The sequence below is a fragment of the Dryobates pubescens genome, chromosome Z (assembly GCF_014839835.1).
Source record: "Dryobates pubescens isolate bDryPub1 chromosome Z, bDryPub1.pri, whole genome shotgun sequence".
In the NCBI taxonomy this organism is placed as follows: Eukaryota; Metazoa; Chordata; class Aves; order Piciformes; family Picidae; genus Dryobates; species Dryobates pubescens.
In genome coordinates, this window is record NC_071657.1 from 69750472 (window position 1) to 70038829 (window position 288358).

General features: G+C 42.8%; 3 protein-coding genes across 3 annotated transcripts; 2 read left to right on the forward strand and 1 right to left on the reverse strand.

Annotated features, from left to right (window-relative positions):
- Positions 1-1853: 1853 nt before the first annotated feature.
- On the forward strand, positions 1854-85265 carry ATG10 (autophagy related 10). Its single transcript, XM_054177793.1, has 6 exons — positions 1854-1937; positions 31659-31785; positions 48543-48640; positions 77989-78086; positions 79267-79386; positions 84569-85265. Exons 1-6 carry the CDS (start codon positions 1854-1856, stop codon positions 84732-84734), a joined length of 693 nt encoding a protein of 230 aa, XP_054033768.1. The 3' UTR covers positions 84735-85265.
- A 5729-nt stretch (positions 85266-90994) lies between these two features.
- Positions 90995-93102, reverse strand: RPS23 (ribosomal protein S23). The gene is made up of 4 exons (XM_054178452.1): positions 93017-93102; positions 92555-92714; positions 91597-91717; positions 90995-91189 (listed from the first exon to the last, which is right to left on the reverse strand). The coding sequence occupies exons 1-4, from the start codon at positions 93018-93020 to the stop codon at positions 91043-91045; spliced, it is 432 nt and encodes a 143-aa protein (XP_054034427.1). The 5' UTR covers positions 93021-93102; the 3' UTR covers positions 90995-91042.
- Positions 93103-109335: 16233 nt separating this feature from the next.
- On the forward strand, positions 109336-120877 carry LOC104309380 (V-type proton ATPase subunit S1-like protein). Its single transcript, XM_054177795.1, has 6 exons — positions 109336-109371; positions 110048-110125; positions 111850-112091; positions 118153-118203; positions 118907-119150; positions 120275-120877. Exons 1-6 carry the CDS (start codon positions 109336-109338, stop codon positions 120575-120577), a joined length of 954 nt encoding a protein of 317 aa, XP_054033770.1. The 3' UTR covers positions 120578-120877.
- The last annotated feature ends 167481 nt before the right edge of the window (positions 120878-288358 follow it).

Here is a 288358-nt window from a genome sequence, read left to right on the forward strand (position 1 = left end):
TGGCAAGTATATAGTAAAATTGTATCCTGCTTTTTGGAAGTTAATGTAAGGACTTATTGCATTGTAAACTGTATCTGATTCTGCTGTACAGGAAGTGGTCTTAGTAGCCAGACATGTGAAACTCTGTAACGTCTAGATTTTTAATTCAGAGTGAATCTTACTTATTGATGAAGTAATGGTGTTTCTAAACCATGTTTTCAAACACTGGATCTAGTCTGAACTTCTTGGGCACCCAGAATAATCTGGCCATCAGTAATCTAGAGAAGCTGTTTTTTTGACACTGCTAATCAGATTTCTTGTAAAAGACTGACTTTACTACTCCATGTAGTTCTCCAGACATTTCACCTTTTCTACTAACATTACTTACTTCCTTTTTGCACATAAAGAGTGTTCTGCTGCCACAGTGGAGTCTCATTACAGAGTTTTATTTCCCATCCATCGCTAGAAATACCTTTTTAAATAGCTAGACATTAAGGTCTTTTATTTTTTTTTAAAGTCTTCTTTTCTGAAAACTACCCAGATAACATCGTGACAGAAATACTAATAAAAAGGAAGAAACAGGAAAATAACATGAGTGGGGTTCTTACTGATGTCTTTTCGTTAAACTACTTCATTATCTGCAACTGAAATCCCTGTTGTAATCTGATACACTTATTTTTTCTGAAAGGTGTCCTGAGAGTATTTTATTTAGCTGGTACTTCCAGACTTTGTCCATTAGTATTTTAAACTACATCTGAGGGTTCTCTTCTACCCATTGTTTCTCAAAGGCAGCTCTTTATCACAGATCTATGTGTAAACACCAGTTTTAGAAGTCTGCTGTACTGGCCGCTGGTTACCTTGAAGGTGTTCCAATGAATAGTATCTCTTTTTATCTCAGGTCCAGAAATCGTACTGCCACAAGTTGCTCCTTTGGAAGTGTGAAATCCTTCATAAAGGACAGCAGTCTTCAAAGATGTAAATAATGTGTAATTAAAAAGCATAATCAATTTTCTTTAGTGATTGAAGGACATTTAATAACCATGCATGAGTAATTCAGCAAACAGCTTAAGCAAATCAAATCGAAATCAAGTGCCTCAAATTTTATTAAATAATTATTAGCAACTGAACAGTTAACACTTTGATCTGAAGTTACTGGTGATGTGAAGCCATACAAAGAGGGAATGGATGGCAAGCATTAAGAGCACTCTTAAAAAGTGTAAAAAGGGGCAGGGTAGTGAGCTGATAAAATTCTTTGGTAGGGAAGGGGAGGAGCCAATTCTGGTCAATTGGAAACTGTCTTTAGGGCACTTCAGAATGCTAGAGGTTAGATTAAATGTAGTTTCATTTTCAGTGCTGGGATTGTAGGATTTTCCTGAAATATTGATCACTCTCTTGAATTTTCCCCTACAAGTGCCAAAGAACAGGTATTAAACAGTATCTCTGACTGTAGAGTAGATACATCTGTATTCAGCTGGTTCTGAAATAAAATTGTTTTTCCTAACAACTTAATCTTTTGAGTTTCTAGCATTTTACTAAGTTCTATGAATTGTGCTTAGTAATCCAATAGAGAAAGCTGCTAAGCATTAGGAGAACCCTTACAATTGGATTCTCCAACTATGCTCACCTAGCTTGCAGTTACATATTGTATGTTGAAAGCATCAGATAAGAGATAAAAAAAGCATTTTTCAGGTATTTCAAACCTACGTTGTAAGCTGTTTTTTTCAGGGACCTTGTATTTATTCTCTTTTTGAAGGAGTTATTAAGTGCTTCTTTCTGGAGGCAAGAGTAGCTGTTATTCATACATTGCTTTGTTAGACACGATTAGCCTCACAGAGTAGAATGTTATGTTAACCCAAGCAAAATACCATACTAATATGGCTACATTCTTTGTGGTACCTGAGCCATCATCTCTAGAAGTTGTGAACACGCCTTTGCTGAAACAGATTCATTCTCATAAGGTCAGGAAACCAAACAATATAATGAAAAGGCTTCATACACTGAGTAGTTTCCATCTGCCCATACCTTCCATATTTGTGTTCAATGGTGTGCTATTTCCTGAATGAAATCTGTTATTCCCTGCAAAACAAAATAAACAGGAGTACATGTAATCTTTTCTCCTTATTTACCATCTTCCCTTTTGCTGCACTTTATAATGTTTTTCTTGAATATTTTTAGCAATGGTAGATAAATAGCTATCATATCTATAGTATTTGGAAGAATATAGAAAGCTTCTTCAACATACCTCTCTCTCAAAAAAAAAGGTTAGGAAAAGTACTTATTGTGCAACTGGAGGATTTATAAACTTTTAGATTAAAAGAACAGTTGAAACAAGAATAGAATAGAATAGCATAGCAATTAGAATAGAATAGAATTAACCAGGTTGGAAAAGACCTTCGAGATCATCTAGTCCAACCCATCATCCAACACTATCTAATCAACTAAACCATGGCACCAAGCACCCTATCAAGTTTCTTTCTAAACACCTCCAGTGATGGTGACTCCACCACCTCCCTGGGGCAGCCATTCCAATGGCCAATGTTTACCTTGTCAACAATAGCAGTTGAGAGCAACACTACCTGAACTGTTTTCCCTTCTGCTGTACTGCGAGTGGTTTGTTGATACCTGTGACACTATTAAATTGTTATTCTGGTATTATTTCTAAACATTGTGAGAGTCTTCTGTGTGTAACAGCTGATGTTTTTTGTTTTTTTTTCCAGCAGTTGGGTTTCTTTATGAGCAAAATCTGAAACTCCTTCAGAGTTGGTTTTCTTCTGTAATTCTTATTACTGAATATCTGGCCTTAAAAAAAAAAAAAAAACTTGAATGGATGTATTGTGAATCGATGCTGTTTAAGGTAAACAGATGGACAATGTGAGCATTTAATTATTTTTTTTTTTAGTTTGAAAGAACAAATTTTTATTTCCTAAAGACATTTAATGAATTTGGCTGAAGCTTGCTTTGACTCCCTTTCAGGCGAAAGTGCAGAATAGTCTGAAACCTCCCCATTGTAGCAAGATCATCAGGAAAATAAAGCAACCTTAAGGAATGGAGCAAAGGTATAGCTTAGATGTTTTAGATATAAAATAAGAATTTCTAAAAGGGGAGCCTGCATTATATCTTGAAAATAGGTCTGAAAAGATACTAAGACAAATGTCAAGAGGTTCTTTAACCCTGCATATAGAAAGAATAAAGGAAAAGAAGCAAGCCCAGGGAAAAGATTGTAGGCAAGATGGTATTTTACTTTCTCCACTGGGTAAATGGAAATAAATTCCCATTTTCAGTAAAGACAATTTCAGAAATGGCTAATGAGAATGGGGATGTATGTAGACAAAAATTACTTTGTTCAAAGGGGAAGGAAAATTAGGAGATCATGAAGTAGAAGGTAAGAGAAACATTTTGCCCTAGAATTCCTGGCAGATACCTGTCTTATGGGATGATAGTTTTGGAATGAAAGAAAGAAAAGAAAATGGTTTATTTTTTAAAAAGGCAAAAAGCTCCAGATTTATTAGCCTAAATGTGAATAAGTTCTTGAAGAAGAAGTGAGGTTAAAAATAGAAATAAGATGGAATGCAAGATGGGGTTATAGAAGATAGTGGGTATGTTGATCTGTTACGTGTATATGACAAAAAAATTAAGCTGAGTGATACTACCACAAAAATTTGCCCTTGGACAAATTTTGTATTTTAACTACTAATTGCACAGGAAGTAGGAGAGGGGTAATTAAATTTGCTGATGGCAAAATATCTGGAGGCATTGTCAATACAGCAGAAGATAAGAAATTCCTGTGGAGAGAACCTTGAGCAATGGAGTAATAGAAACAGGATGAAATTCAGTGGTGCAAAATATAAGGTCATGTAATTGGGGAGTAAGGATAAGATAATTCTGTTTCAGAAGCTTGTGGCTCATTAGTTGGAAATGACTGAGGAGGAGAAATAAATGGGTGGTTTAGTTGATTGTAGGATTACTGTGAACTGCTAATGGGCATGAATGAAATAAAGACAGTTTTAGGTTCTGTGCGGGTGTTACTCTCATCTGAAATTGGTATTATACAACAAGGACGTTGAGGACTCATCTGTCGTTGTGGTATGTTTAATTTCAGTTACTCCCACTCAGAAGAAAGGGAATTAAAATAAATAGTAGAATTGTTATGGTGATTGGGAATATCATATTGGGAAAAGCTTCCCTTAAGAGAGGAGACCAGAAGAATTCCTCTCACTTAGCACAGGAAGAAAACAAAGCCTGAAATGAAATATGGTTTTTCTCTGTTAATATATTAGAGAAGAAAGGTTTGAAATGCTAGAATGAAAAAGCTATTTAAAATAAACTGAAATGTTGGCACTGGAATTAAAAGTTATAAACTGAACTTGGATAAACTTGCACTAGAAGGAGAAAAGTGACTTGCTGAAATGGCTTTACAAAAGAAGAGTATCCTGCAGCCAGTAACTTTTCAGATAAAAATATATAAATTTAGTGGAAGTCATTATAGAATGTTTGGTACCGGTGATAATGAGATACTGAACTTATTGACCCAGAAGATTCCTTTGCACTCCCATTTCTTACATTATTGCACCTTTCGTATTATCCATGACAATGGTGAAAGACAGGTAAAGTTAATGCCTTTGTCAAGATATACATATGTATGGGTATGTATGTATCAGTTTTTGCAAGGCTACATTGGAGGGTCAGGAAATTAGACCAGAGATTGCACAAGAATGTATACTTTCCCTTGTAAAACAGGACCCTAATTGTTAACATTTTCTGTATGAGAGAGATTTTCTCTTTTGCCCCAGATAGGAAAGTATTAAAAGCCTGGGATCTGATTTTGAGTAAATGCAGTTCTCAAAATCTCTCAGATTTTATCCTTTAAAAAAAAAAATTTCTCTTTTCATGTAAAGTTTAGATAGGAATTTCTGCTTCTTTTATGTCCTTCACTAAACAAATAGAGACATACTTTACAGAGGGAAGAAAACAGAGGAACTTTATCAAGAATTAGACTAACAGTTCACATTTTCTGCTTATTGTTTGGAGTCTTGCTTAATTTCTGAGACTTTAGCATACCATTGGGAATGCCTGTCTCAGGATAAGCTTTCAAAAGAAAATGAGGAAATAAATCGGTTTAGTTAGAAAAAGTGAGCTGAGAATTTGGGAGTGAGAGTTCGGAGTGATCAATCCTTCATATCTTTGAGGGCAGGAGTACTTGCTATGACTAGACTGTGGAAAGGAACACCGTGCCCTTTCCCACCCCTTCCCCTCTCTCCACACCCCCACTCCCCCCCCCCCCCCCCCCCCCCCTTTTTTTCCCCCCCCCCTTCCCCCTGGCTCTGGAAATGTGCATTACAGCCATTTATAGCACATCAATCTAAAAACTGCATTCTTATCCAATAGAACAACCAGGAGATGATTCTTAGCCCAGGAGCAGGGAGGACAAGAGAGAGGTCCTATCCTCAACACAAAGCAGAGAAAGACAGCAGAGATCACAGTTCTGTGCAGCCTCAGAAGGTGAAAACTTGGTTCCTGCTCTTCCAACATAGCTTTAGAGCTGAGCTCTGATGGACTAGACAGGGAGAATGCTGCAATGTTGTTTCACCTTTCTAGTGGAGCTTTATCTTGAACCAGAGAAATGAACCAGAAATTAGTATTTAAAAATACTGATTTCAGTGATACACATTTTTAGATTATCCGTAGCTTAGGATTTTAGCTTTTTCTTGGGAATCTTCTCCTTTCCAGCTTTGTTATCAAGAACATAAACTTCTGGATATTTGTTTCTGTTTGTAACTCATCTAGTGTTAGAAATTAACGGAACTGACAGTCTTGTCCAGAGAAAGTGTATCTTAGAAAAGAAGCACTTAAAGCTGCCAAGCAGCAGGGACTTCCAACCTGAGGGAAGGCTGGGATTTTTCTGGAGTTGTGCATGAGTCCTGCCAACTGGAGGAGTCCATATGCACCTGTTATCAGCTACTGGCTCTTCGGAAAATGTCCTGGCAGGCAAGGTACAGGTGGTGTAAAGCAGAGCCCTGGGCAATCCCCCAGATTGTTACATGCTTCTGCACACTTCCAGCTTCAGAAAAGCACTTTTTACCCAATCTTTGCAAATAACTGGTATTCAGGACCCATGCTATGAGCTGAAGCATATGTGCTATTAAATGGTCCATATTACTTACCTTCTAGTGGCTGGAAGTGCAGTCATTTGGAAAAAGAACAAATGTTTTTGAAAGTGCCATTTTACATATCTGTGCTGAAAGCTTGCTGTGGTGAAATAGATGAGTTTTGAATATTAACGTTGTTCTTAACTTCCCTTGCCCTTGTTCTCAACCCCACACATCTTCATGAACCTGGTTCAAGCTTATTATGTCATTTTAATGTTAGAACAATGAGCCAATACATAGTGAAGAGTTGGAGGTGAATACTTTTTTTGATGATAAAATGAAGACTCTGTGGAAGTCATTTACAAACACAGTGAGTTTTCATTGCCTTTTCCTAAACCAGAAGACCATTCTACTTGCCCCCCACCCTGAAATGTTATTTTCACTTCTGTTTCAGTTTTTCATACCAAACTGCTCAGCAGCATTTATCTGCATTTTGAGTGAAATTTCAGTTGCTCTGGGTTTGTGTGGGCACTGATTTCGTGGACTGTATTGGTGTTCTTCCCATAATGTGCCTTAAAGCCTCAGGAAGTACGCCAGGAGAGTAAGTTGTTGCATATACAATGTTTATATGCATTCCATATAGGTTTATGGAAGCCTGTCCTTTGCTCAGATGTTCCTGTTAAAGCACACCCATGCAGCTGTAAGTGAGGAAGATGATAGACCACCTGTATAGGCAGTGTCTTACTGCAAAAAAACTACCCTGCTAACCTTGGTTATAGAATTACAGTTTTATATGAGAAATCTAATACTAATGTGCTCTTCTTAGGTTAATTTTGTTTGAGTGACTCACACAATTCCCAATTGTGATTGGCAATCAATAGCAATAATATGAACACTAAGTCATGTTTCTTCATCAAAATGACAAACTTCAGAGCAGACAGTATAATTGTTTGCTTTTCTGTGTGATAGACACATGATTGCTTTGGTTTTTGCTAAGAATAAGTTCATGGGGGCTGAAGAAATTGATGTGTAAAGTACCAGAGACAAAGCCCTATGTAAGAATAGGGAAGTGTAAATATAAAGCAAAAAGGCCATTTAAAAAGTCAGGCTAAACATTTGCAGGGTAGCTAATGGCAGGTATTTTATAAATACCCTTTAGAAATTTGAAACAGTGTCGAGCTTCTACAGAGCATCTCAAAGAGCTTAACAGGAGACGAGAGCAATGTTGGTACACACATACTATACACATAATATCTGGGCGTAGTTCTAGTATCACAGCTAAAAAACCTGATGCAACAGTGCTATATAAATGAAGCTCAGAAAAAAAATATGGGCATTTAAGTTATCATAGTATCAGTCAGGGTTGGAAGGGACCACAAGGATCATCTCGTTCCAACCCCCCTGCCATGGGCAGGGACACCTCACACTAGATCAGGCTGGCCAGAGCATCATCCAGCCTGCTCTTAAACACCTCCAGGGCTGGGGCCTCAACCACCTCCCTGGACAACCCATTCCAGGGCTTCACCACTCTCGTGGTGAAGAACTTCCTCCTCATGTCCAGCCTGAATCTCCCCACCTCCAGCTTCATTCCATTCCCCCTAGTCCTATCACTACCTGATATCTGAGAAGTCCCTCCCCAGCCTTCTTGTAGGCCCCTTCTGATACTGGAAGGCCACAATGAGGTCACCTGGGAGCCTTCTCTTCTCCAGACTGAACAGCTCCATACTTGGCCTTTTACGAAGAGGACCAGTGATTTTAGAGTTTGTGCAAGTAATAGAACTTACACAGCTGCTGTTTCTCAACAGTGCCTAATCCTAAACCTTAAAACCAAAATCAAATCTCTAATTTTTTTTAACTTTCCAGCATGGCATATGTTTTTTCCTGTTTCCTTGAGTCCTCTCTCTCTATAACAAAGAGTTAAATACCACTATTTTCTTTCTCTTTTAGTTAGAAAAGTTATATATTTCAATCTAGCATCTGGGTGGTTCTTTTTTGGGTTTTTTTGGTGCTTTACAAATGGTATGTAGGTTTTGGCTCAGTTAATGTGCATTGCTTAATAGCTGCAGTATCAACAGTTCCTTCAATACCTGTGTGATTAAGAGATAAGCCAGAAAAAGCTGGTTGTTTTGAAAGCACCTGATGGCAAAATGATGAGGGCTACTGACATCCTTTTAAAAGTTAGATTTTCAAGACAGTCAGAGAAGGGCAAGGAGACTTCAATTGGTTTCAAGATGGAGAATCTGTGGTGTACTGTTGCTTTGCAAGACTGATGCTAGGCTTGATGTTGTGTCCTGTTCCTTGTTCATGATCATCTAACTCACATTTCAGTTACTGTGTGGACAGAGTTTTATCTGACATTGGTACATTTTGGGACAGTGGGAGCTTGGTCAAGGCTGGCATGTGATCTGCCAGGCTAACATGATTCAAATATTCTGCATTTATTTGTACGATTTTCCCTTTTTATTCCAAATTGAATTCTGTAAAACAGTGTCATGTAGCAAGAAGGTTGCTCATGTTCCACTACCATGAACCACAGCAAAATGAAATAAAGTAAATACATGATAGCTGGCAGTCTGTTGTGGAAAGCTGATACCAGGCCTGTTTTACACATGTATCAACCATAGTTTTGAGGAAGTACTGTACATTTATAAAATCCATGTGGTGTTGCTTTTTAAAAAAATGGGTTTTATTTGTTTTTAAATTCCACCCCCCCAATTTTCATCTTTATTCCAAAGATTATGTTAACAATTGAGATTTTGTGTTGCTGCTTCATGTAAAAGAAATATTCTATACCATGAGAAAAATTGTATAACTGAAGAGCTAAGAGGAATGCTGACAGAGGAAACGTGGGAAGAGAATTTATAATCAGAATATTTTAAACTGTGTTTTAAGTATGCTTTCAGCACCTACTTCTCTGATTAATCCTTATTTGAATAGAAGGCAAATTTGTGAGAGGGCTAACGGTCTCAGTGTTTAAATTATACTTCTAAGTTAAAGATACACATCTACCATCTACTGCTAGTTCTCTGATCAAGTTCTGCGCCTGGATTTACACAGAAAATTGCTAGCATATTTCTACAGGCACAGACATTTGTTTTTTCTTGGTTATACCTAGTAATAACCTTGCACTTGCTGAAGACATTCACAAATCTTGATGTTACCAGGTTGAAGTATTGTTGTGTTTTGTTCTTCAAGGTTTCTTTGTTTCTTCAGCTAAAATATAATTTTATTTTTGCTAGTGTAGGGGCATCCATTCAGCGTTCGTGTTTTCCAGCAGTTCACAGAGCAATTTGGCAGTGTTTTTGTAACTTAGGCTTTGAGTACAGAGAGTTATTATTCTTCTCTAAGTTACTGTTTAGATTGTTTCAAAGCATGATTTTGTCAGTGGCTAAAGCTGTGCGAGTCCCAGGGTGTAGTAAAAGGTCCTCTGAGACACGTTTATGTTAGCACTGTCCTGTGATTAGGTGACATTGACCACTGGTGAACTATTTATCATGGTTTGTACCGATTTTAATTTTAAAGTTAAATAAGCATGAAACAACTTTCCAAATGTTGATATTTTACTGCTTGAGTGTTTACAGCTTGATAATATTTGGTCTTCATTTTGGAATGTTAGGTTTTGAAAGCAAAACTATTTAATATGTTTTGCGTATTTTACTGCCATGCCTTGTTTCAGAGGTTGCTAATGTTCATGAACAGTTTGCCTGCTGAAACTTCAGAACTGGGTGTGAAGTTGTTTTGCTAAAATAGAGAGTTGTAAGGTAGCTAATAATTGGTTTGAGTGTTTGGAAATACACAGCATTTTGGCACTAGGAATCAGAATAATTAAATTATACTCTCAGTTCTGTTGTGAATTTACCATGTAAGCTTGATCAAAGCACTTCACATTTCTGTCTCAGTTTTCACAGAGTAACTTGTGTTTATAGGAGGTAGAAGTTAACAAAACAGAATAATTTTGTAAAAGACTAATCTTGATACAGAATACACAGTGAAGTTTATAATGCTACTTTGTGTTGAAAAACCTCCTTGTAATATTCACTAAAACTACTAAGGCAAAAATCTTACCTGAATTAATTCACCATTGCATTGCAATGTTCCTTTACAACTATTCCTTTCTTAAATAGATAGGAATATATAGGAATAGATGTATTTAGAATCTTGCCTTTCCCTGGTATATGCTGTTCCTCCTGGGCTTATTACTGGAAATTTTGCCTAATGTTGTGTGGTGGTGTTTGGGGTGGTTGTTTGTTGGTTTGGTGGGTTGGTTTTGTTTTGTTTGTTTGTTTAAGAGGGAACTGCAGAATAAGCAAACATGGTGCAATGTAAAAAAAATTAAAAATAAATAAATTACAGAAGTTAAGACTATGAGGATGCAAATACCAGGGTTGAGCTGTTACTTGTGTTACAGACGACAAACCTATACTTCAAAGTTAGAACAAGCTGTATTTCACAATAGGCCTGTGTATAACCCATTTTAGTGCAGTGGTCTACATTCTTCTTCCATGTGACACATTAAAACATGCAGGATTAAGCAAAGGGCAAAAGCAGCCCCATTCTTCCCATTTTAGTTGTCATCCAGTTTTAAATTTACACTTTTCCCTGAGTAGAGGAGGGGGTGAAACATTACGTTGCCCAAATGAACCACAGTCTATGATGTGAGGAATTCCTCCTGCATGTTGTGTAGTAATGAGAGCATGTTTATCACTATGGATTCCCCTGCTGCAGGTTGTTTGTTCAGCTCGAGTAGCAACCACGTTTTCTGAGTACTAACACACTGTATTGTAAGTAGTTACGCATTTCTCCAGTGACCCATATCTCTGAGCAATTGGAGGACAATTCAAGATAAAGAAGTGGTATTAGAGGAGGACTAGGGGACTAGCTTAACCCTTTCTACCCTCAAATTCAGTTTGAAGTACAGCTTCTTGTTGGAGGTCTGTTTGTAGCATGAGTGGGAGGAAAATACCATTTGTTTCTTACTGGATGTGTTGAAAGTGATGGAAAAGAGTGGAACTGATTCTTGTAAACGTTTGTACTTGAGGGAAAACCAGAAATACTGTTTCTAATCCAAATGAAATACAGAAATTAAAAAACCCTTTCCTTTAGGAAAGTGTAAGAAACTATTTTGAAATGTCTCAGTAATATGGCAAGTCTGCACTAAGTGTGCTTTACCAGCATGCTTCCAGCGAGGTGCTGCTGGTGTGGGTGTAGGTTAAGAGACACCACGAGTGATTCCTACTCCAGTAGTAGCTAGAACTGTCCTTGGCCCCAAGTAGAACAGAATAGAATTAACCAGGCTGGAAGAGACCTTTGAGATCATTGAGTCCAACCTATCATCCAATACTATCTAATCAACTAAACCATGGTACCAAGTGCACCATCCAGTCTCTTCCTAAACACCTCCAGTGATGGTGACTCCACCACTTCCCTGGGCAGCACATTCCAATGGCCAATCACTATCTCTGTGTAGAACTTCTTCCTAACCGCCAGCCTAAACCTCCCCTGGTGCAGCTTGAGACTGTGTCCTCTTGTTCTGGTGCTGGTTGCCTGGGAGAAGAGACCAGCCCCCGCCTGTCTACAACCTCCCTTCAGGCAGTTGTAGACAGCAGTAAGGTCACCCCTGAGTCTCCTCTTCTCCAGGCTAAGCAACCTCAGCTCCTTCAGCCTCTCCTCATAGTGCTGGTGCTCCAAACCCCTCACCAACTTTGTTGCCCTTCTCTGGACACCTTCCAGCAAGTCAGCATCTTTCCTAAACTGAGGGGCCCAGAACTGGACACAGGACTCAAGGTGTGGCCTAACCAGTGCTGAGTACAGGGGCAGAATGACCTCCCTGCTCCTGCTGGCTGCACTGTTCCTGATGCAGGCCAGGATGCCATTGGCCTTTGGCCGCCTGGGCACACTGCTGGCTCAAGTTCAGCCTACCATCAACCAGTACCCCCAGGTCCCTTTCTGCCTGGCCGCTCTCCAGCCACCTTGAGCCCAGACTGTAGCACTGCATGTGGTTGTTGTGGCCAATGTGTAGAACCCAGCACTTACATGTGTTAAATCTCATGGGACAAATATGGTGGATAAACCCACAGATTTGTCCACATGACTGCACCTCCTGCACCATGTATTTGAGCTTGCTGCTATCTCAAGTCTTCATGTTACTGAACAGATTAGATGTTTTAGGTGATGTATGAGGCAGAGCTGTAGAGGTGGTAGATGCTTTAATTCTAGACCTTGGGGACTGGGCTGTTTTGAAGCTAGACTTTGGGTTTTATTTTAATTCAGATTTATGTATTATCAGCTGTTGTCAGAGGCAAAGAACAAAGCTGATGTAACTGTAGGCTTCTGGGTGGTGAGCTGCAATGTATTTGTTTTGGTTTTACATTCTGTCATGTAAATGCATATTTTTTCTCTTGAAGTGCTTTTTCAGTATATTCAGTATGTTTCTGTAGTAAAAAACCTTGTAAAAGGATCTGAAATGTCCCTGGGATCAATATGAAATAAATGGATTGTCTCTGACTAGTAATATGTAATTACAGTCAGGTTTATGAAAACACAGTTCTGTTTTGCATAGTGCTATGTGAATACTGTGGCAGAGGTGAAGATTTTAGAGAATTTTTAAATGGGAAATTATTTTTTTTTTTACACACTCAGATTTTCTTTGGGAATTTGTTTTTCTGATTAGGCAAATGAAAACTTAAGTAGTTAACCAAGGATCAGTTTAATCCTAGTGACACTGTGATGATGTGGTAGTGCTTTCTAAAAGTTTTAGCTGTGGCTCAACAGTGTGCTGCAACACCCAGCACAGATGGGTTTTTCAGTTGTTTCCCCACCAATGATCTATTGGGGAAGATGTCATCATACTTCTGATGGTACAGTATTTCCTTTGACTGTATGGCCATTAGAGTGGTTAAGTGCCTTTCATTGTCTCAAGGTAGAAGTAAGCTGGCTAGAAACCTGGTTTTATGAGTGAGATTCAGATGAGCATCAGGTTATGCTCAGGGAGAGAGTGACTGCCCATTGGAATAGGCTGCCTGGGGTGGTGGTGGAGTCACCATCACTGGAGGTGTTCAGGAGGAGACTTGATGGAGTGCTTGGTGCCATGGTTTAGTTGATCAGGTGGGCTGGACAATAGGTTGGACGTGATGATCTGAAGGTCTCTTCCAACCTGGTCTATTCTATTCCATTCTATTGTACGCACAGTAGTGGGATGTTCAGACCGAATGTCCAGCTGATTCACTTGAATTGGTTCAGCAGATTTATATGGCACACTTTAATTTGGAAGTACTGACTTTCAGAATATTTTCCATCTCAAACCAGAGAGTTTTTGCTGTGTAAAAAACATTTGTATTTATATTTTATGTTATTGAAGAAAAAGACTAAGATTAGCATGTTGGAATTTCTCATGGTTTGGAAATTCCAGTATTTTGTCAGATCACAGCACTTGGAGTTATTTTCTTTGTGTAAAACATGGTTGAGCAAATGAGATCTTTGAAGTGTGTGGGGAATTCCTGGCTGCATTGGAGAATGAGGTGCATTCATCTTTTGATTTGTGTCAATACTTCTGTGACAAAGAGGTAGAATAGAGCTGAGATCAGCTTGTGGGTAATCTTCATGTGGCAACACTAGTGTTATAAACTCTGTTTCCTGTAACAGTTTCTATCTCCTGCTGTATTGACTGTGCTTCCCAGCTTTGTATCATCAGCAAAATTTGTCTACAGTTTTTGCTTTTGTGCTTGGGTCATTAAAGAGTATTTTAACTAATGTTACTTGCAGACTTGTTGTAGAGGTGCTTAGTCAGTCATCTGTCTCCTGGTCAATACTCCTCCTTTTTAGCATATTCCATTACTATTTCTCCCTTTTTCAGTTTCTTATGTATTAATTTTTTAACATTGTCCCCATCTTCTCTAGTTTAAATAATAATTTCCCATTTGGCACAGTATCAGATGTTTTACTGAATCCAGACAGATTGAATCTCCTGCATTTCCTTGTCCACTAATTTAGTTACCTTATCAGAGGAAGAGATCAGGTTAGTTTGGCATGCGCTTTCTTTGGTAAACCGATGTTATGTTTTATCTCTGTTTCTATACAGCACTGTATGTTCAGTTCTTTCCTTCAGAAATGGCCCTAGCCCCTGTATACACTGAGGTCAGACAACAATTACTCCTTTCTTAAATGTAGATGCTTTTGTTGTTGCTGTTGTTTGGGTATCATCCAGTTACAAAACCCCCCGACCCTTACTGCTGGATTGGTACCTTTGTAAGTCCATTCTCTCAGGCTTTTAGACTGGAATGTGTTCCTTTATCCCTTCTTGGCTCTTCTACCAGTGACCAAGATATGTCCCAGTCATCTGTTGTGGGGTGAATATCTCCTCATCCTCAATTACTATTACATCATGCTCCCATCTTTTCCCATAGCGCTCTGAATCTGCATACTGGGCACTGAGACATAGTCTGAAATTAGGTTTGGAGTTGTTCCTCTATTATTCTTAATTTCAGCTTCAGTATTACTATATTTTTGCACCATTTTTTCCCCCTTTGTTTTTCTTCTTAGTCTTCAATATCTGGCTTTTTTTCTTTTTTGCTGGCCATTCTTCTTTTGTATTCTCTGTAGGGTTTTTCTGCATACTCTTGATATTCTTTCTGAGGTGATTATTCACTCAGTTAAGTTTGCAGCTTTATCCTACATTGAGGTTGTTTCCCCCCCCCCCCAAGTGGTTCAGGGTGTAAATTTTAGGCAATTTTTATATCTCTGATTTATGTAAATCTAAGCCTTTTCCAAACTCCAGTCCATCACATTTTTTTAAATTTGGCTGCTTTAACTCCTTATCTTCCTTAATTTTGCAAATGTTTTTGAAAATCATAGTGTAGGTTTAGAAAGGCTTATCATGGATAGTTTCTCTCAAACAGATGCTCAGTACAGGAGGGTCCAGAAAATACCTGTTGTATGATCATCTGTGTCTTACAGGACAAAATTTGTTTCTCGGTTCATCATAGAAAGTGAAAATCTGTTGTAAAATACCAACAGCCATTCCTTTAATTTGTAAAATTCCTAGCTGATCCTAGGAAGCAGAGCACACTCTGATCTTCTGTCCAAGGCATTAAAATGTCAGTGATCTCTGCCAGTCTGACAGTGGAGAGATTCCCACCAAATTTGCAGTCTTGCAATTCGTTGATTATGAGATTTTGAGCCTAATATCATACATGCCTCTGTCTTAATGTATTTGTTTGTACTTAAATGTAATTGAAATCTTTGAGCCAGGTTTATTATACATAAGCACCTACCCTATAATCATCTTGAAACTTCATTAATCCACATGAAAGTTTTTGTTGTTGTTAATTCAGTGACTTTTTGGTGAAGAAATTAGTCAAATATCACATCTAAGGCAAAGTGAGTCTTGCCAATACTAGAAGCATTGTCTCCAGCAGTTCCTGGCAGTACTAATCGCTCTACACTACTTGAGAGATTTCTATCCAAGTAAAATCCTGTTGGCACTATTTGTACTCTTGTGGATCCTATTTTTGTAGTTCTTCACCTAGGTGATTTTTGACCTAAGCTGAGTAACTTCATCTGCATTACTTTTATCTCTCTGCAGCTTTCACCTATGGGACGTAGGTACTGACAGTGTTTTCTCTTAAAGGGAGAGTATACTGTGCCATCTTGCTCCAAGTCTTGCAGAAGGTATCTGTCAGAAGGTTGGACTGGATGATCTTGAAGGTCTCTTCCAACCTGGTTGATTCTATAATTCTAAGTGCTGCCAGAGTTCTTAAATCAGTGTGCTTCCCTTTGACCTATCCCTGTCTCCTGTATCACTCAAAACCACCCCTTCCACAAAGTGTGAACAGTAGTCCATACTCCCTCTTTTTAGTGATGCTTCTATCACTTTTCCTCTTTTTTTTTTTCTTTTAGGAAAAAAGGGAAATTATTACATTTTACTGTTTCTTCACAATTTTACTCTCTTTTTTGGATCACAGATAAATCTTTCACAACACTTCTCTCCCGATTTCCTGTTTTCAGAACACTTACTGACTATGCTGGATGTAACTGTAAGCATGAGTAACGCATGCTCAAATGATGCCCTTTTGTTGAGAGAGGTCAGTTTTGTGAATGCCTGCCAACAACAAAACATTCCTAAATGCTCCAGAGCTAATGGGTAAGTTGTCTGCTGGTCAATGCTATGATGTTGTACCTCCGGTTTCCTTCTCTTGAAAAGGCAAATCTCAAAGAATCACCAAGTACACTGAAAGTTCCGTGAAACATTCATTTCTTTGAACATCTTCCTCTTCCTGCTATAGCTCTTTGAGTCAATTCTGGAGAAATGAAGAATTAGGGTTTCTTGTGAGTATGAGGGACATGCACTGGAGTTTCTTATGCTTTTGCTCCCTATGGGTCTTGGAAGTCACATGTAGAGTGAGAAGGGTAAAAAGGGTACTGCTGCTGTCTGTCTGTCATGTTTGCTGAATGAGGCAAGGGGTCCTTCAGGGAAAAATTACCATCCACTATGAATTAAATTCCACATAACTACACTTACACTATACATAGGTATTCAGTGTTTGTGAACACATATGAATTATTTAAAAAGCCAGTGTTTGCCCTTTTTCCATCAACTGCATACTGTCTTGTAGAATTCAACATATTAAAGATCATGGTACTTGGAAACTGATTCCTACAGCCACAAATTCTTGATCTGCTCCCCTATTACTTCCAGACTCAGCACTAAGTCAAAAATGCAGAAGTCCTCTTTTACCTGAAACATTACAGAATAGGGACCTCGGCAGTAGTGTTCAAAGTATCATATGGACACCAGGCCTTTCTTCTACAATTATTCCTCCAGGGATTGCAGTTGAGTTGCAGAAACCTATAAACAGAAGTTAAGAAAGAAAACAATTAAATCGTGGCTTTGATTTTTTGTGCAGCAGTACCACTCACAGCCTCTGCCTTATGATTTAGGTTATCGTATGGGAATTAAAAATACATCTTTAATGTAATTCTAGTTGCTTTTGCTTTCCCTACTTCCTTTGTTTTGCACATGACTGAAGTTTAATATTTAGGAAAGTACTCTTGTATTTGATTCTAGAGTGATTCCTTTACATAACCAGAAATAATTTAAGTAGTAAATATCTTGCCATTTCTCTGGGATCCTATTTGGGGTACATGCAGCAGCACGCAGTACAATAAAAGGTTCTTTCAGCAAATGTTTAGGAAAATACTTTCCAAGAGATCTGCACACGATTAGAGTTACTGAGCGCTCTCCTATTCGGCTTCCTGTTTTGGAATTAAATGCCTTTGGGACACTTGGAATATCTCAGTTTTGAAAAGCAAGAGCAATTTAACCAATTAAATACTTCATCGTCTTAGCTATGATTTCAGTTAGTTGTAAATGGAGATGAATACATGAAATAGTCCTGATATACCTTAATTGAATTGAAGGGATAAATTAACTTCAGTAGCCACAGAGTAGCTTTTGAAAGAAAGAACGGCAGAGAAAACGTAACAACAGTCAAAGAGATGTTCTGGTTCTTTCTCTGCACATGTATGCAATTACTAGCTCTTTCCTCACGTCTTGTATCCTGTGGGATACTGGATGAATCACTTTCTGATACTGTCAGGGAAGTTTGGGCTGTGGAGCCTTTTCAGGCTTTGCACCCTCTGAGCACAAAAATCACCTGTGGAGGCTAGTGTGACAGGGTGTCATTCACCAGGGCTGTGTTCTCTGCTTCATCAAGCATTGAGTAACTCATACTAAGTGGAACAGGAGGGGTGTTGCCTTTGGACTTGATGTCTGAAGTGCTCTTCTGAGGTAAAAAAAATGTGCCTTTGAGTTTCCCCACACAGCATGAGGAGCTTTGCAACACAGGTGAATACAGCATTGAGATGGAGGAGGCAAACATACCAGCTCTACTTTCCCTTCTCCAGTTTCTGCTGCTCCCAAAGAATTAAAAAAATGAACATTTGTTTGCAACAATTTGCTAATTGGTTGAAGTATTTAGCATAGCTCGTTTATAAAATGTATGAAGCAAAAGCAGGATTACTTGTCAACAGCTGTGTACAGAAGAATCTCTTTACATCCCTCTGCCTAGTGCTGAGAGAAATTAATTAATTAACATTATGTGGCATTTGTATGAGTGCAAAAGTTCTGTAGGAGCACTGTGCTTGAGTTTGGTCAAGAGCAGCTATGTACAACATGTACCATTTTGGTGCAAGCATTCTGATAACAGTGGTGGTTCTGGTCACTGGTATTTATGTGGTGGTGGACCGTGACCATTACAGGTGTTTTCTACCCTATACTGTGGCGGAAATATTTTGAGTATTCCTAGTTCTGTGCTGGGCATTCTTGTCATATAAAAGAGAGTTTCCATGAAGAAGGAGGCTGTTAGAAGATGCAGTCCAGGCAGAAACATTGTGAATTATTCATAGAGATTTTCTGTTTGGCTTGAAAGAATTGTAAAGCAAATTCCAAATTCTTCGTTTCGAAGCATAGCTGGCTTCCAGGTGCAGTTGTATTGAGTTGTACAAAGCTCTTGGCTGTCTGTTACTTTAGCTGAGATTCTTCTCCACTTCTCTGTTTTCTTTGGTTTTCCACAGCAGTCTCCCAGTTGTGTTACTGAGCCGTAGGAATGTACTATAGCTATCTTTATTGTTAGATAATGCCCTAACAGGCAATTTTTAATTGCAGGAATATATTGCATTGTGTCTTCTCATCTGAATTTTGTCAAATTTTAGCTGCATTTTGTCAAACCACAATTACTTCCTTGTAAAGCTTGGTAGCAGATAAATTTGCATTGAGATCTATTATGTGCTGCATTCCTGAAAATTAATAGTATCATGTAATACAGCGTGGCAGTTTTCATTTGAAATCACATTAATAAAAGAAGTTATTCAGTGCTTTCTATCCAGCCACTATGAATGTCTTCAATATATGTTTGGGCTGGTTGTGATCAGTGACGCTTGATAACATTATATTTATTAATACCTGGAATGGTCTTACAGGGTATTGTGTTTGAAAATGAACTGAAGGGCTTTTGACCTGCCCAAATCTGAATTCAGACCTTTGCATTTCCTGTATAACAGTGATTAGAGACTAGAAAGTCAGTACATCTGTGTCACATCATGTATGAATAAAATTAAGAGGCTTTCAGAGGAAAGGAAAGCTGAAGTTACTTGGTTTGGTAGGGTCTGGTCCTGTTCCATAAAACAAAAATAAATATTTATTACATCTATATGCTTCCAAAAAGAAAACATCACTGGATCATAATGTGCTACTAATTTTGTGAAAGTGTGGCAACAAATACAGATTTATTTTGAATCCTTTTTAGGACTGACAAGGGTATTCACAATTCCTTTTAGTGGTAGTTAATTTTTTTAATTAAGATTATTTTAAATTTGGAATATTTTGTTAATGAGAGAATACTCTCATACTTCAGCTTTAAAGTAGAGCTAGTTTAATTGGATCTCTCATATTCAAATAAACCAGCTGTAATTAAGCTACATGGTTTATGATTATTGTTTCTAATTCTTGTGCTTATATAATATGGGGTATGGCCAAGCTTAGATTAGCATCACAGGAAACTTTTTAAGTTGTGTCATTTTTGACAGATACTAACTTTATCAGATACTATTTTCTTTTTCATTCGACTGTTATACTTAGGACAGTCAGTCACTGTCCCAGAAAGACTGCCTTTCCCTGACAGTGTCATGGGTGAATACTGGTGCAGAGCAGCCTCCCTGAAGCATTTGCCCAGCCCCACTACAAGGACAGGCCACGCCTGTAACACAGCAAACAGCTCCAGGACTGCACCATCCCCACTTCCCATTCATCTGCTTTTAATTGTAACCTTTAACTCCACATTTCTTGGCTTTATAATGCCAGATTTTGTGACAATTTGAGCATTTCTGTCTGTAACTTTTTCACTTGAATTACTGCTAAACACTGTCTGTCAGTCTTGGCACATTTTCATACAGTTTCCCATCTCAGAAATTAATGAGGATTTGCGTTTGTCTTCTCTAAAGGAAAAGTTTGTAGGCATTTGCTGTCAGTCTCCCCATTGAATTAAGCATGGCCAAAACTGGGTTGCTGCTGAGATTCTCAAAGCAGAAATAATAATCCTTGTTCTAAAAAAAATAAAACTGACCTAAAATACAGCTGAACTGATGCCTTTGCCTTCATGTGTAGCAGCTTCTTTTTTTTCATTTTGCCTATTATAACACATGTTATTATGAAACATAGAGCCCCATGCTGGAAGCACCTGAGTTAAAAAAAGGAATAATCTTGTGAAATAATACTTCACTTTGAAGTAAGAACCTGTTCCAATTTACACAAATGCAAGATAATGACAAAAATAATGGGAAAAATTGCTGTCTACAACTATCTGAAGGGTGGTTGTAGCCAGGTGAGGGTTGGTCTCTTCTCCCAGGCAACCTGTGACAGAACAGGAGGACACAGTCTCAAGCTGTGCCAGGGGAGGTTTAGGCTGGATGTTAGGAAGATATTCTTCAGAAAGAGTGATTGGCCATTGGAATGGGCTGCCCAGGGAGGTGGTAGAGTCACCATCACTGGAAGTATTTAAAAAGAGACTGGATGAGGCACTTAGTGCCATGGTTTAGTTGATTAGACAGTGTTGGGTGATCGGTTGGACTTGATGATCTCAAAGGTCTTTTCCAACCTGGTTAATGTTGTATTCTGTTGTATTCTGTATTCATATTCAAATACTGCTGTTGGGATTTTGTGTGTCTGGTTGAAATTTTCAATGGCATAAAACTTTGCTTCTGTGTGAAGTTTATTTTTTCTATTACTCTAATAATTATAGCAAACTGACTGCAGCAATGTGAGTTTATACCTGCTGGATCTATTTATTTTGACCCTTGAAAACTGTACACCCCTGCATGCACCTTTGGCTTGTGGTAGCACTGTTGAGGGCTGGTTTGTTTTGCACTTGTTTCTTATGATGGCTTGCAAAGCAAATTCCAAAATTTCTGTTAAACATAGTTTTTTTTTCTGTAGCCCTGGAGTAGGAAAATTCACACATTTATATCACTTGAGGTTGTATCCACTAAAGGACCAGCCAAAATGTGGTCCAGAAGAAATCTTACCCTGCCATTGACAATCCCAGGCAGGTCATGCCATGCTTCCATGGCCCATTTCAGGACTGGTTCTAGGAAGGCTTCTGAGAACACAAGTGCCAAAATGTGTCCTGCAAAAGACATCCAGAGGAGATGGTGAATGGAGCTGCTGTTTACTAGCTGGTCCTCAGTCACTAGTAGCATCCCCCAGGGCTCAGTACTGGGTCCTGTCCTCTTTAATATCTTTATCAATTATCAGGATAAAGGGATTGAGTGCACTCTCAGTAAATTTGCAGATGACATCAAGCTGGGTGGCTGTGTTGATCTGCTAGAGGCTAGGGAGGCTCTGCAGTGGCACCTAGACAGGTTATACCAATGGGCCAAGGCTAATTGTATGAAGTTCAACAAGGCCAAGTGCCGGGACCTGCACCTGCATCACAGCACCTCACAGTAAGTTACAGCCTCATGGATATGTGGTTGGAAATCTGCAGCTTGGAGAGGGATTGATACTCAGCAGCTCAGGTGGCTGTGGTGGTTTAGGCTGGGTGCTGGCCTGGATGCCACTGCACAGACCACACCTGGGAGGTCCCAAAAGGGTCCAGCCCACTAGGTGGTCACAGCAAACCAGGTTATTTCACCCAGAATCCTCTGCTCCCCTATAAAACATCCACGCAGGGTCTTCACTTCCTCTTTTGTGCCCTGCTGCTGCCTAGGTAAAATGGCATGAGCTGCCTCCCTTGGGCCTGCCCAGGCCCAAGGCTGGGTTGCAGGGGGAGGAGCCCTGGGCGGGAGGGGGGGGGTTTGGGGGGGGGGGTTTGGGTGTACCCCCGGGTGGGGATGGGACATTCTTGGGTATGTTTTGGGGTTTCTTCTGTCACTGTGTTTCTGGCTTTCTGTACACACTCACTGCTTTCTATTTAAACTTTCCATCACTTTTGCAATCTGTTTGTCTGAGTCGTTATTTCTGCCCGTGGTGGAGAGGAGGTCTGCCCCAACCCATTGCAGTGGCCAAGAATGCCAGTGGCATCCTGACATGTATTAGAAACAAAGTGGCCAGAAGGAACAGGGAGGTGAACATCTCTCTCTGCTCAGTGCCGGTGGGGCCACATGCCAAGTGTTGTATTCAGTTCAGGGCCACTCACTATAGGAAGGTTCTGGAGCATGTCCAGAGAAAGCCAACAAGGCTGGTGAAGGGCCTGGAGCACGTGGCCTATGAGGAGCGTCTGAGGGAGCTGGGGTTGTTCAGTCTGGGAAAGATGAGGCTGAGGGAAGACCTAATCACTCTTTACAGCTACCTGAGGGGAGGTTGCAGGGAGGAGATGGCCAGCCTGTTCTCCTTGGTGTCAAGTGACAGAACTAGAGGAAATGGTTTCAAGCTGCACCAGGGGAGGTTCAGGGTGGATGCTAGGAAATAGTTCTTCACAGAGAGGGTTATCAGACATTGGAATGGTCTGCCCAGGGCTGGGGCAGGGCTGGGTCCCTGGGAGTGTTCAAGCAGTGTGTAGACCTGGTGCTTAGGGACATGGTTTAGTGTTGACCATTCCATACTGGATTGAGGGTTGGACTTGATCATCTTTGAAGTCTCTCCCAGACAGATATATTCTGTGATTCTGCAATGCTGGTTGGTCTGTATTGGCAAGTAGTGTGAGGGAAGCTGAAGGTGGTCCTGATTTCAGTTCTTTCCTTTAGCAGAGGGGCTGGAAGCTGCTCATTGGGTGTTAAGGTATTGTGGAAGGCATTCTGTTTCATATGGAATAACTAAGTATACATTGGATGAGACAGAGAAAGGACTTTGGACTAATTTTTTACAGTACTCAGAAAAAGAGGCTGGATGATCTGTCCCTGGAGAGGGTCACCTGCAGAGTAGTCTCCAAACCTTATTTGTCCTTACAGAAAGACTAGAAGCAAAAAACAGGAGGTACAGGTGCCACCATCTCTAATTGCTTCTCATCTCACCACACTTAGAAGGAAGGACTGCTATAAATGTGTAATTCCTGGAAATAGTATTGCCAAAATTACTGGTTGGAGGCAGTGGAATTAAATGCATCTCCACATCTTACAGATGAGGTTGCTCTGTCCTTTTGCACAGGGTGTGTTTGTAACTTTGCATGTATCCTTCTTTTAAGCATGGAGTCTTATACTCCAAACATAAAGAGGAGAAAAGGTGTTTGTTTGTTTATTTGTTTGTTTTCTCTTTCTTTTTTCCTGAGGGAGTAGGAAACCCACCAAGTTTTGGTTTTTATATGTGACAAGCCAGGAAGAGTGAAGAATGATTTTGAGGGAATTCCCCACCTTTATGTGAAGAAAAGATTCAAAATTGTTCTGTTTTCATGGTCCATTGCTTCTTTTGCTTGAACAGATTTTGTTTTCACTTGTGATAGCTATTTTAAAGCAAGCAAAAGACAAATCTAATTTCCATCCATTAGAAGTGAATGTTAATGCATGAAGGACTGCTGCAGTTTTATGTCCTGCATTTTTGGAGGGGATGGAAGTTTTGGTTTTGGTCTTCTGGAATGCCTTGAATGACAAAAGACTCTGTGGGGTTTTGGTGTTTTGTTTTTTTTTTTCTTTTTTTTCTTTTTCATTTTTTTGTTGTTGTGTTGGTTTTTTGGGGTTTTTTGGTTAGTAACCTATGGTACTTTTTGTGAGAAAATACTGATTCTAATAATGTCTGGATTCTTTAGCTGCATAAGAGTCAGGGTGCTGACTTCAGTCAGACTTTCCATTGGGAAATGAAGTATTTCAGGAATCTCTGTGCCCAAAGGATTCCATTGCCTGTTTACATGAACTCTCCTCTGAGTTTTTCCATTGGTGGCTTAGTGACTTTTCAAGGTAGCTGTGTCTTCTACAAGAAGACTCTTTGGACACAGCACGTGGGAACTTCACTGAGTAATTTAAGGACCACTTTCTATCTCTGTTGTGGAGGGGCAGTATTTAATGAGGTTCTTCACATGGCTAACTGAATTTGAAGAAATTGAAGGTAATGGGGAGGATTTTGTAGCGCCATACAGGAAATAAATCTGTAAGGTAACTTCCTCAGAGCTCTTTTGTTACCTTCATACTGTTACCTTCAGCCTGGTTGGGCAATGAGCTTCTAAAGGAATTAAGGGAAAAAAAAGAGGGTGTATCATCTTTGGATGGAAGGTGAGGTAACCCCTGGAATGTGTAAGGATGTTGCTAGGTCATGCAGGAAAAAAATTAGAGAGGCAAAAGCCCTTTAGAGTTCAGACTGGCCTCTGCTATGAAGGACAACAAAAACTCCTTCTACAAATACATTAATAGCAAGAGTAGGAGAAAGGACAACAGAGGGGAAAATAGTACCAAAAGGTGAGGAAAAGGCAGATGATTCAAATTTTAATAGCAGGACAGAATGTCTTCCAGACAGCTGGCCTCCTGAGCTGGCAAATGGAGGCAAGGAGCAGTGTAGTTCCCCTGTGATCCAGGAGGAAGTAGTTAGAGACCTCCTTAGACACTTGGATGCCCACAAGTCCATGGGACTAGATGGGATCCATCCTAAGGTGCTGAGAGAGCTGGCAGATGAGCTGGACAAGCTGCTCTCCATCAGTTTTCAGCAGTCTTGGCTCACTGGAGAGGTCCCAGATGTAGTCCACCTGGACTTCAGCAAGGCGTTGGACACCGTCCCCCACAGCAAACTCATGGCCAAGCTGTCAGCCCATGGCTTGAACAGCATCACTCTGCACTGGGTTAGGAACTGGCTGGAGAGCTGATCCTAGAGAGTGGTGGTTAATGGTGCCACATCCAGCTGGCAACCAGTCACTAGTGGTGTACCCCAAGGATCAGTGCAAGGCCCCATCCTCTTCAATATCTTTATTGATGATCTGGATGAGTCCATCATCAGTAAGGTTGCAGATGACACCAAGCTGGGGGCAGGTGTTGGTCTGTTAGAGGGTGGGAGAGCTCTGCAGAGGGACCTTGACAGGCTGGAGAGATGGGCAGAATCCAAGGGCATGAGGTTGAACAAGTCTGAGTGCCAGGTTCTGCTCTTTGGCCACAGCAACCCCATGCAGTGTTACAGGCTGGGGTCAGAGTGGTTGGAAAGCAGCCAGGCAGAAAGGGACCTGGGGGTGCTGGTCAATAGTAGGCTGAAGATGAGCCAGCAGTGTGCCCAGGTGGCTAAGAAAGCCAATGGCATCCTGGCCTGTATCAGGAATAGTGTGGCCAGCAGGAGCAGGGAGGTCATTCTGTCCCTGTACTCAGCACTGGTTAGGCCACACCTTGAGTCCTGTGTCCAGTTCTGGGCCCCTCAGTTTAGGAAACATACTGAGTCACTGGAACATGTCCAGAGAAGGGCAACAAAGCTGGGGAGGGGTTTGGAGCACAAGCCTTATGAGGAGAGACTGAGGGAGCTGAGGTTGCTTAGCCTGGAGAAGAGGAGGCTCAGAGGAGATCTTATTGCTGTCTACAACTACCTGAAGGGAGGTTGTAGCCAGCTGGGGGTTGGTCTCTTCTCGCAGGCAACCAGCACCAGAACAAGAGGACACAGTCTCAAGCTGCACCAGAGGAGGTTTAGGCTGGAGGTTAGGAAGAAGTTCTTCCCAGAAAGAGTGATTGCCCATTGGAATGTGCTGCCCAGGGAGGTGGTGGAGTCACCCTCACTGGAGGTATTTAGGAAGAGACTGGATGGGGTGCTTGGTGCCATGGTTTAGTTGATTAGGTGGTGTTGGATGATAGGTTGATGATCTCAAAGGTCTCTTCGAACCTGGTTAATTCTATTCTATTCCATTCTATTCTATTCCAGCTTAACTCTTAGGAGTGATGGCAGCACCGGAAAACACATGGAGATTGTTGTTTCCCCATATATACTTCACATAAAAGAGCATTTTATTATTGTATATAAAAACACTGTAATTGGTGGCAAAGATATTTGTACACCATTCATCTTACACTTAAATTATTCAGGAAGATGTCCACATTTTTATGCATTTTTACAGGCCATGATACAGTGTGGCAAGTTTGATTAGAGCCTATAAATTTTAGCATAGTATGAATATTTAATAGTGAACAGAAAATACTGACAATCACTTAATGCAAACTGAAATTCTCCTACAATATTAAAATAAAAATATCCCCATTCTGTAGTATGGTTTTGGGATTCCTGCAAACCTTGGTTTGTTGCTGTTTTTTGTTGCTCAGCATGTTTATTTTTTTTGCAAGGAGATTTTTATTATTTTTCCTCTCCATTTTCTAGGCATCCTTGCAATTTTCAAGCAATACTTCATCTTGAAACTTGAATCCAGGCACCGGGTGTGCCGGCAGTTCAGCCTTCACTCAGTCAGCCAAGCTTCCATCTCCTGCCATCATCCAGCTTGCAGGCACAGTCTGAGCTTGTGATTGTGTGAGGTGGGCTGCTGCTTAGAGGTCCACCGCTACTCCTGTGCAACCAGGGATCAGATCTGGAGATTCAAGGTCTGTGTAAGGGTGGGGAATGATTGGAGACTGCACAGGAGGAACAAAAACAGCAGCAAAATGACCTGTAGAGACTAGACCCATGGGGGCTGCAGGCAAAAAGTGAGACATAGTCCAAATAAATGTGGAGAACACCCAGGAGGAAGAATAAAGAGTGCAGATACAATCTCACCATGCTGCCACACCCTTCACATTAAGCTCTGGTTTAGTGCTATCTGATGAACACTGTCCTACCATTCATTTTTCATGTTCAGATCTCACTATTTGCCAAAGGGAAAGTGTTGAACAGGGAGGGGAACTGCTCCCTGAGAGTTCTTGTGCTTCATAGGGTAGCTTACAGTCATCTCTGAAGAAAAAGAGACACCAACTTGGAGAAACAGTGATACATTTGTTTTCAACTTCAGAGGCTGAAATTAAATTAAGTGTAAATGTATTTCAAGCAATGAAATCAGATTTGCTTACTAATCTCAATTGCATCTCCTCCTTTTCTCCCCTCACAATGAAACTAGCAATACCAGTAAATGTGCCTGCGTCACCTCTTCCTCCCTTTCCTGCCTGCAGCCCAATCCTGCCATGCTCCTGCACGAGAATTTCCCAGGAGGCTGGCCTGTAGCAGGAGGAAATAGAGGTCAAGACAGCAAGAAAAGAGATGAGGAACATGGGAATTGGGAGAAAGGCAAGTTTCAGGAGAAATGTGCCTGCTGTTCTTTAAACCATTTCTCTTAGATTTTCCCCAAAAAAGGGCATTAGGGCTTGCTTCTGCATTTCAAAGGGAAATTGAGCTGAGCAAGGAAGGCTGGGTTAGCCAGCCTCTGCAGGAGAGGTGGGGAGAGGGAAATGTTTGGTGTCAGCAGACAAAAATCTTTTTTTTTTTGTTGTTTGTTGGTTCTGTCACCTTCCCAGTTTACCCTATCTGTCACTTCCCTGGCCCTTCCCTTTCCTTTGGAGCCCTCCCTCCAAAGGTGACCTGCCTTAACCCATACCTTCCTGCTGCTCTGCAGTTTGTGGAGCACAGTTTCTACTAAAGAGTATCAAAACACACTATTGACTCTCCCCTGCTGTCAAATTAACTTGTTGCCAAGGGTTTTAAGCTTTGCTTCTTCATCAGGAGGAATAAAAATAGTACAAATACATTATTTTGCCTTCAGAATGACATGCAGCATCATTTCTTATCTAGTGATTTGAATAATTTAGCCTTTTAAAGGGAACAAATTGACTTAATTTGTTTAGGGGATACTTAAAGGCTGAGAACAATTTTATATCAATTAAAATTAGTGATAATTCATTTATGATGGAACGAATATAATTAATTAGGTAGTTGCTGCTTATCTTTTTTCTAATACATACATTGCTTTTAAACATCTGCTCAATAGTCCGTTCTGATAGCAGGAGAGTGATTTTACGTGAGAGCAATAGAGGAGCAGATGCTTCCTGATGACAGCTTCCCCATTTGTTTAGGAAACAGTCGGTGAGTCCTGGATTCACAGTTTTAACCTGAAGCATGGTAAGCACACAAGCAAATTTGCAAAGCAGAAACCAAAAAAAAAAAAAGAGAAATCAAATTACTTCATGGCATTGTTAAGGAACACAATTTTGTTCATGTTTCAGGGTTTTTTGGTGGTGGTGTTGATGTGGGGTCTTTACAAGATCTAAGCAAAACTGTGAAATTGTTTTGCGGTGTGCAGACGTGCGAATTTTGCAGCAGTTACAAAAAATATTGCCTAGTACATTAACTAAAATTCAGCATTAGCTCAGAAAGCAAATATACACACAAAAAGAGGAATCAATTAGTTGAAAAGAAAAGTAAATAGGGTATCATATGACATGCATGTACAAATAGATTTCTATGGGGTTTCTTTTGTTACACCTGATTTTTTATATTTATGGCCATATCAGTTGGTTAAAGAGTGAAAAATAAATCTTTTGGTCTGAGGTAAAACTCTTCTGAGGCTCCATGGCTTTATTCAGCCATGCATAGATTTTTTTTCGATGTTCCAAAGATCACCTAAAATGACTGTACTCATTTTATTCATCTCATCAGCAAAGTTCATCTCATCAGCTAGGGAGATACCATCAAAACTTTCAGTCTCCAAAATGTACTTTCCCTGCATAAATACTGTACTTTCAGAAACTGTAAAGTACAGGATTACACATCAGTGGTGTATCTTTTTATGTAAGGAACCTCAAAACTGCTGTTTACTGAAAGGAAAGGGGATTATAGGTAGCCCTAAGAGGGATTCAGCTATCTGCCTTTGTATGCAGATCACAAATACAATGTGCCCATTTGTCACTGGAAACAGCTGAGAAAGATCTGAATATCACAAAATTACTTAGAATAAGTATTAGAAGCTGTGTAGTAGCCTGAAGTCCAACTTGTTACAGAGCAGAAGCTTTGCATTCAACTGAAAGCTTGATTTCAGAAACTGCATAAACTATCAGTCAAAAAAAATTCAGGGTAATGCAAAACAAACGTGTTCAAACATATTCTGCTCTCCAAAAGAATAAAGCAGTAAAGCTTTCTTCTTCTCTGCTGCCTCTTCTGCCATCAAACTATGTGTGTGTTCTGGGAAGGACACTTCTGAATGAAATGGCCTTTCTCTGGAAGTAATGGGATATTTTGGGAAGTATTTCACCATCTAATGTACCTCTAGTAATGGTAAGAATTCTTAAGATTTCACAGTGGCCTTCTCAAGGAAGAGTGGAATTAGAAAGTCACTCCATTGCTTTCCTTTTCCTAATCCAACAGATAAAGGTAGAAACTGCTTTACAGCTGAAGTCTATGCTAATTCAGTAAGTTGAATTCTTAATGATGGAGTTGTTCCTAGCTTAATTTATGACTTTGTGAGATAGCAAGTAGAGTTTTTATAAAGCACATTTCCCCTTAGGGTATATATCTTTGAGTATTTAATTTTTGAGTGAGTATTAACTTCTTTTCCTCGTCATTTGGAAGTAGTAAAGAATATGGCTTCTTTACCATTCAGTCTAAAACAATGAAAAATAGACATCAGTGTCTATATGAGAGTATGCAGTCATGTTACCTTTATGCCCAGAAAACAGGAGAGATAATATATATATATGTATGTACACAAAGCTTTTTTCTGGAACAGTAGTATTTAATACATGAACAAGTAGTCTTGCCATAAACAAGTAGTTTTGCCATCTCCAGGAGAAGTATTTTTTCTAGGGCCAGGTAAGCTAATATCTGATGAAACATTGCAGTATGATTTTAATTCCAGGAGGTTGATACAAAAGGTTTTTGTAAATTTTGATGTAGCTTCAGCTTTGAATATGGACTCTTTCTCACCCCTACAAACTTGAAAGACAATATGTACATGATTTTTGCTTTCTTTTCCCACAGTCTGCTACTGTTATTTCTTTTACTATTTTCTCTGAAGCATTTGAAAAGGGATCCATTTTAAAGAATGTTCAGCTTACTGTGGAAAAGAAATCTCTTTTTCCTTGAGAGAGATTTTTTTAGTTTGTATTTCATGTCTGATGGCATCATATGACATCTGTGAGGAGGCAAAGAACCTTGCCTTCTTATTCTGTTACACATCCATGTGGGAACTGGGCATAGTGTACCTAGCGTCACCGGGCTCATGAAGTCAAATGCAGAAATCATCAGTGTCCATTCTGGCATTTTCTCTTAAGTATCCCTTCACATACAGTTTTTAAAACTAGGTTAACAGAGAAAGCTCTTTCTTTAACATTTCTTTTCAGTGCTTTAGATATCTGTTTCCCGATAAGCTAAAATCAGCTATTCCTGCAGCTGCCCAGAAACCTTCTGTTCTGTGACGATCTATGATTTTCTCGTTTAATGTCTAAAAATGTATTTACAGTAATCTGGTATGTAGCTTCACAAAGTCTGGGCTTTCTGTTTGTGATCTTCTCTTCGTGTGTCGCAGCAACATCTGATAGTCTAGTGCACTGAATTTTGGAAAAATGGTTTTTATGTGGGCTGTCAAATAAGTTGGAAGTATTCTGTGTGTCCTTACTGCTACAGTTTACCAGTTCTTATATCTCTTCATAGGTAATTCATTGCTGAGTTAAGGATGTGAGATAAGAGTGCCAAATAGTTTTAAATTTTGTGGGTGATAAAACAGCATATAGTGTTCAAAGGATGCTGCTGGTTCTTCTTCTCTGTTCAGTTGTCTTTATTTTCCTTGGACAGGGACAGCAAGCCAGTACTCTCAGTTGCCTGGCAATAGTCAAATTGTGAAATGCACACCCAACCTGTGGGGCATTATGGTTGCTTAGTTTGTGCATGTAAATTTGAGGGTTTGAAAACTGAACAAGTCCACACCCATAGTGTCTTCTTGGAAAGTTTGTTCAAATATTTCATCTTAGTGGTGTTATTAATTTAAGGGTTCCATTTTCAGGGATGTTGAGTATTGACAATTGTTAGAAAAGTCAGAACAACTGGGTGCTTAGCACTGTTTGAATAACAATTTGAAGTGTTAGGAAATTTCTGCTGCAGCTGGGGTATATGTCAATGCAGTAAGTTCCATCGCTTCTGATTTATTTCAGATCTACAATAAACTTTGCTTACTTTATGCCTGAAAACATTAGCAGGAAAAAAAATAATTGTCTCAGCTTAAAAAATATTATTAGCAAAAGCAACCTCTGGCAAAAAGCCTTTAAAGAAGGTAGAACAGAGTGTTTGGTGGATACATCTGAGTTGTCTTTTGGCAAGCAAAACTAGATTATTTAAGGATACACTTTAAAAATGATCCATACTAAAGGTAATGAGGAGAGATGCAACTATAATCACCGTATTGTACCAGTTATTGTGCCATAAAGAATTTAGAGAGCTTTTGTCTTTTGCTTACAAAAGCAGCTTGCGCTGAGAAAGACCTCAGTTCTGTGAATGCTTTTACATGCCTCACAGTCTGTGGATGCAAGTCTGGAAGATGTCTTTGCGGACTTTGGACTTCTGTGATTTTCTTGATAGTACTGAAAAATTCCTTTGGAAATTTCAGTGGGTGAAATCACCCCTGTGAAAGGGGTGATTGTCATTATTTCCATTTTGTACGTTGAATTTATTACAACAGTAGTAATTATTTTTCCTTTGATTCAGATACAGAAGCTGATGTATTACTGTGTTCATGTTTGTTGTTTTAGGAGTCTTTGGAAGATTCTCAAGTACCTGGAGTTTGTGCAACAGAAGAAGTGATTCGCTATGAGTACCATGTCCTGTACTCCAGCAGCTACCAAGTACCTGTGCTTTATTTTAGGGCATGCTGTTTAGGTAAGACCAATCTTCTATTAGGCAAAGGGAAGCATAAAAATGTGTTGGATACAGCAGATGTTAAGAACACAGAATTTGTATTAAATTGAGGAACAGTGTAGGGTTCATATGTAATAAGAAAGTAAGAAATGAGGCTCTTCACCAATACATTTTATAATGCTCCCAATGCAGAGCTTCAGGACCTTGGAGTAGATGATATCATCTGAGCCTGAAGGAAGCTGATCTTTGGCTCCTGGCATCTTGCCTGCGGTTGACTAGAACTGCTGGTCATTTTTCTTGTTCTTTTCTTTAAAAGAAACACAAAACTTAAAGCTGCAGGTTTGAATTTGACTACACAATAAGTGGACACAGTTACAGTGCTTCAGCAGAACTGTGCCTGTTTCTTTGGAGCCTGAATTTGAGCCACAAGGCTGGAGTCCTAATGTACCTTTAAAATCATACACCGTTTTCTATTTACATTTGCTGGTTAAAAATAAAAGATACCATTAAGGTATTGCCATTTTCTGTCTATTGGAATTGCCTCTTGAAACATTAACAGATCTTCTTTCCTCCCTGATATGTATGTCTTGTTACCGTTATTCAGTCGCTGTAGCCACTGTGATTTTACTCACCATCCTGTCAGGAAGGAAGGAGGAACACACAGCCTCCTTCCAAGGCCGCTGTTAGTGTCACTTATTTAATCAGCAACCATAGAGTGATCACACTGCAGCACTGGCTGTGCTGTGTTCCTCTCTGACCACAGACTCTCCACCTAGGGCGGAGGGATTGAAATCTTCAAGTCATTTCATACAGTCTCCTATGTGGTAGCATCAGCATCTTTTGTGTTTTGAATAATCTCCTAACTTTATCTAGATAAAAATGTTTGAATGTTGCTAGTGATATCTTTTCCTCTTTAATTAAAAAGTAGCTTAAGCTGCTTTGAATGTGTTTGGTAGATTTAATCACTCTCTGCCTTATACTGTTTAATGGTTTCTAATTTTGCAGTGTTAGCGTTTTAAAAGGCACTTTAGATTTAAAATTGAAGAACAAATTCTCATAGACTCCCCTGTGGAAAGATCTTAGTCTGAGGTGCAGTTTCAGGAATGGATAATTTGGGGTAAATTTTCAAACTGGGACATGGGGAATTGGGGACACTGCTCTGCCTTTACAACCAACAGAACTCATTTGCACACATCCTGCTGCAGATTTATTTCTAGAATTATTGCAGGCATTTACAAATGTGCAATGTTCTGCATTTAAAGTTATTGTGCACACAGGAAGATAAGAAAGTTTTGCTTTGAGAGACAGATTAACCTATTTGTGGTCCTGAAAAATGTCATCTTTCTGGTTTTAGCTGAATTAATAGTGCAGTGTCTCTTCAGAAGAGGATGGAGATGCTGCAGGTAGAGGAAATAGGACACTATTTCTACTGTACTGTACTTTCATATAATTAGTATTCACCATAAGCAGTTAATCACCAGAGAAGAGCTCCCAGAGACAAAACAAGTTGTTTAGCTTGTCAGCATCAGGGAATCAGAGGTGTTGAAACATGACTCCTTATAGCTGGAAGTGGATATTACAGAACCTAGTGGATGATCTAATGCACAAGCATAGTATTATGTGCCAACAGCTCCCCTTGCAGTATGAAACTGTAATTGTTCCTACAAGTACAATTATGTTCTAAGACACTTCTTGGGAACCTTTCACAGTGGAAAACAAGGACTTTATTTAGATAATTCCTCAAGTCATCTGGGTTCTCTTCAGGATTTAATATTCTTTGACTCTTGAAGACAGAAGGATACAAAATGCTGGCAAGAAGTGCTTTTCCTATAATATTTTTAGCTGGAATTCTCTAATTATGGATGCCTTCCTTTTGAAAACTAAAAGTTCTGTCATCCCTGCAAGTTATTTGCCTGCACTGTCTGAAGGTCCCAACAGGGGTTTTCAGGAACATGCAGAGACCATCACTCATCACTACTTGAGATACCTGAGCAAAGTATCTTTCATCTTGTCTCCTGAATGTGGTGTGAGGAAAACTCTTATGTAATGCCCTGAGATTTTCTAACTCTGAGGTAATAGGTTTGTCTTCATGTGGTAGACTCCTCACCTTGTTTCTTAGACAACTAGTAATATTCACTGCATTCCTCATCTGAAATAATCAGACCTGCATCAATTTCCTAGTCTAAATTCCTACCATTACTTGTAGTTTAAGTAACAGAACTGGCTCCTCACAAGTCTCTTGTTTCCCTTGAATCCTGTCCATACTGATCTTCTAGGTAATTAGAGCTTGTTGCAGGAGGTGAAGGTGAGCTGTAATCCTTCAAGTTTTTCCACAGCCCTGCCCTGTCTTGCTTTCCCCAGCAGCAAGGCACAGAGTTTGAATTAAAATCTCTGCTTCCTCTCTGGCAGTGTGTTAAATGGCCATTACACCTTGAGGCTTGCCTAGGAAATAATAATTCCTCTGCCTGACCTGACTAAGTAGTTTTGCTTGTTTTGCAATATTCAGTTCCTCACCTTCTATGTTACAACAGCAGCTGGTGCCAATCTGTCCAAATCTGTGCTATTAGAATGTGCTGGTTGAAAGAGACCTCTAGAGGTCATCTAGTCCAACCGCTGTGCAGTCAGCAGGGACATCCTCAACTAGATCAGATTGCTCAGAGCACCATCAAGCCTGACCTTGAATGCCTCAGCGAAGGGGCCTTCACCACCTCCCTGAGCAACCTGTTTAAGTGTTCTGCCACCCACATAGTAAAGAACTTCTTATAACATCCAGACTGAATCTACCCTTCTGTAGTTTAAAACTGCTGCCCCTTGCCCTAGTGCTACATGTCCTTTACAAACAGTCCTTCCCCAGCTTCCCTGTAGGCCTCTCTCAGGTACTGAAAGGCTGCTGTAAGGTCTCCTCAGAGCCTTTTCCAGGCTGAACTCCCAAACTCCCTCAGCCCTGTCTTCATAGAAGGGGTGTTCCAGCCCTCTGATCATTTTTCGGGCCCTCTTCTGGACCCGCTCCATCAGGTCCATGTCCTTCTTGTGTTGAGGGCCCCAGAGCTGGACACAGTACCACAGGTGAAGTCTCACCAAAGTGGAGCAGAGAGGCAAAATCACCTTTCTTGATCTGCTTGCCATGCTTCTTTTGATGCAGCCCAGGATGTGATTTGCTTTCTGGGCTGCAAGTGCACATTGTTGGCTTGTGTCCAGCTTTTTGTCTACTAGTATCCCTGAGTCCTTTTCCATCCTGTCTCTCTGACATATCAACCACACCACACTGATTGTTGTCATCTCCAAACCTTCTGAGGGTGCACTCAGTCTTGATAGCCATATCATTGATGAAGGTGTTAAATACCACAGATCCCAGTATGGACCCCTGAGGGACACTACTTGTCACCTGTCTCCATCTGGACTCCAAGCCATTGTCAGCTACCCTCTGGATATGACCATCCAGCCAGTTCCTTACCCACTGAACAGTTCACCCATCGAATCCATCTCTCTTCAACTTAGAAGGATGTTGTGGGAGGCTGTGTCAAAGGCCTTGCAGAAGTCCAGAGAGATGACATCCATTACCTTCCCCTGTCCACTGCTGTTGTCACTCCATTGTAGAAAGCCACTAGGCTGGTCAGGCAAGGACTTTCCCTTGGTAAAAGCCATGCTGGCTGTCTTGAATCCCCTCCCTGTCCTCTGTGTGCCTCATCAGAGCTTCTAGGGGGATCTGATCCATGATCTTCTTGGGCACAGAGGTGAGACTGGCAGGTTTGTAGTTCCTGGGGTTGTCTTTTCAACCCTTTTTAAAAGGGTGCAATTTTTTCCTTCTTCCAGTCTCCAGGGACTTCACCTGTCTGCCAGGACTTTTCAAGTATCGTGGTGAGTGGCTTGGCCACTAGAGCAGCCAGTTCCCTCAGGACTCCACAATGCTTCTCATCAGGTTTCATAGACTTGTGCACATTCAGGTTTCTCAGGTGGTCATGAACCTTGTCTTCACTTTGTCCCTCTGGTGTCTGTCTTGTGGTCCTCCTCACACATGGGAGGTGTGAGGAGAGAGATTGCCACTGAGGAGTGAGGCAGAAGGTTGTTGAGAGCCTCAGCTTTCTCCTGGTGTGTTGTTACCAGCTCACCATTCCTCTTCCACAGGGGGTACATGTTCTTTAACTTTCCTTGTCTGGTTGACACATCTGCAGAAGCCCTTCTTGCTGGGCTGTTACTCACATTCCTTGCCAAGTTCAGCTCCAGCCACACCCTGGCCTTCATGACCCCATGCCTACACAACCAGGTGGCATCCCTATGCTCTGCCCAAGATACCTGTCCCTGCTTGAACTACTTGTGCAGTTCCTTCCTGCCTTTTAGTTTGACCAGCAGGTCTTGACTCAGCCATGCTGGTCTCTTCCCTTCCTTGCCTTTTCTTACACCTGAGGATTGAGAGCTCTTGTGCTCCATGGGAAGATTTGCCATACCTGTTCTGATCCCTTGTCTCAGAGGGTCCTTTCCCAGGGGGTCCTACTGACTTGATCCTTGACGAGCTGGAGGTGTGTTTTCCTAAAATTCAGGGTCCTGACTATGCTTTGTCTGATTCCTGTGCTTTAGGACTGGGAACTCCAGCAGTGCATGGTTGTTGTAGCCCAGCCTGCCTCCAGTCTTGACATCCCTGATGAGCTGCCCTGCACTGGTGACCACCAGGTCCCCCTGGGGAGTGCTGTCTATTTCCTGTCTTTAGAAGTTATCATTGAGGCACTGCAGCAGCCTCCTGGATTGCCTACAGCTTGCTATGTGCCTTTTCTAGTGGATGTGGGGGTGGTTGAAATCCCCCAGCAGGATGAGAGCATTTGAGCATGATGCTTCCTGTAGCTGAAGTAAGAAGACTTAACTCAGTATGGTCCTCTTGATCAGGTGGCCTATAGTAAACATCAGCTACAAGGTTCTCCTTCTTGCTTTGGTCTCTGCTTCCTACTCATAAGGTTTTGTCTTGCTCATGGCTATATTTTATGGACATCTCTTCCAGTTCTATCCTCTTCTTAACATAGAGGGAAACACCTCTCCCCCTTCTTCCTTTCCTGTCCCTTCTGAACAACTAGTCATAGGATTCTAGTCAAAGTATCCCACCAAGTTTCACTGATGGCTGCTATGTTGTAGTTTTCCAGCAGCACTGTAGCTTCCAACTACTATTTATTGCTCATGCCATGTGTGTTCCTGTAGGGGCACTTGAGCTGAGCTGTTGGCCATGTCACCTTCGTAGAGAAACACCCTTTAATTTCCCTAAGGTGTTTCACTGATGTTTCCCTGCTGGCTCCTGCTGTCTGAAAAGCCCCTTGCTCATCTCCCTAACATTCTGACTGTGCTGCAATGTCCACAGCATGCCTCAGGACAACAGGTTGATGGCCCTTAGTAGCCCTTCATTCCCCTAACCCTGTTATCCCCTCCCCCTTCACATGTAGTTTAAGGCCCTATTGATTGGCCCCACAATCTCCTGAGCAAAGAATTTCTTAAAGAAAGGTGTCTTGCAAACTCTTTAAAAGCTCTTTTAGAACAATTAAACCTTTTCTTTCTCCCATCATACCTGAGTCCAGTTTTCATTGACTTGGACTCTCACAGCCCCTTCTAGGAAAGAGGCTTCCAGAAGAGTTGCTGGGGAGATTTTCCTGTCATCTTCCTTGTGGTTGGCATCTCAGGAGCTTGTGTCACTGAGGACATCCAGTTTTCACTCTTCTCTGCTACCAGTAGTGCTCAAACATCACAGATCAGTTCTTCCTGCAGAAGGGCAAAAGTTGCACTGGATCCTTACCTTTATTGCTTTCTAAACTGAACGAAATCAAATAACTTATTTTCTGGATTTCATCTTTACACCTCTTTTTTTGGTGAGACAAAAGTTCTGTATGTAAAACAGTGCAAGGTAAGGTTTGAAATTTTAATTGCAAGAGAACTAAAACATTTTGAGAGACATCTACACTTTTTGGTGGTCTCTGGGGATAGATTTTACAGGGAAGATCCTGTTCTGTGCTAGGACAAATATTTCACCTGAAAATAACAATTAAGTGTGATGACTGTCATCTGGAAAGATGTTTGGGAACATTATAGGATACAAGAAGATATTTTTAGGCTCCATATATACATGTAAGAAATATTTTTCACTACCTCATTATACTTCCTATGTGCCATATATTTCTTAATTCAGGCCTGCTGAAATCCTGGTCTGTATCTGGACCTCAGGTCGGTGATCTTCAATACCTCAAGTAGGTGTCATTTCTGAAAATCAGTCTAATCCATGCCATGTCTTTCAGAAATGGGAGCCCTTTTTTCTTTCTCTGGCTTGGGAGATTACCAAATAGGTAGTTGAAGAAATGCATGAACCCCTGCTGATATCTGATGTCAGCAATTAGCCCTCTTAGAGACAGATGGTATAGGCAATTAGCCTTCCCCTTCGATGCTGGTATCAGCCAGATGGGCTGGGCTAGGTCCAGTAAGCTTTCTTTAATCAGCAGAGCATTTTTCCCTTTTCTTTGTCTTTAAGATGTCAAGGAACTTTGGTCTTTTCCTGAACTGTCATAATCTGAAGTCATGCTTTCAATGACCTCCTGCACTTACAGAGCGGTAGCAGCGACATTACGAAAGGTGGACACTGGCCTCATTCCACAATAAATGAGGAAGTGGTCAGTGATCTGCTACACTGCTTAGATATGCACAAGTCTATGGGCTACACCCAAGGGTGCTGAGAGAAGTGGCAGATGTGCTCTCCAAGCCACTTTCCATTATTTACCTGAGGTCCTGACTAACTGTGGAGGTCCCAATGTGTACTGGAGGGCAGCAAATGTAACACTCATCTACAAGAAAGGAAGAAAGGAGGATCTGGGAAACTATAGACCTGTCAGTCTGACCTTAGTACCAGGGAAAGTCATGGAACAGATCATCTCAAGCACCATTACACATCATAAAAAGAACAATCAGGGGATCAGGCCCAGTCACAGTATCACAGTATAACTAAGGTTGGAAGAGACCCCAAGGATCATCGAGTCCAACCTGTCTCCACAGACCTCATAACTAGACCATGGCACCAAGTGCCACGTCCAATCCCCTCTTGAACACCTCCAGGGACGGTGACTCCACCACCTCCCTGGGCAGCACATTCCAATGACGAACGACTCGCTTTGTGAAGAACTTTCTCCTCACTTCGAGTCTAAACCTCCTCTGGCGCAGCTTGAGACTGTGTCCCCTTGTTCTGGTGCTGGTAGTCAGCAGGGGTTTTATGAAGGGCAGGCCCTGCCTGACCAACCTGATCTCCTTCTATGACAGGATGACCTGACTGTTGGATGAGGGAAAGGCTGTGATACCGTCTACCTAGACTTTCAAAAAGCCTTTGACACTGTTTCCCTCAGAATTCTTGTGGACAAACTGGCTGCGTGTGGCATGGCTGAGCACACACTCTGCTGGATAAAGAACAGGCCCAAAGACTGGTGGTCAATGGAGTTAAATCCAGCTGGTGACTGGTTGGGACCACTTCAGTGTTGGGACCACTTCTGTTTAACATCTCTATTGTTGACCTTGATGAAGACATAGAGTGTGTCAGCAGTAAGTTTGCAGATGACACCAAATTGGTTGGGAGTGTTGATCTTCATGAGGGTAGGGAAGTTCTACAGAGGGACTTGGGTGGATTGGATATACCTCTATGGACCTATGTTAATGGGATGAGCTTCAGCAAGGCCAAGTGCCAGGTCCTGCACTTGGGTCACAACAACCCCAAACAGCACCACAGGCTTGGGGAAGTGTGGCTGGAAAGCTGTCTGTCAGAAAGGGACCCGGGGGTTCTCATCGACTAGCAACTGAATACAAGCAAGCAGTGTGCCCAGGTGGCCAAGAAAGCCAATGGCATCCTGGCTCGTATCAGAAATGCTGTGTCCAGCAGGAGTGGGGAGGTGATTGTCCCCTTGTACTTGGCCCTGGTGAGGCCACACCTCGAGTATTGTGTCCAGTTTTGGGCACCTCAGTACAGGAGAGATGTGGAGGTGCTGGAGACAGTGCAGAGGAGGGCAGCGAAGCTGTGAAGGGCCTGGAGAATAAATCTTTTGAGGAGTGACTGAAGGAGCTGGAGCTGTTTAGTTTGGAAAAGAGGAGGCTGAGGGGAGACCTCATTGCCCTCTACAACTACCTGAAAGGACGTTGTGGAGAGGCTGGTGCTAGTCTCTTCTCCCAGGTAATTAGTGATAGTACAAGAGGGAATGGCCTCAAGCTACGACTGGATGGGTTTAGATTGGACAACAGGAAAAAAAAGTCACAGCAAGAATGGTCAGGCATTGGAATGTGCTGCCCAGGGAGGTGGTTGAGTCACCAAGCCTGGAGGTGTTTAAAGGTCATTTGGATGTGGTGCTTGGGGATATGGTTTAGGGGTGAACCTTGTAGAGTAGGGTTATTGGTTGGACTTGGTGGTCCTGCCAGTCTTTTCCAACCTCAATGTTGCATCTTAAAGAAATAATGGCTTGTCCCACACTTTATTTTTCCTATAGAGGTAGTGAAGAATCATGAATGTTGGCTAAGGAAGAGCAGAGTTAACAAGAGTCAAAAGGACTACAGTCCAGCTCCTCTAGAAAAGAGAGAAGGAAGGAGATTTTACAGTTGACTTACTCAAAACATGTCTAGCTCTGACATACAGATAGATTCATGCCAATAAAACCCCCACTAATCAGTGGTTAGAGAGCAAGCTTGTAAGAGAATGTAACTCTGCTAACCTTGAAGGTATGACTTTATTCATAACCATACTGGGTCTGCCTGACTGGGCACTTTCCAGAATGCAGACTTACTATTGAACTCAATAGCACGTAATCACTATGTCCTTTCTCAAAACGGTGGTTCATAAGACTATGTCTTGTAGGAACCGTTTTTATTGTGGCTTTGAACATAAATAGAAGCAAATAATTTGTATAATCAGATATTCTCCAAACTGCAAGAGTTTTGTTTCTTTCTCTTTTGTGGCAATGGTTTCTTAAGAATGTTTTGTTGCAGAGTATGCCAAAATGAAGCCTTAAAACAATATCACAGTATCACCAAGGTTGGAAGACACATGAGCCAGCAGTGTGCCCAGGCAGCCAAGAGGGCCAATGGCATCCTGGCCTTCATCAAGAACAGTGTGGCAAGCAGGAGCAGGGAGGTCATTGTGCCCCTGTACACTGCACTGGTTAGGCCACACCTCAAGTACTGTGTCCAGTTCTGGGCCCCTCAGTTTAGGAAGGATGTTGACTTGCTGGCACGAGTCCAGAGAAGGGCAAAAAAGCTGGGAAGGGGTTTGGAACACAGGCCCTATGACGAGAGGCAGAGGGAGCTAGGGGACACAGTCTCAAGCTGCGCTAGGGGAGGTTTAGACTCGAAGTGAGGAGAAAGTTCTTCACTGAGCGAGTCATTCATCATGGGAATGGGCTGCCCAGGGAGGTGGTGGAGTCACCATCCCTGGAGGTGTTCAAGAGGAGATTGGATGTGGCACTTGGTGCCATGGTCTAGTCGTGAGGTCTGTGGAGACAGGTTGGACTTGATGATCCTTGGGGTCTCTTCCAACCTTAGTTATACTGTGATACTGTGATACTGAACTGGGGTTGCTTAGCCTGGCGAGGAGGAGACTCAGGGGTGACCTTATTGCTCTCTGCAACTACGTGAAGGGAGGTTGTAGACAGACAGATGTTGGTCTCTTCTGCCAGGCAGCCAGCACCAGAACAAGAGGACACAGTCTCAGGCTGCACCAGGGGAGGTTTAGGTTGGATGTTAGGAGGAAGTTCTACACAGAGAGAGTGATTGCCCATTGGAATGGGCTGCCTGGGGAAGTGGTGGAATCACCATCATTGGAGGTGTTCAGGAGGAGACTGGATGGGGTGCTTGATGCCATGGTTTAGTTGTTTAGGTGGGTTGGATTGGTTGAGGGGTTGGACACGATGATCTTGAAGGTCTCTTCCAACCTGGTTTTTATTATAATTATTATTATTATTATTATACCTCAAGGATCATCGAGTCCAACCTGTCACCACAGACCTCATAACTAGACCATGACACCAAGTGCCATATACAATCCCCTCTTGAACACCTCCAGGGATGGTGACTCCACCACCTCCCTGGGCAGCACATTCCAGTGACGAATGAATCTCTCAGTGAAGAACTCTCTCCTCACCTCGAGCCTAAACTTCCCCTGGTGCAGCTTGAGACTATATCCTCTCGTTCTGGTACTGGTTGCCAGAGAGAAGAGACCAACTCGCTTCTGGCTACAACCCCCCTTCAGGTAGTTGTAGACATCAGTATGTGTACCATTTCACCAAGTGTCAAATAACCTTTGCTTTGAAATCTAAGAAACTATTAAAAGCCCTCAGTAAACATCAAGAAAACAGAATACAGCAACTTGGGAAGGCAGAAACCTTCCTCTGAAAATGTATGTGAAATTTGTATGCCTAAAGAATGCCTGCCTCTTGCAGAAATTAAGGTGCCAAGTCAGCTGGGAGCTGCAGCTCCTGTGTGGTCTTAATGCTGCACCTTGCTGCTGTGAGGGGGCACTCAACCATCTGCTTTTTAACCAAGTTAACCCCAAGTGGACCATCAAGAAACTTTTCTCAGAAAGGCTTGCTGTAGTCTAGAGAGTTTAAATAATCAAAATCTGAGTTTGTGATGCAAAGGCTGTAGTTATTCTGACCTGCCTGTTAAGGCAGGTGAACTGATGGATTTGAGCCTGTAGTTCAGTCATGGTAGAGACAGAATCCATACTTAGGAGTTCTTTATTCCTATCTCCCTTTCTTTTAACAAAAATCTTAGCTGGTTACTGCCTGGGCTATTCTGTGCTTTCTTGCTAGGTAGATGTCAAGTTCATTGTTTCACAGTCTGGGTTAGTACTGATGAGCTGTCATGGGTTGCATGCCATTATGGCAATATGGGTATGGAGCTTCAGACAAAGGTGCAGCAAACATGGCATGACCCATGAGCAGCTGTTGCTGTGTGGTGTACATTTCCTTTCACTCTCTGTAATTATTTAATGAGCTAAATGACACAAAATGTAGGTATAACTACATCTGTAGGTATAACTACTTCTGTCTGCACACCCGCTCCCAGGTAGATGGGACAAGCTGCAGGCCCCTCAGCAACTGTTTCATTGTGGGTGAATGGTGAGTAAATGTATTACTGGGTGAGCCTGAAGCATCTGCTTTCCTCTCCTGCCACTTCTCTTGGCTTAATGCTGCTGTTGCCTTCATTTTCTGGCAAAACTTCTTAAGTTCAGCTCCATTACAGGAAAGACTGAGAAAAGAAGCAGAGAGGCTGCTTGGCTCAGCAGGTGCCACAGTGGCCCCTTGTTGCTAGCAGCAACAATTACAGACTCTTCCGTCAGCCCAGCTGGATATTTGAGGTCTCAGTGGGTTGCAAGAATGTGTAACAGGGCTGCTAAACATGTGAATGCTGGCAGCCTTGGAAAAAGGGGTCTAAAAGTGCCCAAAGAATAAAGATGCATGTTTTGTGTAAATCTGGGAGCTTGCAAATAAAATGGATTCACTTGTATTGCTTTATGCAGATGACCACATTCACACAAACCAAGGAGTTTAATATTATTGAAAAACCCTCCAGCTATGTTACCTGAAATTAATTTCATCATCCACAGTAATCTTCTGACACTGAAACGGGAGGAAAACTAAACCAAACTGCATGAACTCCAAACTCCTCTTCCTGAGATGCTTTCTAACAAGCAGTCTTTCTATCAGTTATTTTAAGTTCTTGGCTGACCATCTGTTTTTTTGTTTTGTTTTGTGTTTAAATTGAGGGAGGAAAAGCCATTCTTTCAGGTCTTCATCTCACCAAAGAGGACAAGGAAATCACCCATCCAGCCCACCTCCTTTGGCAGGGGTCTTGCAGTTCCCAGCTATGTAACTGAACCTCACATCTATGAGGAGAGGCTGAGGGAGCTGGGGTTGCTTAGCCTGGAGAAGAGGAGGCTCAGGGGAGACCTTATTGCTGTCTACAATTACCTGAAGGGTGGTTGTAGCCAGGAGGCAATCAGCACCAGAACAAGAGGACATAGTCTGAAGCTGTGCCAGGGGAAGTTTAGGCTCAAAGTGAGGAGAAAGTTCTTCACAGAGAGAGTTGTTAACCATTGGAATATGCTGCCCAGGGTGGTGGTGGAGTCACCATTCCTGGAGGTGTTCAAAAAAGGATTGGATGTGGCACTTGGTGCCATGGTTTAGTGGTCATGAGGTCTTGGCTGACAGGTTGGACTTGATGATCTTTGAGGTCTTTTCCAACCTCATTGGTGCTATGATTCTATAATTCTATGACTAGATGACCTTCAGAGGTCCCTTCCAGCCCAGCCCATTCTATGATTCTAAATGCATAATCAGAATGCCCAGATGAATTTTTTTTGTTCCTATGTGAAACACTGAAGTTACTCTGTATTAACTACTGGAAGTATTTTACTCTCTGTGATCTCACTCTGATGTGAACTGAAACCTAACAGTTTGGATGCATCTGTATTTTCCTCTGAATTTAAAATGATTCCATACTAGAATATGATGGAAGATATACTGCTTCTTATATGTGAAGGAATAAAATCCATGAGGTAAAGACAAAACTCAATTTTAACTACAATATGATTAATGCTTCAATCGTATTTGATTGCTTCTGTAAATGAGATTAATGGTTAGAGTAATCCATTGCATGTGTACAATCTGAATTTGCTCAAGAGTTACTGTGAAAAATCACAAAGAAAGGTGTGCAGGACAAAATCTAGAGTGGCAAATTGGATTGTGAATTAGAATATGTGTGGGGTCTCACAAGAGCAGAGTAAAAGGGAAGAATTGCCTCTCCTGACCTTCTGGCCACACTCCTCTTGATGCAGCCCAGGATATAATTTGGCTTCTGGGCTGCCTGAGCTCACTGCTGGCTCATGTTGAGCTTCTCTTTAAACAGGTTTTTTTTCAGGGCTGCGTTACAGATAACAGGGTGCAGGCAGGGAATTTATAAAAATATAAATACTTTTCTTAATTTAGAGATCCTGCCACCTGTGTAACTTACATACAAATGTAGAAAAATGTTATTTACAGGTTTAGAATAGAATAGAATCGAATAAACCAGGTTCGAAGAGACCTTTGAGATGATCAAGTCCAATCTATCATCCAACACCACCTAATCAACTAAACCATGGCACCAAGCACCCATCCAGTCTCTTTCTAAACACCTCCAGTGATGGTGACTCCACCACCTCCCTGGGCAGCCCATTCCAATGGGCAATCACTCTTTCTGGGAAGAATGTCTTCCTAACATCCAGCCTAAACCTGCCCTGGTGCAGCTTGAGACTATTTCCTCTTGTTCTGGTGCTGGTTGCCTGGGAGAAGAGACCAAACCCCAGCTGGCTACAACCTCCCTTCAGGTAGATGTAGACAGCAATAAAGTCTGCCCTGAGCCTGCTCTTCTCCAGGCTAAGCAACCCCAGCTCCCTCAGTCTCTCCTCATAGGGCTTGTGCTCCAAACCCCTCCCCAGCTTTGTTGCCCTTCTCTGGACACCTTCCAGCAACTCCACATCTTTCCTAAACTGAGGGGCCCAGAACTGGACACAGGACTCAAGGTGTGGCCTAACCAGTGCTGAGTACAGGGGCAGAATGACCTCCCTGCTCCTGCTGGCTACACTGTTCCCGATGCAGGCCAGGATGCCACTGGCCTTCTTAGCTACCTGGGCACATTGCAGGCTCATCTTCAGCCTACTATTGACCGGCACCCCCAGGTCCCTCTCTGGCTGCTCTCCAGCCACTCTGACCCCAGCCTGTAGCACTGCATGGGGTTGCTGTGGCCAAAGAGCAGAACCCGGCACTTAGATGTCTTAACTCCTGCCCTTGGACTCTGCCCATCTCTCCAGCCTGTCAAGGTCCCTCTGCAGAGCTCTTCTACCTTCTAACAGATCAAATACCTGCCCCCAGCTTGGTCTCATCTGCAAACTTACTGATGATGGACTCAATCTCCTCATCCAGATCATTGATAAAGATATTAAAGAGCATGGGCCCCAGCACTGATCCCTGGGAGACACCACAAGGTTCGTTGCTTGGTTGCACAGTATCTACCAGAGTACCGGAAAAGGTACAAATGGTTAAAGATCAGTATTTGGAAAATGATAGAATCCAAGAGCAGCATCTTGCCCCTACTAAAAAGAGAAGGTATTCCCCAGAGATTTGCCTTAGGCAGGTTCCAGATTTACTCACAAGGCTGGTTCCAGTTGTGGGTAGTCCTCCTACTGTCTCTGTTTCTTGAGGAATCCTTCTGGACTGTTATGTGTGTTCCACACGTTCAGGGGAAAAAATCTCAGGAAGAGCCTCTGGTGCTCTCTAGCAAACCCATTTTATATCAGCTCATGGTCCAAATGTCCTGTATCACAAATGCCACAGATTGTATTGCACTTGCCAAAAAAAGGGTAAGAAACTGAAAGTCATCAGATTATGCATTGTTCAGATTTGTGCTGGCCTCCAGGTCTGGCCCTGACGTGTGACTTGGGGGAAGGGGCCCAGGTGTCATCTGACATGGCCTTGAAAGGGGGGGAGTTACCTTCTTCCTTTCCTCTCTTCTACACTTTCTGATCTTCACCCCCATCCCGATTCCATGGACGGATTGGGGGGTTTGGATGCATTGCCACAGGCTGCTCTCAACCCACTCCACACCCAGCCTGCATTTGTGCCTGCGATTGCTCAGCCCAGGTGCAGGACCTTGCACTTTGACTTCTTAAACTGATGCACTGAATTTAGGGAGTAGAACCTCAAGCAGTGCTCAGCTGATAGAAGGAAACGTTTTAGCTCTTATGGGCCACAAACCCTGTGAGCAAACTGCAGCTATGTAGAGAGAAAAAAGCATTTAGCTGATTACCAACGGCCATTGTGACTCAGGAAGCCACACAACGACCTGAGAATAAGAGCTGGTAAATATTGCAAGAGAGTCTTTTGTCTTCTCTCTGAACTTAGATAAGAGATGCTTGATTGTTTGCCTTTTGTCTAACACCTGTCCGGGCCTTGCCCCGCGATGTGTGTTCCCTGGCATTTCCTCGGCAGCCAATCGCGAGTCTGTAACTGTCGCAAGGACACATCTAATTACCAATCACGAGTTGCTTTTGATTATGTTAGCCTATATAAAGAAATGACTTTGTACGATAAAGTAGACATTTTGCTTGCATCAAGCTTTGTCTCCATCTCTCAATCGCTGTATTAAACCTCATGCAGTTGTCACTGGCCCACTTCTCAAGCCTGTCAGGATCCCTATGGATGTCATCCTTTCCTTCAAGTGAATCAACTGCACCACACAGCTTGGTGTCATCAGCAAAATTGCCAAAGATGAAGTCAATGCCACTGTCCATGTTGCTGACAGTGATGTTAAACAGCACTATTGAGAGGCATCCATGCCCATGGCAGGGGGATTGGAGTAGATGATCTCTCAGGTCCCTTCCAGCCTAAGCCATTCTATGATGATGATTCTGTGATTTTGGACTTCTTTGGTTTCTCTTTGCACCTTGAATAGAAAACAAAATGCCAAGTATGCATGGCATCTTGTATTCTATGCACAAAGATGATCTGCAAATAAATACTTCCTTCTAAAGTTGTGCTTTTGGAACAAATTTCTTAGTAACTGTCATCTTTGTCATGGCTCTGGTATCTGCCATCATAACACAGAGGGCATGATGGTCTAGCAAGTCTCATGTTCATGAGGATGGCAGTTCAGTTAGTGAATATGCTCTTACCCTCTCAGATACTATACTTGCCATGTGCTTCTGCTGTATGGTGCTTAGACAAGTCCAGAATTTGGAACTTTCTATAAAAATGTGGAGAAAACAGGGAAAAAAAACCCAGAGGCTGTAGGCAGCTGGTTTAACTTACATCTAAACATGGCATTCAAATGTTAATTGGGTGAATAAATCTTGTTCATTTTACAGACATGAAAATGTCAGTAGAATAAAACAATTTATCACAGGATAATGGTTTCTGACACCTCATAAATGCCAAGATGAAGCTTCATGCTGAGAGTGTATCAAAATACTTTGTTGTTTTGTGCCAAACCCAAATATTTAGGAAAAATTGACATGCCTGTTTTCTAAGTGTCCAGCACTAATACGTGGGCATAGTTCTAGTATCACAGCTAAAAAACCTGATGCAACAGTGCTATATAAATGAAGCTCAGAAAAAAAAAATGGGCATTTAAGTTATCATAGAATCAGTCAGGGTTGGAAGGGACCACAAGGATCATCTAGTTCCAAACCCCCTGCCATGGGCAGGGACACCTCACACTAGATCAGGCTGGCCAGAGCATCATCCAGCCTGGTCTTAAACACCTCCAGGGCTGGGGCCTCAACCACCTCCCTGGACAACCCATTCCAGGGCTTCACCACTCTCATGGTGAAGAACTTCCTCCTCATGTCCAGCCTGAATCTCCTCACTTCCAGCTTCATTACATTCCCTAGTTTCCAAAATGCAGTATGAATTGCATGTATTTACATAAGTGTTCATGATTTTTTGGTTTTGTTTTAAATTTGCTTTATCTGATGGTTGTTTTACAAAATCAGTTTAACTTCACACCTCACAACCCCAACAGCATGTTTGGGTGACAGAGACAAAGGCCGAGCTGGGAATTTAGGGTGGTTTAATATGCACCTTCACTGAGGATTTGGGAGCAGTGCTGGTTTGGATTAATGTTTTGCTGTTGGTTTTTTCCATCTGCTTCCAGATAATCAGCATCTTCAGATTTTGTTTTGCTATTCTGTGTTAAACACATAACATGCTTAAGAGCTTTGACTGTGTGTGGTTGTTTCCCTCCCCCCGCAGATGGAAGACCTTTAACTCTGGATGAAATATGGAAAAGTGTTCATGCATGCTACCAGGCTCGTCTGCTGGAGAGGCCCTGGGACACTATTACACAGCAGGTGAGAAACCACTGGTCCAGTACAAAATGGATGAATGCAATATATGCCTGAATCTTCCATGGCCTTACTCCTCTCTGGGACACAAGTGAAATGTACGAAAGTCTGACTGAGTGGTTGTGATACCATTGATGCCTTCTAGAGCTATTCAAATCACTTTTATTTAAAGTGGTTTTAATGTCACCAGATCATTTCAGCAACCATTCCCAGACTTGTGGTGATGACTGTCTTGAAATCAGTGACACTTGTTCAAGGAGAAGTCAATACATAGAATACATAGAATAAACCAGGTTGGAAGAGACCTTCAAGATCATCACATCCAAACTACCATCCAGCACCACCTAATCAACTAAACCATGCAACCAAGCACCCTATCAAAACTCCTCCTGAACACCTCCAGTGATGGTGACTCCATCACCTCCCAGGGCAGCACATTCCAATGGGCAATCACTCTCTCTGTGTAGAACTTCCTCCTAACCGCCAGCCTAAACCTCCCCTGACACAGCTTGAGACTGTATCCTCTTGTTCTGGGGCTGGTAGCCTGGGAGAAGAGACCAACCACCACCTGGCTACAACCTCCCTTCAGGTAGTTGTAGAGAGCAATAAGGTCACCCCTGAGTCTTCTCCTCTCCAGGCTAAGCAACCCCAGCTCCCTCAGCCTCTCCTCATAGGGCTTGTGTTGCAAATCCCTTCCCAGCTTCATTGCCCTTCTCTGGACTTGTTCCAGCAAGTCAACATCTTTCTTAAACTGAGGGGCCCAGAACTGGACACAGTACTTGAGGTGTGGCCTAACCAGTGCACTGTACAGGTAGGGTTCAGAGTTGGATTGATTGCTCTGGCTTCTTTGCTGTCTCTAGGCCTCCCGTGCAAGTATGGACAAAGAATAGAGACTCTCCAGGTGTGAATTTTTTGTCATCAAAGATACTAATATGTCTTTTCTGCCTCTCCTTTCCTTATTTGAAGTTTTGATTTTAGCTGTTTCCAGGTACTCAGGTCTCTTAACACAGCAGCTGGCACAAGAAGGATGTAACCTCAACTGAGTTCTACAGGTGTTTACTTAGTTCAACTAATGCTAATGCAATTTAATTACAGGATGCCTGTTTGTAGATGGCACTCAGTCATGGGAACACAAGCATCATTCATGTTTTTGCAGCCACAAACTGTTGTTTATATTATAATAGCTTCCTGAGAACCTAAGAGGCATTGGGTTTTCTGTGCAGATCTGAATTCCAGTTGTGAGTTTGCAGAGTCTCCGAGTACACACTTTGACACAGATGATTTATTACCTGGCATGCCTACCCCAGAATGACAATGAGATAATTAGATTTTAATAAAATAATGTAAAATATGGTAGCAAATAACTGATTTTCTGCACAACAAAGTGTTGCAGTTCAAAGTTTTCAGGAAAGTTTCATGATTTGTTGCTGAAGCTTCAGATTTGTAAGTAAATCATGTCTGTTTCTGCACAGAGAGGATTCAACTAACTTTGCCTTCATTGGATCTAACTTCCTGCATTCTGAGTAGACAGAGACCAGTAACTCTGCAGTCAGGTGCTGGGTATCCTTTAGGGTTAACATCTGTGGTACTTCCCAGCTGAGCTCTTCTGGCTTGTGGGTAGATTTATATTCCCACCTGCAAAAATATACAGGAGAATCTGCTGCATCAGAATAGAATCGAATCGAATCGAATCGAATCGAATAGAATAGAATAGAATAGAATAGAATAGACCGGGTTGGAAGAGACCTTCAAGATCATCACGTCCAGCCTATCATCCAACACCACCTAATCAACTAACCCATGGCACCAAGCACCCCATCAAGTTGCCTCCTGAACACCTCCAGTGATGGTGACTCCACCACCTCCCCAGGCAGCCCGTTCCAATGGGCAATCACTCTGTGTAGAATTTCTTCCTAACCTCCAGCCTAAACGTCCCCTGGCACAGCTTGAGACTGTGTCCTCTTGTTCTGGTGCTAGTTGCCTGGAAGAAGAGACCAACCTCAGCCTGTCTACAACCTCCCTTAAGGTAGCTGTAGAGAGCTATAAGGTCTGTGTGCACTCCAGAAGTGGTGTGCCTTCTCTACGTTTACATTACACTGTGGTCACATTGTACGTGGGTTCAGGCCCTTCTGTAGAGAGCAGAGTTTCTATTCTGTGTAGGTAATAAATCATAATGAAACACTGCTGAGGATAGAGCATAAACAATATGTTTTGAATGTGTAAAATCAGAGTGGTGGAAGCCAGAAGGAAAACCAGGTCGCTTCCATCCAGAGATTATTTTTGCCTCTTCAGGAACACTGAATTAAAACTGTCCTGCGTCTCATAACCAACCTGATAACCTTTTGTGAGGACATAACCAGGTGGACAGATGATGGTAGAGCAGTGGATGTGGTTTATCTTGATTTCAGTAAAGCATATGATGCTGTCTCCTACAGTATCCTCACAGCTAAACTAAGGAAGTGTGGTCTGAATAATCAGGGAGTGAGGTGGATTGTGAACTGGTCGAAGGAAAGAAGTCACAGAGTTGTGGTCAATGGGATGCAGTCTAGTTGGAGGCCTGTATCTAGTGGAGTCCCTCAGGGGTCAGTACTGGAACCACAGCTGTTCAATATATTCATCAGCGTCCTGGATGGGGGCACAGAGAGCACTGTCAGCAAGTCTGCTGATGACAGTAGGAAGTGAAGTGGCTGACACACCTGTGGCTGTGCTGCCATTCAGTGAGACTTAAACAGGCTGGAGAGTTGGGCAGGGAGAAATTTAATGATGTTCAAAAAAGGGAAGTGTAGAATCTTGCTCCTGGGAAAGAACAACCCCATGTATGAGTATAGGTTGAGGACTGACTGGTTGGGGGTCCTAGTGGATGGAAGGTTGACCATGAGCCAGCAATGTGCTCTTGTGGCCAGGAAGGCCAATGCCATTCTGGGCTGTATTAGAAGGGATGTGGTGGTAGGTAGAGAGAAGTTCTTCTCCCCCTCTGCTCTGTCCTGGTGAGCCTGCATCTGGAATATTGTATCCAGTTCTGGGTCCCTCAGTTCAAGTTGTTTGGGTGGTGCTGGATTGGTTGATGGGTTGGACGCGATGATCTTGAAGGTCTCTTCCAACCTGGTTTATTCTATGTATTCTATTCTAAGAAGGACAAGGAACTACTTGAGAGAGTTGGGCAAGAAGAACCTCCACTCCTTATTGGACCTGGAGGGGAACATGGTGACTGAAGACGAGGAAAAGGCTGAGGTCCTGAACACCTTCTTTGCCTCAATGTTTAACAGCAAGGCAGGAGTTCAGGACGAGTGGCCTCCTGAGCTGGGCGATGGGGTTGGGGAGCAGTGGGGTTGGGGAGCAGTGTGATGCCCCAGAAATCCATGAGGAATTAGTTCAGGACCTGCTGAGCCACTTGGACACCCACAAGTCCATGGGACCAGATGGGATCCATCCTAGGGTGCTGAGAGAGCTGGCAGATGAGCTGCCAAGCTGCTCTCCATCATTTTCCTCCAGTCCTGGCTCACTGCAGAGGTCCCAGGTGACTGGAAACTGGCCAGTGTGGTGCCCATCCACAAGAAGGGTCAGATGGAGGAACCTGGAAACTCCAGGCCAGTCAGCCTGACCTCAGTGCCAGGGAAAGTGATGGAGCAGATTATCCTGGAGGCAATAACTGCGCACCTGAAGGACGGCCAAGGGCTCAGGTCCAGCCAACATGGATTTAGGAAGGGCAGGTCCTGCCTGACCAACCTGATCTCCTTCTATGATCAGGTCACCCGTCTGGTGGACATGGGGAGGCCTGTGGATGTAGTCTACCTGGACTTCTGCAAGGCCTTTGACACCGTCCCCCACAGCAAACTGCTGGCTAAGCTGTCAGCTTGTGGCTTGGACAGCAACACTCTGTGCTGGGTTAGGAACTGGCTGGAGGGCCGAGCCCAGAGAGTGGTGGTGAATGGTGCCACATCCAGCTGGCAGCCAGTCACCAGTGGTGTCCCACAGGGATCAGTGCTGGACCCCATCCTCTTCAATATCTTCATCTGTTCTTGGGTACAGATGTTGGTCACTTAGAGGGTTGAAGGGCTCTGCAGAGGGACCTTGACCGACTGGACAGATGGGCAGAGTCCAATGGGATGGCATTTAACAAGTCCAAGTGCCAGGTGCTGCGCTTTGGCCACGGCAACCCCATGCAGAGCTACAGGCTGGGGTCGGAGTGGCTGGAGAGCTGCCAAACAGAGAGGGACCTGGGGGTGATGATTGACACCCACCTAAACATGAGCCAGCAGTGTGCCCAGGTGGCCAAGAGGGCCAATGGCATCCTGGCCTGTATTAGGAATAGTGTGGCCAGCAGGAGCAGGGAGGTCATTGTGCCCCTGTACTCTGCATTGGTTAGGCCACACCTTGAGTCCTGTGTCCAGTTCTGTGCCCCTCAGTTTAAGAAGGACATTGAGACACTTGAACGTGTCCAGAGAAGGGCAACAAGGCTGGGGAGAGGCCTTGAGCACAAGCCGTGTGAGGAAAGGCTGAGGGAGCTGGGATTGTTTAGCCTGAAGAAGAGAAGGATCAGGGGTGACCTCATTGCCCTCTACAGCTACCTGAAAGGTGGTTGTAGACAGGAAGGGGTTGGTCTCTTCTCCCAGGCAACCAGCACCAAAACAAGGGGACACAGTCTCAAGCTGCACCAGGGGAGGTTTAGACTCAAGGTGAGGAGAAAGTTCTTCACCGAGAGAGTTGTTCATCATTGGAATGTGCTGCCCAGGGAGGTGGTGGAGTCACCATCCCTGGAGGTGTTCAAGAGGAGATTGGACGTGGGACTTGGTGCCATGGTCTAGTTGTGAGGTCTGTGGAGACAGGTTGGACTCGATGATCCTCGAGGTCTCTTCCAACTTTAGTTATACTGTGATACTGTGATACTGAGTCCAGAGCAGAGCCACGAATATGATTAAGGGAGTGGAACATCTCCCTTATGAGAAGAGCCTGAGGGAGCTGGGGCTCTTTATTTTGGAGAGGAGGAGACTAAGGGGTGACCTCATTAATGTTTATAAATATGTAAAGAGTGAGTGCCAAGAGGATGGAGTAAGGCTCTTCTTGGTGATGTCCAATGATAGGACAAGGGGCAGTGGGTGGAAGTTGAGGCATAGGAAGTTCCATGGAAAGAGGAGGAAAAACTTATTCACTGTGAGGATGAGGGAACACTGGAACAGGCTGCCCAGGGGAGTTGTGGAGTCTCTCTCTGGAGATATTCAAGACTCACTTGGATGCATTCCTGTGTGATCTGTTTCAGGTGATCCTGCTCTGGCAGTGGAATTGCACTAGATGATCTTTCGAGGTTTCTTCCATCCCCTAGCATTCTGTGATTCTGTGATTCTGTGAGATAGATAGGTAGGTAGGTAGATAGATGGATAGATAGATAGATAGATAGATAGATAGATGCAAAGGCTTGCCTGAAGAGGTTTTGTAGATGGTAAAATATGTGCAGTGCTGAACTTGCGTTTGTGACATCTCTTCAGAGCCAGTTTAGCCAATGTGAGTCCAGTGACAAACACAAAGTAAGATGTAAGAAAAAACATTTTTGGATAAATTGATGAAGCTACAGCAGCAAAATACTGATGTATATAACATCAAAGAGACTTCAACTATTTATCCTAGAGTAATACAGACTGTACCTCAGGCTGATAGCACAATACCAGAGCTGCTGGCAGGTAGCAGAAGCCAGAGAAGTTAAGATCCTCCAGAAATCCCAGTGCATAATGTGGAATTACTTTACTTTTTTTTGTCTTTGGCATTTATATGTGCACCTTCTCCCTGGAGACCACGTACCTGTGGCTCAAGGCTGTTGAATTCCACCGATGTCAGTGAAGTTAGTCTGCTTTACATCAATATTGAACTTAGTCCAAAGGCCCCAGCTGCATTCCTGGATTGGAAATGTAGCTTCCCACATGTCTGTGAGAGAGAACCTCTGGGAAAGCAGCTCTAAGAGGGCTGCAGTTTTAATTTTAGATGAAAAGAGAAAGGCACCAGGCAGTGAGGATGCATTTGCTTATGGTCATTCAGTCAACTGATAAGAGGAAAAAGGAATGCATGGTTAATAGAAGTATACCTCTCTGGAGCTGAATCAGAGCAGAGGAAAGCACCAGTACAATTAGCACTGTCAACACTATCTTATTTTGAGTGCCAGCAACCACTGGTGCAACAAACATTTCTGCTGTAAAATGAGAGATGCATATGCCAGTGCAAATACAAAATCAGAGTATTCTCAAAGGAATTACAAAAGATAATGAAAACATACTGTAAACACTAGCCTGCAAGCCTCAGATCAAAGCAAGAGACAGATCTACATGAAAAAGAGTATTTTTCTCCCTTAAATGAAGCAGGCTTTTGAATTGAAATTCAGAGTTTTCTCATTCCTTTCTGCTTTTCTGCTGACCCATTTTGTTATGTGGGTTAGGCTTTGCCTGCAGGGACACAGATCGTCTAATGCAAGTCACTGGACAAACTCACCAAATTAGGCTTGAACTCTCAGTACACATGAACAGCAGAGAGGAAAGGTTTAGGATTTTGCTCCAGAATAGGTACAAATTTTAAATTCCACAAGCAGTCCACCACTGGGAAGAAAAATTGTGCTTACCACTGTCTGTGCATAATGTTTTTTCACTTTTATCTAGGGCTGATTTTGTACTTTGATTCAATAGTTAGTAGATTAGGAAAAGAAAGCCATTGCTTCCTTTTTTTTCCCCCTCCCAAATCCAGGGTCTTACACTAATCATTTGGGACTTCTATTCCATGTATTCTATGAAATGTGAGTGCCATGCCTGTGAAGGTTTTTGATACAGCTGCATTTTTGTTTATACTCTCTGTGATAAAATACATCAGATCAGGAACTGGGACATTGCCTAAGTTCCAAAGAATTCAGCTTTTTGGCAGTTACATTAACAACCCCAAATTTTAGGTAAAATTTGAACTTTTAAATTTACTTTCCATTGCTATGTAAGACCACTCATTTTCAGAGAAAGTGCCTTCAGATATTTACTGACTAGCTCATTTTTGTCGCAAAAAAGCAGAATTCAACTAGTTACCTTCTCATAAATAAATTAATGTGATAAGGTTGCATAGTATTTTATAATGATAATTGATAAATGGTGATGATTTAATTGCACTTCCTCTAGTAATAATTTTAAAATGCTCAAATGAAGTTCCTATGATTGGCTTGCTTCTGAGTTAAATTTCCCTGGAGTCTTCAGTCATCCCTGTTCTACATCCGGTGGTAACTTGCATTAGCTGTTTTAAATAATACAAATCAATTATAACACACAGCTGTTTAACAAAACTTCTAAATGTTGCTACAGGTCTCTGTGGGTATTTCCTGATGGCTTATAATGACATCAATTTAGCACACCTGGTAAGATCTGTGTGAGCTGGAAGTAGCTTAATTCTGCAATGACAGGAAAATTAAGGAGTATTTATGGATTACTGTTGCATTTCAGAATGGCTGCCAACTGTGATTTTAGCTTCTTTTTACAAAGAGTCACAAATGGAGTTATAGACACAGTATGCCCACCCCCTGAAGAGTTTGCATGTAGCTTGGTGAGTGCTTGAGAATATCCTGTGTTAGTCATTGCTCTCTGCACATTCTACACAAAAGAATGTCTCTTCACCTTTTTGAAATAATAGACACTAGAAGTGTACTCCAGAAGCTCTTTTCCAAGGCTTTCTATCCTTTCCTGAACTGCAAACAGCTTTCCTCAGTTGTCCCTCAACTTGGCCTAAGATGGAATGCCAGCCCTGTGTCCTGCGTACCAGGATGGCTCCTCAGGATGCCAGGCCTGGTGTTTTTCCTGACTGCAGTGGTTTTCAAAAGTACTTACTAAGCTAGTTACATGTATCAGCCTTAAGAGCAAATAGGAGACCTAGACGTTTGAAAAAGACTTAGTGGGATTACAACCAGCTACATTGGGCTGAGAGAAGTTGCAAAGAGGACGAATGTAAAAATAACACTAAGGGCGACAGAGAGGTTTCAGTTAGTAGTGGAAAATGAAAACCAAGGTACATTCTCAAAAATCTCCAGCAAAGGTATCCAAGTAAAAGATAGTTATTAAATGGGAAGGAAAGTCTAGTCTTGTGGTGATGGATGGCAGCAAGAGGGATGTGTATTTCTCTCACATCTTCTGTGATATTCAGCAGACAAGTCCAGTACAGTTTTAGGTAAATACATAGTGGCATAGTGTAAAACAGCTCAAGCATCGTGGTCCTTCTTTGTGTAATTGAACAGCAGATCCACCACATTATAATCCAGGTACAGTATAACAGAGGCATAGTTAAGTTCGCAGCAGTCCAGGAGGGCCACAGTCAAATGCTAGGTGGTGAAGCAATTCGAGAAGAAAAAAACACAAGAATAGGAAAAAGATTCAAACCCAGAGAACAGAGGCTAGAGAACAGAGAAGAAACAAAGGCTGATTATTATCAGATGACTGTAAAGGTGAACAAGTGTGTTTTAACACATAGTAATGCATGATTTAATAACCAGGAACTTAAAAACAAAGATAACTGAAGTGTAGTTAATCTGTAAAGGCTACATTTGAACTCCTATCTTTTGGAAACCTCTCCTGATGTGAATGGGAGATAGGAGGCAACAGAAAATAACTGTATGATTATAGCCAGAACTTCTGTCTGCAGACTGTGTAGGATTAGGTCCTTGCTGTGGAAGCAGGAAATACAGAACGTGTAAGTACCAGAAGTCAGATTTTGTCTTCCAGTTTTAAGAAACCTGCTTTTCAAAGTTGTGAAGATTTAAGAGCATAAAAGCTTCGCCAGAGAGTATATACACACTTCTGTATAACCTCTCTGTATACAGCAGTGAAGGTCCTTTGAAAGTTTTAAGGTGTGCCTTATGGCCAAACTTTCAAATAATAATTGAACTATATAGAAATATAAATAATTAAAAAATGAGCAGAGATGCTCAGCCATCTCAGTGATCCATGTTTGCATTTCTTCCAGCTGTAAGCTGGAAATTACAGTCTTCACAACTAAAGCCTTTTTTTTTAATTAGAGTGAGTGTGGTGGTTTGGCCCTGGCTAGGGGCCAAATGCCCACCAAAGCTGCTCTATCACACCCCCTTAGATGGACAAGGGAGAGGGGAAAATATAACAAAAGCCAGCTATAAGGTAGAAGCAGTTTAATAATAATGATAAGCAAAAGCAAAGATGGTGTGGAAGTGAAGGCAGAGAGAGAAAGATGCTACTTCCCATCAGCAAGGATGGTGGTCGGTCTTGAGAAGCAGGTCTCTCTACGCTTGGTGGTTCCTTAGGAGGACAGATGCCATGGATGAACTCCCCCCTTCCTTCATTCACTTCATTCTTATATCTGAGCTGGCATCATATGGCAGGGAATACCCCTTTGGCAGGTTTGGGTCAGCTGGCTCAGCTGTGTCCCTTCCCGAGATCTTGCGCACCCCTCAGCGTACTCTTATGGCAGGGAAATGTTGGAAGAACGCAGCCTGGATACTTGTGCAGCAGGAGCCAAAACACTGCTGTGTTATCAACTGCTGCTGCAAAACACAGCTCTGGAAGGATGCTTTGAGGGGAATTAACTCCAGCACAGCCAAACCCATTACAGTGAGCATGGGATAAGTATTGGCAATGCATGCATTTTTGTCCTTTCACGTGGCTGGGTGCACCAAAATTTATGAAGTAGATAGGATAGGATAGGATAGGATAGGATAGGATAGGATAGGATAGGATAGGATAGGATAGGATAGGATAGAATAAACCAGGTTGGAAGAAACCTTCAAGATCCTCATGTCCAACTTATCATCCAACACCACCTAATCAACTAAACCATGCAACCAAGCACCCTATCAAGTCTCCTCCTGAACACCTCCAATGATAGTGACTCCACCACCTCCCCAGGGAGCCCATTCCAATGGCCAATCACTCTGTGTAGAATTTCTTCCTAACATCCACTCTGAACCTCCCCTGGCACAGCTTGACACTGTGTCCTCTTGTTCTGGAGTACCTGCATTGAGGACCATGGCAATAGTGTAGTCTCTACATCCAGTTGAGTTATTGGTTTCCCCTGAGGCTATGAACTGGTACTTGATTCGTGATGTGTACTGTCACCTATTAGAAGTTAAACTAAGACCCATTTATTTCCCAGGCACCTTCTGAAAATTGTTTAAAAACAGTAGAAAATTTACTGGATTGGAAAATGGGTGAAGGCAGTAGTCATTTTTCTTCCTTTATATGCCGTGATAGGTATCTATAAAGATGTATACAAAGTAGAACAACTTCAACAGGGCACAGTAAAGCATTCCCACCTTAGAACACCATGTAGGTCATTGGTGAACTGCTCTCCTAGGAGGTTGAGAGATTTACTCTAAATCAAGCAGAAAATAAATTTGAATCTAGGTCTCTTGTGTCTCAGGTGAGTTCTCTACTTGCTTGTAGAGTAAAGGGGGTATAACTGCATGTCTTTTTGGTGTGTTTTGTGCAAAACCTGATGTGGTAGGCATTGCTGTCACAGACATACTCTGGGACTCACATCAGGGCATAAGTCATCAACTAATCTCTGTTGCAAGATGAAGTGCCATATGCACATGCCCAAAACCAGAAATGTTATTTTTCTTTTCTGTGGGGAGTGACAACAGTGTGAGAAATAGGTATTTCTAAAGCTATGATGAAGCTGAGTAATAACTTTACAAATTTTAGATACAGTCCCTTGAACATAAATGCCCAAGTTAATTTTTTTACTCTTGTCACTTGTGCAAGACCATGACTTAATTATTTTTTTTTCCTGTGTGGAAGCAAATTAGCAACAGAATTTTAAAAGCTCCTGAAGGAACTTGATCACAAAAAAGTCTTGGTTTTAGCAGTGTGATGTTATCATAAAGCCTGACCTTCCCCTGAGAAAACAAAGTCATAAACACAATCAAGTAGACGTGCTCATGCTTAATCAATGCTTAGTGAAGTTGGAATGTAAAATCAAAGATCCAGGGATAGAAATCAAATTGCACTATTGCAGGAGGCTCAACAGTTGAAAAACTGCCCAATAAAACAAGAATGAAAGCTTGTGGAGTTGAAGGTACTGCAGAAGTAGTCAAAACCCCAAATCTGTGAGTCAGGACTCTGAAGGATCGTGGAAGTTACAGAGCATGTGTCCATGCCTCCCTCCCACCCTGTTTAAACAAAACTGTTCACAGTTAATTCAGAGCTCTGTGTGCAGGGCACTCCCCCTCAGCCACAGGATGGGACACGTTTCATGTGTGATACCTTGGTTCTGGATTTGCCAACAATTAATCAGCATTTTGCTTGTTTAGCACTGCTGACCGTCCAGAAAAAAGACACTCAGAGTGTTCTGATAGTGACTGTAGATGCAGCAGTTTGTGGAGACAATGCAAATCTAAGCCTCGAGACTCTATGAAATCAGATCTTTCACCAGTCTGTAATTCTGCTTCCAGAAGGGAGCAAAAACCTCCAGGATTCTTAAGAATGAAAAATTTCCTGTGGTTGCTTTGGTTGTGTTATTCTGTCTCTGTGTCTTCTCAAAACCCTTCTCTTTCATGAGCCTGTCCTTCGTGGTGCTGCAGAAAAGGTAAACCTAAAGGTCTAACTTAAGAATAGTGATCTCTGCAATTGCACTTCCCTTCAATGTTTATTTCTCCTTTGGTGTGTTTCTGCTGTTCTGTAACCTTGAATAAATTCTTAAATATGGGAGATCATTGTGTCTGTGTGGTGGTGTATTAAAAGATGCTCTACAGTGCTTCAGTTCTTAGCTTAAAGGCTCACCTTGTACAACTCTTAAAACAGAAAGGTGTGGAGTGTTGGTACCCATGCTAGTGAAGTGAGGACTGAAGGTGATTTTGCTAGTTTCCTTCTGCATTGCTCATGCATCATCAGGTGCAGACTGTTCAGGTCTTTTTGGAGTCCTTACCTACAGTGAATAAAGCTGTTTCCATCTGCTAATAGCAGCTCTACCACAAAAAAGGATGAATTAGCAGCTCCAACCAATAAAGTACTGATTTTAAGTTTAAAAATAGTAAATGATAAGGCATTCTGTGTCTGGTTTTGTTTGTTTGTTTATTTGTTTGTTGTTGGGTTGGGTTTTCAATGTTTATTCCTCAGTTTCATCTGAATGAGATGTTTTTGTTCAGACACTTGTTACTTAGCAGGTAGTTGTAACATCATTTCTGTTTTATGTCCACTGTGTTATATAAAAAGTAGTCAACCAAACCTAAACTACCCCAAACAACCACACAGAACTGCAGTATTGCTACATTAATCCAGAGTCTGCACTTTTCCAGCATGTAGTTAAGAATCTGGAAGACATATTCCTTACAGTACTTCAGCAATCCTGTCCATTACATCACTTAAATTTATAGCAAGGTTAGCAGAAAAATCAATAAATGTTATTTCTAAAATATTGGGGCTGCTAATGGTATGATTTTTAAAAAGCAGGAAGATGGCAAAAGTCTGAAGAGAACACACTGATGCTGTGTTGCAGAGGCACATCTTGTTGAAACTCTGGTAGGGAGGATTTAGATCATTATGGCTCAGTCATCTTGAAAAATGTGTGTAGGTAGCTATTCTTAGACACACAAATCTTTCTTGCCATATTGTGGGATTTTGCTAAGTGGGAGAGGCTGTATGCAGTGTATCTTAACAGAAGGTTGCTAAGATCGCTCTGAAATAATTTTGAGTCGTATCAACAGTTGCTATGGATCTCCTGCTAATATTTTTGGAAAATTATTAGTACAACTTCCTGAGGAAAGGGAGTCTCACCAGTATAGACTGGGAAGGTGTTTTGCAGGGGAAAATCTTAAGGATGGGAAAGTGGGAGGTATTTGTTTTCAACTGAAATTTTCTGAGGTGTGTTGAACGTCTGTGGTTTAAACCAAGCGGTATTGTACGAGATAGCAGGTAGGCTTTATTTCAAAACTAAGCATTAATTAATAGAGTGTGCCATCCCTACAGTTTAATTATGCTTTTCTTAGTAAGACTATGGACATGAACTTAGTCCAACTAATTTGCCTGATCTAGTGTGGGGTGTCCCTGCCTGTGGCAGGGGGTTTGGAACTAGATGATCCTTGTGGTCCCTTTCAACCCTGACTGATACTATGATAATTTCACAGGATGAAAAGACCAAAGAGTGAGCTAGTACTGGATGATGTAGAGTAGATACAGAGGCTTAATGGATAATTTCCATGTAGAGATAAAATGCAGTAGGAGAGTCCTTGCCAGTTTCTGGGGCACAGTTCAGGACAGACCCTCAAGTCCTGGCACTGTTGTTGCCTGAGTTCATCAGTTACTTGAAATGAAGCTTCAATAATAATTTCCATACAGGTGTGTAATTAATTGAATGAATTACACTGTAATAGTATTGATTCTCTTTTTTCTTTTGTACTTGTGTAGAAAAATACTTTCAGTGCATTTACAGATCATTCACCTAGCAGTGGCTCTGCTGCCACAGAGCTATCCAAGCAGAGATTTGTGAGAGAAGTTATAGTGAGATGTTCCCTCTCTAGTTGGGCATTTCTCCTTGTAGGCTGAGGTAGGTTGCTCTTCTGTCTTCCTCCTGCCATAATCTCTAACAGTTCACTACTGGAGTGAAACTAGTCACTGAACACTTCACTGAATGTTTCAAGGAAAATTTCTACATATCACAGTATCACAGTATCACAGTAACTAAGGTTGGAAGAGACCCCAAGGATCATCAAGTCCAACCTGTTCCAACAGACCTCACAACTAGATCATAGCACCAAGCGCCACGTCCAATCTCCCCTTGAACACCTCCAGGGACGGCGACTCCACCACCTCCCTGGGCAGCCCATTCCAATGACGAATGACTCGCTCAGTGATGAACTTTTTCCTCACCTCGAGTCTAAACCTCCCCTGACACAACTTGAGACTGTGTCCCCTTGTTCTGGTGCTGGTTGCCTGGGAGAAGAGACCAACCCCCTCCTGTCTACAACCACCCTTCAGGTAGTTGTAGAGGGCAATGAGGTCGCCTCTGATCCTTCTCTTCTCCAGGCTAAACAATCCCAGCTCCCTCAGCCTCTCCTCACAGGGCTGTGCTCAAGGCCTCTCACCAGCCTTGTTGCCCTTCTCTGGACACGTTCAAGTGTCTCGATGTCCTTCCTAAACTGAGGGGCCCAGAACTGGACACAGTACTCAAGGTGTGGCCTAACCAATGCAGAGTACAGGGGCACAATGACCTCCCTGCTCCTGCTGGCCACACTATTCCTAATACAGGCCAGGATGCCATTGGCCTTCTTGGCCACCTGGGCACACTGCTGGCTCATGTTTAGGCGGGTGTCAATCAGCACCCCCAGGTCCCTCTCCGTTTGGCAGCTCTCCAGCCACTCTGACCCCAGCCTGTAGCTCTGCATGGGGTTGCCGTGGCCAAAGTGCAGCACCCGGCACTTAGACTTATTAAATGCCATCCCATTGGACTCTGCCCATCTGTCCAGTCGGTAACAACACTGTATATGTAACAACACTGGTTGCACAAGCTGAAATAAGTTGGTATCAGCTATGACATAATCATCTCCCTTTGAAGGGCAGCTGGTGTGGTCACAAGGCATTGAAAACTTTATAACATTCCCTTTTTGTTTTATGCAGGAAGGGCTTTTTGTCAAGTCTCTAGACAGACTGTTTTTTAATATTTTCTTTATTTTTTAATTAAAACCATTTAAAGTGCCATTTAAATGGAAGTTGTGTACCCATGTTAACAGAAAGCAATTTATACCTAAGCACCTGTGCTCTCAAGTTGTGGAAGCAGATGGTATTAGCAGTTCAAAAGCATTTAGACTTATTCAGGAGACCACTTGTCCATAAATGGATGCAAAACTAACAGGCAGGAATGTGTCCTCCATCATCCTTGATGCAGCAGACATGCAGGAGCAGTACAGGGGGAGTGAACCACAGAAAGAGGCCAGACTCATATTCTCCTAAAATAGCTTTTCCAGCTGCTGCTGTTGGAATCAAGATGCATTGTTAGATGGACCACTAGTCCAATTCAGTCAGGCACCTCTTACGTATTTTACTCAGTACAAGGATCAGAAAAGAAAGTGAGCTCATCCAAGGAGATTAATTTACCCCATATTGTCAGACTTGTCTATGAAGCTGGATTTCCAAGGCTCTCAAAATGTGATGATAGCCCCTGAGTTGAAAGTCAGAGAGAGTCCCTTTTGGCTCCTTGTTTTCTATATTGTATTTCTGACTGCATAGCAGCCTGATTCAACAAAAAGTAGAGCGACCACCTGAGCACCCCCATGCAGAGTGGGAGCTATGGCTCCTATGGAAATGATGGGTTCAAGCTTACATAAGCTGTAGCTCTTTCTGCACTCTCTAAAGAGGACTTGGTGTTTCAGTCCTGTCTTGGCCAAGACAGTGATGTGTTCAAACTTTTACAAATTTTGAAGACCATTTTTACCAAACCATTTTACCAAACCAGAGAAGGGCAACAAAGTTGGTGAGGGGTTTGGAACACAAGCCCTATGAGCAGAGGCTGAGGGAGCTGGGGTTGCTTAGCCTGGAGAAGAGGAGACTCAGGGGTGACCTTATTCTCACTACAACTACCTGAAGGGGGGTTGTAGACAGGCAGAGGTTGGTCTCTTCTCCCAGATAGCGAGCACCAGAACAAGAGGACACAGTCTCAGGCTGTGCCAGGGGAGGTTTAGGCTGGAGGTTAGGAGGAAGTTCTACACAGAGAGAGTGATTGCCCATTGGAATGGGCTGCCCGGGGAGGTGGTGGAGTCACCATCACTGGAGGTATTCAGGAGGAGACTTGATAGGGTGCTTGGTTGCATGGTTTAGTTGATTAGGTGGTGTTGGATGATAGGTTGGATGTGATGATCTTGAAGGTCTCTTCCAACCTGTTCTGTTCTATCCTATCCTGTCCTGTCCTGTCCTATCCTATCCTATCCTATCCTATCCTATCCTATCCTATCCTATCCTATCCTATCCTATCCTATCCTATCCTATCCTATTTTGCTGCAGTCCTGAAGTGGGCACTTCAGCCTTGCAGAAGATGGCTTCTTGTCCCTTTGATGTTTTCTGTTGCCCACTTACGTCATGACAGCATTCTCTGCTGTGGTGGTTGCTAACCCCTATTCAAGACTCTTGACTCTATCATGCTGCATATAGACAGAACTGTCATTTAAGTAGTGCAAAGTTTGTAGCCTTTTATTGAGCCTGTGGTTTGGAGAACTGCCAGAAGTATGGACAGTTTTGCAGTGACTGTGTAAGAACATTGGATCTTCTAGTGATTCTTAGTAGTTGGTCCAACAAATTCCAAATGGTGACCTGAGTGGCAGGTCATCCTGAGTGCCATCACACAGGCCATACAAGACAACCAGGCAATGAGGCCCAGTCAGCATGGGTTTGTGAAAGGCATGTCCTGTCTGACTGATCCCCTTGTACAATAAGGTGACCTGTCTTGTGGATGATGGAAAGGCCATGGACAATGTCTGCCTGGACTTTGCTAAAGCATTTGACATTGTCTTCCACAGCATTCTTCATCTGAAGCCCTTGGCACAAGGCTTGGGTTAAAAACTGGCTGGATGTCCAGGGCCAAAGAGTAGTGGTGAATGGAATTAAGTCTGGCTGGCTCCCAGTAACTAGTGGTGTTCCCCAGGGCTCAGTACTGGGTCCTGTCCTCTTCAGTATCTTCATCTGGATAGGGGGATTGAGTACACCCTCAGAAAGTTTACAGATTACACCAAGCTAGGTGACTGTGTTGATCTGCTAAAGGGTAGGGAGACTTTAACTATGGTACCTAGACAGGTTATACTGATGGGCTAAGGCTAATTGTCTGAAGTTTGACAAGGCTGAGTGCCAGGTCCTGCACTTGGGTGACAACAACCGTATGGTGAGCTACAGATTTGGGGGTGTGTGGTTGGAAAGCTGCAATTTGGAGAGGGACCTGGGGATATTGATTGATGGTTGACTGAACGTGAATCAGTAGTGTGTCTAGGTGGCCAAGAATGTCAATGGCATCCTGGCTTGTATTAGAAACAAAGTGGCCAGCAGGAGACTGACTGGACAGATGGGCAGAGTCCAATGGGACGGCATTTAACAAGTCCAAGTGCCAGGTGCTGCACTTTGGCCACGGCAACCCCATGCAGAGCTACAGGCTGGGGTCAGAGTGGCTGAGAGCTGCCAAACAGAGAGGGACCTGGGGGTGATGATTGACACCCACCTAAACATGAGCCAGCAGTGTGCCCAGGTGGCCAAGAGGGCCAACGGCATCCTGGCCTGTATTAGGAATAGTGTGGCCAGCAGGAGCAGGGAGGTCATTGTGCCCCTGTACTCTGCACTGGTTAGGCCGCACCTTGAGTCCTGTGTCCAGTTCTGTGCCCCTCAGTTTAAGAAGGACATTGAGACACTTGAACGTGTCCAGAGAAGGGCAACAAGGCTGGGGAGAGGCCTTGAGCACAAGCCCTATGAGGAGAGGCTGAGGGAGCTGGGATTGTTTAGCCTGGAGAAGAGAAGGCTCAGGGGTGACCTCATTGCCCTCTACAACTACCTGAAAGGTGGTTGTAGACAGGAAGGGGTTGGTCTCTTCTCCCAGGCAACCAGCACCAGAACAAGGGGACATAGTCTCAAGCTGCACCAGGGGATATTTAGACTCGAGGTGAGGAGAAAGTTCGTCACTGAGCGAGTTATTCGTCATTGGAATGGGCTCCCCGGGGAGGTGGTGGAGTCGCCGTCCCTGGAGGTGTTCAAGAGGAGATTGGACGTGGCCCTTGGTGCCATGGTCTAGTCGTGAGGTCTGTGGAGACAGGTTGGACTTGATGATCCTTGGGGTCTCTTCCAACCTTAGTTATACTGTGATACTGTGATACTGTGATCAGGGAGGTGATCATCCCCCTGTGCTCAGGACTGGTGAGGCCACACCTCAAGTATTGTGTTCAGTTCTAGGCCACTCACTATAGGAAGGACATTGAGTTGCTGGAGCATATCCAGAGGTCAACAAGGCTTCTGAATGGCTTGTGAGGAGCATCAGAGGAAGCTGGGGTTGTTCAGTCTGGAGGAGAAGAGGCTGAGGGGCGACCTCATCGATCTCTACAATTACTGAATGGAGTTTGGGACAAGGAGGGGGCCAGCCTCTTGCCTTTGATGATAAACAACAGAAGTAGAGGAAATGGTTTCAAGCTGCACCAGGGGAGGTTCAGGATGGATATTGGGAAATAATTATTCTCTGAAAGGGTTCTCAAATGGTCTGCCCAGGGCAGTGGTGAAGTCACTGTCCCAGGGGCTGTTCAAGTGGTGTGTGCACCTGGCACTAAGTGATATGGTTTAGTGTTGACACTGCAATTCTGGGTTGGGGGTTGGACTGGATGATCTTTGAGATATCTTCCAACCAGATGTATTCTGTGATTCTGTAATTTGAGATGCTTTGACTGGAGGAGGGGAGCACAGGTATCTGCAACTATAGGGAAAGAGAGCAAAACTGTCCCTTGCTCTGAACTCAAAATGAGGATTGAGTGATGCTTCAATGGACATTACCTTCTTATATTGAGTATAGTTAATGTTCTGCTGCTCTTCTGCTACAGAAATTTGCTTTCCATTCCTTGTAGCAGTTGTCTGTCTTCTGTCTGTTAACAGCTATCAGTGTAAAGAGGAGGTAAGAATACATGCAATCCCATTTGCTGGTTACAGAATTTCAAACTCCAGTCGTATGAACTGAAAGAGTTGGGGCTGTTCAGTCTGGAGAAAAGAAGGCTCCAAGGTGACCTCATTGTGGCCTTCCAGTATCAGAAGGGGGCCTACAAGAAGGCTGGGGAGGGACTTCTCAGGATGTCAGGTAGTGATAGGACTAGGGGGAATGGAATGAAGCTGGAGGTGGGGAGATTCAGGCTGGATGTGAGGAGGAGGTTCTTCATCATGAGAGTGGTGAAGCACTGGAATGGGTTGTCCAGGGAGGAGGTTGAGGCCCCAGCCCTGGAGGTGTTTAAGACCAGGCTGAATGAGGCTCTGGCCAGCCTGATCTAGTGTGGGGTGTCCCTGCCCATGGCAGGGGGGTTGGAACTAGATGATCCTTGTGATCCCTTCCATCCCTGACTGATTCTATGAAATGTGTCTTTCCAATATCCTTTTGTCCAGGAGTTTTTTGAGATTATAAAATGAACCCTTCTGGGGGACATTCATCAAATGCTGTGATGGACTTTTTTTTTCTTAACTTACTATTTTACTATTTTTTAATCAGGGTAGGAAATCTGTCTCCAGTATCTTTTCCATACTTCCACAGCTTGTTGGATCGTTTAGTTTTGCACCTTAGATGAATCTCATAACTTAAGAACAGATTTTAAATAGTAATTAATTAAGACTATATGCTGCATAACTAAAGTGGTGACAACTGAATTAATCTTATTTTGGCAAGCATGGAAGAAGAATCATCTGTTTATTTTCTTAGGAAAATGGCTGAGATGCCATTTCCTGACAATATAACTATGGACCTGCCAATTTTTAGCTATAAAGTTTTCTTAAAGAATCCTAAATCCAAGTTACATGTTAGTGAGAAGTACAAGCTTTTAAAACATAGTTTTGTCTGTGCATCACCTAGTGCTTCAATTCCTCTTGGTCTTAGTAATGTAAATCTTGCCCTCTCTATATAATATAAAATATAAGACAGAAATAAATGTATATTTGCAGTGTTGGGTGTACTTGATTACTGTTGTCCTTGTCTTAGGCATGCCTTTCAAAGATCCTGTGTTAGATATTCAATAGCTTTAAAAGAAAAGCACCTAAAATGGTGAAAGAGGGTCACCACCACCCCAAAAATAAAATATCTAGAATTAGGCAGGTTTTGAGAATAAAATGTGAAATAGGTCTTGGTTATCTAGCAGTCATATTTTGTCTTCTGTACTATCAGCACAAGCCTTATGAGGAGAGGCTGAGGGAGCTGGGGCTGCCTAGCCTGGAGAAGAGGAGGCTCAGGGGAGACCTTATTGCTGTCTACAACTACCTGAAGAGAGGTTGTAGCCAGGTGGGGGTTGGTCTCTTCTCCCAGGCAACCAGCACCAGGACAAGAGGACACAGTTTCAAGCTGTGCCAGGGGAGGTTTAGATGAAGTTCTTCCCAGAAAGAGAGATTTGCCATTGGAATGGGCACCACCTCAGGGAGGTGGTGGAGTCACCATCACTGGAAGTGTTTAAAAAGAGTCTGGATGGGGCACTTAGTCCATGGTTTAGTTGATTAGATGGTGTTGGGTGATTGGTTAGACTCAATGATCTCAAAGGTCTTTTACAACCTCATTAATTCTGTGTTATGTATCAAGTATTACAGTAAGTTAGGTCTGCTCAAAAAGTGCATATGGTATCAGATCTTACAGCAGTCTTCTCTGTTGTTATCATTCTGTTAGTTGTAGAAACCACTAAATGGAGAAAATCTTTTGAATACACCTAAAACAAGAAGGGCCTACAGATGTGGACTAAAGTAGAACTTCTGATTTAAACCAATTTTCCCTCTGTAACCCCTGAAAATACTCATGGCAAACCAGCTCTGTCTGTAACTTTCTGACTTACCCTGTACGTTGTACTAGAGAAGGAAAGTTGTCTTCAAAGGCTGTGGATGGAAGTACTGGTCCTGCTTTGGATGTGCCTTGATATCTCCAGTAGCTTTAAAAATGCAAAAGTAAAACTGATGGGTTTGTGGCATCAAACTGTAGGCATACTCAGTTGTCTTTTTCAGCTGAAGCTGCAGCTTCTGTAAGTAGCAGTGAGTTATCAATACAGAAGTGATGTGTTCATGGAGCATGGGGGAATAGAGCTCTCTGCAGAGGAAGAGTGTTTCATTGCAAGCTGCAGTGAAGGCAGCATTCAGGCTCTGATCAGCCAGGCCTGAGGACATTAACAGGGTTTTAAGATGTCCTGCAAAAAGAGCAGTTTGTGATAGGAAGTATTTTTTTCTTCAGAACCTGCATTTCCACCTTTGTGGCTGTGACAGAATTGAAACACCAGGTGTAAAGTGGTAGGTGTGGTTCATCTTCATAGTATCAGTCAGGGTTGGAAGGGATCACAAGGATCATCTAGTTCCAACCCCCCTGCCATGAGCAGGGACACCCCACACTAGATCAGGCTGGACAGAGCGTCACCCAGCCTGCTCTTAAACACCTCCAGGGACGGGGCCTCAACCACCTCCCTGGACAATCCATTCCAGGGCTTCACCACTGTCACGGTGAAGAACTTCCTCCTCATGTCCAGCCTGAATGTCCCCACCTCCAGCTTCATTCCATTCCCCCTAGTCTGATCATACAGAAATTCTGGCTGCATTAAATTTCTTCAGATATTTGTATAGTAGGATCTGCCAAAGCAACAACATTTACCCAGAAAAAACTTAACCTTTTTGATTAATTGCCTCATCAGCTTCATATTTGATGAAAGAAGGATATGATCTGCCTTGGTAGTTTGTGTGGCATTGGAAGTAGTAAAAGTGTTAATAAAATTGTGTCACTGAAGTTAGTTGATATGTCCTTCGGAATACACAGGGATCAGGTACATTAAATCATAGGGGCAATTATAATGCTTGTCTACAAAAAAAGTGCTGTAGTGTAAATCAAAATCCCTCCATGGCCTTCTCCTCAAAAAAAGGTTCAGTAATGACAGAAATTTGCCTTTTTTGATCTAGTTTGCACTTCTTTGTCTCACCAGGGTCCCTCTGAGTTTTCCCTTGCTTAGTACCACAGCAGATTTATTTTGATTGTCTAAGAAAATGCAGGTGAACAACAATAGTTGCACTTTCATAGTCATTCTTCAGCACCTGTTACAGACAGAAGTAGGTTGTTTCATCTTCAACTGGCTTAGCAGTGGGAGTGCTGCTCTGGGTTTTATGGCAAAGTTATAGAAACTTTCCTCAGTTATGCCACTAGGATGACTTGGCTTCTGCTTGTAAATTGAAATCAAGGTGACTATAAATATGTTATCTGCCCCAGATAATAAACTGTTTCCTATGCCTGCTGGTTAAATGGCTTTTTTTTTTGTTCTTTTGTTTTGGTTTTTTTTTTTTTTGAGCTGCTGACTCTGTTTTTAGGCTTCTTTTGGAGCTGATGGCTATTACACCAAGCGTATTTCTCTCCATATCCAATTTTTTCCTCTCTGAATTTTTCTTATTATAATTTCCCTGTAACCAATACCAATCCTATTACTAAAACATTATTTTTGTGAAGTGGCTGCATTAATAGAAATGTCATGACCTGTGTCAGCAGGATGGAGAAGCCCTATACAATTGGTATCCTAACAACAGCTTTACTGCAATGATCTATACCTTCTATCAGGATGATGAAAGTTCCCTGTGTAATTAAAATGCCTTAACATTGTGTGTGCAACATAGTGATTCCATAGTAATAGAGTTTCTGTTGTTGTAATTCTGTTATTAGAGCAAAATCTGTGAGGGGAAGAGAAGAGATAAATTTGGAGCATACTTCTTGTGACAGCTGTTGCTGTCCTGTTGCCTTTGCAAGCACCATTACTGGTCCTTGTAAGCACAATGTGCATGTACTCATCTGACTTCAATGCTCAGGCTTAAAATCTCCCTAGCTCTCATTCATAAAGATGTGACTCACTTCTACACCCATACCTGACCACATGTAACTGAAGCATAAAGTAATCCCTGTGAGCTCAAATTCAACATGGTTCAAGTTTCACATTTTCACAGCTACTGTTCTGGTTGTGGGACACAGTCAATCTGAAGAGCAAATTTTATTGCTTTCTGAATGGTCAGGGTTAGGTATTATTAGCAAGTAAGGTACTATTATACTGTGATATTGATATATATAAAAATAATGAGTGAAAAATAAGTTAGGACTGTGAATCCAAGAATATAGAATACTAGTATTGTCATAATGTTGAATGAAGGATTTTTACTTAAAAGGGGTATTTGTTTCAGTAAGTGTGGTGAAGAATCAGTGAAAGAGGAACAGCATGCAGCTTCTTTCTTGACTGCATCACTATTTCCATTTCCCTAAATGGAAGAAATTATGAGGGACATGCTTTATTATTTGTGCTTTCTTTTTCTGACCTGATGACTGGGATTATGAACACTACTGGGAAAATGTCTGAGAAGCATTGGTCCTGGCTGTGCTGTTTGGTGGTGGTGTCCTGCACTGAGGTTCTGACACCCCTCCAAGAATTTATTTGTTTGCAAAGCAACATCATGCAAACTGGATCAGGGAAAAGGCAGTTTAAGGCACAAATCCTTTGCACTGTCATAAATGGAAAGACCATAAATGTTATGATGGATGCTTGAAGGCACTTTAATGTAGCACTGGAGAAAATAGAAGCCATTACTACTGGAAGAGCTCCAGTTGTGACAGAAAAAAAATAAATGGTGCTGTTACAAGAGATGTACTGACAACAAAATACTTGCTGGCTGGGGAAGAGAAAAGCAGAGCACAGTAGCGATACCACAGGCAATTACCTGTTACCTGAAGTAATGTTTATTTTTAATTTAAGTCTGTTTCCTATATGCACTGCTTGATAAAATGGCATAATCCAATCTGGTGGAAGTTTTAGGCTTAATTATACTTGTACTTAGGACCTACCCAATCTTTGCTGTGTTTCAGATTCATGTCTTAACGTTTCCCTGTGCAATGGGCACTGCCCAGGAAAGGGGATGAAGTTAGTTTTCAGCATCTTAACTCTTGATACCCTGTGAGAGACAGTCCAATTTCATTAGTAAATGAAATCAGTAAATGGACAAGACAGATGAAGGATGGTTGACCAAACCTTCACATCCCTAATGGACTTAATGAGAAAAGATGTGTTCAAGAGGGGATTGGATGTGGCACTTGATGCCATGGTTTAGTAGTCATAAGGTCTTGGGTGACAGGTTGGACTTGATGATCTTTGAGGTCTTTTCCAACCTTACTGATTCTATGATTCGAAGATCTTACATGATACAGGAAAAGCTACTGCTCAACTGGAATGTTTTGCTGTCCTCTGAGAGCCTCTAGCATTCACTTTATGTTGTTACTGCTGAGGACTTGGGGACACTCTGTAAGATAAACCTCAGAGGAGGTTTAAGCTCATTAGTTTAGCCTCACAACCAAGGCAGCTCAGCACCTGTGCATGAATGGTTGTAGTTGCACAGCTTTTGTGCTGGTAGTGATGTTACATACAATCTTCTGTAGCATTCCTAAAAAAAACTACATTAATTTTCAGGCTATCCAATGCAACATTTCACATTTTTCATCCATCTCTCTCTTGCGTAGTTCTGCATGGACAGAGTTGAGGTCACAGCTATAGAAATGCATATGGAGCATCCTTACAGTCTTCCTCCAAGTTACCTAGTAAAGAGGCCTTTCTACAGAAAAATTAATGAAGCAACATTTTGAGTTTCCAAATTCAGTGGAGCTAGTTGCTGCCTGTAAACATTTTATTTCCCATGAAAGTTGAGTCAGGCTCATTCTGCCCCTGTACACTGCACTGGTTAGGCCGCACCTTGAGTCCTGTGTCCAGTTCTGGGCCCCTCAGTTTAGGAAGGATGTTGACTTGCTGGAACGAGTCCAGAGAAGAGCAACAAAGTTGGTGAGGGGTTTGGAACACAAGTCCTATGAGGAGAGACTGAGGGAGCTGGGGTTGCTTAGCCTGGAGAAGAGGAGACTCAGGGGTGACCTTCTTGCTCTCTACAACTACCTGAAGGGAGGTTGTAGACCAACGGATGTTGGTCTCTTCTCCCAGGCAGCCAGTACCAGGACAAGAGGACACAGTCTCAGGCTGCACCAGGGGAGATTTAGGCTGGATGTTAGGAGGAAGTTCTATACAGAGAGAGTGATTGCCCATTGGAATATGCTTCCCAGGGAGATGGTGGAGTCACCGTCATTGGAGGTGTTCAGGAGGAGACTTGATGGGGTGCTTGGTTGCATGGTTTAGTTGACTAGGTGGTGTTGGATGATAGGTTGGATGCGATGATATTGAAGGTCTCTTCCAACCTGGTCTATTCTATTCTACTATTCTATTCTATATGCAGATATGTGATGGACTCCAGTGTATGGTGCTGAACAGGGACGTGTTATGAATCAGCCTTGTAGATACACAAATACAAGATCTCAGATAGAGATCTTGGATACAAGAAGATACAAGATTTCAGATACAAGAAAATAATGTTGCTGATTTCAACTAAGCTGTGTGTTAGTGTATTACTGCCCAGACGAGTTGTGGGCAACCTGCAAATGAGTTCTTGCTGTACAATGCCAGCGAGTAATTGTGAGAGTTGGCTTGAAATTCTCACACATTACTCTCTAAAATGCATGACCAACTGGAGAAAGATTAATTGCTAAACCGAAAGTGCCTCTTTTGTTTTGGCACTGCTGAATTGCCTGGGGGTTTTTTGCATGAAGTCCTAGTAGGGCTTTATATTTTTACCTAACTGGCTAGCCAGAGGCTGGTAATGCTGCCCTGGTGCTTTGCTCAGGAAACATTTCACTGCATGTGGAGTATCATTCCCTGAGGTGACTGCAGCAGGTAGTAAATATGCTCATGAAGCTGATGCAGCACTAAGTTTCATTGAATCTCACACTTCTGGTAGTTTGAGAAGGACTTGGGAACCATCACAGTGCAGATGCACAGCTCTCTCTCTCCTGGCATGCCATGAGCAGCGGAAGTGTGAATTTCCCACTTTTCCTGACAGCAGAGCTGACCTACAAGGAGTGCCCCCTGTGGTGACAAGATAAAACACCATCTTCAGTTCTGAACTCATCTGCAGTGACTACCAGCAAGGGCACTAATTAATGGCACTTTGACTGTGCAAAACCTGACAATTGCATATGCACCCATGGCACAGTAATGAGTGCTAGCTACCGCCAGCCTGGGCCAGATCTGAACTGGTGACCTGGCAAAGAAAAGGCTCTCTAGTCCGTTACCAATTCTGAAACCATTCAGGGCTTTGATAACTCTTGCATTTTTATTGGCAGCTGTCTGGTACTTCCTCCTCAGAGCTGCTGTGTCAGTGATTTAACCTTGAGTATACATTAAAGCCTCATGGGGATGCCATTATGTGGAGGATTTGGAAATTAGGATTTACTGAATCAGATCTGATGCTCTCAGAGAGTGTTTTCCCTGATGCTCAAAAGCTCTTCTTCCCTGCCTCAGCTTTTTCCCTTTTTAGAGGCTCCTGATTAATGGGTCTTGGCTTGGGATTTCTTCTAATCTCTTGTGCTTTTGTGGGTTTTCTATCAGTGTGTGACATATTCCTATCTTTCAGGTTTTGAAAGAGCAGGGCAGTTTCATGCCTTTTGTTTAGGTTAAGAAAGCTACATGCAGCAAACTTACTGAAAAAGTCTGACTTTGTACACAACTGTTTTGCCTGTGGACTTTCAGTGCTGAAGGATCTGTGTAATAATGAACTTCAGTTTCACGGATTAGAGGTAAACCAGTAAGTGACAGCGTTCAGTTTTCAAAGTACCCTGCAAAGGGGAAACCAGAGCAGCTCTTCCTGAATGTGCAGACATGCAGCTTTGCTGTATGTGCATTCTTAGAGCCTGGACAAGGGGCAGCACGATTTAAACTAATTCCCTGGGACATTTCATTGTTACCATTCAAAATTCTGTGGATTGTCATGAGATTTACACCACCCTGGCACAGCTGTTACTTCAGGAAGTATATGAAGCAACCCTTGATAATCCAAAGAACAAGGGGAAGAGAGGTTGACTAACCAAAACTCAGAGCCTTTGTATCAACCCAGAAGTAATGGCTGGGTCTTGTAGCACAAACCTCTTCCTTACATCTGTCAGATCTGGAGGGGAGGAAAGAGCCTTTCCACTCTTCCAAGATGAATGGAGGAGAGATTGCAGGGAATTGGAAGTGTGAACAGATTTCACCTCTATCACATGCTTGTAAGTCACTGATGCCAAAGTGCAGAAGCATTCTGCTTTTTGAGTCGGACACATAATTGTTAGAGCTTGGGAATCTTTTCAGTATCACTCTCTTCCCTTGTAAAAAGAGGAAGAACTAAAAGAGGAGAAATGTAGATTGTGAAGTTAATAAGTTACTTTAAAAAATCAAGCCTGGCCTCCATTTGCTACTGACTGATGGTTTGAGGAAGCAAGAAGGGCTGGGTAGCATAAAAACAGGTAACAGGATGGTTGGGAAGGACTTCAGGCTGAATATTCAGCTTTGGGAATTATCTTTATGGTAAATTCAGAGTGCTAAGTCACTTAAAGGCCAGATTATCCTCTCTGGTCTTTTAGGGAGTGTGTGCTCTTTGTGCTCTTTCTTTGTGTAAAGGAGTTGGCTGAAATTGCTGCTTATTTTTTTTTTCCCTTGATTAATAGTTTTGTAAATATTGTTAACTGTCTTATTTTGCTATTTTTGAGGAATACCATTGGCATAATCTATATATTTTCAAGAATTATTTGGAAACCCAAGCTGGTTTAAGATAGCAGATAATTAGAAAGGATTTTTAGTTCAAACTACCACTTTTTTCTCAATGGAAAACAGCATCAGTTCACTTTTACCAACAGCAGATGGTAGCATTCTTGCACAAGTTATGTGTTTGCACTGCAATGTAAAACAAGGCTTTTTAAAAATATGTTGTGAAGCTTCTGGGGAATTTTTTTCAAGTTTTCTTAGACATAAAATGATTGATTTTCATGAGTACATTTTCACTAAGAACCAAGTGTCCTTCACAGAATCACAGAATGTTAGAGATTGGAAGGGACCTCAAAAGATCATCGAGTCCAACCCCTCTGCCAGAGCAGGATCACCAGAGTAGGTCACATAGGAAAGCATCCAGGCAGGTTTTGAATGTCTCCAGTGAAAGAGTCTCCACAACCTTCTTGGGCAGCCTGCTCCTGTGCTCTCTCACCCTCAACTGTAAGAGACCCTATTTAATATTTAATAACATAAACCACATCCTATTTACTGAACATGACAGGCTAGGGTTTGCTTTTTGTTTCTAGGCAAAGGGTTGAAGAAAGAGCTTTTAGTGTGTAGCAGGAAGATTTTGCAAGCATCTTCTCAGTGCAGGCAGTTTACTACATGCTAAGATAAAATGCCATCACAGAAGTAGGGGAGCCAGACTGTGTCAGCTTGGATGAGGGAAATCTGTGTCAGAACATGAATTTAGCATCTCTTCTTTGCTGTCGAGAAACAGAGCCACCACAGGAAGCACAAGTAAGAAAAAGGGTCTTTACTCAACACGTTAATCCTCATGAGCTGTAGCTTTGGTAAGTATTGCAGGGCAGTGGACTCAGCTTATGTAGCTGACCAGGGAAGCCATGCAGAGGTGGTGGTCATGCTGTTTTCCCTGTTGTGGTCCATGACTGCTTCTCCCCACCCACTGCCTCATGCTGTGTGCTTCTTGGCTCTGGGTCCTGGGCTCAGCGACATCTAAGCACAGTCTGTGCTCGGCTGTAAACAGGCTGTCATGGCATTTCAGATCTGACATCTTTCTTCTCTGGAACCCCTTCCTAGCCATTCCCTGCTGTGCTGTTATGCCCCTTACTGCATGTGGGGATGAGGTAGGATTTGTTTATTTTGGTGCACAAGTACTAGCAGTGACCTCAGCATATTAAAGGAAAATCCCTTCCCTGGGGCACGGTGCATGAGACAGTCAGATATGCTGATCTCGTGGTATCTGCCCTGTAAGAGCTCATGAGATCACTGTTAAGGCTTTGCACTCACTGCAAGCTTGATTAAGTCAGAACATGTATTCTGTTCAAGTGCCGGCTGGAGATGAAAGTGAAAGCTTTATGGAGCGTTGGATTGAGTTTTCCACAGCACCGTGTGCAGTGTGAAGGAGGAGAGGAACAGACAGAGCCTTAGCATGTTGTGGGGAGTGTGTCTGACTGCAAACTTAACTGTCACTGAATTTTATTCCTTTCCTCAGGATGGTTTTGACTGGGCTTGAAGAACAATTGTTTAGGACCTTTTAATGTAAAATAAGCCTAAAATGAGGATGTGCCATCTAGTGGAAGTTAAAGCCACCTTGAAGGCTCTCCCCTCTTGCTCCCTCCCACAGGCTCCAAATTCAACCACATTTACTTCCCACCACCAGTTTGGAGAAGATAGGAGGAGAAGAGGTCAACGTTGTTACAGAGCTTTCCTATGGGGCAGATTGTTTGATGTAATACGTTTGATCAGATGCCTGTTTGCACAGCAGCTTTCCCTACTTGCAAATAACCCTCGGATACACTTAAGTCACTTTTGGAAATTGTTGTATTTTAACTAACACGGTGATGTAGCCACCACTTCCCTTTTAAGGGAGGAGAATATGGTCTCCTGTGTTAATTTGTCAATGACTATCAGTAAAAGAGCAATGTGGGTTAGATTCTGCAGTGAGAAAAGTTGCTTGAAGGATTATTTGGGTCCTGCATTGTCTTTTCCAAATGCATATGGTATCTTTTCTGTTTTCTTCATGCATAACAAAATTACTGATGTTCCCTCTTAGGAGCACCCCTTGCTTGGACAGCCATTTTTCGTTCTGCACCCCTGCCAGACTAATGAATTCATGTCTTCTATACTGACCAGTTCACAGAAAGACAACAGGTGAGGAACACTGCTGTGCCTAGCAGGCTTCATGCAATGCAGATGATCTGGATGAGGGTATTGAGTCCATCATCAGTAAGTTTGCAGTTGACACCAAGCTGGGGGCAGGTGTTGATCTGTTAGAGGGTAGGAGAGCTCTGCAGAGGGACCTTGACAGGTTGGACAGATGGGCAGAGTCCAAGAGCATGAGGTTGAACACATCTAGGTGCTGGGTTCTACACGTTGGCCACAGCAACCCCATGCAGTGCTACAGGCTGGGGCCAGAGTGGCTGGAGAGCGGCCAGGCAGAGAGGGACCTGGGGGTACTGGTTGATAGTAGGCAGAACATGAGCCAGCATTGTGCCCAAGTGGCTAAGAAGGCCAGTGGCATCCTGGCCTGTATCAGGAACAGTGTGGCCAGCAGGACTAGGGAAGTCATTCTGTCGCTGTACTCAGCACTGGTTAGGCCACACCTTGAGTCCTGTGTCCAGTTCTGGGCCCCTCAGTTTAGGAAGGATGTTGACTTGCTGGAAGGTGTCCAGAGAAGGGCAACAAAGCTGGGGAGGGGTTTAGAGCACAGCCCTATGAGGAGAGGCTGAGGGAGCTGGGGTTGCTTAGCCTGGAGAAGAGGAGGCTCAGAGGAGACCTTCTTGCTGTCTACAACTCCCTGAAGGGAGGTTGTAGTCAGGTGGGGGCTGGTCTCTTCTCCCAGGCAACCAGCACCAGAACAAGAGGACACAGTCTCAAGGTGCACCAGGGGAGGTTTGGTTGTTAGGAAGAATTTCTTCCCAGAAAGAGTGATTTGCCATTGGAATGTGCTGCCCAGGGAGGTGGTGGAGTCACCATCACTGGAGGTATTTAGGAAGAGACTTGATGGGGTGCTTGCTGCCATGGTGTTGGATGATAGGTTGGACTTGATGATCTCAAAGGTCTCTTCCAACCTGGTTAATTCTATTCTATAAAGTAAGTGGAAATGGTCAAAACAACTTCTTTGGTCCAAACAGAGTAAGATTCTGTCTTGATACTTAATGGCTGCAAGTTAAAATACATTTGCTATAGACAAAGTAAAGGAATAGCCCCATATGAAGTTATTTTATGACTGTTGAGTGTGTTTACAATTTCCAAAATGTTGGGGTAGTGTTTTAAAATTTTTGTCTGTGTGTGTGGTTTTTTTAAACACCATTTTTATTTTTCCCCCTAGACACACAAATTACATTGTATTGTGGCTCAGTACGGTAGGCCCAGTTGTGGGTCTGAATCTGCCCCTGAGTTATGCAAAACTAGCTCTTGAGCAGAATACAAATGCTGATTCAGATGACAGGTAAGAGAAAATGAAATCATCTTTTTTTCCTCTCCCATCCTCCTATAAAATTAAAAAGATCAGATAGATAACTGGCAAAATCATTATCTGCTCCTTTGGGGCTCTTGGTTCGGTTCATTTAAGACTCAACTTCTTATATTTTGCTTACATGGCTGCCTTCTCGCCTTACTTTACAATGCAAATTTGCACTGAAAGATGTGCTTAGCACATTGCTGTCACCCTTCATGACTGTCAGAAGGTCCCTGATGTCCTGGGGTCATTCTCAGGTGTGTAAAAGCATTTTATGGTGTTCTCTCCAGCACATGTTTCGTGGTGTGATTTAGCATAACTCTGCTACAGTGATTTTAATTTCATCTCCTTTTTCTGTTTGATGTTGCCAATTCAGACCTCTGAGATGAAGAACAAATGATGGGTAGCTGTAGTAAAGCTACTGCAGACATTCCTAGGAATTAAATCAAACAATGGAATTCTCAACTGGTAAGCAGTGCAGTGTGGAAAACTGACTGTCACTCCTTCTCTGGCAAGCATTTGCTTGACTACAGTGAAAGATCTAAGAGCTGGATGCAGTTACAAGAAGAACTCTCAAGCACCACCCAGCTCGGAACTCCTTTGCAATTCCATTGACCCACTGAAGTCATTGATCTCCTACCTCTGTTCTACTGTGGTTATGGCTTATTGTAGACTGTGATTATGACTTAACTGGTTGTTAATGAGGCTGGACACAAGTGCACAAGTTCCTTGATACAGAGCTGAGACGCTTAGTTTGGATCTGCTAAACTTACCTGCTGAAAATCATGTCTCTAGAAAATCTGCACCTTCTGTGGGGATAACTATAGCAAAGTACTTGCAGGATATGATTAAGCTTGTGGCAGTCATTGTATGTGCTGAGACTACTCTGCCTAGGGACCACCTTCTCCACCACAGCCTGATGATGCATGAACCACCTTTGTGTTCCACAGCACGCAGAGAATATTCTCACCCTCTTGACTATACACAGATACAGATGTGCTGGAATGTGTCCAGAGAGGGGCCATGAGGATGATCAGAGGGCTGGAGCACCTCTCCCATGAAGACAGGCTGAGAGAATTGGGGTTGTTCAGTCTGGAGGAGAAAAGGCTTCAAGAAGACCTTATTGTGGCTTTCCAGTATCTGAAGGGGACCTACAAGAAAGCTAGTGAGGGATGTTTTGGGATGCTAGGTAGTGATAGGACCAGGGGGAATGGATCTGAGCTAGAGGAGGGTAGATTGAGATTAAACATTAGGAAGAAGTTCTTCACCATAAAGGTGGTGAGACACTAAAACAGGTTGCCCAGAAAGGTGGTGGAAGCCTCATCCCCGGAGTGTTTTTAGGCCAGGCTGGATGTGGCTCTGGGCAACTTGATCTAGAGGAAAGTGTCCCTGCCATGGCAGGGGCAGTCGGAACTAGATGATCCTTGAGATCCCTTCCAACTCTTGACAGTTCTTTGATTCTAATATCCCAGAAGTGAATAATACTTTTGTGAGCGTATTTTGTGTACGTCACGCTTCAGGGAACAAGAGGGATCAGGACTGTAGACAGAGTACTTAACAGCCTCCATCTGACTAAGCACGTACAGTTCTAGAGTTCAAGGTGCCTAATGCTGTGATATGAGAACATCTGGTTTTTCAATGCTTCACTGCCTCCAAAGGAAGCTTTGCCATACCCTGCGGGAGTTACTGTTGTAGTCAATTAGTATTTCTTATTGTACTAGTAGTTGTTCACAGGTTTACTTCCTATCCTGCAGTCTTTATGCACGCTTCCCCTGACAGCTGTTGATTTTTGGGCGAGCAGGAATTGCATGATAGTGCAATCAGTGAAAACCAGGTTAGAAGTAACTTCCATACAAGTCATCTTGGATTCTTTCCCAATCACATTTTATCTGTAGTATGAAACAGACCACAAGTCCTGAGCAGTTGGGATGGAATTACAGATTTCACTTGATCTGTTCAGCAAGCAGTATGTCACTTGCATACAGCATCCAATGTGTGCCACATCAGAGCTGGAGATGTGAAATGCGTTGGGTTTCAGATTCTGAGTTTTCAGGTATTTTGATCGCTGGCATATTTTTAGCTTATATATTATTGGTGGATAGAAGCACAGTGAAGTCTTTACATTTTCATTGGTGCAGAATTATTTTGCCAGCCACTTGGAATTAATAACCAAAGCACATAGTTTATCTCATTCTGACTCATAACAACCTGAAAAGCCATTTTTCCATGTAAGATTTATAAAATATGGCCTTCCATTCATGTGCCATGCCAGCAGCTACCCTGCCTTTTGTGAGACTTCTTGTAACATGCTTGACAATTGCATCCATAGCCCATTTTCACATTTAAGGGAGACACACAGAGGAGAAAAACCAACAAACTCAAACATATAACAGCCGTGTTAAGAGCTGTTAAATATCCATCCTTGCTTTGTGATCTTCATTTGTGATACACTGGAACAGTGGAGCAGAAGCAATCAGCCCATCTCAGCTGCGTTGTCAGCTTCTCCTGCTTCTATCCTGTGTATTGGCACACTTACATTGTGCTGGCTAGCCCTTGGGACCTTTGTTCCTGGTGTAACTTACAACCAGCCTCAACTAGCTTTATTTAAAGCTAGGTCTGAATTAGCTTCTTCTGACCTTAGCATCAGGGAAGTGGAAAGGATTAATGGAGTTGTTCCCTGTAAACCATGAGCACAGAATACTGCATCAGCGTATCTGAGGATCAGTTATGCTCATTTTACCGAAGCATCACAGATGTTAACTGCACTGAGGGCTACATACACAGAAGAAATTCCACTGTTAAACAATATGAATAATAGAATGCAAACCTGAATATGGAATGGCTTTAGAGTAACCTGCAGCTGAGAAGCTAGTTTTAATGTTCTCGTATACTGTTCCTTGTTAAATGAGAAGAAAAGATCCTGCAACACCTTTGAGTATCATTTTCAGTACTAGTTGTTAGACCTTGAGAAGATTCCACTGCTAAGCTGCTGCTGCTGTGCAAAAGGTATAAGCACAGTTTCATAGGCATCTCTTGGAGAACAGCTCTTCCTGTTTCTGTCTTGGAAGCAGAAACTGCAGTACAACAGTGCCATGATAGGACTTGGCTAGTTGGGCTTTTTCACTGTAGGCAAGAATTCTTATTGCAAATCTGTGAAGTGTTATTGCTCTGCTCCAAATGTCAGCATCTTGTCCGTGTGACACTCTGTACATCAGATGGTGTAACTTACAGATTGTAATTGCTGACAAGAGAAAAAAAAAAAAAAGAAGAAAGAAGTCTGGGAGAATATACCCTAGGCACTTCCTCCACTCTGTCAGCCTTCCATTGTGTCTCAGTCTTTTCTTCTTTTCAATAATTAAAAGAAAAGTGGAATTGTTATGTAGATAGAAAAATATTTTTCTTCTCTGTGGAGCAGGTCTCAGCACCCATTACTTCCTGCCTTAGTTTATCACTAATAAACAAAATTGAGGACTATTTGGACAGGTCATTGCACATGGTGCTAGTCTTAAGATTTCCTCTGTCAGAGGCAACCCTAGGCACTTGTCTAATGGATGGCTGCACACAGCGGGATATTGTTTTGTCAGTGTCCTGACAGTCACCCTCTAACTCCCAGACATCCTTGTCCTAGCAATAACTCTACCTCCTGGATATCTTAGGACCATACATTCACTTGGCTGGACGCTCAAGTTCTTCACAGTTTCTGAAGCTGTCTCTGTCGTACTTCCTTCCTGCTGATAACACCCCTCCAAAATCCTTTCAATGAGCAGCTTGACGCTGTTCCCACAGTTACTGAGACATGATGGTGATAAGTGAGGCATGAAGCAGGTGAGCAAACTGACAGTTGCCCTGTCCTGCTGCAGGTCCTAACCATTTAACATCACAACAATTAAGAACAAAGCCATGTCATCACCAGTATTAGTGTTGCCCTGAAACTTGTCTAGACCTATCAAAAAATTCTGGTCAGTTAGTACAAATACTCTGAGAAACAAATACAGGAAAACATAAATATTTGGGGTCAAGGGGAGATATAATCTTGTTTAGATATCCACCCTCTAATGCATTCAGTGGGAGGTAGGCATCTAATTTCCCATTTACATCTGTGCCTTAGTGACTTACAGGATGTTTTATACAGATTGTTTATGTACAGAAATCCTATTTTACTTTCAAGTTAATTGCAGCACTGTTTTGTAATCTTATTTAGCAAATCTACTGGAGGTTTCTAGCTCCAAGCTTATGGTTTTGGCTGCATAGACGATCTGAAATCTTGCCGTTTACTAAAATGAAATGAAAATAAAATAATAAAGTAAAATAAAAAAAAATAAAATAAATAAAAATAAAATAAAATAAAATAACAAAACAATCCAGTTCTGCACACTTTTGTGAATTTGCTTAGTTGTTCAACCTTGCTAATCTGAGAAGACATATTGAGGACCATTGCTTCTGGGGACTTCTTTTCAAGAGGACTGACTCATACCTGCCCTTGGTTACAAGAATCAGCAAGAAGAATGAATTTTATGCGTTCAGATAAGCCAGAAATATACTTCACTTTGGAATGCAGTTGCTACCTACATAATCCTTCATTTGTGTCAGCATGATCAGGCTAGAATTTAACCCCCATCTGGTCTGCCAGAAGGTTTGTAGCTGGTTGGTTTTGGTTACTAAAAGAAACATGCCTTTGGTCAAACCGCATGCTTGTTTTCTCAACAGCAAATGTTGAGCTGGTTAATTAGAGCTGAATACAGTGAGGTAATCAATATCAATTCTTGTTGCAGCTCCATGAATTTCAGCAAAACTTTTAATTAATTTCGTTTTTCCATTTGTTGTGATGATGGTTTAATGAGTTTGTTTGGACATCTGTATTTATATTGCACAGTGTTTCAGTTCCAGCACAAAGGAAGAAGGATTGCTCTTTCCTCTGAACTGTGAAGTTACAGTTACTTCCTCCAAGATACTCTCTTCTAGAGAACAGGGTGTATTTAAATATCTGTCTGTATTTTTAGTAACATAGCCTTGAAAAGTTTTTCAAAGAGCCAGATTATGTCTTAGCAATAACTTCTGACCATCTAGAATAAAAACGAATGTATACTTGAAGTACTTACCTGGAAAACTAACTGAGTATTGTCTGCTTGAGAAGAGTTAGGAAGGTGTCACAGCTGTTATCTTTATGTCATAGATTCCATGACAGTCTTAAAAACCCCTGCACCACAAGGAAGCTTTCACTCCACCACTTGAGAGATTGTTGTAACTGCCACTTTCTGAAGATTAATTTCAATGTAAGGCCAGAGAGGAGTTTACTGCTATGTTTGAAAAGAGAATGGGTTTATGGAGCCTTGCCTTGAACACCACCTTTTCCCCCAGGCCTCTTAGAAAACAGGCTGTTACCTGTAGTAGTATTTTTCAGTAATGTTGTTGGTACTGCACACTGGAAGGGGGAGCCCCATCTAAGAGGATCAGGCTGCATGCTTCCCTGTGCTCTGCAGGGTTCAGCAGCCATACACTGTTAGCCCCATCAACGCAGGCCAGATAGAGGCAAGTACTATTCAGGTGCTTCCTTTCCCCACCTTTGTTGCTGCCCAGGATTAGGCTATACATAGAAAAGAATCCCAGTAAGCAGATTTTCACAGCAGTCCCTGGTGTTGGTCTGTATCTTCTGGAATAAATCACCTTAAAAGAGGGCAGTCTTAATGACTCTCTTGCTTCTGCTGAGCAAGCACTGCAGTTTATAGCACTCCACTTTCAGGAGCAGGTAGAGCCCACAGCAGAACTCAGGCTGAGGATAGTTTCAGAGATCTGGCAAACTGTGGAAAAGAACTGATCCTTTTCCCTTTTGCACTTGAACTAATGAAAATCCTGAACTGAAATGTGGTGTATTCCAGACACACTTCACTCTGCCAAGCACTGATTGGTTCTCCAGGGTTTGTAAGGTTCATGCTTCTGCATCCAGCAGTCAGGTATTGTTAGTTCCATATGACTGGCCAAATGCTTTAATATTTACCAATGTATTTTGCTAATGAAGTATCTATTGCATTAATTCACCTCTGATATCTGTGGATTCTTATCCATTATGGAGGATTTGAGTTGTATAATACACAGTTCCAACACTTTTTTATTAGGCATAAACCCCCTCTAATAATGGCTTGGTGGTGAGGTTTGGCTTGGTTCATCTTTGACTTCATTCTACAGTGTCCTGATAACACAATTTATTTGTGGGCACTGGCAGAATCTTGTTTGCTACAAGAATGGATGAGGGCATTGAGTTGATCATCAATAGATTTGCAGGCTACACCAAGCTGGGGGCAGGAGTTGATCTGCTGGAGGGTAGAGAGGCTTTGCAGAGGGACCTTAACAGGTTGGACAGATGGGCAGAGTCCAAGGGCATGAGGTTGAACACATCCAAGTGCCAGGTTCTGCACATTGGCCACAACAACCCCATGCATTGCTACAGGCTGGGGTCAGAGTGGCTGGAGAGCAGCCAGGTAGAGAGGGACCTGGGGGTACTGGTTGATGGTAGGCCAAACAGGAGCCTGCAGTGTGCCCAGGCAGCCAAGAGGGCCAATGGCATCCTGGCCTGCATCAGGAACAGTGTGGCCAGCAGGAGCAGGGAGATCATTCTGCCCCTGTACGCTGCGCTGGTTAGGCCACACCTTGAGTCCCATGTCCAGTTCTGGGCCCCTCAGTTTAGGAAGGAGGTTGACTTGCTGGAAGGTGTCCAGAGAAGGGCAACAAAGTTGGTGAGGGGTTTGGAACACAAGCCCTATGAGGAGAGGCTGAGGGAGCTGGGGTTGCTTAGCCTGGAGAAGAGGAGGCTCTGGGGAGACCTTCTTGCTGTCTACAACTCCCTGAAGGGAGGTTGTAGATAGGTGGGGGCTGGTCTCTTCTCCCAGGCAACCAGTACCAGAACAAGAGGACACAGTCTCAAGGTGCACCAGGGGAGGTTCAGACTAGATGTTAGGAGAAAGTTCTTCATAGAGAGAGTGATTGCCCATTGGAATGTGCTGCCCAGGGAGGTGATGGAGTCACCATCATTGGAGGTGTTTAGGAGGAGACTTGATAGGGTGCTTGATTGCATGGTTTAGTTGATTAGATGGTGTTGGATGATAGGTTGGATGTGATGATCTTGAAGGTCTCTTCCAACCTGGTTTATTCTATTCTAGTTCCCAGGTGTTGATCTGATGTGTGCTAAACATGCTTGTAAAACAAATACTAAGATGCAATTAAAATGAGAAACTATCTTTAATAAATTCTTGCTTTACTTGTTTGCTCCCAGTTTTGTGCATTCTCCTACTTCTGGTATCTATTATTGTTCCTGCACCTTAATAGCATGTCTCTTCTCTTCCATGTCCTTGGTGAACTTACAGCTAGCCACCGTTCAGCTATCCAACAGCAATAAGGAGATTTCCTACCAGGAACTTACTGGATCAGTTAAAAGCTAAATTTCACATTTGGAAGATTTCTTTTGTTAAAGTCCACATAAACAACTTTTCTGCTGTAGTGCACCTTTTATGCCTCAGCTTTCTCCCTCATTGTACTGATAGCAACATCTAGTGGCAAGATTGCTTCATGACAATGCCCTACTTTTGGAAGCTGGTCTAGCTCCATTTACCTCCGGGGAAATCTTCGTCTGCTCTACTGCCAGACTGACTTCAGAACTTGAATAGAATTTGGACCACAAGGACTTCAATATTCCTCTTCACTGGCTGCTGTAAAACCTTTTGTTCACAGTAGTATTAGTGCCATCCCTACTTTTGCTATTTCAAGAAAAGCAAATCAGACTGAAGAGAACCAAACAGACTGAATTTGCTGGAATAACAAACCCAAAGCTGCTGATTTCTTTAGCTGAAATAATCTTTCTCCTGTAGAAGTGGAGCTGGAGTCCTAGTACCAGCAGTTGTGTAGAAAAACATTTGTATACATAAGACCTGTTTTCTGGATTAAACTAGCTGATGGGATTGGTCACTGGGTACTGCTGTCAGAGCTGTGAGTTAACAGTCCAATATTCAGTAGCTTCCAATATCACTGTCATCAGGGGTCACTGACAAACAGTTGGAGCCCTTCTAGCTGTTCCGCTTGTAATTCTGCATCTGATTTCTCTCACGTGTACCTGCAGTTGGTTTGTTACATATTGTTAGTAAATACAGCTGTGCTGGTGGCAGCCAGTGCTGTCAGACCTGGTTGTGTACTCACATTGAAGGCTGGCTTTCAGGGACTTCATAGAAGAATATAGAATTGTAGAATCAAAGAATAGTCTTGGCTGGAAAAGGCCTTTTTAAATCATCGAGTCCAGCTATTATCTAAGCTACCAGGCCCGGGGCTAAACCACGTCCCTCAGCACCACATCTCTGCCATCTTTTAAACACCTCCAGGGATGGGGATTCAACCACCTCCATGAGGAGCTTGTTCCAGTGTTCGAGAACCCTTTGAGGGAAGAAGTTTTTTCTAATACTCAACCTGAGCCTCCCCTTGTGCAACTTGAGGCCATTTCCTCTCTTCATATCACTTGTTACTAGGGAGTGGAGATCAACCCCCACCTCGCTACAACCTTCTTTCAGGTGGTTGCAAACAGTGAGGTCTCCCCTCAGCCTCCTCCTGCATGAATCTCTTCTGTGTGCTGCTTTTGCAATGATGAGACGAACCCAAGTTCAGTATTGTGCCCCAATAAGGATTTGAATCCAAGTCTTACAAATTCCCAGATGAACCAGTAGGTCTTTTGTAGTAGGTAGATTCTCAATTTGTAAGTTTTACTCCATTTTAATATAAATTAATAAATACTAACTGTAGCAGAGCTTTTGGGATGAATTGTGATTGTAGGATCACAGGATGTTAGGAGCTGGAAGGGACCTTTGAAGATTGTCGAGTCCAACCCCTCTGCCAGATGGGTTTTGCAAGTCTCTAGAGAAGGAGACTCCACAGCCTCTCTGGACGGCCTGTTCCAGTGCTCTGTGAATTGTTTGCACTCTAACTTCAGCCAAATAAATATCTTGGAAGTTTTATTGCATAAAACATTTCTTAACATGAAACAAAGCCCCCAAAAAGCAAAGGTACTTCCATAGGGCCAAATTCAAAGTGAAATATATGAGTGCAGGTATCAACAGAGAAGGACAACAAGGAAAAGGAACACAAGCCCTATGAGGAAAGACTGAGGGAGCTGGGATCGCTTAGCCTGGAGGAGACTCAGTGGTGACCTTACCACTCTCCACAACTACCTGAAGGGAGGTTGTAGACAGATGGATGTTGGTCTCTTCTCCCAGACAGCCAGTACCAGAACAAGAGGACGCAGTCTCAGGCTGTGCCAGGGGAGGTTTAGGCTGGATGTTAGGAGGAAGTTCTATACAGAGAGAGTGATTGCCCATTGGAATGGGCTGCCTGGGGAGGTGGTGGAGTCGCCGTCATTGGAGGTTTTCAGGAGGAGACTTGATGGGGTGCTTGGTGCCGTGGTTTAGTTGTTTAGGTGGTGTTGGATTGGTTGATGGGTTGGATGCAATGATCTTGAAGGTCTCTTCCAACCTGGTCTATTCTATTCTATTCTATTCTATTCTATTCTATTCTATTCTACTACCTGGCAACAGTGTAGAAGTGGATACAAGGGGACACTTTGGCTTCCTGGTTGATGTTCTTTTCCACAAGAACCTGCTGTCCACACATTTGTGATGTTGAAAAACTAGGAGAAAAATGACTGATGATAGGAACTGATGAAATACTTCATTTTTTTCAGATAGCTGGATTATGGCAGAGACATCTCTGAAAAGTAAAGAACCCCCAGAGAACTGTTGAGAAGTATTTTTAATCTATCAAAGAAACCTCAGCAGCCCTGTGCAGATAGGCTCCCGTCAGGACACACCAGTTAAAGCCTGCTGGAATGCACTAAAAGAAATGGGCATCTTAAAACCAGACAGAATCATCTAAGTCCAACTAGACTTAATTTGTACTTAACATTAAAGCATCTGGGTGAAGTTGTAGGGGCTGAGCAGGACAGCGATGAGACTAGATGAAGTTTAATGATCCCTTCAGGGCCTAAACCTGATAAAGTGTGTGTCAGGTGCCAGTACCTATCTTCACACTACAAACTCTGTCATTTGAGCACCATGAATAAAGACCATTTTCAACACTTACAGTGACTATTCTCAATTTGTGGAAGGCTTTTTTTCCCCCCAAAATAAGCATTAAAATTCATGCATTTTCTCAACTTGAGGGGATGTTTTGATTCCTGATGAATTTAATAGTGCCAAAGATTTGGGTGATTTGGGCCAGACCTATCAGTGTGAAATCTCAGTTCAGTTCCTATAGGAAGAGTTTTATGACTCACATGATGACTGAAGATAAAATTCCAGCTACACAAAACAGTGTCAGAAGAAACAGTTTCTTCTAAAGCAGACTGGGTTGGGTAGGATTTGTTACACTTAATACAGAGTGTAGAATCAGCCACTGAGCAGATAGGCAAAAACATAGTATGCGATACCTGGGGTGCTGGGAGATAACCACCACCCAAACCCCACCCACCCTAATTATGGCAGTTTGTTCCATATCCAAAAAGCAGTTGTCCTGTGCCCCTGAAGAACAATTGATCTTCTTAGTGTTTAGAAAACCAGAATTACCTCTTTAAGAAAAATGGGATGGGATGACTGGCAAAAGGTCACAGTAGATCTAACAGATGCAAGATATGATCTTGCTGCCTGACAGCTTATTCCAGCAGCTATATTCCCTCTTAAGTGCAGTACTACCATTCGTAAGGCCTTTTCTGACAAAGGAATGCTACTTTGTGGCAATAACCTTTACCCCTCCCCGGTGTAGAAGCCTGCCAGCTCCTGGGAGTTGCAGCCTATCCAAGGCAGGCTAGCACACTTTCACTTTTTGTGTGGGGCATAGCTCTGTACTGCACCACGTGTGCAAGTGATGCTCTCACCCTCTATAGAGGCTCTTGGGAGGCTCCAGCCCTCATAAACTACACAGGCAATGGAGCAAACACTGGAGATCTTTCCCCTCTACAGTAAGGCCTACTTTCTTAAGCCAAAGCTCCTCAATTTTAGTGCTCTTGCACCCAAGCTTCAAAATCTTTAGTTTTACACGAGTGGCAGCACAACAGTTCAAAAATGGTTTTGCAGAGCCTTTTTCACAACAGGTTTTGGGAAGACAGGATTATGAGAGCAGGCCTCACAGAGGTCTATCTGTGGTGATAAGCAGGAGTTGCTACTCCAGTTATTAAGAAGCCTTCCTGAAGGTACTGGTTATCAGGGATAGTTCATAAAACACTCAAACCCCCTTGAATTCTGTGAGGTAACCTCTGAAGCTCCTGACAGCTATGCTGCTCCACATAACATAGGTTAAATTTGAAAGCACAAGTGTAACCAGTAGATGAGCTTGGAAAGCAAACATGTCCCGACTCTGCTGTCACAGAATCACAGAATGATAGGGGTTGGAAGGGACCTTTAGAGATCATCCAGTCCACCTCCCTTTCCAGAGTAGGTCATTCAACACCAAAGCATTTCTCACATTAGGAAAAGCTAGCTGCTAGGAACACAAAGGACTGCACCCTAACATCTTTGCAGTACTAGCACATAAACATTAAAAACCTGTAATCCTTAAGAACAAAGGCAACAGAAGCTTTTCCAGTCAAAAATTTTATTGACATTCTTGGCAAATCAGCCTGAATTTAGGATCTTGGTCTCTCCTTCTTGCCCTTGTACAAGGCCAACAGAGAAACATTGGCTACTTTGACAACCTTGAAGCGAACTCCGGGGATGTCACCAACAGCATGACCCTTCCGACCAAAACCAGCAACCAGCACTTCGTCGTTTTCCTGCAAGAAAGACCATGCAGTTAGAGAGGTACAGACATTAAACCTGCACATGCTTCTGAAATGGGTAGCCTTACACTTCAGCCACACACAGGCTTTCTAGGGAAAGGGTGGAAATACAGTTATCAGGAGACATACAATAAAGGCTATTCCTTCACCGTTTTGGAGAATGGAAACCTAACCCAAGACACCATTTAGCTTGCTGCAGCATGGCCGAAAACTGCTTTTGCTAGTGGAGGGTAAAGTACAAAATCCTCTCTCACATTTTGTGTCTTCCTCTGCCACTAGAGCTTTAAGATAGGCGTGGTGCAGAACACCATAACCCCCTGTCTAGCCATCCCCTAAACCCATCGGTTAGGGGCTTCTTTATTTTGACGTCTAACTCTCACAGATCACTCCCTGTGAATTACCTCGATGAAGTTCAGGCAGCCGTCGTTGGGTACAAAAGCTGTTATTTTTTTGCCATTCTTGATCAGCTGGACTCTAACGCATTTTCTGATGGCAGAGTTGGGCTGTTTAGCTTCTACTCCACTACAACGGAAGCACATGGAAATAAATTAGCAAACATCAGTTTGATGAACTAGCAGGTACTCATTACATCACCAGAAATCACGACGTGACTTTGCCATGAGTTCAAGTTGTATCTGTACTTCAAAATGAAAAACTGTTACCTGTTTAGAGCTACTCAACAGAGAGAAGCCCAGTTCCTAAACTAAATAAACATTTAAGAATAATCACCTACAGATACGTAGTAATTCAGTAAAAATCTGGGGGGGGGAAGGGAAGCAGGAAACACCTTGGAGCCCTTGCAGTGTTCCAGTGAAACTTAAAAATTACAGAACAAAAAAAAACCCCAAACTACATCAAAGGAGCAAAAAAAACCCCAAAACACCCAAAGGAAAAAAAGAAAACCACCGAAACAAACAAAAAAAGCCTAGGAAAAACGGCTAGGTATTATTTTAGACACGTGGCACACAGGTAAATTCCACCCCTGCCAAACTCCTAGACCAATGTGTGGTATTTTTACTCTTTTTCTTACGAATACAGAGAATTTTTAAAGTGCCACGTGCATTAGAGAAAAATCCCTGCGAGCACTGCCACTCAGAAAAATAAACCGTTTTGAAAAGAGCACACGGAAGCAAACGTGCCATGTTGCAGGCCGCAGAGCTCTCTCAGAATTTCTAAAGTAAAATAACTCGGCGACCCTTCCTCCTTGAGGCCCCTCTGGAAGGGCTCACTGCTCTCAGAGGGCTTTCCCAGGGCAGCTCGATGCCCCACGCCGCGCTCGGGCCGGCCGCGGGGCCGGGCACACGAGGAACGGTGGCCCCACGCCGCCGGCGGAGCCCTGCTGCGCGGTGCTCTACCTACACTTTCTCCAGCACGATCCCCTTGGCGTGGGAGGCGCCACCGAACGGGTTGGCCTTCAGCGCCGTGCCCAGGTGGGCCTTCTTGTACTGCTTGTCGTGCCACTTCTGGTCGCGGCGATGGCTACGGAGCTTCCGGGCTGTGCGAAGTCCTCGGCACTTTCCTGCGGAACAAAGGCGAAGAGAGATGAGGGGAGTGCTCCCGCACCCCCAGTCCTCTCACGCGGCCTGTCCCCAGCTGCGTGTTTGCGGCCGGGGCCTGGCCGCATTGCTCCCAACGAGCAGCGGCGGCGTGGTGAGTAATGGCGGCCGCGGCGCTGCCGCCCAACCCAGCGCCGTAAGGGCCCAGACCCGGTGGCAGACTAGCGGAGCGGAGAGAGGAAAGCGGTACGGACGCCGCCGCGGTACACAGCCACCGCCTTATCCCGCACACCCCGCGCGGCCCAGTTCCCGCCGCAGCGCTCACCCATCTTTCCGCCGCGGCTGCCGAGAGCGAAAGAAGGAGTCCCACCCTCTCCGCGCCGCCTAGCTGTGACTGCAAGGCCCCGCCGCGGGCTGCCCGCGCCGCGCCTGATGGAAACTTTCGCCCGGCACCGCGCGGGACAACCCGGCCCATCTCCGGTGGTCCGCGAGTTCGGTTCCCTATGTGGGTCGCGGTAATTTTGTGTCCGCAGCCAACTATCCCTCGGTTTAAGTTGCTTAATCCATTTTCTCCGGGAGTTACCTACTTTGCTAGGAAAAGGAGCAGGCAGAGTGAAGCTCGTCGTTCTTCTTCCGGGGGTCCGCTGGTGAAACAACGTGTGTGAAGGACGGTGAGGTTCAGCATGGCTGCCCCAAATGTGCGCCCCTTCTCTCTGTATTCGGGGATAATTGCAGTGATTTTCGTGGTATAAAGAAACGGAAGATGACTGCCGCGCTCGAAACAGGCAGAGAACCGACTTAAAATGAGGTGGGCATGGTGGCATTGCTTGCATTTTGCGTGGAGTGGGCTCGGCTGTAGCCTGGGAGCCCCCTTCCTGTTGCCATCATCCTTGGAGCTCACAATAAAGCCCCTCTTGTATCCCTGCATCCTCATCGGGTGCTTCCCAAGATGTTTGAAATGAGAGCAAAAGCAGAAGTATCACCTATGGTGTATTTAGGGACGGTGAGGAAGATGCCAAAGAGCTCTTGATAGCAGAGCCAGGGTTTCTTCAGTTTGGGGCCCCTCAATTTAGGAAAGAGGTAGACTTGCTGGAACGTGTCCAGAGAAGGGCAACAAAGCTAGCGAGGGGTTGGAGCACAGCCCTATGAGGAGAGGCTGAGGGAGCTGGGGTTGCTTAGCCTGGAGAAGAGGAGGCTCAGGGGAGACCTTCTTGCTGTCTACAACTACCTGAAGGGAGGTTGTAGCCAGGTGTGGGTTGGTCTCTTCTCCCAGGAACCAGCACCAGAACAAGAGGACACAGTCTCAAGCTGCTCCAGGGGAGGTTTAGGCTGGAAGAAGCTCTGCACAGAGTGATTGGCCACTGGGAATGTGCTGCCCAGGTGGGTGATGGAGTCACCATCACTGGAGGTGTTTACGAAGAGACTGGATGGGATGCTTGTTGCCATGGTTTTGTTGATTAGGTGGTGTTGGATGATAGGTTGGATGTGATGATCTCAAAGGTCTTTTCCAACCTGGTCTATTCTATTCTATTCTATTCTATTCTATTCTATTCTATTCTATTCTATTCTATTCTTCCAACTTTTGACAGTTTGTTAACTACATTTCCCCTAAGTCTCCGTGGAGCAGCGCCATAGCAAAATCATGCAACAGAAACAAACGTTTATTACTTTTGAGACCTGCCATTAGTCCATGCTGTAGATGACAACTGATCAGGCATAGCTGCCTCATTCCAGCAGGCCACTCTAAAGAAAAGTCATGCTCACAAAGGCAGCCACATAATCCTGCTCTCATTGGTCCTTCCTCTCCCTGGACAGGTGGTGTGGCAGTGAAATACCCCAAATTGCTAACTGCTGCGAGCAGCTGCCCAGCAGGACTGGTGGCAGCTGGGTGGAAATGGGTTATTCTCCTAGGAGAACGCCAGCACTGTTACGTAAGAGCTTCTAAAATTAAATGTTTCGGTTAGCTGAGCAGATAATTCCACAATCCCACATTTTGTCTTAGAAGTCCTGCTATAATCTGATCTGCAGTGCACCCCGCGAAATCTGATTTCTGACGTACCGCAGAGCTGCAAAGAGAGTGCCTCAACTGATGGGCTACAGGAACCAACCTCTCTGCAGCTAGCCCTCCGCTCCCCGCCGCTCACACCCCGTGTCTACACCGCGTCTCCCTCGTGCCCCGGGCCCGGCCGCGCTCCGCACGGGCGGAACTACAGCTCCCGTCCTCCTGCGCGCCGCCGCCACCTTGCCCCCTTCGTTCCCGCCGGTGGCACCGCTGTTCTCGTCCCCCTGGCGGTTCGCTTAGCGCGGGCCGGTCGGCGGGACGGTGGCTCAGTGTTTTTTGACATGCCTCCTCCTATCAGGAGGAACAACAAAAAGCAGGTTGAAGGAAAAGCGCAGGGGCAGTTAGGGCTTTGACTGCCTTGTCCGGTGCCTCAGAGCCAGGGGCTTCTGTTGCTTGGCTTTTCACAACGCGCTGTGTATCGAACAGTCCTTGTCCCTTTGGCCGCCACTATTCTCCAAGCGTTGCAACCGCTTTCCTCAGTGGTAGACCTGCGTTCTAATGCACACTTCGCTGCTTCGCTGTTCCCCTCCTCAAACCCTATTCCTCCCTTCTTCCCCCGCCCCGCCTCCCCCTTCCCCTCCCCCCTCCCCCCGCTTTCCCTTCCCTGGAAGGTAAACCAGAACCTTAATTCTGCTACTGGAGGGAGTCCAGTAGAGGGCTATTAGGATGATGAGAGCAATGGAGCATCTGTCTTAGGAGGAAAGGCTGAGAGACCTGGGGCTGCTTAGCCTGGAGAAGGGACCTTACTAATGCTTATCCATATCTAAAAGGTGGGTTTTGAGAGGGTGGGGTGAGACTTTTCTTTGGTGCCCAGCAATGGGACAGTGGACAATGGACACAATCTGGACACAGGAGGTTTCATCTGAACAGCATGAAAAAATTATTTACTTTGAGGGTGAGAGGCTGTCCAGAGAGGATGTGCTGTCTCCATCCACACCAGCTGCAGGAAAGTCTGGAGTCTTCTCAGAACAGGATGGCATCCTTTGTTGTTGTTAGGAAGGGTGAAAGGAGCAGAAGGAAGGCAGGAAGGAGTTAGAGATGTAACAGGATTTGGTTTTGCATCATCCTATGGTGAAGATGAAGGCTAAAAGGCCTGCAGGCAAATTAGTTGTGCACAGAGAGGATTGTGTTGGACCCGAGACAAGCTATTTTCTGCCAATTTTCTTTCTGTGCTTCTATTGCATTGTCAGTGCACTGTGAATAGATCTGAAGCAGAGGAACAATGCATGTCTCAAGGTTAAAAAACTAGTAATATATTTGTTGCTATAACCTTGCATAGTGGCTGATACCTCATACTTTGGTTGAGACACACTATTTTAGAAAGCTGCTCAGTTCATGGTGAGCTGATATACGTCAGCTGAAGGTAACTGTAAACTGTGTTGAAAATAGATTGGGACGTTGTCTGCCTGAGGAGATGCTAGCCAAATAGATAAATTATCCATGTTTAAAATTATGCCTGCAGTCTCACTCATTGTGTGCAAATTCAGTGTGTGTGTGTAATCATTGCAGCATCAGGCAGAACAGCTGTCATCTCAGGGTCTCTATCAATGTATATGTAAGCATCCCATTTGACAGGGTTTTGCTGGACTGTGGTGACACATTTGGGAATGTGTGGGATGCCAACAGTATTTAGTGGCCAGCCTATCAGTCTCTGATTATTTCACAGAATCACAGTATCACCAAGGTTGGAAGAGACCTCAAAGATCATCAAGTCCACCTTGTCACCACAGACCTCATGACTAAACCATGGCACCAAGTGCCATGTCCAATCTCCTCTTGAACACCTCCAGGGACAGTGACACCACCACCTCCCTGGGCAGCCCATTCCAATGGGGAACGACTCGCTTAGTGAAGAACTTTCTCCTCACCTTGAGTCTAAACCTCCCCTGAAGCAGCTTGAGACTGTGTCCACTTGTTCTGGTGCTGGTTGCTAGAGAGAGGAGACCAACCCTCTCCTGGCTACAACTACGCTTCAGGTAGTTGTAGACAGCCATAAGGTCTCCCCTGAGCCTCCTCTTCTCCAAGCTAAACAATCCCAGCTCCCTCAGCCTCTCCTTGTAGGGCTTGTGCTCAAGGCCTCTCACCAGCCTTGTTGCCCTTCTCTGGACACGTTCAAGTGTCTCAATGTCCTTCCAGAACTGGACACAGTACTCAAGGTGTGGCCTAACCAGTGCAGAGTACAGGGGCACAATGACTTCCCTGCTCCTGCTGGCCACACTATTCCTAACGCAGGCCAGGATGCCATTGGCCTTCTTGGCCACTTGGGCACACTGCTGGCTCATGTTTAGGTGGGTGTCAGTCAGCACCCCCAGGTCCCTCTCTGTTTGGCAGCTCTCCAGCCACTCTGACCCCAGCCTGTAGCTCTGCATAGGGTTGCCGTGGCCAAAGTGCAGCACCTGGCACTTGGATTTGTTAAATACCATCCCATTGGACTCTGCCCATCTGTCCAGTCGGTTGAGGTCCCTCTGCAGAGCCTTTCTATCCTCTAACTGACCAACATCTGCTCCCAACTTGGTGTCATCTGCAAATTTGCTGATGATTGACTCAATCCCTTCATCCATATCATCAATGAAGATATTAAAGAGGATGGGGCCCAGTGCTGATCCCCGGGGTACCCCACTAGTGACTGGCTGCCAGCCGGATGTGGCACCATTCACCACCACTCTCTGGGCTCGGCCCTCCAGCCAGTTCCTAACCCAGCACAGAGCTGACAGCTTGGCCAGGAGTTTACTGTGGGGTACGGTGTCAAAGGCCTTGCTGAAGTCCAGGTAGACTACATCTGCAGCCTGCCCCACATCCACCAGGCAGTCACCTGATCATAGAAAGAGATCAGGTTGGAGAGGCAGGATCTGCCCTTCCTAAATCCATGTTGGCTGGACCTGAGCCCTTGGCCATCCTTCAGGTATGCAGTTATTGCTGCCAAGATAATAGTATTTGTTTCACAAACTTGCAAAACTGTGAACCCTTACACTGAATACAATTGCCATCTGATTTCTTAACTACCTTTCCCTCCTGCAAGACAGATCAAAAAAATACCCCAGCAGTTTTTAAAGACCAGTAAGATCTGCTGCTGTGCCTCCTCCCTGCTGGTAGAAATGTCTGAACTGCAGTTCAGTCTCTCTAGGTGAGAAAAACAACTAAAAGTGGATACTTTACCATCAAAGGATGAGTTTTGCATGAAGAGTAATCATGAACTTATTACCAAAGAGGGAACAAAAGATGGTAAACCACAGTTTAATCATCTTACTTTGAATATTGGTTACTTTTACACCACCACAGGTCATCTTACAGGATGTAAACAGAACTGTGGACTGTTAGCATTGACTTTGTTCTGAAGGAGGTTCATCAGCTGCCTTTGTGGCGTTGAAGGTGATCTTGTGCATTCCATAAACCAGTGTGTGATGATCCTTTTTCACCCTTTGTCCACTGAAGCATGTGGCTGAGCCAGCTTCGTTTAGTTGATTTCAACATGGACAAATGTACAACAGTCATTTGTCAGCAGAGTCACAAGAGCTCATCTAACCATGCCCTTGTCAGGACTACTGCATAGAAGGCTCTCTTCCAGTTTTCTTTGTAAACTCATTAATACAGAGGTGGTGGCTTTGAGTAAATGCTTGGGATGAGTTCTTTGCTTTCAGTGGATCTACTTTCTATGTAGATTCTGTGTGAACCTGTTTATGCTTGAACCCCATAGAAAGCAGCATTTGGGATAACTGTATCAAATATTTAGTATTGTTGCTATTACTAGCAAGAGTCAAGATAAGGAAAGGCTTCGTCATGCTTCTTTTGCTGTTATTTTAGATGCTGTCTGCTGATCAGTGAATTATGGTCAGCAAGTCAGTATATTTACACTGATTTGTACTGGTTTCCCCAGTGTTAGCAGTTTGGCATTGCATGTTTTCTTGGTTGTCTGCCCAACCCCCTTTGTTTCTGAGCACATGGACGTGTATTTCCCCCCTCTTTGACTATGTGAAATGGTGTTCTAAGAAGACAGGCTCCCTCCAGAAATTGATAGCCCCGTGGAAACGCACAGGAGGCCAGTACAATTGTCAGATAATGGACTGCAGGACATTATCCTGGATTCACTATCTGTACTATACTATACTGACTATCTCCTTGATGTTTATCCTACTTTCCTGTTATCTGCCATCAATGAACACATTATTTTTCAGTTGTGCCATACTGGTTTGTACTTCAGTGTTTGTATTTCTTAGCTTTGCTCCCATGCTGATGAAGAACACCTAGAAAACATCAGCCCATCAATGAAATCTCATGGCACCATCAGAAAGCCTCTCTGTGCCTTTCTCTCCCCACTTATTTAGGAAGGACCATGGACCAGGTGTACTGCAACATTTAACAGGCCAGTGACATTAGTGGCTTCACAGATTTTAGAAGAGTGTGTCCTGCTTCTTTGCCTTCCCAGGAATGCTTTAAATATTCAGCTGAGCCATGTCTCTGTATTGGTATAATTATTCCAAGTTTAGTCCAGCCAGCATGGATTTAGGAAGGGCAGGTCCTGCCTGACCAACCTGATCTCATTCTATGATCAGGTGACCCGCCTGGTGGATGTGGGGCAGGCTGTGGATGTGGTCTACCTGGACCTCAGCAAGGCCTTTGACACTGTCCCCCACAGCAAACTCCTGGCCAAGCTGTCAGCCCATGGCTTGGATGGGAGCACACTGCGATGGGTTAGGAACTGGCTGGAGGGCCGAGCCCAGAGAGTGGTGGTGAATGGTGCCACATCCAGCTGGTGGCCAGTCACTAGTGGTGTGCCCCAAGGATCAGTACTGGGCCCCATGCTCTTGAACATCTTTATTGATGATCTGGATGAGGGCATTGAGTCCATCATCAGTAAATTTGCAGATGACACCAAGCTGGGGGCAGGAGTTGATCTGCTGGAGGGTAGAGAGGCTCTGCAGAGGGACCTCCACAGGCTGGACAGATGGGCAGAGTCCAAGGGCATGAGATTGAACACATCCAAGTGCCGGGTTCTGCACATTGGCCACAGCAACCCCATGCAGAGCTACAAGCTGGGGTCAGAGTGGCTGGAGAGCAGCCAGGTAGAGAGGGACCTGGGGGTGCTGGTTGACGGTAGGCTGAACATGAGGCTGCAGTGTGCCCAGGCAGCCAGGAGGGCCAATGGCATCCTGGCCTGCATCAAGAACAGTGTGGCCAGCAGGAGCAGGGAGGTCATTCTGCCAATGTACACTGCACTGGTTAGGCCACACCTCGAGTACTGTGTCCAGTTCTGGGTTCCTCAGTTTAGGAAGGATGTTGACTTGCTGGAGCATGTCCAGAGAAGGGCAACAAAGTTGGTGTGGGGTTTGGAGCACAAGTCCTATGAAGAGAGACTGAGGGAGCTGGGGTTGCTTAGCCTGGAGAAGAGGAGACTCAGGGGTGACCTTCTTGCTCTCTACAACTAACTGAAGGGAGGTTGTAGACAGGCAGATGTTGGTCTTTTCTCCCAGGCAGCCAGCACCAGAACAAGAGGACACAGTCTCAGGCTGCACCAGGGGAGGTTTAGGTTGGATGTAAGGAAGAAGTTCTATACAGAGTGATTGCCCATTGGAATGGGCTGCCTGGGGAGGTGGTGGAGTCACTATCACTGGAGGTTTTTAAGAGGAGACTTGATGGGGTGCTTGGTGCCATGGGTTAGTTGTTTAGGTGGTGTTGGATTGGTTGATGGGTTGGACGCGATGATCTTGAAGGTCTCTTCCAACCTGGTCTGGTCTATTCTATTCTATTCTATTCTAATAATACATTTCTGGTGCTTCACAGAATATTGAGAGATTGTTTTCAACTCCTTTATCACTGCGTTCCCTTATCTCAGTTTTTCAAGCTGAACGTCACTCAGAAGTATCTGGATTCCTCCATAAATTGGATAGAAACAATAATACTGAGGACAAGCCATTGAGAGGTTTTTAAGATTAGTGAATACTTTCTGTATCACTGAAGGAGAAATGAATTAAGATGGTAAATCCTTTTTAATAGTTATGGTGCTAAAGCCCCTATCTTTATATCTGGAATGCAACAGACATTGCTATGGAGTGAAGCAGGGATTATTGCATGATCACATCAGCAGGTAGCTGATGTTAACCTGTGAGCAAGAAAGCAGTGTGTGTGTGTGTGTGTGTGAGTACATAGATCGGTAAATGCATCTGTGAGTACACATAACTGTTAGCAGGAGCAGGTTGTGACCATGTCCTTTAGTGGAGAAGGGTGGAAATGCCATCTAAGCGCTGTTGTGCGCTGCCCATGCTGAAGGCAGATACCAAGAACCCATTTCTGCCTGGACCCCACAGTTCAAGCAGGTCACAGATCCATGGCTGTGTTCTTGAATGTGGCCAGACTGCACATGAATGTGCTTGCAGAGCACCAGTGAGCATCCTGGTTTCAGCTTTCCTGGTTCTGTGCAGACACTGGGAATGCAACCTGCAGTTGGTGAGCAGTGTGTGGAGAACACAGGGGTCATAGGTTTTGAGGGGTCACATGTGTGCCTTGTCATCACAAGGAGAGCTGAGGTATATTTTGAGAAGGCAGACGAGGACAGAGAGTCTGCAGAAGTGGTACCAGTGCCTGCAACCACGTATGTGCTGATAATGATTCATCCCAGAGCCAACCTGCTGTATTCACAGTGATGGAGGCACTGCAGTTTTGTGGCCTGGCTTTAAGTATAAAAGCAATTGAGCTGGAAAGCTGGCCATACACAAACTGAATTAGTACTGAAGAAATGAAAGCACTTCCAAATACTTGACTTGTAATCTTACTATGTCAGTTTTCACCTCTGTAAAGTGAGGGTAATACTATGAAGGTATTATATGACTTTAAAATACATGTAATTATTTCTCTGCTTATCTTAGGGGAAAGCTCAGAGCTGTTTGGAAACAGCACCTTCCTTTTTTAAGGTTAGGGCTGAGTACAGATAGGAAGTGCTCTTCAGTCTGATTTTAGAGCCTGCAGAGACTGTTTTATTTTCTTCCTCTTTCCTTTAGCAAACAGCTCACACCCTGGCACAACTTCCCCAGAACATGCAACAAGGAAGCTAGAACGTGCCAGCAGTAGGTGTCCACTGTCAGGATAAATCTGAGCGCACGGAGAGCTTCTCCCGTGGGCGCTGGTGCGGTGATGGAGCGGCGGATCCCGCCGTGATTGGCCAGGCCTGCTGCCCGTCACGCTGCCCAGCAGAGCGCGGGCGCCCAGCTGCGCGCTGGACCAGAGCAGCGGATGCGCTGGGTGCGGAGGAGCCGGCTTGTCTTCTCGATGGAAGGACACACCGCTGTCAGATTTCTGCTGTTTCTTTTGTATGTGGGATTTGCCTTGTCTCTGGAGCAGTTGAACGCGACAGGGGATGACAGGTTAGTGTATCCACGAACTCTGCTTTCAGAGTTGAGTGCAGGTTTTAGATGCTGTCATCTAGTCAGTTGTGCTGTGTGGAAGTGGATTTAATCACAGCATAAAATGTTAGTACACGGCTTTGTCTTCTCAGGTTTGAAAACACCTGGGACTAATACAGAAATTAATTCTTTTGAAGCACACATTGCATTAGAAACATAACTTCAAAGCAATTTTATAAACAGTACTAGAAATGAGTTTAAAATGGGTGTTCTCTGGGCATCTGCCTTATATTTGATTACATTTTAATGACTCTCACATTGACTTTCCCTGGCCTGTGTGAAAATGGAGTTATAAATAGAGTCACAACAGGGGTGTGTGTGAAAACCACTCTAAGAAACACAAGTGCTAAAATCTTCTACTTGTGTAGAATGAATATTTGAAGCATGAATTCAAAACTGCAAAGAAATGTTAAACTTGTGACATGATTTGGATTTATCATTGTTTATAGTGCTGTTTTGTTCTGTAGGGGAATAGAAATAGGAATCCCAAATCATAACAGGGGAAAAGGGCAATTTTTAGAGCTATGCATTATAAAAGTGTAAACAGCCTAAACTGTATTAGTTGAATCATGCCCCACAGTCACTCATAACACACAGATAAAGTATGCAGATGAAGGTCACAGCTGGCAATAACATCTGTGCATATAAGGCAAGAAGGACATGTGGTAATATGCCTAAGCTTCTATTAAGAGATCTGGTAGTCAGTGACTGATAAGTACTACAATATGTTTTCATTTAAATAGCCTACTTGGTCTTCTCCTCTGCCAATTTGTAGATTTTTTTAGTATCTTCTTAGCATAATTGCACTTTTTGCCATCGGATCAAATCTGAAAGGGTTCAAGCAGTGGAGCATTGCATGAATCTTATTACAATAAATATTAAGAAATAAAGTTTTGATCCTTATTGTGGTGAATTGAATAGGGATTTTGTCTTTGCATTCTGTGGAGGTGGGATCATGCCTGCGCAGCCTTAATGTGCTAGAATTTCTATGAGCTCAGTTTCTCTTTTATATTAAAAATGGAATCTTCAGTATCTTGTTGTTCTGATCCAGCTCTTATTGGACATCCATTAGAGTGCAGATCAAACCCCAGTACTCAGTACACTGTAAAATAGTTATGTAGATCTGTCTCCCTGTGTCAAGCCACACATGAGACTGACAAAATATGACACAGAATCCTTAAAATTTAAAACTTGCTAAGGAGTCATGGGCTTTGTAGATATTCCTTAATGCTAAACCTTAAATAGATACATTTAAAATTTGATCACATTTTTTGTTAGGATATTTCATAGAAGGAACTAGATTTTGCTTGGAGTCTGGGCTCCCAGGCTTCCACATTTATGCTTATAATAACTTGATTGGAATTACTTGTGATCAATGTCCCTAGGACTGTAAGTAGTTCATTGCTACCAGGTACTTAGCAAGCATCCATCACCTTCCATAGCTTTGTTTTGAGTGTGTTGGGAGGTTCATATGTTATTTTCCAATTAAGTGCTTCATGAGGTAATTGAAACTAGTTTGGCAGCTGGTGAGATAGACTGCAGCTGGACAATATTAAGAGTGACAATTCTGAAGTAATGCCCTCTGATGCAGTTTGTCAGAGCAGCAACATGTAGAGTAAAACATAATGTGAATATGGCTTCATATAACCTGGTGGAGTGAAAACTCTCTATGGCCTCCACGTTTTATTGCTGTTGAGTGCCAGCCTTATTCATGTGGCTCATTTGAGTGGGCAAAAGACTACTCATGTGAAACTCTTCAAGGGCTGGTTTCTATGTGGCCTTTTTTAGACAAACAGGCCAGACTTGGTTATCTTATGTAGATGGATAATGTCATCTGATAAGAAGGAATTTACACTTCTTTATACTTATAATCTTATTTAATTGGGGTTTACATAGTGATTAGTCATCCCAGTGCTTTGTATTAGGGCTAATCCAATTTCATGTGGGTTCCTGACATACTTAGAATGGTAAATTCAACATACAACATGCATATCTAAGGTATATGGGCTAGTTATTTACAAATTGTTAAGGAATAATACTAGTCATCAAAACATATACCATGTGTGCAACTGAATTTTCAGTTTTAGGGAGCTTAAAAGTCTCTAATTCAGTGCTCTGAAAATAATTTGCTGGTGCTGATTTTCAATCTAACCACTCTTTGTTGATAGTTTTGCAAAGCAGTGGAGAGGGTAGCTGTAGTGCTAGATAATTTCCTGTCTGTTATACATGTAATTAATAGATTTATATATAAAAAGAAACACATGTTTTTAATGTGTTGGTTTTTTTCCCATTTTTTTCTTTCAGTGTTTTGTTCTGTGATGCATGCTTCAGCTGAGGGCGAAAGGGCCTCGTTACCTGAGGTTGCATGTTAACTCTCCAGCTTGCCTTTTGATTGGAAAGGCTGTTGGTTTGACAGCAGTATGGTTATTGAAGGCCACTCATTCCTGTCACAGATCACACACTTCTGTGACACCTCAGGGTGATGAGTGTCAAAGGCAGCTGACAGATCTGATAACATCAACGTCAACTTGTGCTTGCTCAGAAGCCAAGGCGAGCCTTCCCTTACAGCATAGAAATTATGCCATAGTGGTCTGGCTGTAATAAGACAAAGCAAAGACTTGCAAGCCTTGCTGTGGTAGCTTTCCCTCACCTTTCTCGAATGGGGCTGCATGTTTTGTGCTGGAGGAAAGGAGGCAGCTGGCATTGCTAACAGACACAGTAACAAATAGGAGTATCTAGGTGGAGGTACTGGTGTGCCTCCGCCTGCTCCCATGTGTGCATGCCATTTGGCTGATTGTATTTGTCATGCAGTGGTACTTAGCAGTGGTTCCCAGGTCACTCTGTCCTCTGTGTTCCTCATGAAAGCATGAATATTTCATTAGCTGTGCACACTCATCTATATTTGAGTATCTTCACGCTGAGAGCAGAAACTTGACATTTCTTCTGGAGCAGCATGGCTGCACGTTGCTGTGGTTTTACATGTGATGCAGAGGAGTCAAACTGTGTCGCCATGAACTCCCAACCTGTGCTGCAGTTGCTTGGAGGCTGGTTTATAACTGTTATGGTCAGAATGTAACCCCACAGGGGTGTTTACAATGAGTTATGCCTCATATATTCATTCCATGCTTTTCTCAAGGCTTGGTGTTGCCTATCATCAATGAGTGTTCCTCAAGATGATCCAGAACTGGATAAAAAAACCTTTCAAGTCCACTGAGGGAATGAAATTAATTGCATGATTTTGTACCAGTCTCTTCTCATCGCAGTGTTTCAGTCTGCACAGTGAAACATGGTGATTTCCAACTGGAATTAAAAACTGTGTGTTTTTAATTATGTATACAGTGAGAAACTAAAAGTATAACTGAGTATAACTAAATATATATATGTATGACTAAACATAACTAAAGTTAGGACAACTAAATAATTTACATCATTTTCTTTCTGGTATGTCTCATTTTTATAGCTATTATCATGAAATTATGCCTCAAAACTGCCTTTTCCAGATTGAAGTCACAATCTATCGTGAAGGAGGACTAGAAAAGAAATCCTAATCACTGAACAAGCTAAGAGAGTGCTTTGCCTTAGCATGGAAACAAGGTTTGGTCCATTTTAACCATGTATTTTGTTACCCACCTGTCAAAATAAGGATTATATCCACCCTCCTCTAAGGCCGCCTTCTGTTGGCCTGAGACCTTTGAGCAGCTTGGAAACCTCAACTCTGGCACCCAAAGGGAGTAAGAGAAAGTGGGACGCACTAAAAGTGGGTCCTTGAAGCACAGCTTCCTTGAAGTCACTGGGATTTAAAAGATACAGCTGAGGAGAAAGTTGGTCTCCCTATATGTAAATAAAACTGCCAGGTTGATTTTAAACAGTGTTATCTGGCTTGAATTTTTGGATGTAAGGCCTTTTTCAGGTTCTTTCAGCTCAGATCCCAGTTACTGCACCCATGCAGAGCCCAGCTGCCTTTTTGTGCTGTGTTACAGTTTCTCGGGACATGGTCTTTAGCTTTAGGGCCCTCTTTGCTGAAGGGACTGAGCAGACTTCCCGTTGATCTGGAGCAAAGTGGCTCATCAGACCTGATGAGCAGACCTCTGGAGAGCAGACCCTGCTTCACTTGTGCCTGTTTTGCCTTCTGGGTTTGAGGCTTTTGCAAGGGAACACGAAAGACCTATCTGTGGCAGCGGAGAGTTTGCCTGTGAAAGACATTTTCACTGGAGAGACACTGATCGGAAGAGTGAGCCTGCTGCCCTCCTGAATCTTGAATGTAAACAAGACACTGTATGTGAAATATGGGCTCTGCTGAAGCTGGTAATATTGCCATAGATTTCAGGCATGTCAGGTTCAGAGTGATTGAACCCCATGACTTTCAGAGTTGCAAGGGCATTGCAGCAAGCAGGGCAGGCCCTAAGCTACCCCACATGCCTCTTTTTGTGGCTTTGCATTGCTTGTACTCATCATTATCTGCCATTAAGGATGCCATGATAGAAATTTAGCTTAGGATCATTCCTGCCATACATGCTAGTGGGTAACACAGATCCCCTTACCCAGGGAGGGGTTTCACCCAGCTCTTCAAGGACTCCCCTGAAAAGCAAAGGCTTGACTCTGCAATGTACAATTTACACATAAATACTGAAAACTGCATTTATTCCTAGTCACAGAATCACAGAATGTGAGGGGATTGCAAAGGAACTCCAGACATATCTAGCCCAATGCCCTCCCCACTCCAAGCCCTGCCCTCCCCCCCCACCCCAAGCAGAATCACCTAGGGCAGGTGGGATTGGAAAGGCAGTAAGAAACAAGACAAAACCAGAAGGTAGATGTGTATTTCTACATGAAGTGGCTGTGAGATCACTGGTCTGGCCCCACCATTGCTTATGGCCTGGAAGGCACTGTGCAGGTGGAAGTGGAGTGGCTGTGCAGAGTCTGTGTGGGATGATAGTCAGCTGTGAATGTGGGGGTGCTGGTATGTTCACCTGCTGGGGAATGCTGGCAGCAGACTTGAGAGGTAGACATGTTATCAGATCAGTAGATCAATATATTGTAGGGGGCTGCATGTCCAATGGAAGGTGCTGTGGTGTGGTTGGGTGCAGAATGGTGTTGCTGTGACTAGTGTGGTTCTAAAGGAGAGCTTTCTTTCTCAGAGTTTGATCTTGTAGAGTTAGATCTCGTACATCTTTTGATGATGTACATGAATCTACTGGACTTGACTCTCTAGTTCAGGGAAGCCAGATCATTCTTGCACCAGATGAAGACTTACTGCTAAATTATAGCAAAGAAGAAAGTCAAAGGCTGAAAATTTCATGAACCTGGTAGCTGTCATACAAAGTGTTCTTCACTTGCACCCTACCTTGCAGCTAACTTCCATGGGATTTCAGATTGCCTGGGAACTGTTCAGGAGCTGTCTTTAGATGACTGTAATCTGGCATACTAACCCAGTGCATTTATTTTATCCTGGAGGACTTCAGTGTATTGCTTCTGATCCTCACTTGGGACTGAGAATGGTGCAGCACTATCCTGTTTTGCCCTGGTTGTGGGTTGGAGCTGGTTCAGTGTCTAACCCAAAACTGAGGTCCCACGGAAAAGGATAGGAAAGGTAATGAAATCTTTAATCAATATGGTAAGGATATGGGAATGCCTGGTGGGGTTGATCCATCAAAGATATCTCTGAGGCATTTTTATCCTGAATACACTGTCTTTGGGATTCATGTGCCCTGTTTCTGTGACATTAACAAGAGAGGGGTCTGAGATATATTTTAAATGTTTTACTGAATCAAGCAGAAACAGGAGCTGCAAACTTGCTGCAGTCTTTAAATCCGTATGGTGTACCATAAATATTTTTCTCCTCTTTTGTAGTTCACCTGCATTTCCAGATCAAGATTCTCTGCTAAAAAGTGGTAAAGCTTTTTTATTTTTCCCCTCCCTTCACTGTTCTGAATGCCTGACACTGGCTTTTGTTAGTGGGGCTGTAAAAGATCTTCATTCCCAGATGTTCCTTCTACTTGTTCCTTCTAAGTGACTCTTCTGTCAAATGTTTTGTTAAAGCATTTCCATCTTTCACAAATACCATTTAAAATATTTTCCTGGTTAAAACAATAATTTACTCACTGACTCATAGGTGCAGTGGGAATAGTATCATAGTATAGTATCAGTCAGGGTTGGAAGGGACCACAAGGATCCTCTAGTTCCAACCCCGCTGCCATGGGCAGGGACACCCCACATGGAGGAATGTGGGATAAAGTAGTATTGACACTTTCTTTTTATTTTTAACCAAATGAAAACAAAATTAAATGTTTGCAGGATGGAGCTGTGAGGGTGCCCATGAAATGATCTGTCATCTGTGAAACTACTCTCCTGGCAAGCAGCTGGGCCATTAGTTTATTTGTCACAGCTTCCCATCTCTGGCCAGTGTAGGCAAAGAAATTCCCACCCGTAGTTACATGTGTTTGCCATGCAGTTTAGCACACCCCTTTTGACAGCAGTCTGATGTATGAACAAAGAGAAGCTTTTGATATGCTTGTGCTGAATCCTGTCATTTTTGGGTATGGTAGTATGGAGGTTTAATCCTCCCACCACAAAAAGCACAGCTAAACTCAGTTGGAGAAGCGAATGGAAAGCTGTATCACAGTATCACAGGATTGCCAAGGTTGGAAGAGACCTCGAGGATCATCGAGTCCAACCTGATTTTTATTTTACAAGCAATAATGAAATGCAATGAATATGTACAAAATATACAGTATTTACAATTTATACAAAATTCACAGGAAAAGAATGCAACCCAGAGAAACCCTCCCAAGGAGAATCCCCACCTCGGGGTCCCCTCAAAACCCTTCCCCCCTTTCTTGTCCGAGCTAATTGGACAGAAAAAGGAGAAAAAAGAGAAATGGATATTAAGAGAAAATCATTAGCTCAAAGCAGTTGTTAAGAAAGTTAGTTTTCTCATCTCATAAGTTCCAGTCCAAGGTCAGTTGCATGCAGGCTGGCCAGGAACAGAAAAAAGGCAGAACTGAAGACAGACTGTAAGTTCTTAAAGCTACATTCTACTGATCTACCAATGAAATTAGTTTAGAACTATCTTTGTTTTCCTTTTTACACCTGAACATTCAGCTAGAGAATTCTGTAGCTGTCCTTTTCTTAAAGGCACAGCCTGAAACTGTCACATTGGGCGCAGTTCGTCCCAGTAAAGGTGTCACAATGTTCGCTGAAAAGAAGTGGAACCTGCTTGTATGGGTAAGGTAAAGTAAAACAGAAAATGCATGTATTGAAGGCAGTATTTGTACCAAGTCAAATGTTTTCCAAAATAAACTCAAGTGTTCTGAATGCACATTTCCTGAAGGGATAGGTATTGTCAGGTTCAGTTTAGGCCCCTCAGTTTAGGAAGGATGTTGACTTGCTGGAGAGTGTCCAGAGAAGGGCAACAAAGTTGGTGAGGGGCTTGGAACACAAGCCCTGTGAGGAGAAACTGAGGGAGCTGGGATTGCTTAGCTTGGAGAAGAGGACACTCAGGGGAGACCTTATTGCTCTCTACAACTACCTTAAGGGAGGTTGTAGACAGGCAGAGGTTGGTCTCTTCTCCCAGGTAACCAGCACCAGAACAAGAGGACACAGTCTCAGGCTGTGCCAGGGGAGGTTTAGGCTGGAGGTTAGGAGGAAGTTTTACACAGAGAGAGTGATTGTCCATTGGAATGGGCTGCCTGGGGAGGTGGTGGAGTCACCATCACTGGAGGTGTTCAGGAGGAGACTTGATAGGGTGCTTGGTTGCATGGTTTAGTTGATTAGGTGGTGTTGGATGATAGGTTGGACACGATGATCTTGAAGGTCTCTTCCAACCTGGTTTATTCTATTCTATTCTATAAGAACATGCAAGATTGTGCTTTTTATGATTGGTTGGATGTTTTCTTTGTAGGCTGATAGCACTCTTTCTTCTGCAGGTAAACGTTACGATGGTGGTGTGAAGCCAAAATGGAATCTAAATCAAGTGCAGGTAATGTTTGAAGGACTGAATCTGAAGGTTTGTTTTGGTTTTTTTTAATAGCATGTTGAGATCTTACTTACATTCTTGAATTAAATAATACAAAATTAAATAACTGTTTTCAAGAAACAGCTAGTGAAACCATCTAGATGTGGTACTGATTCACTACCTGCTGTACAAGATATCTTCACTAGTGAGGCTATCACTGTTGCTGACTGGCAGTGGGTCTGGATACAGGGGCTTACTGGAAGAACAAATCATTTCATCTATAGTCTGTAGAGTGACGTTTGACTACTGCAACCATTATTTTGGTACTTGGTACTGAAAGAATAGCTGAAGCAAAACTGCAGATTGTGTAAGTTTAGAGGGGTGGTTTTCCTGAGAGCAGCCTGTAGGAATTCTGAAAAATGGAGCATAAAAGGCTTCCTTTCCAAAATTCCTTCAAAGAGACACAAATAATGTGGTGTAAATAACTTGTTGATTAAACTTCTCACATCTGTACTTCTGATAAGACAGTCTTGTCCTTTACACAAATGACAGTTGTAGTCAGTGTTTCTTGATGGCTACTGCATCATGTTGTCTGACCATGATCTTACCTTGCATTCAGCTTGTTGTTGTGGTGACTTACTAATTTTAATCCTAAAGCAGTCATGTGCCATATGTAAGGCCAGGTATCAAAAGGGGTCTTTCAGGGTCTGAGCTAAGCAGTGTGACTTGCTAATCTCAACAGCAGGAAAAAAAAATCTCTTTAAGCCAAGACAAAGCTTTGGGGCTTTGAGTCTTTGGGATCCCTTCTGGAACTTGGTAAGGTGCTGTAAATGACTGGGACTTAGAAGACCTCTCTTGCTTGTGCATGACTTGAACTTGCTTAATTGTATGACATGCAAGAAAACCATGCAGATTCATGTTCAGATAGGATATATGTATAGGTGAAAAAAGCTGTTGTCTGGAGATTTTGGCTTCAAATACGGAAATGATAGCTAAATTTCGGAGTCCTTTCTGAGCCCTAACTCACTTATATTCTCTGACAACAAATTGTCCTCCTTTTGCAATGAAATTTGGGTCAGAAGGGACAGCACTTCTCTAATGTCTACAGATGACATGGAAGCTGCAGTCCCCAGAACTGAATCTAGCAAACTGGATTTATGAAGGTAGGCATCCATACCTGAGACATTGTCTTTCTACATCAGGCATTTTTCTGATTTTAAAACCATCAGGAGCCAAGCTATGCAGAGGTAGATGTAGATCTGGATAGTTCTTTCAGCTGGACAGCTGCCTAGTGTCCATTTGGCAGGGTAGGCTGTGTTCTTGGCCTAAGCTGAGCTCTTGTTAGCATGCTGAAATGTTACAAATGTCCTAGAGAGCCTTTTGCTGGGATGAGCATCTTGTGATTCTAGCCTTGCTTCGACCTTTTATATTGGGCAGGTCTGTAATGTGCTGAGGTGAGATGGGAACATGCTGAGAGCGTGGTTTGCTCCAATTATGCTACTGTAGTAGAATAAGTTTAGCTTGTATTTGCTCTCTGGCCAGTTTTGCTGGGGCTAGAATTCTGTATGATGCCATTCCCATAGTGGGAAGGTGTTAGCCAGAGATTTCTCTGCTTCTGTAGTTTAGTACTGCTGCAGCTGAAAACTAGTCCACAGATGTTCTCCAAGTGCTGGTCTCATTTATTTTGGTAGGGTGGGAGTAACTCCTGAAATACACATCTCATACTGGTCTTTTATGGGGTCAATCAGGTTGTCAACTACAATTTGAGCAGGAGAGGAAAGTGGGAAAGAGCATCCTGGAGGCCGTTCAGCCACAGCCACTACAGCCCTCTCAACGTCACAGTTAACGGCATCCCCTGCATTCTCTTCTGGGCCAAGAGAATCATGATTAAGTTTGAAAACCAGACACAGCTGGACTTGACAGAGAAGACATTTGGTGTCCATGCAACAGTGGATGTTGGAGATTCAAACTGCAGTGAAGACAACGCAATGTAAGGTGGCATTGTACTCTGTCAGTGGAACTAGTACTGGGTAACAAGTCTACTAAATGCACACTGAAGGAAGCAGACCTTGTATTACACGGTGCAGAGCCCCAGGGGCAAATTCCTTCCTATGTCCTGCGTGGCAGGTAGCACTGGCAGTGCTTTCAGACCAGTCTTACATGAGGCCCATAGATGTACACAGTCCTCACCTCTTGCAGTGGTGTAGTCAATCCTTGTGGCCAGCCTGTTTTGCTCTTAGTACCTATGAAGCTGATGAGCTCTTTAGTCTCCAGCTGTTCTGCATAGCCACTTGGGAGGTTGAATGGTGGATCCTGTGCAAGAGTGTGGAGGTGTAGAGCCTGGCTGTACATGACTACTTATCTGTTCATAGGATATAAGCCAGCAGTAACATAAACCACTGGTACAAGATGCAGATGCATAGTTATGTAGGCTAAGTCCCAGAATGTCATCTGTGAGATGTTGAAGCCAAAGAATGAATTCACTACAGGTTAGCATGTGACCTGAAAAGTCTCTGAAAAGCCAAATTCTGCATCCCAGTCTGTTATGAATTTCTTCAGCATGAACAACATTTAGCAGCTTTGCTCCTGCTAAACCTGAGTGAGAGCTGTATATTGGCCTAACTAGGTCCAAAATCCTCCAATGTCATGTCTGTACTAGAAAGGCATGTAGGTTTTTTAATTTCCTTTGCCATGTTCCTGACCATTTTTCTCCTTCCATGTCATGTGCTGTCAGGTTTCACATCTCATACTAGATCATTGATTCTACTCCAGTGGGCAAGAGTTTGAAAATCAGGAGATGGGTACTTAACTAAGCATGTGCTGAGCATTGTGTCTACCCTGTGAATGGTGTTTAAATCTGTAAAGACACAAAACAACAAAATAATATGATCAAACTGAGCTCCTATACAACATTTTACCTGTATATCTGAAGATACCTTTGATTATACATCTGTAAAGGATAACCCTTCAGAACAAGAGGACACAGTCTCAAGCTGCACCAGGGGAGGTTTAGGCTGGATGTTAGGAAGAAATTCTACACAGAGAGAGTGATTGCCCATTGGAATGGGCTGCCTGGGGAGGTGGTGGAGTCGCCATCACTGGAGGTGTTCAGGAGGAGACTTGACAGGATGCTTGGTTGCATGGTTTAGTTGGTTAGGTGGTGTTGGATGATAGGTTGGACACGATGACCTTGAGGGTCTCTTCCAACCTGGTTAATTCTATTCTATTCTATGCTATTCTATCTCAAGATGCACCAAAATTTTAGTGAAATTACAACAAAGTTAAAAGCATAATTGGAAAATAATCTAAGTTTTCTCTTTGTGGTATCAGCATTCATCAAGGCAGTCTGATTTAGCATATGAATTACTTCATCACTATGCTTTGACAGGCTGGTAAAGCATGAAATATTATTATTTTTAAAGTAAAAACAACAAGCATTAATTCTTCTCTGCTGGTCTACAACTCAGAAACAATCCTAGTCCTATTAGAAATTCTAGTAACCTCATAGAAAATATACTAATGCAAAATTAAGGGTTTCAAACCATGAAGTGTGGTTTTATAGTTGTTACTAAGGCTTGAAAAGTCAGAAAGACTGTGCAGTGCTGGACAGCAGACTGGAGAGGAGGAGACTCAGGGGTGACCTTACTACTCTCTACAACTACCTGAAGGGAGGTTGTAGACAGGCGGATGTTGGTCTCTTCTCCCAGGCAGCCAGCACCAGAACAAGAGGACACAGTCTCAGGCTGTGCCAGGGGAGGTTTAGGTTGGATGTTAGGAAAAAGTTCTACACAGAGAGAGTGATTGCCCATTGGAATGGGCTGCCTGGGGAGGTGGTGGAGTCACCATCATTGGAGGTGTTCAGGAGGAGACTTGATGGGGTGCTTGGTGCCATGGTTTAGTTGTTTAGGTGGTGTTGGATTGGTTGATGGGTTGGATGCGATGATCTTGAAGGTCTCTTCCAACCTGGTTTATTCTAATTCTAATTCCTGCTGGAGCTGCTGTTTTGAGGCTATTACAGTGGCACAGGCTTTCTCTGTCTACCTGTCTGTCACAAGTACCTCTGTAGTCTGGTTATTGTAGTGCATAATTCATTCACTTCTCCCTCCCTTGCTTTGGCTGAAAGGGAGATAATTCTCTAGTATTTTGGGCTTGTGGCTAAACCAGTGTTGGTAACACACTAGTGTTTTGAGGTGTTTTTTTGCTGAGCAGTGCTTGCACACCATCTGTTTATCAGTCTGTTCCCCACAGCAAGTAGGTTGAAGTTGATGAGAGGCTGAAAGTGGACAGTGCCTGGGCAGCTGACCCAAGCTGGCCAGAGTTACATTCCCTGCCATACTAAGTGATAAAAGTTGAGGTAAATGAAGAGGAAGTGGGTAGGAGTTGTGTCCTTCAGGGTGGCTGTTTCTCAGAGATTCACTGGACATCAGCCTGCTTTTGGGAAATGGTCAGTGACTGCTCTTGCAAAGCAGTCTTTCCCCCCCCCCCCTTTGTTTCACAGAATCAAAGAATCACCAAGGTTGGAAGAGACCTCAAAGATCATCAAGTTCATTTATTACATTCTATCTTGACCCACGAGTTCTCTCTCTTTTGCTCTCTGACTGCAGGGTCAACCCACCACAGAGCGGTATATTCTGCTTGATGCTTTTTGTTGGAAGATATTTGGGAATTTATAGAAAATGTTATCACCTTAAAAAGCTGCAGGAAAAGTGAGGAAGCAGAAATGCTCTATAGCATACCCTTGACATGCCTTTTTATCAGTTTATCATCAAAAGAGGGGGCCTAGAGCCATCTTATTTGCTATGTGTTCCAGTCTTTCTGTTTCTCCCGTAGTTTTTGAGTAGCCTCAAACTAGAAACACAGCTGCAGGCAAGATCTTGATACTTCTGTGGCTGCTTTATTTTTGCTGGGGTTAAGAGAGACGCTATGGCTACTAAGCCTTTTCTACTCTATTCTGTGCAGAAGAAGAGGGGAAAGTACTACTTCTCTTGTACTTTGATTATTTGTGATACATTGAGACATACTAGTCTCCCTGACTCCCACACTTTGAATATATTCCAGAATCCTAACAAATAAAAGACCTGTCTTATTCTGATCTCTCACTAGCGTGGGGAGGGGGTGGAGTAGGGTTGGAGGGTGGGGATTACAGAACATTTGACAGGTTGCATGTAGTGATCTGCTAGATTCCAAGTATAAAGTCATTAGAAACTGTATGTTTGATGTATCATAGTATCAGTCAGGGTTGGAAGGGACCACAAGGATCACCTAGTTCCAACCCCCCTGCCATGGGCAGGGACACCTCATACTAGATCAGGCTGGACAGAGCCTCATCCAGCCTGGGCTTAAACACCTCCAGGGACGGCACCCCAACCACCTTCCTGGACAACCCATTCCAGGGCTTCACCACTCTCATGGGGAAGAACTTCCTCCTCACATCCAGCCTGAATCTCCCCACCTCCAGCTTCATTCCATTCCCCCTAGTCCTATCACTACCTGATATCCTGAGAAGTCCCTCCCCAGCCTTCTCGTAGGCCCCCTTCAGATACTGGAATACCCTTTGTTTATTGCAACTGGCAGCATCTAAGTACTGATTGAGGCCCCTATATGCAGAAATCATGCTCTATGGATGGAAAAGTGGAAAACCTGATCTTGAGAGTCATGATTAGACTCAGTGTAATTGCCAAATACAAGTGTTAGGTTTGATTTGCAGTCAGCCTGCATTTGCAGCAGAGAGGAAAGGGAAAAATGGCTGGAATATATCTCAGGTTTAAAGTCAGACCTAAATTAAGCCAGTTGATGGCCAAATGCTCACATGATGCATTACCCAGTTCACTCACCCCGGAAGAATCTCTTAAACTTCTCCCTTCTTCAGCCTTCTTTGTTAAGATAATACTCTGCTGTGGCTTTAGGCCAGGTTTCAAGCTGGTTTATACTGTCTAATCAATGCAAAGTAGACGGAGCCAGGACAAGGTATTTGATAGTGAACACTGGGACATGTATGAGACAAATAAAATCTAATTGTGGGGTCTTTTATGCACCAGCTTTTGGATCAAACCACTGAGTTGAACACCATATTTTCCTGTGTCTAATCCTCAACTATCCGTGGTTTCCCTTTGTAATAAAGCAAAGGATAGTCTAGATTCAGTGTCCTGGCTTATTAGTACAAGAGGCAGTCTATATTTGGTATGAAACCATAGGGCTTGCTGGTTTGGGAGGTTTTATTTTCTTTAACTTTTGCTTCAGAAGTCCTTTAGATGCTATATGGTTTAACTATATTTTGTCTAATTATTCTTTAGTAAACTTTAAGTTCCCATGCTCACTACAGGCAAGCTTTGTAGAGATGCCTCACAGTCAATGGATTGCTCAAATCATAGAATCATTAGGGTTGGAAATAACTTCTAGGATCATCAGGTCCAACCATCAGCACAAGACCACCATGCCTGCTAACCATGTCCCAAGCTGCCATGCCTACATGTTTTTGAACACCTTCAGGGATGCCTCTTCATGCTGGTTGGGTAGTCTATAACAGACTCCCAACCAACAAGATACCTTCATTGTTGGCCTTCCCTTGATTCTTACCCATAAACACTCATCCCTGTCAACACCATCATCAAGGTCTAGAGAGTCAAAATGCTCCCTAATATACAGGGCTACCCCATTGCCTTTTCCTTGCCTGTCTCTTATGAAGAGTTTATAACTATCCATTGCAGCTTTCCAGTTGTGGGAGTCATCCCACCATGTTTCTGTGATGGCAACTATATCAGTTTCCCCACTGCCAATGGCTTCCAGCTCGTCTTGTTTGTTGCCCATGCTGTATGCGTTAGTGTAGAGGCACTTCAGCTGGGCTATCAATACCATCACCTTTTGGGGGGAGAAGCACCAATTCCTATGTGGCCATTTCCAGGTGATTCCATGATTTCTAACACATCAATAAATGTGATGTCTTTGTTGTCACATGGTTATCCATTCACTGTCTTCACTGAGATGGCAGACCAAAGGACCTTGCTGGCATACCACCCCTCAAACCCTGGTGTGTTTCCCCCAGGCTTATCACTAGTAAACCTGGTTTTAGCCCCTGCCCCCTTCAAAACTAGTTTAAAGCTCTTTCAACAACTCCTGTTATTTCCTGGGCAAAGATCCTTTTCCCTCTTTGAAACAGGTATATCCTACCTGTGTCCAGCAGGCCTGTTATGTAAACTGACACAAGGCTCAGAGCCTGCTGTTGACCTACTGGGTCTTTCTATTTCTTCCTTCATCATTCCTTGCAACTGGGAAGGTAGACTAGAACACAACTTGTGCTCCTGATCATTTAGCCAGTCATCTAATAATGCACATGTGTGAAATTCAAACTGCAATGTCAGCTGCATTTCTTGTGCTCAAGTATCTAAAAAGATGGGAATAATGTGGCTGTTCACACTTTGCAATGACGTACTGAAGTGATTCATGACTAAGATATCATGATTTGAGAAGGAGAACACAGATCATTGGAGGTGTTTGGGAGGAGACTTGATAGGGTGCTTGGTTGCATGGTTTAGTTGATTCGGTGGTGTTGGATGATAGGTTGGATGCGATGATCTCGAAGGTCTCTTCCAACCTAGTCTATTCCATTCTATTCTATTCTATTCTGTTCTGTTCTGTTCTGTTCTGTTCCGTTCCGTTCCGTTCTATTCTGTTTCTAAATGGATGTCACTAATGGGCTAGCAACAGTGTACATCATGTCCTAAACTGCTTCTGTTAGTGACAAACAGTAAGGGCAAAAGTAGTTCAACCTAATTGTCAGCTGATGCTGGAAGCAATGAGATTGGAGTGTGTTAAAATTTGAGCACACAGGTCTGTTCCTTCCAGATAATCTAGGCCTCATTCAAATTAACAACTGAACTGCTGGATTTCACTGTAGGAAGTGAATCCTTTCAGGGTTTTATTTCTTCTGACTTCAAATGTATAGTGAACAAAAGGCTCCATATATAACTGTGCTTAACCTTTCATGATGGTTTTTTAACTTGAGATTTCTGAAGTTTATTTCCTAGCCTGACACTGCTTGCTTTCTGACCTAGGCTTTCTCTGAAGTTCGGTGACATTGGTGATCTAAAGGGACTTGTTATTAGGTAAGTTTGTATATCAAACAAACCATTAGATGTTTAAAGAAAAGATAAAGATGATAAAGAAATAACCATTGTTACGCAGTTACCTGTGCAATTTGTTTTTGGAGACTTTATGTAAGTAAGAATAATACAGTAGGGACTGCTGTTTGTGTAGTTAGGAGAGCTGCATTTACTAGGCCTGCCGTTTTACAATGTCTGCTCTGTTTTATTAAGACATTTCTTCTACTATATTGACTTTTCTGTTCATGAGAAAAGTTCAGGTCATCTCTTTTGAACAGAACCTTCCCATGCCTGAGATTTTGCTGAACCTTGCTAATGAACTACATTTTTGTCTGAGAATTTTGCTGTAAGACCTGATGGTGCGGTCCATTCAGGCACCAGGCTGTAACCTGCTATATGTGTGCTTCTTTCCAGTCAGAGAAAACTGTGTGTCTTGATAAGTAGTTTTTCATACCTTGGATGGATGTACAACACATTTCACATGGATTTTTCTCAGTCACACAGGGAAAACCCTTTTCATTTGCCCTGATTATGTGGGAAATAGTAAACTCCTTCAGCTGCAATAGTGAGGAAACACAAATCACTTTCCAGACTCACTAGCTAGAGCTCACATGGATATAAACATTTATCTTCTAGGACTGTTCAACTAGTTGGACCTCTCAGACTTGTTTTCATACTCATCTTTCTTTCCATACAATATTTTCAGATTCTTATTAACAACCAGCTATTACCAGCTGTCTGTTCAGAACTGGTTCAGTCTACACAGACTGCAGCTCCTTTACAACCATTCCATACAAGCAACATTTAATGCGACCAGAATATATGCACCAGCAAGTTACTCCTACCACTGTGAACATGTGAGCAGCTTGCAGAGATATGATGCACTTCTAATACCCAGCTCTGCAAATGATCTGTCAAAGCTTTGGGAAGTCACGTTTATTGATTTCCAGGTAATGCCATGGGATTAAACCAAATGGATCCTATAGTAGGCTAATGGGAAAAATCTGCAATTCACTGCCAAGGAACTGTAATGGAACTTGAAACAGAAACTGAAAAGAAACAAAGACTTATGTTATTATCTCACAGTCAAAGGAAACAAAGAGCTATATAGGTTTTCTGTGTTCCCTTTAGTGTGGAGTTCTGTGTGTCTGAGCTGGGCTCTCAAACCCAGCATCTCTGACAGCATCAGTCACCTAGTATGAGATTAATTGTCCTTAACTTTTGATGCCTAGTAATTTTAACCTGGTGCCCTAATTAAAGTCACCCCAGTCTGCCTCTAAAGCTGGTGGGTAATTCCTCTGACCCATCTTAAATCCTTATTTTAAGATGAGATTAATCATCTTCTCAAAGTGCCTGTTTTTCTGCATTTGACAGTAGGAAGCCCAAGATAAATGGGCTAGGATGTCTTGCTTTTATATGCCTAACTCACAAGTGATGAAGAAATGAAAGTGGGTTGGAGGGAAAACTGATTTCCCTTTTCTCACCATGTTATAATCACCTATGAAGTGACCTGGTGAAGCAAACAGTGCCCTGAGAGCCTGTGTGATAAACCTTATGTTAGAGCTGAACCCACAAATAAAGCTTGCTGGTATAGGCCACAGTTGAATGAAAATCCATGTGGCTGCCGTATGCTGCACGCTTGGGTCTGGTGAGAAAACTCCAACATTAGGTTGTCCAGTTGAGAATATTTCTTTAAAGTTTGTGCAGTTTGAAATGGAGGCTCTGGAGATTCTCAACAAGTGATACTGGAAATGGGCTGCTAACTTGAAATGTACCATGCTTAAAATTAAATATGACTGGGCTATGAAGAGTGAACATAGAACATTTTGTTTAAAACACAGCTGAGAGTGTTTGGGGCAGCAGAGTGAAGGGGATTAGAATAATTGATGGTTTCTAGAAGACTGACCTGGATGACCTCTGAGCATTAGCTCCAGATAGCCCTGGTTGATACAATTGTGAAATAAGTAGATAATAAATAAATATTACTGTCACCAAGAGCAAATTCATGATCATTTATTTGTAACCAAGGCAGCAAATACTTCATCTAATACAAGCCCTTTTATTCTCTTTGTAGATTCAAGGCTTTAACATTCAAGAAGGACATTTTGCCTATGCAAAGGACTGTGCATCCTTTTTCTCTCCAGCAATACTCATGGGATTGGTTATGTCACTGATTCTGCTTCTGGTTCTTGCCTATGCTCTTCACATGTTGATCCACCTGAAATCTCTTGACAGGCACTATGAATGCAAAGCTTCTCCTGCCTATTTTGGCCAAATGAAAGACAGTGACATTGGGGATGAGAAAGAGCCACTGAGAAGCAGTGGAAATGAGTCCTATGAACTTAGAAACCAACAAGTCTGTAAAATTTATATTTAGCAGTATGCTAAACGTAAGTGGTATTTTCTTCTGCTGGCACTGTCGTACATAGTTTTTACAGGTTTTTCACAGAGTGATGAAAGGAAAAGTAGGTAACAGACTGCTATTTAGTGATAACCATCTCAAAGATGCCTTGGGAAACAAGATGAGAGAAAAAAAAATCCTTTGTGAGTAAGAGATTTTGTGTAATGGGAGTTTATACCTGTAGTACAAAAGGAAAATGCTTATCTTTTCAGCCAGCTACCAAGTCCTGAAGAGAGGATTAGTAATTTGAAGTTAAATAAAGGTATAACAAACTCAAAAAAACCCCACCCAAAACTTGAATGAAATCTCTCTGCTTACTCTTTCAATGGCAAGATTTTTCTTGGGTTTGTGTTTGCTTCATCCACCCTGCTCTATGTCCTGACAAAGTAGCATCCATTCCTTTCTCAGTATATTTTTTCCCTTTTATTTTCTAAATTGCATCCTCTCATCTTCATTCTCATAAACTCCTTTCCTTCCTTTGGAGTCTTCAGAGCCATGTAAGCTGTGCATTCTGCAATACACAGATGAAATAGTGGTGGCTCTGATACAGCAGCATCTTGATACTTTTCTCTGTCTAAGCTGCAGGCTTACTGTAAGGATCTAGTGAGAGAACAGTAGACATCTGGTCAAAGGCTTACCCTTACATTCCCGGCTCAGCTCCATGCCAAAAGACGGATTATGAGCATTATACCCTGTAATTCTAGGTTAATTTCTTTTCTATCAAATCCTTTCAGCCTCCCTTGGGAATTTTACCTGAATGAAGATCGCCTGTGCTGTGACTGAAAATACCTATAAACAAAGCACTGGAAGCTCACCAGTGGTAAAAGAGATACTGCGATATAACCATCCACTCCTCCTTCCGACTGTTTAAGATACTGTCTTCCTAATCATTGTTTCTTATGTCAGTCAAAGTTTGGGAAACTCCAGATCAGCCTGTAATTTGGCCCTGACTAGTAGCAAGGAAGAAGGCAATAATGTACTAGCTGCAGTGCTTTTAGGTCACAAGTAATTCAAACCCACACATGTTACAAAATCTTCTGCAAAACCACATTTAGTAAACAAGTGGTTTTCTTATTTTAGATAATAGATCTAATTAGTTGCTTGTAGACTTTGCAAGCAATACTGCAAGACTCTTTTAACACCTTGAGAGATGTCCAAAGATCTCCTGTTTATTAGCAGAAATGACAGACAGACTATACATGGAATCCAAAGCACTTAACTGATTTAGGAAGGGACTTCAGAGGTAAAAAACCTCACCATTTTTGAACTATGACCAAACATAGAAGATAAGTTCCTGGGGACTTGGCAAGGCTGCCTGTGGCTGGTTACTGCCAAGCTTTATCTGTTTCATAAAGGAAGCAAAGCAAAACATGAACCTTTGGGAACCTAAATGAGGGTAAAATGAGAAGGTGCAAATAAACCCCACAGTATTCTACATGGTGGGGTGAAACACTCACCAGCCTGGATCCCTCTGCTTACGCACAGTGATGACAGATGTAGGCTGTTGACAATGTTAGAGTGAGTTAAGGATGCCAGTGCTAAATATGTGGTATTCCTTAGAGTCTGGAGAGCTGTTCTATTGTGCCTAGGGTTTGCTTGCCTGTCAGGCAGTAAAAACCTGACACTAATTGGTGGTAGCCTGACTGTCAAAATTACTGTCATGCACTGATGTAAAATACTCACTCTGCAGAGCTCTGCGTGGTGGCTTTGGGTGTGGCAGCACACTCTAGGCATTGTGGTTTTGGAGGTACAATGTGCTGGTTTCTCCTGCAGAGCTCATTTAACCTATTTAACATCTGATGGTACTGTCAGTCTAATTCTTACCTATCATCATCTTGCATGTTTTAAATAGGCAATATTAGCACCATTGCTGTAGGAGGTGCTTACGAGACAGGAGCGTCCATCTAATCATGTCCCTGGCTCCTTCTGTCCTTTTAAACCTCCTTCCCTAGTTCTTTTATGACCCACATATGTTCTGCTTTTGAGGCTGAGACGATGTCTGCTGGCATTACACTTGAGAGACAGCACTGCAAATCTCTAGCATGTGTCTCTGCAGAACTTGTGGTGCAGAATTAAAAGATGGTTGGGGCCCTCAAGCAGGAACGAACTTGAACAAGATAGATTAGTTTTTACCCATTACTTACAAAGCAAGTTTCTCAAAATAAAATAAAAATCTTTGCTGGAAGTAGCAGATGATTCTGCTCATATCAGGTGTGCTCAGCATCATCACATTTATACTCAGGTGTCAACAAGAGTTAGAAAGAATAAATACACTAATTGAGTTAGACAGGAAATCCAACATTCAGTCATAAGACTGGAATTATGAACCATATATTTCATAGAAACATAGAGTGCTTTGGGTTGGAAGAGCCCTTTAAAGGTCAGCTAATCTAGCCTCCCTGCAGTGAGCAGGGACATCTTCAATTAGATCAGGTTGTTCACAGCCCTGATCAGCATAACTTCAAATGTTTCCAGGGATGGGGCAATCTGGGTTAGTGTTTCATCACCCCCACTGTAAAAAAACTTCTTCCTTCTATGTAGTCGAAGTCTCTCCTGTTGCAAAAGGCCCAGCTGAAAATTTGTAAAGAGTTAATGATACTTTAGAGGGAAAACTGCACCAGGATTAAAAATCATCATCACTGCAGTTTCTATCTCCTGGTGCCATGTATAAAAGCAAGCACCCACTTCTGAATCCACAAAATGTGGATTTTTGCATTCCCAATACGCTGTATTTACTATATGCCAAAACAGTGCTTATCAAATGCATAGTCTGGAACAAGAGAGGCATTCCATTGTTCTGGTCCTGAAACAGGAAAATTCAGGTTAAATTAATTGTTTGCCTCAAAAGTAATCTACATTGTCACCAACAGACACATTAATTAAAGATAAGCTTTTTTTGCATGGTCCACGCTGCAGAATTTTGTTGCTGCATGAGCACACAGCAGCCTTTTGAGCATGTATATGTTCATTCAGACAACAGCCTGACAGCAGCTTTTCAAAACTGATTCACTCTTCCAAATTCAGGGCCCCATCCACTCAGAAAGTCAAAGGGAAGAGTCTCCTTTCCTCTAACTGAGACAGGATTAATTTCACAGACTCACTCACTCACTGTTCTCACTCTGCAATGACAACACTGAACTGAACAGCAAACACCACCCCCCAACAGCAAACATTTGGTTTTCCTTCATTTCAGCTTTGGTAGTTAAAATTTTATATAATTTCATCTTACCCCAACTTGACACCTGCAGAAAATTGGAGTTCCAGGCAGTACAGGAAGTATTGTGTGAACTGAAACGGATGTTGGTCTCTTCTCCCAGGCAAGCAGTACCAGAACAAGAGGACACAGTCTCAGGCTGCGCCAGGGGAGATACAGGCTGGATGTTAGAAAAAAGTTCTATACAGAAAGAGTGATTGCACATTGGAATGGGCTGCCTGGGGAGGTGGTGGAGTCGCCATCGCTGGAGGTTTTTAGGAGAAGACTTGACGGGGTGCTTGGTGCCGTGGGTTAGTTGCTTGGGCGGTGTTGGATTGGTTGATGGGTTGGATGCGATGATCTTGAAGGTCTCTTCCAACCTGGTTTATTCTATGTATTTATTCTATGTATTATTCTATGAAGTGGTGGGCTGTTGAGACAGTATTAGTTGCAAATATATAGTCTCAAGCTGCGCCAGGGGAGGTTTAGGCTGGAGGTTAGGAAGAAATTCTTCATAGAGATTGGGATTGCCCATTGGAACAGGCTGCCCAGGGAGATGATGGAATTGCCATCACTGGAGGTGTTTAGGAGGAGACTTGATAGGGTGCTTGGTGCCATGATTTAGTTGATTAGATGGTGTTAGATGATGGTTTGGACATGATGATCTTGAAGGTCTCTTCCAACCTGGTCTATTCTATTCAATTCTACAAGGAATACTCAAAGCTGGGATTACTGTGAAGGCAGAGAGGAAAGCCATGTGTCCATTGGCTGGCAAGTAGCAATGAATTCCAGCAAGCCAGGAAGAAGAAAAATAAAAAAGAAAAAGAAAAGAGTTCTTTCTTAAGGCTTTTAAATGGTGCCATTTTCCTCCCCTCATTTAAACACTGATTCTTGCTGTAACAGCACTGGTGTTCCTGGCAGATTTTGTTTGGTTGGTTGTTGGGGATTTTTTTGTTTAGTTGGAGGCTTAAATAAAGCTCAATGCAAACCTCAGCTTCAGATATTGTCCCCAGGAACTCGGGAAGAAGGCCTGTTGGGGACAGTGGTAGCCCAGCATAAAGGGGGAAATTGCCACTTCAATCCTGAGGAGATATATTCAAACATGAGTATCAAAACCCCATATCCCTCGCTGCCTTCGCTTCTTATTTATATGCAGAGAAGCTAGACCTGGTGAAAGAACAATTCCCAAGATGGAGCTGCTACACCTAACAGGCTGGCAAAAAAAATTTATCACCTCTGTAAGGACTGTCTCACATGAGAGAATCTTTACTCAGACTCATCCTACCGAGATCTTCCAGTACCTGACACCAGGGCTTTGGGCTGTCATTCAGGTTACTGGTTGCTTTGTTCCTGCCATGGACCACAGCTCCCAGCTGCTTTCTGTCCATCTGTCTGCACAGGAAAAGGCTCATAGAATCATAGAATCAACCAGGTTGGAAAAGACCTCAGAGATCATCAAGTCCAACCTGTCACCCAACACCTCATGACTACTAAAATGTGGCTTTAAGTGCCATGTCCAGTCCCTTTTTTAACATCTCCAGGGATGGGGACTCCAGCTTAAACTTTCCCTGGCACAGCTTGAGACTGTGTCCTCTTGTTCTGGTGCTGGTTGCCTGGGTGAAGAGACCAACCCCCTCCTGGCTACAACCTCCTTTCAGGTAGCTGTAGAGAGCAATAAGGTCTCCTCTGAGCCTCCTCTTCTCCAGGCTAAACAATCCCAGCTCCCTCAGCCTCTCCTTACAGGGCTGTGCTTGAGGCTTCTCCCCAGCCTCGTTGCCCTTCTCTGGACACGTTCAAGTGTCTCAGTGTCCTTAAATTGAGGGCCCCAGAACTGGACACAGTACTCAAGGTGTGGCCTAACCAGTGCTGAGTACAGGGCAGAATGACCTCCCTGCTCCTGCTGTCCACACTATTCCTGATGCAGAGTAGTTCTAAAATTAACACAATTCATCAAGGAAGAATTTACCTAGTTTTAAGGAGAGTGAACAAAGTAACCCACCTAAGTAGTCAGTTTTTCTGGAATGATGGCTGTCAACACGAGTTCAGGCTCTGCTGAAAACTCTCTTTTTTTTTAACAGTTGGTTCTTGACCTCCATGGGAGCTTACAACAAACACTAGAAAATAAGGTTGCTGAGGTAGAATTTTAGATACGAACTTAGCCACAGAGGAACACTCTGTCAATATATGGAATGGGCTGCCTGGGGAGGTGGTGGAGTCGCCAACACTGGAGGTGTTTAGGAGGAGACTGGATGGGGTGCTTGGTGCCATGGTTTAGTTGATTAGATGGCGTTGGCTGATGGGTTGGACACGATCTCAAAGGCCTCTTCCAACCTCGTCCCTTCCCTTCCCTTCCCTTCCCTTCCCTTCCCTTCCCTTCCCTTCCCTTCCCTTCCCTTCCCTTCCCTTCCCTTCCCTTCCCTTCCCTTCCCTTCCCTTCCCTTCCCTTCCCTTCCCTTCCCTTCCCTTCCCTTCCCTTCCCTTCCCTTCCCTTCCCTTCCCTTCCCTTCCCTTCCCTTCCCTTCCCTTCCCTTCCCTTCCCTTCCCTTCCCTTCCCTTCCCTTCCCTTCCCTTCCCTTCCCTTCCCTTCCCTTCCCTTCCCTTCCCTTCCCTTCCCTTCCCTTCCCTCCCCTCCCCTCCCCTCCCCTCCCCTCCCCTCCCCTCCCCTCCCCTCCCCTCCCCTCCCCTCCCCTCCCCTCCCCTTCCCAAACCTTCCCTCCCCTTACCAAACCTAACCTTCCCTTCCCAAACCTTCCCTTCCCAAACCTTCCATCCCCTTCCCTTCCCTTCCCAAACCTTCCCTTCCCAAACCTTCCCTTCCCTTCCCAAACCTTCCCTTCCCAAACCTTCCCTTCCCAAACCTTCCTCTTCCCAAACCTTCCTCTTCCCAAACCTTCCCTTCCCTTCCCAAACCTTCCCTTCCCAAACCTTCCCTTCCCTTCCCTTCCCTTCCCTTCCCTTCCCTTCCCTTCCCTTCCCTTCCCTTCCCTTCCCTTCCCTTCCCTTCCCTTCCCTTCCCTTCCCTTCCCTTCCCAAACCTTCCCTTCCCTTCCCTTCCCAAACCTTCCCTTCCCTTCCCAAACCTTCCCTTCCCTTCCCAAACCTTCCCTTCCCTTCCCAAACCTTCCCTTCCCTTCCCAAACCTTCCCTTCCCAAACCTTCCCTTCCCAAACCTTCCCAAACCTTCCCAAACCTTCCCAAACCTTCCCTTCCCAAACCTTCCCAAACCTTCCCTTCCCTTCCCAAACCTTCCCTTCCCTTCCCAAACCTTCCCTTCCCAAACCTTCCCTTCCCTTCCCAAACCTTCCCTTCCCTTCCCAAACCTTCCCAAACCTTCCCTTCCCTTCCCAAACCTTCCCTTCCCTTCCCAAACCTTCCCTTACCTTCCCTTCCCAAACCTTCCCTTCCCAAACCTTCCCTTCCCTTCCCAAACCTTCCCAAACCTTCCCTTCCCAAACCTTCCCTTCCCAAACCTTCCCTTCCCTTCCCTTCCCTTCCCTTCCCTTCCCTTCCCAAACCTTCCCAAACCTTCCCAAACCTTCCCAAACCTTCCCAAACCTTCCCTTCCCAAACCTTCCCTTCCCTTCCCAAACCTTCCCAAACCTTCCCAAACCTTCCCTTCCCAAACCTTCCCTTCCCAAACCTTCCCAAACCTTCCCAAACCTTCCCAAACCTTCCTTTCCCTTCCCAAACCTTCCCTTCCCTTCCCAAACCTTCCCTTCCCTTCCCAAACCTTCCCAAACCTTCCCAAACCTTCCCTTCCCAAACCTTCCCTTCCCAAACCTTCCCAAACCTTCCCAAACCTTCCCTTCCCTTCCCAAACCTTCCCTTCCCTTCCCTTCCCTTCCCTTCCCTTCCCTTCCCTTCCCTTCCCTTCCCTTCCCTTCCCAAACCTTCCCTTCCCTTCCCTTCCCAAACCTTCCCTTCCCTTCCCAAACCTTCCCTTCCCTTCCCTTCCCTTCCCTTCCCTTCCCTTCCCTTCCCTTCCCTTCCCTTCCCTTCCCTTCCCTTCCCTTCCCTTCCCTTCCCTTCCCTTCCCTTCCCTTCCCTTCCCTTCCCTTCCCTTCCCTTCCCTTCCCTTCCCTTCCCTTCCCTTCCCTTCCCTTCCCTTCCCTTCCCTTCCCTTCCCTTCCCTTCCCTTCCCTTCCCTTCCCTAACCTTCCCTTCCCTTCCCAAACCTCCCCTCCCCTCCCCTCCCCTCCCCTCCCCTCCCCTCCCCTCCCCTCCCCTCCCCTCCCCTCCCCTCCCCTCCCCTCCCCTCCCCCTCCCCTCCCCTATTGTTTCAATCCCTTCATGAGGTAAGGAACCAGAGGAAAGTGCTAAACCTTGTGTGTACATCTTTGCCCTTCTTCTCCCTCAAAATGACATCTTACAATTTATCTGAAAATGCGATTTGTTTCTTCTGAGTCAATAGTGTAAATCTGGTCATGACTCATGTTGATTTTGAAGACTAATAAAGAGATTAAATTCCTGGAAATTTGGGAACATCCTTCCTGAGCATTTTGCAGCTGCCTAATTCTGGATGCTTTTTCTGGATAAGCTTTATAATTCCTGTACCTCAGCATGCCCTGTGCTAGCGACCAAAGGATTTGAATTGGATATTGCAAATAATTTCTTAGCCTGTTCGTCGGGAAGTACTGCTGCTTGGGAACATGAAGGAATATTGATTTAGGATGGAAAATCACACTGATTTCTGCATTTGACTCCTTTCTCTACTCATTTACCTGCTCTAAACCCCTTCCTGCTTACCTATGACAAAGGCCAATGTGCTCTTCATCTTAATACCATGATCGGATGATCAATTTTCTGCGCTAATTTATCAGGGCTCATAATCAAAGTGTGTTATTCCATTTATAAATGCTGATGGATAAGGCAGGGACAGATGTTTCCACCTTGCACTCAAAGAGCACCCTTGGAGCTATAAGCCTCATCATTCCTGTGGGCTGGAGAGAAGAAGAAACAACCCAGCTGTGAGCAAGCACTGCCTGCCTGCATGGTATCCCCAGTATGGAGCTTGGACTGCTCCTGGCATCTGCTTCCTCTGGCTCCATCTCTGATAAGTGAGCTGGTGGTTCAATGAAGCCACCTCTAGCCACTGCTCTGAGGCAAACTGCTGTAGTACCTGCACTTAGACATGCTTTTGTAAAAGTAAGATTTCCAAGTAAAGGAAAATTTCAATGCATACTAGTGAGCTTGTGCATGTACAGAGCATTTCATTAGTGCCAGTTACTTGGTCATTGCAGGCTGGAGGCCGAGATGGTTGATCAGTGCCACAGAAAGAGCAGCAACACATTTTCTTTAGCTCCATGCTGCCTGTTAGGTTACTGAGCTGCCTCTCAGGCTGTTGAGCTACCTCTTAGATGCCCAGGAGCTGAGCTAGCTGCCCAGAGAGGCAGCAGGTTGAGCTGTAGGTCTCCAAAGGCAGTCTGAAGAAGGCCATCTGTGGCATCTGGGTGCTTTCATCCCTTCTACATCTCTGTCAGCACCATCACAAGTTCAAGCATGAGAAAAACGGTTTTCTGCCATTCCTACATACCTACATTTATTATCTGTCTTCTCAAACAAACAAAATCAACCAACCAACGCAAAAAAAATAGAATAGAATAGAATAGAATAGAATAAACCAGGTTGGAAGAGACCTTCGAGATCATCGTGTCCAACCTATCATCCAAACCAAAAAATCAAAAAATCAAACCAAAAAACCCAACAAATCAACCTCCCACCCCCAACCCCCAAAGTACTCCACAAAGGGTGAGGACTGGGAGAAGAGGTGGGGATGTGGAGCAGGATGAGGGACTGTGGGGAGGATCACTGAGTGCCTTAGCTGTTTCTGGCACTTTGCAAATGCTTGCCTCTTGGTTCTGTAGGGCAGGCTACCTACTTGCTCTGAACAGCAGCTTTCCACAGTCTGAAGCTCACTGAGCTCATACCCTTGAAGTTGCAGGGGGTTTTCCTTATCAACAATGAGCAGGTTTTTTAACTCCCAGCTGCAATTTTCTGTCATGAAATATTAATCAAGGCTCTTCAGGAAACTGAAGAGCTTTGTTCCAGTTACAACCATAACTCCAAAAATGTGAAGCCTAAGAGAAAATCACAATTTTAGCCTCACTTCTTTAAAATCCCACATTTAACTATTCTGAAAGCATGGACTGTGAAATGAGGTGTGGAGTTGTTACAAATCCTAATCAGCAAGCTGTGCAGCAGAGGTTTGTAGCTCTAAGCCTGAGGACTAAAAAAACCATAGCTGTAGTCCTGCACCCACATCCCTGCTGGCAAAGTGGTGCATTTGTGAAATATGGGAACAATATGCTGTGTACCTTGCACAGAAATACACCTCCAGCAGCATGGCTGCTTTTCAGCAGGCCTAAGGGACAGCAGACAGAGAAGAAAAAGTGGAAATGGTGGAGAACCTAAATTCAAGAACATCATACACATGTCCTCCAACCTAGACATGGGTTGCTCTGCAGTTCATAGAATCATAGAATCAGTCAGGGTTGGAAGGGACCACAAGGATCATCTAGTTCCAACCCCCCTGCCATGGGCAGGGACACCCCACACTAGACCAGGCTGGACAGAGCCTCATCCATCCTGGGCTTAAACACCTCCAGGGACGGCGCCCCAACCACCTCCCTGGACAACCCATTCCAGGGCTTCACCACTCTCATGGGGAAGAACTTCCTCCTCACATCCAGCCTGAATCTCCCCACCTCCAGCTTCATTCCATTCCCCCTAGTCCTATCACTACCTGAGATCCTGAGAAGTCCCTCCCCAGCCTTCTTGTAGGCCCCCTTCAGATACTGGAAGGCCACAATTAGGTCACCTCGGAGCCTTCTCTTCTCCAGACTGAACAGCTCCAACTCCTTCAGTCTGTCCTCACAGGAGAGGTGCTCCAGCCCTCTGATCATCCTCGTGGCCCTTCTCTGGACACCTTCCAGCACGTCTATATCCCTCTTGTAATAGGGGCTCCAGAACTGGATGCAGTACTCCAGGTGGGGTCTCCCCAGAGCTGAGTAGAGGGGGAGAATCACCTCCCTTGACCTGCTGGCCACACTTCTTTTGATGCAGCCCAGGATCTGATTGGCTTTCTGGGCTGCAAGTGCACACTGAGAGCTCATGTTGAGCTCCTCGTCCACCAAATGGCTCCAAAATGCCTTGTACTAGTTGGGTTTGTCCTGTAGAAGCTGGTGTGTTCGTGGAGAAATCCCTTCAGGTCTTTCTTTTGCTTTTAGGCACTGGTGTAAAGCCTTAAACCTTTTCCCAAAGACACATACCCTCAGTATCGCTGCTCTTTCATTTCAAATGTGTTTCTGTGGTATTTGGCTTAAGGTTACTTGGCTCCATGCACAATTTTAAATCCAGATGTGGATCACCTTTGTTGTTTGGGCTGTTGCCTGCAGTGCTAGCTGGGCCTTTTAAAGGGTTGAAATGCTTTATATGAACAGAGCAAAACCAATGCTTTGCCAAAATCACTTGAGACCTTTGTCTTCAGGATCTGCTATGTGGCCTCTTGGATTTTCCAAGAAGTGCACAGTGAAAATTTAAAAGATGCAGATTTACACATACAATCTTGCTGTGGCATTGGGAGGATTAAAAGATCCCTGCTACAGGGGAAGTGATAGCCTAAACCTCTCCACAGACAGAGTTTTTACCTAACCAGGATGATGAGGAGAACTTAATTTCTCCTGAAAATCTGCTTAGTGGGAATGTTTGTGGAAGTAGCAGGAGCATCATGCTCAGGTGGTGTCTGAACGTGTATTTGGCTACATTTTCTGGCTAAACGCTTAGGAGGACGTCTCCAGGCCGTGCTATAAGGCGCTTGGTTTCTGCGTGCTCCACGGAGGAGCTATCGCACACGGCAGGCAGCCAGGCTGCGCTGCCTCTGCCGCCGCCTCCCGTGTTCGTTCAGAGCAGGACAGCCCCCTGCTGAGCTCTTCCGACCACTGCAGCTGCAGGTGAAATAGTCATTCCCCCTTCATGGGTAATCAGGCCAAAACTATGTTGCCGCGGTCACCCTGTCAGAAGAAACAGGCCATTTTATTAGTTGATGTGACACAGGAAAATATATGACTTTAGTCCAGCTGATGGCTGGCCACCAGTGGTGCTCCCCAGGGCTCAGTGCTGGGGCCAGTTCAGATCGATGATCTGAACAAGAGGATTGAGGGCATCCTCAGTAAGCTTACAGATGACACTAAATTGGGTGGCTGTGTTGATCTGCTCAAAGGCAGGAAGGCTCTGCAGAGGCATCTGGACCGGCTGGATCAGTGGGCTGAGGTCAGCTGTATGAGGTTCAACAAGGCCAAGTCTCGAGTCCTGCGCTTGGGTCACAACAGTCCCAGGCAAATCTACAGGCTTGGGGCACAGTGGCTGGAAAGTTGCCCGTCAGAAAAGGACCTGGAAGTGCCATTTGATGGGTCCCTGAACATGAGTCAGCAGTGTGCTCAGGTGGCCAAGGACAACACCGCCTTGTTTTGTATTGTTAACAGTGTGGCAACCAAGTTGGGGAAGGGTCTGGAGAGCACAGCTTATGAGGAGTGTTGGAGGAAGCTGGGATTGTTTAGCCTGGAGAAGAAGAGGCCAAAGTAAGACCTTCTTGCTCCTTACAACTATCTGAAAGGCAGTTGTAGTGAGGTGGCTGTTGGTCTCTTCTCCCATGTAACTAGAAAAAGGAGGAGAGGAAATGGCCTCAAGTTGCCCCAAGGGAAGTTTAGATTGGATATTAGGAATAATTTCTTTACAGAAAGAGTGGTCAGTCATGGGAACAGGATGCCCAGCGGGTGGTCAAGCCACCATTCATGAAGATGCTGAAAAAAACATGTAGATGTTTGGGACATGGTTGAATGGGCATGATGATGCTGTACTGATGGTTGGACTTGATGATCTTTGAGGTCTTTTCTATCCTTAATGATTCTATGACCTGTTGCTAAGGGCTTTGTTTTCTGCCTACTGAAACAGCCTGTTCAGACACACGAACAGAGCTAAACAAGCTGTTAAAAGCAAGCAAAAGAGCGAGCTACTGATGCCAGCCTGGGTCCTGCAAGCTGTTCCAGGCAGAGGGAGTCTGTCATCTGTACAAGCCTGTACTGCTATGGGATTGGCTTCATAGAATCATAGAAAAGCTTGAATTGGGAGGGACCTTAAAGATCATCTAGTTCCACCACCCTGCAATGGGCAGGGTCACCTTCCACTAGACCAAGTTGCTTAAATCCTCCTCCAGTCTGGTCTTGAACACCAGTAAAGGTACCTGAGTTAAGTGAGAACCCTCACAATATATGCAAGGTGTCCAGGATCTGGGCTTAGAGTTAGGATCATGATAATTTTCTTTCTCTAGTTCCAAATTCAAAAGTGGGTTAATGATTGCAATCATCAGTGAATGTTTTGTGGTCCATTAGGAATGGCCCCATATGTCATTATAGGTTGGGGAAGGACCTGCTGGAGAGCAGTGAAGGGGGAGGGGATCTGAGGGTCCTGGTGGATGGAGGGAGGACCATGAACCAGTAATGTGCTCTTGTGGCCAGGAGGGCCAATGCCATTCCGGGGTGTATTAGCAGGGGAGTGGTTTGTGGGTGAAGGGAGGTTCTCCTCCCCCTCTACTCTGCCCTGGTAAGGCTGCATCTGGAATATTGTGTCCAGTTCTGGGCCCCTTAGTTCAAGAAGGACAAGGAACTACTTGAAACAGTCCAGTGCAGGGCTGTAAGAATGATTAAGGGAGTGGAACATCTTCCTTATGAGGAGAGACTGGGGGAGCTGGGGCTCTTTATTTTGGAGAGGAGAAGACTGAGGGTGACCTCATCAGTGTTTCTTAAAATGTAAAGGATTAATGTGAAGAGGATGGAGCCAGGCTCTTCTTGGTGATGCTCAACGACAGTCCTCAACTCTGTTAAGGCATCCAGCCTCAAACACACAACAGCACTCCATATTGTCCTGAAGGGACAAACCCCAAAACATGCCCTAACCCAGACAATGAGCTAAGCACCTGTGAATGTGCAAACCTGGACACTTCCTGAGGTCCAGATAAACATGCAGCACGTGTAATTAGCCTTGTAACACAGCTGTGAACTGTGTGTGCTCCTGGCCATGTTTGGATATGCCCCACCCTACAGGTTCAGCTATCACGTTTCTCTGTTACCAAAGCGCAGGTAATTTACCTTGTTCTCACCTAGGAAGCAACAAGAGCCAAATGCTGCCAGAGCTGCAGCTGAAGAGCCTGCCCTAGCAGGCAAACTATACCTGGGCCTTGCACCTGGACCAAGGCAACCAACACGCTGAGAGCCTGTGCCAGAGGCATACAGGAGAAAAGCCCCAGGAGAACTGAATCCTAGAAGAGACGAGGAAAGGCTACAGAGCAGCTACATTAACAGGCAGTGAGACCTAGGGTATTCAATGGTGGGAATACCTTCACAAGATAAATTGTGTAATTGCAGCCTCAGATATGGAATGGGTGAAAGAAAATTGCAAAAATCCAGATCACATTATTGAGAAACTGGCTGAAAGCTTGAGCGAGCCAGGCAGGAACATGTTGTAATTATGGGTGCTTGCATAGTGTCAGCACTGGAGGAATTTAGAAACTATGAGGAAAAGATTCAGCATTGAAAGGAAAAGGCTCAGTCCTATGATTCTTTATTTGGAAAAAGAATTAAAAGATGAAAGGGCACTGACCCAGAGACTTTATGATTTATGCCATGCTAAGTAAAGAACTGGCCGAAGCTCTAGAAGCACAGTGTGATGCTGCTAGATTCTCAACGTTGACTTTTCCTCTTTACTGGAGACCAGAATGGAGAGAGCTTTAAAATAACAAACTTTAAAGCAGCTATCCCAGACACTGCAATCTGGGAGAGAAACCCTACCAATCCGACAATACAGAGAAATGCTGCTCACCTGAGGAAAGACAGCTGCCATAGCCTGCAAGCCAAACAAAGCTCCAAGAGTTACATGTGAGAGGCCTCGAGCATGAGCCCTATGAGGAGAGGCTGAAGGAGCTGGGGTTGTTTAGCCTGGAGAAGAGGAGGCTTAGGGGAGACCTTATTGCTGTCTACAACTACCTTAAAGGAGGTTGTTGGTGGGGGTTGGTCTCTTCTCCTGGGCAACCACCAACAGAACAAGAGGACACAGTCTCAAGCTTCACAAGGGGAAGTTTAGGCTTAAGGTGAGGAGAAACTTTTTCACAGAAAGAGTGGTCAGGCATTGTGAATGTGCTACCCAGGGAGGTGGAGTCACCATCCCTGGAGGTGTTCAAAAAAGGATTGCATGTAGCACTTGAAGTCATGGTTTAGTTGTCATGAGGTGTTAGGAAGTAGATTATCTCATCTCTGAGGTCTTTTCCAACCTGGTTGATTCTATGATTCTATGCCAGAGCCTGAGACCTGCTTACCCAAGAGCAGAGAGAAGCCTTCAGGATGCAGCAAGCCTGGCCTGAGAAGCTGTGAGAAACTCAGCTGACAAGGAAAACTCACCCAAATCACAAGAAAGCAATTCTGAGACTGAAGCAGGCCACAAGCTCCCAAATGGCATCAGCAGCTTGAGCTGTCAAGCAACCCTTGGAGCCTGATCCAGATTGGCAGGAGGTAAAAAGGTCGCCCTCTATGAGCTACAGAAAGCAAGGGAAATTTTCTACAGCCAGTGGCACAAACTGCATCTTAGAAAAGGAAGCTCAGAGCTTCTCCACGCTGTGCAAAATGCATGTTTCACTGGAAAAAGCAAATTCTCATTCAGTATTACTGAACACAGTGTCAGCCTGCCTCAGTGGGAACCAGCCCCTGAGTGGCGATCTGGAAAATAAGCTGCAGTATAACAGGCTCTACTGTAAAGGAACATGAACTACATGAAATAAGCCCATCCTCTCACTGGGAGTCAAAAGGCAAAGAATGGGAAAAGAGCTGTGAATTACAAATTCTTCCCCTTTACTTAGCACTGGCTAGGCCACACCTTGAGTCCAGAGAAGGGCAACAAAGTTGGTGAGGGGTTTGGAGCACAGCCCTGTGAGGAGAGGCTGAGGGAGCTGGGGTTGCTTAGCCTGGAGAAGAGGAGGCTCAGGGCAGACCTTATTGCTCTCTACAACTACCTGGTTGTAGCCAGGTGGGGGTTGGTCTCTTCTCCCAGGCAACCAGCACCAGAACAAGAGGACACAGTCTCAAGCTGCCCCAAGGGGAAGTTTAGGCTGAATGTTAGGAAGAGGTTCTTCCCAGAAAGAGAGATTGCCCATTGGAATGTGCTGCCCATGGAAGTGGTGGAGTCACCATCACTGAAGTGTTTAGGAGGAGACTTTAGGAGGTGCTTGGTGCCATGGTTTAGTTGACTAAATGGGGTTGGGTGGTAGGTTGGACATGACGATCTCAAAGGTCTCTTCCAACCTGGTCTATTCTATTCTATTCTATTTATATAGAATAGAATAGAATAGAATAGAATAGAATAGAATAGAATAGAAATTATAAAATATAATATTAATTTAGATTCTATTTATTTAATTATTATTTGTTTATTTAATTATCTATTTACTATTATTATTTATTATTATTATTAATTTATTTTTCTATTCTATTCTAGTCTAGTCTATATTCTGTATCATAGAATCATAGACTTTTTAAGGTTGGAAAAGACCTCTAAGACCATCAACTCCAACCATCAACCCAAACCCACCATGCCCACTAAACCATGTCCGGAAGTGCTATGTCTACGTGTTTTTTGAGTAACGTCAGGGATGGCGTCTCCACCACCTCCTTGGGCAGCCTGCTCAAATGCCTGAACACTCTTTCAGTGAAGAAAATATTGCTAATATCCAAGCTAACCTCCACTGAATAGAATTGGCAGGAAGCACACCACACAAAACCATCCCCTGCTATTATAGTGGCTCCAAATCCACATGCCAGCCCAGAGCAGAATGGAAGCTGCATCAAAAAGACCAGAGTATGTGACTCTCACATATCCAATGACCTGGAAAAGTGGACTCTCTTTCTTGTATTATAATTCTATAAACCAAACAGCTTCATTAGGTGAAGTAGTATCACTATGTGTGTTAACAAAACCCTTCACTGTAGGAGAGGAAAAATCAGTCTGAAAAACCAGTCCCCAATTCAGGACTGTGAATTTAGAATCATAGAATCAATAAGGTTGGAAAAGACCTCAGAGATCATCAAGTCCAGCCTGCCACCCCGCTCCTTGTGACTAACTAAACAATGGCTTCAAGTGCCACATCCAATCCCCTTTTGAACACCTCCAGGGATGGCGACTCCACCACCTCCCTGGACAGCACATTCCAGCAGCTAACAACTCTCTCTGTGAAGAACTTTCTCCTCACTCTTCTCCTTATGGACTGCTTCCCTAACACTCATTTATCTGAACTTCATCTAGATTTATTTTTCTGTTCTTAGCTAGGGGCATTATTTGTTCTTCCTAACCATCTTGCCATACACCACATATTACCAGCAGATCTTACATAAACTCCTGGGACTGAGATTTCTAAACCCTCTCAAATTACAAATTAACAGGATAATTCCAAAAGATTTAATGTTTTCAGGGCTATGACCTTTGCAGATGAGCAACACCCCACTCCAGGCAACCAATGGCATGTTCAGATGCTTTCAAAACTCTCTTAAGTGATGAATCCAACCCTGGTACTTTGTGGCTGTGCAAGGGACAAGACACATTCTTGCTAGTGCAACACACAGTGTGCAGTGAAGAATATTGTTATAGTTTAAAGCTAAGTGCCTTAGCTTAGTATCCTAACTGTAAAGAAGAATACAAGCTTTCTGGAGATATTTGAGTAAAAGGTAAATAAAATTAGTTGTTTGATACAAAAGAAAAAAAATGACATGCCTATATAATCCCATTGGTTTGATAATGAGGATAAAAGATAGCTGCATCAACATTTCTCTCTCTTTTCACTTCTCTCTGCCATTTCAGCTTTTGCATTTCTCCCTTATCTCTTTCCTGACCTTGTGCTGGTGTATATTGTGTCTGTGAGGTACTGGGAAGGGAAGGAGAGGCAGAGGGAGAGACAAAGGGAGAGACAAAGGGAGAGACAGAGGGAGAGGGAGAGGGAGAGGGAGAGGGAGAGGGAGAGGGAGAGGGAGAGGGAGAGGGAGAGGGAGAGGGAGAGGGAGAGGGAGAGGGAGAGGGAGAGGGAGAGGGAGAGGGGAGGTTGCAAGAAAGTTCTTCACTGAGCGAGTCATTCACCATTGGAATGTGCTGCCCAGGGAGGTGGTGAAGTCACCGTCCCTGGAGGTGTTCAAGATGGGATTGGATGTGGCACTTGGTGCCATGGTCTAGTCATGAGGTCTGTGGTGACAGGTTGGACTTGATGATCTTGGAGGTCTCTTCCAACCTTGTTGATTCTGTGATACTGTGAAGCAGCCCCTCTTGCTTGCCCAGAGGGGTCTGGGAACAATTCAAGGGGGTCCTTGTGTTATTCCTAAATTGTAAATATATTTATGTATATTTTGTACATATTAATTGCATTTTATATTTCTAGATTTGTGTTTGCTTTTGTAAATATAGCTTCACTCTGCTTCCAAACCATCTGGGCTAGTCTGGTGATTTATTTTGGGGGTAAATCTCCAATTTGTTGGGGAAGTGATTTCAACCTACCACAAATATTAATGGTACAACTATTACTAATGCAGTCATAATGATCTTCTAGGATTAATTTCTTGTCAATAACCTGAAAATGGCTCTTGTGGAACCACTGATCCTTGGGGGCAACAACTACTCAACCCTCAGCTGCTGTCTAATATCTACCTGGGAACAATGTCTACCTGATGTTGGTGAATGCCATGTAATTTGGATTAAAGACAGTTATGTTGCCTTCTTGACTGGCACATGAAGAACAAAAAAAGTATTTGATCATTAGTAAATTATTAGTATCTGTCACAGCTTGTTTGGTCTTTGGGAAGGCTGGAATTCAAGTACTGGAGAAATACAGAAGGATGTTACTGAAACTGCACTGTTAATACACTCCTCTTTGTAGCAATATGCACAAGCACAGAAAACAATAGCACTATGAATACAGAACAGGATAGGATAGGATAGGATAGGATAGGATAGGATAGGATAGGATAAGATAGAATTAACCAGGTTGGAAAAGACCTTCAAGATCCTTATCTGCTATGTTCTTCCATGGTAAAGTCTGGGAAGAGTTTGCAAAAAACTTAATTTCATGCTGCAGCAATCTTGAGACCCCAGAGTCACTGAGGGAGCCAAATTATCACTTCAAAAATTTCTGGTGCTCCTTCCCACAGTGCTGTGCTCAATATATGTATCTTTTTTGATGTCTCAAGATAATGCAGGCAAAATGTGTTATCTAGCACAGAACCATTAAGGTTGAAAAAGACCTCTAAGAACAAACCCAGCTGTCAACCCAACAGTACCATAACAGCTACACCATGTCCTCAAGTGCCAAAGCAACATGATTTTTGAACACTCCTAGGGATGGTGATTCTTCCACCTGCCTGGGCAGCCTGTTCTAATACCCAGCCACTCTTGCAGTAAAGAAATTTTCCCTACTATCCAGTCTAACCTTCCCCTGGCTCAAGCTGAGACCATTGCTTCTTGTCCTGTTGCTAGTTTCTTGAGGGAAGAGACTGACACCCACCTCACTACAACCTCCATTCAGGTAGTGGTAGAGAGCAAGAAGATTAGAATAGAATAGAATAGAATAGAATAGAATAGAATAGAATAGAATAGAATAGAATAGAATAGAATAGAATAGAATAGAATTAACTAGGTTGGAAGAGACCTTTGAGATCATTGTGTCCAACCCATCATCCAACATCATCTAATCAACTAAACCATGGCACCAAGCACCCCATCAAGTTTCTTCCTAAACACCTCCAGTGACGGTGACTCCACCACCTCCCTGGGCAGCACATTCCAATGACGAACAACTCTCTCCGTGAAGAACTTTCTCCTCACCTCGAGCCTAAACTTCCCCTGGCGCAGCTTGAGACTGTGTCCCCTTGTTCTGGTGCTGGTTGCCTGGGAGAAGAGACCAACTTCTTCCTGGCTACAACCACCCTTCAGGTAGTTGTAGAGAGCAATGAGGTCTCCCCTGAGCCTTCTCTTCTCCAGGCTAAACAATCCCAGCTCCCTCAGCCTCTCCTCACAGGGCTTGTGCTCAAGGTCTCTCCCCAGCCTTGTTGCCCCTCTCTGGACACCTTCAAGTGTCCCGATGTCCTTCTTAAACTCAGGGGCCCAGAACTGGACACAGGACTCAAGGTGTGGCCTAACTAATGCAGAGTACGGGGGCAAAATGACCTCCCTGCTCCTGCTGGCCACACTGTTCCTGATCCAGGCCAGGATGCCATTGGCCTTCTTGGCCACCTGGGCACACTGCAGGCTCATGTTCAGCCTACTATTGACCAGTACCCCCAGATCCCTTTCTGCCTGGCTGCTCTCCAGTCACTCTGACCCCAGCCTGTAGCACTGCATGGGGTTGTTGTGGCCAATGTGTAAAACACAGCACTTAGTTGTGCTGTACATAGCAGCAACACCAAATTAAAGATAATACATGTTGGTTAGAAGGTCCACAGTTTATGAGCCTTTTGTCCCTGTCCATAAGTGCTTATATTGGCTAATTTGTCCCCCTCTGTATCCAAATAACTGTCTTCAGGCAAGGTTTAATCATTGTCTTTCTTCATCTTACGTTCCAGAGAAGAAAATCTACTCAGAGTGCTAAAGTTGCCTCACCCTCCTTTGGGGCAGAATTGGAACTGTCTGTTGTGGCTTATGGTACAGACCAGGAAGGAGTAGTGGACAAGGCAATGGGTTGCTGCTCTGAGTCTCAAGATGACTTATGATTAACCTCCAAAAGCTGGTCTGAGTGCCACCCTCCTCTAGTAGAGCCACCAAGTAATCAATGAACAGCATCCACAGCGCAAGGGTGTTGTAATACATCCCAGAGTGAATACCATGGAGTTTCATATGCCTGTTAGAAACAAAGCACTTGAAAACATCTCCAGTCAGCCTCTCCTTGTGTGCTGAAAAAAAAAAAGGAAAAGAAAAAATAAAAAGCAGATTTAAAGCATGTCAGCAGGAGGTAGAATCTAAGCTTTTCAACCTAGCATACTGAAAAAAAACCAATCAACAAGCAAAACCAAAAACAGCATGAATAAATCTGAGTGGTAAGGAGTTTTGCTCCTATCTGGTAGCTGCAGTGGTCATATACCCTCATTGTGGCTTCTCATTGCTAACAGGATTTTATTCTTAACAGTTTTCATGTATCAGCCTTGTCTACTGGATCTGATAGCTGCCCATGCTTATCAAACATCAGAGTTGCTTTTAACCTGCTCAAAGGCACTCTAGATAGGAATGTCAGGTTTGTTCTGAAGAAACTGTATAGGAGCTTGGGTTTGTGCACCTTTCCTTTTATCATGTGGGTAGCTGGAATTTGTGCATTGAGGCAGGAAAATACCACTGTGAGTTGGGGATACACACAGAAAGGTGGCAAGTTCCTGCATTGTACAAATGGGATAAGACTCTGCCTGGCTTTCTACTGTCTTTTTTATCTAGGTCACTTGAGTCACCAGCTGGGAAAGTGGGGTAAAAATGAGCTCAGATGAGAAGCAAAAATGATTATCAGTCTGAAGACTCTTTAATTCCCTGCCCAGGTAAAATCTGCTACCACCATTGTCTTGCCTCATCCCATCAGTTCTAGACATTGCCACAACAACTGTGTGACAGCTCTTGTTTTAGGGGAACCCCAAACAGAGCATACACTGTTTTACAAAGAGGCTTTACTTGTGTGTAGTACTTAGGTGTGTTGAATCAGATTCTGAGCTGATATGTAACCAGTTTTAGATGATGTATGTGCTGCTTTGCCTTATTTATTCTTACAATTTCTGTCCACATTTGTAATATCAGAATCTAACTGAGATGCTGGAAAAGCCAGTAGGGATCTCTAGAGGGATTCAGTGGGCTTTAGAGGTGGTAGGAGTGGGTCAGAGCAGTGGTTTATTTTACCTGTCCCTCAGCATATAATAATGAGTCTGGGATTAGATGAAACCTGGGGTGACCTCAGCACCCTGTGATGTCCAATATATTTCCCCTCATTCCAGGAAGGACACTGAGTTGCTGAAGTATGTCCAGAGAAGAGCAGTGAAGCTGGTAAAAGGTCTGGAGAGTAAGTCTTATGAGGAGTGGCTGAGGGAACTGGGATTGCGTAGTCTGAAAAAGGGGAGGCTGAGGGGAGACTGCATTGCTCTCCAACTTCCTGAAAGGAGGTTGTAGAGAGGCAGGAATTTGTCTCTTCTTGCTAGTCTCACACTAGAATGAGAAGAAATGGCCTGAAATTGCACCAGGAATAACAGGAAAAATTATTTACTGAAGGAGTGGCCAGGTGTTGGAGTAGGCTTCTTAGGGAGGTGGTGAAGTTACTATCCCTAGTTGTGTTCAAAAAACATGTAGACATGACAGTCTGGGACACAGTGCAGTGGCTATTCTGGTGTTAGGTCAGTGGTTGGACTTGATGATCTTAGAGGTCTTTTCTAACTGAAACAATTGTGTGATTCTATGATTCTATATTCAAAGTGCATCCTGCTAAATTTCTTGTGGAGGCAAGGAAGGAAGAGGATCCTCTGCAGGAAGAGGAGCCTCTTGCTCTGTTTGTTGGGAGCTTCATTTTTCTCACTGCCCATCTCACTCCCTACTTGTTTTGCTTAGTGTCTTGTGATACAATCTTTCCCTTCTGATTGTTATTCAAGAAGTTCAGCATTTGCTCTGTGCAGAATGGCTCCCTTAATTAGCCCCAGAAGCATCCCACCTGTGGTCTTTTTCCTCTTTTCTGTCCCTTACTGCACAAATGGCTGGTGTGAGCCTCCCTGGTGTTGATGTTTGCATGTGCGCTTGTCATATGATTCCTGCCTGACCCTTTCCTTAGCTGCTTACTTAGTGACATTTGAGTAACCCAAAGCCTACCCTCTGGTGGACTACATTACAGGACAATGTAGAATTTTCTCACATCTTTTCCCTACTTTCTTCCCCTTCCTTTTCCTTCAAACCCTTTTTTAACTCTCAGAGGTTTTATGCTTAACAAGACTGAGTGCTGCTGCTCTCTGCCCTCCTATAGATTGATTCCTTGGGGTCTGCACTTCCCCTTTTCATTCCTTGTGGCTGTCAGATGTGATTTCCCATGGTCAATGCAAAGCAGAGAAGAGATCACAAGCCTCAGGCGTTCTTCCTCTTTAAGAAGGGGGTCAGGTCAAGGCTCCTGGCTATGATGAGTGTTGCCAGTCTGATGGAGGCAATCCATTTAATAAGGTGATGCAGATGCTTGGGAAGAAGGAAGCTCTTCTACAATCCGACTTGATACAAATAAAGATGTGGAAAATCTTTTTCCTCCTCATATCCTGAAAACCTTGTGGCAGATGACTCCATCTCACTGGAGAAGAGATTAAAGGAGAATGTTGTATGAGAGAAAAGGTTCCAGAGTACAGCAATGAAAATTACTCAGTGCCTGGGGAGGAGAAACCACATGAGGAGAACTTTAAAAAGACCAGAAGTATTTAGTACGGAAAGGCAAACAGGAGGAGGAAATAGGATAGTGTGATATGTTTTACTAGAGGATATGAAGACAGCCAAACAAGGGATCATTTCTCAAATAAGCCCATTGATCTAAGGACATGAGGTCACTTTGCAGCATATAAGGGCAACATCTTTCAGGCAAGTCCGTTGAATTTATTTGTGTCACGGATATGTGTGGTTCACATTGGCACAAGGCAATCTGGGAGTGTAAAGGGATTCAGCTGCTCTGTTTGGCCTTGCGTGCAGAAAGTGAGATTCATGTAGCTGCCTCTGGTTTTGCACGTCCACATGGATGGGTCTGTGCTGAACACATGTGCAACAAGGGAGCACAGCCCTCTCCCCCCGTTTCCCAGACATTATCTGGCTATGTCTGTCATATGGGATAGTGAAGCAGAAGAGGGACTCTGCTATTCTGCGGATGAAAATGCACCATCTGGAAGAGCTCTATTGCTTCCCTGCCTACACCCACATCTCCTCCTCTGTCATGCAGTGTCCTCCTCTCAGTGCTGGGGGAGTATGTGCTTGAGAAGCTGGGGTATATCATCCACCCATAGCAGGCTGGATGAGAAAAGACAGCAGTCCTCCCATACACACTCTGTTAGCATCACATATGTGTGCTTATTCTTGTGTGTGTATAGATCCATTATAACTGCTTTAAACACAACATAGTGTTTTATGGTTTCCTTTACACTGGGAGGTGTGGGATCTCCCTTGAATTGTAGGCTGCCATTGGATTTAAAAGCAGCAATGTCAAACAGAGAAATGCAATGGCTGAAAGAAGCTGCTTGGCTTTCTAAAGGCTGTATACAGCTGTGGGGCAATACTCTATAGAAGGAAGATGCTATTATTTGAAGAGACGTGGTTAAAATGACCTGGAAAAAGACACAGTTTGCTTGAAGGGAAGAACTGGAGATCTTTCCCAGGTCAGTGACACATGCAGATCTCCATTCTTATTGTTACGTGTGACTACAGTTGAAAGAGGTTAATTTTCTTTAAGTGCTCTGGTAGCTTTCTCCACTGCAACGAGTCAGTGCTTGTGCCTTGTAGTGAAAGCTGTGCACATCACTTTGTCACTCACTCATCTGAGCTCATCAAAAGCCTTTGTGTAGGGAAGTGTCATCAAAGAGGGGCAGGGTTCATGACACAGGATTGTCTTTCCTTCCATCTGCCACTGCAGATCCCGTTCTGCTTAGCAGATTTTTTCCCTACAACTGCAAAAAATGTGAATTAGGTCCTGTGTCAGAATCCAAGAGGGTTTCCAGTACCGTGATGAAAACTCTCTCTGGCAGATGGCAGCTACCCAGATTATGATCCATATAGGCAGATGTCTGAGAAATAAGTGTTCACAAAGATTTTGAAGCTTGGATAAAAACTGTCCAAAATGTCAGCTTAAGGGCTGGTCTGTCAAAACCAAGCATGGTTACAAACCTCCCTTTAGCTTCCACCCCCCGCACCCCCTCCTTTCATTTTAACAGACTCCTTTAGGTAGCTCCGGTCTCTCTTCTCCTACTCGACTCCTGGAAACCCAGCAGCACTGGAATCAAAGGATCAATGGCAGTGTCCCCTGCCGCTGTGTAGGCTGTGTTTTGTCTGTGTTTATGTCTCTTCTGGCACAAAACAGCTGCCAGAGAGTGGCTCCTCTCCCCTGAAATGCCTCTGAATTTGAGTCCAGATTATGTAGTGCTGACATTGCCAGGGGAAGTCAGTGAAACTCCTTCCATGTCCAAGTCCCTGTGACTGTACTGAGTGGTGTCCTGCACCTGAGCTGATGAGCAGGACTCACTAAGGTGTGGACAACCACCACCTTTTCTTGGAGACCTACAGCTGTCTAGGTAGGCTTTCGGAAGATCTGGGAGAGAGCCAGGAAGCTGAGACCAGAGTCTGGAAAGTCTGGCACAGTCTCTGTCTGGGGTCTAAGTGTTCAGCACAAAGAGGGTTTGTCAGCACTGCCTCAAGAAGCACAAAGTCACATTCACACATCAGGGTGCTGTCCCCACTCTCCCTCCCTCATCTTTCAGAGTACAGCTGGGATGTGGGATTTGAGTTAGCAGTTGTCAAGCATTAGGGCTGCTCTGGCCACTAAACAAGTGACAGATGCTCTCAATCAACCCCTCTCTCTTCCCAAAGGGGAAGAGACAGGGAGTAAGGCAGAGAGACTGATAGACTGGAAAATAAAACTAATCCACATTTAATAAAAATAATAACAATAAAACTAAATATTTGCAAATAGAATAGAGAACCAATATCAATCCCAACCCTTCTGATGGCAGTTGCATCACTGTCATCACTGATGCTATGAGCAAGTGTTGGGGAAATCCCAGACTGGACTTGGCAGCAGATGGGAACTAGATTTAGGAGCTGTATAATGAAACTGGACTCAGGAACTCACGGATTGGGATTGAAGACAAAATGGGCAGAGTACCCCTCAGATGCTGGCCACTGAATGAAGCAGAATGAAGCCCCCACAGTCCAAGAGGAGATGGTTAGAGAGCTGCTGCACCACTTAGACATGCACAAATCTATGGGGCCAGATGGCATCCACCTCAGGGCTCGGAGAAAGCTGGCAGAAGTGCGCCTCAAGCCACTTTCCATCATTTACCAGCAGTTCTGGCTGACTTGCGAGGTCCCAGCTGACAGGAGATTGGCAAATATGAGACCCATCTACAAAAAGGACTTTAAGGAGAATCTGAGGAACTACAGAATTGTCAGTCAGACCTCGGTGCTGGGGAAGGTCATGGAGGAGATCATCTTGGGTGCTATTTTGCAGCACATGCAGGACAAACATGTGATCATAGGTTCATGGACAGCAGGTCCTGCTTGAGGAACCTGATCTACTAGGACAAGGTGACCTGCTTTGTGCATGAAGGAAAAGCTTTGGCTGTTGTTTACCTGGACTTTGGTAAAGCCTTTGACACCACCTCCCACAGCATCCTGCTGGAAAAAATGGCTGCTCGTGGCTTGGGTGAGTGGATGAGTGGGCAGGATTATTGATCTGCTTGAGGATGGGAAGGCAAAGAGATCTGAACAGGCTGGATCAATGGGACAAAGTCTTTGCATGAGGTTTAACAAAGCCAAGTGTCAATTCCTGCACTTGGGTCACAACAACAATGCTAACAGACTCAGGGCAGAGTGGCTGGAAAGCTGCCCAGCAGAAGAGGACCTAGGGGTGTTGGTTGAGAGATGTCTGAACATGAGCCAGCAGTGTGCTTGGGTGACAAAGAAAGCCAACAGCATCCTGACCTGTATCAGGGACAGTGTGGCCAGCAGGTTTATGGGGGTACTCAGAACTGGTGAGGGCACACCTCAAATACTGTATTTAGTGCTGGGTCCCTCATTTGAACAAGTACATTGAGATGCTGAATGGTGTACAGAGAAGGGTAACATAGCTGGTAATAGGTCTGGTGAACAAGTGTTATGAAGAGCATCTGAGAGAGCTGAGATTGTTCAAGGCTGAGGGGAGACCTCATTGCTCTCTATAACTCCCTGAAAGGAGGTTGAAGTGAGGTGGGGGGGTCAGGCTCTTCCCTCTAGTATCAAGTGTTAGAGTGAGAGGAAATTGCCTGAAACTCTACCAGAGCTGTCAGGTATTGGAACAGTCTGCCCAGGGAGGTGGTGGAGTCACTGTTCCTCAAGGTGTTCATAATCCATGCAGACATGGCACTTTGGGACACAGTGTAGTGGCTGTGGTGGTGTTGGGTCAATGGTTGGACTTGACCTTAGAGGTCTTTACTAAGCAAAACAAGTGTATGGTTCCATGATACTTATGGTCATTCAGCTTTATAATGAATATGATCAATATGGAATGGAATATCTTGCTGGTCAGTTTAAGGTCATCTGTTCTCACTGCAGGTGTGACCTCTTTACTTACTACAGCTCTACCATGGCACACAAGATTTAGCAGTGACCTTGGTCGGTACACCAAGTGGTAGCATGGAACATTAATGCTGCTGGAAGCAGACACTGTGAAAACATGCCATTAACTTCACAAAGTGCAGTTAGAAGAGACTGAGCCGAAAAGTAAAATGAGACAGTTCCTGAAGCGATTTTCAGCTGAGCAGACATAGCTGTCTCAAGCAACCAGGAGCTGGAGGCAGAGACAAAACTGTTCAAAATAGAAAGAAAATGAATTACCCTATAGTGTAATTAATTTCTCACCACTGGTAATTTGCAAAACAAGAAGTGGAGGCTGGTGTTAAGCACTTGGCCTGCTTCAGGACAGAGATAATTGAGGGAAGAATGTGATGAACTGAAATTCCACACACACCCCCAATCCAGTGGAGGTGGGTGCCATGAGCGACCCAGTGCTGTGGCGCAACCCATCCTGGAGGAGCAGCAGAAGAAGGAGAGAGAGAACTGCTTATGCCTCTGCTCTATATTCCCATTAGCAATCCAATTAGTTATATAGACCTTATAATAGTCTTTCTTTTACATCCAATGGTAATTTATTTTCAATCTTTTCAGTCTAGGCTAAAGTTCTCCTTTCATACTGTAACAAAGTCCTAGCAATCACCCCAAAAGTCCCATTGAGCATATCCCAGCAGCCTCTCACTATACACAATAAACCAGAGAGACACAAAGGGTGAGAAGAAGAGGAAGGTATAGTTCAATAAAGCTGTTCTCTGTATTTTTCCAGTGCCTTTTGACACTATGCATGAGTCTTGCTGGTACTCAGTTGTACATTGCAAGAACAGTCCTGTTCTGGAGATCATCCTCCATGCTCCTGTCCTGTCCTGGGAAGCTCCCATGACCACCATATGGCGGGAGGTAAGCTTATCTCTTATCCCGCTCAAGATCAGTCCTCTTATTCTGGAGTTCAGAGACTTCAAAGGGTCATCACTATGCTCTGCGTAGGCAAACGAGACACTACAGATTTATAACCACTCTGCAATCTTCTGCCAAGTCAGCAGTCTGTTTCTGAAGGCAGTTGCTTATTTCTTAATTTGCAGAACTGCTTCTAGTGTCAAAATTATCTTCATGATAGTCCTTAGAAAGCTTTGATTTATTGTTATGGTTAGGAATTCATAGAAGTAACCTTTGTTTAACAGGTTTCTTATGTACTCTTTTCCAAATAATGCAAGGTTTCTTTTAAGCTACTTGGGTTTTTCATCCCCATCCTGTGTGTTGCGTGGAAAAATGTCCCTGGCTTGACTTCCTCTTTTCCTACAGTACTGTCAGGCACAGAGAAATAATCTGTATGCAGAGGTGCTGTCACAATGAAAGACTGGCATTTATCTTCAGAAAACGCAAATTATTTTTCCCCACTGACTACATCTTACTATACACCAGAACACACTAAATAATATTCATCCCTTCTTTCCACCAAAAGCTGCTTCCACCCTTTGAAGTACTCTACAATGAAGACCAAGCATCCAATGGCATCCTGGCCTGCATCAAGAACAGTGTGGCCAGCAGGAGCAGGGAAGTCATTGTGCCCTTGTACTCTGCACTGGTTAGGCCACACAGTATCACAGTATCACCGAGGTTGGAAGAGACCTCAAAGATCATCAAGTCCAGCCTGTCATCACAGACCTCATGACTAGACCATGGCACCAAGTGCCATGTCCAATCCCCTCTTGAACACCTCCAGGGATGGTGACTTCACCACCTCCCTGGGCAGCACATTCCAATGATGAATAATTCTCTCCGTGAAGAAGTTTCTCCTTATCTCGAGCCTAAACTTCCCTTGGTGCAGCTTGAGTCTGTGTCCTCTTGTTCTGGTGCTGGTTGCCTGGGAGAAGAGACCAACCCCCACCTGGCTACAACCTCCCTTCATGTAGTTGTAGAGAGCAATGAGGTCTCTCCTGAGCCTCCTCTTCTCCAGGCTAAACAATCCCAGCTCCCTCAGCCTCTCCTCATAGGGCTTGTGCTCAAGGTCTCTCCCCAGCCTTGTTGCCCTTTTCTGGACACGTCCTGTGTCCTGTTCTGGGGCCCTCAATTTAAGAAGGACATTGAGACTCTTGAACATGTCCACGGTTTAGTAGTCATGAGGTGTCTGGTGACAGGTTGGACTTGATGATCTTTGACGTCTCTTCCAACCTTATTGATTCTATGATTCTATGATTCTAAGCCTTGTGTAAGACCATAAGGGTAGTAACATGTTAAAAGAAAACCCTTGTCTCTGTGGATTTCTAATATATATATTTTATATCTCTCTCTATATATAGATCATATAGATATGCCCAACACTAAATAATTTGCCATGGTACAGGGCGTAATGGCCTGGCATTTTAGCATGGACTGTGTGAAAAATCTGTATTCTGCAAAGGAAGCCTGTTTTGGAAAGGAGAAATTAAAGTGAATACCCTGGGAGAGGATCTCACTACTCTCACATACAGAATCTTGGTGGTGTAATTGAGGAACACTATTCCTGGTGCTTGTTTAAAACACATCTCCTATCCTGCTGACACTCCAGTAATAATTGCATTTGAAAAGTAGAAGCAAAGGACAATCTTACAATCACAGGGGTTTAATCATGCAACAGCTGGGACATATTTTAAACAAGCTCCTTGGTTGCTGAAGTCACATGTCCTATAGTTTCTAATTAAAAATGCCCCACATCCAGGTGCTACACATCCCTGCAGTGAAGTTTGATCAGACTGCACTGCGTGGGATGCAAGGGAAGTCCTGTCATGAGCAAAACAGCATCTGCTTCCCATCTCTCAATATCCTATGGAAATAAGTTTTCAACTCTCATTGTTCCTAACTAATAAATGCCTTTTGTGTGTAGTCTTGTTTAAAAACCAGAACAAAACACAAATTCAACTCCCCCCCAACAAAAACCCACCAACCCAGGACATATTATTGCATTATCTGAGTATTTGTAGTCCAAGATGATCTGATTGTGCAGCTGTTGCAATTTTTCTCTAACTGAAGAGCATTCAGCTTCTTACACCTAGAAACTGGTTTGAAAAGAAGTCTACACCACCATTCAATTTGACCTGGCTTGACCTTTTTTTACAGACACAGAAGCTGTCTCACAGGACCAAGTTTCACTTGAATCTAACTGGCCATTATGTTCCCATAGCAAAAAACATAAAAGCAGCTGCAGCTTGTGGCATGGAGGAAGCTAGACTAACTGGAAACAGCCTTGAGCATGGGATTTGAACTCATATCACTACATCTGACGCTGAGTCTTTTTGCCTCCTTGCTGTCACATTTAAACAAAGGCCATTGCCACACAGCCCCTGCATTTCATAATTTAAACCAGGTTTAGTTAGGTAAAAAAATCAAGTAACTGAAAATTAGATGTGTTTGGGAAGAAAATCATCTTTCATTCAGAGGAACACAGAAATGTAGTTATCTTGATTTTACTAAGCTCATGCAAATGATTGCACACTGGAATCCTAACACTGGTTAATTTATATTCAGGATAACTACATGAAGTAACCAGAAAATCTCCCAGATGAGATCCTGATCTCTAAGTTTACCCCGAGATCAGCAAGCAGTAAAATTTAACTGAAAGTATTCCAGGACTAAAGAGGGAGATAGAGGCATCAGACTGCCTCTTTCCAGGAGCAGTAAGCTATTAATAAGCCACACCTGAAGAAATTGCTTATTTATTTATTTAGGGTAGAATAGAATAGAATAGAATAGAATAGAATAGAATAGAATAGAATAGAATAGAATAGACCAGGTTGGAAAAGACCTTTGAGATTGTTGAGTCCAAGCTATCAACTAAACCATGGCACCAAGCACCCCATCGAGTCTCTTCCTAAACACCTCCAGTAATGGTGACTCCACCACGTCCCTGGGCAGCACATTCCAATGGCAAATCACTCTTTCTGTGAAGAACTTCTTCCTAACATCCAGCCTAAACCTCCCCTGGCACAACCTGAGACTGTGTCCTCTTGTTCTGGTGCTGGCTGCCTGGGAGAAGGGACCAACATTCGCCTGTTTACAACCTCCCTTCAGCGAGTTGTAGACATCAATAAGGTCTGCCCTGAGCCTCCTCTTCTCCAGGCTAAGTAATCCCAGGTCCCTCAGTCTCTCCTCATAGGGCTTGTGTTCCAAACCCCTCCCCAGCTTTGTTGCTCTTCTCTGGACACTCTCCAGCAAGTCAACGTCTTTCCTAAACTGAGGGGCCCAGAACAGGACACAGGACTCAAGGTGTGGCCTAACCAGTGCAGTGTACAGGGGCAGAATGACCTCCCTGCTCCTGCTGGCCACGCTGTTCCTGATACAGGCCTGGATACCATAGGCCATTTGTAAGTAGGAGGGCAACAGAAAAAGAAGTAATAGCAATTGAAGCTATTGCTCCTGCAAGCAAAGGCACACAGGGCAAAACATCCCTCAGGTGCCCATCCTGTGTGGTGGAGCAGTTGCAAGGATCTCCTTGTTGCCACTGAGAACAAGCCCTGCAGGATGATACACAAGATGGCCCAAGCATAGCCCAGTGCTAATAGAACAAACCTCCTACCAGGACCCATGCTCACTTTCAGGCACACAGTACCACATAACGTGGTCACGCCAGAGCCTGGGCAAAAGGCTGGATGCCATGTTTGGTATTTATCCTCCTGACAAAAAAAATTCTTTTGTGTCAAAGGTTTGGGCTGGCCATTAAACAAGCAACAGATGCTCTCTATTAACCCCTTTCCTTGCCCAAAGGGGAAGAGAAAGGGAGTAAGGGAGAGAGCCTGATGGAGTGCAAATGAAACTAAACCAGCTTTAATGAAAATAATAGCTATAAAATGAAATATATATAAAATCAATACTGAATCCAACCTCCCTGATGGCAATTACATCACTGTCATCACTGATGCTGTGGACAGTCATTGGGGAAGTCCTAGACTGGACTCAGTGGCAGACAGGAACTGGATCAATTCAGTCAATTCAGGAATAAATGAATCAGAATCTAAGGAAGAATAGAGTCCTTTTCAGACCCTGTCATTGAAGAAAAGGCTTGACTTGCATGATCCCTCAGCTTTATGTTGAATGGAATGCAATGGAATGGAATGGAATGGAATAGAATCCCTTGCTGGTCAGTTTGGAGTAACCTGTCCTGTCCCCACAGGTGGAGTCTTACTGCACTCCCAACATGGTACACAGTAGAGACACTGAGTGTTATCACTGCCAGGAGCCGGCACTGCCTGTGGAACATGCTGCTGACTTCAGAAAGAGCAGTTTCTTGGAAGAATCTGAGATGAAAGGTAAAATGACTGAACAGAATTAGCTCTGTTTTAGCTCAAACCATGACATCCTTGTATCCTATCTGTCCGTAGGTTAGAACTGGACACTAATTTCTAGCAGCCCATACAGACTGTATCTTTCCAATCTTCTGAAGTTTTGCTCTATTCATCTGTGGGGAAAAAAAAAAATACATATTTAGTTCACTGCAGTGCTTACAAGTGATAAATAGAAATATGTATCCAGCCTGGGCCCACTGTACTTCTATTTCAATTGCTCTCATGTTTTTATAAGAACACTGTGGCAAAAAGTAACTTACCCCAGATGATGTTGTTTGAGGTGTGGGGAAGATGGGCTACTGCAATTTGGAAACTAGACTAGACTAGACTAGACTAGACTAGACTAAATAGAATAGAATAGACTAGAATAAACCAGATTGGAAGAGACCTTCGAGATCATCACGTCCAACCTACCATCCAACACCTAAATCAACTAAACCATGGCACCAAGCACCCCATCCAGTCTCTTCCTAAACACCTCCAGTGATGGCGACCCCACCACCTCCCTGGGCAGTACATTCCAATGGCCAATCACTCTCTCTATGAAGAACTTCCTAACATCCAGCCTAAACTTCACCTGGCTCAGCTTGAGACTGTGTCCTCTTGTTCTGGTGCTGGTTGCCTAGGAGAAGAGACCAACCCCCACCTGGCTACAACCTCTCTTCAGGTACTTGTAGAGAGCAATAAGGTCTGTCCTGAGCCTCCTCTTCTCCAGGCTAAGCAACCCCAGCTCCCTCAGCCTCTCCTCATAGGGCTGTGCTCCAAACCCCTCTCCAGCTTTGTTGCCCTTCTCTGGACACCTTCTAGGTGGTGGAGTCGCCATCATTGGGGGTGTTCAGGAGGAGACTTGATGGGGTGCTTGGTGCCATGGGTTAGTTGTTTAGGTGGGTTGGATTAGTTGATGGGTTGGACACGATGATCTTGAAGGTCTCTTCCAACCTGGGGATTATTATTACTATTATTATTATTACTATTACTATTATTATTACTATTATTACTACTACTATTATTATTACTACTACTACTATTATTATTATTATTAGCTTTCCTAAACTGAGGGGCCCAGAACTGGACACAGGACTCAAGGTGTGGCCTAACCAGTCCCGATTACAGGGGCAGAATGACCTCCCTGCTCCTGCTGGCCACACTGTTCCTGCTCCAGCTGGCCACACTGTTCCTGATACAGGCCAGGATCCATTGGCCTTCTTGGCTGCCTGGGCACACTGCTGGCTCATATTCAGCCTACTGTCAACCAGTACCCCCAGGTCCCCTTTTGCCTGGCTGCTCTCTAGGCACTCTGACCCCAGCCTGTATGAGTTAAATATTTCTTCTATCTTCAAACATTATGCTGGAGCCATAACCTCCAAAGAAGATAGTCATATCCCTGCTCTGCAGCATTTGGATATCACATCAGAACTGATTTCAGCAGAAGTGAATTAAAGAGTGTCAGAGCTTTCCCTGAACTGAGAGCTTCTCTTAAAATAAAGCTGATAGATAACACAGCTGATGGACAAGGTTGTGCAGCAATTATGTGATGAGATCTTACCTTTCATGAAGATCTCTGACATGAAGAAATACTCCATCAAGGGAGCAACGCTGAGTGATTTGTAGTAAAGAGAAGAAGATATTTCAGAAAACTAATTAAAAAAAATAAATCACTATATAGAATAGAATAGAATAGAATAGAATAGAATAGAATAGAATAGAATAGAATAGAATAGAATAGACCAGGTTGGAAGAGACCTTCAAGATCATCGTGTCCAACCCATCATGCATCATCAACGAAACCATGGCACCAAGCACCCCGTCAAGTCTCCTAAACACCACCAACGATGGTGACTCCACCACCTCCCCAGGCAGCCCATTCCAATGGGCAATCACTCTCTCTGTGTAGAATTTCTTCATAACATCCAGTCTGAACCTCCCCTGGCACAGCTTGAGACTGTGTCCTCTTGTTCTGGTGCTGGTTGCCTGGAAGAAGAGACTAGCCCCCACCTGTCTACAACCTCCCTTCAGGTATATATAGCATCACAGAATCATAGAATAGATCATAGAATAATTTATGTTGAAAGGAACCTCTAGAGGTCACCTAGTCAGACCTCCTGCTCAAAACAGGGTCTTTCTCAAAGTGGGATCAAGTTCCTCAGGGCCTTTTCCAGATGAGTGTCAAATTATCTTCAGGGATGTAGAGTCCACAGACTTTCTAGGCAACCTCATTCAATGTTTCATGAACTCCATTATGAATCAACTCCTTTTATATATTCTGCTGGAATTTCCCTTCCTGCTACTTGTGTCAATCCTCACTCATTCTTTCACAGCACACCTCAAAAAAAGAGTCCCAACAACCATTAATGAGGTTATTGAAGGCAGCAAGTAAATTTCCTCCCCTGTTACAGTTTAGGGCTAGTGACCTGGCCTAGTGTTCCAATGAAAGATGAAAATGTAATTGGCAAATGCCAGCACTTTGTCAGAGTTCACAGTTTCCTGTCATCGTGGACAAAGCTCACATGAAATGTCTGTGCACCCATCTTCTCAAAACAGCCTCTGTAATCACAGGTGGAATTGCTGTACTCCACAGTGTTTTGTGCAATGTCTGACTAAGATGCTGGAGTCACAACATCTGATGAACACTGATCTTTCCCCAAAGCTTTAGATTTGATGAATCACTGTGCAGCTCTTGGGGCCAATCAGTCACTTCCTTGGCTTACATCTACTTGTCTTCATTCCACCACTAGGAGTGCACCAATAGTGTCAGCCCAAGACTCCTTGCTGCCCCTGTGATAAGGACACTCTTTCAGTTAAATCAAAGCACTTGTAATTCCTTAAATTCCTTAAATTTGATCACTAGGACACATGAAGCACTAGTGACACATTGTTGAAGATGCACTGATTTTGATTTGCCTACGTCTCTAGAATATTTGCCATTCCACAAATCATGTGAGACACAGCGCAGCCTCTCTGAAGAGGCAAGTGTCTTGGGAAATTAATTCTAACAGGCAAGCAGTATTTCATCCTCAAAAAATTCTAAGAAATGTCACAAGTGAAGCTTTGATTAATTCTCACAAAGGCTACATGTGGCTCTGTAATCCCCCTTGGGGAGGGAACTGCTAATTTCAGGGATCAGCTTCACTCTGCAAAGCTGGAAGAAGGGGTGGTGGGGCGGCACGGGTGGGCAGTCTGTCAGGGAAAACTTAAGTAACCCTTTTGTCTTCAATCTTCCACAGAGTCCCAGCAAAAGTCACAGGGGAATATATGAGAGAGACAGGAGAGGTAAATTTATGCAAGATATGGCAGATCACCCTGGTACAGTACATCTTAATTTTTATTTCCCTGTGACAGCAAGAGTGAGGCTCATCCACATCTGTAGAGGAAACTGAAACTAATGAGGCCAGGGGTAATCCATCTCCTGCTAAGCACACTGCATGTCTCCCACTGACTTCAGCAGGAGTGAAATCAGACCCACAATTTATGAGCATATATTCAGAAAATGTTACAAGACTGCAAAAGAGTCTTAGTGGTTAGTGTTAGCCACAGACATGAAGGAGGGAAGCCATCTTCAAACTGCTCTAAGGTAGAAAATGCTTCAACATCATCTGGGATCTGTCTAATCACACTTTTGAAACATTGTTTGGATTCAGAAGTCTCAGGCTTTGCCCTTTGATAGTTTCACCTGTTTTCCACAACCATCAAATACAGTCATCCACCTATGCCCTCCACTGTGCAGGTTGTATAATTGGCACAATACAGCCCAGCAGAGCTATATGTTTCAGAACTGAGGACTTCCTAACTGTTTAGCAGCTCTGGAGTTTAAAGATGGGTGTCATAAGCCGCAAGTAGTTTTTTGGATTCACAAATGCTACCATCATTAAACTGCTGGTAACTGAATCCCATAAGGGGTTGTTTTCAGAGAAGTTTGTCAATCAAACTCTGTTAACAAACAATTAATTTCTCATGTTTCACCCTGTAGGAATAAAATCCTGCAGGTCCCAAAGCTTCTCGTCTCTCACCAAAGCTGCAGATGTCAGTGAATGTGGTCCTTCAGACAGGATGAACACTTTGTGTGTTTCCAAGAGCATGCACAGCAGTTAACAGAAGGAAAAAGGTGCAGGGCTGAAGGTTTGCAAGCATAACCTGGCAGTCTGTATGGCAGCTGCTCAAGGTGTTCCTTTTTCCTGTCAAGGCTCAAAGACCTGCCTGGAAAGCAGGAATCAGCCCTATACAGGTACCAGGCCTGAACTAACTTTGCCTCTCACCATCAAACTTCCTTTCTGCTGTTTCTCTCTGGTTGCCACCCGCCCTTGCAGCCTAGCCTGGTTGTGGTGTGCTCCATGGAGAATAAATATTCCCAAGACTTTCTCTCTCCCTTAATCATAATTTTTCTACTCTTCCATCAGCATTAAGGCTCTTTACAGTTATTCTAACCTTCTCTACGCTATAAAATCCCTATTTGCACGCTGATACTAGAAACAGTGGTTGGCCCAGTGCTAAATGCAAGAGCATTTTGCATTCCTATCCCATTCAATATTCCTTGTGTACACACCTGAAATTCTAATTAGTACTCTGGGTATATTTAACATTAGCAAAACATGATGCAGAGATTATCTATTCTTAAAACCTTTAAAATCATTATTCCCCATGACAGGAACATTATGTCCTGTGTGTATACTATTATTATTTATCTTAGAGGTATGGTGTACTATCTGTCTGCTTAGACTAATGTGTGCACTATAGAATAGAATAGAATAGAATAGAATAGAATAGAATAGAATAGAATAGAATAGAATAGAATAGAATAGAATAGAATAGAATAAACCAGGTTGGAAGAGACCTTCAAGATCGTCACGTCCAACCTATTGTCCAACACCATCTAATCAACTAAACCATGGCACCAAGCACCCCATCCAGTCTCTTCCTAAGCACCTCCATTGACGGCAACTCCACCACCTCCCCAGGCAGCTCATTCCGATGGCCAATCACTATCTCTATGGAGAACTTCTTCCTAACATCCAGTCTGAACCTCCCCTGGTGCAGCTTGAGACTGTGTCTTCTTGTTCTAGTGCTGGTTGCCTAGGAGAAGAGACCAGCCCCCACCTGGCTACAACCTCCCTTCAGGTACTTGTAGAAAACAATAAGGTCTCCCCTGAGCCTCCTCCAGGCTAAGCAACCCCAGCTCCCTCAGCCTCTGCTCATAGGGTTTGTGCTCCAAACCCCTCACCAACTTTGTTGCCCTTCTCTGGACATGTTCCAGCAACTCAACATCCTTGTTAAACTGAGGGGCCCAGAACTGGACACAGTACTCGAGGTGTGACCTAACCAGTACAGGGGCAGAATGACCTCCCTGCTCCTGCTGGAACTGGTCTATGCCAAGGCTAATCCGGGTTGCTCTTGTTCATTGTTGTGGACTTTTAAAAATTGTGTACTGCTCTCCCAGCTTTGCTGTCATCTGCCAAGTTCAGCACTGATGGTTTTATGTCTTTTCCCTGGATCCTTCACAAACTATTACACTGTATAGGGTCAGTAACTTATTTCTGTAATTGCAGTAAAAGCACATCTACTTGGTTTTGGTTGTCTGTTTACAATCACCCTTAGAAATCTGGTATTAATGTGTGTCATGTAGGGGTTGTTTTCATTCTAAGTTGTTTCGTTGTTTGTTTTTTTTTTTACTATTATTATGATTATTATTTATTATTATTGGTGTTGTGTGGTATCATGTGAAATCTCATAGGAGAGTATTATTCTATCAGCTGCATTATGGCACCAGCTGAATTGTTTTCTTTAAATATTTGAAAACTGACATTTTCTGCTGACCTAAGGGTATTGTTAATTGATGATTAATTCAACAAAGAGTTCAGGGTCAGGCAAATTTTAAAATGCCCAAATGAACAGTTAAGAGGGGTTTTTTTTTTTTTGGTTGTTGTTCTTTTAAATAATGGAGTATGTGTCATTTGTGTCAAACAATACTCTGGGACCAAAAATATGGTTTTAAAGAGGTTAAAAACTTCTTAAATCATAAAGGAGCTTACTGTATTGTATTCAATGAGATATGATACAAAAATCACTCATTCCTTGGTAAGAAGAATATACTTTTGCCTGGTAGAATTTGTTTATCAGCCTTCAGTGTTTTATTTGATCAGTAAGGCACATGACTGGCAGTGTAGGAACTTAGAAAACTATGATAAAACATTGTCCTATATTAACTAGCAGGCAAAAACTTGAAGATTTAAGTTGAATGGGCTTTGAATAAATTAAATATTAAAAAAATAACATAACAAAGTCAGTAGGAGTCAACAGTAAGGTAAAAAAGGTTGAGGATATGATGGACTACCTCATCAAGCTCAACTCATTATCATGGTCTGTCCTGTCATGTAATCATTGTGATGCATTTGTCAAGTGCCAGTTTAAAACTTCCTGATTTCTGCCCTTCATTACCTCTGCTAGATAGAACTTTTGCTCTCTGATGTGTAAGCCATTGGATTTGAAGTCCAGTACCCCTCACAGATAGTTTGTACACTTTTGTTGTTGTGCCAATACTGTCATTAAACTGGATAGCCATTCTTCCTCTCTGAGGTTTGCCCATGGGTGTGTTTTTAGAGATCAATCACATTCCCTTTCGATGGTGACTTTGATATGCTAAGCTGGCTTTCCCCATATCCTCTGTAATAGTGGCTGCCTTCTCCACTGATTGTCCCAGCAATCCCCAGCCCTGTATCTGTTCCAGTTTTGGCTCATCTTTGAACACAGAAGGCTCAACTGCCTAGGCTGTTCCAGATGAATTTTCATCCTTGTTTAATAAAGTAGCATTAATGGCTTACCTATCTTCTGGATACCTTGTCTGATGTGCTGGAGGACTGCATTTGCCTTTTTCACATGACTTTAATGATAAAGCTGGTCTGATGTACTAATCAATGCAACAGACATACACACTCGATCAAGGGACTCAGACTCCATGTTTACTTTGTTCCAGACAGGCATTATCACACAGATTTTACAGTTTTATTAAATACTGAGGTGTGGAATGTTCAATTTCATGTGGCAATTCTCCTGGTATTTTAGGATGGTCTCACCTAAACATACTGTGTTATATATAAGTGGACCTTCCTCTCTGCTGAATGCTGATGGCAGAGTTGTGGTGAAAGCCCTGGCATCAGCTTAACTGGTAGTATCTGGAATGACAAATAAGCACTAAAGATACCTCTGAGCTGAAAGTGCTGTGTTAGAGAAGGAATACTTTTATTTTTCTGCATGAAGAATTGACAGTGGTAGAGGCCAGGGTATGCAGATGAACCTGCTCAAATAATTGCTAGGGGTGTAGTTCAGGTCCTGTGGTAGATGGAGAAAGTTTTCACATGGCTGGTACTGGGTGTTCAAGAGGAGATTGGATGTGGCACTTGGTGCCATGGTTTAGTCATGAGGTCTGTGGAGACAGGTTGGACTCGATGATCCTCGAGGTCTCTTCCAACCTTAGTTATACTGTGATACTGTGACTGCCTTTCTGACAATATCAGGTGTTTAAGAATGGTTTGCAGTTTCAAGCACTAGGAACTGAAAGGCAATCATAGATAGTGTCCTGATGAGGTGAAAAATTTGACCAGAGAAAATCCCTGGAGCTTTAAACCAAAGGTGCCAACCAGTGCAGAATTCCTGCTCCTGGCAAAAGGTAAGTGTTTGCAAGGAAAGCTTTGAGATCTGCTTGGATGAATCATCCCTTCAAAAAGAAGTGAAAGGGAAGCAGAGGTTAATAAGGACTTGAAAAAGGTCAGCAATAATTTGAAGTCAAAATGAAGGCATCATGGTAGTATTGATTAAAGCACAGAGATATTAGATTTGGCTGTAATAAGACCGCTGTACTTGAGCTACGGAGACCAGAAAAGAGAAGAAAATTAATGGGACCAGTCTAAGAGTGATGAGTTTAAGGATTAAGCAGATGTGGCCCCAGGTGAAATGATTCTATCTCAGAACAGCACGAGGAAGATGACAAAGCACCGCAAATGGCTAAGGCAGGAAGAGGCAGATAAGGGTGTGAGGTGGAGACTACCAAGTCTGTAAAACACAGTTTGTGATGAAACCTGTAAGCCTAAAGGGATTAATCTTAACATTAGAGAGACTGTTGCTTGCTATCTTATTTTTCTCTAAAGGAGTTATTTTTCCTGATTACTTTTTGCCCCTAATGAACAAAATATAAATCTTAATTTTCCTTTCTATAGTGAGAGCTAAAACCATGCCCTCATCACTCAGTACCATGTGGATAAGGTTTGCAGAAGTTCTCATAATTTTCCTAGTTCTCCCTGACTAGTGTCTACGATGAAATTCCTATGGATTTCAAGGACATCGATATCCAGCCAGTGCTGAACATTTTGGAAAGTCACACCCTGTAAATGAATAAATGTGAGGGTATTATTTAATTTTAATAGAGGTAAAGATTCTTTGCTGAGGATGAAGGGAGGTTATGTAGTAAAAGATACTGCTTCCACATTCATTCACAATCTTTTTCTTGCACACCAGCAGCATTCATATGCAATATAACACTAAACCAAAGGAGCTTCTCAGATGGGAAATGCACTTCGCTTGTGAGGCTATGGATCTGCCCACTCCCCTTGTGCACTGAAGGGCTTAGGAAGGAACTTGAGCAAATACTGTCTTTAATTAGGTAATAACTCTTTAATTAGTTAATAACTCTTGCTATAGAGTAATTTAATGAAGAAAACAAGGCCGAACCCAAATCCAGTTTTATAATCTGTGGAATAGACATCAATTACTCTGCTGTGGTTGATTACATTTTCAGCCTTGATCTCTGACTCTGTGAAAAGATAAGTGTGGTCAGTCAGAATTATGTAGCATATTTGCAACACAAAATTTCATACTGTGGTACATGCCTTTACTTAGACATTTGCAAAATACTGTTTCTTGTTTTATTCTTTGTATCTGAAACTAGACTACATAAGTCCCACCACTGCATTGCTTCAGAACAAGCTTCCTCCTACCTTTTTTTCAGTCATAGTTTTGGTCATCAAAAACTCATGATGCATTACGATCACAGGAAGTGGAAACTCTAGGACCACTGTGGTATATCTCAGTATGAAAGTGCTTTATGGTTTGCACCAGATTCCTGCCTGTGTGACTCAGTTTTTCCAGGAATTCAAATGAATCCAGCTGGCTTTGGGTCAGTGAACCTATTCAGTGAAGGTGCTCAGCCAAGGACTTTGTTAGTAGCTGTCCTGAAGGGACAAACATGCTGTAATGGGGTGGGTTGAAGTTTCCCCCCAGCATTAACTTTTAAGCCAGACCAACTCGGTTAGAAGCAAATGAAGCTGTATTTACAAGCAAAAACTACACTCTGCAATGGAATGCAATGAATATGTACAAAATATACAGGATTTGCAATATTATACAGATATTTACAGTAAGCAAACAACATGGAAATTGCCCTGGTCAGAAAGACCAGGGAAGCTGCTCTCCCCCTTCCCACTCCCAACCCCCTAGAGAGAGAGAGAGGAGTTGAGAGAAAAGCAGTGTTAGGCTTATGTTAAGGCCAGCCAGAAGCATGTTATCTCCCAAATGAAGCAATAACAGACAAGATCAGAGGAGAAGAGAAAAGGAATGGGGATGGAAGTGAAATATGAAGAATTGTTATGATACAGCTTCTCTTATCCCAGACATTTATCCAATGAACTTGTTTAGAATAATGTTTTATTTTCCTTTTTACCCCCAATAGTGATTTATTTATATTTTTCTACGTTTCTGCTCAAAATCTGCAGCTAAATTTTCAAGGCATAGCCTAAAACTACCATGCATGCCCTAACCCAGACAGTGGGCTAAGCATCTGTGAATTTGCAAACCTGGGCATTTCTTGGGGTCTAGAGGGTCCAGGCAAATATGTACCATGTGTAATTAACCTTGTAATACACCTGTGAACTGTGCTCCTGGACACGTTTGGGTACGCCCCATCCTATAGATTAAGATAACAGGTTCTTCTGTTACCAAAGAGCATTAATTGTCTTTGGATGGTATTTAAACCAGCCAAGAAGGTAGGCAATTGGCCTGTTCTTACCAAGAAGCAACAAGAGCAGAATGCTGTGAGAGTTGCAGCTGGAGAGTCTGCCCTAGCAGGCAAACCACAGTTGGGCCCTGCACCTGGGATGAAGCAAGAGCCAAGCCCTACCGCCAAGCAGGCGGGGGGAAAAGCCAGAGAGAATTGAATCCTGGTAAGAGCTGCACTGCTGCAGCCTGAAGCAAGCAATGTCCAAGAGCCCTGTGCCACAGACACCACTTGCTTGAGAGCAAAGAACTGCCAAGTTGTGGTAAGAATTGGTCCAAGAACCAAAAGGAAACCCAAGACCCCTCTGTGGCCTCAGTGCCTCAGAGGAGAGAAGCTGGCCATCATGGACTGTGAGCCAATCAAAGCTCCAAGAGCCCTGTGCCAGAGCACAATGGAGGAGAGGAACTGCCTTAGCCTTCTCCAAGCCAAGAAGCAGCCACAGCCCATGAGCTGGGGAGAAACCGCTTGAATTATAGTTAGAGTGTCTGGGAAGATACTGGACAGAGGAGCGAGCTGTGAGTCCCCAGCTAATTTGCTATAGAATCCCTCTTGTGGGAAACCGCAGGTCACGGTGCCTGAGTTTCCAGTTTGAATTGCTGTATTGGAAATTCTCAAGTTTTTGCTTATGTGGAATATATTACTGTCCTGAAGGGACAAACCCCAAAACATGCCCTAAACCAGGCAAGGAGTTAAGCACCTGTGAATGTGCAAACCTGGACACTTCCTGGGGTCCAGGTGGTCCAGATAAACATGTAGCAAGTGTAATTAACCTTGTAACACACCTGTGAACTGTGTGTGCCCCTGGCTATGTTTGGATATGCCCCATCTAATGGGCTCAGCTATCAGGTTTCTCTTTTACCAAAGGGCACTGATTGCCTTTGGACAGTATTTAAACTAGTTGAGAAAGTAGGTGATTTGCCTTGTTCTCACCAAGTAAGCAGCAAGAGCCAAATGCTGCCAGACTTGCAGCAGAAGAGCTTGCCTTAGCAGGCAAACTACACCCAGGCCTTGCTGCTTGACCAAGGCAACCAACACTCCTATAGCCTGGCAATGGAGCACAAGAGGGAGGCCCCTTAGCCCTCTCCAAGACAAGGAAAAACTCCAAACCATGAACTGGGCAAGAGAAGTGAGAGGCTCCATAGTCCTCTCTGAGCCAAGACCTATTTGAATTACAGTTATCTGGGAAGATACTGGACACAACAGGAGCAAGCTATGAGTCCCTGGCTGATCTGCTACAGAATCCCACTTGTGGGAAACCACAGATTGTGGCACCTCAGTTTCCAATTTGAATTGCTGTATTGGAAATTCTTAGATCTGTGCTTACATTGTTTAACTGTCTTCATATGTGAAATGCATCACGCACAGCTGAGTAACAGAACCTGTAAATGTACTTTGTAAATAAGTTACAGCGGTGTCTGAAGATACCATTGCCAGAATATTAAATATAAAATGTATTTGTATTTTATTACAGTATCTGAGTCCTCTGCATATTCCTGCATCTTCCCTCCCTTCAGGCCAGCAGCTAGGTAAGCACTCATCTCTTCTTCCAAAACAGTCCATCTGCAGTGTTCCCCTCTGAGTGTCTGCCCAAAGCTGCCACCACAGTGTTTTGATGAAGGCCCACTTATTTTTATTTATTTATTTTATTTGTTTTCTTTAACTTTTTCTTTCTCTTTCATCTGTTTGCAGTTGCTGCTTTGTCCCCTCCTGTGCTGACTTGGCTAAGCAGTCCACCAAACTGTTCCCAGCTGGGCTTGCAAACTTGCAGCATTTAAATGTCAGTGAGCAGAGGCTCCATGTCCAATCCTGTCCATAACCCTAGGGGTAGTCTTCCTATTCCTTCCTTGTGTCGACAGCTTAGAAAACAACAACACCGCTGAGTTAACTATCAAATGTAGTTAGTAGAAGCTATAAAGTGAATCTACAAAGAATCATTAGATCTTTTAACTAGATGACACCCACCAACTTCAGAAAGACTTCAGTGATCCTGATCCTGTGGAGATGCCCCTGGTGATGGACCTTAAACAGTGACCCTAACCACCTGACTGACTTTAAACACCTCCTAACTATCCACCTTGCAATTGAAAGGGATTCTTTCCCAGTGTAAAGGAATGGACATGGGTGCCCATGACATCACATAGTATAGCTGAGGTTGTAAATTCACATTCTAATTTTCTTAGTGGTAACTTACTTACTTGCCCAAAGTCACACATTTCAAAGGGGCTGATGCAATTTCATACAAAGGTAAGGTCAGAGCTTAAATCCTTCTAAATCACCACCACACACCCCAGCAATTTCAAAAGCTAGTTGCACCGCTGCACCAGTTAATTGAAGCACCAATTTTAAAGCCTGAGGTCTCACTGTTAGGAGAGCATTTGGCAGAAAATCACATAGTTCAACACATTATCAGATGCAGTAAAGGATCCGATTTTTCACCTTGCTCCTGAATACCCTGAATACTTTAACTACTTTCAAACATAGTTGTAGTTTGCTTGTTTGGTTTTGTCTGTACTCTTTGTGCACCTGTTAAGGGAAAAACTCAGTACATATTCACCTTGGAATCCCAGGTTGCAGGTGTTGGATTCTGTTCTAAGTTCTGTTAGTGAAGAAGAGGTTATTGTGAGATATTTGTGCAAACAAAAAAAAACAATTAGAAGGATTTCTCTGAAAATGAGCTGATTGCCTAATGAAAACTGAAACATGTAGATCAGCTCTGTGCTGTATATGCTGTTTTTTGAAAAGTATTGAGTTTTGTGTGAGCTAGGAGGCAGCACCAGAAAGAGATGGGGTGGTCATGGATTATTTGGCTCCTGGCATTGTGCAAATTTTGTACTGGTGAAAAAATGAAAGATTTGCTTTGGAGGACAGCTACTGAAAAAAAGCAAAAGGCTGATCAAACTGTTGGGATTCTGACTTGTGGCTATTCATGAAACCGGACAATTGGACATATCATCATCATAGAATGGTTTGGGTGGGACCTTTAAAGGTCATGTAGTCCAGCCCCACTGCATTGAGCAGGGACGACTTCAACTAGATCAGGTTGCTCAGGCTGTTCAGTCTGGCCTTGAATGTTTCCAGGAGTGTGACATCTACTACCTCTCTGGGCTGCCTGGGCCCACTCGCTCACCATATTCACCTTATAAGATTTCTTCCTTATATCTAGTCATAATGTCCCCTCTTTCAGTTTAAAATCAGCACTGCTTGACCTGTCACATCAGGCCCTGCTAAAAAAACTCTGTCTCTGTCTTTCTCATAGGTCCCCTCAAAATATTGAAATGCTGCAACAGGGTCTCCTCATGGCCTTCTTGTCTTTAGGCTAAACAGCCTTTCTTCATAGCAGAGCTGCTTCATCCCTCTGGTCATATATGTGGCCTCCTCTGGACCCACTCCAGCATGTCAGGATGTAGAGTTTTGTTTGGATATTTTTCCTTAGCAATAAACCTTGCAAAGGAGGTCAAGGACAACAGAAAGGGTTTCCTCAAATACATTGCAGGAAAAACTAACACTAGTGACAATGTGGGCCCACTGCTGAATGAGGTGGGTGATGCCTTGGTGACAGTGGATACAAAGAAGATGGAGTTACTAAATGCCTTTGTTGTGTCATCTATACTGTTTGAGACTGTCCTCAAGAGGTCCAGACTCCTGAGGCACCAGAGGAAGACAAATGAGGAGTTTTCCTTGGCTGATGAGGACTGGGTTGATGAGAACTGGGTTAGGGAACAGTTAAATCATCTGGACATCCATAAATCCATGGGTACCTGGGGTCTGGAGGAAGGCAAATGTCACTCCAATCTTCAAAAAGGGTAAGAAGGAGGACCCAGGCAACCACAGACTGGTCAGCTTCACCTCCATCCCTGGGAAGGTAATGAAACAACTTATCCTTGCCACTGTCCTTAGGCACATCAAGGTCAAGAGGGTCATTAGGAGCAGTCAGCATAGTTTTACCAAGGGGAAGTCATGTCTGATCAACCTGATAGCCCTTTATGAGGACATAACCAGGTGGATAGGTAATGGTAGAGCAGTGGATGTGGTTTATCTTGATTTCAGTAAAGCATTTGACACTGTCTCCCACAGCATCCTCACAGCTAAGCTGAGGCAGTGTGGTCTGCATCATCAGGTAGTGAGGTGGATTGAGAACTGGTTGAAGGAAAGAAGTCAGAGAGTTGTGGTCAATTGGACAGAGCCTAGTTGGAGGCCTGTATCTTGTAGAGTCCCTTAGGGGTCAGTATTGGGACCAGTGCTGTACGATATATTCATCAATGACCTGAGTAAAGGCACTGAGTGCACTGTCTGCTGATGACACCAAATTGGGAGCAGTGGTTGACACACCAGAGGGTTGTGCTGCCATTCAGCAAGACAGGCTGGAGAGTTGGGCAGGGAGAAATTTAGAATACATAGAATACATAGAATACATAGAATAAACCAGGTTGGAAGAGACCTTCAAGATCATCGCGTCCAACCCATCAACCAATCCAACTCCGCCCAAGCAACTAACCCACAGCACCAAGTACCCCGTCAAGTCTTCTCCTAAAAACCTCCAGTGATGGTGACTCCACCACCTCCCCAGGCAGCCCATTCCAATGTGCAATCACTCTTTCTGTATAGAACTTTTTTCTAACATCCAGCCTGTATCTCCCCTGGCGCAGCCTGAGACTGTGTCCTCTTGTTCTGGTACTGCTTGCCTGGGAGAAGAGACCAACATCCGTCTGTCTACAACCTCCCTTCAGGTAGTTGTAGAGAGTAATAAGGTCACCCCTGAGTCTCCTCTTCTCCAGGCTAAGCAACCCCAGCTCCCTCAGCCTCTCCTCGTAGGGCTTATGTTCCAAACCCCTCACCAACTTTGTTGCTCTTCTCTGGACTCGTTCCAGCAAGTCAACATCCTTCCTAAACTGAGGGGCCCAGAACTGGACACAGTACTCGAGGTGCGGCCTAACCAGTGCAGTGTACAGGGGCAGAATGACCTCCCTGCTCCTGCTGGCCACACTGTTCCTGATGCAGGCCAGGATGCCATTGGCCCTCTTAGCTGCCTGGGCACACTGCAGGCTCATGTTCAGTCTACCGTCGACCAGCACCCCCAGGTCCCTCTCAGCCTGACTGCTCTCCAGCCACTCTGACCCCAGCCTGTAGCTCTGCATGGGGTTGCTGTGGCCAATGTGCAGAACCCGGCACTTAGATGTGTTAAATCTCATGCCGTTGGACTCTGCCCATCTGCCCAGCCTGTCGAGGTCCCTCTGCAGAGCCTCTCTACCCTCCAGCAGATCAACTCCTGCGCCCAGCTTGGTGTCGTCAGCAAATTTACTGATGATGGACTCGATGCCCTCGTCCAGATCATCAATAAAGATGTTAAAGAGCAAGGGGCCCAGTACTGATCCCTGGGGCACACCACTGGTGACTGGCTGCCAGCTGGATGTGGCACCATTCACTACCACTCTCTGGGCTCGGCCCTCCAGCCAGTTCCTAACCCATCTCAGTGTGCTCCCATCCAAGCCATGGGCTGACAGCTTGGCCAGGAGTTTGCTATGGGGAACGGTGTCAAAGGCCTTGCTGAGGTCCAGGTAGACTACATCCACAGGCCTCCCCACATCCACCAGGCGGGTCACCTGATCATAGAAGGAGATCAGGTTGGTCAGGCAGGACCTGCCCTTCCTAAACCCATGCTGGCTGGGCCTGATCCCTTGGCCATCCTCTAAGTGTTGCGTGATTGCACTCAGGATGACCTGCTCCATAATCTTTCCTGGCACTGAGGTCAGGCTGACAGGCCTGTAATTCCCTGGCTCATCCAACTGGCCCTTCTTGTGGATGGGTACCACGTTGGCCAGCTTCCAGTCATGTGGGATCTCTCCAGTGAGCCAGGACTGATGAAAAATAATGGAGAGTGGCTTGGCCAGCTCATCTGCCAGCTCTCTCAGCACCCTAGGATGGATCCCATCTGGTCCCATGGACTTGTGGGGGTCCAAGCTGCTGAGGAGAGCTCCTATCACTTGCTCATGGAACACAGGGAAACCATGCAGCTCCCTGGCTCCCTCTGCCAGTTCTGCAGGCCAGCTGTCTGGTAGACGTTCTTTCCAGCTAGTAAAAACTGAGGTAAAGAAGGTGTTAAGTACCTCTGCCTTTTCCTCATCCTGTGTTACAACATTTCCTTCCATGTCAACCAAGGAGTGTCAACCAAGCAGTTCAACAAGGGCAAGCCTAGAGTCTTGCATCTGGGAAAGAACAACCCAGTGGATCAGTATAGGTTGGGGACTACCCTGCTGGAGAGCAGTGAAGGCAAAAAGGACCTGGGGGTCCTGGTGGATGAAAGGTTGACTATGAGCCAGCAATGTGCTCTTGTTGCCAGAAAGGCCAATGCCATTCTGGGTTGTATTAGAAGATGAGTGGTTAGTAGATTGAGAGATGTTCTTCCTCTCTTCTCTGCCCTGGTGAGGCCACATCTGGAATATTGTGTCCAGTTCTGGGCCCCTCAGTTCAAGAAGGACAGGGAACTGCTTGAGAGAGTCCAGCACAGAGCCAGAAAAATGATTAAAGGAGAGGAGATCCTGAGGGAGCTGGGGCTCTTTAGCTTGGAGGAGACTAAGTGGTGACTTGATTAATGTTTATAAATATGTAAAGGATATTGCAACCAAAAAAAAACCCCTAAAACCCAACAACCAAGGACAAAGGATTCTACGTAAATTCTGCTAACTATCTTTATGTAAACCACTTCTCATGAGGGATAAGTTCTGATAGCTGAACTAGGTCAAGCAGCAAGACCTCTTCAAAATCCTCTGAGACATGCTTTTAATTTAATACTAGCTCCATTCAAAGCTCATTGCTTGGCATTTTGATTAAGAATATCTGATGACTGGTAAAAAAGTAGACATACGCTTTCCCAGACAAAACCACAAAACCGGCTAACAGTCACATTAACTTGTCCCCCGTGACATCAAATAAATGCACTGTTATATATATATATAATTACAGACCTACATTCTGAATGTTTGGCTTATGTGAAACATGCAAATAGTGTCTCATTTGTGAAAGGGCCTGATCCAGGAGCTTGGGCAGGTCCAATTTCCCCTTCTTTCACTAGGAATTAGAATAGAATAGAGCAGGATAGGATAGGATAGGATAGGATAGGATAGGATAGGATAGGATAGGATAGGATAGAATTGAATTGAATTGACCAGGTTGGAAAAGACCTTCAAGGTCATCGAGTCCAACCTATCATCCAATACAATCTAATCAACTAAACCATGGCACCGAGCACCCCATCCAGTCTCTTCTAAACACCTCCAGAGAAGGTGGCTCCACCACCTCCCTGGGCAGCACATTCCAATGGCCAAGCAGTTTCCATTCCAATTACAGTTTCCATTCCAAGCAGTTTCCATTCCAATTACAACCAGTAGAAATAATAGCGGGAAAAAACAGTGTGATGGGTAGGCAAATGTAGTGATTTTGGGGATTAAATTTGCACACAGCTAAGCCCCACTGAAGTTAAATATGAGTGTGTGCTTTAAGTATTGTATTAAGCTGGGGCTTAAACCCAAGTTAAAGCAAGTGTTATCAGTTATGTGGATATGATGTGCTACTACTGGCCTTCTCTCCATTCTGAGCAACTTTGGCCTTGTAATGGGTTGGGGCAGGTCCCCTCCCCACCACAGGCAGAAATAACGACTCAGACAAACGGATTGCAAAAGTGATGAAAGTTTAAATAGAAAGCAGTGAATGTTACAGAAAACCCAAAGCGCAGTGACAAAGAAAGACCCCATCCCCACCTGAGGGTACATGCAAAACCCCCAGGGCTCCTTCTTCCCCCTCCCTCTGCTGGGCTAGTCTCAGCTGGCCAGGCCTGAGACTGCCCATCCCCCTGTGGCCTTGGGCCCAATCAGGCCCATGGCCGGGAGATCTCTCCCCCAGTTACCAAGTCTCGGAGAGGGAAGGAAAGAGGAAGTGCCAGACTCCGCACTGGATCTTATAGTGGTGCAAAGAATTATGGTAGGAAATACACAATTTCCTGTGTCCATCCCTCTGGGCTGGACTTCTGGACACAGGAAGTGAATGCACCAGGGGGGCACCCAGCTCAAACTACAACAGGCCTTCTTCAAAATTGGTTTAAATATTTGATGTGAAATTCAGAGGAAACAAATCTAGGTCATTGGCTCACAATCAGGGACATACTGAATATAACTTGATCACTCATATAGTCCCTGTCCAGTTATAAAGGTGAATCAAAAACATAATTCACAGAAAGCTGTAAGCTATACTTGCTGTCTTAGTGTTGCCATAGGATAGAGCAAGAATCTTTGATTTTACAATGAAACGCCCATCTTAGACTGCTTAAAAACCAGAGAAGGGAGAAGTGTGGAGACTGTAATTCCAAGTTCACCTGCGCTCCTCTCTGACTGACCTCTGCCTTGTGTACATCTGGATTGCAATTAGTATTTTTAGTCTAGACTAAAATATTGAATAAATATAGATTAGATGGGTTAAAATCAGACCTGATCATCATATTTAATGGATAATTGAGTTAGCTTTTATTAACCTGCCATTATTAATTTCACTAGTTATGGACGAATCATTGCTGTGAAACTCTGCCTTTAGATTTTGAACTGTAAGTGCTTTCCAAGACCAAGCTATACAGGGCCAGCCTGGTAAATGTGTCTGTTTTTTTACTGAGCATTTAATTAGGTGACTGCCTTCAAGTAGAAGTAACTACAGACACCTAGCACTGTATATAATTGTACTATGAACAATTCCTCTTCTTTTTCCCCCTTAAAATATGTTTCTGGTTGACCCAGATATATAGATCTACCACAGAACTCAGGTGTCCTGGTTTGAGGCCGGAGAGAGCTTCTCTTGTCCCTGAAAGGGGCAAAAGAATGACACTCACTTAAATAGACTGTGAAGTGATGGAAAGTTTAAATGGAAAAGCAGTTAAGTGTTGTACAGAAACTACAAAAAGAATCCCAAAGCATACAGAGTCCCCTTATAGCATACCCAAAAGCCTCTCAACACTTCCTTTCTCCCCACCTGAGTGTGTACTCAAAACCCCCAGGGCTCGCTCTTTCCCCCCACTGCTAGGCTAGCCTCAGGCTGGCCAGGTCTGAGACTGCCCTTCCCCCTTCTCTGCTTGGCATTATGCCTAGGCAGCCCTAAGAGGCCTTGAGATACTCCCCCACCATTACCTGATATGGAGCATCTCCCATGGGAGCAGAGAGAGAGAAGAAAAAGGAAGAGAATGACTCTGCAGATAGATTTATAGGGCGCAGGATTTACGGGTATGAAATACTCTATTTCCTGTGTCCACCTAATGGGTTGGACACTTGAGACACCAGAGGTGCAACTTATGTGGCAGTCCAGGAAGCACCCAGCCTAAACTGCCACATCAGGTACCTAAGCTGATATTCATCCTGAACTTGTTGGAGCCAGAGATTTTAGTAGGTTCACATCCCAGTTTGTTCTGAAGGACTTGGCTATCTTTTCTAGGATTTAATTTAGAGGAAGTATCTGGAATAAAGTGCTCCCATCCTTTAGATAATGTTTACAGAGACACTTCAACTGAAGTCCATTGTACTGCATTGGATTTGTTGGTTGCGAGTCCTTGGTGCACCTACCCAGGAGCTGACATTCCACAGGGGGATATTATTCTGTAGTCAGGTGAGTATGGGATTACATATTTATAAACAAAACCCAAGCCAAACCCCAGAGAGGACAACCATTCATCAAGTCTGGTTTTTTACTTAATTAATTGCCCAGCTTTTTCCACATCTCAAAAATATTTAAAGGATTTAAATTTTCTAATCAAGGCAACATGTTGTCAGTTTCTTTCTTTTGGAAAGAAGGAAAGATAGGAAAGAAATCCCAAATGGTCATTTAATCACTCACTACCCAAATGAATTTCTCCATGGGAAATTACTGCAGAGCCACTGTGCTTTGGGATAGCTTTTGTGTCTGGGGGCAGAGTCTAATTCATGTCCAGGGTTAGGGCATCTCACTTTCAAGTGGTGGGAGATTTCAGGCAGCTGTTTACTGTGACTCTTCCCTCCAAAAGACACACAAGGGCCATACCCACTTCTCCTAGTAATGGGGGGTATGTTCCATATCCCTCTACTCGACTGTGACCTCTTATGGGGTAAACAAATTGGCTGGGACAGGAAATAAGTAGTGTCAAAACTGAGGTTTTGTATCCAGGTATTTCCATTGTTGTGGTGGTTTTAGGCTATGCCTTGAAAAATTTAGTTACAGATTTCGAGCAGAAAAGTAGAAAAACAAAAATAAATTACAATTGGGTGTAAAAAGGAAAACAAAGGATTATTCTAAACAAATTCATTGGGTAAATATCTAGAATAAGAGGAGCTGTACCATAACAATTTTTCCCTTTTCTCTTCTCTTCTGATCTTGGCTGTTTTGCTTCACTTGTGAGAGATAACCTGCTTATTAGCTGGCTTTGGCTAAGTCTAACTTCTCTGCTCCTTTCTCTTGTCCCTTTTATACAGGCAGGTAAGGGGGGTAGGGAGGGAGAAGCTAGTAGCTTCCCCTGGTCCTTGGCCAGGGGGATCCTTGTGCTGTTTATTGTTGTAAATATCTGTATAATACTGTAAATCCCGTGTATTTTGTACATATTCATTGCATTCCATTGTAGAGTGTAGACTTTGCTTGTAAATTCAGCTTCATTTGCTTCTAACCGAGTTAAAAGTTAACACTGGGGGGGAAACTTCAACCCACCACAGCTGTCCAAGATGCATGTTTTCCAAGGGTTGTTTTGAAAACCACAACCTAAATCTCAAAGTAAAATTAGAGGTGCTATCTTAACTGACTGATTCTAACGTGGTAAAAATGAACACTTCTTACCTGTTTGGTATCTTCTTCTTACATGTGTATTTTTTAATTTTACTTTCATTTTAACCATATAACTAAACACACAATGTTAATAAATTACACACAAGCTTTTAGCTTTTGTATATGAAAAATGATAGGGCTGCCCAGTAGAGGCTCATGCTATTGAAAACCACAAGAAAGGCTTTCTGTCAATATTATTTAACCTGAGAAACTTGTATGACAGAGCAAGTGCCAACATCTGCTTGAAGCCTCATTCTTCAGAGTTATTCTTAGTGATGAGAAGAGGGTGCTTTGTCAAACATAATCTGGAAAACAGGTCCATGAGCACAGGGAGTGCCTGTGCACTGCTAATCACATTGTGTGTCATGATCTTGGATGTACCTCGCACGTGAAAAGAACCTGTTGCCTACTGTGGTTTCAGAGTGGTATGAAAATGAACAGAGGAACCAGCTTCCTCAATGTTTTGAGCATTTCACCTTGTCTTTTGCTTTCACTTGGGTAGTCCCTGTTACCTTTTGTCCGCAGTCATGATTTCAGCATGCCAAATGTTCACTTGTTCTTTTACCATGTCTCTGGATTTTGGGAGCTTTCATTTTGCACATCAGAAACGGGACACTGTCGATCTACCTAAACTGCAAGACTGAACAGAGCTTGCACACAACTACAGCTGATCCTCCCCACTGTCAGTGATGCTGCTCATGCACTCCCTCCCTGCCTTCATTTCTGTGGGAAGAGAACCTATGCCCTCACCTAGGGCCCAAATTCCTGAAGAAGTTAAAGTACCTTTATTCAGGCATCTGACCCTCCTTGCTAGTGCAGACTGAGAGGTGACACATCTAAACCAGTCATGTTATGGAGCTGGAGACAAATCTTCACCACACCATCCTAATGGCATCTTTTGCAGTAGCAAAGCAGAGAAGAGGCCATGGTGAAAACTGAAAGTACAGTAATGGAGCTTAGTTGCAGTGTATAAAACAAGAGACAAACAGAGTAATGAGAAACAGAATGGCCTGCAAGGAAGGGCACAACAATGCTTGTACTATGGAGAGAAACATGAGAAAGGCAAGTAAGTTGCCAGCTGCATGAGTTTATTGCAAGCCAAAAAAACAAAACCAAAAAAACAGAAACAGGGAAAAAAACCCAAACAAAACAAAACAACCAAACCCCAAAGCCCAATTATTTTGCAAACAGTGACAGGAACAGTCTGAAAGTATTTGCCAACTGGAGCGCCACAGGGAGATCTCTTTGGACAATATTGTTTTCACTGCTTCCCACTGTGCTGGAGCTGTGAGGAGCAAAGTATCAAGCTTGTTTGTCCAGATAAAACTTTGGGTTGCATCAAAGTTTGCAAGCTTCATACCTGGCAGTGGCTTGAGTGCCGATTTAGTGAAGTTTAAAAGTACCACAGGAATGTGCTGGATGGGTCCTCCATAGTGCAGGAGACAACTCTTTTATTTATCACTCCATGTGCTTTCTAATGATGCGTGGCAAAGGAGAGTGCATGCTGGTATAGCTGAGTAAAACAGGCTGCACCAACTAGATTTCAAAACCTTGTTTTAAAAGAAGTTAGGATTAGGGAAATGGTTGGGATTTGTCCTCCACAGGTGTAGTCATGATGCTGACTACAATCTGTAGTCATGCTGATGGAGCCACTCATGACACAGACATGAGAGGGAGTGTAACAGAACAGGATGAGAGAAGATGATCAAAGTGATTTAAAATGGACAGATCATAGAATGAGAGAACATGAGGGATTGGAAAGAACCACAGAAGATCATCTAGTCAGATATCCCTGCTAAAGCAGGGTCACCTAGAGCAAGATTACATACAGGTGGGCTAGGAATATCTCCGTAGAAGCAGACTCCACAACCTCTCTGAACAGCCTGTTCCAGGGCTCTGGCATCCTTACTGGAATGAAGTTTTTTCCTTATGTTTAGAAGCGGCTTCCTCATTTCAGTTTGTGCCCATTGCCCCTTGTCCTGTAAAAGAGTCTGTCTCCATCGCCTTGACCGTTACCCTTTAGATACTGATAATAATTTATAATATCCCCTCTTGGTCTTCTCTTCTCCAGGCTGAACAGCCCCGAGATGCATAGGCAAATCATGTAAGAGCCAGTTTGTGACTGTCAGGCTATATATTTCCTATGCTCAGAAGGACAAACACTGCCCCAGCTTGTGCACTTTTCCATATGGTCCCTTTCACCAGCTCTTAATGCATCATTCTTCTGATGTAAGTGGTAAAAAATGAATAAAAGAGACAGGTCTGATCAAATATTTCAACAATTGTAAGACATTTTTTGCCAACTTCCTTATAAATCTGCTTTTTTATTTACCTGGAAATTGTTATGTCCTTGAATGCAGCCTCCCTTATTACACAAGCATGGCACTGTGTGTGCCCTCTCCTCGATCACTCTTTCCCTGTTTTTTTGCTTGGAGCTGTCTTGTGCAGTTTCCGTGACAGCCCTCATCAGATGCATTTCTTCAAGCATCTTTCTTTGTTCAAATGTAGTTGCCAGAAGTGTGCAATGTCTGAGCTGTTACTATGACATGTCCTCAAAGGACGTTGCTCTGAGCTGCTTTGGTCACTCTCTGCTTTCATCTTCCGTGCTGTCAAATTGTTTTCACCCGTGATGGCCCTTGTCCATCAAATGTACTCTCCCTGTAAATACCCTCAGGCAGGAAACCCATTAGCAGATGGACTCTTTGACCTTCCCCAGAAAGCACTGAATTTACAGCTGTGTGTGTAGTGCACAGAAGTGAGGGAACGTTTATTTATTCTGTTTTGTTTTAAGACCTTGTTTTCTACCATGGGGGCAAATTTCTTCACACCCAGAGAAAGGAATCATCTCTCTAGGTTGCTTTCTTCACTTGATAATCACCTTTTAATTTAGTACCTGCTAAAAAGAGAAACTCTGTATTTCAGGGAAGGAGCACTGACAGTGCTTCTTTAGACATCCTGTTTGAGGTGCTACTGAAACATGGTGGTGGGACTGGAATTAGATCTCATATTAAGAAGGAGAGAGCTGTCCTTTGTTCAGGGGGAAGAGAAAAGAGCCCTTAAGGGAGCGCCTCTCCATCATAGTTGATAGAAACAAGGAAACAAGGATACTGCCACATCTGAGAAATGTAAGCCACATGTGTGTGGTGGTTAGCAGCAGCTTGCATTCTGTAGCCATGCTGCCTGCATGGGGGCAAGATGCACATGCATAAGCCTGAACACTGTCCCACCAAACTGTGTGTGTATGCTTGGCAGATGGCAGGAGAAGGCTTACCTCAATTCAGCCCTGCCAGTGGATGTGGGCACCATCTTCAGCCACCTCTGGCTCCCCATTGCTGGCTGTGTTTTCACCCCTGAAGGTCCTTTAGCCAAGTTGCTTGTGTGCCTGCTGCTTAACTTAATCTAGTCTGAAAACAAATAGATAGCAAAATTCTGTTTTTTAGAATCAGCCAGTCACTGGAAAAGGCCCTAAGATAGCAAGTCCGATCCTCAACCCACCACCATCATGCCCACTAAAGCATGTTCCAAAGTGCCATATCTACACATTTTTTGAACACCAGGGATGGTGACTCCACCACCTCTCTGGGCAGCCTGTTCCAATGGCTGACCACTCTTTCAGTAATTTTTCCTAATATCCAATCTAAACCTACCCTGTTGCAACTTGAGGCCATTTTCCCTTGTCCTAAAAAAATAGTTAAACCGATACTGCAATCCTGCAGTGAGGGAGAGTGATGTGAGCAGCTCTGCTGGCACATTTTGAGGGTAATGCTTAATAAAAGAGCTGTGCTGAGCCACTGGAAATTGACCACTGCTGGGACAGCAGTCCTTACATCTTCTGTGCCCAGCAAGAAGCACTCAGAGCAATGCAGATACGTGTGAGAAAGGCCACAGACAGCCAAAGCCGCATTTGCAATGCATCCATAAGGAAATGGGTAAGAAACAGTTTTCAGGAAGAGTCCTAGCTGGAAAACATTTTGGAGTTTTGAATGGAAAAGTCTTGTCTCCTGCTGGTTGAACACAATGGGGGAAGGGAAACAGGGCTTTGTACATTCTCTGCAGAAAAATAGGAGTGCATCAGAGAAATATCTGATTTCTTCATCAATTACTTCTCTTAATGGAGACAGTATGTCTGTCCTGAAATTCTGGCTAGTTGCTCAAGTCAGAATGGGTGACAATGGATGGGTGATCATCTCACAGAGCCAGCTTCCCCCCACTGCTGCAGGAAGATGCTAACTTTGTGTTCTGTGCTGGCAAGGTTTTTTGGAACCACAGGAAAGAAAGAAACTTCTTTTTTTAACTCTTTCTCACATTGCTGTCCTTTTTGGGGGTTCAGAAAAGTTGACTCCTCTGTGTGAGGGATCACTGGCTGCTGTGGTTTCACTCACACCACCTCAGCAATGACACTAGATTTAGCTTCCTTGTGTGTATGTAGGGATCCCTGTGCTGCTTGTTGTGCACATACTCGCTGGAAGCATATACAAGCACTTGAGTGTGGCTGCTCTCTCCCAGCACAGGTGCAGGTGAACAAAGGGTTACTAGCAATGCTCTACACAACACCAGTAAGAAATGCCATCACACCAAACTTTGAAATAGTGCCCATATGCAGATGTACAACATCAGGGCACCGTGACAACCCAGACTGGTTCCTGTGAACTCTAGTGGAATTAGAAGACTTGATAGCTGGTATTTTTTGTTATAATGCCCACCTCTCCTTTTCCATGAGACTGTGTGGATTTCTGAAATACTGCCACAGCATGAATACTTATAATTTAATCTGGAGAGGAGGGCACTGTGATGAAGAGTTTATTCTGATGCCCAGTGATATATTTCTCAGTTGGAAAGTATTTGCATGTGTTTATTAGGATTGAAGAAGATACCTAGCACCTTGATTACACAGGCAGAAAGGGACCTGGGGATAGCGGTTGACAGTACACAGAACATGAGCTAGCAGTGTGCCCAGGTAGCCAAGAAGGCCAATGGCATCCTGGCCTGTATCAGGAACAGTGTGGCCAGCAGGAGCAGGGAAGTCATTCTGCCCTGTACTCAGCACTGGTTAGGCCACACCTTGAGTCCTGTGTCCAGTTCTGGGCCCCTCGATTTAAGAAGGACATTGAGACACTTGAAGGAGTCCAGAGAAGGGCAAGAAGGCTGGGGAGAGGCCTTGAGCACAAGCCCTATGAGGAGAGGCTGAGGGAGCTGGGATTGTTTAGCCTGGAGAAGAGGAGGTTCAGGGGAGACCTTCTTGCTCTTTACAACTACCTGAAGGGTGGTTGTAGCCAGGAGGGAGTTGGTCTCTTCTCCCAGGCACCCAGCCCCAGAACAAGAGGACACAGTCTCAAGCTGCGCCAGGGGAGGTTTAGGCTCAAAGTGAAAAGAAAGTTCTTCGCAGAATGAGTGATTTGCCACTGGAATGTGCTGCCCAGGGAGGTGGTGGAGTCACCATCACTGGAAGTGTTTAAGAAGAGACTGGATGGGGCACTTGGTGCCATGGTTTAGTTGATTAGATAGTGCTGGATTATAGGTTGGACACGATGATCTCAAAGGTCTTTTCCAACCCGTTTTTTCTCTATTCTATTCTATTCTATTCTATTCTATTCTATTCTATTCTATTCTATTCTATTCTATTCTATTCTATTCCATTCCATTCCATTCCATTCCATTCCATTCCATTCCATTCCATTCCATTCCAACTTTTTCTGCAGAAAGAAAAAACCCTCAAACTGACAGCGATGCAGCAGCAGAGGGCATCAGCAACCTACGTATGAAAGCTGCAACGACGGGAGCATTTGCAAGCAGCGCTTAATAGGACAATGATCTTTTAACTACTGGGTGGAAACCCTTAAAGCATCCACACAGCCGTGAAAAGTCAGTGCGGTGAAGCATTTTATGTTGCTGTATTTTCAAAAATAAAGCGTAAACACAGCAAACAATGGCCTGGAACTGGAAGGCAGTGGGCAATATCTAATGGGGGTGATAAACTAGGCAGGTCACTTTGCTGTGACTGCCTCTTCAGCTGAAGCTGAGGAGTCCACTGGATTAAACAAAGCCGTGTGCTATTTACAATGTGGTTTGAGTTTGTGCTTGCAGAGATTTGCAGTGCCCCTATGGAACAATAGCTCACTGAACGGGACAAATGTAGAACAGCTTATAACAATGAACAAACAGTGAGAGGGAGCTGAGTTGTTTTAATTCTCATCCAAAATCCAAGGCAATTGGTTTCTTAACGGAAAATAAAAAGCTTATGAAGCTGCTGGTACATTGTCACCAGGCGAGCAACCATTCAGCATCCTGGAAATTGAATTCAGGTTTTTGGGAAGCTTCTTGGACTGGTGGATGGAGCAACACTTGATGATGCCAATCCTCCCTCATACTGTGGTCTTCACTGTTTCCTTTACAGCGCTTTGTCAGAAATGGAGGGCTCTAAACTGGCTGCAGCCTGAGACGTTTAGAAATCTGCCCCATGTACCTAGCTCTAAGTAGGGAATCTGTGGAAAAAAAAGAAAGAGGACTGCCTCATTCTTGTGCCACAAACACTCTTGCATTTCATGTCCTCTACATTAGGATAAAGCCTGACCATTTCAGAATACTCTCCTCCCCTGGTGCTACTCGCAGTGCTTCTGCAGCCTGAGGGCAGGTTTTGTCATCACTATAGCGATGAAGAACCTTGGCTTGCATGTGAAAGGCAACGAAATTCTTGAAAGTGGTAACCTTGGCCCTTTGTTGCGATAGATTTACCCGTATTCTTACGGATGGGAGGGAGTTGCTTCTTTGTCTTTCTTTTCCCTGCATGTTAGGGAGCAGAGAAAGGAGGAGATTGTGAGAATATTGATCTCAGTGTAAAAAGATACAGGTCTTAACTTTCTTTTTTTTTCTTTCTTTCCCCCCCATCTTTTCTGAGCCCCCCACCCCCAGGATGCTTATGTTTGCTCTGGTTGTAAATCTCCATAAACTGATAGTTTAACTGCAAGGGAGATGCTCAGTGAAGAAAAGCAAATGAAGACAAAATCACAGATGCAAGTGAAATAAATGGTTCCCGAAATACTAACTAAATATCTTCACAGTTCAAAGGAGCTTGCAGAAGCACGTGCATTGCCCTCACATTTCCTGTCCCAGGATCTCATTTGTCACCAACTTAATTTCCACCAAGGCTGAGGGCTGGTTTCTAAAGAACTGGGTGCCCAGGAAGGTAATGTGGTGTGGGAAGCTCAATTAACCTTGCTTGCACGTATGTCTGCTGCCTTGCTCTCTCGTGTGTGTTGACAAACAGAAAGCCACAGCTCCAGTAACATCCCCTTCACGGGGGCTTGTACGGAAACTGTCTGTGACAGCCTGAGGTCATGCCAAGCAATCCTTTCAGTCCAGGGAGCACCATTTTATTCCCCAAAGACCTCTTATACCAAATGGAGCTTAATTTTGCACTCTCTACAAGTATCTTGCACCAAGGCTTCCCCCAAACTGCAGAAAAGGCTCTCTTCCAAGCCATTAGCTGACCATCAACATTGTCTCCACTTGAATGAGCTTCTCTTACAAGTTTCGGGCTCCCACGACCTGCTCCTGCTCTTTGGCTGCTTGACTCAGCCCCGGGCTACACCATGAGAAGAAGGTCAGAGATGCTTCATGTGTGCAAGAGCTGGTGCATAGGCACTCAGATAACATATACAATTTCTGGGATGTTTCATCAGGAAGAAATAAAGGCAGATGTATAATCAATACTGACAGTGTGCCAAGAGCTGCTCCAAAATTCCAGTAGATCTTCCTTAGACAAAAACTGACTTTATGTTTTCAGGGCATGTATGTGCTTGATTAGTCTCCAGATACAAAGAGACCTTCAGTTTTTTGAACACATGGGAAAGATTGTGCCTGGGTGGAAATGTGGGGCCTCACTGAGGCTGGGAAGGAAGTAGAGACCAGACCGGCACGTTTTCCAGAGGTGTGGATAAGTGAGAAGATTTCGTGCCGTTCATGTCAGTCGTTACCTTTTATCTATGCTGGAAAGCAAGGCACCAGTAAAATGGATGTGTTAAGTTTAAACACTTTTCCAGAAAGTTGAATTTATCCAGAGGGGATTTTTTTTTTTTTTTTTCCCTGGAAGCAACTTTTGGAGGAATCCTCCAGCTGCTATTATTACAGCTGAAGCTTCTTCCTTCCTTTTACCATTCTCATCTTCAGGAAGACTTTCCCTTTGAAGATTCTTTTGAAAAGTTTTCCTAAACCAAGCTCTTCCAAAGAGACTTTCCATAGATAATTCTTGCTACGTCATGGGCACACTTTCATAGTGGGTTGGTTAGCTGGATTTCTGTTCTCTCAAGTATTGAGCAAAACACAGTAAACAGGTTTTGGCCATGGTAATAAAAATATGTGACGCAAAATCACCTCCTGCACAATTGACATGTGTTTGACTATAGGGTCTAGCAGAGGGATGCAGATGGTGGGGTATTTTGCTGCAGTGCTTCTGAAAGATGCTACACACTGAGGTTCAGGAGACTGATGATTCCTCCTTCTCTAGCTGCACACAGGGAACAGCACTTGACTTGAATGTGCTGCAGCCCACAGCTGGGAAATAAATCATCATCGACAGCTCATTTACTTGTGGGTTCTTCTTCTAAGAAGGCCCACAACAAATCTACACAGGGGTGTATTTGCATGATGCACTTTGATGTTTTAATGTAACTATCTAGCCAGAAGAAAATTGGAGGATATAGATATTTCCTAAACTTGAGGGGGGAAATAAATCTGTCTCCTAGACTTAAGCTGCAGAGCAATAACTGGAAGGTGATAACAGTTTGGAACAGAAAAGTATAAGCTGAACAAGGCTCACATCTGCAGCTCTGCTGAAGCTGCACTACTCCCAGAAGGACCGTGCCTTGGTTTTGAACTGTGGATATTCTTTGTTTATTCTGACCTCCCATCTTGAGAAGCAAATTGGTCTCATTTCTGAATTATCAAGACTGACACAGGGTGTGCCCTGGAATATTTTTAACAACAACAACAACAGCAGCAGCAACAAAAACACACAACCAAAAACTCAAATCAAAAGCACACACACATGAAAAACAAACAAACAAACAAAACACAAACCAACCAACTAGAAAAAAATAATAAAATAAATAATAATAATAATAAAAAAGAAGGAAAAGAGGAAAAACAGAAAGAGAAATAAATCCAAATACTCTTTAGATTATGCTGGCCTACTATTTTTTTTCTTTTTAATTATTTTTTTTTTTTCTAGAAAAAACATTGTGGATACAAATGTTGAAACATTGTGAATATGCTGACATCTCATTGTTTTGGTCAGGAAGGAGTTTGTCATTGTTACAAAAATGTAGCATGACTGTTTCAAAGTTAATTGACTATGTTGCAAGAAATTTTAAATTTTGAAATAAACCCACTGGTCCATAAACCACCCTACCTACTTGGAGAAAAAGGACTTTCCATATGAGAGTGGGAAAACCTCCAAATAACCAGTCGGTGTTTATTCAGGCTTTGAGATTAATGGCATGGTCATGCTTAAAAGAGCCATCGAGGAACCAGGGTAGTGAGAGATCAGCCTGAGCAGTTTCTTTTTTTGCCAAGGGAGGAAGCTGATATAATCCATTCTCCCATCCCTCCCCCTTTCCAGACCTCATTATCTCAGAGAGCTTTTCTGGGTGGGATTTAGGAGGCCAATTTGATCATTAAGACAATCACTGAATCTGAGTGAGAAGTTTTCAATGTGTTGCAGTTGCTTAAACCCCACAGCCTCCTCACTAACACAGGAGGGAAGCAGTCAGGCCCCACCTCGAAAAGGAAGATGTTTTTCCCAGGCGGTGGAAGAGGTGGTCCTCATTCTGCTTTAGGACATCTCTCAGGGAAGCAAGGAAGAAAGCTACTGTGCTTTCTGTAGCTCTGAGAGCAAAGCCACAGCCCTGAATGCACAGAAAGGGCTCTTCTCTGAACTGCTCCTGACAGGAGGCAGGTGTAAACAATTGAATGTTGTGAAAGCTGAGGCTCTCGGACATGCCTAGGAAGTAAACCCTTAGAGATGTTAGACAGTTAAGGACTTGGGGTTAAACGGCAGCTTTGTGAATTCCATCGACTTTCAGCAATGGCAGTAGTGGCCCAAAAATTCCTGCAGGCATCTGTATCTCCGCTGGGAATCTTGCCATGTGATTTTAAGCCACTGAAGAAAGAGGTGACTTGAAGTATTGATTGATAGATTTATCCTCTGCAATGAAATTCTCAGATGAATGCATCTCTCCTCTTGGCTTGTGAACAGCTCAGAGCTGATCTTGTTTCCGCCTGTGTGAGGGTTATTGGAAGTATTTGCTGAAAAGATTCAGTGTCTGTGGCTGGGCTCATGGAGCTGAGGCAAGTTTCTGCAAGCACTGGTGCACAGGCCCTGCCTGATCCCCCAAGCCCTGACAAGCAGCCCAGGGCACACATCTCTGGGAGAGGGCCAGAAAGTGATATTAGTCCTCATGCATTTCTACTCCAACTGGTCCATGCTCAGTTGAAGCAACATTCATGAATGGAGTGCTCTTTGTAAACACCCTGGTTTCTATTACACCCTTAGTCAAGTTGAAGCTGCAATCACTTTGAAACAATGTTTTAAGTAGATTTTCCTTATTCTTTCAGAAATGAGGTGTAACTTACTATCTGTACTTGAAGCATGTTTAAATCACCGAGATGGGACGGTGTGCCTGCTCCTGGAAAATCCCGTTGCTTAGCCCTTAGTCCTTTCTTTTCTTCATTTACAGGGGACATTTGAATGTGTTCCTGCATCCCCAATGAATGCTTTAATGGCTGGACTATTGGCTATTCAAAGTGGGTTTCTGTCATTGTCTTCTGGCAGACATAGTCTGCATTAAAAAAATGAAATCCCCTAACTAGGCATGTAACCTTATGGCTATAACCCAGTGCATTGTGGTGGGTCCTCTTCTCTTCTCTTCTCTTCTCTTCTCTTCTCTTCTCTTCTCTTCTCTTCTCTTCTCTTCTCTTCTCTTCTCTTCTCTTCTCTTCTCTTCTCTTCTCTTCTCTTCTCTTCTCTTCTCTTCTCTTCTCTTCTCTTCTCTTCTCTTCTCTTCTCTCCCCTTCCCCTTCCCCTTCCCCTTCCCCTTCCCCTTCCCCTTCCCCTTCCCCTTCCCCTTCCCCTTCCCCTTCCCCTTCCCCTTCCCCTTCCCCTTCCCCTTCCCCTTCCCCTTCCCCTTCCCCTTCCCCTTCCCCTTCCCCTTCCCCTTCCCCTTCCCCTTCCCCTTCCCCTTCCCCTTCCCCTTCCCCTTCCCCTTCCCCTTCCCCTTCCCCTTCCCCTTCCCCTTCCCCTTCCCCTTCCCCTTCCCTCATTCTTTCTTTTTATAATGCAGTGTTGAACTGCTCCAATAAACAGAAACCAAAACAGCTAACCAACCAAACAAGAAAACAACACCACAGTAACCAAACCAAGAGACAGCTGGGTACACACCTGGGATATGAATTCAACATACATATTTCCCACACTGTTTCAGCATGAACATCTAGCGTACCAACATCCCATGGATTGCTTTAATATGAGTTGCTTTAAACCTTATTTTTTTTTCTTCCCTCCCCCCCCCCGATGAAAAATACCCCCAAATCAGCTTCACAATCCTGAAGAGAGGCAACATCTTTCTAGCCAGAGAAATTGCAGGACTTTCTTATTGAGTCTTCTTACTGTAAGCAGTACATAAAATGGGGGTTATTTCTAGACAGAAGACTGTTGTCTGACCATGTAGATGTCACCCCCACCACTGGAGGCTTTTAAGATGTGATTGAACAAAGTGCTGGATAATCAATCTCATTGAGGTTCCCTTTTCTACAAAAGGTTAAATTTTGAGGTTCCATCCAACTTGAACTGTCTTGTGATTCTATGCTTAATGCATCCAGCCAGGCAGGAACCTCACTCCTTGAAACTTTCTTAACTTTTCCTGCAAACAAATGGAGAATCCAAGTACCTTGACTGCGTCTTCAGAGATGCTGAAGGACTGGCTGCTGTAACACTTCGTAAGATAAAGCCTCCTGGTTACTCAAGCTGAATTAACTAACTTGGTCAGAATGTACTGATCTTAATTCAATTGCCTTTTGTGTATTCTCTTAAACTTGTTTATAGTTGCTGTGATTTGGCACACATTAAATCAGAAATAAATGTTAAGTCAATAAATAGGCCTTCCTTCACTGGAGTTACATAGCTTTTAGGAGTAAGTCTGTTATATACTTTTTCAGTGCCTAAGAAAATACATAGCTCTTGTCACAATTTAAGTAATGATTGCAATATAAAATTGTTTATTTGATCACATTTAGCCAATTGCTTTCAGGCTGACATGCACAGACCTCTACAGCTTCACTCTGTAGATAGATCCTGGATCACAGGGCACTGATTCTTCCTTCAAACAACAGAATACTGATAGCAAATGAAGGATAACATACAGTAACTATGAATGTATGAATTAATGAATTCCTTTACTTTATGTAACTTTGTATATCAGTGTGGTTATCAGCCACTTTTGTGAACAAAAGCCCATTTATGGGTAACAATAACAAATAACAAGGATGTTTTCCAAAGAAACTCTACTGAAATTACAGGTGTTGGGGATCATGGGTTTTGTCTTGTGACACAACCTCTGTAGTCATCCCATTCTTTTGTTTTGTGCCATTCTGAATTAATTGGATTGAAGTTGCATGTTTGCAGTAAAGTAAGAATGATATAATTCAACTGTGATCATAATATTTAGCACAGTATTTTGGAGAAGTTTCTGTTCCTGTCTGTGCTGAAGCTGAAATAGATGACAGTAGTTTCACTGACTCAACTCAAAAATTGTAAATGACAGCAAAATCACAGAATCACTGAATCACCAAGGTTGGAAGAGACCTCAAAGATCACCAAGTCCAACCTGTCACCACAGACCTCATGACTAAACCATGGCACCAAGTGCCATGTCCAATCCCCTCTTGAACACCTCCAGGGATGGGGACTCCACCACCTCTCTGGGCAGCACATTCTAATGCCTAACAATTCTCTCAGTGAATAACTTTCTCCTCACCTTGAGTCTAAACCTCCACTGGTGCAGCTTGAGTCTATGTCCTCTTGCTCTGGTGCTGGTTGCCTGGGAGAAGAGACCAACCCCCTCCTGGCTACAACCACCCTTCAGGCAGTTGCAGAGAACAAGAAGGTCTCCCCTGAGCCTCCTCTTCTCCAGGCTAAACAATCCCAGCTCCCTCAGCCTCTCCTTGTAGGGCTTGTGCTCTAGGCCTCTCCCCAGCCTTGTTGCCCTTCTCTGGACACATTCAAGTGTCTCATTGTCCTTCTTAAACAGAGGAGGGAGGGGAAAATCTGTCTTCCTACTCTGTTTTTGGTCCAAATCTGTTAGAAAGTTTAATGAATTTCTAACCTTATGATTAATAAGTGACAACATTTCTGTGGTGGAATAGAGGCACTGAAAATCACATCCACCTATATAAGCTGCTCTTTAGAATAGAATAGAATAAACCAGGTTGGAAGAGACCTTCAAGATCATCATGTCCAACCCATCATCGAACACCATCTAATCAGCTAAACCATGGCACCAAGTACCCCTTTGAGAATACTTGGCCTGTGATAAAAAGTTCTTCAATTAGAAATATTGCCTATCCAATCCTTTGACTCTTTCTAATATATATATATATATATATATATATATATATATATATAATGTTTCTTGTGCTCCTGGATGTAACTCTTCACTTTCATGTTATACTGTAAACAATGCTGTAGTGGAGTCACAGAGATGAAAAATACACATGAAACTGGAAGCATTTTGCCCTTCTTTGGTGGCTAGGAGTGTCAGTGAAAGCTGAAGGCAGTTTCTTTAATAATATATTTAAATGCTTTCTTCTGCATTTGACTTGCATATTAAAATAATAAGAAAAGGGTTAAGTGAAGAAGAGGGCAGCAATCTTTCCCTGAGTGGAGTGTTATTTTGCTGATGAGTTAAACCCAGCTGACATCAAGAGCAGCTTAAGACTGCCAACTACATGCTGATAATTGGCTGACTGTGCCTTTCTTACAGCCACTGCTATAACGGAGATTGAAGCCATCTTCCATGCTTTCCATGTTATACATGGGCTTGTAAGTAAAAGAAATAGAATGAAAAAAATATGTGGAGGACACTATAGAGGTGGGATGCATCTTTAAGGGAAGTATTTGAATCCATGGCATTTGGGACATTTAGAACTGGATTTACATCATGTTAGTTTAAGAAAAATATATGTCAGAGCTGTTGGGAAATAAGGGGAAAATTTGTCCCTTTGTACAGCTCCTTGACATTACTGACACTCTTGAAACAGGATCACATGCCTAAGAAGGTCCTGCTAAGCCACAGGTTGACATGCCTGAGTGGTCATTGATGACTTTGGATATCAGTCACACCACAGGGAAGCATCTTACTGGACTAGACAGATTTTATCTAGCCACATAGAAGAACAGTGACTTTGTTTCCCTTTAGAAAGATCAGATTATTAAAAGGTCTGGTTTTAGGAGATGTAGGATTCTGAAACAGCCAAAAGGTAGAGCAAAAATTATTTATGAATCTACTGTGAAGCCAAGAGGGCTGGAAGCCAAAAGGGCTGGCAAAACAGAGATCTGTCATACAGGGAGCAAGAGATGTGTGGACACTACTCCTTCTAGGCTCCAGGAATGAAATTTTTTATCTGCTAGGAGCTGATTTGGTGAGTAAGAAAAAAAAATAAAACTAATAAAGGGTACCATTAGGATTTTAAGAGTTTTTGGTTTTATCAGGTTTTGTTTTCTTGTTGTTACTTGTTTTGTTTGTCCTTCCCCTAAGACTTCAAGTATTATTGTCTGTGAGGAGCTTCCCAAAAGACTTTTCAAAAAACCCAACCACCCCAAATCCAAAGCCTCTTGCAGTTTTATTTTTCTGCTTGAGTTTTCATGGGAAAATCCCTCTGTGGGGTTATACATCTATTTCAGTGTTTTTACTTGTCAGTATTTTGTTTTTGTAGCTGCTCTGAATCTTTTTGCTTAGAAACTGTTATGCTGTTTGTTGATGGAGAAAGAAATGGCATTGGAAAGTGCAGTGATGTAACGTTTGGAGGGACTGTAATTAAAAGCCCAACTTCTCTCATTACTAATCATCACAGCAAAGACTGGGGTAGTCAAGACAGCAGTTGTGACTCCCCAGCCTGTTGATGCCTTTATGTCAGATCCAGTCTAGAGATGGTCAGCTGGCTAGAGATGTCTGGATCTCACTGGGAGACCTGATGTGACAATAGTGTTCCTGCAGTGACCACGACATCTGAATCTCTTGTTTTGCTCTCAGCTACCTGTTGCAGCCCTAGAAATTGATGCAAGAAGGGGAACTGGGGAGCATGCAAAAGGATGATCACTTCTGAGGCAGCTGGAAAGTCCGTTTAGTGATTTTAAGTTGCTTTCTAAGGGTCTCCTTGAAGGTGGAGCCCTGGCAGAGAAGATCACAAGGAGCAAGCACCACATGCTATAGCTTGGGCTGGGCTTCAGGAAGGCTTTCTCTTCCAGGAGGGTATTGCAGCATTATAATGGGTTGCTCACAGGAACTGTGAAATCTCTATCTGTGAAGAAGCAGGTTCTTAAAGCCACTTTTGATCTGGTCTAGCGGTGGTGATAGACCCTCTTGGAGCAGGTAGGTTGGCTAAAAAAAGTTCCCTTCCAGCCAATAGTGCTATGATTGTATGGAGGGGCTTTAAAACAATGTTACCCAGCAGGGGTGAATCAAATACTTCTGCTTCTGGAGATGTTTTGCTCATGGATTTTGGGCTTAGGAGAAACTGATTCTATGATTCGATGACATCATCATTTTAGACTGGATATTAGGGAAAATGTTTTCCCAGCAAGAGTTGTCAGGCATTGAGATGTGCTGCCCAGGGAGGTGGTGGAGTCACCAAGTCTGGATGTGCTTAAAGGTGGTTTGAATGTGATGCTTGGGGATATGGTTTGGGGGTGAACTTCGTAGGGTAGGGTTCTCAGTTGGAGTTGGTGATCATGAGGGTCTTCTCCAACCTGAATGTCCTGTGTGATTCCTGTGATTCTTTGACGTCAGGCAATCTGTAGAGTGAAAGCTAGAGCATGAGCTTAATGCAGTGAAGAAAGGGGCAATGCTGGAGGTATTCCTCTTATGTTGATGTGTGCATAGCTTTTTTTTCCAGATGGACTTCACCTACTAAACAGTTTTGACACTTGTTATGGTGGACCAACTTCTTACAGTCTGGCATATTTTTAACCTTGCATGAATAACAGAGATGAATAATTTAAATATTTTTTTCTGCAAGAAAAATTCTAATCAAAAATTTTGCACTTGTATTGAAGGGAAAAGATGAATAGGACTCTTTCCACAGGATCAGATGCCCAAATTTAACAGGAAGGAGTACTGGTGCACTACATTCTTGTAGCTCATTGCAGTGGAAAAAAACTTACTCTGACAAAGACAACAACTGAAATTTTCTGAAGAGTACAAATGAATTTACTGGAGGCAAGGCAGTAGCTAAGAGAAGAATAGTGATTCACAAATTCTGTCAGTATTTTTTCCTGTATCTCAGGATCTGGTTGCAGCTCTGGAACAAGAGTGCCTATATTTTATAGATTACAAATGATTAAGAAGGAAGTGACAAGCATGTTTGGGCACTTGGAAAAATATCTCTCTGATGAGAAATTGAAGAGGCTGAGACAGTTTGTATTAGAAGGATATGAATAAAGATGGAAATGGTAAAAGGTCATAATAGAGCAAGCACAACAGAGAAGGATGCTCAAAAGAGATGAAAGCCACCATTGTCTCATATTCATAACACAGAAAAAGGAAGGCATTGAGTTTGAAGATAGCAGATCTTAACTTTACACACAAAACCTAAATACTTTATACAGTAGCATGTCCTGCTTGTGGACTTACTGCCACTGGATGGCTCTAAGTCTAGAAATTGGAAAAATTCAGAGATAATTTCTGTAAGAAGAGTGTTAAGAATGGGATGCTTTTGACAAGACAATAATTATCTTTCAAGGTTTTAAATTAATCTCCAATGTCTTGAAATTAGTAAGAGACTTTTACTCAGCAGATCACCCATCCTGGTTCTCTGTAACAGATAATGAATCTTCTATTCAAGAATTTGGTGCCTGTCATACCCCTTGACAGGCTGAGCAGATGGGCAGAGTCCAAGGGCATGAGATTTAACACATCTAAGTGCTGGTTCTACACATTGACCACAACAACCCCATGCAGTGCTACAGGCTGGGGTCAGAGTGGCTGGAGAGCGCCCAGGCAGAAAGGGATCTGGGGGTACTGGTTGATAGTAGAGCCAGCAGTGTGCCCAGGCATCCAAGAGGGCCAATGGCATCCTGGCCTGTATCAGGAATAGTGTGGTCAGCAGGAGCAGGGAGGTCATTGTACCCCTGTACACTGCACTGGTTAGGCTGCACCTTGAGTCCTGTGTCCAGTTCTGGGCCCCTCAGTTTAGGAAGGATGTTGAGTTGCTGGAGCGTGTCCAGAGAAGGGCAACAAAACTGGGGAGGGGTTTGGAGCACAGCCCCATGAGGAGAGACTGAGGGAGCTGGGGTTGCTTAGCCTGGAGAAGAGGAGGCTCAGGGGAGACCCTTTTGCTGTCTACAACTACCTGAAAGGAGGTTCTAGCCAGGTGGGGGCTGGTCTCTTCTCCCAGGCAGCCAGAACAAGAGGACACAGTCTCAAGCTGTGCCAGGGGAGATTTAGGCTGGATGTTAGGAAGAAGTTCTTCCCAGAAAGAGTGCTTGGCCGTTGGAATGGGCTGCCCAGGGAGGAGGTAGACTCACCATCACTGGAGGTGTTTAGGAGGTGACTGGATGGGGTGCTTGGTGCCATGGTTTAGTTGGTTAGATGGTGTTGGATGATAGGCTGGACTCAATGATCTCAAAGGTCTCTTCCAACCTGGTTAATTCTATTCTATTCTATTCTATTCTATTCTATTCTATTCTATTCTATTCTATTCTATTCTATTCTATTCTATCCCATTCCATTCCATTCCATTCCATTCCATTCCATTCCATTCCATTCCATTCCATTCCATTCCATTCCATTCCATTCCACCTGGCTATCTGGAATCCTGTGTACACTTAGAGACTAATGCTCACTCATCACTGCCTGATGAGCGAGGTGCTGGCAGTTTTGTTAGAAAGTATTATAGGAGAGCTATGATACTGAGTAGTCCCTGAAGAATTTTTTGAGCACACCATGTATCAGGATTGTCAAAATAGTCCTTGGAGATGTGCAGACTAATAAACCAAGCAGGACAGTCATATCACATTTATGATTATACATATTACCCCATGAAATAAAACTGAACAATTGTGATTGAAGGCAGAGGGTTATCAGCTGGAAACAGCTGTGCTGCTTAAACACCCTGTGGCAAGCTATATAAATATTAACAAAGATACCTCAAACTCAACTGTGTCTGTATTTATATATGTTTTGTTGCCAGCTGAGGCAGCTGTCAAGAGGGTTGACTTTGGGGAAATGGATGTGAGTTTGGAATTGCAGAGTTTGAAGCTTTTCTATTCATTTTGCTTGTCTATTCACATTTCAAAATGTGTACTGAAAAGATCCATCAGATGTACAAAGCTATAGAAAGCCACCTGAAGTGCCACAAGTTAATTTTTAAAGCAGTGATTTAGAAAGAAATAACCAACTACTTTAGGGCAGACTAATTTGGAGTGGGTTTTCTTTTAAAGAAGTTCCTTGCTTGCAATACTTCAAGGATTTGGTGTATCACAGAAATACACCTTTCTTCATGGTGACCAGCCTAGGGATTGTCTTCTTGCTTACCCTGGTGCAAATTAGGAGCATACCCCTTGAAATTAGTGGAGCTATGCTAGACAAAAATGGCATGAGAAGCAGACCCTAGCTTCTGGTGTTCCTGTTGCTCAGCTTTTCCAATAGCAATGGAAGAGGTCTGCAGCTCCCACAAGCATTGCCTGCACATGCCCATGTTCCAGCTTGGTGTGGCACATCAGTGGCAAGGCATGGATGTCCCCACCACGTCTAGAGGTGTATTAGCTTTACAGAATTGTGAATAGAAACATCTTACTTTATCCTCAGTTAGTTAGGAGGTGTTAGGTCAAAGAGTAGGATGGAAGCATGAGACTCCTGGCTCTTGTTTGTAGGCACTTATGTGTGCATACTCAAGGGGAGGGCATGGAAAGAAGCACTAGGAAAATTCTCTGGTGTGTTGTTGTTGTTGTTGTTGTTGTTGTTTTTGTAAAGACAGTTTTGGTTAAAGGTCTGTTCTCATTAAAACATGCTCTATGTGAGGACTAAATGCACAGGCCACATGTAAGGATTTCACAAGTGCCCTCTTGCTCTTTTTTGGTTCTTTGTGAAACAGGGACTTAGTCTCTTCCTGACACTATAAATGTCTCTACTCTCCTAAAATCTCTGTCTGTACTAGAGGTACCCAAGGAAATGGTTGTTCCACCTCACAAAAGACTTCATCATTTCAGTATTTCTTTTTATTGTCAGGCAGATAAACACACTGAAGATTTTCTGTACAGGTCAATGCTAGAAAAAATATCTTGGACTGTTTAAAGCAAATCTTTTTAGTCTTTCATCTAACTGAACTGTAATAGTTCTGAAGTGGGATGCTGCAGTGTACCCAGGGATCTTGAGTGTGTGTTCTTTCACTCCAGATCCCCTTTTCTCTGCCTGGGTTTAGGAGGAGTTCAGAGCTTGGTTCTGCTGAGCTTTACTTCACATTAGTGCTGCATGTTCACACAGATCAAATGACCATGGTGAATTCCAGCAATAGGTAGTGGGATAATTATACCCCTGTCTTCACTTAAAACAAAACAAAACAAAAGACACAAACAAAACAAAAGGTTCAGAGGGTAGAAGAGAGGGAGAGGAGAGGAAGAGGAGAGGAAGAGGAAAAGGAAAAATGAAAATGAAAAGGGAAAAGGAAGAGGAAGACGAAAAAGGAAAAGTGCCCAGCTGCCTTCTTATTTCCACTCTCATGCCAGCCTTTGCTGACAGGTTGGTTAGCTGTGGAAGTGGTAATTGGTGAGGTGTTACACATGAGTATTGTGCCTGAGCATTGTCAGACTGGATGCTGACAGACTGCATGAGCTGTGGGCTTACAAATTTCATGTTCAATCTAAATACTCTTCTGACATGCATTTGCTTTCCATGCTGTTCTCCTCTAAGATACCTCTCTGTGAGTACTGCACAGTGAGCTGAATACAGGTGGAGGAGGAACAAAAAAGCTCTCAACCCTATTGTTTAAAAAACCCTTTGCAAATTCTGATTTCTGTTAGATCCTTTAGGATCTTAAATGTTGGAGAACACCATTGAAACACATTGTTTGGTAAATTTCTATACAAACACAAACTGACACCAAACAAGATGCTCAAATAGCTCGTCAGGTCATGGATTGAATTATTTGGTAACTGCTTTTCTATTTTCCTGTGTGTCTATAGGATATCAGCTTGTGACTGATTTGTCATTCACTTTGCTGGGGTTTGAGAGCATTCTGTGTTGCAATTTTGATCCAAATATTATATGTAGCCTGTTTTATTGTTTTATTTATTTTTCTTTTCTTAAAAAAAAATTAAAAAATCCCACCCAACCAACCAAAAGAGCAAAAATCCACCACCACTACTGCCATCACCAAACACCCGCCCCGCCCCAACCAAAATAAAGCCCCATAATAAAATCCACCACCACTACTGCCATCACCAAACACGCCCCCCCCCCAAACCAAAATAAAGCCCCATAGTAAAAGGCTTTTACTTATTCATGTGGATTTATCCTAAAGTTAGAAGGAAGAATCAGACCCCAAAGAAATAAGCTGCTGTACTGCTAACACTTTTTTCTCACTTGACTAAGTAAAGTTGTCATCCCACAAGGGCCCAGGAGAAGGCTTAGCATTCACTACCCACAAGTGCTTGAAATTAATTGCATGCTTAAATGTTTTGCATATTTAAAAGAGGATAACTGGATTCAGGAGATCAGTTCTGATCTGGGAATTAACTCCATATGGAAGCACATTGTCAGCTGTATGTGAGTGACTGAATTCATGTGAAAAAGTGAAAACAATGCAAGCCTCCCAGGCCTGTACTCCTACCTCTGTTCTAAACAATACACACTTCAGGGTTACATCTGCATTAACTAAGCAATTTAGTAAAGTTTACTGAATGGAAAACAAAGAAAGAAGATCAGACAAATATCTTGGACATACAAAGAATGGTATAATCAGGGAAATTTAAGCAGCACATATCAGGCAGCATGGGTGAGAGATCTGGCAGCCTTTCAAGTGTTTGCAGGATGTGCTTATTTCCTGAAATCCTCAATTTACTGTAATAGGCATATTATGTTCAGGCATGAACAACTAAATTCCATATGAAATGAATGCAAGTGCTTGAAATATACAGTACAGTGAGCCTGTGTACATTTAAGCACACGGAGACTTGGTTTCTCCCTATTTAAGCTTGCAGTAAAGCCAAGGTTCACACAGAGTAGTTGGGTTTTTTTCCTCCCTATTTAAGCATGTCTAAAGTCTCTTCTTTACTTCTCTTTGTCTTTATTGACCATTTAAGTCTGTTACAGCTGCAACCATCTTGTCCAATTTTTTTTTGCTCAAAGCACAGTTTGTTCCTGCAACACAAAATGCTGTTAACACAACAGAGGTGCAAGGACTAATTCCATGTAGGAGAAGGAGGAGCTGCAAGCTAAGCACATGAAGATTATGGATAGCAGAATTACCAAACCAAGTGGTAGACATGCTGGTGCAGCATTCCATGTCTTTATGTCACTTCTTTTTTGTCTGGATTTTTTTCACAAATAAAAATCACAGATGTAAGTGTTACCAGGAATGTAATTCCATGAAAGTACAAAGAGAGTCACAGAGAAAATGCTAAGACCTGAGCACAATTCTTGTGGAGCATTTCAGAAGCACAAGGGCTGGAAGAGTGAGGCAGGGTTAATGTATGTTGCTGTTTAAGTCTAGAAGTGGTATTGCTAACACTCAGGACATCTGTGCCTGTCTGTGGTAGAATGCTGCACATGTCCATGATGAGATCTGACCAAGCTCAAAGCATGTGCCATGATGAGTATTTTAAGGCTGCATTTCTGTAACAAGAAAGTGAAATTTCTAGAAGGTTTGCGGCTGGTGGTGGTGGGGGGTATGTGTGTGTGCTGTGTGGTTATGTGTGTGTGTTGTGTGGTTATGCCTTGAATCTCCCTGACAACCAAATTTGGCTGTGAAGAAGAATGCAGACCATGGCTGACCAAACAGGAGCAGTAGTGGTACCGAGCTGACCCAGAATTAACTAACAACCCTAGTTGTTTTCAAGTAATCATAGAATGCATTCAAGTAATCATAGAATTGTCTGGGTTAGAAGGAACCTCCAGAGGTCATCTAGTCCAGCCCCCATTTTTTATTTCATTTTCTTCCCTCTGTTGATATCACCTCCCCAGTAATCACTTATCTCTCTGCCTAATCAGTAAGCTGGTATAAATGCCACCAGTATTTAACACCTGGTTCACAGTTGAAAGCCCTTGCCTGCTACTGATCAGTAGTTGCTGTTTCATGTGTCTACCTTGAGGGTAACTGATAGGAATGTTTTTAGTATGAATTCAAACAACTGCTCCAGCTTTACTAGTCCTAAGCTTCAGATTTTGCTTAACTGTGGAAAGGAGAGTAGGCACTTCTGGGTCTGTCTAGACATGGCTCTGTTAAGTGTGTGTCTGATCATATGAGTTACTCACTCCAGTAATATTAATAAATGGGACCAAGTCAAATAAAAGACAGTTCCATTAAATTCTCTGAGCTCATAGAGCAGTTATAAAGTCAACATGCTGTGCTATGTTAACATCTGACCAGTGAAATAGTTGTTTCCTGATCCAGCTTTGGCTTCTAGCCACAAAAAACACAAGACAGATGCTATGCTTTAGTAGGGTCAGGGTTATCAAAGAGATGTGATTAATAGTCGGTTACTTTGCTTTTTGACACTTTTGTTCTGTTGATTACAAAGGACTCCTGGCTATGATTTTTCATTGATGAACTGTAAGATAGATGAGAAAAAAGGGGGGGACCATTCTGAAACTGGGCTCTTCCTGGAAAAATACAAGAATGGATGCAGTTTGGACTGGTGGTTTACTTTGATGTAGATGCTACTGATACCGATATCTTAGAGGGCAAAGAGGCTAATGCCTCCTTGCAGAGGTAACAGCTGTAAATGCAAACAAGGTGTTCTGAGCTATTTAATGATTTCCCATCAGGCAAAAATGCTGGAGAATTGAAAACATTGACTTTAACAGTGCATCAAAGTAATTTGTTAGTCTTTGAAGTAGGAAGTTATTTATAATGGAGGGTGTTCTCTGATGGAGTGATAGTCCTGTAGTGTGCGTTAGTGATCTGAGGCAGAAAGAGGTTTGTAAAACAATATCAGAGTGTTGTAACTTGAATTTGGGAGCACTTCATTCCCTGGGGTATTTAGTTTCTATACCATTACTTTGATTCTTGATCAGTTTTATTTCTTTCCTAAGCACTGCCCCATAATAGCAATACAAGCAATACTGATTTCACGGATATGACAGGGACATGTGAAAAGCAAAATCCTAAGAAGGGAGACCTCCCTCAGTCTGAAATCACTGATAATGACCCTTCAGGCAGAACACTGGTGAATCAATTGAAAGCAGATACATAAAACCTCTGTGCACATGACTTAGATGGGATTTATCACTAATGGGCTGTCACTGGAGGAGGCTCTTTTAAAACTTTCCCTGTAACTACATGACATAGAATTGGACACTGATGTGCCAAGTCCTGCTGGCTGCAGGAAACTGCTGATTCTGTTCTGATACTTCTCCTATTCCAGTAAGATTTTGTCTCTTTTCCCCACTTTTACTGCACTGCCCTTTACACATGTTTTGATCATCATTGTGTTATGACAGCCATTCAGATAGACTGGTGATGGGGATACACTCAAGGTCAGGGAGCTACTTCTGAGACACCTCCTTGCCTTGACTGCCATGAGAGGTTGGATGGTTGACACAAAACAGAGTGTGAGCAACACAATACTCTGAGCTGGGCAACACTGACCATTTCCATATTTATCTTCTTCCTAACCTACTGGTCTGTGACACATGCACTGCTCCCTAAGATCAGGTTTCTCCTTCAAATTTATCACTACCTTCCCAAATTTTTTGTTACCTTTACTTTGTAGTGATCACGTGTCATACCATAACTCCACATTAAATAGTATCATAGTATCAGTCAGGATTGGAAGGGACCACAAGGATCATTTAGTTTCAACCCCCCTGCCACGGGCAGGGACACCCCACACTAGATCAGGCTGGCCAGAGCCTCATCCAGCCTGGGCTTAAAGACCTCCAGGGACGGGGCCTCAGCCACCTCCCTGGACAACCCATCCCAGGGCTTCACCACTCTCATGGTGAAGAACTTCCTTCTCATGTCCAGCCTGAATCTCCCCACTTCCAGATTCATTCCATTCCCCCTAGTCCTATCACTGCCTGTTACCCCGACCTAGGAAATAGCATGGTGGGCATATTTTAGTAATAATTTAGTAGTGGATTGTTGCTGCCTTCCTGGCTTGGTATTAAAAAAATACAAAAATTAAACAGTGATATTTGTGTACCTGATTAATTTTGGATGCTTGGTAAATTTCAGCTTGGCATGTGAACATATTTTCTGTCACTTCAACTGCTACTTCCTGTGTTTATCTGCCTTTAATTTTTTGTTAAAGGAGATTATAAATGGGCAGAAGTTCTGCTTCTATGTAAAAATATGCTTTTTGAACTAATTGCCTGAATTACAATATGTTTGTTATTGTTTCTAATTGCTAATTCTCTCAATGCAGGGCAGCACCTTTTTGGTTCAAATATCCCAAGAATGAGTCACAAGAACAACAGGAGATAACTTCATTGTAATACTGCTTGGAAAGAATAGCTATTCAGCCCTATTTCTCTTTTCCCTGGCTCAAATAAGATAAAATCCTATTTTGTCATGAGAAAAGTTGAGGGACAGGTTCATTTGTATTGTTCAAGAGGAACAGCTTATAAAGCTTCTAATTTGAGCCTTGAACTACTGTCTATTCTGCTGATTCCTCTAGTGACATTCAATCTTTGTTTCAAGAGCTGGCCAGAACCTTAGCTGTGCTCCCTGTGAATGAATCCTTAATATATATGTTTTCACTTTAAATGTAGGAGATTCCTTTCATGTTACAATGGGAATAATGATAAAGAAAAGAGGAAGAGGAAAAAAATGTTAAAATGTAAAGGTAGACTATAAAATGTAAATGATAAAAATATTTATGAATTGCAGGCATGTATTGTTTAAAGGGATTAAATAATTAAGAATGTATATTCACAAAAAGTCATGGAAGGAACCATCCATCATCTGTGGAAAAAAAATACAAGTACTTGTGTTAGTAAAAAAGTGTAGTGACGAGACAAAACACCTATTCTGTTAAGAACCTACAGAGGAAATAGGCTGGAGAAAGCTGTGTAGGGAAGCAGTGATTTCCCTTGCCGCCAAGAGATTTCAGCATGGCCTGGAACGAGTCCAGAGAAGGGCAACAAAGTTGGTGAGGGGTTTGGAACACAAGCCCTATGAGGAGAGGCTGAGGGAGCTGGGGTTGCTTAGCCTGGAGAAGAGGAGACTCAGGGGTGACCTTATTGCTCTCTACAACTACCTGAAGGGAGGTTGCAGACAGGCAGAGGTTGGTCTCTTCTCGCAGGCAGCCAGTACCAGAACAAGAGGACACAGTCTCAAGCTGCACCAGGGGAGGTTTAGGCTGGATGTTAGGAATAAGTTCTATACAGAGAGAGTGATTGGCCATTGGAATGGGCTGCCCGGGGTGGTGGTGGAGTCACCATCATTGGAGGTGTTCAGGAGGAGACTTGAGGTGCTTGGTACCATGGGTTAGTTGTTTAGGTGGGTTGGATTGGTTGATGGGTTGGGCATGATGATCTTGAAGGTCTCTTCCAACCTGGTCTATTCTGTTCTATTCTATTCTATTCTATTCTATTCTATTCTATTCTATTCTATTCTATTCTATTCTATTCTATTAAGATGGAAATAAAATTTTGTGGAATTAAGTATTTTTAAGAGAATGGAGTTTAAATAAGGTGAATTCTCTGCATCTTATTCTTGTCTCTGGAGCAGCACTGAAACTTACCTCATACAGAACTGTTTCAAAAACAAATTGTAGAGGCTGCCAAAGGATGAGACTTACACAAATCCTGGGCTCCAAAAAGGGAGGTTGAAGAAGAGAGTGCAATTGTCAAAGGTGCAAAGGCACAAAGGACAAGTGCAGCACAGGACTTGGCTCTGCAATGCTTTCCCCTCCCTGTTGGAATGCCTGTGTGGACATTTATAGGCAAATAAGAGCTCTGTCACTAGAACTCAGCTGCAGCTCAGGAGGTTTTGCAATTAAACCTACACCTACCAAATTGACTGATAGGGTCTGAAAGACCAAACTGTGTGCTGGGCCATGGTTCTGCAGAGAAAAATACTGGCAGAGCAATGAAAAACCACAGCTTCTATCAAGACTTGCTGCCTCCCTGACCTTAACCACAGGTAGCTTTCTGCAGCTCATGCACTGTACGCTGGTGCAGACAGAATTTGGCATCCATGGAGAGAGACTGTGCAAATGAAGGAGTGAGAGTTTACAAATGAGTGTATCCTTGCAGACTGAGAAATGTCTCCTGAGACCTGCTCACAGGTTTCCTGGCAAGATGTGCTGAAGTAGCTGCTCCACAGGGCAGCCTAGCTGTCCTGTTTTGTACGCTGTGAAGGCATTTGTCACCATCAGTGATGCTGAGAGGTGGGATATGGAGACAAAACAGAGACATGATGAAAAGAGTGTGTTGCTGCCTGCATTTTTCTCCTGATTTTGACAGCAATGCTGGAACTCCAATCTGTGGAGTTTGTAGGCTGTTTGAAGGTAACTCAGTGCTTGCCAGGCTTGCAGCATGATGGAGAATGAGTGGACAGAGAATAGAGCAAGTATGTCACCATTGTTTTGACCTGCCATCCAAGGCAAAATGCTTTTGGTTTCATGGCAGTTAAGACCATGGCAGATACATGATACAAACAGCAAGTGCATGTTCAATCTCATGATGCTGGAGTGGTTATGGAATCAAGCTACCAGCAAACCCACTACTTCCTGTGGGCTAGTGCTCTGCCCCTGCCCTGTCATGGACAAGTACAGCCTGGGTGTGGGGCAGCAGCAGCTTTGTTAGCTCTTAGGGATGCAGTGAAGACGAATATGTGGGGTAGCTCCTTGCCCTGGGCTGAAGGAGTATGGAGGGCTGATGAGAGGAGTAGGATGCAGCTGTTCTCCTGGTCTGGAACCATGAAGTTGTGGGGTGCTAGGACTGGGAATATGGTGTTTAGAAAGTTATTGTAGGAGAAGGAGAGATGTTTGAGTTTTAGCCACACTCTCTTTTCATTTCCCTAATGGGGCTTTTAGCTTCAGGGAGGATTGTCCATCTCTGCTGTAGGCTGTAGGAATGCATCATGTTGTAGATTACAAATGCTTAGGAAGGGACAAGGAATAAATAGGCAAAATGAGCGTCCACTCACAGGATTTGAATTTGCTTTTTCAAGGCAAATATCTTTTGCATTTCATGGCTGTTTTGAAAAGTTTCTGTTTCTGTCCAATGCAGAATATAAAAAATCTCCCAAATCTGCTTGCTATTCTGGTTGTTCCAACCACTGTGCTTTTATGTACCTCCAGCAACCTGAAACCCTAGAGAAAAGGGAACTCAGTATTTCATTTGGTAGAATAAGGGAAAGAACAAGCTTGTGGAGTGGAGGAGACACTCTTGTCTGGTATGTTTATGCTTGATTGCAACTTTGCAGAGCCTTGAAGTAAATAAGTTAAAGCACACAACTGTTTTGAGGGGCAGGGATATCATGCCAATGACTAAAGGTGAATAGTCACCAAACCAAGTTTGAGCTGGGGAATGGATTCTGCCAGAAGTGTACCCCATGGTCAGGGGATCTCTTTGGGTTTCTGCCGGCTGCCATGCTGGGATAATGTGCTAGCAACTTGGAGGTAACAGCAAGGTCTGGAGCAGCTTTGAAACTGAGGACTGAGCAAGTGGTAGAAGTCATTGTGGATGAACAGAGGGCTGGAGCACCTCTGCTATGGAGACAGACTGAGAGAGTTGGGGCTATTCAGTCTGGGGAGGATAAGGTTCTGAGGAAAACTTATTGTGGCTTTCCAATATCTTAAGGGGGCCTACAAGAAAGCTGGTAAGGGACTTTCTAGGATGCCAGGTAGTGATAGGACTAGTGGGAATGGATCCAAGCTAGAGGAGCAGGGATTTAGATCAGATGTTAGGAAGAAGTTCTTCACCATAAGGGTGGTGAGACACTGGCACAGGTTGCCCAGGGAGGTGGTGGGAGCCTCATCCCTGGAGGTTTTTAAGGCCAGTCTGGATGTGGCTTTGAGCAACCTGATGCAGTGTGAGGTGTCCCTGCCCATGGCAGGGGAATTGGAACTAGATGGTCCTTGAGGTCCTTTCCAACCCTGACAATTCTATGATTATTTCATTAGCTGGCAGGAGGAAGGTGAAGGCTTAGACTGTTATGAGTATGCTCTAGGGCATGGGAGTCTTGCTTAATAGATGTTGCTGATCTATTTGTTGGCTTCTGCAACATATTCTTCTGCCTTCCTTTCTCTCTCAATAAAGTTCTTTTCATTTCAGAGTTTGGGAATGGAAAAGTTTTCTTTATACTGGTGTTTACAAACTGGGTTTAGTTTTCTTTGGCTGACTTCTAGGCAAGGACATTGGACTTCTTACCCGCTCTTTATGAAGAAGCAAATAATAGCCCTGAATTCTGGCCTTTTTCATTGACAACAGCACCAAGTAAAGGAGTCATACTTGGATTATGTTTTTTTCAGATGTATAGTACAACTGTATTTATGTCTTTTAAAATAAATGGTTAGCTAGTATTTTGTCAACCAAGAAAGCCATCAAACAGGTAATCCTGTTTGTCTCTAAATCCTGACACCATCATCAAGTATAATAATTTCTTTATTCAGTCCATACTTGTGTACTTTATCTCTGGATTTTGGCTTCCTCACCAAGCTACACACAATATTGGATTATCATAGAATCATAGAATCAATAAGGTTGGAAAACACCTCAGAGATCATCAAGTCCAACCTATCACCCAACACCTCATGACTAACTAAACCATGGCTTGAAGTGCCATGTCCAGTTCCTTTTTGAACACCTCTAGGGACAGTGACTCCACCACCTCCCTGGGCAGCCCATTCCAATGGCCAACAACTCTCTCTGTGAAGAACTTTCTCCTCACCTCAAGCCTAAACTTTCCCTGGTGCAGCTTGAGACTGTGTCCTCTTGTTCTGTCACAAATTTCCTGGGAGAAAAGACCAATCCCCACCTGGCTACAACCTCCCTCCAGGTAGTTGTAGACAGCAACAAGGTCTCCCCTGAGCATTCTCTTATGCAGACTAAGCTCCCTCAGCCTCTCCTCATAGGGTTTGTGCTCCAAACCAGCTTTTTTGCCCTTCTCTGGATATATTCCAGCAATGCAACAGCTTTCCTAATCTGAGGGGCCCAGAACTGGACACAGGACTCAAGATGTGGCCTAACCATTCTCTTCCATGGCTCTTTTCTTGGTCTTAGGTCCACATTTTCTTCCTCTCTCTGCCCTACCAGGAGAGCTTCCTGTAGATGCTTGTAGAACTTCAGGCACAATGTTGGCTTCTACAGAAGCCCCTGCCCTTTAGAATAGAATAGAATAGAATTAACCAGGTTGGAAGAGACCTTCAAGATCATCGTGTCCAACCTATCATCCGACACCACCTAATCAACTAAACCATGCAACCAAGCATCCTGTCAAGCCTCGCCCTGAACACCCCCAGCGTCGGCGACCCCACCACCTCCTCAGGCAGCCCATTCCAATGGGCAATCACTCTCTCTGTGTAAAACTTCCTCCTAACCTCCAGCCTAAACCTCCCCTGACGCAGCCTGAGACTGTGTCCTCTTGTTCTGGTACTGGTTGCCTGGGAGAAGAGACCAACCTCCGCCTCACTACAACCCCCCTTCAGGTAGTTGTAGAGGGCAATAAGGTCACCCCTGAGTCTCCTCTTCTCCAGACTAAGCAACCCCAGCTCCCTCAATCTCTCCTTGTAGGGCTTGTGCTCCAAGCCCCTCACCAACCTTGTTGCCCTTTTCTGGACTCGTTCCAGCAAGTCAACATCCTTCCTAAACTGAGGGGCCCAGAACTGGACACAGTACTCAAGGTGCGGCCTAACCAGTGCAGTGTACAGGGGCAGAATGACCTCCCTGCTCCTGCTGGCCACACTGTTCCTGATGCAGGCCAGGATGCCACTGGCCCTCCTGGCTGCCTGGGCACACTGCAGGCTCATGTTCAGTCTACCATCAACCAGCACCCCCAGGTCTCTCTCAGCCTGACTGCTCTCCAGCCACTCTGACTTTCTAACAGCACTCTGGAGTACTATGCCATGAGCAACTGATTTTGCAGTTATTGTCAAATGGTCAAATACTTCCTACCTTCTTAAAAGAAAGTTCCTATCCAGTTATGATAAAAATTAATAGACATATATAAAATATACCCTGAATTTCTTATCCTCATCTCTGGAGGCAGCACAGTATATGCAGGCAGTGGCAACATAATCCTGTTGCAGTTTGAAGAGGACTTTTTAGCTGAGTGTTTGAAGTAAGAAATTAGAGACATCTATGAAATCATTGGTTTCATGAAGGAAAAATAGGGCAAAAGGGGACTTTCTCTTTTTTCTGTGGTCTGCTCAGTGGACAGCTCAGTTTAAGAAGGTTGCATTATGCCCATCACCATGACACTCACTGCTGAAAAGTGCAGAGCCTGAGAATGTAAAAGTGCCCCCAGAAACTACCCAAATCCTGCAAAAAATATGCTCTTTGTGTGAGGTGGATGCAGTTTCCATCTTTGGATGTCCCCAGAGAAGGAGTTTTTGGAATCAAGAATGATTCACTAATGGAGGGAAGATTCTGTTCATGATTTGCTAAGCGCTGGCTGTCGACACTGCTGCTAGGGTAGCCTAGTCCCTAGTGTGCAGCAGCTCCTATGCCCTGTGTCTCATTCACTAATGCTAGTTACAGCTGTGTCCCTGCTGCTTCTGCAGGAATTTCCTTTCAGCCTTCTCATCTTTTTGCCCTGCTGCCTCCAGCATCTCTTCATCAGCAGCTTCCTGGCCTGTTAATTTCATTTCCCTTGATGCAGAGAGTACAGTGACATCTGGGTTTTGAATATTGGAAAGGGTTAATCAGGTTTGTCAATCAGACACTTAAAACATAGACTGACAAGGAATTTTGAGACAAGACATTATAATCAAGCTCTGCATTAAACATCAGTGGAATGTAATGAACCTGTAAAAGAACATTCATGCCACTAACATACTCAAGGGAAAGAGTCATCTGCATAGTTTTATTTTTTTCTGGCAAATGTTGGTTAGCATATGTTGCAAGACAAAGCATCTGCTGTATGGACAGTATATTGCCACTGCCAGCCTGAAACGTGAGCCAGCAGTGTGCCCAGGTGGCCAAGAACGCCAATGGCATCCTGGCCAGGATCAGGAATAGTGTGGCCAGCAGGAGCAGGGAGGTCATTGTGCCCCTGTACTCAGCACTGGTTAGACCACACCTTGAGTTCTGTGTCCAGTTCTGGGCCCCTCAGTTTAGGAAAGACATTGACTTGCCCAGAGAAGTGCAACAAAGCTGGGGAGGGGTTTGGAGCACAGGCCCTATGAGGAGAGGGTGAGGGAGCTGAGGTTGCTTAGCCTGGAGATGAGGATGCTCAGAGGAGACCTTATGGCTCTCTAGAACTCCCTTAAGGGAGGTTGTAGCCAGCTGGGGGTTGGTCTGTTTTCCCAGGCAACCAGCACAGAACAAGAGGACACAGTCTCAAGCTGCACTAGAGGAGGTTTAGGCTGGATGTTAGGAAAAAATTCTGCACAGAGAGAATGATTGCCCATTGGAATGTGCTGCCCAGGGAAGTGGTGGAGTCACCATCACTGGAGGTGTTTAGCAAGAGACTGGATGGGGCACTTGGTGCTATGGTTTAGTTGATTAGCTGGTGTTGGGTGATAAGTTGGACTTAATGATCTTGAAGGTCCTTTCCAACCTGGTTAATTCTATTCTATTCTATTCTATTCTATTCTATTCTATTCTATTCTATTCTATTCTATTCTATTCTATTCTATTCTATTCTATTCTATTCTAAATTTTGTGACTTCCCTGAGAGTTACTGAACCTATATGCCTTTCCTCTTCCCATTATTCTTCTCTAGTGCTGTGGTTTTCCATTCCATGATTCCTCTTCACGTAGCATAACAAACAGAATATAAACTGAAACCACCAGATCTGTTTCCCTCTAACGAGAGTTTTATTTCATTTTTTTGCACCTAGCTAGGGCTGCTAGGACACTGTCCAAAGAGAGCTGCACTGGGAAAATTATGATGTCATTGTAGATGCCTTGCTTATTTCCCTAGAATAAATGAACATCATCATGAAACTCCAGGAGGAAAACTTGGCTGTGCAAGAGTTATGAAGCTATTAAAGCATCTGAGACCAAGGTCTGCCTTTAAGTCAGAGGTTATTTGTAGGTCGTCATCATACACTTTTATTTGGAGTCCTAAATACTAATTTAAGTGCTCCACTGAAACAATTTTGTCCTAAGTGTGTTTGGATTCTCTTCTCTGGCATACTGTAGAATACATGTGTTACTGAATCACTGCAAATCTCTCTCTCTCTCTTTTTTTTTTCATTCCAGAGCTGCAAAAAGAATAATTTCTTTCATAATCCTTCAGGTGTCTATTTTATAGTGTGCTTTAAATGATGGCTGTAACATGAAATCACAAAGACTTGCAGTGTGCTGAAACTACCTGTCTCTTCCTTCAAAGGACTAGCTGTCATTTCTACCTTAAGATGATTTACCCTTCTGGGTTCAGCCATTGTGCGTTCTTTGAAGCACAGCAGGAGAGGGTCTTGTATCAAAAGGAAGATAATTTCCGAAGTGTTCTTCATAATTGTTGTAATAATGGCCTACTGCTGCAATTTGCAGGCTCTTTAGCTAAGGGAATGATGATCTCACATGCACTGACTGATTAGAGCAGAGTCAAACAAAGGCAGAGATGTAGCAGGGTTGTGGGATTTGCCACAGCATTCTTGGTCACAGCTGTGGAGGCCTGGGCATTTGGCAGCAGATCCATGGTTCAGACCCAAGCCCTGCATGAGTAGCTGCACAGTGTTAGGTATCAAGGAAATATTTCTACTCTCTATCATTTGCATGATTCAAATGGAAATGATTTCCTACTGAGACAGTGGATATCAGAAATGATCTAATACCTTAAACCTGAGCTCACTCAATGTTTCATGTGGTTGTACCACAATGAGTGAACTGACTTTCCCAAATTTTCATCAAATGCAATGTAATTTCATGAAGTAACAACTTCTGCCTTTTAATGGCTTAACAAGGTGTGTTATGTCATTTGTATCTTTAAATATCCGCAGATATCCTTGTTTATCACCTTTCTAAATGAGTACATCAATCTTTAGCCTTCAGTACCTATGTCCAGTTTCTCATCACCCCATATATAAAGACCTATTCTAGGAAAATCCTATTCCCTTTTATTCACAGAGTTGTATCTGTGGTGGTTCTGTGGATTTTAATTCTCAGTTTAGAATACCTAGAATGCATAGAATAAACCAGGTTGGAAGGGACCTTCAAGATCATCGCGTCCAACCCATCAACCAATCCAACCCACCTAAACAAAGGAAAGATGTTGACTTGCTGGAAGGTGTCCAGAGAAGGGCAACAAAGCTGGGGAGGGGTTTGGAGCACAGCCCTGTGAGGAGAGGCTGAGGGATCTGGGGTTGATTAGCCTGGAGAAGAGGAGGCTCAGGGGAGACCTTATTGCTGTCTACAACCACCTGAAGGGAGGTTGTATCCAGGTGGGCGTTGGTCTGTTTTCCCAGGCAACCAGCACCAGAACAAGAGGAAACAGTCTCAGGCTGCACCAGGGGAGTTTAGGCTGGATGTTAGGAAGAAGTTCTTCACAGAAAGAGATTGGGCATTGGAATGTGCTGCCCAGGGAGATGGTGGACTCACCATCACTGGAGGTGTTAAGCAAGAGACTTGATGGGGTACTTGGTGCCCTGGTTTAGTTAATTAGATGGTGTTGGGTGATAGGTTGGACTTGATGGTCTCAAAGGTCTTTTCCAACATGGCGCATCGTATCGTATCATATCGTATCGTATTGTATCGTATCGTATCGTATCCTACCCTAGCCTAGCCTAGCCTATCCTACCCTATCCTATCCTATCCTAGCCTAGCCTATCCTATCTTGTTCTATTCTATTCTATTCTAATTTTCCTAATGCATTCTTTAGGACTCTAGCTTTCCTCACAGTAAAAATGGCTATTTGTATTGAATCACCTTTTAATTTCTGGGTGGTCTGTCCTGTTTGTATTGATGAAGGACCATGGCACCTTGCAGCATGCCATTTGCAGAAGGGTGGTGATTGTGAACTTCTTTTAATATTGCCAGTGATGACCGTGTTCTTCATGGTGCTTTTGTTTTCTTCACCACTTGTTGCCCTGACTTGTTTTTCCTTTCACAATTTCCATCTGATTTCTTTGTAATCTGAACAGCCATTGAAAATGTACTTTATTTTAAATTATAACATCTTTCTTCTTTTATGTCTGGATCAAAACTCCAGGAAAAATTTTTACAGATCAAGCAATATCAATTCTGAAGACAAGATCATCTTGTGAACATGAGTGTTTTCAACAATTTTCATTAACTATCAGGCAAAAACTAGGTTTTGGTGTGGTTTTTTTGTGTGTGGTGGTTTGCTTTCTCCCCCCTCCTTTTTATTCTTCATGCTAATAAACAAACCCTTTAATTTTCTTTTGGTCAACACATTCAACTGCAATACCTGTTTCAGCTCTGAGGTGTTCTTTCCAATAATGGACCACAACTTCTTTCAGCTGTTCCTGAGCTGGCAATGCAGAGGAGCAGAATAATTTCAGTGAACACAGAACTTTTGACCTCTTGGCCTGTGTGCTAGCTCTTTGTGCTGGGTCTTCCAGTCACCTACGTGGATGGTACATGCTGATTAGGTAAGTGGTAGATCTTTGTCTGTCCCTATGTGGAAGAAAAGCCAGAGAATTTCAGTCTGTAGTCATAAATCTGGAAGCATTTGTAAGCAATAAATTTATCTTTAAAAAGAGAAAAAAAAGAACAACCACAAAAAGAAGGGGGGAAAAAAGGAAATAAAAGGAGCTTACACAATGACAGATTATGTTTGTACATCCCTCTCAGTACTTTGTTCAGCATTATTAGCATGTAGGGTTTGATTGAAACGCTGCTTATTATTTCACTTGGTTGGGAACTAATTTGCAGTGAGTCAGTTGTTCGCTGCCAAGGTTAACAACTCATCAGATGGAGGAGGGCACTTACAGACTCTGCTTCTCACATGGGTTTTGTACTTTCTTGTTGTTCATCTGTTCCTCCTAAACCATCATTTGCACCATTTCCAGTTACCATGTTTTTCTTTTCAACCATTGTCTTTTGCAACCTTCACTTCACTTTTAAAATTTACTTTACTTTTAATGAAAAGTAACTCTGAAGATTTAATTTAGATTTGTTTTAGAGAGTGAGTGTAGGTGTACAAATACAAGAAAATAAGTATAAAGAGGTGTTGTGTTATTATTGTTCTGGGTTTTGTTGCTTTTGTTCACTGCCCCCCACCTCCAATCTTACACTTCACATGTCAAAATGACTACTGCAGGAGCAGTTCAGAATGGATTCAATTGTCACATTTGTCACTGAATGACTTTAGGCAACAGCTTTCCCTCTGACTCCATGGCATCTCCTTTCACTTGAAAAAGCCAACCCAGTACTTGCAGGCTTAGAATTTTGTCTGCTACTTTTGTTAAACCTCCTTTAAGGCCACAAAGATGATCAGAGGCCACAAAGATGATCAGAGGTCTTCAGCACCTCTCCTATGAAGACAATGCTGAGAGAGTTGGGGCTCTTCATCCTGGAGAAAAGAAGGCACTGAGGAGACCTCATAGCTACTTTTTAATATCTGAAGGGGACCTACAGTAAGGCTGGGGAAGAACTATTTGGATGGGACGAGGGGCAATGGTTTTCAAGTGGAAAAGGCTAGACTGATGTCAGACAGGAAGAAGAAGTTCTTTACAATGAATACATAGAATACATAGAATAAACCAGGTTGGAAGAGACCTTCAAGATCATCGCGTCCAACCCATCAACCAATCCAACACCGCCCAAGCAACTAACCCACAGCACCAAGCGCCCTGTCAAGTCTTCTCCTAAAAACCTCCAGTGATGGCGACTCCACCACCTCCCCAGGCAGCCCATTCCAATGTGCAATCACTCTTTCTGTATAGAACTTTTTTCTAACATCCAGCCTGAATCTCCCCTGGCGCAGCCTGAGACTGTGTCCTCTTGTTCTGGTACTGCTTGCCTGGGAGAAGAGACCAACATCCGTCTGTCTACAACCTCCCTTCAGGTAGTTGTAGAGAGTAATAAGGTCACCCCTGAGTCTCCTCTTCTCCAGGCTAAGCATGAGAGTGGTGAATTATTTGAACAAGTTGCCTAGGAATATGCTTGAGGCCCCATCCCTGGAGACATTCAATATCAAACTCGAAGGGGCCCTGTGCAACCCGATCTACTTAGAGATGTCCCTGCTCACTGAAGGGGGGTTGAACAAGATGAACTTCAAGGGTCCCCCCAATATGATGCGTTCGGTGATTCTGTGATTTTCAAGCTCATAGTTCATAGCAAAGAATGAAGGTACGTACCTGGGAGAACTCCAGTGACAGGGCATTAGGTAGTGGGTGGTGTCCAAGCCTGATAGCTTAGTGCCTTGCAAAGAGAAGACTGGCGAAATGGTTGGAGAAAGCTAACAGTTGCTACTGTTACACAGGTCACTCCAGGAGAGGTGGGCAAGGTGATCTTTGAGGGTCCCTTCTAACCCAATGCAATCTGTGTCTCTGTGAATCTATTGATCTGTGAACATTGTCCTTGACTTGTGTGTGAAGATGTATGTATGTTACCTGAGAAATGCCACATGCAGGAGTTACACATTCTCTCGCACTAAGATCTTCCTGCTGTTTCAGCCGAAGGTGGTTGCTAACTGCTCCATGAGTTGTGCTGAAAGCACCTGTGACAGTTTTAGGCTGTGCCTTTAAGACAGCTACAGAATTCTCTGGCTGAATGTTTTGGTGTAAGAAGGAAAACAAAGATAATTCTAAATGAATTTCATTGGTAGATCAGTAGGAATGTAACTTTAAGGATTTAGTCTTAGTTCAGTCTTTTCAGCTGCTTTCTTTCTGTTCTGTTCTTTGGGGTGCTGACCTTGGACTTCTGGGACAAGAAAACTATATTTTTTTCCCTCCCTCCCTTAACAACTGCTTTGAGCTAACAAAATTTTCCCTTAATATCCATTTTCTCTCTTTAATCCTTTTTGGGAAAAGGGAGGAAGGGGGAAAAGGGGTTTTGGGGGGAACCTGGAGTGGGTATTCTCCTCTGGAGGGAGTTTGTTTCCTGTATATTTTTGTATATACTGTAAATAAATACTGTGTATTTTGTATATATTCATTGCATCTCATTCTGCTTGTAAAATACAGCCTTTTTCATCCACTTCTCCATCTGAGTTTGCTGTGGTTTGTGTGGAGGGAGGATTAAACTTTCTCACTACCACAGCACCATTTACAAAGATGTGAAGGACTGAAAAGAAGGTGGTGGTTATACAGTGTTCTTCCTGTGGTTGGTGTTGTGTTAAGGTAGATGAGGCTACCTCTTGTAGGGACATGCAGATATCATTGAGCAGAGCAAAGTTGTCTGACTGATGATGCACTGTGTTCTCTGATCTGTCAGGAGCTGCTGAATCTTGACAGGAAGGGACAAAATACCATCAACTGAACTGGATGGCACAAGTTTCATGGTACAAATGCCATAAACATAAAACTAATTTTCTTGGTTTTACTGCTCTTTGATCTGAAGATGTTCCTTTGTCTATTCCTCTGTGTAGAGGCACCAGTTTGTACAGATCTCCTCAAGCCTGGTAATGAGGCTTGTATAACATGTCTATATATGCATTACTTCCCTGGTTATATTGTGAGAAAAAAATTTACCTAACACAGTCATCCTGTCTTGCTCCAATTGGCACAGAAAGCCCTAGCATCAAGTAGTTGTGCATGGTGGTTTTTGTGTTGTACTTTTTTTGGCTGGTTGGTTTGGTTTTCTTTTTTTGTTTGTTTGCTTTTGTTTTAGCAGGTTTACAATCCATTTTAACTTCTGGTTCCTTCTGCCACCTCAGTGGTTATTGCCTGTTTCCTGATCGTATAATTCTTTCCCCTTTGCTGCTTATTGCAGTTTCCATGAGGTGTTTTATTACAGAGGTGACTATTTGATAACTACAACAGTGAAAAAGGGTAGATGCGAATTTCAAACGCATCTGTTCTTAGGTAAAGGGTGCCATGTTGTTCCTGAACATTTTGTAATCCCTAACTATATCTTTTGCTATAATACTATGGGAATTGTGGTCATGCTGTGAAATGCTGGAAGGTTTAGTAGCTAGGGGCCATGGTGAGAGAAATTGCAAGCATGGTCTATTTTCCAACATCTTGACATTTTTGTTACTCAGTGGTTACCACAAGCTTTTTTTTTCTTGTCATTCTTAAAATGGAATCACTCTTTATGTCTCTGTGGCATCCCAACATTACCTACTGTTTTCAGCTCCTCTACCACATCACATAGCTAGGGACTGGAAATACAGGCTCACTATTTGGTCCAATTCTCTTTAACATCTTTATGAATGATCTGGAAAAGGGAATTGAGTGCACCCTCAGTAAGTTTGCAGATGATAGGAAATTGGGTAGCAGTGTTGATCTGCTTGAGGGTAGGAAGGCTCTGCAAAGAGATTTGGATAGGCTAGATCAATGGGACAAGGTCATTGTATGAGGTTTAACAAAGCCAGCTGCTGGGTCCTGCACTTGGGTCACAACAACCCCAGACAATGCTACACTCCTGGGGCAGGGTGGCTGGAAAATTGCCTGGCAGAAAAGGGCCTGGGGATGCTGGTTGACAGATGCTGAACTTGAGCCAACAATGTGCTCAGGTGGCCAAGAAGGCTGACAGCATCCTGGCCTGTGTCAGGGATAGTGTGGCCAGCAGGACTGGAGCAGGGAATGTGCCTCTGTACTTAACAAAGATGTGGCCACACTTCAAATACTGTGTCCAGCTTTGGGCCCCTCACTCCAAGGATATTGAGTTGCTTCAAGAAGGACATTGGGCTATTATACCAAGAAGTCTGATGAAGAAGACACTAAGCAAATCACTCTTTTTTCTTTAATTTTCTTCAACCCCCCCCCCCCCCCCCACACACACACTATTGGGTTGCAGGAAGCATCTTACTGAAGGAATGTGGGCATCCTTGGTTGTATGATATGGGCTGTATACTGAAATAAGCCCTTGGTCCACATGGAGCCCTGGGTCGGTCTGACTTCCATGGCAGTTTCTGCTATCCCTGCTCCCTTTGCCCAGCTCCCTCTTCCACATCACACACAATGTATCAGGCTTGTATTTCCTAGTTTTTGATGTCTTCCAATGTGACTTTGCATTGCTTCCATACACCACGTGCAACAGGCAGGGAGAAGGAGAGTTTGGTCACAAGGATACATGAAGTCTGGAGGGATTTGTAGAGCTGATATAGTACTTGTCTGGTAGTGAGCAATGTAGTTTGTGAACTTCAAGTCCTTGTTTTTTCCTCACCTTACCTACCTCCACACCACCACCAAATGCTTAAGTTTTGTTCTTTCTTCTTCTCCCTGATATTATGTGTTTTGAGATAACACAAATTCTCAGACTTTTTTTATTGTTCAGTATTGGAAACCCTGCTGTAAGACAGTCTAAGTAAGTATATGGGATTCAACCATTATAGTCCATAACTAGTTAACAGGTAAAACTACAGAACACCTGGCAGACACCTCTAATATGAAGAAGGAAATTTGTATTTCAATTTTCTAGCAGTGTGCCAGCCCCACAAAGTACCTAAGGTGTGCTAGCAGCCACTGACTTTTTCCCACAGGGCAAGATGCTATTTTTTTACACAGGCAAGTTACTGAATAGCACTAAGTACTCAATAATGTATATGATGAGAGCAGCAGATTTCTGACAGTAATTTCTTACATTCCTGAGTCACCATCACTGGAGGTGTTTAGGAAGAGACTGGGTGGGGTGCTTGGTGCCATGGTTTAGTTGATTAGATGGTGTTGGGTGGTAGGTTGGACTTGATGATCTCGAAGGTCTTTTCCAACCTGGTTAATTCTATTCTAGTCTAAGTAACCTGCATATACTAAAGTACATCCAACACTTTCAGGGGAACGTTCAAGGAATCTTCCAGAAGTTGAGAGTGTGCAAAATTCAGCATGGGACAGCCATGCTCTCAGGATATAGGCATTTCAATGGATCCTCAGGAGAGTTTTTCTTAAGAAAGCTCCTTTTGCACAAGGTAGGTCAGATATTGCCAGTTTAGGGTGGTTTGAGGATGTTTCATATCACTATAGTGGCAAAAAGCCAAGTAAATGGGGCACACATTTGGAAAAACAACATGCTCCACAGTAGTGCAGCATATTGGTTATAAAAATAACTTTCAGTATGGGTCTGTTATGCACTCACACTAGAAAGAGTGTAGCTTATCACAGTTAAAAACTTTTTTGCCTTTTCAGTTGTGTTAACTAATGTAAGCATGTGAATAAATCAGCCACTGAACACCTCTTGCCTTGGAGAGGTGGTATTTCTTGCCAGCAGGGTAATGGGATTTAACAGTTGTGCTTCATATTATACATCTTTGCAAGTTGGAAGTCTGGATGATAAATGGTGTGATAAACATTGGAGAGGCACCAAATTCCAAGGAGATTACTATTGCCTCCCATATTATAAAACAAAATGAGGGAAAAAAAGAAAAAAAAACAGGGAAAAATAAAGATTTTACATTAACTTTTCATTCAAATCGACAGTTAAGGAAACAGTGAAATGTGGTTGGGTGGTAATCAGACTTTCTCTTTAGTTATTGCAGCACATCCCTTTGTCACAGACACTCATTATATTTCCTTAAGAGAAAAGCTTGTAAAAATCATAGCTGGGCTTAGGATGCCCTGTTCACGCCGAATGTTTGTTTCAGAAGAGTTGGTCAGTGGCTTCTTTTCCAGACATGCGCTCACACTGACCTCCACCCATTAACACAATGCTGTCATTAATTTTCCCTTCTTTCCAAAGGTGATATCTTCAAGGTTCACAGTTGTAGTTGCACTTCCCCTGCTGGCTGTGGATCTGTAGTTTTTGTATCAGTCTGGTTGGTTCAGTTTCTAGCCTGATTTTTTGTTTGATTATTTTAATAAATACTTATTCATGAGAACCAGAGTCCAGCAATGAGGTATTGTTACTTTAAGTGATGCTGACTTTTCCTGAAGGATTTCAACACCAGGATGCTCATTGGCTACCAGACTAATTGCTTTACACTGCAAATGATGCCCAGGGGTGAAATAACACAGAATACTGAGGCAAATTTTCCAACATGTGTTCTTTAAAATTCCCCTCTGAGCTGGAAGAGTGACCTTTTGTGAACAAATGTTCTTTCACCTTCAGTGTTCAAAACTATTAATGTTTTAGTATGCTTACATGATTAATTCACAGGCTTTCTTTTCAACACTGTAATTTCTGGACTCTGCCTTTCTTGTGGCCTCAGATTTGAGGCAATTTGTTCTCTAAGTCTGTCAATAGTTTATTCAGTACAACTACGTTTGATTGCAACCTTAGTAGTTGCTGAGTAAGAGTTACACTCAGTTACTTTGGCTTTAGACTTTCAGACGAGGGACCTTTACCCACGTTATTCTATAATGCTGATCTTTGCAACTGAGATGGCTGGCTGAATGTTTTGTAGGCTGGGAAGATCCATTAGTAACATATTGAATTTCCCAGCAGTGGCGCTTGCTTACAGTGGTGTGTGGTGCTGACCTTATGCTTTCTCTTACCTTGTGTGTATTAAAAAATAAATCGTAATAAGAAAGTTGCAGATTGATTGATTGATTGATTGATATGATTTATTTATAAAGCAAAATAATATTAGAGGTGATGGGCATCCCTGAGCCTGAATTGTAGGGGCAAAAGGCTTGCCTTATGGCATTTAAGTCATGTAGAAGCCCCGATTCCTGCTCTCATTTAGCAGCATGTCTATTATTTGAAGTCTGCCTTAGGTGATGTGACAACTACTTTTCAGTGGTGAACCTCATTTACTCTTTGTTAATTACCCCATCATTTACTGCCCAGTACAGCTGGAAGACAGGGCATTCACCCACGTATTTCTGCCTCCAGTTAGCTCTGAGTGACTCTAGACATTCTGATAAAAGGTTTCTACTTGCTCAGATTTTATTAGAGCTTTTGCTCTTTGTCGTGGGATCCTTTGAAGATCATGAAGCATGACTCAAAAAATCAGTGTTGGCCAAGACATTTTCCTGGCTGACTTTTATGTTGCTAAACATTCACTCTTATTCTTCGACCAAGATAGTGCTCTCTCTAAGCTTTATTTCTTGAACATTTCTTCCTCTTCCCCTCCCAGCCACTGTTTTTAGCAGGGTATATCATCATTCTCTCAGTGTGTATTACTCAGGCTTTAACTTCATAGGTCTTTGTGTATATACCCCTAGTCTGAGTTTTACAGGACAGTTGGAATCTTTGTTAAATGCAATGTATTTTCCTCTTATAAATCTCAGAAACACAGAATATTAGGGATAGAAGGAACCTCAAAAGACCATCTAGTGTAACCCCACTGCCAGAGCAGGATCACCTAGAGTAGGTCACACAGGTATGCATCCAGATGGAGTTGAATATCTCCAGAAAGGGAGACTCTACAGCCCCCCATGGCAGCCTGTTCCAGCGTTCCTTCACCCTCACAGTGAAAAAACTTTTCCTCATGTCTGCATGGAACTTCCAATGCTTCAACTTTCACCCATTGCCCCTTGTCCTGTCGCTGGGCATCGCCAAGAAGAGCCTGGCTCTGTCCTCTTGGCACTCACTCTTTACATATTTATAAACATTAATGAGGTCAGCCCTAGCTCCCTCAGTCTCTCCTCATAAGGGAGGTACTCCACTTCCTTAATCACTTTTGTGGCTCTGCCTTGATTCTTTCAAGCAGTTCCTTGTCCTTCTTGAATGAAGGGGCCCAGAACTGGACACAATACTCCAGATGTGGCCTCACCAGAGCAGAGTAGAGGGGGAAAGAGAACCTCTCTTGACCTACTAATGATACCTCTTCTAATACACCTCAGAATGGCTCTGGCCTTCTTGGCCACAAGAGCACATTTTTGGCTCATGGTCATTCTTCAATCCACTGGGACCCACAGGCACTTTTTCCCTTCACTGCTTTCCAACCAGTCAGGTATGTACCTCTCCCAACACAAAATAAATCATGACTCTATCTGGTAGTGACTTACTGTAATGCAGAGTCAGAGGATGCTCAAAGTTTCTGCTTTGTGGGAAATACTAAAAAAAGTAAAATAATTTAAAAAAAGCTCTGTGTGGGAACAAACCTTTGAAATGTCTCATGGATGGAACATTCCTTCTGAGTTTCAAAACAAAACTGATGCTGGACTATCAGTCAGCACAAGGATCTTCAGCTATCTAGATGATTTTTGCTGTGCAAACAGAAGATTAGGCTGAAAATCCCCTGAGTCTCCCTGTCTCTGTGAGCAGCTTGGAGAAGTCCTGAATGCTCTCATTTGTTCCTTTTGAGTCCTGACTCTAATGGCTTTCTGCAAGGTGGGCTGTTGGGCAAGCAGGCAAACTGGCAGGGAACCAGGCAGCTGGTTTCTTTCTAAGTGTTTGATGAAATCAAAATGTACCATGGGAGCATGCTGATTTCATGGAATCAGCATTTTTCTGTCAGAAAGAAATTTAGGCTGGAAAATTTTTGTCTGACTCTAATTGCAATGTTGCTCTCCAGACCACTGCTCTTGGCTTTTCCTATGGGAAATTATGGAAGCTCCATCATTGAAAACTAGTGTATTATTAAAATAAGAAGAGATAAAATCATTGCATTTGTATTGTACACCACCTAATCAACCCTTGTCCTTCTTAAGGTACAATGAACTTTACTCATTCCAGCTGCTTTCTGAAATTACACTTTCTATTAATTTCAGTATGCATCAGTATAAAATACATTTCTCTCTCCATTTAGGCGTTTTTAATTATTCTACAGCCATTCCAGTCCCAATGGCTGCATCTCACTCAGCATCTCTGCTCTAGAGAGGACAATTCAAGCAAAGAAGAAAGTGTCTTTTGAATCCAATAGACTATTTTGAGATTTGGGGTGCATATGGAGTGAGTAAGGAGAGGGAAATACAAATTCTCTCGACAGCTGTGTTCACTCGTTCTGTTTCCTCTGCGTACAGATGGTTCACAAATGCTGCAGCAGGATTAGGAAGGGGTAAAGCCTAGACCTGTTTCTTAGTCTTCTTTGATGAGTAGGATGGAGTGTTGTCTACTCCTGCAATACAGCAATGGTAGATGAGGAAACTTCATTGACATATGGAAACTGAGATTTTTCTGTTGGGAGTCGTTCAGCTCAGACGAATCCCACTGCATGAAATGTTTTGGGAGAAAGAGAATTTAAAATTGATGAGATATTCTGTTTTGAGACTTAAACCTGGATTTTTAGGTCATTGTTTTTGTTTAAAAATGTAACATAGTGGGGAAAAATTGTTGAGGTTTAAAAAGTGGTGAAAAATACATATGTTTCTACTTACCTGAAAAAGATATTTATTTATTTTTCAGATTTTTTTTTTTTGACAGTGAAATTCTACCTTTCCTCCTTGAATAAAGAAGATAAAAACAAGCAAAATACTGCATTAGATGAGAAAAAGTTTTTTACTGTGCCTGGTCATCCACACATTATTATGTCTTGTTCTGATGAAGTGTATCAGGAAAGGCCATGTGATTTAGGATTATAGCTCTCTGATTAACAGCTTTTGGAATAGGGCAACTTTATCATAAATCCCTTCTCCAAGCAGATGTTCTTTTTTGTACATTCACTAATAAAATAAAAATGAAAAAAAAAAAGAAAGGAAGAAAAGAGAATGAACAGCAGAGTGACTTTTTTTTTTTTTTAATCTATTATCAAGGAATAATTGCTTTCTGTTAAGTGGTTTAATCTGCTTTAGTTTAGGAGTTAAATAGCCTATGTCTGAGACAATGCAGGTGTGATTGAGCAACTATAAGGCACTCAAGTTTGATGGGAGGGATGGATATATTTTTCTTCTTGGCTGACAGTCCTTCTCCTGTCTTGAAGGTAATCTGTGGATGCCTGTCCTCCTTGCACCTGCATGCACCCCCAGCACGGCTGTTGAGAGGGCCAGAATTTGAAGAAACTGGCTCTCTTGAGGTTGTTCTCCATCATCTGAGGCTGTTATATTGCAAAGACAAAGGTTGACTCTCAGATGTCTGGGGAAGATTGTTAGGGGGAAAGGAAAAAGCAGCCTGTAAAACCACAGTCCACAAAATAATTCAGATGAGCTCTGTGCTGTACATGTGCTCAGAGATTTAGATAAATAATGTAAAAAAGTGACTTTAACTTGATACAGCCCTCCATTTGAATACACCATGGGCCATCTAGACTCACTTTTTTACCCCCTAAAAAAGCAACGTCCCACACATATCTAAAGAAATGGAGAAGTCACACATGGATGATGCCAGACAACAACAGCCTTATATAGAATATAATTCAATAAATTCAGTCTTTATTTTTAGAATAGAACAGAACAGAATAGGATAGAATAAAATAGAATTAACCAGGTTGGAAAAGACCTCTGAGATCACTGGGTCCAACCTATCACCCAACACTATCTAATCAACTAAACCATGGCACTGAGAACCCCATCCTAAACACCTCCAGTTATGGTGACTCCACCACCTCCCTGGGCAGCACATTCCAATGGCCAATCACTCTTTCTATGAAGAACTTCTTCCTAAAATCCAGCATGAACCTCCCTGGTGCAGCTTGAGACTGTGTCCTCTTGTTCTGGTGCTGGTTGCCTGGGAGAAGAGACCAACCCCCACCTGGCTACAGCCTCCCTTCAGGGAGGTTTTCCTTAACTTTGCCCCCTCCTGTGGTCCCTCCTTGCATACAAAAGGTACATATGTGTGTCACTTACTTCTTAATACAAGAGGAAAACTTCTTATAAAATGAAAATACCATATTAGGTTTTGAAGCCATGCCACCCCCCCCAGTCAAAGTAATCACAGAATTGTAAAGGTTGGAAGGGGCCTCGAGGATCTAGTTCCAATTCCCCTGCCATGGGCAGGGACACCTCACACTACATCACCTTGCCCAAAGCCACATGCAGCCTACCCTTATAAACCTCCAGGGATGAGGCTTCCTCCACCTCCCTGGGCAACCTGTGCCAGTGTCTCACCACCCTTATGGTGAAGAACTTCCTAACATCTAATCTAAATCCCCGCTCCTCTAGCTTGGATCCATTCCCGCTAGTCCTATCACTACCTGACATCCTAAAAAGTCCCTCACCAGCTTTCTTGTAGGCCCCCTTAAGATACTAGAAGGCCACAATAAGGTCTTCTTGGAGCCTTCTCTTCTCCAAATTGAAAAATCCCAACTCTCTCACCCTCTCCTCGTAGGAGAGGTGCTCTACCCCTTATTGAAATAAAAAGTGCAGGGTGTCAGCAAAAGTGCTCTGATCATGCTCAGAAATGTTGCCTCTCTGTGAGAATAAGTGTCCTGAGTAAGCTGCTCCTCATGGCTCTGTGTAAGAATGTTCCCTGGTATGAGCAATTGTGGGCACTGTCTCATAGAGAGGTTGTGAGTATCTTGACTGGCACAGGACAGAGGCATGCCAGGTACTGATGTTCAATGGTTTGACAGTGCTGCTGCTGAAATTACACTGTCTGAGCACTGTTTTATTCACTAGTGTAGGCATATCTCCAGAGATATATCTGTTTCTTGCTCCAAGTAGAGTATGGATCATTTTAGCACTCCAGAGCTTTATCCTGCTGAACCTACTTTTTCATGCTCATCAAGAAACAGAGAAAATCTGATTCTTGCCTTCCTCCCATTTGTGTGCTTTATACTTGAAAACCACTGCTGTGTCTCCCACCAGTCTCTTCTAGACTGAATGGCTTCAGGTTTTTTCATTCTTTCCTTGCAGGTCATGTTTTCTAGACCTCTACTTATTTTCGTTGCTCCCTGCTTTTCCTGAACCTTTTGCCTAGGAGAACTTAGCTAAATGTTGAGGACAACACTGATAAAGATAATGAATCTATGGTATTAATATCTTTCCCTTTCCATGCAAGAAGTGAGTGGTAGATCTGTTATTGGTATTTTTACCTAAACCTTAAGTTGACTAGACAGGGTATTCTCCTGATATTTGATCTTTCTCCTCTTAATGGGCCTGCAGTAGAGATGTTTCTGAGTTCTGGAACTTGTACAGTTCACATTATAAATACTATGGGACTCAAGTTCTGAGGCTTATTTTTACCCTTTCATTTAATCTTGATGGTATATTAGAAATTAATTTTGTATGGAAGTATTTTATGCAGTTAAGGTTTTCATTATTTTAAATATAGTTTCAGGTTTTTTCTTACTTGAGAAAGAGATGTTCAGAGAATGATCGAAGGTTGTCACCTCAGCCAGGGTGTACTGAGCCCAGAGTCAATGGGAGAAAAGAGCCCTGCCCCATGATGTGGCAGCTCTCTTCTCCCAGGCAACCAGCACTGGAGGAGGGGACATGGTCTCGGGCTGCGCCAGGGGAGGTTTAGACTCGAGGTGAGGAGCAAGTTCTTCACTGAGTGAGTCGTTTGTAGTTGGAATGTGCTGCCCAGGGAGGTGGTGGGGTCGCCGTCCCTGGGGGTGTTCAGGAGGAGATTGGACGTGGCACTTGGTGCCATGGTCTAGTCATGAGGTCTGTGGAGACAGGTTGGACTCGATGATCCTCGAGGTCTCTTCCAACCTTAGTGATACTGTGATACTGTGATGTGAGGCACAGAACAACACATAGCTCTAGGACCCTCCATAATTTTCTCATTCTGCAGGCTAAGTGAGAAAAATGAGCACCATGCTGAGCTCCCAGGGCAGTAACCACAAATCAAGGTGGAGAGAAGATCCCCGAGTCCTATTGGAAAACACTACAGCAGTAATAGAATTATGTTTTCTGGCTGTGGTTTGTTGGTTTTTTTGTAACTTCTTGTGTCCCTGCCTTTGCCATACTGAGCTTTTTCCCACTGGCTACCTTCCTCTTGAGCATCTGGAGAAAAAGACATCTCAAACACTTCCATTCCTTTGTGACAAAAAGCAGGAAGCCCCATAGCATTCTGGGGTGGTTTTAGGCTATGCCTCGAGGGGCCTTCACTGTCTGCACATGCAGCTGAGGAGCAGCTCTGTGCAGTCACTTAAACATGCGAGCTTTGCTGGGGCTGACGGCTTCTCTCTTCCTACCCTTTACCATTGTGGTGTGGCTCTGTTGTCCTCGGCGCAGCTCCACGTTCTCCGCTTCGCGCGCTCTGCAGTCACTGGCTGCAACCCATATCATTGCTTTTCAAGAGCCCAGCACGGGGTGTGGTGGTGGGAAGAGTCTCTGAGAAGTGATGTTGGCAGCATGGCAGCGTCTGACACAGAGTGTAAATGAAAGCAGCCCGATACAGGGAACAACGAGGCAGCGTCAGTGGCAGCAGCAGCAGAGGAGGATGAGGAAGAGTCCTGGCTTGGGCTGCTCCCAGGGGAGGCCTCACAGATGAAAAAAAGAAGAGTTCTTGAATTTGAACACATTTACCTTGAAAATCTACCATGTGCTTCAATGTATGAATGCAGTTACATGCACAGAGGTGTCATTACACACATAGCATGTATAAGACAGATTTTATCACAACAGCCAGTCATGGTAGACATGTAAAATTCCGGAGAAAAATGGCAGAAAGGATTGCATTTGTTAAACACTTCTGAAGCCACCTAGGGGTTATCGAGAGTACTGCTGTTAGTTTGGAGGGAGCATTATTCTGTTCAGTTGGAGATGACAAAGCAATGAAGGTGTATGATGTGGTCAACTTTGACATGATCAACATGCTGAAACTTGGCTACCACCCAGGCCAATGTGAATGGGTATATTGCCCTGGAGATGCCATATCTTCTGTTGCAATGTCACTGAAGAGCACAAGAAAAATATTCATATATGTGTTTTCTGTAATATATTTATTGGCTGGAAATATGATAAAATATGGATATGATTTATTAAATATAAAAAAATTGTTTTCCTGAGCCAATTTGATTGAGACTTGTCTGCCTGGATGGTGTTGGGTTGATTACACATGATAGAAGGCTGATCAACAGTAGAATAACAGTCTAGAGCAATCAGAACTATGGAATTAATTGTAAATATTTGTATAATATTGTAAATGCTGTATATTTTGTACATATTCTTTGCATTCCATTGTAGAGTATAGTTTTTGCTTGTAAACACAGCTTCATTTGCTTCTAACTGAGCTGGTCTGGCAAAAGTTAATGCTGGGGGGAAACTTCAACCCACCACATACTCCTCCATCATTTTTTCCCCAGGAACATTCCACTACAACCTGGAAGACTAAAATTTCATTCAGAGAAGCCACACTCTATTTGAAATGCAGCAATATGCAGGAGATCTAGACAATTCCTTGTTTACACAGGCAGATGTTTGCACAGGAGAGTTTGTTATAAGTAAGCACTTTCTAAAACACTGAGAACAGTTGTCTTTGAGAATAATATCATGTATGTGTTTTGGTTTTGTGGGGTTTTTTGGTTGGTTTTCTTCTTTGTTGTTGTGTTTTGTTTTTCTCTTTTCTTTCTTTGAGATAGCTACATATAAAAAGGACACATATATATTTTGTATGGTGACTCATGATTTTCAAAAGAGATAAAAATGAGGTGTTTTCTTGAAAAATACAGGAGGTATGACAGTCCTTGTAATGCTATATAGAAGCTGATACATGTTCACACAGGGACCTTGACAGGCTGGACAGATGGGCAGAATCCAACGGCATGAGATTGAACACATTCAAGTGCCGGGTTCTGCACATTGGCCACAACAACCCCATGCAGAGCTACAGGCTGGGGTCAGAGTGCCTGGAGAGCAGCCAGATAGAGAGGGACCTGGGGGTGCTGGTCAATGTTAGGCTGAACACAAGCCTGCAGTATGCCCAGGCAGCCAAGAGGGCCAATGGCATCCTGGCCTGCATCAGGAACAGTGTGGCCAGCAGGAGCAGGGAGGTCATTCTATCCCTGTACTCTGCACTGGTTAGGCCACACCTCGAGTCCTGTGTCCAGTTCTGGGTTCCTCAGTTTAGGAAGGATGTTGACTTGCTGGAACGAGTCCAGAGAAGGGCAACGAAGTTGGTGAGGGATTTGGAATACAAGCCCTATGAGGAGAGGCTGAGGGAGCTGGGGTTGCTTAGCCTGGAGAAGAGGAGGTTCAGGGGAGACCTTATTGCTCTCTACAACTACCTGAAGGGAGGTTATAGACAGACGGATGTTGGTCTCTTCTCCTAGGCAGCCAGCACCAGAACAAGAGGACACAGTCTCAGGCTGCACCAGGGGAGGTTTAGGCTGGATGTTAGGAAGAAGTTCTATACAGAGAGAGTGATTGCCCATTGGAATGGGCTTCTTGGGAAGGTGGTGGAGTCACCATCATTGGAGGTGTTCAGGAGGAGACTTGATGAGGTGCTTGGTGCCATGGGTTAGTTGTTTAGGTGGGTTGGATTGGTTGATGGGTTGGGCATGATGATCTTGAAGGTCTCTTCCAACCTGGTCTATTCTATTCTATTCTATTCCATTCCATTTTATTCCATTCCATTCCATTCCATTCCATTCCATTCCATTCCATTCCATTCCATTCCATTCCATTCCATTCCATTAATTCACATTTTTTATACACTGAAAGAAAACAAATGCAGCCCCATAATGTTGAATATCAGGATGTCTATTTAACACAATTCTTACCTGAACAACTTACATTTGTCTGGTCATCTTTCCGTATCGCAGTAATTCTTGTTCCCTAAGCCTAAAGGGGCTTATTTCTGTCATGTTGTTGAGGACAAAAGGAAACAGTCTGCATCTCTTTCCTTGTGCATTTTAAGTCATTTTTGTAGCAGTCCATGTCTGGCAGACAAAGTCCTTAATTCCAAGTGCAAAAAGTGTTATTTGAGCCTACAGGGTGGCTGTGGAGGTCCAACACGAGCTTAAGAAAACAAAACACTAAACCCCATTATTACACCTTTCAGTCTCAGGAACATGGGAAGAAAAGTCTGTTCTGTAGCAGCTACAGGCTTGAGGGACACAGGAGAGCCATGAGTAGAAATGTGGAGGAGAGTTTAAGAAAAAAACAACCAGTAAATCCCAGTTTGTCTTTGCAGCAGCTGAAGCAGTGTACAGCTGGAGATGGGAAGCATTCCTGAAAGACCTTCTTTCTCCTTGTGGAACAGTTTACATTAAAGTCTGGTGCTGGTCTGGTCTTCTGACTTTAGAAGTTTAAAAAGCCCACTTTCCCTTTTCCTATCTATTTCCAAAGGCTTAAAAAAGACAAAGAGCTTCATCTCACCAATTAGGTATTATTAGGAAAATGCTCACATATTCAAGGCATAGAATATTAATATCTATGCCAGACTGAAGATTGGCAACTCCATCAGTTTCCAAAAACTGAAGGACAAAGACAGCTTTCATCTCTCCACAGCTGCACATTTTATGTCATTGATTTCTCTCCACCTGGCTGCCAGCATCAGCTCAAACCTGTTTCGACATTTCAGTTCAGATTCTTGGACTTGACTGTGCAATCTCTCTTTGTGAGCAAATATCACCCATTGCACCTGTACTGCACGATCCCTGTAGTTTTGAAGAATGATCTCCAAAACAGGCAGCTGGACCAGCATGCTTTGTGCTGCAATTCAAGCATGTAAACTGTTCAGAGACTAAGTGTTCAAAACAACCCTGAAGAAACACTTATGAGATAATTTTGTTGCACTGCATAATGGAAGGGAAGTGTTTCAGCTACAGTGGGGTTTACTATTTGACAGAAAGAATAGCAGGAGTTAGGAAAATTATACCAAGGCCGTGCCCTTTTGGATTGAACCTGGTTCTTAAAGGATGTTGTATATATTACTCTGTGTATAGCCTATCGTGCTCTCAGTGCAAGCTCTGCACATCCTTACCTTGTGTGCTAAGTTGCTGAGTTAGAGTACTTTAAGGTCTAAGTGTTCATTGGGAAATATATGTAATAAAACACCACAATATACGCTTCTTTCTTCGGGTTTGCTCGTGACAAGTATCAGGTGTTGGGACTGAGATGGGGAGGAGCTCAGGACTAAACCTGAAGAAACAACCTTGCTCTTCTGTCATCTCACTGCTATTGTTTAGTGAGGAAGGGTTCCTGACATTCTTGGACTGTAGCCAACAGAGTATGTTGGGAATACCTGTAGTCAGGACAATGGATGCTGCAACAGCGATGTACAGGCATGTACAAAAGTCTTCACTCTTCTCTGTTTTTTGATGGTTGTGGGGAAGTAGTAACACAGATGAAATGGTCAATCTGTTATCTTCATAGTATAGACTAGACTAGACTAGACTAGACTAGACTAGGCTAGAATAGAATAGACCAGGTTGGAAGAGACCTCAAAGATCATCGTGCCCAACCTATCATCCAACACCACCTAATCAACTAATCAACTAAACCATGGCACCAAGCACCCTGTCAAGTCTCTTCCTGAACAGCTCCAGTGATGGTAACTCTACCACCTCTTTGGGCAGGCCATTCTAATGGGCAGTCACTCTCTCTGTGTAAAACTTCCTCCTAACCTCCAGCCTAAACCTCCCCTGGTGCAGCTTGAGACTGTGTCCTCTTGTTCTGGTGCTGGTTGCCTGGGAGAAGAGACCAACCCTTCCTGGCTACAGCCCCCCTTCAGGTAGCTGTAGACAGCAATAAGGTCACCCCTGAGTCTCCTCTTCTCCAGGCTAAGCAACCCCAGCTCCCTCAGCCTCTCCTCATAGAACTTGTGTTCCAAGCCCCTCACCAACTTTGTTGCTCTTCTCTGGACACACTCCAGCAAGTAAACCTCCTTCCTAAACTGAGGAACCCTGAACTGGACACAGTACTCGAGGAGCAGCCTAACCAGTGCAGTGTACAGGGGCAGAATGACCTCCTTGTTCATAGCATCACCTGCTTCAGTCATGTTAGCTCCACAGGCAATGCATCTAAATCCTTTCATATAGCAATAGTAGGATAGTACTCTAACCTTTTTATGACTTACTAAGTAAAAGGGAATGAAATTTACTCTGCAAATGATTTAATCTAATTAATATGTTGGGGGAAGTGCCCAGTTAAGTGGTTCACTAAACCAAATAAACTTCAGATTACTCCACTGCATGGAGAAGAAAATGATTCTGAGAAATTATATTTGGAATTTGCCTATGGGGCAAAAATACATTCACTATTTCCCTATAGGACTCTGATATAGCTAGCTTTATGTCTGTGTGTGGAAAATGTGGAATTGTGATAACTGTTCATCTTCTTCCCAACAGTATAGCTGCTTAATTTCATGGGGTCTAATATGAAAATAGAAGCATGTGTAAAAAAGCAATAATCTAGAAAAAAATAAAATAAAAATATTTTAGGACTGTCAAAGCTTATTGTAAAAAGCTTATTGTAAAAGGCGCTTACAACTTTGCCCCTCAGTTTAGGAAGGACATCGAGACACTTGAACATGTCCAGAGAAGGGCGACAAGGCTGGGGAGAGGCCTTGAGCACAGCCCTATGAGGAGAGGCTGAGGGAGCTGGGGTTGTTTAGCCTGGAGAAGAGGAGGCGCGGGGGAGAACTTATTGCTCTCTACAACTACCTGAAAGGTTGTTGTAGCCAGGAAGGGGTTGGTCTCTTCTCCAGGCAACCAGCACCAGAACAAGGGGACACAGTCTCAAGCTGCTCCAGGGGAAGTTTAGGCTCGAGGTGAGGAGAAAGTTCTTCACGGAGAGAGTCATTCGTCTTTGGGATGTGCTGCCCAGGGAGGTGGTGGAGTCACCATCCCTGGAGGTGTTCAAGAGGGGATTGGACATGGCACTTGGTGCCATGGTTTAGTCATGAGGTCTGTGGTGACAGGTTGGACTTGGTGATCTTTGAGGTCTCTTCCACCCTTGGTGATACTGTGATGCTGTGATACTGTAATGTGGAATTGAGACTTCTAACATGAGTTTTTCATGATACTTTGCTTTAAAGATGTAAATACACCAAATGGTGAGTGTGGAAGTGATGATCTACATATATTTTAAAGCTGCTCTAGCCTCTAATAGCAGTTATGATACCTTCCTCATAGTGGTTATCTGGCCCAGCACTATGCCTTCTGTGGTTCCACTTGTTTTTGTGTAGAGGTTAGATATTTTGCTACTCAGGCAATGTAACTGGCAAGGGGTGAGGTGCTGGAGTGTCTGAGCATGCAGCCTTGGGCTGTTCCAGTGGATGTCTTGTTTTGCTTAATCCAGTGCCACTGACATCTGCTTGCCTTTTCCAGGTTATATGGAGAGACCAAACGTAGTGCTAAGCCATGACAAGCAGTTTAAGCACAGGCACATGGAACTTAGTGCAAAACTCATGTAGGAAGTGACTTGGGGTGGGGAGCCTTGGCACAGACTCTTTACATCTTCTCAGTGGCAGAAGTTTCCTGCCTGCCAAATTCTTTGTTGTAGTTCATTATTTCTATATGGATCTCAGTAATGTCGCTCTGGATGCATTTTCCTGAGGGAGACTGATTGCTTTAGCATAGTATTCCTTGGAATTAGTAATGCTTCTAGTCGTCTATTCCTGATGAAAAAACTCCCTGTAAAGCATGTGCAAAATAAATACTTCTGCTGTTTTCACAAAATGTGCTTATTCTAAGTTTTTCTTTCTACTTCATTGCATAATTCTTTGTTAATCTTTGTTTCAGTGTTAGGTTTGCTCTTAGCCATCTTAGAAAAGACTGCGAGTGAATGTGTCCCACAGGGTGTGATAAAATAAAAGTCAGAACACTTTAAACCAATATAAACTCTGCAAAATTGAAAACTTTCATATTGTTGGAATCATCACTGGAGAAGCTTTCCAAAAGTGTCAGGAAATAGTTTTATGTATGTCTGGTTAACCCTGTCCCAGCAGCACAACCATTAGCAGCTGATTAGATAAAATGCAGGTTTGCACTTGCAGCTTACCTGTTGGGTATTTTTCAGCTGGTTTTGTAGCAGTATTACAGTGTACTGAGGTTAATTCCTGGAAACATCAGTGCTTCTGACTGCATTGAAGGACCCAAGACTTTTAGATCCTGTTCCTCTGTAAACATGTATGTCTTGCTATGTTTGCAATTACCCTGCATTTGCAGCTACAGCTTCTTTTTGTCCCCAGAGTATCTCTGTGCCTGAGCTACCAAGAAGGGTGTGCAGGAACAAAATAAGCATTGGCTTCTCCTGGTGAGTTGCTGTGAAGTTTCAGGCTGAGTCCAGATCACTGCTTTTCCAGTATATGGTGTGACAATTTAGGGATATTCACTTGGGTTTGCATTCCAGTGCCTATGTTAATTTATAAACATATATTTGAAACATGAAACATAATAGCATTAATCTTTAACAAAAGTGATATGTATGATCATGACACCAAAGGCTCCCCCTAATATGTCAAGTGCTGTGGAACCAATTGCAGTTCAGTGAAATGAGAACATATTTTACTCATTATGCTTGAAATAATGACTCATATTCTTTCCCGTGGCTACGCTAGTGGACTATTGTTACACCAAAGATGAACTTGGCCTATTCTCCACACATCTGCCAAAATTTTAATTTATTTGGCCTCCTCTTTTATCAGAGGAGCTGGATTTTTATTTTATTTATTTATTTATTTATAAGAGTTAACCTTCTGGCATGACTTGCAGCTCCTTAGGGCCAATTGTCATGGGTGAAATGCCATTAGAGTGTAAATTACACAGGAGAAAAAAAAAAAAAGTGAAAATGGTATAAAATGGAATCAAAGCTCAATACTATTGATTAATTCTCCCCAAAAGGACAGACTCTATCATCTCTGGACTATCTATTCTCATGTTTCAGAAGGAGCATTGACTATTGAGAAGGACAACCAAGTTGTTGAGGGGTTTGGAACACAAGCCCTATGAGGAGAGGCTGAGGGAGCTGGGGTTGCTTAGCCTGGAGAAGAGGAGGTTCAGGGGAGACCTTATTGCTCTCTACAACTACCTTAAGGGAGGCTGTAGACAGGCAGAGGTTGGTCTCCTCTCCCAGGCAACCAGCACTAGAACTAGAAGACACAGTCTCAGGCTGCACCAGGGGAGGTTTAGGCTGGATGTTAGGAATAAGTTCTATACAGAGAGAGTGATTGCCCATTGGAATGGGCTGCCCGGGGAAGTGGTGGAGTCACCATCACTGGAGGTGTTTAGGAGGAGACTTGATGGGGCACTTGGTGCCATGGTTTAGTTGATTAAATGGTGTTGGACATGATGATCTTTGAGGTCTCTTCCAACCTGGTTTATTCCATTCCATTCCATTCCATTCCATTCCATTCCATTCCATTCCATTCCATTCCATTCCATTCCATTCTATTCTACCACAAGAGAATAACATTTTTCTAGTATTAAAACAACAACAATAACAACAAACAAACCATAACCCATCTAAAACATCTTGTCCAGCAAGAAATAATCTGAGACTAATGAACTGCAGCAACAAACCACCAGAGTGGGTGCTAAAATTGATCCGGGATAGAATAGAATAGAATAGAATAGAATAGAATAGAATAGAATAGAATAGAATAGAATAGAATAGAATAGAATGGAATAGAATGGAATAGAATGGAATAGAATGGAATAGAATAGACCAGATTGGAAGAGACCTTCAAGATCACCACGTCCAACCCCTCAACCAATCCAACCCACCTAAACAACTGAACCATGGCACCAAGCAACCCATCAAGTCTCCTCCTCCATCAAGAACACCTCCAATGATGGTGACTCCACCACCTCCCCAGGCAGCCCATTCCAATGGGCAATCACTCTCTATGTATAGAACTTCTTCCTAACATCCAGCCTAAACCTCCTCTGGTGCAGCTTGAGACTGTGTCCTCTTGTTCTGGTGCTGGTTGCCTGGGAGAAGAGACCAACATCTGTCTGTCTATAACCTCCCTTCAGGGAGTTGTAGAGAGCAATAAGGTCTCCCCTGAACCTCCTCTTCTCCAGGCTAAGCAACCCCAGCTCCCTCAGCCTCTCCTCATAAGGCTTGTGCTCCAATCCCCTCACCAACTTTGTTGCCTTTCTCTGGACATGTTTGAGCAAGTCAATATCTTTCTTAAACTGAGGGGCCCAGAACTGGACACAGGACTCAAGGTGTGGCCTGACCAGTGCAGTGCAGAATGACCTCCCTGCTCCTGCTGGCCACACTGTTCCTGATACAGGCTAGGATGCCGTTTGCCTTCTTGGACACCCTGGCAGAGGCACAAACTAATCACAATTATTGTTCCAACTCTTTTTTAAAGAAAAATCATAATGCATTATTTCAATGGAGATGTGAAAAGATAACAGAAAGCAATGTTTCAGTGTTTTGATTTTTCTTTTTGTGTACTTCTTCTTTGGAAGCATTTTGACTAGGGAACTGAAGCATTTTGCTGTCTTTGTGACTGAGAGAGTAGGAGTGGAGGTTTTAATTTGGCAACTATCTCTCTTTCCTAAGGGCCTCTTGCTGAGTTTTGAAGTTTTGTATCAGTTGGTAATTAGCAACTGCACTGACATCACTGTTTATAACCCTAAAGCACAAGAATGAGCTATTTTAGCTTGAAAATTGCGATTTTTCTCTCCTCCCATGCAACTGGTGTTGCAGTATTTGGTTCTGATTTAAATTTAGCCTGAGGTTCGATATCTGCAATAGTTGTATCTGGCATACTATATGATTTCCTGAGCATACAAGCCAGTAGGTTTAGCGTAGCAGGCTTTGAAATCAAGTTGAATTTTTAAATTTTTTTTTTAATAAACAAATTCTTCACAATGGGGGAGTACCAAGAAAATGTTGTAGCAGTTGCTGCCTGAAAGATATACATGCTTGTTCTCAGACTGTTGATATGTGAATGTCTATATTGACAACATGTAAAAATAAGTGAAATTAGAGGGAGAGACGCAATGAAGTTTAGAAGCTCTGCACAAAAGCTCCATCCATATCCTTCTTGTCCTGTAAATAATGATCAAACTGTTATTCTCTGGGACATTACAAGTCTGACTGCACTTTTCCCCTGCTTTGGCTTGGCAATTTATGAATATATTGAAAACACTTACTGAAAAGGTCCCTTCTGTTGCTGGCAGTTGGTTGCCAACTCTTGTTTTTGCTGCTCTTGCCAAACAGTCCCTCTGCTTTACAGAGCATCACCTGGGCTTCTTTGAGCTGAAGGGAAAGGAAGTGCTAGGAAATTTGGAAAGGGGCTTTTCAAGCTGTTGTCAAGGGTAACAAAACATTGACCGAGACTACTGCAAACAAGTTGTTTGTAAAACGCACAACGAAGAAGTACAAAATCAACAAAATTATGAACTGACATTATTGAAGGATTATGTAAAAATCATATTTGAACCAAAAATGGTGTGAGATGAGGCACAGTTAAACCAACCATAGCATGCTCCTAACTAGTATGAAAGAGGGCTGTGCCTTTACCTGTAAATAAGGTTGATCAGGGCCTGTTCTCTGGCTCTGAGGACAAGCTGCCTGTTTCCATCTGTGTCCATGTGAAGCACATCTATGCTGCAACAGTAGCCAAAGGCTAGTTTGCTGGGGAAGAGTTAAATTTTGCCACTTCTGCTGCTATTTCTGTCAAATCTTGAGTTTCTGTGTTCCAGTGTGATACCAATGGGAGTTCACTGTCTTCAGCTGAGAAAGCACATTTAAGGAGCTACATCATGAAAAACAGGTGGGTAGTGACCATGTAGTCCTGTCAGCCTGTTTTTGTTTGTTCTCCTTCTTTGAACTCATCTTCTGTCCTCTCCTTGCTTTTTCCTCCTGCTGGAAAGAAGTTTCCCTTAATCATCCCAGATTTTTACCATCGCTGAAACTTCTTGAGCACAAAAGTCTCTGAGCAGCATTCTGAGGAGCATGACAGCCATATAATTTTTTCAGTCCTTGAAATGGCTTGATGGATGAGTTAGGCATGCTGTTTTTGAGATGCGTGCTTGAAAGACATCAGCACTAGCATCAAGCACTTTATTTACTTTTACTGCCCCATCGCAACAAGAACAGCACTGAAGAAGACTTTAGCCTTCAGCATATAAAACCCTTTTCATTCTTTCCCAGAGTGAGTAGTTAACAAAAAGACATTGAAAATACTCATTTATCTCCACAATGAAAATGAACAAGAACTGAATGAATCATGAAGATGAAAGCCATATTATTGCTTTATGTCTCACCTCCTATAGTGGAGTTCTTTAATTAGAGTGAGGTACTAACGACTTTCTCTTTAAAGGTGATTACTGCAAAGACAGAGAATTTAAGTCTCTGTACCTCACACTCTGAATGACATTTAATGTACAAAGGATTATTTGACCTTTCTGTGGATATTAATTTCCATTAGATTTCACAGCTGAGCAGCCAGGATGAAGGAGTGTGTGGCACTAATTAAACTGTGTAACACTGATGTAGGAAAACTTTGTCTAGCTTGATTGCTAGAAGCAGACTTGCTGTGGAGGCGTGGAGCCCAGTACAATACACATTTTGCAAAAGATTTTTATTAAGTCCATAAGTCTAGCTTCCCCCACCTCCCCAAATAACTCTCGCTCAGCTTTTCCTGTTCGCAGTTCTGACACATACCCAATCCAAGCTGTTGCATCCTATAATCTGCTAAATTTTCTGGCACTGTTCTTACATTTTTACCTTCTTTTTTGGTATTTGTATTTTTACTGTTTTCTTCCCCAACCCCCATTACATTGACAGCATCAATGCTGCTGTCTCCAAAATGTAGAAAGGAGCAGTGCAAATTGTGAGGGTCAGATTTTGATTCAGAGGGGAACACACTGCTCCTGTTGAAGTCTATTGAAATCAGGGTAAAAGTCTGATGACAGAATTTCCTTCCCAAGAAGAAAGATGTCAAATAGCAAACACGCTTGATATGACACTGTGGAATAAAGTTGATGTGATACAGGAGGGCACAAAAACTTTGTTTGTGTACTGAGTACAACTACATTATCTTGGTTTCCTTTGTTAAACCCCCAGTATTAAAAGGACCTAACGCAGAACCCCTCAAATTGGTAGATGCTATATATAGAGCTCCACATGTCTCTCGGCATATCTAGAAGCCCTGAAGTTAGCATAAGTTACTTAAATGGTGACAATTTTGTGATTTTTCAGCATTTATGTGTTACTGGATTTACTAGACCAACTGTACCTCTCACTTTAAAGTGTTGTAAATCTGTAGTAATTGCACTGAGTTTGGAAGACCGCCAGAGGCATTTACAAGTCAAATAGAGGACTTGGCCCTGGTTAGCTGTTCACTGCTTCATTGTGCATGAGACATTGAAAGCAATGACTTGTCAGTTTTCACAGTGGAAAAAGTTTCTTGGAGACAAAAGGAACAGCCCAGGCCATAATATCAGTTTTATTAATATGTTTACCACTGAAATTTCAGGGCAGACCATGCTGAATCACTGTAAGCAGAGCAGGCACCTGAGCAGCTGTGGGAAAGGCGTGGGAAAGGCATGGAAAGTCATGGAAACTTCTCACAATGTTCTGGAGACAGCAAAGATTACATTTATAGGTGCAGATGATGTGGAGAATGACTGGAGGTAAAGAACACCCTAAGAACAAAGAACACCCTAGGAAAAAAAGATGAATGTACATTTACTGACCTGGATTCAATTTTCATCACCTTGGAAAGAGCAGTGATCTACTAGAATGACAAAGGGTGAAGACAGATACTTACAAAGGAGGAATAATTTTTCCTTAAAATTCTTTGAATTGAGAGTTGAGGAAAGATCAGGAGATGGACTGGGGCAGTGGGTCAGCATACAGGTTGACAGCAAGCAGAAAAGAAAATACACTTGTGCTAATACTCTGTGTACTGAATTACAGAAAGCTGTAAGCTACTGAGAGAACTCCATGGTAAAAACAAAGAATTTTACCAATTATTTTTAATTATTAATTATAGCTTCTCTATACCACTTAGCTGAGGTAATCTGTTTTTGGGGTTGCTAATCAGTAGTGAATTGGGGAGACCTTATTGCTTGTCTACAACTACCTGAAGAGAGGGTGTAGCCAGGAGGGGGTTGGTCTCTTCTCCCAGGCAACCAGCCCCAGAACAAGAGGACACAGTCTCAAGCTGTGCCAGGGGAGGTTTAGGCTTGAGGTGAGGAGAAAGTTCTTCACAGACAGAGTTGTTAGCCATTGGAATGTGCTGCCCAGGGAGGTGGTGGAGTCACCATCCCTGGAGGTGTTCAAAAAAGGATTGGATGTGGCACTTGGTGCCATGGTTTAGTGGTCATGAGGTGTTGGGTGACAGGTTGGAATTGGTGATCTTTGAGGTCTTTTCCAACCTTATTGATTCTATGATTCTATGATTCTTAATAAATACTTTCATCTGTAGAAGTATTTAGAATCAACATTACCAAAGTTACTTGAGATAGGCCTTTGTATTTCGAAGGAATTTGTGTTTACTTGCATTACTCTGACACATGAGGTTACAGACATTGCACTCTGGGTATGTCTTACTTCAGCAAAGTCTGTGAATTTGACATAGTGGGTACCTACCCTCAAAAGCTTCAGTTTCAGATGGAAATGTTTACAGGTTTTCTTTCTCCTCTATATCTATCCTCAACATCATGGTTGCAATGAGATAGTACCCCAAAAACCCTCGTAACAGTTCCTTCCTTCCCTGACATCACTCTACACACCTTTGCAAGTTATTTGCACTATTTTTTTTTCCACCTGTTATATAACATAGGCTCAGGTGATTTCAGACAGTATTAATTGATATATACTTTGTAGTTAGTGTTTTATTCTTTGAAATCTCTCTGTGGGAAATACACAGAGAACAAGAGAAAATGCATTTAATCTTTTCTGAAGGACAACCTTTCTGCTCCATTATCACAATGAGCTTCCTGCCTTTGTACTGGCAAGTCTGTTAGCTCTTTTTATAGGGGCCTCTGTTACCTTATAACCCAAATAATTCATGACACTCTGCATTTTCTGAGTCTGCATTGCATTTATGCTTCACTTTGTAGTGTGTCAAATACTGTTTCTCTGTATGAAAGTTAAAGCTTTTTCATTTTTTCTGTTAGTACTTCTTTCTCCTTTGCTAGGAAGTATGTTTACTTAAGACTAAATGATTGCATTTGGAAATGGAGGTTAGTGAAAAACACTGGATTTGCTATCTAAGCTTATGTTCAAAGCTTCTTGTGACTCGGTTTCTTGCCTCTGACCCCATTTTAGATAAGCAATTCCAATACCCCAAAACTCGTGCCCTTAAAGCCACAGGTGAACGCGAGCATATGTTGTGCAAAGTACTGTCTTTAAAAGGAGCTTAGAAAATGATGGATAGGATATGCTTCAAAGGAAGGTTAACAGCTCCCTATCCGTACAAAAATGTTAAAGACTCCCATCCCCACCTCACACAAACCGACAAATAATTCTGTAATAACTTTTGCAAAATTAAAATTCCCCCTTCTCTGCAAAGTGTAAATTGGCAGTTTATACCTGGTGCCTGAGGCTTTACACTTTAACAGAAATTGCCCTGATTTAGGTAAGAGAGGATGATTTTCATTGCCCATTACTTCAAATATTTTTAATTGCAGTAATATCTCGTATCAAGGAATTTCACAACACATTTCATATTTAAATGTATTTATTTTCATCAATCTGAAAACACATTAAAAAATTTATATTGGATAGTGGTTTTCTGTGTTTTCATTCCAAGTTTTACATAGGTTGTTACTATTCAGAGGCCCCCAAACTGCTGGCTGTTTAGAATAGGGTTTGCAATGTCCAAAAATATAAAGTTGTGACTAATATTTGTCACCTGCATCTCAGAACATAAATCCTTTCAATTCTCAGAATGCCCTGGCACCTTACAGTCCAACATCAACAGGAAACTTGGCCCATCAATGCATAATTTGAAAGTCAGTGCTGTAAGTTTGTTAAAATCTGTGGAGCTGCAATGAGTCACATGAATAAATAATATTTGGAATTTGTTAAATAGTCATTAAAAGTTAATTGATATGAACATTAATATTTACTTTGAGTTATCCAACATGTAGACTTGAATTCATGACAATAACAGCTGAGAAGCAAAGGCAACAGTCAATGCTATTTATTCTTCCAATAAAGGCAAAATCTCATGGTAAAGTACATGTAGGGACCTGATCCTTTGACTTGAGATAGGTGGTAGGAAGACAAATTAAATTACCTGTGTTCTTTGGGTTTGCCCTTAGCTGTCCCATATGTCTGCTGAGTTCAATGCCAGGAAGTTCAGGTGTGTTCTTTTTAATAATCACCTTCAGCATTGAAGTGCCAGGTGGGCAGTGCTTTATCCCCTCTAATGAGAGGAAATAAAGGGTAGAATTTACTGTGGAAGCAAAATGGTAAAAGACTTTAACTCAAAAGAATGTGGGAAAACACTTGGCAATCTTCAAGAACTCAGTATGACATTTTCAAAGTAGTTTTCACCTTTTTCAAAGGTGAGGGGCTTTTCAAAGCTAAGGGGCTTTCCTCTGGCTATTTTTGAAGGAAAACATCTTATTTACTTTGGGAATAGGCATCCTCATTATCCAGCAAAGAATGTAAAAAGATTGTATGTCCTGACAACCAAAACATTCCATATCTACTCAAAATTATCAAGGTGACCTTAGAATGAAATTTTGCTCTTCTGTATAAAAAAAACAACCCTCCAGCCATTTATCCACCTTTTAATAAAAGCTAAGGCTTTTAGTTGCTAGTACTTCTAGTTCTTTTGAAGAGGTCCCGATGATGACAAATACCAATGAACTCAGGAAGTCACAACTGGGCTTTTAGTCAATGTGTTTGAGTTAGACCACAGCAATAATGGTTGGTGATGAAAACTTCTATGCAGCAAACAGCACATCTTGCCAGATTATGAACACAAGTGTCTGTGGTAGGTAACCACAGGGTTATTCCATCCTCACAGAGTAAATGGATCTTGAAATGAAAGAAAAGACAGCAATGAAAAAAACCTGATTATAAGACAACATATATTAATTTGGTTTTATTTTAGGAATACAAATTTACTCCTAATATGTCCTTTACAGTGAACAAATGCCACTTCCTACACTTTCCTTTCCATGTCACAGTGTCCATCTGCATTGTGTTAGAAAGAGCACTGTGCAATTTTGGCAGTGTGCTTAGAAAAATTTTCAACTAAGAGTGGAGAATTCAACAACACATCATAAACAAAGATAATCCTTTTCCTTGCACATGCTCTCTCTCCAGCATAAAAGCGACACATTTCTTTACCTTTGCTTTCAGGTATGGGAAGAGAAGCTTTTGAATTAAAATGGGAGTGCTACTTTAATAAAACCCTCTTTATCTTCAGAAAGATAGTATTTATTTTTTCAGACAGGTATGTGAAAGTTAACTCATTCATAACTGCACAGCACCTTAAGGTTCTTGGGAAAGGGAATGGTAGGAAAAAAACCAGCTCCAAAGCCAAAGAATTTGTGGTCTTCATGTCAAGGTCAAAGCGATCTGCAGAGGTGACATTAAAACAGGGTTTTTTGTTTGTTTTGTGGTGGTTTGGTTTATTTTGTTTGTTTGTTGTTTGTTTTACTAGAGTGTTATTTACTGACATTGAATTAATTATTCTAATTACTTTGCAAGTCAAACTCTGGGTTAGGATGGTGGGATAGGATATCCCAAGGTTCGTTTTTCACTATCAAAGCATATAGCAAAACATATATCAAAACATATATTACAGTTTAGGAAACTTCTTGGGCTGAGATGCATATCTCCCAAGCAGATAAGCATAGAAAGGATACTTTAAAATTTTTACTGGCCTTCCAACATGGGGAAAAAAAAATGGAGACTGAAATGAAAAGAGACAAAGCTGATGGCATCCTAAAGACTGTAGGAACTGATTGGCTGTCAGTCAGTCAGAGGCCAAAAGTGTTGACAGTTGAAACCCCCTCCTGAAACACCAAGGACAGTGAAAATCTGGATAATTGTCATACCTTCCTGTTTTGTCCCAACACTATCAGTTGTCCAAATGAAATGGTGGAGCATTCCTGAAGAAACTATTCTGAGAATAAATGTTATCTCTCTAGGCACTATGGAGTTTGGTCATCTGAGATACAACTATGATCGTGAGATGTCACCTCCTCTATTTACAGAGGTCCAGTTGAGGTGTGTCATATGTCCAATTTTATCTTTAAAACATTTTTAGGTTCATTCAAAAAGTCAAGAGTAGACTGGTGGGTTTCTGGACCTCACTCATATTGAGAGGCAGATTCTTGGAAAGGGTCTTAACAATGCTTGACCTTACATACTCTCCTTTAGGTTTCAATATGATGGTACCAGTAGTTTTCTCTCATGACTGTGTGTGAGATCCAGTGCATTTCTGCCTGATGTACTCTACAAGTAGGTCAGGAAAACCTAAGTGGAACAGGAGTCATTCTGCTCAGCTGAATGTGGTCTTTAAACAAACTCCCCCTGGGACTTGGTACCACCATTTTGTAGGACATAACTGCAGTGACAATGCTATATTTTCCACCCATTCACCTGAGGCAGGCTGGACTCAGTACCAGATTATTAAACATTATTAAGACATTTGTTTTGTTATGTTGTTATAGACTTTTCAAAGACTTTTCCCCTTTTTTCATGTTTGAAATATCCATGACAACATGAAGGATATCCCTGATACATGGCAATGAAGGTGGAAGCTTGTTTGAAGCTCAGCAAAAGACTTCAGAACATCTTATTTTACTGGAAGCTCCAGAAACATTTTGGTTTCTGTTTTGGGGTTGGGTGGTTTTTTTTTTTGGGGGGGGGGTGGGGGTGGTGGGGGGTGGGAAATACAATTTAATGCCCAAGGATAACCTACAAAGTTACTCCTAAAAAAAAAAGGAAATATGGTAACATTTTGTGTGTAGAAAACCAGTTATATTCATATTGCTTAAGCCTTCCTCCTGACTGTAATAATAAGAAAACTGGAGAGCATCTATTTATTATATGCCTCATTTCTTCTTTTCTACTGATTTAATACTACATAACCCTGTTCCAGGACCTTTACTTCTGATTTATACCAGGCTAAACAAGAAATAATGAAGTCAAGATCTTGGTGGAAGATATGAAGTGTAAATGGTTGCCAGTTTTCTTCTGAGATAAACCTGAGAGGTCTGGAGGTTATCAAAGAAATGGCTTGACTGTGTAGAAGACAAGAATGACAAGTCAGGCTTAACCAGAACCTTACTTGGAACTGGCTGGCCTGACAGACCCACTGGCAAAGATTTGGGGAAGGTTTGGGAACTTAGTCCAGAGAGAACAGTTTCTGAGCTCCTTCCCAAGGAGGTGAACGGGAGGGCTGCTCTCTTTCCTGGTGCTTGTGCAACACTTTTTTCCTCTTCCTCTTTTGGGATGGACAAGATTGTTGCTGTCTGACTCACTTGTATGAAGCTGATTTCTGCAGGTTGACAGGGTTTACAGAGAGAATTAGCACACACAGTATGAGAAGTATAAAAGTTAAAGACTCTTTTTGCCAGATGCCTGCAGCTTCATCAGCTCTGTGTTAACTTGGAAATGATTTTCAGAACATAATTTGTTCAAATCTGGCTCCAATCTACCACCCTAATTTTGTATTGGGAGTGTATTAACTTTTTTGTCTTCATGGAAAAGTTACCCCTTGATCATATTTATCTAATTGATGGTAACCTTGAGAAGGAATGGAAAATGATAACTTATCTTAAAATTCATAAGGCATCTGTTGGAAGTTTTACAGTTTGTTCATCTGCACCTTGCATTTGTCTTTCTGAAGGTTTAGACAGACTTACTTGTTTTAAAATTAAGAATATGTTCATATAGTTTGTGCACTAGTAACAGAAATTATATGTCTGTGATTTGCAGAGCAATTCCTTTGACGTCTTGCAATTCCTTTGACGTCTTGCAATTCCAATCCTGTAATGATGTATCTGTTATGAGGATGAAAAGCAGAAGTGTGCTACAGGGAGTGAGAAATATCTGCTGACCTGGAACCAGTCAGATCTGTAGAGGCATTTAGACTGAGAACTTCATAAGCCAGGAGCACTACTTAGCAAAGCATAAATTAAAACTTGGGAGACATCAATTTGTGAAATGTATAGAGCATCTACAGCTCCTACTTTAAAAAGCACTTCAGCAGCTGTAAAAATGAGTCATGTCTCAAAGCAAGATCTAATGGGTTTTGGAGATTCATAAATTTCAGTAACAACACACCTTTGAGCATTTGATGAACTTCAGCTCTACAAGCATGTTATAAGGAATTCCATTAAAAATTCAGTGCTCATGTAGGTGGCAAAAGAGAACTAATTTTTTTAGAGGTCCTAATTTGAATGTAGGAATTGCTGTTTCCTTGATTATGATTGTAGTTCATTTCTGCTAACAATTTGAAATTTATGGGAATGCACACAGTAACATTTATCATCACGTAGAGGGCAGAGTTTGAACCTGTGATGCTTCATGAGTTATACAGCAAAGATTTTGTTCTGTGCTGCATCACACTGGGACCATAATCTGGGGTCTAGGAGGCAGGTAAAACCTTGGTTTGCTCTTGGTAGTAGCATTGTTTTAATGACTCTTATCTAAAGTCTTAAGTGGAAAGATGTGTTTCCTATCTAATAGTGTGTAAGCATGACAAAGAGCTTCAAAGATGGTTGTATCAACTCTAATAAAAGCTTCTGGCAATCTTTACTGTTACGCTTGCTTGAAGACAAATCCATAATAATTCTAAAACTTTGCTACAACCATTTGGGCTGTGCTTTGCTTTGCAGTACTATGAAATCAACATGATCTGTTTTCTTCTCATCGATTCTGGTGGTGTGGGACTGTTAGATACTGTCTGAATTTAAATGGTATAAAAGTAGCTGCATAAGAAAGATGAAGGGTTTGCATATTAACAGTACTAATACTATTACTAATACTAGTACCATTTAGCACACTGTGTTGCAAATAGGTATGGTTTCAAAAGGCAGATCTAATGGTCCTGTAATAATACCTCTGGAGAGGCTTTTTTTCTTTTCTTCTTTTTTTTTTATCACAAGGTAATTGTAAAAATATCTGTTGTACTGTGGAGGGAAATAGCTTTTCCATTCTTTTTACTGAATTACATATGTACACATGACAGGTGTAAATAAATGTACAACATATACACACACACATGCACTTTTTGTCTACAGATGGACAAGAGGTCCATGATATTTTTTGAGCAAAGTCAGCAGTAGTCTACCTTTGATGTAAGGACTTTGCTTTATATACTTGAAGGAGACAGCAGCATTCTTTTGATTTATTAGGGAAAGACTATTTGTGATAGAACTACAGGAGTGGGACAATAAATATGTTTTTCAGGTAGCCATTCCCATCTATTTGCTTATTTTGTTTATAACACTGAAATAACAATGATATCACCTGGTCTGAAAAAAACTGATAGGTTTTAAAAGAAACTGTAATCCATTCTTAATTAACTGATGTATACTTTTCTTTGTACGGTGTACAATTTTTATACCTCAGCAGTGCTAACAGATCAGTGCAGGTATGAATTTCCTCTCTTCAGTAGCTGTTGAGCTCACCTCTACAAACTAGGTTAGTACTTTGGAAACAAAAGAAAGGATTTACTGCACTGTTCCTGTTTTACTCAAGATTCTTTCCTAGGACATACAAAGTCTTCCAAAAATTCCAGCTGCTAATCCACTTGCATTCTGGACTGTGGTAGCTCAACAACACCAAATGTTTCCAAACATTTCCAAACAGTGTCTTCTTGCAGAGTGGTGCCCAAACTGGGTGCCTCTCTCACCTCAGACTTGCTTTGGTGCTCATCTAGAATTAAAACCACACATGACAATCCCAGATCTTCCAGGGCTGGAGAATGAATGCAGTGTGTAACTACTGATGGAAAGTTTTTTCACTGAGCAGGGAGATGCTAATTGTCTCTAATTGCGGGCAGTCACCCAGTTCTGGAAGCAGGGAGAAGAAGTGGCTTGAGGGGTGAAGTTACTGCTAGCTAACGGGCTGCAGGAGAAAAATACTACTTAAAGAAGAATGGGCAGTGGGGGGGTGTAGGGATGTGTGTGGGGTGGGATGATAGAAAAAACATTCTGGCTGCATTTATAACTGAATAATGGCCAGTAATGCTAGTTGCTGGTTATTTCTGGGGGATGCCTCTGCATGTTAGCAGTAAACCCTTGCTAGACATTATCATCTATCTGAGATTAACTGGACTGTAACAAAATTTGCAGCTGCAATGTGTGTACAAAAGCTGTTTGTGTGAAGCCTGTTCCTTCAGAAGGAACATGTTGAGCATGCCAGAATCAGTCCAGCTGCAGTGACACAACCCATCTGGGGAGGTGGGGGGTCATATTTTCTGACTTCAGGAACCCGCTAAAATAGGAATGTCTTGGAAGGGGGTAAGGTGAGCCGGCCCTCTGCCCAGCTGCACAAGGAATAGTGACTTCACAGGGATGTGGCAAGAGCTAAATCATTAAATTTTAAAAATGTTGCAAAATTTTTGGATAAGAGTTGTAGTCAGTAGGAGTGAAAATGAATTCAGTGTCATGCTAATGCTGTCCAAATCCAACAGCCCAGAAAGAGATGGAGATGAAAAGAGTCTTTGGAGTTGGTCGGTGTAAGTGTGCGTTGGACCCAGGAGAACCCGTTCCCAGTGCTCAAGGTTAATGTGTTTACTTTATGGGAGTTTGTATCTTGGGTACCAAAGAAAAATTAGCAAAGAGGAAGAGCAATGTGCATGTGCTGTCTCTAGTATGTACACACATAATTAATCATTTCATGAAAACTGAGGAAATCACACAGAGAAGGTGCAGTTACAGTGACAGGAAATGGGCCATTTTAAGAAGTCTTTGTTGTGCTTTTTCAGCTTGTGGGGGTTGGCTTTAAATAGGGAAAGCTTATTATATTAATAACTCAGGAACCAGTAAATAAATAAAATGTAAGACAGTTAATCTAAATTTAAGTGCCAGGGACTGGATCCAACTTTGCAGGATAACACAGGAAACCCCAAAACATGTAGAGCTTTATGCAGAGAAAGTTTATCTCTGTGTTACTGTCTGACAGCGAAGGATGTGGGGCCCTGGGGCTGATGGTTTATACAGCCACAGCAGCACAAATGCATCAGATTGGCAGCTGAGGTGGGTCTCTGCTGTTCCACTCACCAAGGCTCATGGCAGGAGCTGTGCAAACCGAGGAGGTGGCCAAAATGTCTCAGGGTTTTGCAAGATTTTCCAAGCTGATTGTCACTTAGAAGCTATTTTAATTTCCAAGGGGACAAGACTGAGTGGAAAAGAAATACACTGTTTCTTCTGGATGTGGCTTAGACCTTCTGTTGCATCCTACTGCAGAAGGGTTCTTACAATTACTTGGTCATAATGATCATCAGATACTTTCAGGTCTACGGTAACAACATGTACTGACACGTGCTCCTGTTCATGGGCTTAGAACAAAAATGATGAATGTTTAATGTAATAGCTCAGAAATATACATGTTTATCACACTTCATTTCTTATGAACGTATTGCTTTTAATGAGACATATTGTTAGGTATAGCAAAACAAAAGATGGAACTTACTGCAAATGACCTACCTGTAATGTTCAGCATGAATGAGCATTAGGTAGTGCTAGTAGTTTCTGAAAGCTATCCGCAAATGTAATTAAGCTCTTTAAAGTAATGACTCCCAAAGGATGGAACTGCTTTAAAGAGAAAAGTGATTTTACACTCCCTCACCCTATTTAAGAAGTCCCAGTTGTATTTTATAACTCATCCAGCCTGTTCTTTACCCGCCAGTTACCAGATCTGGTAATCCTGAGCTAACCAACACTGTTGCACTGATATTTGTATAATAATTATTTTGCAGATTCTGTGGATATCTAGTTGTGGACTGAGTGAGGTGGTTCAGATATTTTATTATTTTGTGAAGTTCAGCTGGCATGTCCAGAATAGCTCTACAGTAGAATAGAATAGAATAGAATAGAATAGAATAGAATAGAATAGAATAGAATAGACCAGGTTGGAAGAGATCTTCAGGATCATCGTGTCCAAACCATCATCTACCATCACCTAATCAACTAATCCATGCAACCAAGCATCCTGTCAAGTCTCTTCCTAAACACCTCCAATGATGATGACTCCACCACCTCCCCAGGCAGCACATTCCAATGGGCAATCACTCTCTCTATGAAGAAGTTCTTCCTAGCATCCAGTCTGAACCTTGCCTGGCATAGCTTGAGACTGTGTCCTCTTGTTCTGGTGCTGGTTGCCTGGGAGAAGAGACCAGCCCCCACATGGCTACAACCTCCCTTCAGGTAGTTGTAGAGAGCAAGAAGGTCTCCTCTGATCCTCCTCTTCTCTAAGCTAAGCAACACCAGCTCCCTCAACCTCTCTTCATTGGGCTTGTGTTTCAAACCCCACACCAGCTTTGTTGCCCTTCTCTGGACTCGTTCCAGCAAGTCAACATCCTTCCTAAACTGAGGGGACCAGAACTGGACACAGGACTCAAGGTGTGGCCTAACCAGTGCTGAGTACAGGGGCGCAAGAGTAGTAAAAAGAGCACTAGAGGCCAATATGACTGCCTTAAAATTCTATGGTACTGAACGATTTTGTAAATCGTTCAGTATTTTACAAGAACCTAATTTAAAATAGTTGTGTTTAAATGAGGAAAAAAAGTAATAGAGTTCAAAGACTTAGCTATTAGTTTTCAGTTTCTGCAGTTTCCTCATTTTTTTTTTTCAGCTGGTGCTTTTCTCAATCTCATTTGTGTTTCTACTCTGAATTTTTAAAAGTCTTTATTCTCTTCTTGTGAATTTAATTTGATATTTTCTCAGAGCAAAAATTAAGTTCCCCTATTCTCCTTCCTTGACATTCTCAGTGCAATCAAATTCTCTGAGTCTCCACTTCAGACACAGGCAGCAAAGAGTAAGACAGTGTGAGTCAGTGGATTTTTTAAAGTGATGTTTCTAATATGGCTCTATAAAGGTACATTTTAGGCTGTTTTTCTGATGCTGTTTCCAGCTCTTGGGAACTGACTTTCATTTCCTTCCCTCTGCCCTTTACATTTGGGTCAGTGCATGTGAATATGCACACATATATAAACATAAGCACGTTTATTTATGCACACCCATATATGCACACTATGAGTACACATGGCTTAAAGATAACACAAAAGATGCCATTTGTGGCATGTCACATACACTTTTTATAGCTGTAAGTTCACTTCATTTTTCTGGCCACATTCTGTGTTGTACCTGCCTTTCACAGTCATTCTTTTACTGCTGCTCTTGGATCTGAGGTTGCTTTGGATGATGGTTCTTGCCCTTCCATCCCAAGAGAGAAAACTTCTTGGTCTTTCAGAGGTTATATTCTCAAGCCACAGTAGTCACCAGGAGAAAAATACATTATTTTGCTTTGCAGATTTGGACCTTATTTTTATGTAATATCTGCCAACACTTAATCTAAAAATATTTCAAACATCATATACTGAATTTCTGGGAGTGTTCCAGCTGATGTGAATGGTTTTTCAGAGGCATTGCTCCAAATTTGGGAAAGATATTATTTCATTGGCCACTATTCCAGTAAAACTAATCAGAGTGAGAATTACATATCTTTCTGACATATCTTTTTAATTGCAGGTATGTAACATTAAGACAAACTTTTCTATTGTGACATCTTTCCTGCTTGTCACATAATATTGCTGACTCTGGATTCACCAAGCTTTGATTCAGCCACACAGAAAAAATTTGAAAGTATTTTCTCCTCTCCAGTTTTACTGCATCAAATACACTTCAGAGGAACAGAAGCCATTAAATGCCTTTTGTGCTCGTGTTAGGCAGACAAATGTTTTTTATTTCTTCCTGCTATGTGATATAGTCCCAAAATAAAGGAAAAGACTCAGCTTTCATTATTTTCCTAAACTAGAATATAATTTAAGAGTGCTGCATGATACTGAATGCACTGTTCTGCAGTTAATCTGACCCTCTTGTTCTGGTGCTGGCTGCCTGGGAGAAGAGACCAACATCTGTCTGTCCTCAACCTCCCTTCAGGTAGTTGTAGAGAGCAATAAGGTCACCCCTGAGTCTCCTCTTCTCCAGGCTAAGCAACCCCAGCTCCCTCAGCCTCTCCTCATAGGGCTTGTGTTCCAAACCCCTCCCCAGCTTTCTTGCCCTTCTCTGGACTCCTTCCAGCAAGTCAACATCCTTCCTAAACTGATGGGCCCAGAACTGGACACAGTACTTGTGGTGTGGCCTAACCAGTGCAGTGTATAGGGGCAGAATAACCTCCCTGCTCCTGCTGACCACACTGTTCTTGATGCAGGCCAGGATGCATTTGGCCCTCTTGGCTGCCTGGGCACACTGCAAGCTCATGTTCAGCCTACCATCGACCAGGGAGCAGGACATTAAGTGTATGGAATACACAGCTTCCTGTGTCCACCCACTGGGCTGGACACCCAGGGCACCAAAGGTGTATCTTGTCTGGTAGCAGCAAGAGGCACTCAGCCTAAACTACCACACCTCTTCTTCCCTCAATTGTCAAGTGAAGAACAAGGTTGCAACACATGAGAGAGACCCTTCATTACCATTTAGTTCTTGATTTTGCAGACTTTTCGAGTGTACTGTTGTGACTTGATGTTGGGCATATTGTTCATTGTGAGTCCTGCAGATCTATTCAGACACAAAATGAAGTACTGAGACTGCACCCTGAATTACACTTTTTTCCTTCTTTTTTTTTTTTCTTTTTTCTTTTTTTTCCTTTTCTTTTGTGTGTGAAATCTGATCTTTCCATAAATACACCTTTCTGTCTTCCCCCCCCCCCTTTTTTTTTTCTTTTTTTTCTTTTTTTTTTTTTTCTTTTTTCCACCAGAGAGCAAACTAAAACTAAGCAAAACACCGGTCTGTAAGAGAAGGCTTAATCCCCACCCTAAGGATTTCAACAGCATCTTTGCAAGATCCCTGACTTGATCATATAAAGTGCTGTTAAAGCTTCATTCCTGTTTGATTGTAGGTTGTCTACTGTAAAAATAATTTTTGTGTGTGAATGGTCTAAGCTTATAATTTAGACCATTATGTATTATTATTCAGTTAAAATGTATCTCAACTAATAATTTGTATGGGCTTTGCTCTGCTATCCACTGTGAACTGCTAAAGTAGGCTTTCATTTGTTCTATGGAATTACTGGTTTTTTTTTTAGAGTGGTAGCTACAAGGGATCAAACAAACTGCTTATCAGTGTATTTTTTTATACTTATCAGTGTATTTTTTAAACCAAAGATTGCTTAGTGCAGTGTATTTGTTTAATGGATACATGGTGGTTTCTTATAATACTAAGGCTTTTAAAATCCCACAAAAATTTTCTCACAAGGACTGTACTCAACCATGAGAAAGTTACAGCTTCTCTTATTCCCATTTCACTGATGACATGAGGAAGAACACACAGTGAGTCAGTGTCAGCATCCAGGGAAAAGAGTTTGGGGCTCCATATTCTTATTGTCCACTTCTAGGTATTTTTCAGTTTGTTCCTAGGAAAATAAATAAACAAAAAATTAAACCAAACCAGAAGAACCATAAGAATATTGAAGCAGAAGAATATAACTAAAATCTCATGTGAAGAGAGATGAAGGTCAAGAGGAGTTTAGGTGGGCATGCTGTACTGATTTCCTCATCCAGAATTTATGGCTTGGCTAAAAAGGGGCTGAAGTTAAATTTTGGTGCAAGCTTATGTACAGATTAGTTTAAGGCAGCCTTGACCTAGAGACAAATTAATGGGGAAAATGCAGCTGAGGGAGCTGGGGTTGTTCAGTCTGGAGAAACAGAGTCTGAGAGAAGACCCCATTGCTCTCTACAACTGCCTGAAAAGAGGTTGGAATGAAGAGGGGGCCATCCTCTTCTCCCTGATGACAAGCTGCAGGACAGGAGGTTACAAGCTGCAGGTTACAAGCTGCACAAGGGGAGGCTTAGGCTGGATATTAGGAAATCCTTATTCACTGAAAGGGTTCTCAAACATTGGAATGATCTGCCCAGGGCAGTGGTAGAGACAGCATGCCTGGAGATGTTTAAATGGTGTGTGGACCTGGTACTTAGGTGTATGGCTTAGTGTTGACCTTGTAAGTGCTGGGTTGAAGGTTGGACTAGATGATCTCTAAGGTCTCTTCCAACCAAAGATAGTTTGTGATTCCGTTAAGTGAAAGTGGATCTTTTAATAAAATGTAATATCTGGTGTCACAAACTTGTACTGTAGTCTAGTTGGATATCAGAACTGAGCCTTCATGCGTGTCTAATGCACTCACTGTGTGTGGTCCAGGACCCTAGCTAATCATCAGCTAATCAGCTGAGATAATAGATAGTCTGAAACAATGGAGTAACCTGACATAATGTGCCTCATTTTGCTCCTGGCAAGCTTTCAAATCCAGTATACAACTAACTGGTGTTGTAGCTTTCCATGTTTGGATGTTGGACAGCCCTGAAGGTTGTCTGGCAGCCCCTGCTACTTCCAGACCCTTGGCAGATAATCTGTTTCAGAGACTCCTCAGGCAGTTACTGCTGCAGAGCAGCAGATCAGGCACTCATAAGGGCTGGTAGAAACTGTTCCAAGGGGTGCAGAAATGTTTCTGGATTTTGGTAATAGTTAAGGTATTTAGGGTTGTTTTGAATGTAGATTAAGAAAACTCAGTGCTAATGTATTACACATTTAATATAGTGGTCATGTAACATTAACAGGTGAGCTTCTAGGAATTCAGCAGAATAGGAGGACAACCCTTAAAAAAGAGACTCAACTTTCTAACAGGTCACTCTGAATGAAAGGCTTGGGTAACATGGGTGTTACCCTATGTCAAGATCCAACTTGTATGGGCTGACTTTTTAAACACAGTGTGGTGGGCTGAGATTTCCCCCTAACATTAACTTTGCCAGACCAGCTCGGTGGGAAGCAAATGGAAGATGTATTTACAAGCAAAACTACACTCTACAATGGAATGCAATGAATATGTACAAAATATATAGGATTTACAATATTTACAGATGTTTACAGTTAACAAACCCACCCCCCCCTGCCCCCTGTCCAAAAGGGACAAAGGAGCAGAGAGAAAGTAGTGGTTCGATTTCACCAAAACGATGCAGCCAGGGTCAAGCAGAAGCAGATTAGCAGCCCCTCAGAGCACGAAGCTAGCAGAGATCAGAAGAGGGAAGATTGTTTTGGTACAGCCAATCTTATAGCAGATAATTCCAAAGAAATTGTTTAGAATTATCTCTGGTTTTCCTTTTCACTCCCAATAGTGATTAATTTATATTTTTCTACTTTTTTGCTCTAAATCTGTAATAAATTTTAAAGGCATAGCCTAAAACCACCACACACAGGCTGGTCACGAGTGCCTGCATACAGCACAAACCATTTTGTAGTCTGAAGAGCGTCATGCTAGGGCAGAGTTAAGGTTCATTGTGACAGAGGGACAGCTACACACATATTGTAATGATTTTTTCCCCTCTTAATATATAGCTCAGTTAGTAAGGGGAGATACAACACCTGAATAAGAAATGGTGAGACTATTTAACCTACTCAATGCAGAATGGAATGCACTAATCTCCAAAATGTTAATATTTCCAGTTGGTTGTGCAAAATATATGCTAATTATTGAACTTTCTTTTTGGGAGCCAATAAGTTGACTTCCTCCTCAAAGGATGACCACAACTGGTATTTCTGAACATGTCATAGGTGCTCCTAAAACCTGTATTTCACAGTCTGGGGACAAATGTGTTTGCAGAATGCAGATACAGGTGTTTATTTTATTGCACAAGCAAATAATTTGTCTAAATTACTTCTGAAAATATAAGGTGCCTCTTTATAAAACTATGAGACCAAATTCATTTTGTATCTATGCTGAACAAGTCATCCAGAAGTGAATTCATGGATACTGGATTTGTCCAGACACATGGAGAAATGTACCACTGATTTAAATTCAGAATAGTCATATAGATATACATCCTTACAAGCCCAGACTAGTGTCTGTGCAGCCATGTACCAGGGCTAAATATTACTCTGAAACCTGGTATTTTATCTTTTAAAATATGATTGCTATTCACTCAAGGAATATCCCCTCAGAGAGGGAAATTGCCTTGTGGCCTTCCATAGCAGCCTGTTGGCTTATTTGAAAAAAGTGTGGATAGGGGAATTTTGATACTATTTTGCTGGCTGGAGGGAAAATGAAGGAAGATCTCTGAGCTCCTGCATGAAAAAGAAACATCCTATCACATCTTAACATTTTCACAGAATCACAGAGTCAAACATTCATTTAGAATAGAAAGACCCTCAGGACCACTAAGTCCAACCCTACTCTACAAGGTTCACCCCTAAAACATATCCCCAGGCACCACATCCAAATGACCTTTAAACACATCCAGGCTTGGTGACTCAACCACCTCCCTGGGCAGCACATTCCAATGTCTGACCACTCTTGCTGGGAAATTTATTTTTCCTAATGTCCAGTCTAAACCTACCCAGTCATAGCTTGAGGCCATTCCCTCTTGTTCTATCACTAATCACATGTGAGAAGAGACCAGCACCAGCCTCTCCACAATGTCCTTTCAGGTAGCTGTAGAGAGCAATGAGGTCTCCCCCCAGCCTCCTCTTTTCCAAACTAAACAGCCCCAGCTCCCTCAGTCACTCCTCACAAGATTTATTCTCCAGGCCCTTCACAGCTTTGTTGCCCTCCTCTGCACTCACTGTAGCACCTCCACACCTCTCCTGTACTGAGGTGCCCAAAACTGGATGCAATACTCAAGGTGTGGCTTCACCAGAGCTGAGTACCAGGGGACAATCACCTTTCTACTCCTGCTGGACACAGTCTGCTCCTGAGCCTTTAAGACTCCCCTCTTGAAGTATGTCCAGCCTTCCTGGACTCCTGTATCCTTCAGTCCCAAGGAACATTGTCAATCAGTCTCCTGACCAGGCCAAAGTTTGCCCTATGGAAGTTCAAGGTGGCAGTTTTACTAACCCCACTCCTTGTTACCTCCGGGATGGAGAACTGAATCACCTCATGATCGCTGAGCTCTAGACACTCTCCAACCTTTACTTGTAACAAGGAAACTAATTATTCTTGTTGTATGTCATGTTAGATTTCTTTATGTGCATCCTCAGTGAAAGGAAAGATAAATAGATGATGTGGTCGAAAATGTAGCCGAGGTGGTGAACTGGGAACAGACTCTCTTTCAGCGGGCTACAGTCACTTAATCTCTGTGGTGTTTCCACAGAGTGCTGCCTAGAGAATAGTTATTTTGGAGTCTTTGTCTTCAGGTTTTCATTCGGTTAATGGAGATTTATTTCACAGAATGAATCACAGAATTGCGGAATTATAGGGGATGGAAAGGATTTATGGAGATCATTGAGACCAAGCCTCCTGTCGGAGCAGGTTCACCTGGAGTAAGCTACAGATCAGTGCATCCAGGCAAGTTTGAATGACTCAGAGATGGAGATGTAAAAAAGTTCCTCCTCACATTTAGATGGAACTTCCTATGTTCAAATTTTGCCCATTACCTTTGGTCCTGTCACTGGACACCAGTGAAAGAAGACTGGCCCCATCCTCAATACACACATTTCAGCATTTATAAGCTTTGATAAGATCCCTCCTTGGTCTTCTCTTCTCTAGGCTAAAAAAGCCCCAGGTCCTTCAGCCTCTCTTCATAAGAGAGATATCCTAATTCTCTAATTGTCTTTGTACCCTTTTGCTGAACCCTTTCAAGCAGCTTCCTGTCCTTGAGCCGGGGAGCTCAGAACTGGACACAGTCCTCCAGATGAGGCCTCACCAGGGAGGGGTAGGTGAGGAGGAGAAACAACCTTGACCTTCTAGCCACATTCTTCTTGATGAACCCCAGGATGCCATTTATCTTCTTGGTCACATGGGCATATTGCTGGCTCATAGTCATTCTGTTGTCCATGAGAAGTCCCAGGTCTTCTTTCACAGAGCTGCCTTCCAGCACTGGTGCATGGGGTAATTCCTCCCTAGGTGCAGACCTCTACACTTGCCCTTATTGGACTTCATTAGGTTCCCCTCTACCCAGCTCTTCTGCCTGTCCAGGTCATGCTGGATGGCAGCACAGGCTGATGATGGTGTGTCAGCCACTCCTTCCAGTTTTGTGCCATCAGCAAATATGCTGACTGCTCTACCTCTTCATCTAGGTTCTTGATGAAGATAGTGAACAGCACACATCTCCAGGAAACACTGCTTGTTACAGGCCTCCAGGTAGACTTCATGCCATTAACCACAGGCCTCTGAGCTTTATCTGTTATCTAGTTTTCAACTCACCCCAATATCCATTCACCCAATGCTCAGTTTCTAAATTTGCCTATGAGGACAACCTGGGGGATGTGGTAGAAAGCCTTACTGAAGTCAAGGTTGACTTGTCCACAGCCCATCCCTCATCTATGCATCCAGTCATGCCTCACAGAAGGATATTAGATTAGTCAGACACGACTTCCTCTTGATGTATCCATGCTGACTACTTCTGATAACCTCTGTTTTCTCCACATGCTTTGCCATGATGCCCAGAATGAGCTGTTCCAGCATTTTTCCCAGGGATTCTAGCTTTGTTGACTACCTTAAGAGAAGTTGTGGTAAGGTAGGCATTGGGCTCTTATCTCGGACAGCTTGTGACAAGATGAGAGGGCATGGCCTGAAGCTGTACCAGGGGAGGTTTAGGTTGGAAGTTAGAAAGCACTTCCTCATGGAAAGGGTAATTAGACACTGGAATGGACTGCTCAGGGAGGTGGTAGATTCACCACCCCTGGAGCTGTTTAAGGAAAGATTGGATGTGGTATTTAGTGACACGTTCAAGTCGGTGTGGTGGTGTTAGGTCATAGGCTGGATTTGATATGAGAGGTCTATTCCAGACTCAGTAATTCTGTGCTTCTGTGAAACTCATTATGACTCCTTTGGATGCACACTCCATTCAACAATGTCAGTACAGCCTATTCTAACACTGGGAATGTTGTCTTTGCAACACATAATTTATTGGCAATATGGTGCTGTGAATCCAGATATTTGTTATCAATACATTTAAAGAAGAAAAATTCACGTATTCCTTGAATTTGATTAAAGTTTTGCATGTATTGTTTACAATGAAAATGTCTTATATTTCAGTCATCCTCTGAATCAGGCTTTGTAAACTGTCTAAATATATGTTGCATGTCCTTCACATAAATGGTCATGTTTTCAGCACAGGGATGTCAGCTCCTGAGGACTGACAACCACAGTATGTATATGGCAAAAAACTTGTGCTGTGTGTTCTTCATTAAGGGTACTTGTTCTGTTGTAACAGGGGTTTTAACACCTGTCTTGATTTTAAAAAAATAATGAAATATGCTCAGGAATGTTTACTTTTAAGTGAGTGTATGCAGTTTGTCTAATTTCTTACCTACCTGAACACAAGGAGTTTAAAAGATCAGGTAGGACACAATCGTTCTAGAGGCTATGTTTTTCATATGTTTTCCAGTCTCAAGCTGTTCCAGGGGAGGTTTAGGCTGGATGTTAGGAAGAAATTCTTCACAGAAACAGTGATTTGCCATTGTAATGTGCTGCCCAGGGAGATGGTGGAATCATCATCACTGGAAGTGTTCAGGAAGAGAGTGGATGGGGCACTTAGTGCCGTGATTTAGTTGATTAGATGGTGTTGGGTGATAGGTTGGACTTGATGATCTCGAAGGTCTTTTCCAACCTGGTTAGTTCTGTTCTAGTCTAGTCTAGTCTAGTCTAGCCTAGTGATTAAATAAAAAATAAAGGATCAAAAAGTGTTGTGGATGATCTAATGCACAAATAAAAAAGTAGATGAAAAGCATGATGGAGCAGTGAAATTAAATGGGTGGATGATTCTCTACTGCCCCTTGAACCCACATAGAATAGAATAGAATAGAATAGAATAGAATAGAATAGAATAGAATAGAATAGAATAGAATAGAATAGAATAGAATTAACCAGGTTGGAAGAGACCTTCGAGATCATCATGTCCAACCTATCATCCAACACTACCCAATCAACTAAACCATACAACCAAGCATCCTGTCAAGCCTCACCCTGAACACCCCCAGCGATGGCGACCCCACCACCTCCCCAGGCAGCCCATTCCAGTGGGCAATCACTCTCTCTGTGTAAAACTTCCTCCTAACCTCCAGCCTAAACCTCCCTGACGCAGCCTGAGACTGTGTCCTCTTGTTCTGGTACTGGTTGCCTGGGAGAAGAGACCAACCTCCGCCTCACTACAACCCCCTTTCAGGTAGTTGTAGAGGGCAATAAGGTCACCCCTGAGTCTCCTCCTCTCCAGGCTAAGCAACCCCAGCTCCCTCAGTCTCTCCTCATAGGGCTTGTGCTCCAAGCCCCTCACCAACCTTGTTGCCCTTTTCTGGACACGCTCCAGCAAGTCAACATCCTTCCTAAACTGAGGAGCCCAGAACTGGACACAGTACTCAAGGTGCGGCCTAACCAGTGCAGCGTACAGGGGCAGAATGACCTCCCTGCTCCTGCTGGCCACACTGTTCCTGATGCAGGCCAGGATGCCATTGACCCTCCTGGCTGCCTGGGCACACTGCAGGCTCATGTTCAGTCTACCGTCAACCAGCACCCCCAGGTCCCTTCTCTGCCTGACTGCTCTCCAGCCACTCTGACCCCAGCCTGTAGCACTGCATGGGGTTGTTGTGGCCAATGTGTAGAACCCAGCACTTGGATGTGTTCAATCTCATGCCGTTGGACTCTGCCCATCTGTCCAGCCTGTCGAGGTCCCTCTGCAGAGCCTCTCTACCCTCCAGCAGATCAACTCCTGCCCTCAGCTTGGTGTTGTCTGCAAATTTACTGATGATGGACTCGATGCCCTCATCCAGATCATCAATAAAGATGTTAAAGAGCATGGGGCCCAGCACTGATCCTTGGGGCACACCTAGTGACTGGCCGCCAGCTGGATGTGGCACCATTCACCACCACTCTCTGGGCTCGGCCCTCCAGCCAGTTCCTAACCCATCGCAGTGTGTTCCCATCCAAGCCATGGGCTGACAGCTTGGCCAGGAGTCTGCCATGGGGGACGGTGTCAAAGGCCTTGCTGAGGTCCAGGTAGACTACATCCACAGCCTGCCCCGCATTCACCAGGCGGGTCACCTGATCATAGAAGGAGATCAGGTTGGTCATGCAGGACCTGCCCTTCCTAAACCCATGCTGGCTGGACCTGATCCCTTGGCCATCCTCCAAGTTCTGTGTGACTGCACTCAAGATGACCTGTTCCATAATCTTGCCTGGCACTGAGGTCATGCTGACAGGTCTATAATTCCCTGGCTCATCCAACCGGACCTTCTTGTGGATGGGCACCATGTTGGCCAGCTTCCAGTCATCTGGGATGTCTCCAGTGAGCCAGGACTGCTGAAAAATGATGGAGAGCGGCTTGGCCAGCACATCTGCCAGCTCTCTCAGCACCCTGGGATGGATCCCATCTGGTCCCATAGACTTGTGGGCATCCAAGTGGCTAAGCAGATCACCAACTACCCCATTCTGGAACAGAGGAAGACTATGCTGCTCCCTAACTCCTTCTACCAGCTCTGCAGGCCAGCTGTCTGGAAGACATTCTGTCCTGCTAGAAAAAATTGAGGCAAAGAAGTTGTTAAGTAACTCTGCCTTCTCCTCATCCTTTGTTACAGCATTCCCCTCCATGTCCACCAAGGAGTGGAGGTTGTCCCTGCCCTTTTTCTTGCTATTAATGTATTTATAGAAGGACTTTTTGTTGTCCTTCACAGCAGAGGCCAGACTAAGCTCCAAATGTGCTTTTGCCTCCCTAATTTTCTTCCTACAAGACCTAGCAACATCCTTAAACTTTTCATGGGTTGCCTCACCTTTCTTCCAAAGGTGATACACCCTCTTTTTTTCCCTTAGTTCTTTGTGGTAGGTTGAGAGAGGGCTTAGCTCTCCCTCCTCCACAGAGTAAGAAACCACAACTAGCCCAATCGAAGAGCAAGCTATATATTTACAAGCATATATGGAAAGCAGGTTATATATAACACAATATATACAGGTATTTACAATATATACACAGAAATACACAGCAAAGAGAAATAACACAACAAAAATCCCTCCCCGAGGGAGGGATCCCCTCCTTGGAACCCCCTCTCTCCCCCCCTACCTCCCTTTTTCCCCAAAAAGGGGTTAGAGAGAGAGAAAGGCAAGTTACTAAGGAAAAGAGTTGTTAGTAAGCTTCAAAAGCCCATGCAGGATTCGTGTTTGCTTATCTGAAGGCCAACTCCAGCAGTTCGCAGAAAAGCAGGCAGGGAGAACAGGCTGAAACCTCCAACTCCCCAAACCGAACTGAACTGAGGAAAAAAACTTCCAACTGCTTCACAATCTAAAGCTACATTTTTGTTTATCAACCAGTGAAATTAGTTTAGAATATCAGAATGTTTTGGTTCTAGTACCGAAAACATTAGCCAGTGTGTTTCAGCACTGCTTGTCCTTAAAGGCACAGCCTCAAACTATCACATTCTTTTAGAAGCTCATCACCCATCCAGGCTGGCCGTCTGCCCCGGCGGCTCCTCTTCTGGCGCATTGGCACAGCCTGATCCTGTGCCTTCAAGAGTTCCTCCTTGAAGTAGTCCCAGCTCTCCTGGACCCCTTTGTTTCTAAGGGCTGTCTCCCAAGGAACCTTCTGAGTTAGTTCCTTGAGCAACCTGAAGTCCGCCCTCCGGCAGTCCAGAGTGGAGGTCTTCTTGCTGCCCCTCTTAGCTTGACCAAATACTGAAAATTCAATTATCTCGTGGTCACTGGCCCCTAAACAGCCTCTGACCACCACATCACCCACCAGCCCTTCCCTGTTGGTGAAGAGGAGGTCTAGCATAGCCTTACCCCTGGTAGGCTCACGCAGCACCTGGGATAAGAAGCTGTCCTCCATGCATTCCAAGAACTTCCTGGACTGTCTCCTCTCTGCTGTGTTGAGTTCCCAGCAGATGTCAGGCAGGTTGAAGTCGCCCATGAGAACAAGGTCAGGTGATCTTGAGACAGCCTTAAGTTGCCTAAAAAATGCTTCATCAACTTTTTCTTCCTGGTTGGGTGGTCTATAACAGACTCCAACCAGGATGTCAGTCCTGTTAGCCTTCCCTCTAATTCTCACCCATAGGCACTCAACCTGATGATCCCTAATCTCCATCTCAATGGCATCTAGTGCCTCCCTGATGTACAGGGCCACCCCTCCACCCCTTCTTCCCTGCCTGTCTTTTCTGAAAAGCCTGTAGCCATCAATTGCAGTGCTCCAGTCATGTGAGTCGTCCCACCACGTCTCTGTGATGGCAACTACATCATAACTTTCCTGCTGCAGCAAGGCTTCCAGCTCCTCTTGTTTGTTACCCAAGCTTCGTGCATTAGTGTACATGCACTTCAGCCGGGCTGCTGGTTTCACCTCTGGTTCAAGCTTATCACCCCCAGACTCCTGCCTGGGGGGACTGGTTTCAGCCCCTTCCCCCTTCGAATCTAGTTCAAAGCCCTATCTATGAGACCTGCCAATTGCCTTCCTAGAATCTTTTTCCCTTTGAGGGATAGGCCATTTTCATACACTCTGATCTTTGTAGAAATACAAAAGACATTCACATCTTAGATACATGCAGCATTTACTTAGCCATTTTGAAGGAATACATGCAGGATTATCTACATTATTTACATGTGCAGGCTTTTACTTGGTTAGTAAAAGCCTCTGTTTTTAAACTGAATTGCACTTGGGAGAGGAAAATGGTTTAAATTAAAGGAATGAAATTTTATAGACTCATGTTGCATTGAAAACCCAAACAGTTGTCTAAGAGACTTTCAAGCTCTGGACTTTGCAGCCTTCAGCTTTTCTGGCTGTTAATGATTATCCTAAGCCATGTGGAATTCAAGGATGATCAGAAGTTCTCAAGAAACTCAAGATTTAGCTGTATGGCTGCTATAAAAAACAGACAATAGTAATATGGTTGGAATGTGGTTTATTATTTGGTATTTGGTCTTCTTTTTTTTTCTCTTTTCCCCCCCTCAGTTGTTGACTCATCAGTTGGTGTGCAAGTCGTATCACCATGTTCTACTGGAAGTACTGTGTCTGTTACAGGCATACTCAGCAGGAAATCTTGAGAAAAAAATGTACTTGTGGTAGTTCATGCTCAGTGTTACACACTGTGAGACTGCAGAGTCTTCTTTCCCAAGCCTTGTTCCCCTCAAGAGATGTGCAACAGTAAGCACTTCTGTGTTCCAGCAGTGCATTCCTCAAGTGCAGATAAACGGGACAAGAACTGTGCCTTGTTTCAAGCTCCCCATCCCTAAGCAGGATTTGTTACCTAAGACTTGTTACCTACTTAACATGCAAAAAGGGCAGCCAAAGGGCAAAAAATTTATGTATATCCAAGGTGGGGAGAGGCCCTGTGCAGGGTAAGTTAGACAGCAGTCTAACTTGCAGTGTACCAAGGCAGCCAGGAGGGCCAATGGCATCCTGGCCTACATCAGGAACAGTGTGGCCAGCAGGAGCAGGGAGGTCATTCTGCCCATGTACGCTGCACTGGTTAGGCCGCACCTTGAGTCCTGTGTCCAGTTCTGGGCTCCTCAGTTTAGGAAGGATGTTGACTTGCTGGAGCGTGTCCAGAGAAGGGCAACAAAGTTGGTAAGGGGTTTGGAACACAAGCCCTATGAGGAGAGGCTGAGGGAGCTGGGGTTGCTTAGCCTGGAGAAGAGGAGACTCAGGGGTGACCTTATTGCTCTCTATAACTACCTTAAGGGAGGTTGTAGACAGGCAGAGGTTGGTCTCTTCTCCCAGGCAGCCAGCACCAGAACAAGAGGACACAGTCTCAGGCTGCACCAGGGGAGGTTTAGGCTGGAGGTTAGGAGGAAGTTTTACACAGAGAGAGTGATTGTCCATTGGAATGGGCTGCCTAAGGAGGTAGTGGAGTCACCATCACTGAAAGTGTTCAGGAGACTTGATAGGGTGCTTGGTTGCATGGTTTAGTTGATTAGGTGGTGTTGGATGATAGGTTGGACACGATGATATTGAAGGTCTCTTTCAACCTGGTCTATTCTATTCTATTCTATTCTATTCTATTCTATTCTATTCTATTCTATTCTATTCTATTCTATTCTATTCTATTCTTTCTATTCTAATGGTGTGCCTCTACAGGAATGAATCTGAAGTGCTGCAGCTGCAACCTTGACCATCTAAACAGAGGAAGATCTCATGCTGCTGTTGGATGCTTTTGTTTCATGTGGGTGTAATTCCATGTTCAGATTTTGTCTGGAGGTATACAGTTTGAGTTGTTAGTTCTATAAGATGCAGAAGAATGTCCCTCTTGTCAAGTTGGTAGGAGATGGAAGCCATGAAATATTCAACTTGTACTTTGGCTTCAGACAGCTGCACCTTGAACTTTTCACAGCAAATTTACTTTCTGCAATACTAGTGCCAGAAAAAAAAGACAGTTAAACTGGGCATGTTGTCTGAGTGTAGCTGATAATTGTAAAATATCTGAGAAAGATGTCCAAAAGCATTATAACATGCCTGATAAAAGACTTTGCTTACCCATATTTAAATACTCTCCAAGTTTAATACCATAACAAACTAATTTCTTTGGGAAAATACATTTCTATACAGTAGGTTATGGTTAGTTTAGTAGCCCTTGTTACTTCATGATGACAACCACTTAGCATTTGGAATGTTATCAGTTTCTCAATTGTCAAATATAGCCAGAAGTGCTCGCTAAGCTCCTTGTTAACAAAGGGAGTGGAGCATGGTGGGTATCATCTGTGCTAGCTAGATTTAAAATGCCAGTTGGAAAGTCACTTTTCTGGATGTTAATGTGGCAGGCAATTTCTTCCCAAGGGATAGGTTGCTTACTTTGCATACATATCTGGAAATGTTTCACCAAACATTGAGCTCAGTGGCCCACTCATTACTTCTACATAATGTTCTTCTGAATTTAAAATATATTTATCTTTGGCCATAGAATGCACTTTGGAGAAGCAGCACTTTCTAATTTTCCTCCCACAGTCCTATCTGTCTCTGCTCAGCAACCATGTGGTTTCCCTTTCAAAGTGAACTGCTTAATTGCCTTTGAAATGGCCCATTTGATGTATTGAATGCCAGGCCAGAAGAGCTGCCGCTATGACAAACCTTTTGCCAAAACTAAATGCCTAGCTGCAAGTGATTCTGAGCCATGGAAAACAGCAAGATATTTTAAATTGGTTGTCCATGGGCAAATTGTGGCTTTCAATGCTCTTTGTGGTGTCTTACATCCACAAGAATTAAGCACCCCCCACTTTTGCTGCTGTTTTCTTTGTTCATGTGAGACAAACTTGGAACACAACCAGTACTAGGTAAAAGTACCAGGTGGCACAACTCAAGGACCCTCTGGCAGCACTCTGATGTTTTGTATGATCTTTCATGACATGCACCTAGTGCATCTGAGTTGGAGAGTCATTTTACCAGCAGAAAAGATTTTTGTGTCTTTTAACATGGAATACAGAACTAAAGGTGGACCCTGTCCATCCATCTGTTGGGGTTGTTGGTAGGTTTTTTGTTTTGTTTTTAAAGAACAGATGATGATTTCAAACTGGAAGTGAAGAAGGGGAGACAGATATTTCCCTGGTTTTACCTTAGTCTCTCTGCCTGATTTCAGTTGAATTCCTGATATTTGTCTTTATTTATTTACATTTTCCTGCTTCAACACTCTCATTGGCATTCAATTTGGCAAGATAAATCAGCATCACATATATCTAAAGCATCATGAATCTCATTTGCAGCCTCAAAAGAAAATTAATTAAATTATAGGATAAATAAAATGAAATTACCAGGTGACCAATGAATAAACTTTTTTTGATGAATATATATATGTATACATACACACAAACACACACACACACACACACACACACATATATATATGAACACAGGTACAGAATAGAGCTACATCATATTCAAGTAAAATAATTTCCATTTTCAAACAGGGAATCGGCAGTTCTTTGAGAAAATGTGTAATTCAGATTCACCTTGACCATGAACTATTTGAAGTTATGCTGGACAGGGCTCTGAGCAACCTGATCTAGTTAGAAGTGTCTCTGCTCACTGCCAGGAGATGGACTGGATGACATTTAAAGGTCTCTTCCAGCCCAAATGATTTCCTGATTGATGAACAAAGACCACAGCGATGTGCAGTAACTAACATAATAATTACTATAGCAACTCCCTGTATTTTTCAATAAGATTCTTGATTCTATAACTCTTCCATCTAAAAATTATACTTTCATAGATTCCTAGGATGGCATAGGTTGGAAGAGACCCTAAAGATCACCTAGTTTGGACCCCTGTGCCATGGGCAGGGACACCTTCTACTAGACCAGGTTGTTCAAGGCCTCATCTAACCTGGCCTTAAACACCTTCAAGTAGAGTACATCCACAGAATCACTGAATCACAGAATCTCCAAGGGTGGAGACCTCAAAGATCATCAAGTCCAACCTGTCACCACAGACCTCATGACTAGACCATGGCACCAAGTGCCACGTCCAATCCCCTCTTGAACACCTCCAGGGATGCTGACTCCACCACCGCTCTGGGCAGCACATTCCAATGGTGAATGACTCTCTCAGTGAATTTTCTCCTCACCTCGAGCCTAAACTTCCCCTGGTGCAGCTTGAGACTGTGTCCTCTTGCTCTGGTGCTGGTTGCTAGAGAGAAGAGACCAACTCCCTCCTGGCTACAACCTCCCTTCAGGTAGTTGTAGAGAGCAATGAGGTCTCCCCTAAGCCTCCTCTTCTCCAGGCTAAACAATCCCAGCTCCCTCAGCCTCTTCTTGCAGGGCTTGTGCTCAAGGCCTCACAACTTCCCTGAGCAACCTGTGTCTCACCACCTTCACTGTAAAGAACTTCTTCTTACTGAGTATTTGTCCTAAAGTCCAACAGTTCTATAAAATTAAAAAAATCTGTCATTGTTTTACATGCTTTGGGTAACTATTTACATGGTCAGTATTTTAGTTCCCCATAATATATTCACAGAAATTCACAGGCACTCAGTGTGTGCAATACAGAAGCACAGAATCAACCAGATTGGAAAAGACTTAGGGGACACAGTCTCAAGCTGCGCCAGGGGAAGTTTAGGCTCAAGGTGAGGAGAAAGTTCTTCACTGAGCAAGTCATTTGTCATTGGAATGGGCTGCCCAGGGAGGTGGTGGAGTCACCATCCCTCGAGGTCTTCAAGAGGAGATTGGATGTGGCACTTGGTGCCATGGTCTAGTCATGAGGTCTGTGGTGACAGATTGGACTCGATGATCCTTGAGGTCTCTTCCAACCTTGGCGATACTGTGATACTGTGACCTCAGAGATCATCAAGTCCAACCTATTACCTAACACCTCCTGACAACTAAACCATGGCTTCAAGTGCCACATCCAATCTTTTTTTTGAACACTTCCAGGGATGATGACTCCATCACCTCCCTGGGCAGCACATTGCAACGGCCAATCACTCTTTCTGGGAAGAACTTTCTCCTCACCTTGAGCCTAAACTTCCCCTGGTGCATCTTGAGACTGTGTCCTCTTCTGTCACTAGCCATACAGTTCATACAACAGGATGAAAGACATATAGCTTGTACTGACTGAACTAAATGTTGTGGTATGTCTAGAAATTAAGAGTGCTGAAGGGATATCTAGAGAAAAACACATTTCTCTTTGTGGAATGCAAAAATTCTTAATTAGTTATCTCTTCTAAAATTGCATTTCCAAACCACATAGATTAGCGATATATTTATAGTATCCTGGTTTGGCATAGTGAGTTGATTTTTCCAGTCTGTACTTGCCAATTTTGGAAGAATCCTTCCTACTGATGAAGTTTCACAGGGGAAAAAGAAAATAAGATTTAGACTATGAAAATTCTTAGCAAGGTTGCAAACCTTTCCCCCACTTTTTAAGTGATTTTGACATGCTTACTACTTACTGGGAGATGTACTGTGGTTTGTGGCTTGGATTTCCATACATTTTTATGCTTCATTATTTTCTTTCTTACTGGTTTTTCATGATCCCAGAAAATTATATATGGGTCTTTAGTTCTGGGATAGGATAGAGGTGAAGGAATCTACTGCATCATAAGGTAAATGCATGAGACGATTGCTTCTGCAGTTGCACCATACATATCATATGTGCACATATGTCTTCAGGAGGATTTTCTTTCAGTAATTTTTCTTTGCAGATTTCTAAACCTCCTTTTTAAAGCTACAGATAGTTTTACTGGAGCATTCTTCAAATATGAACGTTATTGCATTCCTCCCTCAGAGAAAGTGATGCTCCAGTTAAAAGAAGTTGATAGAGATGCAACCTATGTTCTATGATGGGAGGGTTTCTGTTTGTAATGCTAGGAGAAATAAACATTAGGCTTAACTTTCAGCTAAGGAGTGCTCAAATTAATAGCAGTGAAATGTAACCACTTTTGGTTTTGGTAGCCAGGAGGGGGATGGTTTCTTCTCCCAGGCAACCAGCACCAGAACAAGGTGACACAGTCTCCAGCTGCACTAGAGGAAGTTTAGGCTCGAGGTCAGGAGAAAGTTCTTCACAGAGAGAGTTGTTAGGCATTGGAATGGGATGTCCAGGGAGGTGGTGGAGTCACTGTCCCTGGAGGTGTTCAAGAGGGGACTGGACGTGGCACTTGGTGCCACGGTCTAGTAGTCATGAAGTCTGTGGTGACAGGTTGGACTTGATGATGTTTGAGGTCTTTTCCAACCTTATTGATTCTATGATTCTAAGAACTAGTCATACTACTTTGGTAGGTTTTAGAGAGGGTGTATATTACACAAGAGGAATTCAGAAAGGTCTGAGCATTTTACTCATCACAAGCCTTTGCCATCAGAAACACTAAGTGTTGAATTCTGCAACATGATTTTGTAGAATGGAGAAAAGTGATAAATCATGGCAGGAAGGAAGATACCAAGATCTTAAGAGAAAAGCAGCAAACCCACTTGAAGTCTGCTGGTGTAGAAATGCAGAGTTGCAGCTACTTCAGAACTAACCCCTATACATAACAGGTTTTCACACCCTGAGTGTGAAACAGTAAGTCAGCTCTCATAGAATGTCTGTTTATATAACGTGAATGTATTTACTTTTCTCAGTCTGTTTTTTTTTTTTTTTAATAGATTTTTTTTTTTCTGGCAAGATGAATTTCCTGTGAAGTCAACCTGATTGACACTGACGTTAACTACTCTGTGGCTTTCTAAGTGAATTCCTCCTGTATCAGCCTTCCAAATATTTTGTTTAGATCAGAATCATGTTAACTGGGCTATGATTTCCCATGATATGTTCTATATACTTATTAAATTCTATCACAGTATTCCTTTTTTTTACTTAAGACCTTTGCAAATTTATAGTCACTCAGAACTTAGAATAGAATAGATTAGAATAGAATAGGATAGAATAGAATAGACCAGGTTGGAAGAGACCTTCAAGATCATCATGTCCAACCTATCATCCAACACCACCTAATCAACTAAACCATGCAACCAAGCACCCTATCAAGTCTCCTCCTAAACACCTTCAATGATGGTGACTCCACCACCTCCCTGGGCAGCCCATTCCAATGGGCAATCACTCTGCGTAGAATTTCTTCCTAACATCCGGCCTAAACCTCCCCTGGTGCGGCCTGAGACTGTGTCCTCTTGTTCTGGTGCTGGCTGCCTGGGAGAAGAGACCAACCTCTGCCTGCCTACAACCTCCCTTCAGTCTTTTCCACACATGAAGATCTCCCTTATTCTCTCAATGATGTAATCAATATTATGCTTTAGAAGTAACAATTGTTCCTTATCACCCTCCAAATAGATATTTTGCTGACAAAATATCTATCAGATATTGTGCAATATTGAATTCTGCAATTAGACAACAGGACATCTATCCCCCTGCATTGTGATAGACAATGTATCATCCTTATTTGGAACTGAATGTAGTCATATATATTTCCTTTAAAGTATACATTATATTATTTTATTTCCTGTGACATATCTCTAACTTAATCTTACCAGCTATCTGATTTTTATCACCATCTGATTTTTTCACCATCATACACCTCTGTTTCCTGTCTATCTCTTTGTAGCCATTGCTGCCAGTGTCCCTCTTTGTTATAATTACTTTTCTTCAGATCCTTTGTTAACCCTGGTAGTTTTCACTGTGAGAAACCTTAATAGGAAATGTGATTTTCTGGAGGAGTTCTTTTGCATTTTACTAGTCATTCTCCCATGCTGCTGGTGGTTATCCAAGTGACTGCTCTGAAGACATGCACACTATGAGACCACGCTTGCTAATGAAGCTGAGGAAAGAGGTAAGTGACAGAGAGAGCTGAATGATGTCAAAACTTGTGCAGAGGCCAAAAATAAATTGAGATCAGTTCAGAGTCCTGCAAGAGGCTGATCCTTGCTATTGTCTGCTTTGAATGCCAGAGATTTTGGGGTATCTTTCTATCTGTAGTACTTTATCCTGTTAAATTTGATGACAGAGATGAATGACAGGGATTTACAGCGCTGACTGCAAAACCAATACCAGAGAACTTTAAAGTCAGTCTTGATTTCTGCAATTAAAAACAGTACACTGCACATTTTGTTCATTAGAGTGAGGGTTATCACAAACAGGATTTGCTGAACAGAAAGGATTATCCTTTTCTTTGTTCAATTCTTGTTTAAAAAGTATTTAATATTGTTAAAAAACCACAGATACTCTAAGTCAGCTTTACTTTCTGTTGTCTACATTGGCTTCCAACATTGTCTTTCTGAGAGGTCTTCCCTAACATGGCAGATTTTTCTTATAAGTTCCATTTGGTGTAGCAGAACATATTATCCTACTTCTTTTTTTTTTTTTTTTTTTTTTTTTGGTATCCACTCCTTTATAAAAATTTCCAGCCTAGTCACAGCTGTGTGAACTGAACTACTTGGGGCTGTATTTAGAACAATTTGGATTCAAATAAAGAACATGATGATAATTGCTGAATGTCCTATAGAAATTTTTGGAGCTGCAAATGACTTGAGAAACTGATGACATAGGAGGAATCTTCCCTACTTTTGTATTTCTTTTGTGTCAGGATGCTATGACAGTTCATCACATGACAAATGCCAGGCAGCTGGTAAAGAGGCTTTGAACCAGATGCTGTGGCATGATCTGTGACTTTGTTAAATTTCTTTACTCTGTGTGAAAGTTCCTCATGGTATTTTGATTTTTTTCTTAGCCAAATGTGTTTACCCGAAGTGCTGAGCTGCTTAAGACTGAAAATGGAACACACTGCTACAAACAGAGCTCATCAAGAATAGTGTGGCCACCAGCAGCAGGGAAGTCATTGTGCCCCTGTAGTCAGCACTGGTTAGGCCACACCTTGAGTCCTGTGTCCAGTTCTGGGCCTCTCAATTTAAGAAGCACACTGAGACTCTTGAACATGTCCAGAGAAGGGCAACGAGGCTGGGGAGATGCCTCGAGCACAAGCCCTATGAGGAGAGGCTGAGGGAGCTGGGATTGTTCAGCCTGGAGAAGAGGAGGCTCAGGGGTGACCTTACTGTTCTCTATAACTACCTGAAGGGTGGTTGTATCCAGGTGGGGGCTGGTCTCTTCTCCCAGACAACCAGCACCAGAACAAGAGGACACAGTCTCAAGCTGAGCCAGGGGAAGTTTAGGCTCGAGGTGAGGAGAAAGCTCTTTGCAGAGAGTTGTTAGGCATTGTAATGTGCTGCCCAGGGAGGTGGTGGAGTTCCCATCCCTGGAGGTGTTCAAGAGGGGATTGGATGTGGCACTTAGTGCCATGGTTTAGTAGTCATGAGGTGTTGGGTGACAGGTTGGACTTGATGATCTTTGAGGTCTTTTCCAACCTTATTGATTCTATGACTCTATGGGGAGTGAAAGTGGTTCCCTTTCAAATCCCTGCATGGGTAAAAGCAAATCCATCCATGGCTCTTTACTGTAGTCAGCTCTTCAGGTATAAGCCAGTTCTGTGAGTAAACCCCAAGTATGTTTTGACTAAATATAGAAGATCTGATGATCCACAGAGAAATGCTGTGACATTTATTTATTAAAACTTATCTTCTTTTTACTGCTTTATGCCACTGATTATGTATATTTGGGACAGGGTAGAAGGCCTGTCAGTTTGGAAAATGCAGAAAAATAAGAAGTGAAAAAGTTTCAATGTGATATGTGGTTATTTGCACAGAAATACAATAACACTGTGGGACTGAACAGTGATTGCATCTAAATGTTTGCAGCTTTATGAATAAAAAATAATTATTCCTTACTCCCATTTGAGATCCAGCAAGGAACACGTGGGAAAAAAAAATCTAACGCACCTTTATTTACCACATGAGTAATAAGTACATTTTGACCTAGGAAGAAGTGTATCATGGGGTATAAGGAAATAGTACTGATTGACATCTTTGAGGAGAACTTCTACTTGCCTACATACACTTCACAAGACTCTGAAAGACCCTTAGAAACCATACTAGAGTTGTGGCTTTAGATTTTCTCTTTCCTATCTGTACAAAGAGCTTTGCCTTTCTCTGTTGTAGGCTGCCCCATGGAATGTTTTATTTTCATGCATTCCTTTCTAACTGAAGTGGGGGTTAAATAAGACCACCCCAGCACAGAACTGATTTTACACCATGTCTTTTGGGATGAACCCTCTGTCAGTGTTCTGGTTCTTAGTTCCAACTGGCTGCACAATCTTAGCCATGAATTACAGCAGACCCTTAATGAGCAACCACAGTGGGGGGGCAAGCTCATGTAGGTGCTAATCCTTCCTCAAACCATCCATCCAGAGACGTGCTGGCGTCAGGATGGTTTTAGGAAGAAGCCATTGTCCTCTTCTGTTACTGTTTGTGTTGATTTTGGGTTAGCTCTACTTTCAGAGGGTGCCCACCTCCTGCTTTCCAAACTCAGTCTCTGCCGAGCAGGAGCAGACCTGAGAGGGAGGAAGTCCTGCAGCACTTCACATGGGTGGGAATGGGCAAACCCTACTGCATGTACTGCAGAACGATTATCAAACTGGATTATGATACTGCTCTTGTGAAGCAAATGTGGAGTGAAAAACAAACAAACAAAAAAATCCAGCAGGTCATGAATAAGGGCTTCAAGAACTGAAAGGAAAAATCTCCAGAGTTTAGCAGCAGAAAGGCAGCACAGCGTTTTAATACAGAAAAGAAAAAGCTTTCAAAATCAGAAACAACGAAGATTTTTTATACCTTACACCTCTTCTTTCTTTGCTTTTAAAATCAGTTACCAGAGGTGACTGTATTTCTAATATGGTTTTATTTAAAAGTTTCTAAACCATCTTTGGGAAAAAAACCTGCTACTCGGCTTGACCTTAGCTCGGTGTGTTAGCAGTACACATGGTAGGAGGCCTTTTTGGTAACGAGAAGCAGCTGTTACTGCCCTCAGCACATAATCTACAAAGCTATTCAGTGGAAGTGAATAACTATTTATTATCCCCTTTTCTTGCAAAACTTTTAGGACTAAACAGTAGGTTCATAACAATGCCAGAAATAGCACCTCATTTTCCATTGAATAAGGTCAAAACAAGCGATTGAATACTGATGATCACCTACTTTAGGAAATAAGAAATGCATGAAGTACCCAGTGTAAAGCAAGCACATGTGGACATCTTGCTGTCTGGCACTACAAAGTGGGTAGCTCCTGGTACCAAGCTGCCACTTGATGTTTGAATTTTTCCTGAGTGATATCAGTACTGAATTTACTGCTTGGTAAATTATACATTATGTATCTCCTTGCCTCAAAGGAGGTTTTACAAAAAAGGAAAAGGATTCCCAGGAAGAGTAGGTCAATGGCACAATGCAGTCTCAGGACATTGCTCTGTTCCCTTTTCCTTGGTAGTAACACTGAGAGTTAAAAATTAGGCAGATAGTAAAAATTAGGCTGCTGGCTTGTCCACAAAAATCATGCCTTTTATAGGTCAGTGTGAAATTTGAAGGATAGGCTAAACTTTCCCCTTAGAAGGGTTGTGGCACTTTCCTCAGGAAGGTTTGAAGCCAGCTTTCCTTGCTCTGACAGGCAGAATTAAGAAGAATCTTCTTATACCCATGTGTACAAAAATAATGAAAGCTGGTATAATGGCTGACACCACTGCATGAGGATTAGACTAACCCGAATTACAAACATTAAATAATGCAGCTCTCCATAACTATCAACTACAATGTTTTCCAGAATTCCTTACCAAGGCAAACTAAAAGTAAGGAATTTATGTGGATGAAGCACTTGGTACCATGGTTTAGTTGATTAGATGGTGTTGGGTGATAGGTTGGGCTTGATGATCTCAAAGGTCTCTTCCAACCTGGTTAATTCTATTCTATTCTATTCTATTCTATTCTATTCTATTCTATTCTATTCTATTCTATTCTATTCTATTCTATTCTATGTGACAGAGCAACAAGGCTCACATGAATCTGATCTGAGTACTAAATTCTCAAATATACCAACAAAAGTTGGCAACATAATTTCACAAATTCTGGGTGAATGGATACAAAAATGAAACAGGAAAGATTCTTAATAACTAGCATTAATTATAGTCAGATTCCCCCTGCTCCTCTCTTATTGTTATTTCTGGTATTCAATAGAGAAAAATCTATACAGTTATATCTGCCAACCAGCACTAACTGTTTTAAAAGTGGAGAGACTTTGTGAGCAGGTGATTAGACAGTAGTAGATGAAGAAATTATTGAGACCTGTGGGTGCTTTACATGTCCGGTTAATAGGCACAAAATGAGATGCTGAATAGAGCTCAGCCATTTGGCATAGTAGCATCTGATTTTAGTTTCTTTCAAGAAAGAAAAGACAACTCTAAACCAATAAACCAAAAGAAAATAGATTCCTTAATTGCAGTTTTGCTTTCTCTAAAATAAGGGGGACAGATTTGTGAAAATGTTGTCTTAATTTCTTTACCTAACAAACAACAAAGTTGAAGCCTTGCATGGTAAGTCTTAGGTATTCACTGTGGTTAGCAGCAGCAAATTTTAAAATTCAGAATATTCTTCTCATTCATGTTTCTCATGTAACAGGGAAACTAAGACAGGTTTGCTTTGAGGGACTCCTTACTTGTCTTTGTCTTTCTCTTGCTTTGAAAATTACCGTTGACTTGGATGACTGACTCAAGCCTGGATCTGAAGTAAACACCTAAAAATGCATTTAAATAGTTGACTGAGTTTTTTTTCTTTTTATGCCACACATTTTAATCAACATAAGAATACTGCACAAAGAATTTTTGTTGCCAAAACAGTTGCCACACAAAGGTGACCCAGCGGTAACCTTAAAGACTACAGAATAAGTATGAAAATGGTAATGGCAGAGCAGTATTTTCCATTTTCTAGCCCTGAGAAAATTGGAAGCATATGTTTGTGTGTACTTCCCCTACACCCATTTTTTTTAACTGATAAAATTCAAATGAGAACAGGTTCAGGTCTTATTAGCTCCTTTAGCACCTAAAGAATTCCCAGATTGACCCAACTGCTCTTGTTTTCATATTTCCCTGGTTGCCCAATTATGCAGTGGAAAGAAAGCCCTGAGTTACAGTGTAAATAGGTGATATCTCCACGGACACAGCTGAAGCTCAATTTATTTCAGTAGAAATGCTCTTGCTTTGCCTCCATGTAAGTGAGAGGAGACCTTCTGCTCCACAGGGACTCCACTATCTCAGTAAGCTTCTAGGGGGATGTTAGTCACTAATGCCATAGCAATAGTAACAATAGCAGATATTTTTCTGAGGAAAACATCTATCACATTGTAGGAGGCACGGAAAAGTTTGGTAGAGTATCTTCAGCACCATGTGACAGCATCAGATAGTGCTAATAGGAGATCTTTCTCCCCCCTACTCAGACTCAGTCTGAATCATTAATATTGAGTGAAGCACACCTGGGCTGTGAGGAGCACTGGGTTCCAATTAGAGATGTGTGGAAAAGGGAATGATTTTAATGAGTTCTCATTATCCTGACAGAAGACCAAGAAGGAACAAAGGCACATTAATAATAACATTTATTATGGTGTGGGCTGATGTTTTAGTGGTTATTTTCCAGCTGTATGTGTTGTCAGAAGGGTTTCACTCAGTATTGTAACTGCAGCATATGAATTGAGGATTTGACTTTGTGAGAGCAACAGTGGGCCACTCATTGGAAGATAACAGCAGGGCTCCACTGACATGATCATGCACTCAAGGCGTTTGAACATTGAGGACCCTGGTACTTGTTTGTACCTATTCTGTGTCACTGTGAGGCAGAAGAGTAAACTGATTAGTTCATCCACCAGAATGACACAGGTGAAGGACTTCATTTTGCAAATCTTGAGTAGTATTGTTGACATTTGCTGTGGAAGTGTAACCTAGACCCATACTTTGTAAGACTTCTAGCTGTTTTTACATTGCTGAACAAATCAAACAGGCTTGACAGTGAGCTGGGAGAAGTATGCTTTATAGGCTAGCATACACATGTGGTGGGCACACTGATTTCAAAGACTTGCCCATGTGACTGTTCTAAGACCTGTAGAGCTCTATCTAGTTGTTTATTTTATTTCATTTTATTTATTTATTTTTAAACTTTAAAGCCCTAAATTTTACTTTAGAAATTTGACTGACAGTACAGGTCATTGAGTTGAGCCACAAATCCCTCATGCTGATGTCTCTTTTTCAGGTATCAAACACATGCATGTTTAACGAACAGAGCCCTTCAGGCTAGAAAAATAAACATTCAGATGAGACCCTTTTCCCACTGCTACCACAACCCTAACTCACAGACAAATGAAAACCTGATGAAGGATATATGACAGGACCTGTTCCACTCCCCCTCAATGACCTCAATCTATCATGAATGCAACTGGCCTGTATCATGGCAAGCAACCCAGGCAACTGTCAGTGCTGCCAATAAATCACCAAGGTCCTAAAGTTATGAGCTCCCCACAAATGTTGCCATAATTCTTGATGTTCAAGTAGTCACATGCCTTAAGGGTTGCAAAAGTTTTGAATGAGGTTCGCTCGTGTTGGTGTTATGCTCGTTAGATCAAAAAGAAGTGTGCCCCCTCACAGAGGAAGAAACAGGAGCAAGTTTATTGTTGCTTCATTCTTGGGGCAAAATGCCTCCTTTGTTCTCCTGCCGATAATAAGCTGAGGCACCCACCATCATCAGAAGCATATGACAGATGCCTTTCGTTCTTAGAAGAACAGAAGGTTTTCTAAAAAGAGTGAAGCTTCTGGCTCCTCTGAAGTAGCTGCCATGTAAATAGTGGCTGGTAGGTAGCTCTGGGCTTGAAGACAGCTTCTGGTCTGTTTTGAATAAGCGGCATTGTATGTGGGAGTTTGGCTGAGCACTATACCTTTTAGCTATTCTATCCCATTTCTGCCCCTTTCATCCCACCCACCAAGAAACAGGCAAGTTTCAGTAATGGCAAGGCTTTTTTTCCCACATTTTAGCCACCGATCCTCTACATTGAGGTAACCATCATAGTAATAACACAGTAATAATTGTCACAGATTTCTCCAGTGTAAATGTGATTGGCCTAGCACAATTAAATGTCAATAGACCCAAGCCCAGAAAATGTTTTCTGCAGTGATAATAGCAATCTATCTGATGGACAGCACCACAGTCAGCTCTTGCGTCACAGCAGAGTGTCTTGCAGCCTCTCTTTGTGCAAGTCAGTGTTGGGAGCAATGTGTTCCCTGCTTTGTTCATTCCTAACAGGAGTTTGTTGTTGCATTGCAAGATCTTTCATTTTGAAGAGGAACAATGCAGCAATTTCTTCTATGCTGAGAAGATGCTTGTGATCGATGTTTCATTTCAATCTTTCCTCCCCCCCACCCCCCGATTTATGTTTTAGTGGCATTATGCTTGAGGAAAGCAGCAGCTCTATTGATATCCTTGTCCTACATGCTGGCTGTCTCTTCTGTCATTTTGCTCCTTCAGGATGATGGATACATTGCTGCTGAGCAAGCAGAGGCTTCATATTAGTCAGTCAAATGCAGTTCTGCTTACACAGAACAAACTGCGCATTTATTGGCACATACCAGAATAAAAAGACCAGACAAAACAAAACCTAATTTTTGATAGAGAGAGCCTTTCCAGATGCATAGAGTACCTAGTAGATTGATAAAAGCATCCATTTTCTGTTAGAGACAGGACATTAACCTGCACCTTAGAAGTCTATTTAAAATTATGGTAGCAATAGTGCCATGGGTGTGAAAGTCTGCGGTTAGAAACAAAAAGTTTATAGGAGGACCTATACAAAGCAAAGTTTAACTCATGAGAAAAACCTTTTCCAGGTTTGAAATGCAAGTATGAGTTGCATAGGAGAAACCTACTTCTCTGTTCTTACCTTGATTGTAGTAACTAATTATCAATTTGTGAGAAAACAGGACAGCAATATGTAAGAACTGAGCAAGTGGAATTGCTGGTCAAATATTTCTTCTGTGATCTTGGGGTGCAATCACCACAGAAATTAACGAGGATCTTTCCAATATTTTACAAAGTATTTAAAATACTTTGGAAAAAAGAATTGCCAAGAATGGTCTATTTAAAGGAAAGAGTAATCTCTTTTTATGTTCTGTCCTGCAACAAAGACATGCCACAGAGTCTGAAAAACCTATATTGAATTATCAAACTGTGATACAATCTGCTGCAATGCTCTGACATCCTGTTCTTAGTTTTGTTTTGCCTTTTACTGTCACTTTGGCACAGTACTCTTGACACTACCTTGTCCCCAGTCTCCCAGAAGGCCTGTACATGGATGTAGACTCTTAATCGAGTCCCTCAATGACCATGAGATCTACTCAAGTGCTTTAACATTAAACACATCTGCAAAATGTACAGATCAGGGCACAGATTGATAGATTTGGCGTGAACCTTGTATTGTTTTGCCAAAAGTATCATACTGCTACTTTTATAGATAGAGGTGTTTCACCCTGTCAGAGCATTTCTGCCCAGCAGCAGTGTTTTCAGAGCTCTCTTTAATTTTTGGGAGGAATTAGACAAGGGATGAAAGGGCTGATGGATACACATTGCCTTAGCCATGCAAATGCCCCAGCCACCAGTGGAGCTGTGCCAGTGGGAAAATATTGCCCTTGAATCCCATTGCAGAAAAGGCCTTTGTGTGGGTCAAAGAAGGGATTTCCCCCACCCCCTTCCTTGTTCTGCTACAGCTGGATAAACAGGGTTAATTTTAATGTCTCCTGTTACTCAGATCCCATTCCATATGTCCTAATTAACCCTGTCTTATTCTGCCTAAAGGTTTCTGTTAACACCTTCTTTTCAGTATTTCTTGCATGCTGAATAAACAGTCTCGTGTACAAAGCTCCATTAACATGCAAATGCCTAAGTTACACTTTGTGTTGAACTTCATTAGTATGGAAAGATGCATTTCCCAATGGGAGGTCACTTGGACAAGACTTAGTGCAATTATACAGTTTTGCTGACAGCTCAATATCACGTGAGTGAATACTGCAACATTTTCTCTGGTGTTTGCTTTAGTGGAAAATGAATTTTCTTTGAGAATGTATTGCATCCATTTACTCAACTTTTCTGCTGAATACATACTTTGGCAAGTAATCTTGCTCAACCAGTGAATTTGAAATCAGTTTATGAGAAGGTTCATAAAAAGTAACATTCAAGTGTAAAAGAATAGCTTTCTAGGGCCAAACTGCTGGGAAATACTTTAAAAATAATTTTCCATTGATAAACAGTTGCAATATCATGAGATATGCATGTCCAGTAAAATAGATGTGGCTTAGATTCTGGTACTGATTTTCTGAAGAGTCAAACAGAATGCTTGCAAGCAATCTGCTGATCAATATTAAAAGAAAAAAAGAAAGCCTAATTATAATTTATTATATAATTGCAGACCTTAATATCTGAGCAGTCTTGAATTTGCAGGCATAAAATGAAGATAAATTGATTAATCCAGCAATTCTATTACACAAATTCTTTTCCCCCTATAGTACTCATTATAAATTGTTCACTTGGCTGTGGTGAAAGTAAAACATCAATACTTATTATCTTTCATTCTATCTCAGAAGACAGATGTTTTCGTTATCATATTCATTCTAATGTGTAATATAAATATAATATTTTGCCTGGAAAATTGTAATGAAGGATACCTCAGTTCGGCTGCGTTCTTAACCATCCAACTAGCTTTAAGTGATTATATTGGTCCAATTAAAAATTTTGTATGCCCCCAAATTTTCTGTGTCCAATTAAAAACGTTGTAAAAGTGGTTCTGATTCAGAGCCATGACTTTTTGCTTCAGGAATAAGGATGTAGACAGTGTAAACACTTAAGTTTTAATTTAAGAGTTGTGGCATTCACTGGAAAGGAGGGGTAGGGAAGAGTGGCTGCCCTGAGCTCTGCCCTGTGAGTGGTGGTGGGAGCTAACAGCTGTGGCTGGGCAGAGCTGAAGAAATATGCTGTGGACCACCCTTTGCTGGATGGTCTCATATGGTACCTGTCGACAGTTTTTCTTGTAAAAGGAAGGACACAGGGAATGCTCTAATAAGTCAATTAGCAGCTTTGAGGGAGTAACATCAAGGGTTCATCTGTGTCATTGAGCACAAATCAGTGGGGTGGTGGCAGCTTGTATTTTGCTGCTTGCTGCTGACAATGGTCACTATCAGGTAATTCAAAAGAACAGCAAGAAATTTTGGTAATGGCTCTTTTTATTTCTTCTTCTTTAAATTCAAGCTGCTTATGATGCTGTAAGGATTTTGTGGAGACAGTGGTTTAACTTTCTTCTATGTCCACTGCGGTGACTGCGTTATTTGTAGGAAGCCCTGTGCATTTTAGACCTGTGGTATGCTTTGTGCTGCAATGCTAGCCTGTGACAAAGAATTTCACAGGTTTATTATCGTGTATGAATGAATGCATTTGATCTTTGAATAGTTGCTGTCAAGTCATTAAACAGCCTCTTGTTTTCATAATTATTTTGAGAAACCACAAAGCAATGACTTTCTCAGTCCTTGTAGCCTGGAAGTACATCTATAATTTCTTTTCTTCTGAGTATCCTCTGTGAAAAAAACCATTCTAGATATTTCCCATTCCTTTTCTTATGGAAGCCTTTAAATGTTGTTACACCATTCTTTTGAAACCCTTCTATTGTTACAGCATGTCTTTTACAGTAGTCAGAGTTGTAGACCAGTACCCCACTGATTTACTGAGTGACTCCATAATCCTTTTGGTATTATTTTATGCACATATGCTTTATATATCCTTAAAATCCCACATCTGTCCCTGCACATTTCAAAAGATACTTTCACAGATCTCTCTATAGTGTCACCAGATTTTTTTATGAATGGTTGTCTTACTGTAGAAGATATTATTTCTTGCAACACACATTGTTCTGCATGTCATTCATCTGCCAGGTTGAAGTATAGCTGCAGCTTTTTCAAATCCTCTGAAATTTTTCACACTATTCTCTTATCTTAACAAATTGAAATAATTTTGCCACTATTTCTATTTTTCCTTTTTTTCCCACCCCCTCTTCTTTTGACTCTTTATGCCATTCTTGAGTCCCATCTTGAAAAAACTCCTTACTGCCAAATATGTTTCATCTGCAGCACGTCATCAACTTTTCTCAGTTATTCCTGAACATTTTCCTGTGGTGTATTTTTTTGATGTGTGGTTTTCCACCCCCCATTGGTTTTTTTTCCTTTTTTAAACATTTTTTTTGGTTAGTTGTTTTTTTCCCCCTGTAGAAAATAATCTACTGAAACATCAAATATACATTCCATGAAAAAATTAGGATAATAATTTCACTTCCAATATTTGTTTCTTTGTTATAGGTCATTGATATTGCAGCCCATCAGAAAGCTGTGGCATATGCAATGTCATTGAATGCTGTTCAGCTCTGGAGCCCTCAATGTAAGAAGGACATGGACCTGTTGGAATGAGTTCAGAGGAGAGTCATACAGGTGATCAGGATCCAGCTGAGCTGCTAGAGCAGCTCTCTGTTTAGGATAGGCTGAGAGAGCTGAGGTTAATAATGGAGAACAGAAGGCCTTCCTAATAGCTGCCTTCCAGTACCTGAAGGGGGTCTACAGAAGAGAAAATGAGGGACTCTTTATCAGGGTGTAGTGGTAGAATGAGGAACAACAGCTTTAAACTTAAAAAAGGTAGATTTAGCTTAGATGTAAGGAAGAAGTTCTTCACTGTGAGAGTGACGAAGCACTGAAATGTGTTGCCCAGAGAAGCTGTGGTCCAAGTGTTCAAGTGATCTAGTGGAAGGTGTCCTGACCATGAGGGAGGTGTGGGGTGGGGAAGCAGGGAGACAGATGATCTTCGAGGTCCTTTCCAACCCAAACCATTCTGTGATTTTTGAAAAGAGGAGAGATTGTTTTCTAAATTATTAACTTTCTATGCGGGGTGAAAAGAAGTAGAGTTATTTTAGGCAGACTGAGTTCAAAGCTGTGTAATGATGAAACCCATCATGTCTGGAAGGGAACCAGTGTGTAGGTTTTGTAGGATATTGATGTCTTGTAGAAAGCCTGGTTCATTGTGGTGGCCCCTTGAAAAACTAGTAGCAAATTTTCTGCACATCAGGGTCAGAAGGCATTTGCTTTTGGCAGAATGTATGGATCACTAGCAAAAGATGGAGTTGCTCAAACATGCATAAAAATTGGAGCTAAATGAGGAAGGAAGCATGGAAAGACCACAAGAATTTCCCAACTGAATGTTTTTAAATGGAAAATTGAGCAATATCATAGAAAGTTCCAGATTAAATTGTATTGGAGCATGTGTGTTGTGAAACAAAGGATTTGTGTTTGCTATGGAATTTTATTTTAAGAAAGTTCTTTAGGGATCTGTAACGTCTGTAACTTACTACTGTGCACTGTAAAAAGTTCAGTTTAATGGAGTAGTGGTGCCAGAAAAATGGCAACTCTAACGTCTTTGGTTCCATCCTCTTCAGAGAGCTGAAACTGCTTCAGGATCCAGTTGCATTTATTTTACCTTGTGATATACTACAGAAGTCCCCCAGCTCCTGGAATGTCTTGCTGGTTTTCTACTGGAGATTCATCTCAAATAACAGCAGTGGAATGTCTCCTAATTTATTTGAGGGCCTGTGTGCAGAATTCCTCAACTGTGTCCTAACAGTTAACCAATTTCAGCAGCACATATCAAATAAAAGGGAGAAGGAGCCCTTGCTGCAGATGAGAAAGCTGTCAGAAAATACATGCTTCAGGAGAGAGAGGGTTAGAAAATGGTCAGTGCATCTAAGCTGTCTTTTTAATAGAAAGGTTTAAATTCAATTGTCTAATTATTTTACATTATTCATAATGGACAGATACAAATTGAAGTGAAATCACGTTTTAGATCATTCACATTATTTAAACAATCTGATTCTGGGCAACTAATTAAAAAAATAACACTCTCCTGCACTACTTCACATTCTGTGATAAGACATACCAGCACAGAACACCAATAAGCTTAGCAGTGATGTAGATGAAAACTCACCAGCTTTGCAAAATCTCTGTTCTGTATCCTAGAAGAAGCCCATGTGACTCAATGTGCAAGGTAAGCAGGGTTGTAGCAATTTACTAAGCAACAGTAGTTTTTCCAATGCACACAACTCTACAATTTCAGCAGAGCCAAGATTTCATCACTGCTGTTTAATTTTGATTGATGGTTACTAGAAATATCTTAATTGGCAGACAATTAATATAGGGATCTAAAGGTTTTCTCACTCAACAATAATAGAATAGAATAGAATTAACCAAGTTGGGAGAGACCATTGAGATCATCGAGTCCAACCTATCATCCAACACTATCTAATCAACTACATCATGGCACCAAGCACATCATCAAGTCTCTTCCTAAACACCTTCAGTGATGGTGACTCCACCACCTCCCTGGGCAGCCCATTCCAATGGCCAATCACTCTTTCTATGAAGAATTTCTTCCTAACATCCAGCCTAAACCTCCCCTAGTGCAGCTTCAGAGGTTTAGGTTGGATGTTACGAAGGAGTTCTTCATAGAAAGAAACTACAAACTTTTCTAGCAGTTTACGACACAGTATATGTTCCCTATAGGAAACTCCTACAGAGAACTGACTTTTCAGAGAATGCTCTAAAGCTGTGCTGTTCCAGAGACAAGAGATTACCTAGAATGTTTTGATCAGGAGGAGACTCTATCATGAGCGTGCCATTTCCTTTTAGAAAAAATCCTCTTTTAATGGTAGCTTTTTATGTGGTTGTGGTTGGCTGCTAGGATAAAGGTAGGATGGGGGCAAGCCAGTGTTATAGAGTCATAGTCAAATGTATCTTCCATAATCAGAAATAAAAACATCTGTGTTCTTCTGTCCCTGTTTCTCAGCATCTTTTTGTTCACACCAGGGTGTTAATAATTATGAAGTAAAATTTAGGTATTTGCGAATTGGTTTGGATTTCTTGTTGAGGGAATGATTATTTATTCCCCCTTCCTCCCCCATTTTGAGCTCCAAACATATGTAGAAACAACTACAGTAGAAACATCTGACAAAATCCTCATTTCTGGAGGGGGCTGTGAACCCTCTTGTACCTTTCCAAGTTACAGCAAGAGCTCATTTCTAGCATTTAACATCACAATAAGTGCATGTTACATGTGTACTCTACATGAACTGCATTTTGAAGTAAATGAAGTTACATGCTCTGTTCTTTAAATTCATTTGACTCCCAGCAGAACATGTGTAATATCTCATAACAGACTGCAGACAGGATAATATTTCTGCCATCTGAATTACCAACAAATCTTTTAATTTATGAGTTTTGCTCCATTTTTAAAAGGGTGCTTGGCCAAGTAGTTTTATTTTCTTGTTAAATATCGTGCACAGAGTTTATTCCTTGAAAAGTTAATTACCAAGGGCATGTTAAAAGAAACTTACCTCTTAGCAGATTTATTTCAGCTGTATGATGTGGGAATTTGCTTTCAGTCAGCTTGATTTCTGAATCATAGCAGCACCCAAAGCTGCTGCCCTGTGGCAGTTTTGCCATGTTCTGTCTTGACTTCAACAGAGGCTGCAAGTGTGAAAAGAGCTGAAATCAGAATTTGGACCGTGCATCAAGCTTTGGGCTGAAATGGTTTTGGGTTTATTTTTTTTGGGTTGTCTAGACTTGTCCATAGTTGCAGACTTGGAACAATATAGCCAAACTCTGTTAATTTCTATGACTCAACATGTGCTGTGGTGAGCTACATCATCCATGTAATGATTTGATGGGATCAGCTAGGGAAGTCTTGTAGTACTGCATGTATCCTGAAGTTACAATATGACACATGGCTGTGAAGTGGCACTGTAATTCAGGCTGGGTTTTGCTGTGAAGATCTGTGAGAATGATTGTCTTTCATCTCTGCAGATGGGCTGGGAAGCTCCTAAGAGATTTTGGGTTTTTTCTTTGGTTTTGTGAGAGAGGACTGAATTGACCAGGATATATTTGAATAGAAATGAAAATTAAGAATTTGTGTTAGCTTAAACAGCAGCTTTATTGGTATTTAACATAACTCCCTCTCTTCCCCAAAAGTAAGTAAGCAAGCAAGTATTTAAAAGTGAATAATTCAGGTTTTCTCTTAGAAATGTTCCAAGAACTGAAATGAAAATGTGAATATTTATTTTTCTTACTTGAACAAAAATATTATTTGACAGTTAATCGTAGTTTTCTGCTTGACCCTGCATTTTTGATTAGGGCTTTTAACACAAGTTTCTGGCCACAGCTGCTAAGATAACAGAGTAGAGGGCAGGGAGGAATTTTGGTCCACCTTCTGAGTAACATTGACAGAAAGCCCGATCTTAAAGGCAGAAAGAAAGGTTAGTCCAGAAGGACCTTTTGTAACACATCCTTACCTTTCGGAATAAATAAAGGCAGTTAGAAATAAGTGATTTTATAATCCTCATATACCTATTGACTGGAGGAAGAGGAAGATCTTGGAATATTTTAACTGGTGCAATAATTGGAACCAATGGTGTCAAGTAAACAATTGAATAATTTTGACTACTACTGAATACTGAATAAACACCTTCAGTGTTCTCAGGGTTTTCATTTACAGTGTGCTTTCCACAGATGTACTCATTATTTGCATACCGTGGCCACACTAGTGCATTATGCTTAGTGATAAAATACCACTCTTGCTGCAGATATCAAATCTCTAATAAACACCTCACTCAGGACTTTTTAGCTGTCCCACAAACTGCAGTGGCATGGCTCAAGCATTGCATTGTGCTTTGAAAATTTATCCTTTCCTGTTTTGGCTGCTGCATTAAAGAATAGCCCTCAAGATCTCATTCTCTATAGCTGAAAGGGTGAGGAAGCAGAGCATATAGCAAAATTGTATTCTTATTTTATTATTCAAGTATCTTAAAAAAATGATGTATTGGTTTGATGGGATTTGAGACTAACAAAGAGTTGTAAGCTTTTGCTTTATTGTGCTTTGTGGGCCTTTATTTTTTGTTATAGCCTATATGTTTTCTCACAGGCTTTCATCCAAGCATCTGTCTAGGGACAATTAGGCAAGTATTCATTTTAAGTATATATTATGAGGCAATTAAATAAGAGCTGCTCTCCTCAGAGAGGAGATGGAGTGAGATTTGGGACATTAATTACTGAGATGTCATGAGAAACTGTGGTGAAGTAAGTCATCTGGTTCCAGCTTGAACTTGCAGCCAAGCTGTAAACTCACTGCAACTTGATACTGCCAAGCAGATCCAGTGGTAGCCCCTTGCCTAGCCTGGTGTGCGTGCGTGCATGCTTGCTCGAAAAGGAAGGGAGACAGGAGCAAGAAAATGGAACTCTACTCTTCATAACAATATTGGGAGATGTGGGAGCTCTTCATAAGCAAATAAGGCAGCTGACATTAATCCTTTGAAAAGAAAACGAAGGGTCTACTGAAACTTCCTATTTGTTTTAATTTCCATTCTGGTTATTGAGACCATCTAGTGAACTCTAACCTGGGAAAACTCAGAAACTGCATTTTAACAAGTTTTTAGTGGGTTAGGCTGGCTGCACACTTCACTGTTATGGTTAATTTATTTTGAAACAAAATCTGATTCCTAAATTAATCAAAACCTTAATTTTAAGTAACAAAACCTTGAACCAGCAATCTACTGCAAAGTCCTCTGCCTGGCACACTTTACTGAGCAGACCTGACTTCTCATGGTTGCAAAGGCTGAAGCAGAGAGAAGGTGATTATAGAACTGATGATTAATTTCATGCTCTCCAAGTCAGTCCCATATTATCTTCTGAGGGTGGTGGGATTGACTTCTAAATTCAACAACTTCTTCCTCTTTGTGACAATGCAGTAGGTATGATAGCTGTAAGTAGGTACTGAGTCCTGTTGAGGAGGAGAAATACAATGTAGAGGATAACACTGCAGGTAAAGAACCATTCCAGAATCACCAGCAGCAATATTTTGAGTGAAGGTGAGCATTCTGAGTTACAACATGGCAGCTGGCTTCAAGGCCAGAAGAAGAGCTGTAATAGGGGTCTGGACAGGCATGAACGTGTATTTCTTAGGCTTTTTAGGAGGCTGTGATAGCTTGGGTGTATCATCCCTTTAACATTATTACATGGTTTTGAGGCTACATTGGCTTGTGCCCATCTGCTTTGGGGAGTTAATGGTTGCCTAATACTACCATTCTGCGCAGACATTCCTGAAGAGGATACAGCCTTATAAAAGATTTAAGCAGGAAGAATTAAATCTTCAAATGTTCTGAAACTGCAGCTGACAGGCAAAATGTCTGCAGAACATGGTCTGCTGATTGTCCTGATTATCCTGAAGTTATGGGCCAGAGCATCTATCTGATGAGAAGGTGGAGGAATCACACAGGATGATTGAACTGGTGAGAAAGTTGGAGAGGGATATTAAAGCTGATTTTAATAGAATTTAAGTTGGGAGCTGGATCTGCACTGGTAGATACTGTGAGGGAGATAACAGAGCTGTAACACTAACTGGCTAACAGGGCTCTATGAAGTGGGTGAAGCATTGTCTAAGTTACACCTTCAAATTTCCTCTGAACAAACAGCTGGGGGCTTTTCTGACAGAGAAAGAGGTCAAAATCAGACTTGAATGATGTCACTGAAGAAACCTGCTTAATTTCCATATATTTAATGATGAGGAAATTATTTTTACGTGTATAGCTTTCCCTGTGCACTGGGCATGTACAGAAATCCAAAGAGTCAGCACCTTTCCAATGTGCCCTTTTCCTGGTGCCACTCTCTGATGGTGCCACATGGTCTCATTAAATCCTGGTTAGTAGACAAATACGACAAGGAAAGTGACTGGCCCAGACTTGAGCATGAATGCATGATGAGCTGACATTGCTACCAGAGCTAACAAGTAGTTCAGAGAAGAACTGAAATGGAAGCTGATGTCTGTAAAATGCAGTGAAATGTCATGAGAAGAAATAAATTTAAGGAGTCTCACAAGGAACTGCCTTTCCTTGTAGTGACTGTGCTGTGTACATTACAGCAGGGAGGCCACTGCTAATTGGCATGTAGGAAGTGAGATCTGCTCCTTGAGATTGCTCTGGCTACACCACAAGGAGCTTTAGAACAGAGGAGTCTGCAAACACCCTAGTTTAGACTCTTTGCTTCCTTCGTGCAACCCCGACAGAGCCTTAGGCCAAGTCTTGAGCCCAGCTGAGCTGTGCTTTAAACCATTTGGCAAGGCAGGGACAAACCCAGTCTTGGGTGGAAGTCAAAGCTCCCCATAGCTCCAGCTGTTTATTGACCATTCAGGCTCTTGTGATGAGTGAGGATGACTGTGGGCAACAATGACCTGTGAAAAATTGCTTTTCTTTCTTTCTGTGTTTGGACAGGGTGAAGGAGAATTGAGATCTGCTATGGTGATACCTGGAGACATGAATATTTCATGCAGATATAGCAAGCTCTTTGGTGGAAGGACATGGTGGGAAAAAGACTGAAGAATTAGAGGACCTGGAGTTGTGGAACTCAGTTTCCTAACTTTGGCATGAGGAATAATTTTTCTGCATGACTCACACAGTTCTGGTTTTCAAAATGTTAGCTGTGGGTAGATGCTTACAGATGAGTCTTTACAATTTTGGGGGTGAAAAAAATGTAAAAAAAGAATTTTTTTTTCTCATTGCTTAGCTTTCTGTCCTGTTGGGTTTGGGGTGAAAAGCAAAGAATCTTGAAAGCCCACAATTATTTGTATTTAGCAATTCAGTGGTTTTATATCTGCAGGAGACCAAGCCAGGATAGAAAATGCCTTGGAAACACAGATTAAAACATCTCTTTCAATAGTGGTTTCCAACCCCCTTTCAGAAATTTCTCATGACAATCTAATAACAATCAGAGAAAGAGCTTGACTAACACCTCTAAAACTCAGGGATGTAAATACCTAGCCTGAGCTTCAACCTGTTTATGCAATGCATCCAAGTACAAAGTCTGAGAGAAGTTTTAGCCTTCATTCAATTATTATGTGTCAAAGTAATTAAAAATTTGCTTTTAAAAAGACAATTAATTCTGAATTCTCCATCTAGTAAAGAAAGTGGGAAATGCTGCAAAATACATTTGTTTAAATTATTTCAGAAAACACAGTTATTGGGTAAGTTACCTTTAAATTAAACCTACCACTAGCCTACTGTCTGGTAGGTCTGAATTCATTACATTTTCCCCATTACCAGGAAATGAGAAGCTTTCAAACATCCTTTCTGATTTCTGAGTGATTTTCAGAATTTCACATATTGAGCTGCTGCAAGAATACTGTAATTTTCATGGGCAGACCACTGCAAAATGCAGTAAGAAGTTCAGGTTTCCAGAGCAGGAAAGAATGATTGGCATTGGCTAGGACTGGTGGTACCCAGTTTGGGGAGGTCATATAGCTGATCTGCAGTAACTGAGAGCTGGGTTTCTTGTCTCCTCAAAGCTCCTTTCACATCCTGTGAAGAGAAACAGGAACCTTCATGAGGTGATTTATCATACCCATCCTAAGGCCCTGACTTAGGATAGAATGAATCAGTCATGAGTGGACATCTCTTCCCTGTCACCACAGAGGGAGAAGAGGCTAATGGTTTAGGTAGGCCTGTGAATTTTCAGTATCATAATTTGGGTAGAATGAAACTTGCCCTCAGAAATTAAATGCACAGAGACATGAAGTTCAGCATAGCAAACAGGAAAGCGACAACAGGGTTAGGATGAACTGTAAAACAGGAAGTCACAAGAACAATCAGAATTTCTGTCAATGCTTGGAAGTACCTAAAGCAGTTATTGTTTTGGGAAGTAATTATACTTACAACTCATCTTGTTCTCTCATAGTAATCATGTCAGTCACTGCAAATGGTTCTCTGAGACCTGGGCAAAGGCATCACTGTCTCAAAAAGCATTCCCAGACTCTACTCAAATTCAATGGGCATTCTCCTGCAGTGTCTCAGGAACAGTCATCTCCCACCCTTGGAGCTATGGCCAGCACAATCAGTTGCAATAGCCAGTCACCAGGGCCTCAGATAGGGAGCACACCAAATTGGAGTCTTAGGCTGAAGAGAGTGTATCTGTTAATCTTCCTTGTCTGCCATACCTATAGCATGTGTAAGCTTCAGGTGTGTCTGTGCAGAAATTTGCAATCCAATATAACTTTTCTTTGCTCAACAGCACCTTCTTTCTTTTTCTGAAAGAAGAGTATTGCTTTGCCTTGATTTAAGGGTGTTTAGCTGGTGAGCATCTAAAGGAGACAGGTTTTGCCCTGCCAGAGTACTACGACACCTTTGCATGCTTATATCGTCCTGAATTTTTCTTTGTTAAATATCACAACCCCTTTGTCCAGATGCAGTACAAGCACTTTAAAATGAAATTGACTTATTCTGAGTGTTGATTCTCAAGGTGTTTTTTTTTTTTTTTTTATTTTTTAACAACCATAAAGTTCTTTAAAATGTGGAAGTCACTGATAAAGACATAGTGAGAAATAATGCATTTGATGATTTACCTTGATCGAATAAGGTTTTTTCTAATGATGTCCCCTAAAAAATGCCAACTGCATTATGCTGTTGAAGATCATAATTCAGCAGTAATTATAAACTGAGGCTTGTCACATACAAGCTAGAGACATGAGAGAAAATGACTTCCTACTTCTGGGTGGAAAACAGCAGTGGCAAACATATGAAAGCCCAATCCACAACCAGACGCAGCCATGAACTCATAATAAAAGCCAGTGGCACAGACTCAGCCTTGACTAATCTTGTTTAAAGGATCTAAGACTGAGTTACAAAGTAAAAAAAGAAGTCTAAGAAAAGCATCCAAGGATTTTGAAACTCAGCACAAAATTGCTGATGTAAGGGAAAATGTAAAATGATTTCAGAATGAATCTGTAAAGACATACATTCAGAGGACCTAAACACCAGCAAATGTGCTTTATACACCCAGTGTCAGGAAAAATTAACAATCTTAAATGAAAAATGGAAGCTGGACACACTTGAAAATGGTCATGAATATGAGATATCTTATTGCTTCCCATTCAAATCTCATTCATTAACAGCCAAAATATGTCATCCTATAATCCTCTGCTGACACAATAGGAAACTTTTGGTGCTCTGAATGTTTGGTTGCTTGAATAGGGCATGAAGAGATGCACACAGGGTTGAACCCACAGCATCTATTTTTATGTTCTGTGGTTATTACTGCATTTTTATTATATTTATCATATGGAAACTGCTAGGAATTTTTCTCTTAGAATGAATGAAAAATGCTAAACTCCTTTATTGAGCCATGTAGCCTGAAAAAAAAATTCAGGAGCCACCAATCACAATTATATTGTGAATGCACTTACGGAAAATTCTTAACAGAAAAGATTAAATTTTATTTAAAAAACATTTAAGCACATTTTAATTAAGAAGATCTACTTTCTTACCTCTAAACATTCATGGTTACAGTGGGCTAGGAATATCGTGGTTTTTATTATCTTTACTGGATATTGACATTGTCTTACTGAGATGGTCTTCTGTTCTTTCTTTTCTTTGGACAGCCTTTATAAAACCACAGAGTTTTATCCAGACACAATTGATGTCATAACTTATTGCTTTTCTTAAGGAAAAATAAAAAGCAAAAAATAAATAAAATATGGAAGCTAGCATTTTGTTTAATTTCTTAGATTGGAAGACAAGTAGGTATGATCTTTGCACTTATATAATTTGTTTATTTCTGGTCATCACAAAATAAAGCACGAAAAAGATAGTCACTGTGTATCTTTATTAGTCAATTTCAATATAATTATAACTATTTCACTGGTTTTATTTATACAACTGTAGTGGCCAGAAGTCTTCTTCCTAAGCAAGAGCACTTTTGAATTGGGTGTTTTCCAACCCAGGATTGAAAAGATTATCTCTCCCTCCCAAATCTTGCAGCAAGGAGACAATAAGCCTGTGTTTTCTGGCAGGATTCACTGTAATTGCAGTGTTTCAGCAACTGCACCCATATCAAGTGGCTTTTATGTCACCTCTTTAGGAGAACAGAGTATCTGTGAGGTATTAGCAATTTACCTGACTCTTGCAAGAGATGTGCAAAATTCTAGTTCTAGTTCTTTTTGAATGCTCAGAATAAGGCAACTTGAATCTGGAAATTAAAAACAATTCCTAGCTTAAGTGAAATTCCTATCTCTACCAAAAACAACCAACCAACCAACCAACAAAAAAAAACCCCGCCAAAACCCAAGCCCACAACAAAACCAAACCAATTAAACAAACACCCCACCCCCCCCCAAAAAAACCCCAAACACCCAAACCCAAAACACATTG

Excerpts from the sequence above, each read along its gene's own strand:
- RPS23 (XM_054178452.1), bottom strand. Across the intron at positions 91,718-92,554 it reads GGGATCGTGCTGGAGAAAGT|TGGAGTAGAAGCTAAACAGC; the intron begins GTAGGTAGAGCA and ends CTTCCGTTGTAG. Across the intron at positions 91,190-91,596 it reads GCTGCCTGAACTTCATCGAG|GAAAACGACGAAGTGCTGGT; the intron begins GTAATTCACAGG and ends TCTTTCTTGCAG.
- ATG10 (XM_054177793.1), top strand. The coding sequence starts at position 1,854 with ATGGCTACATTCTTTGTGGTACCTGAGCCATCATCTCTAGAAGTTGTG. Across the intron at positions 31,786-48,542 it reads TTTTAGGGCATGCTGTTTAG|ATGGAAGACCTTTAACTCTG; the intron begins GTAAGACCAATC and ends CTCCCCCCGCAG. Across the intron at positions 78,087-79,266 it reads AGTTCACAGAAAGACAACAG|ACACACAAATTACATTGTAT; the intron begins GTGAGGAACACT and ends TTTTCCCCCTAG.
- LOC104309380 (XM_054177795.1), top strand. The coding sequence starts at position 109,336 with ATGTTCGCTGAAAAGAAGTGGAACCTGCTTGTATGG. Across the intron at positions 109,372-110,047 it reads AGTGGAACCTGCTTGTATGG|GCTGATAGCACTCTTTCTTC; the intron begins GTAAGGTAAAGT and ends TTTTCTTTGTAG. Across the intron at positions 112,092-118,152 it reads TGCAGTGAAGACAACGCAAT|GCTTTCTCTGAAGTTCGGTG; the intron begins GTAAGGTGGCAT and ends TTTCTGACCTAG.